The sequence below is a fragment of the Parasteatoda tepidariorum genome, chromosome 1 (genome assembly GCF_982258835.1).
Source record: "Parasteatoda tepidariorum strain Cologne lab strain chromosome 1, Ptep-v5.0, whole genome shotgun sequence".
Taxonomy (NCBI): Eukaryota; Metazoa; Arthropoda; class Arachnida; order Araneae; family Theridiidae; genus Parasteatoda; species Parasteatoda tepidariorum.
In genome coordinates this window covers 26,891,020-27,114,704 of record NC_141755.1, presented here as the reverse complement: position 1 = coordinate 27,114,704, position 223,685 = coordinate 26,891,020, and the positions used below count along the sequence as shown (strand labels likewise).

Sequence of the window (223,685 nt, the reverse complement as noted above, 5' to 3'; positions counted from 1 at the left end):
AGTTCCAATTTTTTAAATTAAATTTACTACAATTTTTTAATTTATACTTTTGATAATTAATAAATATTTAATTTCTTATCTAGAGGATGGTTAATATTAACCTTGTGTAAACAATTTCACACTCCCAGTTTTAATAGTTTCTGAGAAAAACATATAGTTTGTCTAAGCTAAGAACTCCTCCCGCCACAAAGTCTGAGGCTGTCTTGTGCAATGGAAACAAGAATGACGCATTTTAGGGAGGGTAACTTCACTCTAGGACTAACACAATAGACCGAAGAGATTCCCTCTATCTCGCTGACCCGAGCCAAAACCACTCCAAAACAGTGACCCCGCACCCCTACTTGAAATAATCATACCTCGTTACCATGGTCACCGCCACAGGTTCAGACGAATGTCTGAAAGAGTTCTTATTTTAGACAAACTATACCACTGCCATTAAAGCGTTAATCACCACCTAAAATGCAGGGCTAAAGAGAATAGAAGGGCTGGTTCACTCCTTTGAAGTATCTCTTGCCGCCTTGATCCTCTGACGTCACTCTAGTGACGTCACTTTGGCGCAAAGCTCGCACTTTTACTTCAAGAACGGAGCGTTTGGCCTTACTAGCTCTAACTAATATTGGATCATTTCTTTTTGCGAGATATTCTAAGACATTTGTTATTTTCTGTAATGACTTTCCTCAGTTTTTGCAGTGAATTTACAAGAATTTAAAACTATTATCGAAATGCCAGTTTGCGCGATTGCAACTTGCAAAAATTCAGATATAAAAACAATAGGAAAAAGTATAATTTTTCGCGTGTTCCCTAAAGTAAATGAACAACTATGTAAAGAATGGATTCCGAAATGACACAGTTAATATAAAACAGCAATACGTTTATTCTGTCGTAAAGAACTTTTATAAAAATTCATTATCTAAATAGAAACCGCCTCGTTACTTCATAAAGAAAGGCAGGTGAAAAGAATTAAAAAATAGATAAAGTCAAAGAAAATTAAAATGCAAGTAAAAAGTATAAATAAAATATATAGTATATAGTTGAAATTCTCCTAATTTCATAACATATTTTTTAATGTAGTTATTCTAAATATTTATGATTTTTTTAAAAAATTATATTCTTTTCAATTTAAATATCTATAAATTATATCATCGTAAATTTAAATGTCTATAAACAATTGTAAAATTTCTAATGTCATTATGAACCTAAATTATTATTTTGTTTCAGTAATTAGCGCAAATTGCTATTAACGACATATTTTAAAATCAGGGATTCTAAATTTAACTTAACTTATCTTTATAAAAGAATATGTAGATAAAGAAAGTGTCGATATATGCCTTCTTTTTTCTTAATAGTTAAAGTTAAAACTGAACTTTTTAAAATAAAGTATTCATCGTGTCATTTTCACCAACTAGCAAAACATTTTTATAAGTTTAAAATGGTATTTTTTTTATATAATAACCAAGAGATTTTTTTTTGAACTATGTTTATGAACGGAAATAATGTGTTAATTACGTAAAGTTTGAAGGCTAATAACCAGAAAAAGTCTAACTTATTTTTACAAAGAGAAAGATGCAAAGTTATATCTTTGCTTGCGATCTCGGAGATCTGTGGACACAGTGACGTCATGAGGAGGGAAATCGTAGCTTCAGCTCTAAGAGCGGAGTGAACTAGCCCTTGTATTCTCTTTAGCCCTGCCTAAAATGTATTTAAAAGTTGAGATTATATTTCATTCGTGAGCAGGTCGAAATAACATGAAAACTGATCGAAATGAACTGATTCAAATCTTCTGTTTTTAAACAAAGCGGAGATGGAGCTGGAATACTCTGTATTACCTTAGAAGTGGGTAAGTCAATAAATTTGGGGAAAACGGAGGTGAAGGAATCGGATTCAAATCTTGTTTGTAAACAGAGCTGAAATGGAAATGAGGACTAGGCTGCTCAGTAGTACCACGAGGAAAGTCTCTAAATTTAGCTTCAGTAAACAGTAGGTTGTTACCACCTTCAGCCATCAATCAAGCGCCGACCACGTAAATGGAAATACTGAGTTGTAAGCGAAAGCAAAGAGCTCGTTGCACTCATCTACAAATCTACAGTAGGTTGTTAGAATAGAAAAAAAAGAGTGTAATCGTTATATGAAGTGAGAAAGTTAATGGCAGAAAATGGGATTTATTGTGTCTTTTTCCTTTTTTTAAACCTATTGAAGTGTCTAAAATTGAATTAAACAAAGATTCAAAAGTATTGTCAAACCTCAATTACTACCTCACCTAAAGGTGTTGTAAATTCTTACCTTCTCTGTTGCTTCAAATTGATTATATCATTATGTTTTTATAATAGAATGTGTCTGTAAATAAAACAGAAAACAAGTGAATAAAGCAGGAAGAAGAATATTTAAACATTTAAGTAGTTGAGTTAATTTAAAACAACCGAAAAGTTATACTTTAAATGGGTTTTTCTAAAGAAAAAACCTACAAATTAATCAAAATATGCAGCGAAGATTTTACTGTTTCCCACATTCAGAATGGCAGTTTTAATATAATATTTATGAAAATTCTCTCCAAATATTATCCAAAATAATACTGTTCTTAAACATCAGAGTAAAAAAAAAAGTGTTTGAAATAAATATAAGCAAAACAATACGAACTAAAAATGATGTAATTTATTTTTGAAAGTTCACGGATTGTACATGGATTTAGGAATAAAGTAATTTTTAAGAGACAGATCTTTGTGGAATTCCAGTTCTCAACCTGATTGCGTCATAAGTTGGCAGATCCGTGAAAAATGAGAGCCCAGTCAAATTTTCAATATCCACAACTCGAGCTGAATTCCTCTCAATCATGTCATTGGGAATCTAAAAAAAAAGTATTATTAAGAACATAAATAATATTGAAAATAACGAGTATATGAGTATTTTATATTGTATAATTTTTTAAAAGATATTCTTTTATTTCATATTCTTGACAAATGCAAAGTTCCTTATGAACAATAGAATACTATCATCGAAGTTTATTTCTATGATCGCTTTTGATTATATATAATTGCCTTCATAAATGCCTTTTCAAAAAGCATTCTTATGTTTCATATTCTTAAAATACCGTGCATAAGTGGAATCAGTGCTCTTTGCTTCATTTATGATATTTTATCGTATCATAAATAATATTTACTTAATCAAGCTAAGAGCGTAGAAGCACTTAAAGATCGCCTGACAAAAAATACAAAAATGTTATGCAGAAAGGCAGGAACAATCTAGAAACAAAAGGTATGCACTTACTCAATTTCTTGTTCAACGCTTAACATAAAGGTTGCACTGAAAATTTTCTTTAAGTCTATTTTTTATTGATCATGGATGCTAGGGAGCGTATCTACATAGATTCTACGAAAAATACTTATAATGCATTTCATAGAACGTTTCCCAATCATCAGAATATCTTAGGCTATCAAGAGATTGGAAAAGATCATATTCGAACGAACAGGATCCTATAAAAATTCTGGAGACAAAATTAGTCGAATAATTCTTAAGAAACGTAAGGCTATTTTAAAACTCTATAACTCAAAAACTATTCGACCGATTTCCCTCTTATTTTTTCTTTGAAATTTAAAATAAGATTATTAAAATTTGTATATTTTTCAATACAAAATTTTTCAACTCTTATTAAATAAAATAATTATTACTAAAAGTAATTATTAAAATTATTTTTTACATGGAACCAACTTTAAATAAATAAATTTTATAATTGTACAAAAAGAGTGAAGTTAACGTTTAAAGAATTTTCAACTACTTTCTTACGTACACTATAAGAAACTTATTTTTCAGATTGCGGTTACCTCTCATATAATTTGAAGATCAGAAATTCGAATCCCTAAAAAAAAAAAAAAAAAAAAAAAAAAAAAAAAAAATTTTTGTTCATTAAAAATGCGTTTTTGTGCCTTTACATTTTCTTTTCAGATCACTGTACAAAGTGATTTGTGTATTACGGTGTAACCAATTCAGTATTTAATTATTTTAAAGTAAAATAGCCATAATATTAGTATGAAAACGAGTTAAGTTTTGTCTCCATTCCTTCAAATAATTATGTTCATTTCATTAAACGCGTGTTTGAAAAATGAAAAATTAACAATAGTATAATAGGTAAGAATTTTCTTAAATGTCCAATCCAAAAACGCAAAGATGATTAATTAAATATCTAATAATTCATTAATTAATATAACAAATTAATATTTATTATTACAAAATTTATAATAAATAATAACAAATTAATATAAACTAGCGGCCCAAACGTTAGACTGCTCTCCCGCCTAAACTATTTGGGCAGTATTTTCTAGAAATTTAAAAATTTTAATGCTAAGAATTTTCTAAAATGCTTAAATTATGTGTTATTTTAATTTTTTTCTCAAACGCTCACTTAAAGCAATTTACCGGTTTTTCAAATGCGTAATTTGAGCTATGCTTTATGTTAATGTTTGGTGCAAGGTTATAGGACTGAGAAAACATTTTTTTTTATTAGCGATAATAAATTTATGAGGTAGGGTTTGAAGTTATTGTTTTTAGTAAGGAAAAAAGTCAGAGAAATATTTTCTTGAACCTTCTACGCATTCTAAAACTAATTTTTATAATTTTCACCAGAAATGTCGGCTCTTCCAATAAGCAAACTCAATAATAGAGTGTCCCAAAGATGACTAATTATTAATAAATAAATAAATAAATAAATAAAATTAAAGAAAAACTGAGGGAGACACAAATGCACGGTTCGTTGTGTTTTTCTTTGGAACTTGCTACTTCTTCTCACTAAGTTTCTAAATTAGTAACTAACTTCTTCAACAGATGGCCCTGCAAGGTAGAAAAAGCTACACAACAATATGGAGCAGTTAGTGATCAAAATTAGCATTATTTTGTGTAAATATTTTTTACTTAAATATTCTGAAATGCAGCAGAAAACGTTATTCAATCAGCTGCGTCATTTGTTGACTAACTTTGTAACTAATTTGGAAACTTATAAGGAATAACATAGTACTTATAATTTCCTAAGAAAAATAAGCAAATTGTATATTCCTAAGTTAATAAATACTAAGGTCAAACAGATTGTCCATATTTAAGAGTAATCAGAAATAGTTTTTTCAGTTTTGTTTGTGGAACACTACCATTTGTAATATGCAAACTCATAATTCTAAATTTACAAAATACCGATTCGCAACTTACTTCACAATTCTCAACAAAAGGGTCATTTGGTAATAAGAATCCTTTCGTCTCCAATCTGGATGGTTCACAATGTTTCAGAGAATCGATGCGTTCAGAACACCAAGTTGCTATTACGAATATATGCGTTGGCACTACTAACGGACCATACTTTTCGTGCAGCTTCCTGTTAGAAGGAATTAAATACACTCTCATTAATTTGCATTAAAAAAGGAATATACTTGATACATCTGCAATAGTTTTATATACTTATTATAAAAATTTACTCAGTACAATTTCATACAGTTCACTTAAGGACAGTTCTTTTAAAAACTACTAAGATACCCCACATCCAGCGTTCTACACTTGACAACTCTAGGAACTACTTTTGCTTTTCTTTTGGATAGTTCCGCAATTTGAGTTCAACTCATTCATTTATACCATATTTACCTACTTTTGTCTAACTTTTTATTAACCCAAATTATTTTAACCTCGCTTTAAAATAAAGCTCTAAAAATTAGAGAGTTTGAACAATATATATTATACAGATTAAAAAAATTCCCTTGTTGAAAGAGCGTCGTCTTAAATGCATTTTATTTAAGAGAAGTTTTAAAAATATTTTACAAAATTAGTAGTAACCTTCAGCAGTGATGTAATAAAATATTTATATTTACGTGATACCTCTTATTGACGATTTCAAACCCTTTGCAGTCAATAAGTCAGCTATTTTTAGAATTAGCTAGCTGCAACTAATTAGGCAACAGTGTGCAACCAAAATGTTAACTTTAAGTAAACGTGATATGGTGAAAAATGCAGGGATGCCAACTGCTCCGCTTTCTGGAATATTTTTAATAAAGTGGTATCAAATTATATAGTAAAATTCGTTAAAGAAGGATAGTTACGCCTACTTTTTAATAGAGTAACCAGTAGATGAATGCTTTAATGTTGCATTTTATATGATACTTATAATTTTTGATATGTAGTGGTGACAAAATTACTTAAAATGAAAAATACTAAACTGAAAATAACTTAAATTTCGTTACCACTAGAAAAACTATTTCACAAAGCGGAGCAAGTTGGCATCCCTGAAAATGATATCTCATAGCATCCGTTTGCAAAAACCAATCCTAACCATGAAACCGTTTGCAATTAATTAGTTAGTAATTCTTTATAACGATTTAGATGTAGACAGAACTTCAGTAACTTCAAGAAGAAGATCTCGGATACCTACACATGTGACCTATGACGTCAGCATCAGCTCATAGTTGTAAGCAAAATGGCGTGGTAAAGTTGAGCTTAGTTTCTCCCCATAAGTTAGAATGTTAATTAACGTGAAATTAATTATATACAGCACCGAATAGCACATCAAAGTAGTTGAAATATAATTCTTTTTTGTCTACTTCTTTTACCTAACTTGGATTTATTATTTGTTATTTATTATTTATGATTACGCTACCGCTCTGCTGTCAATATGTTAACTTTGACCGAAACTGGTATGGTAAATTATACTCACATGATATCTCCTATGGAGGGTTTCAAACCATTCGCAGACACATCAAAAGCAGGACCCATCACGACATTCAGAGAGCCACTTTGTGCAGCCCATCCGTTGAGTATTCGGTTCATTTCTGTTTCCAAATAATAACTGTGTTTCTGTGATTTAGGAATAGAATTTGAAATATGTAAACCTTGTTCTATTGCGGATGCAGACTCTGAGAAACCTACGTAATGTGAAAATTCAAATTAGGAAATGAATGTATCATTCGACTTATTAAAACGGTTTTTGAAGCATTCATTTCCTCAAACAACGTTTCAAGGAATAAGAATAAATTTATGGAATACATGTTTATCTACAATATAATAAAAAGACTAAGCTCTAGCATATGCAAGTAACTACAGCATCACCTAGCTTTGTAATATGGGCTTTACTTTATGATCTCGTTATTAGTATGGAAATGAATGCTCTAACTTACATTACAAGTAACTACACTGTCACCTAGTGCTGTAATATGGATTTAACTTTATAATCTCGTAATTGGTATGGGAAAAAAGTTCTGACATATATTACTAGTAACTGCAGCGTCATCTATCGCTGTAATATGTATGATCTCGTAATCGGTATAGAAAAGAATGCTCTAACATATAGCGCAATTAAGTGCGAGAGAAGAATGCTATAAGAATGCTCAAATATATACAGCGTCATCTATCGCTGTAATATGGATTTCACTCTATGACCTCGTAATCGTTATAGAAAAGAATGCTCTAACATATAGCGCAATTAAGTGCGTGAGAAGAATGCTGTAAGAATGCTCTAATATATAGTATAAATAACTACAACGTCATCTAGAGCTGTAATATGGATTTCACGTTATGATCTCTTAATTGGTATGAAGTGTAAAAACAATCCGTTCAGAATAGTAAAGAAAAGATAGAATTTCCCAAATATAATAATAAATTTTTTTCTCCTAAAATCTACATTTTAATAAAAAGAATATTTTTGGAAGAAAATGTTTGAAAAAATCTTTAAATTTTCTCAATAATTTTTCTATTATGTGAAAAGTTTTAAAAATAAATAAGGGAAAAAAATCAACTACATCTATGACTTGTTGTATAGAATAAAAATTGATACTAAATGCGATATTTTGTCTAATGATTATTATTATTGTAATCATAGTAAAAGCAAGGTGTTTCTTTGGAGAAATTAATACCCAAGATATTTTTTCACAGAAAGCTTTATTATGTCATTATAAATAATGGCTGTGGACTATCTGAACAATTAAGGTATTGTTTCTGATGAAAGTTTTTACGCTGAGTTGAATGAGAGATCAAATTAAAAGATTGGAAGTTATAAACCTTTTAAGTACAGAGTACAATTTTGTACTTGAATATATTTACACATCTTACATTGATATATAGGCAAATGAGGCATTGCCTTTATTAGGAAGAAAAGCCATATAACTTGAAGACTACCTATTTATACAATCAACTGTATTTTATCTAACTCAATTCAGTATGAAAATTTTCATTGGAATCACCTCACATTTCAGATAGTCCCTATATAGCAAAGTAAATAGTGTACATTAATCGTATCAAAAATAGCACTTTTTATACATGAAAGCGCTTCGAATTATTCGTTCAATTGACTCGCTTATAGTTCCATAAAAATACATAGGAAACAATACCGAACTTTTTTGATAGATATATCAGACGAGTAAAAAGTTTAAAATACAAATATGTATGTTTGCATGCAAAACCCTTATAACTTGGAAAATATTTTTCTGACCGTCTCGCAGTTGCTCTCATTCAATTCTATGGAAACATACATTAGAAGCAATGTCTCATTAGCAAGCTCCTCTGAATATATGAATTAGCTAGACCCTCATAACAAATCATTTTCCTGAAAATAGGAGGGAAGCATACAGAGAAGAACAGAAGATTTTTCAGATACTAGGACATAGCAAAGCTTTCTATGGAGAAAAATCTTTGGTATTGATTTCTCCAAAGAAAAGAGTCTAATTTTTACTGGATTAAATACGCAAATTTAATGGATTCATTTAATAGAGGATTGCGCAAAGACAAATTACCATTTACTATATTATTCAGAAATATCTTATCAAATTTAATAAAATTGATTTAAACTTTAAAAAAAATGGTTATTGTAAAATTATTTCTTCGAATTAAATTGTAAGAAAAATATTTAGACACATACTATACTTTCAAGATTAACTGTTCATTTTTTTTGAAAACTTACTTATAGGGTAAAGAGGTCGTTGGACGATCGTCATATTCCTAACAACGGGGTTATCATAATCACCACATTTTGCTGTGTCCTCATATGGTAATCTGGCATCCCCGGTGAAGCAAACAGTACCCACTTTGGAAACATGTCTCTAAAATGCAGCAAATAAAGAAAGTAATCATTGTAGCATTCCGACACTGAAGCAAAAAGTAACTAAAAGTTGAAAAGAAATGTTGTTTTTTTTTTCAATTTTAATTATTTTAACATATTATTGAAAACAAACTTTTAGAATTATTAACTATTTTATAAAATCCTATTTCGTTCTTGAGTCTCAGGTCCAAGACATTTAAAAAATCTCCAAACTATAAACTTGGAGACATTTTAAAAATCTCCAAATCTATTATCACTGAAAATAGTAGATGGATTTGAACGAAATTCGTTATGAACATTGATCGATATAATACAAAACTTCAATAGTCGTAAAACACGCGCATGATAGTACGTTACTCTTAAGGGTCAGAATGTAAAAACCATTTGTAACAGAATCGATCAAAAAAAAAAAAAAAGAGGATCATTAGGTGGTATGACTCTCTCTTAAAGGAATGTAAGACAAAAAACGTGATTTCATAGTGGGAATAACGCAGTTGAAGTTTCTGTGGAAATCGTTTCCCCTTCTTCAGCAATTCTGGTTTCTAGTCCGTGAAGTTATTCGGCAAGGGCTTTTACACACACTCTCAGTCAAGATCATTTGAGTTGAAGCCTGGAGACTTGACTAGCCAATCTAACTGGCGAATAATTTCTTTACGTGTGACAGTGTATTTCTGATTAGAACAAAAGTGAAATTCGAATTTCAAAATATTTGTATAGACACAGCGTAATTTTGGATCTATTTGGATATCATAGTCAAAGTATCTGAAATAATATTCCTTTTGTTAACTTATCCATAGCCCCAGCAAAAGACTTCGACATCATACAGTCATACAAAAATATTGCGAAATGAAAGCCTAAGCTTTAAACTGGAATTCAAGATCGAAGTCTAAATTTCGAAACAAAAAAGTAAGTAACCCTTTGCAAAAAATTTAAAAAAATTAACATTTTAGTCAAAGCGCACCATAGTATGGTAATCGTATGCACGTTCAAAATTAAAAAAAAAATGTACTTTATCCCAGCATTTCTTTAAACTTTAAAACTTGCGTAATTTAAGAAAAAAAGCAATTACAATTATAGTCGTTTGCATTAATACCCAAATTAAGCGGGACAGTTCTTAAATTACAGCCCCAGAAAGCGTTAATGCATCGCGTTACATCGTAATGCATTTTTTTACCTTTTTCTGGAGATTGAAGGATGTCCACAGAGGAATTCTATATTTTTTATCATATCCGATTACATTGTCTTCGTTGTACAGCAAGGAAAGTGTATTGTTGTCTTGTGCGCTGTATGGAACGCCAAAGGGAAGATGAAGATCTCGCCTATAAGCTTTATCGGACACCTCCACTTGTTTATGAGCCTGAAAAAAATATGAAATGTAAGTAACACTAGAATGTTTAAATTATAATTAATTTTATTTTATAACCGTCGTTGAACAGCCGACACAATTTTGGGTTTACGACTACTAACGTTCAACTCTGCAGCCTCGTAATTTTGAACCCAATCCAGAAGACAAGGGAAATCCTGGATCAAGTATTGGGAGAAATTTGCCTTCTTAGAGGATTTTTTAAGGGAACTAACCCTCATTTGAGTTACACGGAGAGGAAAAACAGGAAAACCTCCAATGGTTAGCTTCTCGGCAAGGGGACTCTACCTCGTGATTCGTCTACCACTGAGGATATTTTTTGTCAGCACTGTGGTCGATGGTAGCCGGGTGCGAAATTCGTATCTATCCATCACTGGGATTCGAACTCATTGGAAAGGCAAACGCTCAAAATGGTAGCTTCTGTCTTTTAATGTGAGCAGTTTTCGTTTTTTTTATTTTTTTACTATATATTATGAACGCTCATTACGAAATATATCATGTTTAATTTTGCAATTTAGTTGTTTGAGATACCTCACAATACGAAAGAGTGAAATCCCCTGAATAACCAATTGCAAATTTATATTATGAAGATAACATTGCGTGTGTGTATATATATATATATTCACACGCACAATGTTATATATACAACACGAAAATTTGAAAATATAGTTTTCAATAGTTGCCTCAGAACTATAGGGTATCAATTTTTTAACGCATTAAGATAACAATACCTGCGCGCAAGAACAATCTGCAGCGTAGACTCTGAAGTGATATTCTTGGTTGTCTGTTGGAACAACTCCGGTAGCCGGTGGGTCATGCTGCTGTTGATTTGGCAACTTCTTTGGCGTTTTTAGAATATGGTGTAAACTTCCTCGAGTTCCATTGTTAGGCTCAGGCCTTATGTTAATCAATTCTAATAAAAAAATAATTAATATATGTGTGATCTAAATAGCATTAAGAAGCATTTTTTTCTTTTAAAATGATATTTACCAGCCATCAATTCATATAACTCAGTATTGATGAAAGGCTTGATTTTGAGGTTTGGTTTAATGGAAGGACCCATTGCCATGAACATAGCCTGAAAAATTTAAATTGTGAATAGATTATATTGCAATTTGAATACCTTAATAGTTCTTAGGAAATACAAAAACAATATAGTTCAGACAATATAGTTCATATTAATATAATTAGTTAAATTTATCTTAATTTCTTTCATTATTTATCTCACATTATCGAATTGATTGCGGAATCGGCAAATAATAAATCAACTTACTCTACTTTCAGGATAGTAATTATCGTATCCGTGTGTACCGCCAGTACAAATTTCATCTCCAGGTTTTACTTCAGAGCTATAAACAGATACAATACAATTTATAACATATTAAAAATATTACAGAATTTCAGCGTACATTGCGCAAAAAAAAATTAATGGACCATCCTGAATTACTTTTGATCTAATGATTGGATCGTCATGCTCTAGGACTCAATCTTAATGATTCGAAGGAGTGACTTCAAATATGTTATTTAATCAGTGCAGACGATATTTTACATACCTTCTTTCGACGAATAAACATACCTTCTTTTCGAAGGATTTGGATTTCCGACCCACAAATTATAGGAATTGGAACATTTTGAAAATATGGTCCCCATAGTTTGGTCAGGAAAACAGTCTAAAATTTGGTCCCATTAATGTTAATTTTGTTTTCTGCGTATTTCGCCATATTTCGAGATTTTTTAAAGTGTTTTGAAAAGATTTTTGCACACAAATATAAAATTCGTTTACCTAAAGAAAATTCCATGCAAGAAATTTATTATATTTCATTACTTTATTTAATAATAGTCGACAAATTTAGATTGCAAAATCTACAACTTTTTTACTTTATTTTAAATATCAATTTTCTCAATTTCAATAAATTTTTACATTATTTTAACAACATTATATTTTTCAAGTGACATGGTGAAATACGCTCAAAAATAAATTAATAAATAAAATTGACTTTAATGGCTGCAAGCATTGGAGTCTTTTATTACCGTATTATTGTGACCATATTTCCTAGATTGCGGCTACCCCTATATTCTTGGGATCAGTAATCCGAATCGTAATCCGAAGTACGTATTTGTGTCTAATTTCGTTTACTTAAAATATTGCCTGCACTAATTAATTTGAGGTCACCCCCTCGAACCATTAAAATTGAGTCCTAGAATGTAAAAACTCGATCATTAGATCAAAAGTTATTCAAGGTGACGCCTTTCTTTTTTTTACTCACTGTACCAAATAGAATAATGTAATAGAATGTACTAAAAGTTATAGAACTCATCGATAAAGTGATGTTAATAAACATATATATAATAATGGCAAAGTAATGTAGGCCATCAATGTAAACATCATAAAGGATTCACCCGACAACATTCCAGTTGGTATCCATCTGCAAGAAGATGGGTTCGATTCTGTCATTGTTTGCATAGTGCCATCTGACTGGATTCTGCTGTTTAGGAAATACTCTCATATGTTCGCTCTGGCACTGCAGATTCTCTATCATACTATTGATAGCATCTATAGAGGACGACAAATGCAAAAATTTAGTGTAAAAATAACAATGAAGAAATTGCGTAAAAAACATCCACTTCCAATAATTAGAACTGTAATTTTTAGAGTAGTTATTAAATAATATAATCAAAAAACTCACTGCTATAAGTTTAATATCATGAGATTTAAAGTTGAACCAAAATATAAGTTATAAATCAAGTTACTTAATTCAGTTATTCAAATTATAAATGTTATAACCTGATACAACTTGATTAAGATGCTTCATGGAACTAGGTTACCGTTCTGATTACATTATAGCATCTTGAAATTCATAAGTATAAAAAGGCGGAATTTGCAAGTGAACATGATTTTCTGCTTGACCCTTTACTGAGGTTAAAATAAATCAGCAGTGATTAAAACCAGAGTCGAATTATGTTATAACCGATTTTTTTTTCAAATTACCGAACATAATCACCTGATTGAATTGGAAAGATCATATATTATCGATTCAAAGCAGTTTTTAAATCAGTCATAGAACGCAAGTGATTCTAATAAACAGGCTAAAATTACTGATTCAATTCAGTGTTGTAAAATTTTTCATTTGTGTTATTGAAAGAAATCAGATAACAGATATTACATAAATAATTTCAAAAGATTAATTGAAATCAATGTTTCGAAACGTGTTTTAACGATTCTTCTTCAAATTTCATAACAAATTCGAAGGATTTAAATAAATAGACCAACATTACTGATTCAAATCAATGCTGTAGCAAATTTTCAGTAAATATAATTAAAAACACTGATTTAACTGAACATATTAGGACAGCTTATTTGAATTATCGAATCAAATATACGAGTCATTGATATGATTCTCAGATTCAATATTCAACTCTTAATTTAATGGTTAAAATTTGTAACTATGTTTAAATCCAACTTGAAAACTTACTAGTATCACTTCTGTCTTTGGGGCTTACTCTGCCAAGAGGGCCCATAAATGAATCTGTATTCGAGACATTAATGTACTTTCCAATGTTAACAACGAGATTACAATCAATGTCTGACATACCTGAAACAAATATAGAAGTTTCAGTTAGAAAATCATTAAAAAAGCACAATTAATTTCAAATATGTGTTTCTGAAATTAAAAATTAAGATTCCTTTTCTCCTCATTTACCGTGGTCGGACATAATGATGACATTGACACAATTCAACAAATTTCTGGATTGTAAACCGGAGAAGAGTCTTTCAATCATTTGATCCACTTTTATCACAGCTTGATTCACCTGTTGAATAAACATTCCGATTAAAAAAGGGACGTCTTCACTTTTAATTTGTAAGGGAACATTTCATGATATGTTTAAAGGAAATTTTTGGTATCAAAGTATAAAAATTTATATACTTCTCAGTTGGTTAGCAACAGTGAGGAATTTAATTAAATTTTCCAAAGTGCAATAGATTATTTGAGGAAAAATCTCACTTAAACACAACAGACTATTTCCTTGTAAGTACATAAAATAATAAACAAACTAAAATTACTAAACAGTTGTAAACTCATTTCGATGCATTTCAAAGAGGAAAAAAAATGAATACAGCAATTCGTTTTGCATATGGAAAAATAACGGTATATCAGCTATAGTAGTAAATACTATATTACTATGTAATCGAAACCTATTTCTAAAATCATTTCGCAGAAATTTATTCAACTAGAAATCGAAACAGTTTATTAATGTTATCCAATGTTCTCTTTTTAAGGCGTAAGACTTGAGCCGATTAAAGCTTTAGAAATGCAGTAACTATAGCAGCACCACCCCTTAGTGTTAAAAATTATGGTAAAAGGAATGAACCGTAGATTGTGTATAATTTACTAACTCATTCGCATGAAGGCATTTAAAGCTAATTTAAAGTGGTACTGAAATGGATGTGTCCGGAACAGAACAACGCGCAGTTGTACGGTTTTTAGTGGCAGAAGATTATTTATTCGGTTATCTGTCATCAAATGTTTACTGTTTATGGAAAGCATTGTGTAACGGTTGTGCTGAAATTATACTTTTCGTTAAAAGGCATGCAACATTACAATATTTGCACACCCCAAACGTTGTAGATAGGACCGAAAAAGAGATTTTTCGTGAGATCATCGTTGCTGTTGATGAAATGGTGACAGGCTATCGACGAGCAACGACTCGTGACATCTGTGCAACTTTTTGTCTGAATCCCGCCGTAACCCTGGATGTATTCTTTGTGATGTCTTTCTCTGAATTGTTCTATCTGTATTTTCTACTTGACAATGACTTATAAGCCTATATTGAGCACACAAGTCAGCAAATGTATGTAATTTCAATAAAATCAATAAACTTTTTGTCTGACATGAACAAAGAAATGGCGCAATCACCTTCTTTCGGTTCATCTATATATATATTTCTCTTACACGGCACCAAAAAAAAAAGCCTCATTACAACTCCCTGAATGGCAACGTTAGAAAATCGACCAATGATTGCTGCTAAATATGTCACATGGCAAATGTCACATGAGGTGGCTCAACATATAGCGCTTTTAAAAACGGAAACAATAACCAGAGTGAGCATTATCAGGTTGTTCAATTCAGATTCATGCCCTAAAAACATGATAATATTTAATTTAAATTGAATTAAGAATTAATTAGGCTGGCCTTCTCCATGACTATTAATAAGTCACAAGGTAAGACTTTTGAGAAAATCAGTTTAGTATTGACTAAACAAGTTTTTAGTCATGGACAACTTTATGTTGGCCTGTCAAGAGTTAAGTCATTTGACAGCCTTTCAGTAATTGCTCCAAGATGCCAAATCTATAATTGTGTTTTCAAAGAAATTCTAAATGCTTAGTGTTAATTTCTTAGAGCTTTGCAGAAAAATATGTTTTTTGGAAAACATTTAATTGAAACTTCTATTGGCAGTAGGCAAGGAGAACTGCCAAAATCAAAACTCCCCGATTAGAAATGCAGCATGGCGACCTCCACGTGGTATTTCTCGGGTAATGCTAACAGCCATGCATTTTAATTTATTGTATGTAAAACATCCTTATTTTGTTTTAAAATGTTATGTACTTTATCACAAATGTTAATTAATATAGAAATTGATTTCAATAATGCTGATCACCAAAAAATATTTAATTTGGCGATAAAACAAATTTTTGTGTTCTTGAAAATGAAAGACTTTTTGAGGGTTATTATCTCACGAGGAAAAGTTAGGGTTTAAAGTTAATATTTTTAAGTAATAAAATTTTTTTCTGAAACTTTCAGAATTTCTAGCATTAACTAATTTATTATACACATATAGTTGAATTTAGGTGAGTAACTGCAATATTTGATAATTTATTTTGCTAATATGTTTCTCATTTAGCTAATGTTTTGATTTTTTCACTATGTACAATCTAAATAGCTAATATACTTTTTTAAAAGCCAATAAGAACATTGATAGAATTCTACATAAGTACAATACTATGTCTTGGATGATAAAATACTATGTCTTTGATGATAGTATACTATGTCTTTGTGCTAGAACATTGTGTTCATTGGCGAGCGAGCGCAGCGAGCCATGGTTCACGGCGTGAACCACATAGGATTGCGTAGCGATTCTCGGGCGTTGGCAAGCGTTAGCGAGCAGGGGGCGGAGCCTCCTAGTAATCTAATATTTCGCGTTTTTAGCTTGGACTAAGAAAGTGCAAGAAGTTTGTAACTGATGAAGTTAATTTAGTGAAATAAATTTCGAATTTACCAAATCAACATAAATAATGCAATAAAAAAAGCAAGGAGCATGCTAAATTAAAAATCATTTATTTGCGAATAAAATTAAAATAGGATTATTAATGATTGTTAGATCAACATCGTGAGGAATGTCAGCAACTAACAAACAACAACTGTTCTGTGTTGTCAGTTCTGTCAGAGGAAAAGCTTGAAGTTTGTTTGTTTTTTTACCATCTGGCGAGAAAATGCAATGTCAAGTTTTTTGCGATTTCAAAAAAGAGAATACGTATCTTCTTATTAATTTTTTTAATAATTTCCTTGCATTTGACAAATATTTCAGTAAACACAATTCTAAGAATCTCATAAAATTTTAGATTTTAATAGTTTTTTGATATCCTACTTTTCGAGTCTTAATTTAGCATATTTCTTCAACTTTTTCACTTAAAATAAATTTTTTTCAAAATTCAAAAAATGGTCTTTTTTTGCTGTTGCATATGAATAGAACTAAAACAAACGATCCATACTATCGTTTCTATTCTGAAATACCTTCTCCAATGGCGAAACACAGAATAGTAAGCGCCGAAACGCACGTCATTCTATGTTTGAAAAACAATGCAAAAAGTGAAGTGTAGTTATAACTAATTGCTAAATATAATATTTACCAAATCATAAAATAAGTTTGATAAAAAATTCAGCGTATATTCTAAACAAAACACATTTATGAAAAATACTTATGTCTGACGAAAGTCACGTTGGGGTCCTAAAACTGTTACTACTGTATGTTAATATATTAGATATCTATTACTACAGAGCCTATTACCTATTACCACAAGACCATACTATTAAATATATCATTTACCTCAATTAATTAATCTCTTCCTTTTCACTTCCATCAAAATGACGGGGTGAAGTTTCGCCCTCTATCTTTCGTGCCCGTGTTATTTCCCAGCTGGAGTGTTTCAAACAAACGCGTTCAAAAAGATTATATTTCTGAATCTATACACCAGGTGGCAAAACCCAGACTGTTTGTAGTATGTTTAGAGATAGCTTATTTTACACTAGATGTTAGCACTCATAAAATTTAAAAATTACCCCAAAAGTTAAAAATGAATATATATATTGTACATACAGTTAACTTTTTTTTTATATTTTTTTATATCCGTCGTTGAATAGCCGACCCAATTTTTGGGTTTACGACTACTAATGTTCAACTCCGTAGCCTTGTAATTTTGAACCAATCCAGAAGACAAGGAAATTCCTGGATCAGTACCCCCAGAGGTATTGATTTGCTATCGGAACATGGAGGACTTTGCGACTCGACAGATTTAACGTGCATAAGTCACCATTTACTACACGGGGAGTCTTCGGCCGTCGAGAATCGAACCCACGAACTCTTGGACATGGGCCCAGCGCCCTACCGACCAGGCTATCCCGGCCTCATACAGTTAGTTTTATATAATTTTCTAGAATAAAATTTCTTTAGGCTTATGCGACAATTACATCACTGGCGTTAATAATAGTTTGGCGATATCTTTACCACCCATTAAAACATATCATCATATAAAACAATACAAAGATAAATTTTGATACAGCTTCCTCACTTCTTTTGAGTTAGGTCCATGCCAGTGTCCAGCATTATCCGGTTGATTTGCATAAAGCATCATAAAACTAGGACGATCAGCAGCAGGAAGATCCAACCAATGCAGTATTTGATCAGCTCTGGCATTAAAACTCGTTTTTCTAAAAATAAACAATACACTGTAATCATTGAATTTTCATCCTTTTAATTCAAATACAGTAGAAAGTGTACTAATTGAATCATGGGTGAAAATTCTGGATTTTCTACCTTTACGAAAATAAAGCATTTTTTAGGTATTTTTTGACCATTTTCTTTTTATGTTTAATAGAGATGCTATTTTAAATTGAATAAAGTACTCACGAAACGTATTTCTTGTAGTAAGTAGGTAACACATTCTTAATTTTAACTTCTGATCCTAAGTAAAAGAACGAAGCCGTTTTCTTACCCTGTTTTTCAGCAGTTACCCATATCTACAAAAAAAAAAAGAAAATAGAAGTCAAATTTTAAAACTTTTGCTGAGTTTTACACTCCATTTACTTTGTTTGTAACTTACCGGTTCTTTCTGGTACCACATGGGATTTAAGAAATCTGGATTTCCGGCTTCAAACCTTTTCTGAGTTATCGGATCGTACATGGTGTTATCCACTATACCATGAGATTCTGGATTAAGACCCTGCGAAAATATAATTAATTCTTTAGAAAACGCTTTTAAATACTATAAGAAGAATGTAACGAATAATCTAAAAAACTTCTGATCAAATTATCAGATTTTCATGTTATATAAATAAGAAATCTTCATTGTTTGAAAGGTTCCGAAATCCGAAGAAAATGGCTTCAAACAAAACTTTCTTACAGGTTTTGAAACGCTATATTTGAATATGTTAGTTGATTACTTTGAAGCCACTTGAATGGTTCCTTAGTTACTGATCCCCCCATACACTCAAAAAAAGAAGAAAAAAAAGCATTTCTGCAAGAACAGAAAAAAAATTCCACCCATTGTGATATCTTGGTGTGAAACTTGACTGAAATGGCTTATGACATATTATAAAGGTTCAAACTCAGTGTGGAATTTTTTTTCTTCTTTTCGTTGAAATTAAATTTATTTTCTGATTTGGTTCAGGAAATTGGAAATGCACAGAGCGCCTTATTAATCAGAACTTCTTCAATAATTTTGTCGATGAAATATTGAAAATTAATATTACCTTGGAAAGAACTAAAATGCAGGTCAAATTCAACTTCTGAATGTGTCTTTCTTTATGAAAAGCAAATTTAAAATACTTCGAATTTACGAATAAATCAAATTATTTATCATTCAGTCACAGTAGACACGAAAAGAAAATTTATTTTTAAAAATTTTCATTTCAGGTTTAATCAGTTTTTCACCCAGAAATGCTCAAAGAAATGATCAGACATGTCCTTAAAAAATCAGAATTAAACGGGAATCAGGCTGATAATTTTCAGAAAGCTCCCTGAAATTTTCTTTTCATTTGGAACAAGTAATTGTAGAAAATGTGAAGAAGAATTTGTTAAATTAGGAACCAGTCAATGAGAACCATTGAGTTTTCATCCTTTTCAACTTACCGTAGCAATACTGATATGATTAGGAAAAGTTTTGGAAGGAAATACGGGGTATATATAGTCAGCACTTGCACCACACTGAGCAATTCGGTTGATAGTGGGGGAAAAACCTCTTTTCAAATAATCAGGGCGGAATCCATCTAATGATACTAAGATTAAGGGAGGAGTACCTTGAAAGCTGTAAAAAAGAAAACATCAGTAAGCATATTTTTACTGAGAAATTAAAATGTCTTTTTGCACATTTAAAACTGAGAAGAAAATAAAACTAGGAGCAAACGATTCTATTAAAAGTACAATTTTAAACATTATTTTCTAGTTTTCATCATTAAATTTTGCTTTTGTATAAAATATTATCGAGCGAGATACCTTTAGGTTATATATACATGATAATATTTTATATTATTTAACCCCTTCCTTCTCGCTCCCGAGAAAATGACGGGTTGAGGTTTCGCCCTCTATTTCTCGCTCCCGTGATATTGACGGGCTGGAGTGTTCAGTAGTAACGAGTCAGTAAAAATAAAACTAATTCATTTCTTTTTCCCGGAAAAAATTTTATTTCTCATTTTACACACCAGATGGCACTAATCAAATGCGTAATACAAATACAAAATCCAAAAAAATAGGCACTTTTATGACAGTTTTCTTGAAAATTAACCGATCGTTAAGGGGTTAAAATTCGGAAGCTAATTTTTACAAAAAATTTTTTTTAAACAAATATGAAGCTAAACGAATTTCAACATGTTTCCAAACTTTTTGAATGGCAGGCCAAAAATATTTATCGTTTAGTTAAATATTTTGGAAAAATACCATGAAAAAATATTTTAAGAGTTTCTACTTACTGTTTGATATTTTTTAATGCTACATCACACGAAGAGGAATCTTTTATTTTTAAGTGCGGTATTATGATAAAAAAATACTGGCGCAAAGCAGGGCTAAAGGTAGAATAGAATGGCTGGTTCACTCCTTGGAAGAAACCTCAGATTTTCTCCTGTGACGTCACGGCGGCACTTTTACTTCAAGAACGGAGCGTTCTGTCTAACTAGCTCTAACTAATATCGTGGCATTCCTTTTTGTGACATATTCCAAAACATTCGTTGTTTTCTATAATGACTTTCCTCAGTTTTTTGAAGTGAATTACAAAAATTTAAAATTCTTAACGAAAGACCAGTTTGCACGATTGCAACTTGCAAAAATTCTGATAAAAACACCAAAGGAAAATATATAATTTTCCACGTGTTCCCTAAAGTAAATGAACAGCTATGTAAGGAATATATTCAACGTTGCAAACGAAATGACCCAGTTAATATAAAACAGCAATACGTTTATTCTGTCGTTTCAGAACTTTTATAAGAACTTTTCAGAACTTTTTTAATTCGCGATCTAAATAGAAACCGCCTCGCTACTTCAGAAAGAAAGGCAGGCAAAAAAAAAAATTTAAAAAATGGATAAAGTCAAAGAAAATTAAAAATTAAATGAAAAGTATAAATAATTAATAGTATAAATATAACAACTGTCTAGAGATATAACAATTGAACAGCTGTATGATATCACTATATGTGGTTATAAAGTACAATTACTTAACATTTATTACCTCCTATAGTGTCGCACATTCTGTATTCCTAGGTGAAAAATTTTTTCCAACCACAGTTGATCCAGATATCCTTACATGACATTGCACTTAACATATTAACAAGATGTGCTTACATAAAGCAATCATAATTTAAATATTTCATAAACAAAATAATTTTATGGAATTTTACGGGAAACAAACAATGATGAATGAGAACTAACTACGAGAATGGGTTTGCAGAACGAATAGGAGACGGATAAACATTAATTTATGCTTAATAATAGGGGGCGGATACACAATTATCTATGTTTAATTATAGGAGGTGGATATACTATAATCTATGCGTAATAATAATGCGCAGATATATAATAATCTGAGTTAAATAATAGGAGGTGGATATACAGTAATCCATGTTTAATAATAGGGGCGGATGTATAATAATCTATGTTTAGTAATAGGGAGCGGATATACAATAATCTATGTTTAACAAAAGGAGGCATAAATAATGTGCAGAGAGAATAGGGGAAATAATAATATAAATATATGTTTAAGCAAAGAACAAGTTATCCTTTTCTATTTAAAAGAAATAAAATTTTATTAAAGTAAAGCAAACAGTATAAAATTTTATTATTAGAATAATTTTTAAAGCTGTTTTGAATGCGTCTATAATATAAAACTATATTTATAAAGCTGTTTTGAATTTGAACATACAATGATAAACCGGTCACTAACTGGAGATTAATAAAATATTGTGTACATTTTGTTATGAAATAGTTAAAAAAAAAAAAAAAAAATTCAAGTAGAATTCTACCTTGGCGGACATTTTCCTTCCTGTTTTGGACACCCTCCAAGGGAAAACTGCAATGGAGAATTTCCTGAAAGAACAAAACAAAACACTTTTAGAAAATAATGCAGGGTAATTTAACTTTCCAACATTAACATACATTAACAGCGAAATATTAATGAGTTAACAGAAAATTTTGTAGAGTATGTTTAACTAAATTTTATCTCACATTTTTATTATTTTTATTATTGAATTAATTTTTTTTAGCAGCAGATAATTTCTAATATGAATTATTTTTTAAAAATATAATTTATTCCAAGCAAAAAAAAATTGCAAAGAATAGCTATTTGTGAATTGTTCTTTTAAATTTCAAAAAACGTGAAAAGAAATCCAATTTTTTTTATTCCTAACATATTTTGTTATTTGTGCGCATTCTTCCAACACCTTTTCGATTAACGATTATAATTATCATCGCTTCAAATCAGTGCATTTATTTACTTATTTCTCGATTAGAACATTTTCTATGAATAATTATGAAAAAATTCAAAGATAAAATTACAAAAATATCGATATTGCAAGCATAACATGCTCTTAAAATTTAAATAGTTTTCCAATAACCATTTTCTTTAGAAAGTAAAACTAATAATGCACATTTTAAAAAGTGCTCTATATAAAAATATCCTTAAGTATTTGAATGATTTGGAAACACAAGTAAAAAAAAATATCCTTTCAATAAGTACTTAAAAATTTTGTTTTTGCTGATAGTCTTTTTGCTTTATATTTCTTATAACAATTTAACTAATGCAGTTAGATAGAGATAACGTTTTTCTTCGTGTTTTTAGTTTAAACAAATTTTTTTTCTTTTCATAAGTTTTGGATGTTGTAAATTTTGGATACTTACGTAATTAATCGACGGGATAATTTCTGAATAAAATTCCAAAAATGCCGTATATTTAAATTTTATTTTTCAAAAAAATTATTCGACTGTTTGTGCAAAAAATTTTGATTTTATCTTAGAAAATTAAATTGATTAAAATTATGTAAAAGTTTGCATAATGTATAAAAACAATAAAATTATTTACAAATAATAAATAATTTTAAATTGTTATATTTGTATGAAATATCTTTTGACGAATAAATTTTATAATTTTATGCATGAATTTTTTTCTCTTAAATTGTTTAATAGATATTATGGCAAAAAGTGACGCTCTCATTAAGGAGACTACTATAGGTACTATAGAAACTATATTTAACTGTAGGTAACTATATTTAACTAAATAGGAAAAAGATATTATGCGATGTATAAATTTATTTTTTGGAATTCACATTTTTCGTACCAATATGAACAGTTTTATTTATTTCCATTTTACTATCAGAAAAAAGGAAATAAATTAAAAAATATTTAATTTTCTTTGTTATTTACATATTTTTTACGAGTGTTGCAGATATAATTGGCAAATCGAAAAATTAAATTAATATATGAAAATTTCTTCTGAAATATTTATAGTTTTCCACAAAATACAAAAAGTTATTTAACTAAGAGAATGGAGTTTAAAAAGAAGTAAAAAAAAAACGAAAAACAAACTATACTTACTTACGCTGCGAATATTTAATTTTGTACTCCCGTTAACGCAACAAATAAACAAAATAAACACCATGACATACATAACTCTTGCGAAAACTAGAAGTTGAATTGGCGATCAATTCTTCGAAAACTGACAGTAAACAACGTAAACGTATCAGCTGTTAAAACATTACTAAAAGAATAATCCGTGTAAAATAACGAAATAAAAAAAAGAAGAGAGACTGTCTTGCTTCAGATAATACCACTTGTGAATGTATCTAGCCGTTCAGGTTTTTGTTTCACCGGAAATGTAAATAACAAGATGCACGATAAAAAAAAAAAAACGAGTGCATATGCATTTTTTCGCATGATAAACAACGAAATGAGTAAATTATGTAAATGTAAGTACTATTAATATCTATAATTAATATTCCAATTTTTTGTTGCTTAATCGAACTTGTTTATAAGGAGAACCTAGAGACTGAAACAGCTCGTGAAATCAGAGAGCACGTTAAACTGAGTTGGTCGAACTTATTAAATTATAAATTATAAACAAAAGTCAGAGAATTAAAAATTAATTAAAAACTGTTAAAAAGGATTATTTTTATTCTTTTAAATAACCATTGGCATTAAGTTTATAAGTTTTTTTTCCTTACATTTCATAGAATTTCAGCAATTATTTGACGAACAACAATCAAGGATTGAAATACATTATTACTTAACGCTTATTGAACCAAGAGAAGTTTCTAATTTCTTAGCTAACTCCTTGCATTTAGATGTGGAAGGCGGAAATTTAATTGTATTTTTTCCAACAGTGTCAGATTCTGCGTTTAACAAATATTTGGTCTAGAACAGTAGACATTAGCAACAGTAGACGTAGTATTTAATCAATGGTTTACTAAGCAACAACTTCTGTTTGTATTGTTCATGTGTGTAATCCAGAGGTGTTCAACCTTTTACACTTTAATGGGCTTTTTGAGCTTATTGTATTCTTGAAGGAACCATTTGATCCAAAAAAAAATTATATCAAAGCTTTAATTTACTCAAAACTTTATTTACTCTAAAATATTTTACTAGCAAAATTATCGTTGCATCCTTATTTTATCACAATACATACACCTTAATAATATGCGGTAAGATGGTAGCTGAACTGCTAGCCAAATTGGAGGGAATGTGAAAACAAGTTGCAATACAAATGAATTTCTATGTTGAATAGCAATAAGCTGTAATTTAACAATATACAATATAAAGCCATCTTAAAAAAATAATCGTAAGCAATTTTGCATTGGAAGAGTCGAAGTTAATAAAGAATTTTTAACGAATGAACATAAAGAATAAATATGAAGAATGTTAAATTTAATTAAAAAACCTTTGACGCGAATTCAGGCAGATTTTTTTACATGAAACTGGGGATAATTTCTTGTTAGAAATTTCTGTTGCCTCTACATTCAGAGTGTTCTGTAATGACTACATTTAATACATATATCTTTATACATGGGAATAATTAAGTCAAAAATACTTACTGGTTAAAGGTCGCAAGTAAATTTTCGCAAAAAATAATAAGCAGAGAAAAACATCCGCTATCGAAATTTAAAGAACATCTGACAACATAAAAATCTGTTTGATTATAGGAGTAAACACGGAGAATTTGAAACTTTTCTACGTTTTATCAGGCAACTAAATTGGATTCGATGTTTCCAGTCCCACTTTCTTTCGTGGTGATTTGTTGGTTTTGATACATTTTTCGTTTTACTTCGCTTTATTAACTCATAATCCCTAATGTGCACAATTGTTTATTATTATTTCTGACAAGGACTTTAGAAATGCATTTTAAGAGCAGTGTTCAAAGAATACCGTGTTTGTAGATTGATATATGTATTGAACCAGTCAACGTCGAGTTTGTGAGAGAGTCACACGCAACAAAAGTAATGGCATCACTATCAACTGAATCATTTCGGATACAACAAAAGTTTTCTGCTCATTTTTAATTCTGTTTTTTAAGTTTTGAGTTTTTTCGTAGTTGAATTTTAGTTTTGTGTATTTAAGTATTAATTTTATTCGGCAATCAAACTTGTTTTGATTGTTTTAATTTCGCCTTCACCCATGAATAACGTGTGCATATGTTATCAGAAAACATCTTCGTTCAACACTCGCAACATTTAATTAATGTACAGTTGGACTTCTATTTAACGAAGTTCCATTTTGTAAATTTCTCTATTTTGCGAGTTTTTTCGAGGAACCTAGAGCATTTTGGAAGTTTCTTAGTAAAATAACTTCCAAAGAGAAGTGAATTTCTATTTAACGAACTTTTCTTTGAGATTCACTTTCCCTATTTCCCAAAATATTTCAGTCAATTTCATACTTGTTAACACATTTCACGGGGGAAATGACCTTGAATTGATTTTCGAAGCCACTTAACTTTTAAAAAAAGAAGTAAAATCCCTTTTTGTTTGCATTTCAAACGAAAAACTCAGACAAAATTAACGGATTTTATCAATAGCAATTAAACTTAAGAAAGCATGTGACAATGTATGCTTAAAAGTTTTTTAATAATTAAATGCAGCAATAATTTTACGCATAAATTTAGCTTTTTTTAGTTGAAAATGCGTTTTGTACGATAGTGTAACACTGGATAATGTTTTGCCCTATTCTTGCTTTCCATGCAGATTGTTAAGATTTATAAAATAAATAGTAGATACTACTTTACGAGATAAAGGTATATCAATTGCTATTTTAATTATGTCTAGTGTTTATAAATTTACATTGCGTCGTTTAAGTATTTTAAAAGGAGATTTTCTATTTAACGAATTTTCCATATAAAGAACTTATCGGGATTTAGCGACTTCGTTAAATAAGGATCCGACTGTATTTGCTATATTTTTGACATAGTTTGTAAAAATATAGATTAAGGATGCTAACTATGTAACAATCTATATAGAATTTAAAACACATCTAAAAATAAAATATTTCATCATAAATAAAATAGATCAATACCTAGATTTGAATCTGTAGAAAGTATGATTTCTTCTTCTGGTTCTTTTGGCTCAATGTAGCCATGAGATATTTGTAGAAAATATACTCCGAGCAGGGCGATCGGAAGGATGGTCTGGAATTAATTACATGGATAAATTAAAATTTTAAACAAAGTTTGATTTATTTTTGTTCGATTCCAAAATGACTTGTTTCTCAAACACGATCACAGTAAGAGTAGTGGGATAAGAGGGTGTAATCCCCGGAAAAAGTTAAACAACTCTTTTTCTAATAAAATGGAGTACATCTATTAGAATTATTTGATTTTTGAAATAAATTTTAGCAATACTTACTTTTAATGAGTTATTCTGCCAAAATTTAATTAAAAATAACATTTCAAGCTTTAAAATCGCTTTATATCAAAAAATCATTGCCACCTACTTTTTGAGTATTCAACTTTATACGGCATTTTGTTTTTCTGCACAAAAAACTATTAAAACTTAAAATTATGAAGGTGTGTACAAAATACACAGAGAGTTAGATGATAGATGGTGCAATAATTCGTTCGCAAATTATTAGCTGTTTACTTGTAGTAAAAAATACCATGCGGGCCATTCTACAGACTTGTAACTAGACGCGTTAAAAGGGCCAATTTTTTTAAAAGCGCAAAAAGTTTTTTTTTTTTTTTTTAATTCTAATTTGTTTGATAGAGCTGTGATGGCTCAGAGAGCTTTCATCTTCCAATGAGGTGAACCGGGTTCGAATCCCAGTCATAGCTGGTCGATACCAATTCCGCACCCGACCACAATGCTGACGGAAAATATTCTCAGTGGTAAACGGATCATGGGTTAGAGTCCCCTTGCAGTGAGGCTAACCATGGGTGGGTTACGTGGTTTCCCTCTCCATGTAACACAAATGCGTATTAGTTCCATCAGAGAGAAAGATTTTATAAAAATTTAAAGGCAAGACTATAATCCACTCAATTTCCGAGAAAGGAATTTTTATTTTTATTTGTAATATCAAATATTAGATTTTGTGAGCAAAAATATGTAACAGAATCATAATGGAAACATGAAAAAGTTTTACTAAAAAGTGGAATTTAATAAAATTATTGTAACCAGATGTTAGAATTATTTAACTCGTTTTCATTATTTAACAGGTTCTTGTAAAAAGTTGCAACTTTCTGTGACGATTCCCAGCTTATTATGGTTAAAATTCCTTAACAATTCCAGGTTTTTCTTATTCTCCCTGACTCGAAGGAGTCCTGTACAGACTATTATTTTTCAAGTACTGACTAATATTTTTCAAGACCAGTTAATCATTCGTTTTGTTACAATTAAAGTACTGACAAAATGTTCTTGCATAAAATTACAATAATTGCATATTTTGCAAACAAAATATTCTTTTATTTTTGTGGAAAATATTAAAAAATTTTAAGCAATACAAAATTGCTAAGTTGTTCTTTCGTTAATCAAAAAAACTTAATTTATTGATAAGAAATCAACAAATGCGATGTCACTACATGCTCCAATTGAAACAAACATAACATCAATAATTCTTTAACTGTCATAATATTAATAATTCTCTTATGTAATACTCATGCTTTAAAAGTATTAGTAAAATCTTAAGAAAACTTATTAAAATAGTTGAATTTTTTATTTTTATTTTGCTAAACTTTTACTGAATTTAATGCTTATAACAAATTTTAAGAAATAAAAAGAAAACTTCTAGGAATTTAATCGATAAATCTTTACTAGCGAAACAATTTATTACATTTTTTCAACTGAAAACTTAATACTAGTAAATATTTTACCTCTCTGTTAAACACCATGACCAGGTCTGTTGGTTAATTATATAAAAAGGAGGTTCAAAATGCTTCATCGAAACTACCAGCTTTCTTTATCAGTCAGATATTGATAAGATTGCTCATAAAGAAGACCGACAAATCTTTAAGTAATTAACTGATGATAAGCCCTAAAGTATCATTCCAGGTGTTCCAAATTATCTTACAAAAATCTTTTCCCTAGGGAAATAAGCAACACAAAACTAGCATTTTTCCTCACAATAACAAACTATTTGGACTTACGAATGATAATTTCATTAAAAAAAAATTTTTTTTTTTAAATGTTTGATAATGTCAAAAAATAGCATCTCAAAATACACGTGAGAGTTTTAAAATATGTAAGTTAGAAAAAGTTTAACTTTCAAAATAATAAGAGAACTGTAAAAAATAAATTTCTTAAGACACTCTGTATTTTGAATTCGAGATATTGTCATACTATAAGGGTCATTCTCACAAAAAGGTGATTTTTTAAGTCCCTGAGTAATAAATATTAGGAAATACAGCAGATTTCTTAATATTATTCGTGAAGCTCTTAACTAACAAATCATATGCATTTCTGCTAAATGTACTTAATATTTCATTCTTATTTTTCAATAAACATGACTTCGAAATCCCCTCCGTGGACGTCCCTACGTCTGTGGCACAAAATAATTTTTAATGCCTGTTAAACAATCTAAATGTTATTTTAATGATTTTTGTAGTTTTACCTAGTTAAATGTTTATAGTAACTGTTTATTTAATATTTTTTAAAAAAATAATTTATTTTTATAAAATAAATGACTAGTAAACTTTGTCCATCAAAAATGATGTCTCCCTCCGTGGACAATTAATATAGTTCTGTAAATATGCAATAAAGGGCAGTATATGCGAAATCCCTATAAGAAAGCTGCTGGGAGGGGTAACCATTCCATTTTCTAATGTTAAATATTAGTTGTTTTTGTTCTCTTTGGTGCCAGTTTTGGATTGTTGTGTTCAACTGGGGTTTGGCAAAGTTCTCACCGTATACTCCGTGGACATCATAAAGAAGGTAAGAGAAAATTATTTTATTTCTGATAGATGAATTTTAGATTGCAAAAATAGTATATTTAACAAAAAGAACTGCCCCCTTTTTGTAACTTTAAAATTGAAAATCAGAAAAATTCAAGAACTAGTTTTTGTCTCCTCCGTGGACATAACAAGTCCACGGAGGAGAAGACACAGTCAATGTAAGAGACAATGTGTTAGATAACCATAATACAATTTTAATAATTAAAAAACTATTTTCTTTTAATTGATATTTTTTTAAATGGAACAAATGTGTTAATTTGTTTTGTTTTTTTAAAGAAAATCAATTAAGTTTAACTTTTTCTTATCGGAGAAGTAAATATTGGCAATTTTTCTAAATAATTTCTGTGATGTTTAACATTCTTTTTCTCTTCAAATTTTAGGGAAAAAATTGCAAAACCAAAATTTAAGAAAAGAAAACAATCAAATGTTCAAATGCAAAACAGAAGGGAACAGAAAAAACTTAGTATGAGATAAGCTAGACAGAAATTAAAAGAAAACCCTATATTGTTTGAAGAAAGTGAAAAAAAAAAGAGCAAGAAACTTTAAAATTTGTATCAGAAAAAGATTTAACAGAAAAATCGTTATTAAATGTACTTAAATGTCTAAAAATTGATAGAACTAGCCGTTTGTGCCCAGGGAAAAAAGAAACAATAACAAGAAGAAAAGAGAAAAAACAAAAACGTTATTTGGATGACAGTATGTTTAACTTGCATAAAATGGTCACAAAAGAGTACCTTCAACACTCAACTTTCATGTGGAGTCTGAATTTTTATTTCAATAGTCTTTACATTTTAATTTATTAATATTCAGTAAGAGTTACTTAAGAAATTGTACACCTAGGTTAAAAATGGATGTTTCCTTTCATAGCAGCATGATTAATCGGAAATATTTTATTATTTACTTATTAATGTTAAACTCATATCAGTTGTGCCCAATAATTAATGAATTAGTCTACATTGACATTTTATATTTTATTACATAAAATGTCTCCTCCGTTGACAAGGCAGAATTTAAAATATTTTAAATCTCGTAAAAAATAAAATAGAAAACTTGACCATTATTATAAGGACATATAACAAAAACAAATAAAGGCATTTATGTAATTTTTATCACTTTTTTAATTACTTTAATTTAAGAATTTTTTTTAGTCTATTTATACCTTACCAGTGAGAATGACCCATAAATGTTATAAAACTTAAAACTAACATTTTAGGAAAGTTTAGGGTTAAGTTGCTTTAAATTAATCATTTTATAAAATTAATACATTAATAATTTTAATAAATTATTAATGTATATATATATATATATATATATATATATATATATATATATATATATATATATATATATATATATATATATATATATATATATATATATATATATATATATATATATATATATATATATATATATATATATATATATATATATATATATCTGTTACGCTTTGAAAGCCTAAACATTGTAAGTTCGTAGTGTGGCCGGTGCTTCTTGAAAAAGATACAGGAAAATACGGGAATCATAATATAATTTTATTAAAGTAAGGGCCAGAGCCCCAGAATGACAACCTTACATGCTGGTGGATAGGTATAGAATAGCACATTTGACCTTGGAAAGAGGGTTTTTATATCTTTCTGGACAATATATTTAAATGTTAATAGGTCTCAGTAGCGTGGGACTGATCAATTTCCCAAGCTACTAAAGCCACATCATCACATTTTTTGAGATAATTAGATCAATATTATTACTTTTTTGTGGGAAAGGTTTTTAAACGTTTGCGCGTTGGATAAATGCCCTATTTAAGGATTATATTTAATATATAATTGTTTTAACATTACATAATATTCCCCCCCTCTGAAGAAAGGTCTGATCAATATGCTAGCCTATTGGTCAGAACTTCCCCCTTCACGCGATTTCAAATTAAAATTTATTATTTTTGGTATAGTGTCCAATATTATACATTTATAAGTAAAGTATTACAACAATAACATTTATATAAAAGTAACTAAATATTTCTGCATAACTTTGAATAACAATAATTAATAACTTTATAATAATTAATAATGATTATGTATATTTTTCCTGTTGAAAAGAATAAAAAATATCAAAACAACTCTAGAATATCTAAAACAAAATATACCATGACATATCTAAAATAAAAATAAATCAAACCATAATTTCACAACTTGTGAAAAGTTCTTTTCTTTAAATAAACTGGATCCATTGTTCGGGCCTAAATTTATTAAGTTATTCATCCATTTCAGAAGAAAAAAAAAGTTTATGTTCTTAATCATCATTGTTTCATTTTCGAAACAATTATTATTCATAAAGTCATTTAAATTCACTTATCATTTACATAGTTTTTCTTACTTTCTCATTAGTAATTATGTATTTTCACAAATATTGTGTAGAATTATTCACAACATATGACATACACTTGAAGAAATCAATACAAATAAAATAATACAAGTAATACAAATAATATAAGCGATCTAGTTTAAAATGTTTACTTTTCCACATAATAATTAAATTCTTCGATAGCATAAAAATTTACATACAAAGTGCATAATAAATCTTTGTTGAAAATGATATGCTTTATTCCAAAATAATAAAAATATAAGCGTTATCCATTGATAACAATTGATAGTCTAAGTTGGGTAAAATATTCCAAACTAGACGGGAAAAAAATAGGGTTTTAAGTTTGTTTACTCATGCTTGATCCTTAATTGAGGAGAAAACATCAGTAAAGAAACATTCTATGTGAGGAGTCCCACGGTTCAAAAAACCATTTCTATATATTACATTTGCAAAAATAAAATTTAGGAAATTTACCTAAATTTTCCGAAGTAACTCTCAAACATCATGTAATAAAAAATTCAGACATAGATGCATTAAAAAAAAAATAACGGGACTCCAAAAATAGGGGCAGAAAATAAAAATGAAAAACATATGAAAATACCAGCATTGAAAAGCTATTGTGAATTTTTTACATACAATTGAAACTGTTGACTTGGATAAAATTTCCTTAATTTGTTTACATGTACTATTTCTGATTCTTTCTTAGTGAGAAAATTAGGTTTATCAATTTCAAATGACACCTCATATAATTTCTTTAAAATTTTGTATGGACCAGAATATGGTGAACTTAATTTCCTTGTGTTAGGATAATGGAATTCTTCGTAAATTACTAAATCATTAACTTTAAAATTAGGTTCCAAAAAATTAGTGTCATAACGAATTTTGGTTTTCTTAAAAAACTCTTGGGTATTTTGAGCAGCTATTTTTCTTGCTTCATCAACTGGGGGATAAATATTTTGGTTTACAAGAGAATCACAAGGTAATTTTCCATACATTAAATAAGCAGGAGGAAATTGAGTTACAGAATGAGGGGTGTAATTATATTCATGTGTTACTTCTTCTAATAACTTTGTCCACGGAATTTTTTTAGAGTTTTCGTTGATTTTACATCTTAACCTAGAGATTATTGTCGCATTAGATTTTTCAACTTTTCCATTTGTTTGCGGATGATGAGATGAAGTCAATAATTGTTTAACATTATAGTTTCTAAGAAATCTTCTAAATCTAGATGCTGTAAATGCAGCATTACGATCACTTAAAATTTTATCTGGAACTTGAATTTGAAAAATTTGTTTTAAGCAATTTGTATATGTTTCAGTTGTTACACTTTTTGAAGGAAAAGTCCAAAGATATCGAGTAGCATGATCAATAACTAAATGCAAGTATTTTTTAGTTGAGTTGTAATAGTTGAGCCCTCCGACAGTATCAATTGATAAAATTTCAAATGGTTGCTCTGTAGGGGGCATACTTTGTAACAACCCAAATCTTTTTTGGTGAGATTTTTTGTTAATTTGGCAAGTTTCACAACATTTAACATAGTTAGAGATATCAATTATTATATTAGGCCAATAGTAGAAGGGTGAGATTAAAGCAATCATTTTTTTAATACCAACATGACCAAATTGAATATGAGTTTTTTCTAATATTTTTGTTCTTAAAGAAAATGGTATTACTATTTTATGCAAACCTTTTTTCATAATCGTTAACAAATCATTAATTGTTATGAATTTAGGATTACTTAGATTTTCATTTAGTTGTGCTTCTTTAATTTCATCATGAGTCACAACTGGATTGTTATCAAATAAACTAAAAAATACAGAATGTCTAGAAAGCATATCAGCTTCATGATTATTTTGACCCTTAATATATTTTACTTCACAATCATACATAGATAGTTTTAAAGACCATCTAAAAAGTCTACCTGTAGGATTTTTTATTTTCTTTAACCAAGTCAACGCGGAATGATCACTATAAATGATAAATTTATTTCCATGCAAATAACAATGATATTTATCTAAAGCATTAATAATAGCTAAACATTCCAATTCAGTAATAGAATAATTTCTTTCATGTTGAGATAAACATCTGGAGTGAAAAGCTATTGGATGCATTGAGCCATCTGGATGTTTTTGTTTTAAAACAGCAGCAATTGCTTCCTTTGAGGCATCAACAAACAAATGACATGGATAATTAGGATTATACAAAGTTAAAACAGGTTTAGAAATTAAAGACGATTTTAATTGATTAAATGAGGTATTGCATTCTACTGTCCAATTCCATTTAACATTTTTCTTAAGAAGATTATTAAGTGGCACTCTAAGTTCTGCATAATTCTTAATAAATTTATGGTATACATTAATACTACCAAGAAATCGTTGTAGCTCTTTAACATTTTTTGGAGGTTTTAACTGTCTAATAGTTTCAATATTAGCATTTGCCGGTGAATATTGACCTTTTTCTATTTCATATCCTAAAAATTTTATTTTAGTTTTAGCAAATTGACATTTTGAAAATTTAAGTTTTAAATTTTCAGTTTCACATATTTTAAAAATTTTCTCTAAATGATCTAAATGTTCTAAATAATTATCAGAATATATGATAATATCATCAAAATAGTTTAAAGCAAAATCAACTTTATGTTTCTGTAAAATTTGACGAATAGCTCTTTGAAAAATAGCGGGTGAATTTTTCCAACCAAACGGTAAACGTAAAAATTCATAAAGGCCAAAATTTGTTGTAAATGCTAATTTTTCTGTATCATTTGGATCTATTGTTAAATTCCAGTAACCACATTTTAAATCTATAGTTGAAAAATATTTAGCATTAGACAATTTATCAATTAAATCATCAATTCTAGGTACAGGTTCAGAGTCAGTTTTGGTTATCTGATTAAGCTTTCTAAAATCTACACACAATCTGGTTTTATTACCTTCATCTTTTTTGTAAACAAGAGTAACTGGGGAGGAGTATGGACTATAGGAGGGCTTAATTATGTTAGCTTGTAATAAATTATCTATTTGATTTTTAATTTCTGCATTATCTTTAACAGATGCTCGATATGGACGCAATGATATGGGCAGTTCAGAAGTTAACTTTACTTTAACAGGTTGAAGTTTTAAGTTGCCAATATCAAAATTATTTTTGGAAAATACATGATCATAACTAGATAAAAGATAATTTAACTTTACCCTATCCTCTTCAGAAGTTACAGGTATTTTATCCTGAAATTCTGAGGGTGGGTTGAGCCTATGCTCATGAATATTTGAACTATTGAAATTTCTCTCATCATAAAAATTATTAGTTTCTATATATCTATGATTAACACAATCATTTACATTACAATTCACATTTTTAAGATCAATTTTTTGTTTATTGTTGTAAAATATATTAGTATGATATTTATTTTTAGCACTATAATAATTATTAAACTGAGAAAATTTATCATATGAAACATCTTTAAATTTTTGAAAAACTCTAAAATTTTTAAAATCAATATGCAACTTAAATACTGATATTTCATTAAGACCAAGTATAGCAAAATTCAGAGGGGTGTCTATAAAGGCGCATGTTATTACTTTTGTAATGTTTCCTATTTTAACACTTACCTTTTGGAGGTTTCCCTTGATATTTCCTTGAAATTGCGAAATTAAAATCCTAGTAGAGTTCACATGTTTTTTTGATTGTCCTATAAAATGTTTCGGAATTATAGTGATGTTGGATCCTGTGTCCAATATAGTTAGTAAATTCTTATTGTTCACTCGCGATGTCACACATAAATAGTCATTTGATGGTCAGCTGTTGTTATTGCTGGGCTGCGGAGGCTGGGAATCATGCTGAGGTACTCCATAACGGTTAAGAGAATTCACAAACCTTGGCTGCTGCATTCTGTACTGATTTTGGGGAATCCACTGCCTTGGCTGCTCCATTCTGTACCGATGCTGGGGAATCCACTGCCTTGGTTGCTCATAGTATCTTGGATTATCATTCCAATTGTGTCGTTGGGTAGTAGGTCTATTGATGGCACTCTTTTCATTTTTTTCTAACTTTGAACACAACTTAATAAGTTCTTCAACAGTAGAAGGAGATGCTATACTCAGAAAATTACGAAATTTTTCTGGTACGTCAGCTTTGATGGATTCTAGCAACAGCTCCTCATCTATGCTTAGATCCTTCGACGCTCTCCACTTCTCTGTAGCATATTCAGAAAATGTCTTTTTTGGAGATGGCCTCATAGATAGAAAAAGTTCATACTTATCTTCTCTAGAAAGAGAAAATTTTTCTTGTAGTTTTTCCTCGAGTTCGGTCCATTTTTCAATTTCTATGCATTCATTAATGTAGAAGGTAAATAAGTCTCTTTTCAGGTATTCAGATATGTTATTTATTTTCCAGTTTTCTTCCAAATGTAGGATTTCACATTTTTTATTGAAATACTTGATCCAGTGCCGTAGCGAGCTTAACTCGCGCCCGGGGCACAATACCTTTTTAGCGCCCCCCCCCCATTCGAAATCCATCTAATATTATAAGTAAAATATACTCGCAAAGTAATAAATAAATAAAGTAGAATTAATAAAGTCATAGGCTCAAGTTAGGCATTAAATTTGAGACAAAAAATGTAGTTGAGAAATCAAGACTAGACTTTGAAATGTATATGATCATCTAGAATTAGTTCATAAGATACCTATTATTTATTTTACATATTTATAAAGAAATATTTTAAAAAGAAATATTTTATGAATATATTATTACAGTTTGATTAGTGTTCCTTTTTATTTACGAATTAACATTTATCATATTTCACTGGCACTAAATTTAAAATATTTTTTGCAGAAATAAATTATAATAAAAATAAAAATTATCCAACAATTTTTTTTGTTTTGCTGACCATTTGGCGCCCCTTTGTGAGTAGCGCCCGGGGCATGATGCCCCCCCTTGCTCCCCCCTCGCTACGCCACTGACTTGATCCAGTTGGGGAAATTATTTTTATCGTCACACGGAGAAATATTAACGCGTGCTGGAGCGTCCACCTGTTTTTCTTCAGAATCAGACATTATTTGTTTAATTTTTCTGTTTCTTAATTCCAAAGTCATCAAAATAAAGTTCTAATCGGTGATTAAAGCGAGAGGAAGACAAAACAAAGAGAGAAATAACTGTCCTCGTTCTTCTTTACCACACCCACGCATTCGAATTTCTAATCCAAGGTTACGAATCATTTAAGAAGCGAAAGTCGATTATCAAAAGATGTATTCCATTATTAAATTAAATATCATTTTCAGTTTTCAATAATAATTTTTCGCGACAGGAAACTATCACTGCCGACTTATCTGTTACGCTTTGAAAGCCTAAACATTGTAAGTTCGTAGTGTGGCCGGTGCTTCTTGAAAAAGATACAGGAAAATACTGGAATCATAATATAATTTTATTAAAGTAAGGGCCAGAGCCCCAGAATGACAACCTTACATGCTGGTGGATAGGTATAGAATAGCACATTTGACCTTGGAAAGAGGGTTTTTATATCTTTCTGGACAATATATTTAAATGTTAATAGGTCTCAGTAGCGTGGGACTGATCAATTTCCCAAGCTACTAAAGCCACATCATCACATTTTTTGAGATAATTAGATCAATATTATTACTTTCTTGTGGGAAAGGTTTTTAAACGTTTGCGCGTTGGATAAATGCCCTATTTAAGGATTATATTTAATATATAATTGTTTTAACATTACATATATATATATATATATATATATATATATATATATATATATATATATATATATATATAAACAGTTTTGATATTTTTGATTCCAAACCTTCAACCTTTGCTCAAATATTTTTATTTCGTCGATAAATGAAAAAATTCGGAAAAACAAATGGAAAAAAATAAACAAATAATCTACTTTTTCTTGAAGTTTTGAGTTTGGGTCAAGCTCTAAAACTTAGAATCTATTTTCAATGGTTTTATTCCATTGAAAAAAGTTCAAAAATTTCGATATTTATTTTTAAAAAAATACACTATCGAAACTTTTAAATACGCTTATAGAAAATTAGCTATCCGTTACATCATTATTATTTCTAGGTTTGACACTAAAACTAAGAATCTATTTTCTATGGTTTAATTCAAATGGAAAAATTCAAAAAAGTAAATAGAAGAAAAAGGAAGAAAAAAAAACGGATTTTTCTTTTTATGAAGTCTTGTGATTGGCTAAGAAATTTAAGAATGCATTTCCTATGCCTATATTCAATTGAAAAAATGATCGAAATGAAAAATAAGATTAGTAAAAATTTTATGAAAAAGACTCATAAAAAATTCATTTCATTACCCAATAACATATCAAACGTGGGGTCACTTAAGGTTTTTCTTACAAAATGATATCCAGCTCTAAAAACTTAAGAAAAATCATATCACCAGACACTTCTTAGTAGGTGTGAACTTTAAGGACTGAAAATTAACTGTGGGAACAAAAATTTAATCGACAAAACTTATAATATAGTTTTGTTTTGTAATTTTTTTGAAGTTTTATTCTAGCTTTAAAGTATGTCCAAGAATCAGAGTATATAATACTGTGAGGCAAATTTACTATGGTATTTGTCAAATACACTATCTACCAATTAGAATTTGGACACCCATGCAAATGACTATATCTACGGTCCTGAGATACGTTATGCCCTGGAGCCGGTATATATCGTGTAGGTAACAACATCGGCATTAGTCCCATTCAAGACGCGTCCCGCAGTGGACTGATCGTTAAGACACGGTTCCCAGCAGATCACCGAAGTCAAGTATCACTGGCTCCAGTCAGTGTGCGGGTGAGTGACCACTTGGATCAGTCCGCGTAGGGAGCGAGGGTGTGCAGTATTAGTCCTCGTTAAACTGTTCAACCGTAAAGTGCTCGACTTCACGTGCAGGTCGTCGGGCTACAGAAGCAGGGGAGCCATCCCCTCTGCAGAGGATCAAAATTGTGATAACATGTCTTCGGATCATCCTCAGGGATGTTTCCCAGACCGTCGCCTACAGCCCATGGTGCAGCTCTAGTGCGACGTAAATGAACTACAACAACTCATGCAAGATGCCTACTTCACTATTTTGGATGACAATGTGATTCCTACATTGTGGCAGTTTTACGGGGTGGACCCCTGTTACTTCCAGGACGACAATGTCTGCTGTCATGTTGCGGGGGGTCACCAAGGCTTGGTATGGTGAAAATGGGGTTAATCCAATGAACTGGCCTGCCCAGAGCCCAGACCTGAACCCTATCGAGAACCTCTGGGACGAGTTGGATCGCCGAATTAAGGGATGTACTACCCGTCCAAAATCGGTGAAGGAACTTATATGTCTTCTCCAAGGCGAGTGGAAGAAAATACCACTAGCCGTTACACAAGGACTTGTGGAAAGTATGCCCGAGGGTTTACGCTGTAATTGTAATTAGAGGCTCTACCAACTATTGATTATGAATAAAGTTAGTTTTTCTTTTCAATCACACGTGTACATATTGGTAGATAGTGTAGATTGAAAGCCAACTAATGCATTTCCGAACGGCTCGGAAAGAAATTCTCATCGAAACGATAAAACGAAATAAAGTATGATGGTATGGGTAAAACAAATACAAATAAAACAATAATAAAATTTAATAGAATTTTCATCATTTTTACATGGATTCAAAATAATATGATGGTTAAGAGACAGATCTTTGTGGCATTCCAGTTCTCAATCTGACGGCATCATAAACTGGCAAACCTGTGAAAAATGAGAGTCCAGTCAAATTTTCAATATCCACAACTCGAGCTGAATTCTTCTCGATCATGGCACTTGGAGACTAAAAGAAAAAAAATATCAATAACATTTTTATAGGTTTTGCGGTAGATAAATAATTATGTACACATTTAAGTGGTAAATAATCTAAATGATCAAACATAGTAGTGTCTTTAATTAAAAAAATAATATTTTTTATCTTTCATAGTCAAATAAAAAAGATATGAACGAAACTCGCATTTAATTCCCTTTCAAAAGTAATTTTTCTTAATTTATTTTCTTAAAAAAAAAAAGCTTCAGTGTACAGGGGTCTGTTTAGAAAATATTTGGCTCCGTTAACGAACCCTTCACAAAATATCTGTTTCATAAAAACAGACCCTTCACAAAATAATTTATCTATTAAGTGGAACCTTCACAAATTTGTTTATCTTCATTATTGTTTTGTTAATCGAATTAACTCCTTCCCCGGGGGGGGGAAGAAAGACGGTTCAAGACAAACTAAGTTTCCCTAAGTTTAAATTCCAAATGTAGTATTCTAAGAAAATATTTCTACTTTTACAAACATCGTGTGTGCATTCTTATTAATATTTTCTGTACATAAATAATTGATCAATTTATTTTTATTCATAAAAATAATTAATAGAATATTATGCAAATAAAAATTAATTTTTGGCAATTTCTTAAATAAAATATTATAAATTTAAGAATTATTTAAGTTTACTTAATGCGTAGCACATTAAAATTGCATTACTAAGTTGTGTCATTTAAACTATGCCAATTGAAATTATTAAAAATGTGAAATATTTTGTTCCCTTATTCGTCCGAAATGAATATTCTGTGTGTGTTTAGGCTAAATACCAAATACTTGTATGTTGCAGTTGCATCTCTAATTTAGTAGCAGCAATTGTTGAGCTGAATCTTGTATCTATTTACAATTTAAAAACTTCCTGAAAAGGCTTTTGGCAATTTTTGTAATAACAGGACCCTATTTGCACAAATTCACAAAAGCAGGACCCTGGTTGAAAGAATGCGACGCTTATTTTATATTCACAAATTATGAATAGTTTTTTCACAATTTCACAAAAACAGGACCATTCACAAAATGTCTGGAGAGATCCCTGGAGTAATTCTGCCAAAACCAATGCTTGCATCAGAGTTGCTTGAAGGTAAAAGCTAATTAATTATTGTTAATCATTTTGAAATAGTAATTGGGTAAAAATATTAAGATTTTTATATTTAATAAAACAATGGATTTTTAAAAAGTACTTAATTACTTAGTACTTAGATTTTTTATACTTAAAATGGAACAGAGCTGTAAGTGTTTCTTTGAAGAAAAAAAAGTTTCTTTTTATTATTCTTTTTACTCAATTCGACAATATGCACATTTGAGAAAATTTTCTTAAAAGTAAATGCTACTTTTTTCGAATTGACAAAATTATGAATGAAATAAGGTATCAAAAACTTTTCGACGTTTTCTCAAAACAAAAAGCCTAGACACGATTACTTATTTAATTTTCAATTTACTTAATTCAGATGGAATAAATGTTGCCTCATAAAGTAACCGTAGTTAATGCTTACTCTTGGAAGAGGTGTAAATTTAAAGAATAAGAAAGGAATAAAGGCGAGAATGTGGAAAGAGATAATTAAGCTGAGTAGGTACGGCAGCAGTTAGAAATGGTCAGTGTTTTCCAATGAAATCTTATTTAAATAAAGTGCGCTAATTAATACAATAATCATTGGTAGTGCGTTAATTATATTTCATCAATTCGCCCGTGTCATAAGAACGCGTTGCCCCGTCCTTTCTTCACGTACTCAGGACAATTTGCCGCGTTTTTGAAACTATTCTTTATGCACGAATAAAAAATTAATATCACTCAGAAATTTATGTCCAGTACTAAGACAGAGATTTCATGTCTTTAAAGAATTTTTGCTATAAACTAAATATGATACGTGGGTCTTATTATACTTTTAGGATAAAAAGACTTAGAGAATTTTTTGTTAAATATATAATCTTCAAACTTTAGTACGAGAAAAAGAGAAGACGAGGTAAAACTAAAGAAGGTACGCTGTTCCCTTCGGTCAACGTACTAAAGAACAAAAAATAGCTATATATCCCTTTTTTTTTAAAATTAAAATCAAGTAACTACATTGTTAGTTAAATAAATGTTAAAAAATTAAATTATTTTATATAAAAAACTGAAACATTACTTCACAATTCTGAGTAAATGGGTCATTTGGTAGCAAAAATCCTTTACTGTCCAATTTCGATGGAGGGCAATTTTTCAGAGAGTCAGAAGAGGTAGTACACCAAGTTGCTATTACAAAAATGTGAGTTGGTACAACTAATGATCCATACTTTTCTTTTAACCTTCTGTAAAGTGAAAAGGAAAAGAAATAATGAAGTCATTACTTAGTCGTATAAAGTATTCATATATGAATTTACAATTTAGACGAAGTTAGAGACATTCACTTCATTCTAGTCCAACTCATTTGACAAGAAACAATAATTACGATTAAGATAGGCAATAATTTGCAAGATATACAATAATTACGATTAAGATAGGCAATAATTTACAAGATATACAATAATTACGACACGCAATAAATTCGAATAATTACGATAGGTAATAGATATGACAGTACATATACAATAAATATGAAATATAAAATATGAATAAATATAAAATATGAAAAAAATTTGCAAATGCAAAATTTTAAAAATAAATTTAATTAAAACCATTGTTAACCGTCATTGTTTCAGAAATTAGAAATTTTAAGTGACATCAATATAAAATATATATTTTTTTACATTATTAATTCATAATTTTTAAATTTGATCCAATACAAATGTTTTATAACCTTCGTTGAACAGCCGACCCAATGTTTGGGTTAAGACTACTTATGTTCAACGTGGTAGCCTTGTAATTTTGAACTCAATCCAGATTACAAGGGAACTCCTGGATTGGGAGAAATTTGAATTCATGGAGGACTTTTTGATGGAACAAACCCGCATTTGCGTTACATAGAAAGACCACGAGAACATTTCACGGTTAGCCTGACGGCAAGGGGACTCTAACCCATGATCCGTCTACCACTGAGGATATTTTACGTCAGCACTGTGGTCGGTGTAAGCCGGATCTGGAATTCGTATCAACCAGCTATAGATGGGATTCGAACCCAGTTCACCTGGTTCGAAGGCGAGCGCTCTATCCTCTTTTACGATATAAAACGAAAAAGATTCTGAAATGCTGTTGCATCATAGTTTTAGTAATATGCCATTTCGCCTTTCAGTCGAATAACTTCAAAAAGATGATTTAGAAATATTTTTGCAAGTAGAAAATGGACATTTTTTGCCGTGATTACCAATTTTAGTTCAGAAATGGATTTATATACATCTTTAACTCCTCCAACAATTATGTTTTTCTCATGGTCCAAATCCGGCCTCTTGGCAAGAAACTCCAGTATCTTAATTCTCAAATTCTGTTAATGAATGCGGTGAAATACTTTTAATTTATCCATTGGGTTTTTAAAAAAACTCAGTAGTATTAAAGTAAACCGCATAATTCCGAAAATTCTACACAGTTATACGAATTACATATTTTAAAGATTTCAGTTTTTAAACCAGTCAAAGAAGTAAAATAACGTAATAACATGCTTTAGGTGCGCCTTTTAAACCTTTTATTTACCGCAAATAATCAGTCACCAAAAAAAAACTTTTTGTTGTTGTTCGGTACTGCAGACGATAATTTCGAAATCATTTAGAAAGTCATGTTTATCAATTTTCGGAGTGGCCTATAAGTAAAGCTTGAGTGATAAAGCAAAGCTTACATTATCTTTCCAAGAGATTGCTTCAGACCATTTGCAGATAAATCAAAAGCAGCACCCATCACTACATTCAAAGAGCCGCTTTGGGCAGCCCACCGATTAAGTATTCGGTTGATTTCTGTTTCCAGAGAATTTGTGTGATTCATTGACTTTGGAATAGAATTCGAAACATATAAAGCTTGTTCCTTTGTTGCAGATTTTGAAAAACCTGTAAAATGTAAATATTAAAATTAGTTAGTATTGCTTCCATTTTTTTGGGAAACTAAAATAATAATCAATAAAAGTTTATGGGATGAATTACAATCTTTAGTCATATATGTATTGTATATTATAGGTATAAAAGATTCTTTTTTTTTTTAGAATTTATTGATAATTTTACGTAATGATTGTTATAAAAATCGTTAAAATTATGTGAATGTGCCAGTTGTGGACATCCTTTGGTCAAAAAAAAAAGAAAAAAAATACTTAGCAATTATAAGGAGACACTCATCGGTACTTAGGAACACTTTCTTTTCAGAGAAATTTGTTACTTGGCAAAAATGAGAAAAATTTGGTATCCATGAGGAAAATCAAAGAAATTTTATTTAACTCTAGCAACACAAAAAAAAAAATTGTCAAAGCTACAGGTAAACGGCGTGTTTTCTTGTCAGCAGTCATCCAAAACCAATTTTTATGTTACATTTTAAAAGATAATAAAATTCTCTAGGCAGTTGCAGACACCCTGGGGAAAAATCACTTCAGGACATGTAAAATAATATTTATAAATAAAAACTTTTACACAATACTGATATAAACTACAGAAATAAATGTATCACTTTTTGTTTAAAAATTAAAAAAGCTACTCGGTCAGGCAGTTCTGGAGAAAATTGTTAACTGAAAGTTTCCTTGTTGAAGTTCCTTGGAGCAAAGTCTGCTCATAATCTACTTCTCAACTCCTGAACACATAAAGAATGAGTTTTACTTCGAAAACTAGAGAACGATTCTTCAAATATCATAGTATGAAGTATGCTATGCTATAAAGAGAAGAAAGATAAAACTCGGTATTTCATTATAGTACTTGAATAACTTATTTACGTAAATGGTAAACTTAAATATTGTCACTATGCTCTTTTATCGAAAAATTTCTTTTATCGCTCTACAACAAAATTGCTTTTGATCTTTTTCTTTCTAGCTGTCTTAAGCAATAATCTTAAGTATAAACTATCAGTGACTAAAAGTTATTCAGTCTTAGCTTCTTTCATACTGTTTCTTTTTCGGCATCAGCAACAACTTTTAAAATATAGTTTACCATTTAGGAAACTTCAACTATTATCCAATTTTTTATACATGGTTTCTTATTTTCTGAGTATAATGCTGCGTACAGTGCTTTTAAAAACAGCAGTTAACAATAGTAACCGTAGAAACTTTCAAATAATATCTAATTTCTAAATATCGAACTTTTTTCATTTTTTACTGTCACAGGGTGCGTAGCCAAATCTTTTAACAAAAATTAAGCACCTTTTAAGTATTTTTTTAAGCACTCAAAAAATATTTTTAAGCACAATGTAAATTGACAAAATGCAAAATAATTTTCAAAGACTTTACATGATCATGATAAATAACTAGAATTTGACAAAGAACTCTTTTCTTGATTATATTAGTCATTAAAAAATGATCAAGAGATTTTTCGGTTCGATTTCAGAGGGTGGAAAATGAAGCTTGAAATGGAGAATATCTTGCAAAATGCAGCAGAGTTGCACATGAGAGTGCAAGAATCTTACCGAACCCAGCTCACTAGACGCACAAGCGGACTCGCAAGTATTTCACCAAACCTGTAAAATGATTGGCGCTTTCGTGCGCTAAGGACTGACGGTATGCTGAAATTGGTCGAGGTTGAATGAATTCTGAAAACGTTGAATAGAAAAATATGAAAAGCACGTTTTTACATAATACGTGGCGAAAATAGATATTAACTTTCATAAATCTCATTTTCGAAAAAGGAAAATTAAGCACTTCTTAAAAACGTCCATTAAAAAAGCATTTTTAAGGGCTTTTAAAAACGGAAATCGAAAATACGCACTTTTCAGCACTTTTTAAAAACGCTACGCACCATGTTCCAATGTCCACCTGTGTTAACATTTCGTCAACTCAGGCATTTTGCAGGGCAGATTTGTTGGCCACTCTCTCGGGGGCACCATATTTTGTGGGCAAACGGTACTCCCACAGCAGGGAGAGATAGTACAGAGAATGAAAGAACATCCATGCCTTACCCGGGATTCGAACCCAGAACCTTGCATATTCAAGGCCAGTTTCCTGATCTCTACATAGTCGGGTCGGGGTAAATATCGAACTGGATAGGAACATTTCATTTGCAGTTATGCAATGCTAGAAAAAAATTAATCCTTTTAGCAGGACTGAAAATCCTACCATTTAAGTTGATAATTTTTTCTTATCTCATTCATTTTCTAACTGACAAAACTTTTTGATTAATATTTTTGGCTTATAAATATTTTAATCCTTTGTGGTATAGCTGATAAGTTTTTAGAATACTAACTGATGGGATAAAGAGGACGTTGTACAATTGACTTCCTTTTCACAACTGTGTTGTCATAATCACTACATTTTGCAGTATCAGCATTTGGTATTCTGGCATCAGCCGTGAAGCAAACATCACCCACCTTAGAAACTTCCTCCTAAAATAAATTAAATTAATGGATAAATTTTTTTTTAATTAAGGTATCCTTCTCAAACAGGATACAAATTCAGGTACGATACCTGATGTTTGCATGGTTAGGAAATAAAGTAAGCAAATCGCAAAAGAATTGTTTGGACTGCTGCAAAATTTATAGAATACTCTGAAATTCTTTTTATAATTTAATTCCTATATAATTCATAATTTAATTAATTTAATTAATTTAATTTAATTAATTTAATTTAATTAATTTAATTAATTTAATTTAATTAATTTAATTAATTTAATTAATTTAATTAATTTATTAATTAATTCTTTATAATTTAATTTATAGTATAATTAATGCGCAATCAAGAAATTTGCAGATGCGCTTACAAAAACAGTCAACTGTAGCTCACGGGAAGGTGTTTATTGTTCGATTAATATTGAATATTGATTCTATTAATATTGATTCTTATTAATATTGAAAGCATATTCGCTTTCTCTAATACGAACTACAAACGTCTATTTCAATCCGGTGATAATTGCCTGTCGACGTGTATAGCACGTCAATGTTTTTTTTCATTTACACAAAAGTATTTTTTGTACGTACGTAGGATTTCTTTCAAGCGCAAGTGGTTGAAACTTTTGTTAATTGAATAGAATATGCACTATTTAACATTATCATTTTTTTAAATTAAATAATATGAGTATAATTTGAAGTTTTTTAGAATGCTCCACATATTTCTTTATTTTAGTGTTCCGTGCCTTACAGAAAACAAAGTTATCTTTGCCATTTCTGTGATATGACGAACAACGAACGGGACAATTTCTGGGGAAAAACAAACGAAGAACGTTTTTCTTATTTCTGGGGTAAAACGAACGAGGAACGTTTCTTTTATTTCTGGGGTAAAACGATCAAGGAACGCTTCTTTTATTTCTGGGGTAAAACGAACAACGAATGTTTCTCTTACTTATAGGGTAAAACGAATAAGGAACGTTTCTTTCATTTCTGGGGTAAAACGAACAAGGAAATTTTTTTTTATTTCTGTGCTGTATTGCTTGCGGACGTGTACAGCAGGACTTTGGTGTTTTTATTTATTTATTTCTCTTCAACGAAAGCATGATTAAAAGCTTTTTTAAGGGAATAGAATAGGTATTATTTAATATTTAAAAAAAATTTTAAATATTAGGAAAGTAATATATTAAAGCATTTGCATTCATCCAAAATTTACACACTATTTTTATTTTAGAAATTAATTTTTAAAAAATTCATTTTTGCTTTTATCGTAACTTTAAATGATTATAATTTATCTCCGAATTCTAAAAATTAAATTATGAAAAGCTGTACAATAATATAAATTTATCATCTCTCAGAACATTGTTGTTACCTTCTTCTCGAGATTGAATGATGTCCACGAAGGTAATCTATATTTCAGATCAAATGCAATTATGTTTTCTTCATTATACATCATGAGTAGCGTTCTGTTGTCTTGTGCGCTGTATGGAACACCAAATGGTAGATGAAGATCTCGTTTGGAATCTTTATCAGTAATCTCCACTTGTTTACGAGCCTAATTAAACATTATAAACTCACTAATTATGTTATACACAAGGAAAAACTGTTTACAAATGATCAAATTTTAATAGTTGTGAAACACAAACATATCTATATTCATGTATAATTTTCAGTAAACGCTTAAAATGCAGAAATAGAATAGAGCTTCTGGTTCCTTCCTAAGGTTATGACCATTTTTTGTTGTCGTTGTTTTTGATACCAGGCTCTAACTTAGCACTATTTGCTATAGTTTTCGAACTTTAAGAAACCGAAATCTTGACAAAGAGTTTCTGCTTATCATTTACGTTTAAAAAAAGTTCCAGTACATTTTGTACTTTTTTATCGCATTTTTCAATGTAAACAAATCATAGATAACAATATTACGTTAAGTGTCTTAATTGCTAAGGAGAATAATTAAAGTATAGTCTAAAATATGCGCTTTTTGCTACACCGTTTACTTTATTATTACCGAATTATCGTAATTATTACGTACCAACTGCTAGTTGCTTTGAATGAGCTAGTCTGAGTTTATAGGAATGGACAGATGACTCGACCATAGAAACCATTTAATTGCCTTTAATAAACGAAATTCAAAGTTATTTTGTAGATTCGTGGATTATTTTACGGTTTAAATAAAATTCCTCTTTCAGATTTCAGGGTAGCATTTAGAGAATAATTCAGAGAATAATGCAAACTATCATTAATACGTTTGTTGTTGCTGTTGTTGACGTATGCCTGTTTAGGCAGATGGGGTGCGAATGTTCTTGTTTTCCAGTGGCGCCATCTATGACCAAGAATTCGACTTCTACCACACCATACGTCGCACCCGTTTATAGGGCGGACCCATTCATACCCATAGGGCGGACCCATCCATTCATTCCATCCATTAATATGTTTCAATGCATTTTTTACCATTTGTGTTGCTTTCTATACTCCTTTTACTTTGATGAATTACACTCATAATTTTTTAAACATATTACTGGATAGTGTTAAAGTGACACTCTAGTAAAAAATTAAATGAACTTCCAACAAATTTATAGAAATTCCCTACCTTAATTCCTTCTCGCTCCCGTGAAAATGACGGGGTGAGGTTTCGCCCTCTATTTCTAACTCCCGTGATATTTCCGGGCTGGAGTGTTCAGTAGTAATGCGCCAATAAGAATAAAACTAATTCATTTCTTTTGCCCGGAAAACATTTCATTTCTCAATTTACACACCAGATGGCAGTACCAGGATAAATGTAGATAGTTAGTTTATTTTAAACTAGATGTCAGCACCAATCAATTTTCAGAGATTAAAAAAAATAGGCACTTTTATGACCGTTTTCTTGAAATTAACCGATCGTTAAGGGGTTAATAAAGGTGAAAAGCTTCTACCATTGCAAAAGGACAATGAATTTCCTTTAATAAATATTTATTTAACATTTCATAGCTACATCCCCTATTTAAAGACATGAATATAAATATTAAAGCAATATTTATATTATGAATTTTATGATTAAAAAACGTTTTGTTGATCCACTGGTAGCAACCTTCCTTTAAGTTTCGGTTAACGCCTTACAAAAAAAAATAAAAAAAATACCTGTTTACAAGAACACTCTGCCGCATCGACTCGGAATTTATAATCTTGATTATCTCTTGGAACAAGCCCAGTAGCAGGTGGGTCCTGTTCCAGCTGAATTGGCAACTTTTTTGGAGATTTCAGAATTTGGTGTAAACTTCCCCTTGTACCATTGTTAGGTTCTGGTTGGATGTTGATCAGTTCTAATAAATAGAATGTCCAATAATCAATATCGAAAGAATTTCAGATAATATCATGAATATTTTGTTTGCAATCATATTTACCAGTCATTAATTCATACAACTCGGTATTGATGAAAGGCTTGATCTTGGTGCTAGATTTTATCGATGGACCATGAGCCATGAAAATAGACTGAAAAAATGTTTTAGAAAGTTTTGATTTTTTTAAAAATGTTACAGAAGTAAAAAGATTGCTTATTATAGAAGCAAAAAAAAGTAAAGAATGTCTTATAAGATATAGCATGCTTATCCCATACGAATATAAGAAATGTCGATTATCTTTACCTGCTGAGTCCATAAAAAATTGTAAGTTTATATTATATTTTATTTTTTAAAAATTATACCGTTTTGTTATAATATAAAAAAAGAGAAAGTTTGTTACTAAAATAAAATAAAAACTGTATAGTGTAATGTAATACAAAGTATATAAATATTATACAAATAAATGAGATCATAATCTGCAAATTCCATAGTTAGGAATTTATTTTAAATTTTATATAAAAATAAGTTGTACAATTTAATTTTTTTCCTTAGATACCGTTTTGTTTAAAACTATAAATATATTTACAACCTTAAAAGTGATTGATATTTTTTCTTTACCCGCAAAGGGAAAATATTTTTTTGACTTGGCCAGAGAATAAGCCTATATTTTCTTTTTGAATAACAATGATTCCACACAAATAAATCAAAGCAAAAAATGTTATCATTGCGAATTTTTTAAGTAAAGATATTAATTAAGAGTTAATTAAAGAATTTATTTTTCAATAAGACAAGTAATTTTTGTAGTTAAAATTATTCAAGCAGAAAACTTAAAAATTTTTTGTTTTTTATAAAAGTCTGAAATTCTAACAAAAAGTTGTAATTTTCTAATTTTTTATAAGTTAAGAATCAAGCAATCTGCCTTCAATTATAAAAAAAAATATTTGAAATGTTTTAATTAGAGAACTTCATGTTAATATTTGTATAAACTAATATAAAGAGATTTCTAAAATTCTAAATTGCAACCGCATTTTTTTTACCCTCTCGTCGAATTAACGAATGTGTAACTTCGGGCTCTATTGTATCTTACGATTTTGTAGGTGTTTATATTTATTTGCAAGAAATTATTTTTAAATTTGAATTCTTAAACATACATGCGTCATTTATTACTGGTTGAAATTGATAATTTAAACGCACTTACGGTAGGGATAAAATTAAAACATCAAATTTAACAGATTTCGAATGGAATTTTCATTTTTAATTCATAACTTATATATTTTTCAATTTTATTTTCTTTCAAATTGTTCTTAATAATTTAAACCGATTTAATGCGGGGAATAAAAAGAATAAATTATTTTAAAAGAAATCGAAATAATTCTCTTTCGATCTTAATCTCCATTTTCGGTTTCTAAATATTTATATATGAAGTTTCAATTTTATTTTGAATACTTAAATATATATTTTGAGAGCAGATGAAACGGGTTTAATGTATTGCTGCAAGTAGTTTCGAGGGCTGGTCAGCGACATTGGTATATGTATATGCATATACAATGTATATGCATACGACATACATTGTATATGCATATATAATGTATATATAATAACCAGATTATAATAACTCGTTTAGGATGCGTGCTGACCATTGCTAGCTATATTCTAAGCTGATTTTTTTTCCTAATCTATCGACATTGCTTGTTGGGTAAAGAATACTTAAATCAACTCTGAACAATGCGCATGCGCAGAACTGGATACAAAGTTCGAATGCAAACCTTAGAATTGTGTTGTGTAGATTTACTATAATTATTTAAATCTCAGTTGGTGTGTTATCACAATTTAAATTAAGCATGTGCACCACATGCTATCAGACACAAAAAACAGCTGCCAAATAATAATCTTACTCTCATATCAGTATAATAATTATCGTATCCATGAGCACCACCGCTACAAATGTCATCTCCAGATTTTGCGCTCCGACTATAAATAAAAATAATACACACTGTTATGATAACATAATAAATGTTGACAAAATATTGCAAACCAATGTAAGAAAGCTATCAAACACAGGGAGTTTAGGCAAATTAAAATACTGTTTTGAATTTTTAATCCATATAAAAACAAAGAAAATAACAGAATAAATAATAAACTATTAACAAATATTATTGCAATATAAAAAGCAATTTTGCAAACACAGAGACAGCACACTTTATAAATCATTAACAATTCAGTCCAATATTCACAAATATGTTTCAATCATTTAAATTAACTCATGAATTTTTCAAAACATAAATTTTAATTGTGTTTGAATATTAAAATTGCGGACATAAAAATGTGGCCAAATATACACATCGAATGTAAGGCATAGTCCAAAGATATTATATTTTTAAAAAAATTTAAATTTAAGATTTTTTAAGACCTAGAAGTTTTAATGTGCTACACATTTAAAGTAAGACGTTGGCAAAAATATTTAGATAACTTTATAGAGGATTTAATTTTATTATCAAATACTTTTTAGATGTGTACATATTGTTCAGGAATATTTAATAACAATTTTTATTTCTTTTAATATTTTTTTACATTTATAAAAATTTTTTATATTTTTTATATTTATAAAAAGAATAAAAAAATTGTAAATAAAGAGTAAAATTTTCTTAAAAATTTAAATCAGAGTACAGAAATGCAAACAGTGCACAGTGGCCTACTATGCCTCTTAGCCCTATCAGATATAGTCTAATATTGTACACTATCGACTGTAAGTAAAAAAAAATCCTCAAATTTTATTTATCCTTATCACAATATTTTTATGCGTTTTCTTTTCATGTAAATTAATCTGATGATTTCCAGGTAGGTAGGTACTTTCATTGCGTTGCACTAGAGCTGCACAATGGGCTATTGGTGACGGTCTGGGAAACATCCCAGAGGATGATCCGAAGACATGCTATCGCAATTTGATCCACTGAAGAGGGGATGGCTCTTCTGCTTTGGTAGCCCGACGACCTGCGTGCGAAGTCGAGCACTTTACGGTAGAACAGTTTAACGAGGACCGATACCACGCACCCTCAGTCCCTACGCAGGCAAAGTGGTCACCTACTCTCTTACTGACGGCAGCCAGTGATGCTTGATTTCGGTGTTCCACTGGGAACCGTGTCTTTACGGTCAGTCCACTGTTGTGTTGTTGTTGACGTATGCCTGTTTAGGCAGAGGGGATGCGATTGTTCTTGTTTTTCCAGTGGCGCCCTCTATGGTCAAGAATTCGACTTCTGCCGCATCATACGTCACACCCGTTTATAGGGCGGACCCATTCATTCATCCATAGATCGTAATTTTGACCTGAATCACAGAACGATCGATCTCCAATCTAGTACCCCCAGAGGTATTGATTTGTTATGGGAACATGGAGGACTTTTGCGACTCGACAGATTTAACGTGCATAAGTCACTTTACTACACGGGGAGTCTTCGGCCGGCGGAGTTCGAACCCACGAACTCTCGGACATGGGTCCAGCGTCCTATCGACCAGGCTATCCCAGCCCGATCAGTTCACTGCGGGACAAATATCTGTTGCATCTTTATGAGTAAAAAGAGAGGCAAAGCAAAATAAATATATTTTTAGAGGGATACTACGATTAGTACCTTTCTTTCAAAACATGCAGCTGCTAATAAAAAATGGTCAGAGCTATAATTAAAGACATTCACCTGACAACAGTCCAGCGGGAGTCCATATCCAAGAAGATGGGTTCGATTCTGTCACTGTCTGCATAGTGCCATCTGACTGGGAGTTGCTCTTTGGGATAAACTCTCATATGCTGACTCTGGCACTGCATTTTCTTTATCAAACTATTTAACACATCTGAAATAGTTAAAAGTTCAACATGCCTTGTGAAACTTTAAAACATATGATTAGGGTATGAACATGATTAAACATCATAAGTTTCAATCTTCTGTGGGGGGCGGTGTTACAGACCATGTCAACCGTCATCTACGAAAAGGTACCCAAACATAGAGTCGAGTTAACATGTCTTATATACTAGTGAATTGTAGTTGTAATTTTGTAGTGGTAGATACGCTACAGTACTCCCCCACCAGAATTATATCTGTGATAGAATTCGATGAATGGATACCACTAGTTGAATCATTGCTGTTTTTGTGCGAAACCGGGAGAGCTGTATTAAGATCACCGTACTTTATGAGTGCTGAATGTGAGAGGTGTATTAACTTCACGGTCGTAGTCGCTCCTGTGTTGCCTTTAGCAGTCGAGTGTATGCAAGCCGGCGTTGTGGGTGTTTGAGAAGAGACTGAATAGCAACAGTGCGAGGAGATGGATAAAGTCGCAGACACAAGTAGCAAGTCAACTGTTTTTTAATGTGGATCATCCATCGAAGTAGGCGTTACTGTCTAGGTAGGCGTGTTCACATCACGTCCGAAGGTCACCAATGTGGGAATAGTAGATATCGACCATGTCAACCTTCATCTATGAAAAGGTACCCCATCATTGAATCGAGTTAACATGTCTTATATACTAGTGAATTGTAGTTGTAATTTTGTAGTGGTAGATACGCTACATCTTCAATCATTAGAAATTCAAACTTTTTAAAATAAAATAAATAAAATATTATGTTAAACTCCATGGTCACCAATTACTTTATAGTCTAAGAAAAAGCTTGTTCGAATCAAGGATGTTTTTAATTTCCTTATTTGGGGTGCTTAATATCATTTGCGATATTTTTAAACTAGAAAGGGCTTAGAAGCGAATTTTTAATCAAACGCACACAATCATGACGATCTATCTAAAAGCGATAAATATAAAATCTATCTCTAGAGTTTAAAAACTAGAAATTCTCTAGGAAATTGGGATTCAATATACTTTTCTAATAATTATAAGTATGTTTACAAAGTTTAATGCAGTAGAGTTATTAAAACCTGACAAATCATTAAAAACTGGAACTGCATTGTTTTTCGGGGCATCTGAACAACACCTCCTAGAATAATGAAGGCCTCAGCACGGATCAAATTAGTAGTCCGATGTGACGAAGTTAACTGCGCAGTTGATGAAAAATAAGAAAGATGTCATTACGTTCGGGGTACTAAGCTGCGCAGTGGTTGAAAATACGAAATATGTCATTACGTTTGGACTACTAAAGGATATTTATGGTAACCCGTGCAGAGGCCTACTCTTTTCTAGGAGGTGTTGATCTGAACCGGGGTGCTTATCTCCTGTAGAAAAAGGTAAAACTCCGGAAGTAGGGGGTTTACATGATGATTCATTAACAAGGAAAGAAAAGAACAAAACATCGAAGCCTGTTCGGTTGCCGAAGAAAATTAACAGGAGGTGTAAAGCGACTATTAGGATCGCTTAAAGGCTTTAGCTGGTAATCATACTGTTTTCAATAAAAAAAAAACATTTCCAACAAGGACCAGTGCATTGACTTATGTATTTTTTTAATTCTTAAACGTTTATTTGTATTTGAAAAACCACATGACGAAACGCTCGTTGCCGCATTTTAAGTCTAGGTATCACATATTACTAATTAAATAAAAATATGAGTATATTTTCATTTTATACATTCATATGTTACTGCTTAAAGTCAACCTAATTTGTATTATGTATCATCAATATAATAAAAAAAAATAAGTAATGCAATGAAAATCTGAAAAAGTATTTACTTGCATCTCTTCTGCCTTTGGGACGCACTCTGCCAAAAGGACCCATAGTTGAAAAGATATTCGAAACATTAACATAATTTTCAACGTTAACAACGAGCTTACAGTCAGTGCTAGACATACCTAGATAAAAAAAAAAATTAAGATTAAGTAAAAAAAAATCAAACAAAAAAGCAGCGAAAAATATCTGTTCTTTCTCATATACCGTGATCAGACAAAATGATGACATTGACACAATTCAACAGGTTTTTGGACTGCAAACCAGCAAAGAGCCTTTCAATCATTTGATCAACACCTCTCACTGCTTGATTTACCTGTATATAAAAGGGGTAAAAAAATAAGTATTCAATTAGTAAATACACGATGTTTCATAAACTGCTGTTTGTAGAAAATGCAACACCATGAAAGAATCATCAGAATCAAATGAAATTTAATGCAGAAACGACTTGTACTGATACAAATAAATGATGAAATTTTCAAAACAAAAGAAACAAATTAAGCGTCCGAAATCAGTATTTGGTGCAGCCACCACGCGCTGCAATAAGTGCTGCTATACGACGTGGCATGGAGTCAAACAGATGTTGAATATCTGCTTGAGGAAGAGAATTCCATATCGCTTGTATGCGCAACCAAAGTTCGTCTTTGGAAACTGCAGGACGCGGATCACGAGTGAGACGCCGACCAACCATATCCCACACGTGCTCAATAGGCGACATATCCGGCGAATAAGCAGGCCAAGGAAGAAGTTGCATGCGTTGTGCTGAACAGAAGTCTCTAACAGTCCGCGCAACATGTGGGCGTGCATTATCCTGCTGAAAGATAGCTCCAGGGATGCCTTGAAGGAAAAGAACGACTTCGGGCTGTAGCACTTCACGGACGTATCTGTTGCTATTGAGATTACCCTCAATTCGTATCAAATTGGATCGTCCATGATACGAAATCGCACCCCAGACCATAACTCCGGGTGTTCGACCACTATGTCGTTCAATAATACACTCAGGAAGGCAGCGTTGACCGGCATAACGTCTAACACGAACACGGCCATCATGGGTCCACAAATTGAAGCGTGATTCATCTGAAAAGACAACTTGGTGCCAATCAGCTCGCCAGTCTCTGTGCTCAAGAGCCCACTGCCGACGCAGCCGTCGATGATCCGCCGTGAGGGGAATCCTGTATAATGGCACCCTTGCACGCAATCCACGGCGCAGCAGACGACGACGAATTGACGAAGCCGACAATTGTACACCTGTAGCAGTAGACCAATGTGCTGCCAGCTGCCTGGAGGAAGCTGTGCGATCATTCACCGCCATGCGGAGCAGGTGTCGATCATCGCGCTCTGACGTCACCTTCTGTCGTCCAGTGCCTGTTTTTCGAGTTGTTCGGTGCTCGTCGGTCCACTGCTTCCAAACTCGCATCACTGTGGAACTGTTCCGCTGCATACGAGCTGCTATTGCGCGATAGGAAAATCCTCCTTCTCGAAGGCCGATTATCCTCCCTCGTTCAAACTCCGTAAGTTGCTTGAATTTCTTATTCTTCCGTCGTGGAGGCATACTCAGGTCTCACTAAACGTTTGCCACTAACAAATAATCATAGACTATTTTCAACGTCCCGCTACAGCACTTTATTTATACGCTTTCAGCATCAATTCAGAGGGCGCTGCGCACGCCACGCACGCGCGATGGCTCTGAAACTTTATTAATTTGCATAATATCCTATAATTGACATTTGCTGCGAATTTCATTTGATTCTGATGATTCCTTCATGGTGTTGCATTTTCTACAAACAGCAGTTTAATTACAGCCCTTAATGTACATTCTTTACAATTATTATTTAGGCAAGCGGGAATTAAAAACGTTATCGAAATTTGAGGAATCATTAACGTAGAAGGCAGAATAAAATAAAAAAAAGTGAAAACCAATTTGATTGCCGAATGAACCTTAAAGGTGTTTCCAATAATTACTTTCACCACCGCTCAGTTTCCTTCTGTTCCAAGTCTTGGTTTCCTTAATCCCACCTAATTCGTTAATGATTCATCAGGTGTTGATGACGATTTTCTGGTCTACACTTAACTATATATTCGGTACATTTAATTTGTGTACATTCTTCTGATAAGGAAAGTAAAAATATATATTATTATATTATAGTAAACTTGATGTTATGCTTAGGGTGATAGACGTAGTTAAAAGCACTAAAACCTGTCTTCAAACTGGTTTCGGTGTTTTTAATCAAGGCTTCCAAGTGAATAATTCACGTTTCAATTAACTTTTTTATTTCCTTCGCTTAAATATTAATTAACGACTTCTAATGTGTAAATGCTTTTGTTTAAATTTTAAACAAGGATACTTAAAACGTACATTAAGGGTGGTGATTACGAAACACCATATTTATTCTATAGTGTTCAGATATTACACATTCAATACAGTTTCTTCTATTGGGTAGGATAAAGTGTAAGTTGTTGTATTTTTTTTCCAATAATAAAAGTGTCCTTTCCAGGAAAAAGTGAAAATTTTATCTGAACGAAATAGATTACACAGATCATTGAAACAACCATGTAGATCTAGGATCATTTATAGTTTAATGCAATTTCACTAGATTAAACACCAATAAAAGACCCTTAACAATGTCATGCACAAATATACTGCTGTGAAATTTATTTATTTACTTTTTTTTTTTTGAAGTTGTGATTTATATTCATGTTTTAGCGATGATGAATCTATCAATATTACTAATATATCACTTAAAAGCATTTTTTGATCGTTTTGCCTACTGAGCTTTTTGAAACGGGTACTATAAACAAGATTATACGTTAATATAATCCACTTACTTCAAAACTAGAATTGATTGTAGATTTTTATAATCATATTCAAGTCCACAGTGTGGACAAATTTAAATTTACAACTGGTTTCGTAATAAATAATATCACTCCTAGTCGCGTACGACGACATTTTTAAACATGTTTTGTTCATTTTACTAACTGAACGTTTTGAAACCGGTAACATGAACTAGATTATATTACAAAATTATAACGAATTTTACTAAAATTTTATTTTTCAATAAGAGTGTTACGCTTCATAAGTCATTAATATAATCCAATTACTTCAAAACTAGATGTGGTCTTAGGTTTTCAAGTACGCAGAGTGGACAAATTTAAATTTACAACCAATTTCGAACTTGCTACAGATAAAAAAATTACACCCCTATTCGCATACGACGACATTTCTGGACATGGGTTCCTATCATGCAGTTTTAACCCTGATGATGTACCCTGGAAGTTTGTCACTTCATTTATGCCCCCCCCCCTTATTAATAGACTAAAAATGTATAGGTAGCTTTAGGAGAAAAACTAATTTTAGATTTGAAATCCCCGCACCCAAATTAGGCAAGATCAAGTATTTATTTTTAATAACGGCGTTAAACAGTTAACCTCATTCTAAATTTACAAGACTATTAATTTTCAACTCCGTAATCTTGTAATTTTGAATCCAAAGCATAAGATAAGAAAACTCCGGGCTCAAGCATTGGGACAAACTAGCTTTTGTGGAGGCCTTTTTGATGGAACTAACCCACATTTGAGTTATGTTTACTAGTGTAAATTTAACTTTACCATGATTGAAATAAACAGCATTTTGCATACAAAATTCTAACTCGAAGTAATTGTAACTACCTATTGCGTTGAATGTATGTATTATTTGCAAAACTGTAGAAAAAATTTTATTAAATAAGTTCAATATATAATGTTAATAAAGAAAATTGTATTGGAAACATTGATGAAGAATTCTAATTTGTTTTAATTACAAAACTGAATTAAAAAGTAAATATTAACTGTGGCTTCTCACTTCTTTTGAATCCGGCCCATTGCGGTGTCCAGCATTATCAGGCTGATTTACATAAAGCGTCAAGAAACTAGGTCGATTAGCAGGAGGGAGTTCCAACCATTGAAGAATCTGATCAACCCTAGCATTATAACTCGTTTTTCTGAAACAGATACTACTATGTAATGAGTGAGTATTTTTTTAAAAAAAGTCAAATAATAATCTGCTGGTAAAATGTATAAAATAAAAGAATATTTGTATCAAAATCGAACTTCTTCTGTAGTTCCACAGCCAGCTTCAGGCCAACGCTGTCTTAAAAATTTTCTAACCATCTGGAATTATCCGCTGCTACAGTTCTCCAGCCGTTGACCCTAATTTCAGGTTACGTTTTCTCAACTGTATCGAACTTTTTGGCAACTTTTTTCTTTCACATTTTTTAAATATCATTTTTTATTTGTTAAGTTTAAATTTATTGTATCTGTAGTTGTGCCCAATCCAACTAAATTGATATACCTTTACAGTTTTCACTATATCTGGTTCTCTGAATTTGAAGTAAAGTTCGTTGTCATAACGGATTCTCCAGACGTTATTTTCCTTCATAGCGCCAAATATTTTTCTTAGTATTTTTCGTTCAAATAAACTGCTGTTTGTAGAAAATGCAACACCATGAAAGAATCATCAGAATCAAATGAAATTTAATGCAGAAACGACTTGTACTGATACAAATAAATGATGAAATTTTCAAAACAAAAGAAACAAATTAAGCGTCCGAAATCAGTATTTGGTGCAGCCACCACGCGCTGCAATAAGTGCTGCTATACGACGTGGCATGGAGTCAAACAGATGTTGAATATCTGCTTGAGGAAGAGAATTCCATATCGCTTGTATGCGCAACCAAAGTTCGTCTTTGGAAACTGCAGGACGCGGATCACGAGTGAGACGCCGACCAACCATATCCCACACGTGCTCAATAGGCGACATATCCGGCGAATAAGCAGGCCAAGGAAGAAGTTGCATGCGTTGTGCTGAACAGAAGTCTCTAACAGTCCGCGCAACATGTGGGCGTGCATTATCCTGCTGAAAGATAGCTCCAGGGATGCCTTGAAGGAAAGGAACGACTTCGGGCTGTAGCACTTCACGGACGTATCTGTTGCTATTGAGATTACCCTCAATTCGTATCAAATTGGATCGTCCATGATACGAAATCGCACCCCAGACCATAACTCCGGGTGTTCGACCACTATGTCGTTCAATAATACACTCAGGAAGGCAGCGTTGACCGGCATAACGTCTAACACGAACACGGCCATCATGGGTCCACAAATTGAAGCGTGATTCATCTGAAAAGACAACTTGGTGCCAATCAGCTCGCCAGTCTCTGTGCTCAAGAGCCCACTGCCGACGCAGCCGTCGATGATCCGCCGTGAGGGGAATCCTGTATAATGGCACCCTTGCACGCAATCCACGGCGCAGCAGACGACGACGAATTGACGAAGCCGACAATTGTACACCTGTAGCAGTAGACCAATGTGCTGCCAGCTGCCTGGAGGAAGCTGTGCGATCATTCACCGCCATGCGGAGCAGGTGTCGATCATCGCGCTCTGACGTCACCTTCTGTCGTCCAGTGCCTGTTTTTCGAGTTGTTCGGTGCTCGTCGGTCCACTGCTTCCAAACTCGCATCACTGTGGAACTGTTCCGCTGCATACGAGCTGCTATTGCGCGATAGGAAAATCCTCCTTCTCGAAGGCCGATTATCCTCCCTCGTTCAAACTCCGTAAGTTGCTTGAATTTCTTATTCTTCCGTCGTGGAGGCATACTCAGGTCTCACTAAACGTTTGCCACTAACAAATAATCATAGACTATTTTCAACGTCCCGCTACAGCACTTTATTTATACGCTTTCAGCATCAATTCAGAGGGCGCTGCGCGCGCCACGCACGCGCGATGGCTCTGAAACTTTATTAATTTGCATAATATCCTATAATTGACATTTGCTGCGAATTTCATTTGATTCTGATGATTCCTTCATGGTGTTGCATTTTCTACAAACAGCAGTTTATTAAGAACTTATTTTCCTCAGTAACTCATCTTATAACTTATTATCTATCTAACATTTTCATTACATTGCAAGTCTGCGCACATAAACTGCTGTTTGTAGAAAATGCAACACCATGAAAGAATCATCAGAATCAAATGAAATTTAATGCAGAAACGACTTGTACTGATACAAATAAATGATGAAATTTTCAAAACAAAAGAAACAAATTAAGCGTCCGAAATCAGTATTTGGTGCAGCCACCACGCGCTGCAATAAGTGCTGCTATACGACGTGGCATGGAGTCAAACAGATGTTGAATATCTGCTTGAGGAAGAGAATTCCATATCGCTTGTATGCGCAACCAAAGTTCGTCTTTGGAAACTGCAGGACGCGGATCACGAGTGAGACGCCGACCAACCATATCCCACACGTGCTCAATAGGCGACATATCCGGCGAATAAGCAGGCCAAGGAAGAAGTTGCATGCGTTGTGCTGAACAGAAGTCTCTAACAGTCCGCGCAACATGTGGGCGTGCATTATCCTGCTGAAAGATAGCTCCAGGGATGCCTTGAACGAAAGGAACGACTTCGGGCTGTAGCACTTCACGGACGTATCTGTTGCTATTGAGATTACCCTCAATTCGTATCAAATTGGATCGTCCATGATACGAAATCGCACCCCAGACCATAACTCCGGGTGTTCGACCACTATGTCGTTCAATAATACACTCAGGAAGGCAGCGTTGACCGGCATAACGTCTAACACGAACACGGCCATCATGGGTCCACAAATTGAAGCGTGATTCATCTGAAAAGACAACTTGGTGCCAATCAGCTCGCCAGTCTCTGTGCTCAAGAGCCCACTGCCGACGCAGCCGTCGATGATCCGCCGTGAGGGGAATCCTGTATAATGGCACCCTTGCACGCAATCCACGGCGCAGCAGACGACGACGAATTGACGAAGCCGACAATTGTACACCTGTAGCAGTAGACCAATGTGCTGCCAGCTGCCTGGAGGAAGCTGTGCGATCATTCACCGCCATGCGGAGCAGGTGTCGATCATCGCGCTCTGACGTCACCTTCTGTCGTCCAGTGCCTGTTTTTCGAGTTGTTCGGTGCTCGTCGGTCCACTGCTTCCAAACTCGCATCACTGTGGAACTGTTCCGCTGCATACGAGCTGCTATTGCGCGATAGGAAAATCCTCCTTCTCGAAGGCCGATTATCCTCCCTCGTTCAAACTCCGTAAGTTGCTTGAATTTCTTATTCTTCCGTCGTGGAGGCATACTCAGGTCTCACTAAACGTTTGCCACTAACAAATAATCATAGACTATTTTCAACGTCCCGCTACAGCACTTTATTTATACGCTTTCAGCATCAATTCAGAGGGCGCTGCGCGCGCCACGCACGCGCGATGGCTCTGAAACTTTATTAATTTGCATAATATCCTATAATTGACATTTGCTGCGAATTTCATTTGATTCTGATGATTCCTTCATGGTGTTGCATTTTCTACAAACAGCAGTTTATGATCAACTAAATCATAAGATAGTTCGTAACTTTTATTTATTTTCTTTTATTATTATAAATTATCTCAACAATTTTTAAAGAAATTATATTGCTATTGTGAGGGGAGGAGTTATCGACAATGCCAGCCTTCATTTTCCAAAAGGTACCTCGTGAATGAATACAGTTAGCATACTAGTGAATTGATGCTTAATTTTCGTAGTGGTAGTTACACCACAATACTCCCCCACCAGAATTTTATCAGGGATAGAATTCGATGAACGAATACCACTAGTTGATGTACTTGTGAAAGACCGGGAGAGCTGGATTAAGGTCACCGTGTTTCTGAGTGCTGAATGTGAGAGGTGTATTAACTTCACGGTCGTAGTCGCGCCTGTGTTGCATTTAGCAGTCGAGTGTATGCAGGCTGACGTTGTGTATGATCGAGACGAAACTGAGCAGCAACAGCGTGAGGAGGAGGATAATGTCGCTGTCACAAATAGCAAGTCAACTGCTCAATGTGGACCATCCATTGAAGTAGGCGTTACCAGATCGAAGTGGGCGCTACTGTTAAGATAGGCGTGATCATATCACGTCCGGGTCACCAATGTGGGGAAAAGTTGTTATCGACAATGCCAACCTTCATGTACCAAAAGGTGCCTCAAGATTGATTCAAGTTAGAACGTCTTATATACTAGTGAATTGATGTTTATTATTCGTAGTGGTAGTTACGCCGCACTATATTGCAAAGGGTTCGTGATGCAGGAAGGTGTCCTGACCCCAGACGCAGATCCCAATACGAATGGGTCCCTTCAACCTTTGGAGAAAAATCCCGTTTAAAATTTAAGTGAATAAGATACTACAAAATGTTTTAATGGTTACTAAAAAAATACTAATAAAAACTATTGAGTTCTTGAATTTCACAGAAAGTAACAAGCATTGCACTAAAACATTTTTTTTTACAAAGCGTTTATTATGTTGAGACAAGTCCAACTATTAATTCATGTATATTGAAATTGCAAATAAATAATTCACAATCAGCTCTTAAATTTTAATGAAAGTAACGAGCAATGCGCTCAATTAATTATTTTTTACGAAACGTTTGTCATGTTGTGACAAATCATATAAATCATGTTATGAATTTAATTTTCAGAGCAGTAAAAATATGTGTTAACAATATTTCGTTATATTGAATCTCATATACATTAATAAAACTGTGTTTGATACTTCAGAAGTCGGCCTTCAATCTTTAAATATAAATTAACTTCTCTTCATACCACAAAAAATTATGCATAAATAATATACAAATCAAAGGAATGCAAAAACCATATGAAACAGCTGTTTCAAAAAAGATGGTTCCACTGAACTAATCATCAAATTAATGTTCAATTAATGCATTATTTTCCCACCTTATTACAGACTTAGATGAGTTCTATTTGGCAATGTTTGCTCAAGTTTTTGTAAACATTTTGTTTTGATCTTAGCAAATTTGTCGGAAATAGTTTTTGTCAATTGTGTAGAACAGTTGCACTGTGCCGGGATAGCCTGGTCTGTAGAGCGCTGGGCCCATGTCCGAGAGTTCGTGGGTTCAAACCCCGCCTGTTAAAGATTCCCTGTATAGTTGGTGACTGATGCAAGATAAAATTCTGTCGAGTCGCAAAGTCCTCCATGTTCCCATAACAAATCAAAACCTCTGGGGGTACTGAATTGAAGATCGATCGTTCTCTGATTCAGGTCAAAATGTGAATCAGGTCTGTGGATGAATGAATGGGTCCGCCTTATAAACAGGTGAGACGTATGGTGAGGCGAAGTCGAATTCTTGGCCATAGATGGCGCCACTGAAAAACAAGAATCGCACACTCTGCCTTAAATTTGCTCGGTTTCACCAAGCAGGCTTGCCCGTGTGGCAAGGGGCATTAGAATCAACCAACCATGTTCAATTAATGCCTTTTTTGCCTACCTAATTACAGACTTAGATGAGTTCTACTTGGCAAAGTTTCTTCAAGTTTTTGTAAACATTTTGTTTTGATCTTAGCAAATTTGTCGGAAATAGTTTTTGTCAATTGTGTAGAACAGTTGCACTGTGCCGGGATAGCCTGGTCTGTAGAGCGCTGGGCCCATGTCCGAGAGTTCGTGGGTTCAAACCCCGCCGGTTAAAGATTCCCTGTGTAGTTGGTGACTGATGCAAGATAAAATTCTGTCGAGTCGCAAAGTCCTCCATGTTCCCATAACAAATCAAAACCTCTGGGGGTACTGAATTGAAGATCGATCGTTCTCTGATTCAGGTCAAAATGTGAATCAGGTCTGTGGATGAATGAATGGGTCCGCCTTATAAACAGGTGTGACGTATGGTGAGGCGAAGTCGAATTCTTGGCCATAGATGGCGCCACTGAAAAACAAGAATCGCACACTCTGCCTTAAATTTGCTCGGTTTCACCAAGCAGGCTTGCCCGTGTGGCAAGGGGCATTAGAACCAACAAACCATGTTCAATTAATGCCTTTTTTGCCTACCTTATTACAGACTTAGATGAGTTTTTGTAAACATTTTGTTTTGATATTAGCAAAAGTTTGTTGGAAATAGTTTTTGTCAATTGTGTAGAACAGTTGCACTGCTCTCCTCTAACATACACTGTTCACGCGAGCAAGCCACATATAATGTGGGTGGTATATGAAGAACGGAGCTATCACTATGCTCTGGTTGTGGAAATAAATAAAACAAATCCTATATCGGTTCTTCATGCACGTCTCATCAACTCCTCCTAGAAAAATGAAAGCCTCAGCATGGATCAATTTAGTAGTCGGACGTAATGAACATAAACTGCGCAGTGGATGAAAAATAAGAAAGATGTCACTATGTTCAGGCTACTAAGCTGCGCAGTGGTGGTAAATACGAATACGTTTGGACTACTTAGGGATCACATTTCTTGTTTATGGTAAACCGTGCTGAGGCCTTCTATTTTCTAGGAGGTATTGCTAGGGCGCGAAGTCGATCAAGAACAGATTAATGAGAACGAATACTAAGATACTAAAAAAGGAGTTAAATCGTGACTGCTCGGTGTGCATCAAAAAGAGCTTCTTAAGCTTAACAGGAACAGTTGGAGCAAGATCATTGGTCTTCTTACTAGTCACTGCACCCTCAGGAGAAACCTCTACATTATGGATATTGCATTCGATTTTCTTCGTCGTGGTCTTATGGAGGAGATTTTCACGACATATTCCTTGTGAGTGTGAAGTCTTTTCTGTTCAAAGATTTAAGCATCTGGGTAAGGTAAGTACTAGACGTCTTAGAATTTATTAAACTTTAGACTAGACTTGATTAACGTCGTACTGGAGCTACTCACACTGGGCAATTGGCTACGGTCTAGGAAACATTCCTGTGAATGATCGGAAATTCCATCACAATTTTGATAGTCTGCAGAGGGAGTAGCTTTCCCGCTGTGGTAGAGCAACGAGTAGAGTCAACACCTTCTAGAGGAAAGAAGGCCTCAGCATGAATCAATTTAGTAGTACGACGTAACGAACATAAACTGCGCAGTGGATGAAAAATAAGAAAGATGTCACTAAGTTCGGGCTACTAAGCTGCGCAGTGGTGGTATATACGAAAGATGTCATTACGTTTGGACTACTAAAGGATCAAATTTCTTGTTTATGGTAACCTGTACTGAGGCCTTCTCTTTTCTAGGAGGTATTGATCTGATTTCGTTCCATACCATTACAGCACCACTGACTTTGTCTTTTCAACAATGCCTCTCCATCATGCCAGTAAAATCATCAGCGATCTGGGTCATGAAGGATGATTTTTTGAATTTTAATTTTTTGATTTTCTGAATACCATACAACACCAGTCTTCTTCTCAAGATATCGCATCATGTGAGAATTTATATCACTTTTTTATTCAATTCAGGAGCCGTTCTCTTTTTCCAGTAAATTAAATGCCTAACTTTGTTACTACTCTATAGGATTTAGATTTTAAATTGTTGAGTTTTGTTGTTATTTGATAAGGTTGAGATTTTAAACTCCTTACGATACTTCTTCCCTTTAGGGATGCCCTGTCCATCCCGAAGCATTTACAAATGACAGCGAACAGCCAAGGGACCTCAATGAATTACTAGTTATTTAATGAGAAAAAAAAGTGATTTAGTTCAGCTGTAAAACATTAAGAACCAATTTTTAAAAAATACTCACTTATTATGCCACTTTAAACACTCATGCAACGAATATTTCAATCTTCAAAATGTTAATTAACGTGAAGTTAATTAAATACTGCGCCGCATAGCACATCCAATTTGTTGAAATATAATTCTTTCTCGTCTGCGTCTTTTACTTAACTTATATTTATTATTTGTTTATGCATTTATTGTAACCGTAATATATTTTTGCTTAGTGTACTTAACAACTTCGATGCACAGTTGGTTTATTTATGTTCCACATGGCTTTCGTGCCTGTCTTTGTGTTAAGTAAGAAATATATAGTAAAATAATTGAAATCTTTGAGAAAGAATAAAGAATGTGTCACTTAGAGAATTGATGCTTGACGAGCTTGTCTTGCTCGAAATAGAGTGAAAAGAACAGTTGCGAACTTAAACAAATGCCACGTTTCAACAACCAATCGGGATCGAGATATCCCTACTACGTCATTTGCAGGTATTCCATTGTATACCCGCAATCTACGTCACGCGTGTAAGTCGAATCTGATTGATTTCTGAATCAACAACAACTTACCTACAATGACGTCACTTACAAGTATTCGATTATAGTGAGCAAAATGTTTTTTGAATCCCTAAAATAGTTCCAGAGAGAAACGAAAATAAACTAAAAGTAAAATTAAATCTCGGATGTTCGATTTTCGATGCTCATTTAACTCAATTATTGGGACCCTTTTCCCTCATATTTTAGAGAAAAAGTTTAATAACAAAAACCTCAAAATGCAAATCATCAGTAGTTTTATGACACCTTTACAAACATCAAAATTATTAAATTCTTTAATTTGTAACCAATAGTAACAACAATCGATTAGAGTCCGATTTCTATATTTTTTTTAAACTTTTTTGTTTTAAACAAGTTTTTTTTTCTGTTTTTTTAATAGAAACTTAAAACAATATCTACTGGATACGTTTTAAATAGGAATGGCTCGTACACCAATTTTGCAGGAATGCCATATGTGAAATGAAATATACTTACGCAACATATTTTCTACTGTAAGTGGGTAACACGTTATTAATTTTTACATCTGATCCTGGCCAGTAGAATGAGGCAGTTTTCTTACCTTGCTTTAGAGCAGTTACCCATATCTGCAAGATAGAGAAATTTAAAAAATCTATGAATTTTCTGAAAATTGTAAGCATTAATTTTGATGCTAGCTACCTTTGGCAACCAGCCAACACACACTAGAAGGTAGTATCATGAGAGAAATATATACACCCAAGAGCCATTACATTATGACAGTCATGTCAAAGATACGGCCCGAGGGCCACATCCGGCCCCCGGTTCGTATCAATACGGCCCGTGATCGCGATGTGTCACAGAAAAAAGAATCGTGTTTTTTAGAGCTTTTAGACTTCACTCGATTCCTCTACGGAAGTTTTAAAATGTGCACACTACATTTATAAGTAATTTCAAGGGCAGCGCGTGCCTAGACAAGCGAGAGAGATAGACAGCAACGCCATTTCTTAGCAACAGGCGGAATCTTCGACTGGAATATACTTAGCAGCACAACTACGGATGGCGCTCCTGACATGGCTGGCAAACATTCGGGAGTAGTAACTAATTTAAAACAGAAAGCATCAGGGAATTTTGTGGGATTTCCCTGTATAATTCATCAGGAATCATTGGCATCCAAACATTTAAAAATGGACCATGTCATGCAACCTATAATTAAAATAGTAAATTCTATAAGGAGCAGAGGACTAAATCACCGACAGTTCAGGCAGTTTTTACAAGATTTGGACGAAACTGTTTTTGATGTCCCTAATTTCACCGAAGTTCGTTGGCTCAGTCGAGGAGTAGTTTTAGAAAGATTTTTTCAATTACGTGACCCTATACAAGCTTTCATGTTAGAAAAGGTAACCCAATTGATTATGACAATGATTGGTGGATTGATTGTGCCTCTTTGGTAGACATGAATTAACACTTGGCTGATCTGAATGTAAAATCTGATTGTCACTCAAATGTATTCATGTATTCAAGCCTTTGAAACAAAGTTAAGGCTGTGGGAAAATCAGGTAAAAATCAAACTTTGGATCATTTCCCTCATTTAAAATCATTTGGCACAGTGAACCACAAAGAAATTGGATCAATATTCTCAACTTCTGCGAAATCTTATCACGGAATTCAACAATCGTTTTGAAGACTTACACAAAATGAATGAAACGGAATTCCCAATTTTCAACAATCCATTCGATTTTGAAGCTTCACAGACACCAGTTCATTTGCAAATGGAGTTGATAGATCTTCAATCGGACAGTATTTTGAAAGAAAAATTTGAAGGGATTAACGCTCTTACATTTTATGCACAATATTTCAAAAGTTTGGATAACTACCCAGAATTAAAAAAGCATGCAGAACGCATTCTGTGCATGTTTGGTAGCACCTATTTATGGGAGCAGATTTTTTCCGTCATGAAAATAAAAAGGAACAAACATCGCGCAAGACTTGCGAATGAACATCTCCAATCAATTCTTAAAATAATTATAACAAATACGAAACCGGACATCAATGAGCTTGTCAAAAACAAGAGAAGTCAGGTATCTGGATCCTCGAGCTCAAAATAATAACCATCTTTTATAACTTTGATATGATTTTTAACAATTCGCGATCGCAACGCTCGAGTACGCCGTCTAGCGGGAGCCTGTAAATATCAGACATTAATTTATCACGTTTTCATTTAGTTCCATCAAAGTCATTGACAGAATCAGACGCCATTTTTTAGCAGCAAATAGGAAACAAAATTTCCCTAAGGAAAAGGCCGAAGAACTTGAAAAAAATCTCCAGAATATTAGTAAATCTTTCAGGAACAGAACACGCCAAACATTTGAAGAAAAATTCCTCAATAATTTTTAATTTCTATTAACAACAAACTTGCAACTGATGACTTCCGATTTCGGATACTGTTACAGATGTGTGTATTAAGGTAAAATGAATTTCTTCTGTCTTCAATTCATTACGAATTAAAGTGAAGTCAACATTGCTTTCGTCATTCCTGTGAATAAATATGAATTCAGAACATACAGAATTGTAATAGTTATAGCATATTCTTCTTCGTTATAGAATAGTATATATTTCTGTATCCATATAATTCGGAAAACAACAATAAAAAATTATCCAAGTTACTTGAAATAGTGCCATTTGTGCTGATTCTTAATTAATTTTAATCGTTTTCTTGGTAAGTTTTTTTTAGTTTTGAAAGAATAAGTTCAACTAGAATTCAGATATTCTGTTTTTAGCTACATATTCAAATGCATATCAATTATAAAATTTTGCTGTGTAGTATGTTATCTAAAAGTAATGAAGGGATAAACTATGTATCTATTATTTGAGAATAAAGTTTTCAAACAAGGAACTTATCATTTTGGAATTCTCCGGGAATTATAAATCAGGTAAGTGCAATGATTTTTACAATAAAAAATTTGCTTGTAAATATTTTTTTTTCATTTGATGATGGTTCTCTACAGAATGGTTTTTTACGTCTGATTAAGAACTATAAGAATAATAAAAAAAGAAACAATATGAAAGTTTTTATTTCAATGTAAAGAATTCTTAAAATCGTTTTTTTATCCTAAGAATTCTTTATTTTCCGTTTTTTAGTTTATAATTTTTTGATAAAAATTGTTCTCAAAATACTTTTTTTGAAAAATTAAATGGTATAACATTATGTGTTTATGTATACTTCTTGTATATTCCAATGTTTGAAGTAATATGATTCAGAAAAGTATGGAATAAAAATTCGGTACTTACGTATTAACGCCACCGCCGCTACAGATTTGGCGGTTTTTAAGTGCCGCCAATCTACACTTAAAATTTTTGCGACAGTTCATAAAATAAAACACTTTATTTAAAATCAAAATAGTCAATCGGATTTCGGTGGAAGATGAGCCGATATAGAGTTTAGCATAGATTCAAAACAATCATATCGCCATATGAACTCTGATAAATAAGATTCCAAATGAAATAACATTTCCAAAACATACATTTACCAAGATAAAGTTTCATGTTGTGGGAATTGGTACATTTTCGTTTTTTCGGTAAAATATTTCCCTCCTGAAAAAATAAAATTGCATCTTGTTTTGTTTTTGGCAAATCCCAAAGACGAATTTTCGTAGCACTAAAAATGGCGACAAAAAAGAATTGTTTATTTGTTTTTGTTTCGTCAGCATTCTTTGTTTTACGTTTCTTAGTTTCTAAATAATGATTTTTATTGAAACTTGAAACTTTTTGATAAAAATTGTTGTCAAAAAACTTTGTTTACAAAATTAAATTTCATAAAATTATGAGGCTTATGTATACTTTTTGTTCATTTTAATTTTTGAAGTAATATGATTCTTAAAACTATAGAATGTAAAGTTTAAATGGGCCTTTCATGTTATATCATTAAATTTAGTAATACTATTTCTCGGGCATTAGGTTTTAACTCTTATAAGAATATACATATTTTTTTCAGTTAATGTACAAATATTTTTCCGATGTGTTTTGGATATTCCTTCTCTAATAAAAAGAGATACCATTTTGTTTTCGGTTGTACAAGAAAGAATATCAAGCATTTTTCTTTTTTAAATTTAATAAGCCACATTAAAGAAGGAACGTTGCAATGCTACACGCTACATTAACGACGTCTCCAGAGTAACTGAATGACGATTGATATAGAAATCGCAGGTATGCGTCTCATACAACAACGCCCCCTATAGTTCGTTGCGATCGCGAATCGTATATTATAAACTATGTAATTAGATAAAGAAAATTTTATAATAATTCAGTATATTTTTTTTATTTGCATCTGGCCCGCCTACATATTCTAAATTTAATATATGGCCCTCTGCAAAATTGAGTTTGACACCTCTGCATTATGACCACCCTGCTAATAACATGTAGAACCACCTTTAGCCCTCAAAACTGCTAGCACCCGCCGAAGGCATTGATTCCACAAGGTGCTGATAGGTAGTCTGAGGTATCTGGTACCAAGCGCTCACCAACTGGTCCTGCAATTCCCTCACATTGCGAGGGGGTAGCGTGGCAGCACGAATTTGGTTTTCCAAGTAGGAGCACAAATGCTCTATTGGATTAAGGTCAGGTGAATTTGGGGGCCAAGACATGACTTGAAAGTCACTGGAATGTTCCTTGAACCAATCCATGACGATTCGAGCCTTATGACATGGTGCATTATCCTGTTGCTACACACCATCCCCCGCAGGAAAAACTGTTGCCATGAATGGGAGAACCTGGTCTGCAACTATGTTCAAGTAGCTTACAGATGTCAGAGATTGTTCCATGAGGATTATGGGTCCTAATGTGCCCCATGAAAACATTGTTCCTGGGCGAGAAACCATGAAAACCTGGGCGAGCCCATTGTTATAGATGGAGGGTGGTCATAATGTAACGGCTCTTCAGTGTATATATATATATATATGAACTTACCGGATCTTTCAGGTACCAGAAGGGATTCAAAGCCTCTGGGATATTCATTTTAAATATTTTTCGGGTCTTTGGATCGTACATATTGTTATCCACAATGCCGTGAGATTCAGGATTTAACCCCTATTAGGAAATAATTAAAAAATATTTTACTTAAAACATTCAAAATGATGGTTTAAATAATAGCACGTACTGCGGGTTTCTAAATAACTGACTTGTGTAAATTTTTTAGATTGCTTGATAAAATGATTTTGGAAAACTATGCCTATTAGTAGTTATTATATTTAAGAGAGCAAATAGCAAAAATATTTACAAACTCTAACAAGTTGAGGGCAAATGGGGAGATCAGCAAAAGCAAATAAGGGATTAAACTTATCAAAAACCAGTTTATTTGTCTAGAGGAACTAGGATGAAATTGTTTACTTTAATAATTTGTGACTGATAAAATACATAGTTTTTAAAATTTATTATTTTAGTATGTTTCTAAAGAAAAATTTTCTAAAATCTGTAATTCCGAAACATCCTGCATGCATATTTCTAACTTAACTATCACATTAGTTACAATAATTATATGTAATTCCATCTTAACATTTATTCATCGCAACATTGATAATAGAAAACAAGTTTTTTAAATTGAATTTTTTTTAAAAAATATTTTACAAGTTTCTCGATAAATTAAATAAAAAAAATATATATATTTATTGAAAAAAATTTTGAAGCTATGTTTTAAATTAAATTTAAAAAAATACTCAAATCAATTTAAAATTCAATAAAATGATTCTTGCTTAAAGTTAATTAATTTAATTTATTAAAAAAAATTCCACAGTGAAGTCAATATTTATCAATCAGATACAATATATATATATATATGCCTTGATGTATATATATATATATATATATATATATATATATATATATATATATATATATATATTGATGAGTGCTGTTTACTTGCAGCTTAAGCGCAATAAATGATACTTATTGTTTTTCTTAACTTTCTTAGTGTTTTCTTGTATTTATTTATTATATATATATATAAGACTCAAGGCGAACCAGTCACAGGCTGCATGTTGTAAGAACCTCGGGTTTCAAAAACTGTGGTGGAAACAGTTCAGAGAAGATAGGAACAGTGGTCCCACGAATTAGTCAAAGCCGCAAAATAGGGCAACACCAGCGACTCAAGACCATTATTTGAGATTTTAGCAAAAAGATATAAGTCCATGACAACAAAACAACTGTTTCACAAAGTGTATAATGCAAAAGGAACATCCATTTTGCTGACAACAGTCACCATGAGACTTGATGCAGGTGGCCTGTAAGCCAGGCGCCATTCCTTTGATTGTGAACCACAAAAACGACGGCCTAGCATGGTGCAGAGAACACCTGTCTTGGAAAGAGGATGATTGTGACGAATTCTCTTCAGAGAAAAGGCACGATTCAGTCTGAATAAGCGATTCGAAACGTGTTCTTATCTAGAGAGAACCGGGGAATAGATCACATTGCGTGAAAAGACCATTATGATGGTCTGGGCAAGCATCGAGGCATAGAGATGGTCTGGGCAAGGCATACTGACCGTCATGTGTTCAATGGAAGTACTTTAATAAGTCAGCGGAACAGGAACGAGATCCTTGCTTGCACCCTAGGTGAGACCTTCCCGCTGACCAAATTTCATCTTTATGGACGATAACGCCCGTCCACACAGGTTTCAGTTGGTAGATGAATATTGCCAATCTCCGTTATGTTCTCCGATTAGAGTGGCCTGCGATGTCCCATAACCTTAATCCCATCTGACACGCAGAGGACGCATTTAGACGCTTAATTGCAACTCAAAGTCCAGCTCCAACGACTATAGATGAGTTCAGGGATGCCTTGATGCAACATTGGGTGAGGTTGTCACACAGATTGATAACGACCCTGCTTAGCAGTACGAAACGCCAATTCGAGAGTTATGGACATACATTATACGAATAAAATAAATGGCGAACCTTGTATTTAAAAATTGACTGTTAGTTTAGGTATGAAAACTTCAGTTAATTTTAAATTTAAATAACATTTAATTTATTGATGGCCGAATATTAATATCTAAAGTAGTAAAGGCATCATAATTAAATCATTAACATAAATATTTTCATCTGGATTCCTATCAGTATTTAAAAACCATACTTTTGCCTTTTTGTGTCAAACTTAGTCAGTGATATTTGTTATCTGAATTGTTCTTTGTAATTTGCACAACGCAATGCTAAAATATAAAGGTCATATATCTCAGGAAGATGAAAAATTAAATTTTTTGAAAACAGTGAAATCTCCTTCAGGCCACGAGTATCGCTGTGCGAAGCGTATTCTGCTAATTATTCCGACTGATATTTTAATAATACGAGTCGCTGATGGTCACAAGAATAATATCTCGCTCCGTTTGCTTCCATGGTGTCATGTCTGTTTATTTGTGTCCGTTGCATCGCATCTGCGTCTCATCTCGCCACTTTACACGATCAGTTTAAATGTTTGCTGAGGAGTATAGCTGAAAATAATTACCCTAATTCGTTGAAATTTCGAAAAGAAAAATGGAAAACTTATGAGTCAAACAGCAATGAACAAGAAAGCTTTTACGAGGCTCACAATAATTTTCTCATAAATCATTTTTGTATTACTTTTATAACAATTCAATAGTTTTGTTTCTCCCTGTGAAATATCTTTTCAAATACATATGGATATCCTTCGCAAGTAGCCAATAAGCGTCACCCGAATACGGGTCCAATTAGAAACTTTGCTGTCACCCTAATATGGGTGACGATGCCTGATCAGAAACTTTGATGTCACCCGAATATGGGTGACGATGCCTGATCAGAAACTTTGCTGTCACCCGAATATCCGAATATAGGTGACGATGTCTGATCAGAAACTTGGCTGTCACCCGAATATGTGTGACGATGCCTGATCAGAAACTTTGCTGTCACCTGAATATGGGTGACGATGCCCGATCAGAAACTTTGATGTCACCCGAATATGGGTGACGCGGCAGTCAACGTGGTAAAGAGAATTAAAAAAGTAAGAGACTATTGTAACTTACGGTAACGATACTGTAGTGGTTGGGAAATGTTTTCGAAGGAAAAACTGGATACATAAAATCTGCACTTGAGCCGCACTGAGCTATTTTGTTGAGAGTGGGAGATATACCCCTCTTTAAATAATCAGGGCGGAATCCATCCAAAGATATCAAGAGTAGAGGTGGAGTGCCTTGAAAACTAAAAGAATGAAAATTATTATGAATATGCTGTTAATGAGTTAGCAGCGCAGACAAAGAACAACATTAGTCCAATAATTTACAAAACCAAACTAATTCTGGTTCTCTAAGGGTAGCATTTCTCAACAAGAGTAGGATCTGTAAAGCTTTTAGCATTTTTACAAACTTTGTCCTTTTTGTATTTTTTTAAGCTTAAATGCGTATTTCAGAGATTCACAAGATGTAAAAAAGTGATGGAGAGCTGAAGAGCAATTGAGTCTAGTCCAGTCTCGTAGGTTGGACCTCCATTGTTGCTTTATAAAAATTCTTTAATTCGAACCACCAATCTTCAAGATTTGATTGAATCTAATTCTAATATAACAAGTTGACGTTAGTTTGTTTAAAATGGAATTAAAAAAAATTAAAAAGATATTCCATGTCATTATTTTTCATAGCAGTGGGTTTGCAAATAAGAATGCACAAAATTCGTTTCTAATGAAATCTATTAATCTTTTACGGACACATTTGTACTGCAGAGAGCGCTAAAAAAACAAAGAAAAAACGAACCATCCAAAATAACTTTTGATCTAATAATCGGATCATCATGTTCTAGGACTCATTCGTAATTTTTCGAGAGGGTGACCTCATATATTCTAACTATTTAGTACAGACGATATTTCAAGTTACGAAATCAGACACAAAAACGTACTCTAAATAAACATACATTTTTTTAGCGGATTCAGATATCCCCCGTTAATATACGGGGTCGCAGCAATCTGAAAAATATGGTCCCCATAGTTGGGTCAGGAGAGCTATCCAAAGTTGAATTACTTATTGTTAATTTTTCTTCTTGAGCATTTCGCCATGTATCAAGAACTTTTAAAGCGAATTGAAAAATTTTGCACGCAATTATAAAATTCGTTTATCCAAAGATATTTGCATGCAAAAAATAAATTTTAGTAAATATTAAGTTTTTTTTTTATTATTTTATTTAGTAATATTTGAAAAAATGTTAAATTGTAAGGTATATAATTTCTTACCCCATTTTAAAGTACGTAATTTTACATGAAAAAATACAACATTCTATCGAAAACGGTTAAATAGTTCCTGAGTTTTAAATATACGACCCTTTAAAAAATTCGATTTCTCATGAACTATTCAACCGATTTCGCTCAAATGTTGTATTTGGCCATGCAAAATTACTTGCTGTAAAATGATGTAAGAAACTGTATACCTTACAATTCAAAATGTTTTCTACTGCTATTTGATAAAATAATAAATATTTTCTGGAATTCATATTTTGCAGGGAATTATCTTAGGATAAACGAATTTTAAAATTGTGAGCAAAAACTTTTCAATTCACATATAAAGTTCCCGAGATAAAGCTAAATACGCAAAAAGTAAAATTAACATTAAGGGCTCCAAACTTTGGATCACTCTCCTGATCAAACTGTGCGGACCATGTTTCCCAGATTACGGCTACCCCGTATATTTGAGGAGTCAGAAATCCGAATACATAGGGAAAAAAGTATGTTTATTCAGAGAAAGTACGTTTTGGGCCTGATTTTGTTATCAAAAAATCGCCTGCACTAATTAATTAGCAAATTTGAGGTCACCCTCCCAAACCATTAAGATTGAGTGATTAAGATTCGAACATCATACCCAAAAATATTCAAACTTTACATATAAGTCACTGTACATATAAGGTCCCAATCACTTGTCTTGCAACAGATAACAACACACATTCATTTTTTTCACTCGAAAATAAATTTAAAATTGAAATAAGTCATTCAATTTAAATAGTTTGTATAATTTTACCTCGACGGGCATTTTCCTTGCTGCCTTGGACATCCTCCAGCAGGTGCTAATTGCGATGGAGAATTTTCTAGAAGGAAAAAAAAGTCACGTTTTTATTTTGAAAATAACAGTTAAAAACCCATTGTTTTGCATGTCAGGAGTTCAAAAATGGTCTACGATTTGAAAAATCAATAAAAACAAATTGAAAAATATAGAATTGTACGATTTGCTGCGTTTTGCTAAAGGAAATGGATATTTTTTTTCCTCACTCATTTTACAGGTTACTCATATCCACCTCCAAGTTTTTTTTTCTCAAGGCATTCAGCAACTCCAAATTTACATAACAGCACTTTCCATCTCCTTTAGATTTTTGTTGCATATTCAATTAGAATTATTTTATAAAATAAACATAGAGGTTACCTCATTGATCAAAATTTACCATAGTCATAATTTCTCAGCTATACCAGTTTTTGCTTTATCGAATGAATAATAGAATTCCCAAAACTGCCGTTAATGAACAGCTAAATAATGGGGAAATTTATCTCAGTAATTAAAGTGTCCTTCCTTTACAGCGCAGAAATAAGCATGTTTTAAATAGAGCAATGACCAACAACTATTACATTAAAAATAATTAATAAACCAGCGTGGCTTCATGTAGCATTCGTAATATTTACTCGTGATTTCACCTTGATTGGCTAACGTCAGGAAAATTATCAACATTGGTATATTTACCGTACATACAAGGCGACTCTAGATAATTATTAAAAACGAGTAAGGAGATGAATTTGGTTTTATTAGAGCTGTAAGTTACCAAATTTCACAAAAGCTGCGAATCATTATCCTGCTATTATCGTTTCTAAAAAAATTAAAAACAAAATCATCCACATCGCGGATTTATATAATTTTATCCTAGATTATTGACTCCTAGATCTACATCTAGAATCCGAACATTCTTACCTTCAAACTTTCTTGAAACCAATTTTTACAGAAACGATCATTTTCGACAATGCTGGAATTATTTCCACCCCAGACACGTCTGCTCATCTTGATACCCTGGAATCTTATTTTATTCATTTGAATGCTGATTCCCTTGTTAACGAAATTAGTTCCCCCACACCAGGGCTAAAGAGAATAGAAGGGCTGGTTCACTCCTTTGAAGTATCTCTTGCCGCGCCGATCCTCCGACGTCACTCTAGTGACGTGACTTTGGCGCAAAGCTCGCACTTTTACTTCAAGAACGGAGCGTTTGGCCTTACTAGCTCTAACTAATATTGGATCATTTCTTTTTGCATTCCTTTTGCATTTGTTATTTTCTATAATGACTTTCCTCAGTTTTTTCAGTGAATTTACAAGAATTTAAAACTATTGCGCGATTGCAACTTGCAAAAATTCTGATATAAAAACAAAAGGAAAAAGTATAATTTTTCGCGTGTTCCCTAAAGTAAATGAACAACTATGTAAAGAATGGATTCCGAAATGACACAGTTAATATAAAACCGCAATACGTTTATTCTGTCGTAAAGAACTTTTATAAAAATTCATTATCTAAATAGAAACCGCCTCGCTACTTCATAAAGAAAGGCAGGTGAAAAGAATTAAAAAATAGATAAAGTCAAAGAAAATTAAAATGTAAGTAAAAAGTATAAATAAAATATATAGTATATAGTTGAAATTCTCCTAATTTCATAACATATTTTTTAATGTAGTTATTCTAAATATTTATGATTTTTTTTAAAAATTATATTCTCTTCAATTTAAATACTATAAATTATATCATCGTAAATTTAAATGTCTATTAACAATTGTAAAATTTCTGATGTCATTATGAACCTAAATTATTATTTTGTTTCAGTAATTAGCGTTTAAGGTTGATGTTTCCTAATGATTAAGTATGAACAAATTGCTATTAACGACTAATTTTAAAATCAGGGATTCTAAAATTAACTTAACTTATCTTTATAAAAGAATATGTAGATAAAAAAAAGTGTCGATATATGCCCTCATTTTTCTTAATAGTTAAAGTTAAAACTGAACTTTTTAAAATAAAGTATTTATCGTGTCATTTTCACCCACTAGCAAAACATTTTTATAAGTTTAAAACGGTATTTTTTTAATATAATAACCAAGAAAGTTTTTTTTGAACTATGTTTATGAACGGAAATAATGTGTTAATTACGTAAAGTTTGAAGGCTAATAACCAGAAAAAGTCTAACTTATTTTTACAAGAGAAAGATGCAAAGTTATCATATCTTTGCTTGCGGTCTCCGAGATCTGTAGATACAGTGACGTCATGAGGAGGGAAATCGTAGCTTCAGCTCTAAGAGCGGAGTGAACTAGCCCTTGTATTCTCTTTAGCCCTGCCCCACACTACCTCTCCATAACGTGTAGAAATACATTTTACACTGATTTACCTCTCGGCCATTGTGTTTTTTCTTGTTCCGTTTTTCATCTATATTTTCTCTCTCGGCTTCTGTGGTTTTTCTTTCTTACCTTTATTTGTCCATTTTTCGTTAACATTGTTGTTGTTCTTGTTCATTTACGTCACACTAGAGCTGCACAATGGGCTATTGGCGACGGTCTGGGAAACATCTCTGAGGATGATCCGAAGACATGCCATCACAATTTTGATCCTCTGCAGAGGGGATGGCACCCCCGCTTCGGTAGCCCGACGACCTGCACGCGAAGTCGAGCACTTTGCGGTAGAACAGTTTAACAAGGACCAATACCGCACAGCCTCGGTCCCTACGCAGGCTGATACAAGTGGTCACCCACCCGCACACTGACCGTAGCCAGTGATGCTTGACTTCGGTGATCTGCTGGGAACCGTGTCTTAACGATCAGTCCACTGCGGGACTTTTCGTTAACAACTTCATGGTTTTTTTTTCCAAATCATTTTTGTCTAACTGTATTTGCGACTGTCAAGTCTTGAAAATGGGCGCCAATTTTTGGTGCGCTTTAAACATGTCAACTGTCTTTCAATTTTGTATATTTTTGAAACGTACGAAAATTTCTATCAGGTAATATCTTCCCGTTTCAGTTTCTTGGGATTATTTGTTTAAATGAACAAGTAGTTTGAGGAACTTTGGAAAAAGCTAATGCTGACCTCGATGCGTACACCAAATTTCGTGATGATCTGTTAAAACATCATGGATTAGTATAAATTCAAGATTACATCTCCCACTTAAAAATAAATCCTATTCTTTAAAATCCTATTTTTTTTAAAAAAATGAAGATCGTATTTAAAATTATTAGTAAACTTTATTGACCTACACTTTATTACAATTTTTTTAAAGAGTATATTACGTGTAGATACTTCACTGTTTAAATAATACTAGTACATATTTGTATAAACGCATCAAAATGTTGATATAATATTCGATTTTTAACTATATCAAATTTAATGTACTTAATGAAAAATTACTAATCTCCTGTTGCTGCTGTTTTCAGCCGCCATCATTATAAATAAATGAAAAATCAGTAATTAAAAACTGTTATAATGATGGCGAAAAAGAAAAAAGTTAGAACTTACTTCTTCTAGGTGCACTGAATCTTGAACCACCATTAACACAACAAACAAACAAAGCAAACAACAAAAAATACATATTTTTTCAACCTTCTACTAAAACAAACCCGTTGCTTCAGCAATCAATCCTTTTGTTAACTGCGGATGAACGTGTTAGTTTTTAAAAAGTAAAAGAAACAATTCACGTGTCAGAGTTAATCTGTTGAAGAATGAAATAAAGAAAAAAAAAAGTTGCTGCCTTGTTTTAGATAAAGTCATTAGTGAAAAATTCCAGTCCAAGTTTTTGTCTGACCGGAAGTTGTGAGTCACGTTATGTGCGAACAATGAAGGATACACACAATACTTGTTCTTGAAAAAATTAAAATAAATAGCTTTTAGTTATTAATAGTTTTTCGATTTTTATAAGCCAACGTTTGAATGAAATTTGTTTGAATTCAAGGAACCAGAAATATTGTAATTAATCTTTAAGAAATGAATTAAATTAGGTACAATATTACGAAGGCCAAGAAAAAAAATAATGGAAGAGAGCATTTGCAAGGAGATTTTAGGGAATTTTGGAAAATCGGTTTTAATATTTAAGTATAAGAACGTCTTTTACACATGAAAAATCCTCCTTATTTATTGACTTAGCAGAACAATGTTTTTCAATTACAGTAATTCATTATTTGTTCTTAAACTAGAACAGTTTAGTTACATTTCTATAGAACAGTTGGAATTAATTTTTACTAATTCCTTATTAAATACAATATTTCAAATACAAGAAAAACTTAGTGGAAGAGCATGCTATAGGAGATTTTAGTGAATTTGGGAAAATCAATTTCATTGATGGACTTGGAAGTAAAATAATGCTCAACTCTGTACAATCGTCTATAATTAGTTCTCAAAATAGGATACTTAGGTGATGTTTCTTAACATGTTCTTCCACTTATCTTTGCAATTACGATTACATAAATCATATCAATACCTATAAGGTCAGAATTTGAAGAAACGATGATTTCTTCAGGTTCTTTTGGATCAATGAAACCATGAGATTTGCCTAGAAAATAGACGCCAACAAGCAGAGCGATTGATTGGAAGAGCTGGAAAAGAATGTAAGAATAAATTTTGAGAAGCTATATACGGTTAATTACGCCCTCTCTCAGTAACAGGGGCCTTCAGCAAGGCAGTCTTCTAATGTCGTCTTAGTAATGTTATCAAAAAGAGTTTAGGAGTAAAAATCTTCGTATTTTTTTAAAAAAATCTAATATTTAATATCTTAGTATCGATCCTCATTAAACTGTTATTCTACCGTTAAGTGCTCGACTAAAATTACTTTTTTTACAAAAGAAAAAAAAACGAATTTCGCAGAACATTTTTTTTTTTAAAAAAAGGTCATTTTTAATAAAAGGTGTAATAAAGAATGCAGATATAATGTACTGAGTACTAACAATTACTGAGTTTGAATGCAATTTTAAGGGCTGCTGCATACATTTATTAAAATCACGCGAACAATTAAAATAAAACTTTTGAATTTCGTATATAAACTTTGATAATCATTGTAAATGTTGTAGAGTCCCGCAGTGGACTGATCGTTAAGACACGGTTCCCAGCAGATCACCGAAGTCAAGCATCACTGGCTGCGGTCAGTGTGCGGGTGGGTGACCCACTTGGATCAGTCTGCGTAGGGACCGAGGGTGTGCGGTATTGGTCCTCGTTAAACTGTGCTACCGTAAAGTGCTCGACTTCACGTGCAGGTCGTTGGGCTACCGAAGCAAGGTGCCATCCCCTCTGCAGAGGATCAAAATTGTGATGGTATGTCTTCGGATCATCCTCAGGGATGCTTCCCAGACCGTCGCCAGTAGCCCATTGTGCAGCTCTAGTGCGACGTAAAATGAAACTACAACTACATAAATGTTGTAGAAAATTTCTAGGGATGGGCAAACTACGGCCCGCCGGAAGGTTTTATCCGGCCACGGAAAGAATTTTAACTTGCCAATCCGTGGCGAATATAGACAATATACATTATACATCAATTTTCTACTATTATCCACTGTCTACTTTGTTTGAATCTATTTTTTTTTTCTTTTTTAACAGTACTGATGACCTTTTTACTTTCTCTATTTTTGTTCTAAAAAACATAAATTGATGGAAATAGCTTCAGAAAGCTTCAATTGGTGAAATGTTGAAAGCAGAAGTTTTTTATAGAATAGCCGTAGATTAGAGCCAACGCGCGTTTGTTTTTCTCGATGAGCTAGCTGACATACGGAATCTAATACAGGTAAATTGTATTTCACATGTGGCAGACTGCCATTTTAAGCTCCAACGACCGGTGCGAATTATTGCGTATGGAAAGATTACGCACATATAACGTTATTGTAGATAATGGTGAAATTATTAAATGTATGGAATAGCTAGTGCTTGTTTGAGATATTTGTAAAAAATTTTAAACCCCAAAATGGCTACTAAAAAACTCAAAGTTGATTCAGAGTACAGTGCGTTCAATGATGAATGGACTTGGAAATATTTTTTTACAGTTGTTAAAGATAAGCCAGTATGTATTATCTGCAATGAGGCTGTAGCAGTTTTTAAAGAATACAACATTAACCGACATTTTACAACCAAGCACAAGAATGCCAACTACGAAACAATGTCTGAATGTGAAAGAAGACAAAATGCAGAAAGTTTTTTTAAAGAATGATCAGGCCGACAAAAAATTTTTTAAGAAGATAAACAGTGTTCAAGGAGCAGCTACGCATGCAAGTTACATTGCAGCATACAATATTGCTAAAAATAATAAATCTCTTGGTGATGTGGAGTTTGTTAAACAATGTATGCTCCAAGTTTCTGATGTTTTATATACAGACATGAAAAATAATTTTGAGGCTGTAACCTTATCACGAAAAATGGTGACTTCTAGAATCAAAGCCATCGATAAAAATTTAACATCACAAAATTTGACATCAATTTGACATGAAAAAGTAATCGATAACAATTTAAGAGTTATGAAGATGGCTTGAAAAACATCTGTTATTTCTCTTAACATGAGACACAAAACACATATTAACGCAGCGGACTGTTATTTTATTTGCACATTGAATTCACACACTTGCCTCTTTCGAGGTTGGTAATACACACACTAGTTCTCGTTTTTTACACAGAGGGCGTTGCTCGCATACAAAACTGAACATATCGCCCCACATTGCACTGGTTCAACCAGGCAATCATTGTTATATTCAATAATATAAATCACTAAATACAATTAACATTGTAATATAAAAGACATTGAGATATAAAACTAAAGCTAATTTTTCATTTACACAATTACTCTATGGGAAGAATACAAATGTCACGAATATTTCTTTGAAGTAGTTTGCCATTAGGTAAACTTAACTTCACTACTCTTATTTTTCTGTCATGGCCAGGCATCACCTCAACAATCCGTCCTACTAACCATTGTGTAGATGGTAAATTCTCCTCCTTAATCAAGCACAGGGTTCCTATTTCTACATTATTCTTTTCAAATTTCCATTTATTACGTTCCTGTAAATTATTAAGGTAGTCTCTTTTCCACAACTTCCATATTCTCTGACTATACTTATTAATCTTTTGCTAGTTAGAAAGCCTATTCTCAGTTATATCTATTAGTTGGGGTTCAGCGAGTGAGGTGATGGGTCTACCTATCAAGAAATGACCAGGTGATAGAGTTTCAAATTCATCAAACTCCGGTGAAAGTGGAGTGAGAGGTCTGGAGTTCAAAACACCTTCGATTTCAGTCAAAATTGTTAAGAATTCTTCCAAAGTTAAATTTTGATTACCGATTACTCTTTTTAGGTGGAACTTAAACGACTTCACACCAGCCTCCCAAATTCCCCCAAAGTTTGGTGACCTTGGTGGGATAAATTTCCAATCAATCCCTTCATTAGTAAAATAACTGGCTAACGTCTCATCTGGGCAATTTATCATTTTCCTTAACTTTTTAATTTCAATGTTAGCACCGATAAATGTTTTTGCATTATCGGTCATGATTTTTGAACACTTGCCCCGTCTCCCAAAAAAACGTTTTAGACTGGCAATGAACGATTGAGACGTTAAATCAGTTACAAAATCTAAGTGTATTGCCTTGGTACACAAGCAAATATAAACAGCAACATAAACCTTATTTGTGACCCCTTTTCTCTGGTTTTTGAACTTAATAGAAAATGGGCCACAAAAGTCAATTCCCGTGATGTTAAATGGATAATTAGGTCTTGTACGCTCCTTTGGTAGATCAGCCATTATTTGATTACTCATAACAGGTTTGTTTTTAAAACATGTGATACAACTATGTACAATTTTCCTACAATTATTTCTACCGTTAAGAGGCCAGAACTTTTGTCGAACTTGATATAATAATGTTTGTGGTCCCAAGTGCAAATATTTTAAATGACAATATCTCAAAATCATGGTGGTTAAAGAATTCTTACCCGGTAAAATGATGGGGAACTTAGAATTAACAGGCAAGTCAGACAGAGATAATCTACCACCAACTCTCATCAGCTTATTTTCATCTAGAAAAACACACAAGGAAGACAACTTACTGTTCCTCGGAATAGGCTTACCCTTTTCCAAGCTTTTGATTTCCTCTGGGAACTCACTTCGTTGTAAACATTTTATCAACCAAATTTCAGCTGCATTTACTTCACTTACTAACAAGGGACCAATTTTTCTTGCATCTGGATTTTTACAATTGTAAATGAATCTGAAAAGAAAACTAACAACACGTAAAATAGTTATATAGTTATTGCTTAAATCAAGTAAATCATTTATAAAATTATTAGTATGGATATTAAGCACAGACGGAAAGTCCTCAAAGTCTCCAGTGGTGGAGTTTCTCAGTTCTGAATAGTACTCATTGTGTTTCTCACTACAATTTATAGTTCGATTTGGATAGTCATTTTCGGCAAGAAACATCGGACCATGAAACCATAAGTTGTTATGCGGAAGTTTATCAGGATCAACACCTCGTGAAACTAAGTCTGCAGGATTTTCATCAGTTGGTACATGTCTCCATCGCTGATTAGGAAATAGTTCTTGTATTGTGGCCACTCTGTTTTGAACAAAGGTTTTTAAATCTATGGGTTCTTTTTGAAGCCACGCTAGAACTATCATAGAGTCTGTCCAAAGGTATATTTCAACAGTTTCTAACTTTAACGCAGCAACAACTCGTTTCACAAGTTTTGACAGAAGAACAGCAGCACATAACTCAAGTCTTGGAATAGTCAGACTTTTTATAGGCGCAACTCTTGATTTGCTCGTTATCAAACTAACCAAAGTCTCATTCATTGAATTTTTCGATTTACAGTAGACTGCTGCACCATAACATTGCTGAGATGCATCAGCGAAGCCATGGATTTCTACACTTTTTGGAATAGTGATGAAGATGCGTCTTGGAATCTCTATATTGTTGATGCTCTCTAAAGACACTAGAAATTGATGCCACTCTCGATATTCTTCATCTGGTAAAGAGTCATTCCAGTCCATTTTGATTCTCCACAAACGCTGAAGGAAAATCTTTGCCTTTGCTATTACCGGTGCCATTAGACCAATCGGGTCGAAGAGCTTGGCAATAGTGGACAAAACGTCACGTTTTGTGTAAGAATTCTCCAAGCATACCTTTACTCTGAATAGAAAACAATCTAAAATTGGTTTCCAGGATACACCTAAAGTTTTTGTCTCTATTAACGTTGCAAAATTATAATCACATTCAGAATCTGGTGCTAGTTTCACGTGATTGGCGCAGAGCTTGTGTAGTGTCATGTCAGCACTTTGCAAAATCCCTTTTAATTGTTGCTTGAGCTCAATTGCCTCCTCTAATGTGTCTGCACCACACAAACAGTCATCCATGTAAAAATTATTATGCAGGACGGGAGCAGCCATGGGGAAATTGGTTTGTTCGTCAACTGAAAGCTGTTTAAGTGTTCTTTGCGCTAAGTAAGGTGCGCTTACCGTGCCGTAAGTAACGGTAGATAGTTTGTATATTTTTGGCGGTTCATCTTCATTTTCACACCAAACGATTCTCTGAAGATTACACTGATTTGGATTGATTAAAATTGTTCGATACATCATTTTGATATCAGCAGTAAAGGCATATGCATATGTGCGGAACCTTAGCATTTGAGTATATAAGTCCTCCTGAATCACTCCTCCGTTATACTGAATATCATTAAGGGATATTCCCTTATCAGTTACTGAAGAACAATTAAATACAACACGAAGTTTTGTCGTGAACTTTTCTGGACGATAGATTCCATGATGTGTAGCATAATATGTTACCTCTGGTTCAATTTCTCTAGTAACCTCTCTCGTGTGTCCCAGTTTTTCATATTCTTTTAAGAAATCACGATATAAATTTAAATAAATTTCATCTTTAGCTAAGCGATTCCACAGCGATCTGAGACGTTTGAGGGCTATATCTTTTGAGTTTCCTAAACATGAGGGATCTTCCTTTAGGGGCATTGAAACAACGTATTTCCCTTCCCTAGTTCTAAAATGAGTATCCGCAAAGTGTTTCTCGCAAATTAAGTTTTCTTTACTCTTTGTTATTGTTTCCTCGACATTTTCTATTTGCCAGAATTTTTCTACTGTTTTATTTAAGTCCTCATCACGAATCAAACTGCAGTGAACCTTTGGTTCATTTATTGAATCTAAATTTCCGGTCACTATATACCCAAATACGCTATTGACCAAAAGCAATTGCGAATTTTTAATTTTAATTCTTTCCGACTTTATCAACTCGTAAAATATATTTGCACCCAATAATAAATCTATTTTTCCTGGAATATTAAAAGTGTCATCTGCTAATTCCACGAAATTTGAAAAATCAACATTTATATTTAAAGTTTTATTCGGAATAAATTCTGTGATTTTTTTAACTATGAGCATATCTAATTCTCTTTCAAAAGATTTGTTTTTATTTGAAATCGCCACTTTAACACACCCATTTACCATCATAGAAGTATCGTTTAAACAAGAAATCAATGTATTTATTTTTTCACTCTTAAGTTGCAATTTATTAGCACATTCATTTGAAATTAGACAGGTTTCACTACCAGAATCCAGTAACGCTCTACACATCTGCCATTCCGAATATTTATCCTTTACGAGGATTAATGCCGTACTTAATAAGCATTTGTTTTTAAAACATGCAGTCGCCACTATTTGAGTAGTGTCTTCTCTCGGAACGAATGATTCAGCACTTACATTAAACGCGGTTGTTTGTGATTTATTTTGATCATTAATTGGCGCCATATTGGGAGTGGAGGAATTGTTTTTAATTTCTCTCGGATAATGTAAAAGTTTGTGATGAGCCTTTTTACATAGAAAGCAGTTTCTCATTCTGCATATATTAACTTCACATCTGGGGGAAAAACACTTAAAACACAGTCTATTATTTTTTACAAACTCTACTCTATCGTGCACAGACATTCTTTTGAATTGGGGGCAAAATTGCAAAGCATGAGACTCATTGTTTTTACATAATACACAGTTATCATTTTTTATTTCAGATAAAAATACATTTGTTGCTCCTCTCTGTATACTCGAATTATTAACTCTATTTTGTTTATTAAATTCGTAACGCTTAGTATTTCCACTGAAAAATTTCGAAAATGTTTCATTTTTGCTTTTGCCTTTCGAAGATAAATAAATATCACACTCACGCCCCAATTCATGTGGTTTAAAATACTTTTCTCCCTGTTTTACACTAATATGAGTCATCAATTCTCTATCGAGAGTACTCATTATTTTATCCGATACTATTAACTCACAGACGGATTTAAAATCATTTTCATTACGTAATTGACAATAATATTCAAACGTCGCACTAAGCCTTGACGCAAATTGTACATAATTCTCTGAACTTATTTTTTGTGCTCTTTGGAATTTATTAAAGCATTCTTGTGGTGTAGGGGAAAATTCTTTCAGCACTAAATCTTTGAGTTTATCGTAATTAGTTAACTCTTCTTCGGAAATGTGAACCATTAAATTGTTAGCTCTCTCACCTAAAATATTTAAAAGAATTTCACATTTAAATTGCTCGGGAACCTCTTTTGTTTTGAATGCTTTTTCCAACGACTGAAAAAATAAATTATAAGATTCAACTCGTGAGGGTACAGGTATAGTTAAGGTTTTTACCGATTTTAATAAAGTTTCGATATTAATATTACTCGGATTCTCAGAAACACTTTCTTTTGCGATTACGGAATTATGCGGTAACTCTTTTTGAACATTAGCTAGCGCTAATTGTTTTTCTAATTGCGCTAATTTAATTCGCTCAAGTTCTAATTTAGATTCACTATCGGCTAATTTAATTCGCTCAAATTCTAATTTAGATTCACTATCGGACTTTTTATTTTTTACTTCCTCTATAGCATAATCCAGTGCGCATTTAAATAGCTCTTGATCTGTTTTATACACTTCGCTGTTTTCAATTAAAGTTTTTAAATCGGCAATTTTTGCACCCTCCGGTACATTTAAGTTTAATTCTTCTGCGACGAGTCTTAATTCGTCTTTTTTTAATTTAGCCAAAGACATGTTTATAGTTTAATTCACTTAAATATAAATTTAACTTTCACCTACCTTCTCAGATCGCTGTTAGACGCACTTAAGTTTTGGTTTAGATTCTAGATCGTACACGTACACTTTTCACTGAATCTTTTGCACTAATTTTAGCTTAATTTTCACAAAATTCTCTTGTCCATAGATCGCTTACCCACTCAGGCTCGGGTAAGGACCATGTTATTTCTCTTAACACAAAACACATATTAACGCAGCGGACTGTTATTTTATTTGCACATTGAATTCACACACTTGCCTCTTTCGAGGTTGGTAATACACACACTAGTTCTCGTTTTTTACACAGAGGGCGTTGCTCGCATACAAAACTGAACAACATCATTTTGAGTTTGAACGCAGATTTCAAGATTTCAGTGCCATTCAAACAGAATTAGATATTTTTACCGTGCCTTTCAAAGAAAATTGTAAAACAGTGAGGTCGGAATTGTAACTTGAATTAATTGAGTTGCAATCTAACAATCATCTGAAGTGGTTGTTTTGAAATACATGCCAAAGTTTGAGTTTTACAAATCATTACCAAAAGCTAATTCCCCAAATTTAATATCTCATGCCAGAAAATCAGTGCTATGTTTGCTTTATTTTATACTAGCCGCCAAAGGCGGCCAGCTGTCCGCCACGCTAAAGGTTTTCACAAATAAAGTTTTTTAAAACATAGCAGGAAATCTGAAGATTAGTGTACAATTAAAATGTTCCTGTCCTGCAATTTTGTCTTCATATCCAGTTCTGCTGCAGATATGTTATAGCTCTTGAGGATGTTAGAAGATGTAACTTTGCTATGGTAACCTATCCTATAATATAACTATCAGGTGAAGACTTGTTTTTTTTCTTTTTTTAAAGGCCTCAGAAATTGTAAAAGCATACAAAAGTTGCTTTCGAAATCATCATTGGACAATAGCTGAAAACCTCTTCTAATCTTCTTTGACGTTTCTCTGATACTTCTTGGGCTCTAGAATTGCTTGTCGAAATTCGGTCATGTTCCATCCTTCTTTGACGTTCCACAGACGTTTCTTGGGCCCTTCTTCTTCTTTGAGAATCTCTTAATATCTTTTTCCTTGACAAAATACAAAGTTCTTTGGAAGGCGGTTCTGCCATGTCAGTAATCAGGTTTTTAAGAAGTCAACGAATACTTTAGAACAACAATTACTATGAAAGCAAATTATGAAACTTCAATATTAAAATCTAAGTGCTGACCTGCAAACTGAAACTTTCTGAGAATAACTAATTACATTTAATAAAAACTGTTAAAATAAAGAATAGAAAAACCAAAGAGATCCAAGGTAAGCGTGATCGTTCCTTCAAAAACAATTAAATTCCTATTTTATATATTATATAGCTACAATGCTTAAGAAAAAAAAAACTAAAATGCTAAATACATGAAAAGAACACGAAAACGAATTAATTTTTTATGGTATCAATTTCTATTTCTATATAATTTTTTATGATATCAATTTCTATTTCTATATCGCTACCAAAATTATCGTCTTCGCTTAAGAAAAAAAATAGAGCGTGGAAAAAAGAAGAAAAACTTATTATAATAATTATGAACAGCGACAAATATATCAAAGCGAAGCGTTCTATTTACGTATCGAATATGTTGCCACATTTTTAATACAAAACTTAAACTTTTCTCCACTTTGATAAATGTAAACTAATGCGAACCTTACAATTAAATTATTAATTCCTTCGTATGTTATTGGTTTAAGTTGTCGAAAATTAATATTTCAATTGTAAGGTTCGCATTAGCATACATTTATAAGAGTGGAGAAAAGTACATGCATTTTTTAATAGTTTTTTGAATATGGCTCTTTGAAGACGAAAAAGCATAGATTTTCTTACAAAATGACTGATAACTAAAAAACTAATCCAAATTTTTGAAAAAGAAAAAAAAATACTTCTTCATTATGTCAAAACACAATTATGTGCCGAGTTTCGTGTCTCGGCGAGGCTTCTGGGGCGATATATTGTGATTACAGACACACACACACAGCCGCGTTTATTATTATGTATAGATGTATAGATAATGAATAAGTGATTTCAACTATGAACCTTAGAAAAAATCATTTCAGGAGTTGACTAATAGACAAGCATTTAGCCTCGTTCCTTAAAATAATTAAATCTCACTTCGAACCTCAATATAAAGAACTTTTAAAAATGAAATCGCACATCAGATTAAATATTTCAATTAAAACTTGTAATCGTTTTTTTTTTTTTTTTTTTTTTTTTTTTTTTTTAAAGAAGTTTTTTCTTGGCCCACCAAACTTTTTTCTCTCGATTTTTTGCCCTCGACCAAAAACGTTTGCCCATCCCTGTCTTTGATCATCAAAATGGACTGTTTAAAAAAAATCTTATTTCATTCTAAAGTTGTTCTTTTTGTGAATCAATGAAAAGATATGAAATTTCTTATCACATCTAAATCGGCACCTTTTATGGAGGGAAACGTTCTTCTCACACTCAAAATTTGTTCGCTAATTTTATAAATCTTCGAAAATACATCAAATTTTTTAGCATATTGAAAATTTACCGCTTTTCCAAGAACAAATTTCGTTTTCTCGTATTTTATGTAAACAATAACAAGAAGAAAAAGCAAAAAAAAAAAATAATAATAATGAAAATGTTTAAGTGTTTTGTATAAGGTGTAAATCGTTGGTTTAAAATCTACAGTTTAGTTCTTAAATTTTTTAAATGAGATTCATTTCTCAATTAATAACAAAACTGATAAAAATCTAGTTTTTCCTATTTTATTTTATTTTATAACCGTCGTTGAACAGCTGACCCAAATTTGGAGTTTACGATTACTTATGTTCCATTCCGTAGCCTTGCAATTTTGAACCCAATCCAGAAGACAAGGGAACTTCTGGATCAAGTATTGGGAGAAATTTGCCTTCAGGGAGGACTTTTTGACGGAACTAACTCGCATTTGCGTTTCATGGAGAGGAAAAACTCGAAAAACTCACGCGGTTAGCCTGGCGGCAAGGGGACTCTATGATCCGTGTACCACTGAGGATACAATTTTGTTCTATTAATCAAAAACAACATTAACTTTTTCTTTCTTTCCCTTTTGATTTGTAATGCAGCGAAATACATTTTGTCTAAGGTTTTAAAATGGGCAAAACACTTAATTTCTTTAAAACAGCTTAATCCTATTCCTATTACGATCACTGATAAAAATATACTATGATAATTCATTAAAAAAAATAACTGATATGCTATAAAATTTTAAAAAAATCACTTTTTTATTAATTAATATTTTTAAAAACACAAATAAGAAGATATTTTTTTATCGGAGCCGACTATTCATTTATTATTGAAGCCATTTATTTCAACTATACCGCAAACAATATAAAAATTGAGGAAATTAATTAAAAATTTACCTGTTTGCTGAGCATCGTGTTCTAGTAGTTTAATGAAATTAAAGACACTCTACTAGATAATAAAAGCATTTTTAATTTAATAGAATCTATTTATTTATTATTGAAGCCATTTATTATCAACTATACCGCAAACAATATAAAAATTGAGGAAATAAATTAAAAATTTTACCTGTCTGCTAAACATCGTGTTCTAGTAGTTTAATGAAATTAAGGACACTAGACTAAATAATAAACGCATTTCTAATTTAATAGAATCTACGGCATTTATTATCAGTCGGGACCTGATAAGCTATTCGCGAGCTTATTTTTGAAAACAACTGATCACACTTCAACTTTTACTAACGATAAGTTTTAAGAAAAAGAAATTCCAGATGTAATAAATATAAAAATAAAAAAATCCATGAGAAATTAAGCTGCGTGTAACAAACTGTTCTTTAGTTGAAATAACAAAATATTTAAAAGCAACATTATATTAGTGTAAACGTTAATTCGACAGGTAAAATTTAAAAAGATTGAAATTGTGAATGAAAAGTAATATGAATATAGTAAAAGATAGGAAGGGGATTGTCATAACTCATTTATTGAAAACGTTTATGGTAAAAGTTCAAAATACGGGGTGTCCCGTTATCATTCATCTTAATACATGCTATTAAGTTCTTTGACAAAAATGTAGTAAATTGCATACACCTTAAGTGCCGCAAATCGATATTAAACCCAGAAACACAATCGAAAGCTAACGAATCATTATGGAGGAAGGCGAGTTAGAAAACCTCAAAACTTGCTAACAATCTTTAACGATAACCTTATATTAAGTAACACTTCAAATCGGAAACGATTTTACAATTATCTCTTTTGAGTTTTTTATATTTTTAAAAATTTCGATATAAATATTAAAATTAACTCTCTCTCTCTCTCTTGAAAATTTGAATATTTTAAAAACAATTTTTTTCAGCATTTAACTACACTTTAAATTTTAAAATACCAATGAAGAATAAAGATGAAATGGTGTAACATCCTCATAAGTGAATAGTATTGTTCGATACTATAAGATTGAAGTCGTGGTGGCTCAGGGGATAGAGCGTTCTCCTTCCAATGAGGTGAACACAGTTCGAATCCCAGCCAAGGATGGTACGAATTCCGCACTCGGCTCGCACCGATCACAGTGTTGAAGTAAAATATTCTCAGTAGTAGACGGATCATGGGTTAGAGTCCCCTTGCTATCAGGCTTCTGTGGGAAGTCTTCGTGGTTTTCCACTCCATGTAAAACAAATACGGGTTAGTTCCATCAAAAGGTCTTCCACGAAGGCAAATTTCTCTCAATACTTGATCCAAGAGTTCCCTTGTCTTCTGAATTGGGTTCAAAATTACAGAGCTACTGAGTTGAACATTGATAGTCATAAACATAAAATCGGGTCGGCTGTTTAACGACGGTTATAAAATAAAAATGCTATAAGATTAGTATGTTTTTTTACTATTATGACTGTGAGTAGACATACGACCGCCAAAGGGTTAATTGTTTTAACCAGTAGAATTTGATGGGATCACCTCACTTTTTCAAACGAAAAATAATTTGGTTTCACCGTTAATGATCTTGACCCGGAAATTTTTATTTTATTTTATTGAAATATCTCTGACTATAATGAATGTTTTTACATCTTCTTTATTAAACACTTGATAAACACCACACTTTATTCTATTTAAAGTGCTAGAAATTTCACAAACACTCTTTCTTTCAAATTTTGAAAAATTTTAAAAATTTAGTTTTTTTATGAATTTTGCAACTTTCAACAGAGTGGGTGTGTGTAGGGACCTCTTAATTAAAAATAATCTGTCTGTCTGTTAGCATCTGTCTGTCTGTTAAAAATAATCTGTCTGTCTGTTAGCATGGAACACGTCACTTCATCCAGCCAATAGCCGCAGTAGCTAAGAAATTTCTTAAGCGCTTAAACTTTTGAGGCAGTGTCATTTTAAACAAAATTTTAAAAATCACAATATTAAATAATAAAATCAGTTTCAATGAGCAACATCTCTGGATAACATTTAATTTCTGTTATAATTTAAGAATTTTCCCCTTATTACATCACATATATTTCAATTACTGCGCTGCACATAACAATGAAAGGATATTGAGTTTGTGGGTTGATCTTGCACCTGGAGAATTGTTTGAATGATTGATACACTATCGGCAGACGCTGTATGGGCTATATGAGATAAAAATGACATTTGTTTGGTAGAAAAAAAAAGCGTTTTATTGAGCATTTGGGTACAAAAGGAAAAAAACACAATTTGCGCATATGAGAAAACAAAAAAAAATGTATTTCCTTAAATGAAAATTGTTCGCCGGACGGCCAGCAACGTTGAACACCTTTGAGGCATCGAGTCAATGAGGTTGTCAATGAGGAGCTGTAGTATTCTGCCCCACTCCTCCCGAAGAGCTCTTTCCAGTTCTTGGAGAGCTTGTGTGGGAGGTAGGCGTACAGCAATTCCTGATGGCAGTAACAGGATATTTTTAATAGATAGTTTATTTTAAACTAGTTGCAGCACTAATCAAATACGTAATACAAATACAAAAGCCAAAAAAATAGGCACTTTTATGACCGTTTTCTTGAAAATTAAACGATCGTTAAGGGGTTAAACATGCTCGATTGGGTTCATGTCCGGCGAACACGTTGCCCAATCCATTCGTATGACTCCTTCCTCCAAAAGGAAATCATTCACCTAGTTAGCACGATGTGGCCAGCAATTGTCGTCCATTGACAGGATGTCATCTCCAATTGCTGCAGCGTAAGGGACTTCAATAAATCTCAGGATCTCATTATTATTAAATTATTAAAATTTAATATGAAACAACCACAAAAGGAAAAAAAAAGCAGTGAGTCTCAATCATTTTTTCAAAATTTTCTTTAATAGTTTCTGCGTAAATTGAATATGATACTTGACAAGTATTAATTATAATTATTTAAAATTAAAAACGAAACATAGTTTTTCATTTATTGGAATTCCTGGAGGTGAAAATGTTCGATCCTCAAGGACGCAGGGAATCGTAAAGGGCGAAATTTTAATTTCGGAACTAGCAAGAAGCTACAGGGAGTAAATCCAATAAATAAAATATAATAGTTCGCTGTTACTGTTATCTAGTAATTATTTTTAACTTTAATTATAAATAATGTTGACCACATGCCATACTGAATCCATTGCTACTCTTAAAATAGGAAGAAAAAAAATTATTTTTTTAAAATTTAATGCTATAATAAATTAATATTCTTTTGTTAATTCGAAGATAAAATAGAAAAACTTAATGCTAAAAAAATCATAGAACTCATTGATTCTTATTTTATACGCATAAGATATTTTATTCATTTAATAATATATTTAAATAGAGCATGTTTTTATTTTTTGTAATAAAATTTAAATGTTGTAAAAAATGTAAAATTTTGTCAAAATTTATTGGTTTTGAAAATTTTTAATTAATTTAATTTAGTAATTAGTATAATAACGTATTTAAAAGGAGTGTGTTTCTATATTTTGTGATAAAAATTTTAGCGTTGTAAAAACAGAAATTTTTTGTCAAAATTTATAGTCTTATACATTTTAATTAAATTATTGAAAGTGTTAGTGGGAATTTTTCATACCCAAAAAGTGCTTTAATGAAAAATTATTTTTTCAAAAGAATAAAAAAAATTATATAATTAATTGCGTATATATACGCAATTTTTTAAACATTTTAATGAATATTTTTCCTTTTTTGATCCACCTGAGAAAATTTTTCTGTTTTGATCTCCCTGACTTGTACTATGAAGAATTAAATGATCTGCATAAAAGTATTATTAAAATATGCGTCCTATTTTTATGGTGGTGTTGATGGAAGAATAAAAAAAAAACTATTTTGTGACTAAGTAAAAGAAAATAAAGGTTTAAATATTTTTAAAAAGTAGTATTAGATTTCTGAATAAACTAAATAAACCTACTCGTCTATTTATATTGATAAGTTTTTTTTTTTAATGAATATTTCAAGTATGCTATTTCTATTTAGATTCAGTTTTTATTTTTCAGTGTTTTAATAAACATTTATCTTTTTAAATATTTCAATTAAATTACATTTTTTATTCAATAAAAATAAACGTTTTTGCATAGAGTTTATTATGATAATAGAGCACGTAATTTCTCCAGTAATTATATAAAGAGCAGTAAAGAAAAACATACTAATTAGAACATAAAATATACGAACATATTAATAAAGAACATATTTAAAACAAAAAAAATTATTAAAAATCGTTTTCTTTTTTATTTACAGAAAATTTATTTTTTAAAATTATAATGCCTTTAATACTTTTTGAAACTTCATCTCATAATCTGTAAATTATGTAAGACTTAATACTTACTCCAAAAGATACATATAGTTTGTTCTTATACCACGGGGTGGCAGCATTAGCTGTGCAACACGCAGATCTCAAACGCTGAATAGCCTCCATATTTGGTCATGGCATAATTAAAAGAATGAACGAAAAAATAATAACTTGATCGTATGAAAAAAATTTGAGAATTGTCAGTTAAATTATCGTTTTATGGCACAGAAAAAAAATTAATCGTTATCCTCTATAAAGAAATACCTATCATTTTGTATTGTTAAAAATCAGAAAAGTTCTACTCAAAAACTGAGTAGAAATAAAACTAAAAGCTTTGGTATTCTTCAAAACAAATCTTGGATGAACATCGATTTAAACATATAAGATCCAAATTTATAAAATTTGTATTGGATTTCATGTTTGACAGATTTGCGTTTAACAATTTTTTTGCCATTTCACACACATCATCACTATGGTTGCTTTCAAAACAAACAAGAAATAAGGGGAAAGATGAGGGAGTGAGAACCAGTCAATTACAGGATCCAGCTCGCCACCTTGGCGCATGCGTAGAGGTAATTGTTTCTTAAATGGAATGAATCAATCTATTCCCTCCTTATCTTCTGCATCAACAGCCTGCAAATATGTAATCGTTAATCTAACCAAATCGCTAATACAAGTTCGGAATAACAATTTAATCGTGCGAAATGTAGAAATACTGAACAATTTAAAGAACAGAATATTGTTCGAAAAAAAAAATCCCAGTTTGAGAAATTTTTAAAATTATGAATTTAATGTACTTTTAACTTAATATTTCTAATTCCTAAATAAAGAATAATTAAAGGAAAAGAATAATCTAATATCCATCGAATTTGGTGTTTCAGCTGTATCCTCAATAAAAATATTTATGCGCAAAAACAAAAAAATTGCTTGAGAAATTTTTCAAATTCTGAATTTAATGTTAAACCAAATTTAATACCTTAATATTTCTGTAAAGTAATATTAATTTATAATGAATTATTAAAGGATGGTGGCAGGAAATGTGTTTTTTTTAGAAATATGAATAAAAAAGTATGCTAATAAATCATTGATTAAATTTAATTAACTTTTTTAATTATTAAATAAAAAACTGATAAATTTTAACTTTCGCTCGTTTTGCTAAAGATTAAAACTAGATTAAAATAATAAGATATCATTTTACCATAAAACTTTCTAAAATAGTATTTAAATAGAATTTTTTTCCTTTCTACTGATTTTTTATAGTAATTAAAATCTTTGATAGACGAAGGTAAATTCAATTACATTTTTATTTTACAAGAACAATCACTAGGTAAGCGTATTTAAAAGATAAAAAAAATTTTAAAATATTATTTTTTTAATGATAAAATCATATTAAATGCTGCCCAATGTATTGGACAATAGGATTTTAAGAAAACATTATGGATCAATGACAAATCTAATTTTTAAAGAAAAATGCCTTCATTCGTTATCAATTTTTGGAAAATGTCACGATGTATAAAATGATATGATCACTTTCCTCAAAGTGCCTAATACCTATAAAAAAAAAGGTTATTATACGCAAATAAATTTTTTTCGTGTTAACTTATTCGTTTTTAACTTATATTTTTATAGTTTAGTTAAAGAGAAACGCTATCAAAAACTAAAAGAATAAAATTTTTACTAAGTTTAATAATTTTTTATTATTGCTATTTTATTATTCTATATATATGGCATAATAATTTTCTACACGATTTTTAATCCTTTTATCTTGGCATTTTAAAATTGAAGTGAATTTCAAAAACAATCATAGACTAACCATAACGGATGAATGATACTTCTCTCTTGTGATTTGAATCTGTTTTGTCTCTAGGGTGTAACAATTTAATAAAATATTTTAGAACACATCGTATTCAAATACATATATGAAGAAAAAAATTGTTGGCTACATTTACTATGAATTAGTAATAAAAAAGGATATTTCTATTCAAATGGATATTTCTATTACAGAAGTTCCATCAAGTAAATAAATAAAAAAAATTAGATTTTTTTTCAATTGGTAATTTTTTGTTGGTGTGCTATTTGAAAAAAAAGTGCTCCTAAAAATTATTAAATTGTGTTAAAAAAAACATTAAAATTTTGAAATGTTACCTCGTTTACGAACTGCACTGAATAACAACTTAATGTAAGTTTAAGTTAGAAGAGTTATTACATTATTTCCGTTTCATTAAAATGTTTGTATTCAATTTTAAAAAAAAATCTCTCAATTGTATTCAAATTATCACAGAAAAAATGAAATTTTCCTACTATATTTCTTCCCTTAAAAGTTATAGAAATTACCATTATTTTACTTGAAAATCATGAAATTATTTTACTAAATTATGTATGATCTAAATAAAGAATAGATCTTTTAGGATTTAAAAAAAAATGAATTACGGTATTTTACGGTATTTATGCTTAAATATTTAATTGACCTGCCGAGCACGTCAATTAAATACAAAGCAACGCAAGATAGAAAATACTTCCCTACAGGATGGAATTTTCACTTGCCCCGTTAGCGATTTTTCCAATTCAGCAGCCCTTGACAATCCGCTCTCCTGTTTGGTATTTTCTCAAGAAAAAAAAAATAATTCTTGACTTTTTTAGTTCAGGTTACAAATCTTAAGATAAATAAAAGCTTGCATTATAATTGACATCCAAGAGGAAAGTCTCTAACAAGGAGAGCGAGTGGTAAAAGGCCACTGGATTGTAAATTGGCGCTGCTTCCTTGTCCGACAATGTAATTTTCGAGCCCGAATGTTTCAAAAACAATCAAATAAGAATTTTTGCAAAATTTTGAAACATTTACTAGGCCTCGATCCATGGAATAAAGTGAGCAATGCTACATAATATATAAATTGAGTATATTTAAAATTAACTGTTAAGAGGTTCTTCCTCTCCCAACAGAACTCAACTGTCGAACCCGGGTGAGACGGGATGAGAAATTTCCTAATATGCTTTTAATCATCTTTATTTAATTTTCACAAATGATGGATTCTTACTTTATTTGGCAGTGTCTTTCGATACATGTAAAATGCAAGGGGGAAAAAAAGGAAAAATGTATTTTTGAAAGGTATAATGCTGTCTAATAGTGCTATATCATCAAAAGTTATCACCAACTACAAAAAAATATCAAGAAAACACGAATTGAAAATTTAACCAAAAATACAAGATGGTGAGGGTTAATTCAAGCAAATGTTTGAGGTTTAAGAGAATAGCAGTTAAAAACTAAAAAAAGAAAAATATATTCACTATGCTTAATTATATTTTATAGCTTCTATTTTTTTATTTTATATATCTGGAGCAATAATTGCAACATAATTTTTAATTTGGTCACCGCAACTCAGGTAGTTTTACTTTTTAAGAACATTCGGGACAGAATAATTTTTTATAGGTTTTTGAGCAAACACATTTGAAATTAACTAGGAAAAAGCATATAATACAAACTCTCAATCTGTTTTGCTGTTTAACATGAATAAGTAGTAGCACTTATATAGAAAAAAAAAATAATTCGAAAAAAGTAGTTTTCAAGATAAATTCAATATTTTTTTCCTAATTGATTAAGCTAAATATTTTTTTAAAAACAAGACCAAAAAGCACAATGTTATTTTACAAAATGAACTAAAAGACTAAGCAAACTACAAAAGACTACAAAAAGTCCAACTGCAAATGGTTGAAATATATGTTCGATAAATTTACGACTTATGCGGGAAAAGGCGAATGGATTGATTTAAACTCCACTTTAAAATCCTGGACATAAGAAACCAGCAATTTTCAAAATTTTCGTACCGGACAACCTGGTTTATCCCCCCTCCAACAAAAGCCCTTCTTTTTTTTCATCCCGATACATCTCAATTCCATCATTCATTTAAATTTTAAAATTTACTTAAAAGGAGGCCACGGGAGAAGCCTTTCATCGCAAATTTATTTTATCTCCATAATTATTTAAAAAATTAAAGTATAGAAAAAGTGAATTCAGAAAAGCCTAGAGTGAGCCATAAAGTTTCAAATGCTGAAAAAAAAATTTTGTTTTGTTTTTAAAATATCAAAATGCAAACAAATTATTGAAAGAGAACTCCCCCATTGCATAATCCTGAGTTATCTTCTCATAATTTATTTTCATTTGGATATTTAGAAATTTTTTTTTTCAGTATTCGAAACCTCACGATTTACTCTAGGTTTGTTTGAACTCCCTTTTTCTAGACTGTAAATTTTGAATAACATATGGAAGTGAATGAGAATTAGCCATGAAAAGTTTCTCCCAAGGTATGGTGCCCTCTTAAGTTCTATCAATGTTCTAAACAGGCAATTTTTACAAATATTGTGTATTAAAACATTTACCGAATTTGTTTTCTAAGAACTTATTAACTGGCCATTATCAGCTAATAAACTTATTGATGCTATATTAAAAAAATTAAAATAATAAAGTACTTTTTTAGAAAAAAAAATCAGGGAAATTTTTTTCAAACGAAATATAAAAGCGGTGATTTTTCAAATTACAATGTATTAATACTCTACAAGCACACACACACACACAGAAAAGAAAAAACATAAAAGACTAAACGAAATTTATATCCCTGCTACCTGTATATAAGTTGTATTAGTAGTAGTAACTTTTTTTACGTCTCAACGGAGAAAATTCAAATGGCTATTGGCGAAGTTCTGGGAAACATGCCTGATGATCCGAAGACATTCCATCACAATTTTGATTCTGTGCAAAGCAGATGACTTCCCCACTTTGGTAGCTCGATGACCTGAGCGTGAAGTCTAATACTTTGCAGTAAAACTGTTTAACGAAGGCCGGTACCGCGCATCCTTTGGTCTCTTTGTAATCTGATCAAAATGGACCACTCACTGACTACTGCCAGGAATGCTCAACTTCGGTGATCTACTGGGAATCGAGTCTTAAGATCTGTATTTTAAGAGCCGTGATCTTAATGTGGGATTGCATAAACTTTGCTGTTCCGCAGTGGATTGATCGTTAAGACACGGTTCCCAGCAGATCACCAAAGTCAAGCATCACTGGCTACGATCAGTGTGCGGGTGGGTGCCCACTTAGATTAGTCTGCGTAAGGACCGAGGGTGTGGGGTATTGGTCCTCGTTAAACTGTTCTACTGTTAAGTGCTCGACTTCGCGTGCAGGTCGATTCAAACCCGCTACCGTCAGGCGTCAGAGCGTTTGACGGAAAGTTCGGAAAGAATTAAAATCGATAAAGGAAAAATTTTATTTGACTACAAAATTTCATGCCACTTGATGCCATTTCTCAGAGTGCCGTTGTAACACACTTGTTACAAGTAGTACGGTTTTCTTGCCGGGAGTGATTGGGATGAAGTAACCTTTCTTTGTGTAAATAATGTTTTCCATTTAAAGGAAGACCATAACTACAAGATTTATAAAATTAGATATTTACATTTGCAACCACAAAGCTCGAATGCGCCATCTGAGAAGAGCACCGGTCCCGTGTCTTGACCCTTCCTCCTCTTCTTAGTTGTATAAGAATGTACTACGATATTTTTTTCTTTTTTTAATATTTTTCGTATTTAAATGTTAAAACTATTTTTTTTTTAACTTTCACGACGTCTTTTTTAGAACTATGTTCAATATAGCTTTCAGTTCTAAATAGTTTCCCTACTTAAAAGTTATTAATCTTCTACTTAAAAATCAAGAGAGAAGCTAACGTACTTTCTTTTCCTATGACTCTCCACACGCTTTCGAACACCAATTAACACACTGCAGCCTTATCGATGCAGAGCGCAAGAGTGAAACTGTTAAAAAAGCAGGCCAGAAATCTCTAAGCTAATTTTGTCTAACTAATTTTACTTGCATCCAAAAGCCCAAATTTGCATTACCAAATCACCTTATTGGCGATCGAAATGGGCTGTAGGTGGCGTAGAGCAAAACTCTTTACCTACGGCAACACTTCATATGCTGTCACCATTAGCATGTGGAGAGCCATAGGAGGAGGAACAGCGGACGTTTCTGTCTTGATTTTTGCCTAGATTAAAATCCTAAGTTGGGAAACTATATGGAACTGAAAACTACATTAAACATAGTTCTAAAGGAAAACATCATGGGAATTAAAAAAATTGTTTTTAACAATTAAATATGAAAAATATTAAGAAGAGGAGACACGTCGTAGTGCATTCTTCTGCAACTGAAAAGAGAAGGAGAGGGAAAGAGAGAGGTTCAAGACATGGAACCGGTCTTCTCCCCAGATGGCGTATTCGAGAGTTGCGATCGACATTTCAACTGCTGTTCAAGAGTGTCGCAGTAACGAAATTCTTCTTTGGTTGGTTAAATGAATAGATATGAGTTATTACTTGATTTTGTGATTTGTATGAATTTTGAAGTTTAAATCTGAATTGCTGTAAGTTTAAATTTATTTATGGAATAGTTCTTTCTGTTAAAGAAATAAGGTAGAGAAACGAAGATAGTTTTCATGTTTATGTGGAAAATTATGGCATCAAGTTTTCTATAACTCGATTACTTTATTAAACTTTTTTTTGGCAACTGTTTACATTGTTATGGCTGCCGTCGGAAGTTAATTTTATTATTTTAACGGTTGTTTTAACAGTGGACATCAAAATCAGATAGTATGTGCTGACATTTTTTTCTGATTTCATCAAGAAAACAAATCAAACTTTATCATATAGATAAAAACTTTATCGTGCTAAGTGTAAACTATTTTTTAACTTAATTTTTATGAATTGTGAGGTGAGAAAATGATTTATAACCTGATAATTTTAAATTTTTAATGGTAAGTTATGGAAATATTGTTGATGCACATTGTTCTTTTTGCAATTAAATATACTTTACACTATTTTTTATGTGTTTAACTTAAGATTCTTTGTTTATTTTTAATGTAAAGATTAATGAAGTTCATCCTTTAATGATGTCTTCAATAAGTATTTTAAGAAATCTAAAATTTATATGCATTTCCTTTTCTTTATTATTTCTATTAATTAAAATTTTTTTGAAAGTTTCTTAAATGAAGAGTTTTTTGATTAATCTTAAAATTACAGATTTTAATCATCAGATCATTCAGTCATTAATCATTTAATCTAATCATTCTTAATTAAAACTCATTATGTAAGATTTTTTTGTTGTTTATAAAAAATCTAGTATTGGATCCGCCATTTGGTAATTAGATTATATCACTTATTAACTTGTTTTGTTGATGCCAGTGTCAGGGCTTATAAGCAAATTCAGTGCATTAATTTTACCTCAATAACAGGCTAGTTTATTTATCTGTAATGTTTTGAAGCTGTTAAATAGGAATAATGTTATATAGGCCTAAAATTCGCAAAAATATTTTTTTTTTACTGTTATGTAACTTTTCTTTTTAATTGTAAGGATTTAAGCAAATTTTTTATCTTTTTTTAAATTAACATTAAAAAAAAATGGAATTCTCTGAAAGGGTGGATTCTTGACCCAAAGATTTATTTAACCTTCAGAAAGTTTCATAAATATATATAAGGTATATAAAAATATTCATTCTGCGGAGTGTCGCTCTAATTCCTGATAAAAAAAAAACAACTCTCAATTTTTACAATCAATCTCAGAGTTACCAGTTTCGGCATGGAGTAGGGAATTTTTAATATCCTGATGAAATATTTATTTACCAATGAAATATCAATTTAACCAATTATTGTTAATAATTCAATGTTTTTGAGACAATTGCTGGTCGTTGACATATTTGGTACAAATAGCTAATATTTTTATATAATTAATTTCTTTTTGTATTATTATAGGATTTTTGGTAATATTTCAGAGTTAAATTTATTCATTGTGAAAAATATATAGTAGGTTCAACAAACCTTAAAAAATATATAGTAAATTCAACAACGAAGTATTTTTTTGTACAATTTATATGTATTATCCATGGATTCCATATCTACTGTGATTGGATCTATATCTTTTCAATGAGTTGGCCCATAAAAAATAATTGTCACTGTTTTATCTCGTTTTATTCAATGAAAATTTCTTGCTCCTTTTTACATTCACTTTACTCTTTTGTCATTTTGGTGAATTTTCTTATAAAATGTTTTATTATCACATAATGTTTGCGTTTCAGAGCATCTACCCAAATTACAGTAGTATCTTGATTGATTGTTTCTCATGGGACTATTCATTGTAAATGACAGATGTAGGAAAACAAATGTAGATTAACTAAAGTATCAAATGAATTGAACATTGAACATAAAAATGAATACAGTGTATGAATGAGTACAGTAGTACTAAAAATTTTAATTGAAGGAATTATGTGCGTAATACAAAAATAATTACATTGCAGTAGGAAGGTAAACATAATTAATTTTGAAAAATGTTGGGGAAATTTTGTTCGCCCCCACTATTCTTTTATAATTGCAAATAATAAATTTTTGACATTTCTAACCGATTGCTGTACATTATCTGTAAGTTTGTGTGAATACTGAAAATTTCTCATTGTTTCAAAGGCATCGGGATATTCTGCAATAGTCATTACTGGCTATGGTTCTGTTTCGCTATATCACTTAGTACTTCTTCAGCTTCTGCAAACATTTCAAACGGATTTCATCAGACAATGCATGAACATCAAACCTAAAGTTTCATGTGTTTTCTCCTAACTGTAACAAATTCCCATTTACTTTAACAGTGTTTCAGCCGTTGATTTCTTCTGAAAACAAAATAGATTTAATTTTTTTTAAAAATGTTGGTAGAGTTTTTGATTGATAAGGCAAAAATAGCATTTGTAATGGGACTGTTAAAACAATAAGATATAAATAGGAAACAAAAGATGCAGGAATGAGGATGAAAGTCTGACTGTACTAGGTGGTAACTCTATTCCTGACGGTTTGCTTTCATATAATTTTTTTTTTGTTGCTTTATGTCTATAATTATCTTGTTTATTTAACTTTTTATTGGCCTTGAATGAATAATGAGAACATCATTGACCATTAATTATTCCAGTAACCAAAATTTATCCTAAATACAAAAGGCATTATTTTATGGTTTTCTGAAAATTATTTAAAATAATGTAAGAAAATTTAGTAACTAAATTAGTTAATAATTCTACCAAAAAATAAATAATAATAAAAAGTTAATAAAAAATGAACTAATTAAAATTTAATTTGTGTGTCAAAGATTTTTGTAAAAATGTGATATAATTAAAGTCAATGTTATTTTACAGGAATTTAGCTATCAGTTGAATTTTTTCCCCTCAAAACTAAATAAATAAATGCTGTCTTTAAAATAAGATAATTCAAAGTATCTTCATTTTTATTTGGTTGCTGAGTTTCACAAAGACTGTTGCCAGAAATTACTTTGGAAATTTGTTGAGCAATAATCCATCAGAGTAACTGTACACTGTATCCCTATTTGATAACCTGGGAAAAAATAGTTTTGCTATGAGAAGTTAGCTGCAGATCTAAATGCAACTTTCTAGGTATGGCTGCTCGAAAGCCAATTAGTTAGAATAGTCTGAGGAGTCATTTTTTTAAAGTTCGGATTTTTATGGAGGACCTCTATTTAGTAGCAGGAGTTTCTTGAAGGGTTAATGAAAAAGCTTAGTTTTTTTCGATAGTGACCCTTCTATTATAGCATTGAAATTCAGATTATTATTTTATTCTAAATTATAATTAACGTCATAAAATTGTAATTAAATGATCAATACAATTTTTAATTTTACTGTAAATCATTTTATCCATGCAATTTCCTATTAAAGTTTCTTCTGTCCTATTTATTATTGTGAGTACAACCAAGTAGAATTTAATATTATTTCATTAAACTGAGCTTATTGTATATTTCCAAAAATAAACTCATCCATGTGAGCCATCATAAGCCAAAATGTATGCTTTTTATTTGAAAATTTACTAAAAATTTGAAACTTGTATATAAGCTGGCATTAAAAAAAAAAGATTTAAGGCCTGCTATGCTTGGAAGTAAAAAATTTCTCTCTCTCTTGCATAATTTACTCTCTCTAATGGTTGCATAGTGGGTCCGTAAAAAAAAGCCTGGACCTTCCAAATTTTAGAAGATTTAAGAATGATAGTATATTTTTTTCAAATTGTCCTTTTTATGTGTTTATATTTAAGCATTCTATTTTCAACTATTATTTTGTTTTATGTGTGTGTTTTGTAATATTTGCTGATTATCGCTAATGGTCTACAAAAGGAGAAGTATTTATATTCGTGGTGTCCTAATGAGATTTTTCAAAGTTAATGAATCTGATTATCAGCCGATCACTCAACTTTTGTTTTCGAAAATCTTCCGAAAATTCTTGGTTTGTGTTTGGAAATATACAGTGCAGTCGAGTCTTAATAATTCTAGGTAGGTGTGATGAAATTATCAAAAAATTTTAATTTATCATCATTTTATTTAAGGACACATATTTCAAAACACACATTTCAAATTGCATGAGCTTTTTTTGCAACTAGATGCTTTTTTTAATTTGGTTTGTATGGATATCTGGATAGATGGCAAACCTTTGCTAAATGGAGTCTGTAATTTATTAATGTTGTGAGGTAATGAGGTTACTCTTACGTTTTAATAAAATATTGAGTTTGGGATATCAGTAAAAATTTACATTATAATTAAAAGTCTCAGTATCAGAAACGCTACACCATGATAGCGGGCTCTATAGATTATTTCAGTCTGAAGATTATTTATTACTTAAGTTTTATTTTTAAAAAGCGAGTAAATAAGAGAAAATTGCTGAGACATATTTTTGAGACAACTCTAAATTTATTTTTTATAAAAGTTATAAAGCTAAATTGAGAAAACATCACAAAGATTGTATGATTTTGTATTTTTCTTCATAATGTATGATTTTATGAACCTTGTAACTAAAATTTTTGCACCATGTTTGTTAGATAAGGCTGAATTTTTGAAATTATATTCTCTGTCTGAGTGCGTTGAGGTCGCAAACCAATTTGCTGCATTCACGTCACAAATTCTGCTGTTGGTTTTAGAACCATATTTAACTTTTTAAGATGCTTAATTTAATTGTTATGGAGTTCGAGGTATTTTAATGTAATTGCAGAGAAGATAACTCAATGGAGATCTGCTGGAAAAAAAGTCAGTTTTATATAGGGGGAGAACCTGCAATTTTGTCATGGCTGTGTCTCCAAATTTTTGTTTTCACCCTTGAATACTACTTTCATTTTTGCCTAACTTTGTAACTATGCTTTTACTCATTAATTTTTCTGTGTCTTATGTTATATGTTTTGCCAGTTAAAGATAAAATAAAGGACTTAAATAGTTGTCTCTATTTCCAAACATAAGAATTAAAAATTGATAATGATATGTAGCATATTTATCGAAATTTATTTTAAAAAAAGTAACATCTAAGTTGAAGGAAATAGAATTGTATAAGCAAAAGAGCACTTTCAGAGTTATAAGGTAAAATTTTATTCTCAGATTTCTGTTAAAATGAGAAGATTCTGATTTTTAGAGTTGCTGTCAAAAGTAACATTTAGGGTAATAGAAAGTGGAATTTTATTCATTTGTGTCAAAAGTTGCACTTAGGCCAGGGTTGGCCACTTCTAATTCGTTGAATCATCTACATTTTCACGACTATTTGTTCTGTGTACGCGTCACAATAGGTACAGTGATTAAGATATTGAGTTGTCATTATAAAATACTGGGTCTATTTCTGGTGATAGTTTATAACCTATTCATACCACTTCTGCTCGACGCTGATTTTATTGTCAATATTAGGACACAAAATATTTAAACTCTATGATTTCTTCAACTAAAAACTAGTTTAGAAGGGTTTTGCTTTATGTAGGTTTACAAAACTGTGTGTATAAAAGTAAAAAATATATTTAGTTATTTTGATATGTTACATGTTGATTGCTATTTTCTATGCCATAGAATGTTTAAAAAAAAAATGTATTTTTGTTTATGCTTCTTTTATTTACTCGTTCTCTACTATGTGGCAAAACTTTAGTTGAAAAATGTGAGCAATTTCATGATATTTTCATATCAGCAGTTACTGTGTACGGTATTTCTGAATTTGAAAAGATTTTTGCTGTATTAAAAAGCTAACTACACTACAAATAAGTAGGTATGGTAATATGCCTATAATAGATTAATAAATAACATGCAAGTTAGTCAAGACGTAAAGTTTTGAATTATATCTGCAATTTAGATTTTTTTTTTTATTAAAATTTGTTTATGTTAAATATATCATGTAATTTTGCTAACGCTTTCAATGTTGTAAACCACGAGATTTTTATTGAATCTATTACTGATTTTGCTCTTATTTCATCGAACTTTGACATTGAAATATTAACATTGTTTCTACCATTGTTTCTAATATTTTCTGGATAGAAGGTAGGCAGGGTAAATAAAATAAATAATAGGTAATAATTGAAAGCGATCAACTTTTATTACACTAGCGTTTTGGTAGGACAACGCCAACTATGACCCAGTGAGCCCCATATCTGACATACCTATTCTATAAAGATAATACAAATGCCCTTTTTTTTCTTCTTCCATTATTGCCTTCCTTTTGCTTGATTCATCTCTTTGACGTCAATTTTGTTTTTTTGTTGTTGCGGATATTAGATTCTTGAAATCGGAAATTTGATATCTGATATTATATATTTTTCATTGTTTGTTGAAGAGCAAACAAATGGGGTTTCTATATCTTTTCAACATAGCCAAACTGCTTGCTCTGCCTCAATTCTATTCTAACGCTGTGCTTATGACCAGCTGTTTACGTTTGTGACAGTTTTTAGTAGATTCTAGGCTAGGGCTTCCAAAGTTTAGCTAGGCTTAAAATTTGCGTAGTTTTTTGAAGTTTGAATCACTTAAAAACTAACTTAAGTAAAAGAAACGAAAGAAAGGATTAAAAAAAATAAATAAAAAAAAAAATAGGGAATAGTCAGCACGTGCAGAGCACTTTGGAATACCAGTTCAACGTTTCGAAATTGTTAAGAGCAAAGATTTTATTCTACTTTGAACTAAAATAAGAAATTAACTTTTTTAAATGCAGCGTAAATTATTGGTAGTTCAAAATTAAGCATAATTACAATTTCCCCCTCCTTAACAAATAGAAAAATCTGGCAAGTCTAGTTAAATTTTGCCGAAAATATCTGGTTTAGAAAAGAATTTTTTCGAAGTGTTTATTTTGGAGCACTCTTACGCACGGCTAAGAAGAATTGGAATTCTTCTTCTGTAGCTCTACTGCTTGTTGCAGGCCAAGGCTGTCTCCAAACGTTTCTTCTATCGGCAATCATCCGCTGCCCCAGTTCTTCAACGGTTAAACCCATTTTCGTCTAACATTTCCTCAACTGTATCAAGTCACCTGGTGGATAGTTTCGAATAATTTTGCGCAAAAAAAAAGTTTAAAAATAACACGAATGGAGTTAATGACTTTTTAGTTGTAAAGATAATAAAGACTCTCGTGAATTATTGTAAAAATGTTCATTAGCATTTTTTAATTCACGAGCTTCGCCTTCGAAAAAGATTCAAAATCTAAGAATGCAAATAAGAGTATAGAAATATTTTCAGGAAGGTTCATCTGTTTAATAAAATTTTAAATTTGTCTTAAGATTTGATTTGAATGTAATAAATTGCAAAAAGAAAAAAAAAGATATCTTTACTATAAATTTCAATACAAATTATTGCATAATGCGTTTTCGAAATTACCAACTTTTTAAAATTATATTGCATCTAACTGAGAAAATTCCGATTCAACTTTTTTATTATATTTAAAATCATTGCTTTAAATAGTTTTGAACTACCTTTTTTTTTTTTGGTTCATGGTATGCATTTTAAATAATTATTCAAAAGAATTTTTTTTATACCGAATTCCATTTTAAGAAATTATAGTGGACCTTGATTATTCGAAATCTCTCTCATCCGAATACTCGAATACCCTTGTTAACCTAAGTTAATTTCAAAGTTTTCATTTTCCGATTTTAATAATATGGTTAAATTATAATTCGCGAAACCTTCATAAAGAAGATTTCACTTTATATTTCGAGATTACGTAGAATTGGTCACTTTATGTGAGTAACAGGTAAACGCTTTGTTATAATGAAGTTGATAGCTATGGTTTTGCTGCAAAAGAAATTTAAAACCAGTACATTTTGTTCTTTGATTCGTTCTTGAGTTTAGTAGTTATGCATATATACTTATATAGTTATGTATGGCTTCCACAACATTATTATAGTGAAAATTTAAGATGAAAGTCTTATAAAGGAAAAAAAAATATTGCGTGGAGTCCCTCCGCCCGGAAGAAGTTAAACTTCGTAACCTGCGACGTTAATTGTAGAAGAATCAGCAGTTGTAAAAGGATCACTAATTCTATTCAACGACTCTTTTTCCTGCTCCGCTCGCTTCCGTGCTCTGTAATAACCGTAATATTGTGCATTTTTCCCTCGTGGACCTTTGGAACCAGTGGAAGTGCTTGTGGTTGCCTCATCGTCTCGCCATGGAGAATGTATTTGTATTAATAATGTATGTGAATGCGTCATAATGTAATTTCAAAAGAGAAAACCTAACAATCAATTGATATTCACAAGAGACGTACCTTGACATAACCTTAAATCCGTCGCATTGTCCGTGGGATTGTTTTCACTCATTTTTTACAATTGTTATCCACTAAATTTGAAAATAAAAAATACTATCCTATTAAATTGTATGTGTATCAAATCAAACTAAACAAACATTTATAAGAAAAACAATACTTTTATGACTTTTATTATTTTTATGCTAATGAGAACCAAAACAATATGGAAATGAATGAGGGAAAACTGGATCCTACCACGTGATTTCCCGGCCAATAAAAATGTAGCGTTAAACGTTTAACGCAACCTTGTTGGAAGTCGCATAAGAAGTATAACTTCAAAAGTGGCTGGGTGGCGCAGTTGGTTTGTCGTCGGCCTTCTGAGCCCAAGTCTGCGGGTTCGATCCCCGGCCCAGACACTGGATTTTCGGGATGCAGAAAATCCTCAGCGGCCATGTCGTATGCGGCATGTAAAAGATCCCTGGAGTGCCATATTGGCTCTTGGCATTTCCGGCAAAATTAAATTCCTAGTGCACTTTAGCATCCAAATAGAGTCTCGGTGCTGCCATCTAGTGTGGCAGAAACTAGACGTCCAAATTAACATGACCAACGGTATCTCACCCATTGTGGTGGTCCTGAAAGAGTGGATACCACCTCTGGAGAACGCACTAGGTCTGCTCATCTTCAAGACCGATTGTGCAGCTCATTGGAAATAAAAAAAAAGTATAACTTCAAAAAAAAAAAAAAAAAAAAAATCATTGAACTCGGCTAACAATTCAATTGCTGCTTGATTTATATGGTTTATTAAAAAGAAAAAAAAAGAAAGGAGTCGCTATTTGATATATCTTTATATAATATAAGAAGAGAGTGAAATGATAACACGTAACCAATCAGAGAAAACTTTGGGTTAGTAACGCACAAAACAGCCAAGCAAAATTGAGGACGCATGAGGATCATTTCCATATTATTTTGGTTGCCATCGGCATAAAACAAATAACAGTCGTTAAGGTATTGTTTTTCCATAAATATTTTTGTATCCGCAATTTTAAGTTATTTTCCTGTACTGCTATTATTGCGCTTTTAATTCAATTTTCGATTTAATATATCCCCCAATTTGGTAAGCGAAAATATTAAATTACGGTTGTAAACTCATCAAATTTGTTTGAACAGTATATTGTTATAACTATATATTGTTATAACAATATAATTGTTATTTTAAAAAAATATTACTTAGAAAAATTACTTCTGCTTACCAGTAGATCTAAATATTTATAATACTAACAGAAAATAATATTTGGACGTGAGAAGTAGAGGCACAAGCGTAAACAAACAGAATTTCTTTTAGTCATATATGTTTAGTGCATATATGTGCATGTATTATGTTCTTCCAAGAAACGACAATAATTGCGAAGCAATATTTGGGGTTGGTGAGCGGTAGCGAACAGGGAGCTTAGCTCCCTAGTAATATAATATTTTATACCTACTGTTTGGCAGAAAGGCATTCATTAAATGATCACTTTAAAAGTGATACGCTGTAAAGTACTAAAATTACTCAATTTTCAGAGTTTATTGATGAAAATTCATAAAAAAAAGCCATGTTACCATTATCTATAATAAAAAAATGTGCCTGGTACATTTACTTCTCATAGTCGAGGTCCTACTATTTATGCCAAAATTCCAAAAAAGACCTTTCGGAATCTTTAATCACCCGTTGATGGCTCAGGGAATAGTGCGTTCGCCTTCCAATCAGGTAAACCGGGTTCAAATCAGCAATGGCTGGTCGTTACGAATTCCGCATTCGGCTTGCTCTGACCACAGTGCTGACGTAAAAAATTCTCAGTGGTAGACGGATCATGGGTTAGAGTCCCCTTGTCGTCGGACTAACCGTGGGAAGTTTTCGTGGTTTTCCTCACCATGCAACGCAAATACGGGTTAGTTCCATCAAAAAGTCCTCCACGAAGGCAATATTCTCCCAATTCTTGATCCAGCAGTTTCCTTATCTTCTGTATTGGGTTCAAAATTACAAGGCTTCGGAGTTGAGCACGAGCATTAGTAGTCGTAAACCCAAAAAATTGGGTCGTCTGTTCATCAACGATTATAAAATAAAAATAAGAACGCATTATAACATAGCCTTTATCTCTCTAAACTAAAAGAAGAATATAGTTAATAATGCAAAATAATGTAATTGTAAATCTCGAAGGTTAAAAACAACCAAGCTGTTTCGGTATATTAAAACCGAACCAAGAACGATTATTAGTGTTAAAATGTAAGAAACATCAGTGTCTCTACACTGATGATGGTATTTGTTTATTGTACAGAAGTGTTTAGCTGGTTTCTAGTTTTTTTTTTTTTTTTGGTCTGTGTTTTTTAAGCCCCAAAACATTTTTTTAAAATCTTTATTACAGCATTTTTTTTTTTTTTTTTTAGAAAAATGGAAACGCCTTATATGATTAATAGCAATGCTGCTACCATTCTCATCACATAGCGATTGCATCTTTGAAGACTGGACTTCATGAAGAAATCTGAATGTAAGTTTACAACTGAGACACTTTAATACGCTATGCTTTATTTTTCAATTATTTATAGTTACGGTTGTCGTCAGTCAACGGGTAGGAATAGATGCAGAGAAAAATAGTTTTAATTACATTTCAGAATTAAAATACTGTAAATAAAGTTAATCACCTTTTTGTTCGGGCTATAAGTTGACTTTATAGGGGTAAACATTTCTCGTAAACAGTTAAATTCAATAGTAATGAATTATTCAATAAATTTAATCCTATTAATAGCTTTGCTAAAATTCGACTCAATTAAGTCGGAGTACCACAGCTGCAAAAATAAATATTTTTCAAAACAATAAAATAAATTAATAATGAGCCAATATAAATGATTTAAATACATGAATTGAATTAATCGATATTTAAATAAATTATCATGAAAATGTTTATTACTAGTTGAATTTCCAGTTTATTACTAGTTCCAAATTATATTTACAGTGATTCTTGATGTGGTAATCATTAGGCTAATTCAATGTAAGAAAATTCAAATACCCATTGCAAAAATTAAATTTATCTATTTTTGAACAAACTGTCATGAAAGCATTTCTGTTATTTTACAAATTGATTATGTGTATACATATTTTTTTCTAATTATATTTACTGTTATTTTTAATGTGGTCTGTAATTAAAAGGCGAAGATATGATTATTAAAACAAATTCACACTATAAAAATTAAATTGATCTATTCTGGAATAAAAAATTTTATCTACGCAATCGCATATTCCATTTACAATTTGCACTCATAGAAGCCTTTTCGAGCTTACACTACTTTTACAGAATTAAATAAATAGTAAAGGTATCGATTTTTTATTGCCTTTTTTTTTAATGTCTGAGCGGCGGCAATGTTCGGAATCTTATTATGAGTGCAACGTATCTGGAGTTGAGCCAGTGTTTTTGAAGTTTTAAAACATTCTGTTTTCGCTTTAAAACTGTGAATGCATGATAAAGAAGTTAGTATGTTTAATGAATGTATGTCTGGAAACATATCTTCTCTTAAGATGTGTTGTTGAGAATGAATGGGATGTCAGGTTTAGATATAAATATACTTGATTAAGCGATTTAAGCGAAATAAACAAAAATACTCGTTTGTTTCTTCAGTAACTGAATCAGTTTTTTTTTAAAATGTGTGTTTATCACGATAATGCTTATGTCTTATTGGGGTACATTTATATTTCAAAAATATTCTTTAAAATACATAAGTTGGAACTCATTAAACAATTAAGATCTAGGAGATTTATTTTCACATAGATGAATATATAAATAGTGTAGAAGGAGATACAACTTTTTAAAACAGTATTTTTCATACTTTCACGCTCGATAACTTCGCCGATTTTCATCCGATTTATTTAAAAATTTTTTTAGCATGTATGGAACTAACATTATTTATGTTGCATGTTCTTGAATATATTTTCTTTTCCTTTCTTTTTTTTCCTTCTTTCGTTCTTTTTTCTTTTCTTTTGTTGCGTTTTTGGTTTAGTAAATGTCAAACTTGGAGTTTTGGATCATATTTTGTTATCTTTTCTGCTATTAAAACTGTGTTTAATAGCAATAATTTACAAAAAAAAAAAAAAAAAAAAAAAAGCTGGGAGATTTATTTTCACGCGTTATGGAAGGAGGTAATTTCTCAAAAAACTATTTTTCATACTTGCGCGTTCGATAATTCGCCGATTTTCATCAGATTTATTCAAAAAATTTTCAGCATGTATGGAACTAACATAATTTCTCCTGCATGTACTTGAATATCATTTCTTTTCCTTCTTTCTTTTTTTTCCCGCTGTGTTTTTGGTTCAGTAAAAGTCGGAGTTTTGAATCATATTTTGTTGAGTTTGACGGGATTTTTTTTATTTTATTAAAACTGTATTAATAGTAATGTACTTTATTATGTAAATCGGATAGAAATTGCTGGCGCTATAGATTTGTCGTTTTCAGATGTCTCTCAAAATAAGTCTTAAATTATTCACTCTTAATTCATAGTTTATTTTAAAATTAGTTTATGGAAAAATAAATATAATTCATTTCTATCGTATTACCTATCTATTACGCGATCTCTAAATTCTCGATCTCTAAGTGTTTTTCTTTTGACAGTGGTACTCACTCGAGTTCATTTTATGCTGCCACACTCAAGTTGAGTACAAAATAAACATATATGTTTACTTTTAATCTATGTCTTTGTATAGTTTGTAAAATAATTGATATAGCAATAGCTATAAATATTATTAAATATGTAACTTACTCGTTTTTAATTTCGGTTCAGACAAGGCATTGAAAAGGAATTTGTTTTTTATATTTTATCTATTAAACTCATCTATTAATACCCATAATCTTATCTATTAATACCCATAATAATTCAGTAAAAATTGCTTATCAATAATGAAACATATTCTACATTGTAAGTTGCTTTAGTACACGTGTTGGTGTTAAATTAAGTGTTATTAAAACTGATCAGCGATGTGTTAAAATTAATAACGATGGATGATGCACACTTGCATCTACATCGTTTTTATTCCTTCTGTAGTGTTGCTTACTACATTTGTGCTTTTAACCTTTATACTGCTTAGATGACAATGTGTTAATATTTAGTTTATGTGTATTTAGTAATAAATTATAATATAGAACAAGAGTTCCTATTCTACGACCCATTATTGGGTCGCAGGAGTTCCATCTGAGTAAAATATTAAAAATAATAAAAATCTATTTAAAAAAAAACAAACTTATATTTATTTTTGTGTTAAACATTTAATAAATCAGAAAGATATGAATAAATTTTATTACATTATTTATCAACCCTGTTTATTATTCTAATTATTATTTAGTTTATCAACCAAACCCATTATTATTTAGTTTACTAACCCTATTAGTTTTATTTAGTTAATTAATCTTAATATTATTTGACTAGTATCTAATATTATTGGATACAAATCATTCTTATTACGACCCACGCTGTTTTATTTTATAGATAACCCTCATACTCAACCCCTTATTTTTTCTCATTAAAAAGAAAACTTATTTTTGTTTAATTTCAGTAATAATGAGTATTTAATGAATAATATAATTATTTCAGAATGTATCTTTAGGTCGCAAAGCCGTTAGTCTTTTGGGTTGTTGTTTAAAAAGGTTGGGAACTCCTGATATAATATTATAATCAATTACTTTAAATATATTATGAAGAATTACTGATTCATATTAGTGTATACTAGTACTGAATTACTATATTATATATTACACATGACTGCAAAACGAAAAAAATAATTGTAGGTGCGGCCCATAAGACCACTTCTCTACCAGATTTTGGCTCTTACAGAAATTTTAGTGAGTACCACTAGTCTATGATCTTGAGCATGTTTTTCTTCTTTTTTTTTCTTCTCTCTTTCCAATTTATTATTTTGTTCTTCCTTTTCCCCTCCCCCACTAAACCTTAAAAATGTGTGAAGTAAATAGTGTCAACCAGGGGCTATTATAAAACTCTCAAATTGATCGGGCTTATGTGAAATGCACCGACATATTGCCATTTTTAAGTAATTAAATGTGATGTTCCAAAATTATAACAAATGAAATAATTTATTCTAAACAATTTAGTTTTACTTCAAAAAATTTGTCCTAAAGCTTTATTTTAGCTGTTCCCAACCTATTTATTTGCGCGAACCTTCAATTTTGTAGAAATAATAATAACAAAAAACTTCGAGCAGAATTGTTGAGCCTCACCCTTAGTTTAAGAACCGCAGTTAGGACGGTTTCTGGCGTTTAGGACGCAGTAATACAGTGTATCACATTAATATGAGACACAGTTTTGTCATTTATTTCTGAGACATATTTCTGGTTGCTTAAAATCATTTTAATATAATAATACTATTACTTGATTTAAATCATTCAAAAGTCATAATGAGCTGTAATTTTTTGTTTCATAATAGCCCTGATTGACCTTATTTATTATTGTCGTAAAATTAATTATAAAATGGTTGATTTTCTTTTTTCTTCCCTTAAATGTTTTGGTTATAAATAATTATTTAACAGGATGATGTCACAGAATTGAGAAATCTGGAAATTCATCCTTTTTGGGAGGGGCGAAACTCTCAAGTGGGCGATTTCCTTTACAAATGTTTGCGAAATCAAGAAAAATGCTATTTTTTGTTTTTGTTTAACATGCTTACAAATAATTTGAGTTATTGCATTAACTGTTTAAACCGTTAAACATAATTGTCACACATCGTTGGGAATTTACTATGCTTAAAACTCAAAGATTAGAATATCTAAGATTGAAATTCAATATTAAATTCTAAGATTGGAATTAAGTATTGCATGTTTTTGTTTATACGGTTTTTTGCTTTGGCTTTAAATCAGTGCACTTTTTTTCTTTCCAAATTACTTGCCGTAGAAAAATTATTAGTTGCAATACACTAAAATTTTCGCTAGTTTTACTTATCAATACATCTGCTATAATTTTGTCGTTTTTTTCTTCGAATGTATAGAGAATATTCGGAATATTTATCAGTATATTTCCGAACATACTTGCAAAATATTTAAAATAGAACATAAAGATCAGTTAATAAACATTTTAAGAAATGCTTACTCTATATTTTGTGATATGCCTGTTAAATGCCTCTTGGCTGATTCATTTGTTGACGCTTGTTTAAAGGTGTCGCAGTTGTTGCACAATGTGTCTAAATTTATGACACTTATAAAATATTTCCCAGCTTTCTCATCTCATCCTGACTCTCTTTATTTTAGTTATTGTGCTGAGCTATCTAATTTGGTGTTTGTTCTACTTTTTTGTTTACTTATTTTCGCACTTGATGCCGACAAAGAACAACCATTCAAAATTATTATTGTAACTTTGCATTGTTGTTATTGTAGCTTGTTACATATTTTACTGCAATATTGTCTTATTTTTCTTCTCTATGTATTACTTTCGTGTTAATTTTTGCTGCTTTTTTGTTGTTGTTGCTTTGAACGAAAATCAGTAGGACAGTGGTATAGGTGTGGATATGAGAATCATTTAGATTCGGTGAGTAAAGTCCTTAGATTCGGTGAGTAACGTCCATTACCAGCAGCAGTTCGGGAAGCCATAGATTTCGCTTTTTTCAATTTCAGTCCATTAGATTCAGGGGTCTGTTTAGAAGAAATTTGGATCCGTTAACGGACCCTTCATAAATATCTTTTCATAAAAGCGGACCCTTCACAAAATATCTTTTCTTAAAAACGGACCCTTCACAAAATATTTTAACTTAAAAACGGACCCTTAACAAACTAATTTATCTATTATTCGGACCCTTCACAAATTTGTTTATCTTCATTATTGTTTTGTTAATCGAATAAACCCTTCCCAGGAAGGGGGGGAGAAGGACAGATGTCAACGAACTAAATTTTGTCTCCGACAGAAGCTTCTTCCTTTATTAATCCGAAATGAATATTCTGCGTTCAGCAGTATAGGCTAAATACCAAATATTTGTATGTTACATCTCTAATTTAGTAGCTGTATTTGATGTTTATTTTTTAAAATGTAATTTTTTTAATTATAATTTTACAGTGTTGAGCATAATCTTGTATGTCTTTACAATTTAAAAACTCCTTGAAAAATATTTTTTTTCAATAACGGACCCTATTTGCACAAATTTACAAAAGCGGACCCTGGTTGAAAGAATGTGACTTAACGTTTATTTTATATTCACAAATTACGAGTAATTTTTTTCACAATTTTACAAAAACGGACCTTTCACAAAATGTCTGGACAGACCCCTGAGATTGTTAGAACAGCGGTACCCATTTTTTTCTGGCTATAGAACCCTAAGTGATCAAACTTCATTTGGCTGAACCCCCGGCATTGTAAGAAAAAGTTCATTAGAAGCTGTGATCATACTAACCACAAAAAAAAGGCATGTTATTTTAAAGCTGTTGAATGTGTTCAGTGAAATATTTAATATTATGAATTTTTTCTTGGTGCATGCATATTCTGAAAATGAATAAAATAAGTTGAAATATGGTTTTTAAAAAATAACTTACGATGAGAATAGTTATTAGAAAAATGCAATTTTTTATTCTTGAACTTAGTTATTTTGTTTTAAATTGAAAAGCTCTATGAGAAATGTTACTAAAATTTTTATAAAGGCATATTCTTTTCAATACTTTGATCAATATATAGTTATTGAAAAAAATATATATTTTAAATTTTGAAACTTTTTTTCCATTTGTATTTTACATTAAAATCATATAAACTAGCCAAATATTAAATACATTATGGATTATTGATTGGATATAAATATTAATAGTTGAATATATCCTTACTCTCGGAACCCCTGCGATCCTTTCGCAGAACCTTAAGGTTCCGCGGAACACCTTTTGGGAACCGCTGTGTTAGAGGACCGAATTATCATTGGACCGGAGATGATTAAAGGAAAAAAAAAATAAATAAAAAACTTGGCATATGTCTTCGCGGAAGAAACCCTAATTTTTATAGTTGAAATTTTTCGTGCGAAGGAAAAATAAAATATATAATCAAAATTCATATTATAGAAATAAAAGTTCGAAGGAATATCATTATGTGAGAATAAGGTTATTAATCCTGCTTGCAGTGGCTAGAAAACTAAAACTTGTTTTTCGTATTTTTATAATGCCCAGATTTCTAGTAGAAATTTAAAAAAATCTTAAATAGTAGAACAGTGGTCTCAATTTTGGACCTTTAACTTCTTATAACGCTCATATGACTATTAATTATGTTTGTAGTGGTAAGGAAATGATTGATATGTTGTCATAACCACTTATATTGTCATAACCAATGAGTTTCAGAACAGAATAACCTCTCTAATAACCTCTCTAATTTTTAATGGTTTGGTTTAAATTTCTGCTTGATTGGGAACTTGTATCTACTATCTGGCACAGAGCTCCAGTTGAAACTCTAGTAGTGTTCTTAAGTTGAAAAGTGGTCGAAATTTTAATTTCGCAATTCCAGCGAGTTAAAATAAAAACACAAAAGTTAAATAGTTTTGTGACCCTTTGGTTACATTGGTTGAGCAGAAAATAATTCTGATTTAGGATGATTATTTGAGTGGGGATAAATAATAATACGCAGGACATAAATTGTGCAAAGATGGATAAATCATATAATTTATGTTAGTCCGCAAAATTACTGAATTTCTAGTTGAAAAAAAGTTATTTTTTTCCTGGCAAATTGTCTTTATTTACCACATTAACTTGTCTTTACTGATTTTTTTCCTTTGTTCAATTTCTCTGTGTTGCCTAATTCAGTAGTCTGTGGAAGAGCTGTGTACTGTTACAGCACAATTTAACTAAGACAAGGCTTGAAGGAATATTCAACTACTGGACTGTCTTCAATTCACTTTAATATATTTCATTTTAATAATTGCTGTGGTGTAAATAAGGTAATGCAGTTAGAATCTTTAATAATAGAAAAACAGGAAAGAATTTTTTTAAAAATAATTTTTTAAGTTTTTTTTTCTGTTTTATTTAATTCGCAATCTTTCCGCATAATTTAGAAACAAGAGTGTTTATCATTTTTGCATAATTTTAAAAATTTCGCATAATTTATTGAGACTTAATAGTATATGATTAATTTAAAATATGATTTAGGGTTAAACTATGCATTGCGTTGCCAATTTGAATAAGAAAGTAATGTGGGGAAAACTTTGAAATGATATTATAATTATTATTACTATTATTATTCCTTATAATTTATTTTGTTGTACTAAGTATTCATCACATGTAATAACGATCGATTTATTGAATAATAAAGAAACTGACATTAAAAATTCATCGGATTCCATATCAGCAAGATGACATTTGTTCGATTTCAACTGTCTTGTTGGCACAAGTTTTGGCGTTGAAACGTGAAGAAACTTTTTAGTAGGCGGTAACCCTAACCGTTAGTTTCGAAGTCGAGGGGTATCCGCCGGCGGTATTATCGTGAGAAAAATGAAGGAATTATGGCTAAGTGCCGATCGGCGTGGCTCGTAGGGATGTTTATTCATTCATTCAGAAGCTTATCGAAAAATCAAGTGATTTGCTGCTTTCTCATGCATGCCATTATTGCAGTGAGGTGTTTATAGAAAGATTCGTAATTCCTTTGAGAGAGATGAGAGAAAAGGCATGGATACTTGTTAGGAAGAAAAGTGGGAAAAATGAGCCGAAAGGTAAAGAAATAATTCAACATTTCCTACTTTCATAAATCAGATTCACTAGTTGGGTTATTTACTCTGTGTTTTTTTTATTTAATTTCTTCTTTTCTTTTAATGAATAAAAAAAAATATGCAAGCGATATTTGCATACTGGATTAAACTTAGAGTTCTAATATCGCTTTCACAGATTTACAGATGAAATAGATTTATTTGTTGGGCCATTTAGTGTGTTTTTCGTCTTCCATTTATTCTTTTCTTTTAATGAATAAAAAATGTATGCGGTATTTGTATCCTGGATGACACTTTTAAATCTAATATTGTTTTCAGAGATTTACAAATTAAATAGATTTATTTGTTGGGTCACTTTTTGTGTGTGTTTTCTACTTCATTTCTTTTTTTTTATTATTGAATAAAAACTGCAAGCGATATTTGCATCCTGGTCTCTTTCACAAATTTACAGATTAAATAGATTCATTTGTTGTGTCATTTGGTGTGTGTATTTCGAGTATTTCTTTTTTCTTCTTCTTTTAACGAATAAAGAAAAATCCTAAATCTTTACATCCCGAATAAAATGTTGAATTCTAATATCGCTTTCACACTATAAAAAATTCAACAAAATAATCTTGCTTCACTTAAAGTGCAAGCGATATTTCTTTCTCAAAAAAATTTATTAATTCAAATTTTGAACCCTTCTTAAATTTTTTTTGTATTAAATTTTAAATTATGTACTGCAGGGGTGTCAAACTCAAAAGCTAACTTGGGCCGAATAAACAATGCTTTACTTCAGGTGGGCCAAAAAAAAAAAAAAAAAAATAGTGTTCATAGAAACAAATATTTTTATTTTGAATAGTACATTGTAATAAACATATATAAAGTAAAATTATTGTTTGATATTTGACATCTCTTCTCTGCTATTATCTTTCCTATTTCGGGAGAAATTTTATTTGCCGAGACTACTTTCAAAGTTGACCCAACGTGAGCGTTATTAATACGGTTTCGGACAGGAGATTTATTTCTATTCATAACAGAAAATAATTGCTCGCACTGATAAGTACTTCCAAACATGGAAATAATTTCATATGTGAATTTTCGAGTATTTTCAAACCTAGCAGGTAAATGTTTACAAAATTCAGGCACACTCACTTCAATGAATTTTGCCTTCAAATTTGAGTCGCACTGAATCTCAATCACTTCCATTTGCATATTACTGGGTACTGAGCCTATATTTATTGAGAAAATCGAAGAAAACAAACAAAATTTGTCTTCCACAGAATTAAAATCTTTAAACCTCGTTTCAAATTCTGTTCTAAGATTTGAAATTTTTTTCTGCGTATTTTTGATACGATGCAGTATCTCTGGAATGGCAGGTGCCGCAAGCCAATTAGAATTTTACATTTTCGCGATTACAATTTAAAATGATCCATATAGTTTATAAATAAAGTATATTATAATTTTATATGCTAGTTTCCTTTCTAATTAACATTTCTATTTTATTTTTACATTGCGTCGAATATATTGATTGGGCCGCAAAACTGTTCATCTCGGGCCGCTAGTTTGACACCCCTGATGTACAGAGCCAGCAATTTTTACTTCATTTATTGCTACAAAACCTCAGAGCTATATACTTTAAATTTTAAATTATTTTTTTTGTTGCAAAAATAGTTTTAACATTTTAAAATACATGATGTCCACCCTTATTGACATATCTAAGATTTCTCTTATTTTAGTTTATTTTTTTTAATAATGAATTAAAATGCATTAGAATTTATTTTAAGTTTTTAATAAGTCAAGTTTCAATATTTTTTGTTCATTAATTTTTGTTTTTAATATTATTTCGCTGTAATGTTTAGTGCTTGATTTGTCCGATGCTCTTTTTGTTTGCATGGATATATAGTGTTTGGACAATGGATTGAATTGAATGCATGCGCCTCTACCATGTTTACTTATCCTTGGTGCATTCATCTCTGGGTAAAGAACATTCTGTATCTCTTTTATCTGTTTTCGTGTGGGTGTCCTTATCATTATTGTTTTCATTATTCATTATCTATATTAACCTTATTTCCAAGGAATATTTTTTTTTACCGAAAGCTTTAAAATGTTGGTGTAGGTGTTGAACTTTTCATTCACTATACTTAGATGATGGGGATATGAAAAATAATTTTTTTCAGATTATATCTATTCATTGACGTAAAAAATCATATAAACTGATGTGACTTCTGTATTTTCATGATCCTGCTAGAATCATTTAAGAGAATTCTGGATCCATTAACATATCATTAATTTTATTTATTTTAATTTTTACTAGCTCATGACAATTTGAAAAGACTCATTTTTTTTTTTATGTATCTTCATAAACTGTTTATGTTTGCTAGCATCATTTTAGACTCTTCGCAAAATATTTATCTTAAAAATGAATCCATTTATTGAAAGACATGGTCTCTGTGTTTTTTCCCTCAATAAAATAAGATCCTGACAAAAAAAGACTTTATTCTACGGTAATTCTATATTTTTAAACTTAGGAATAGATTTTTCAAGTCTCAAAAACAAGACCTTTTATGAAAAAGTTTAACAGACCGCTGGTCTTTGAGATTTTTCACGATCCAATCAGTAATTCACCTTTTTTTATTTTACAACTAAGCAGAGCTGGCAAGGTTTTATTGGATAATATGTTAACAGGGTGCGTAGCGTTTTTCAAAAGTGCTTAAAGGTGCTTATTTTCGATTTTCGTTTTTTAAAAGCCCTTAAAGGTTCTTTTTTCATTGGGTGTTTTTAAAAAGTACTTAATTTTCCTTTTTCTAAAATGAGATTTTTCCTTTACCTTGTTGATTTTCGCTACGAATTATGCAGAAAGACACTGTTCACATTGTTTAATTCAACGTTTTCACAATTAATTCAACCCCAATCTATTTCGGCGCATCGTCAGTCCGTAGCGTATGAAAACGGCATTCGATTTTACATGATTCAAAAATTTTGACAACTGTCAATAACAATGTCAAAAGTTTTTTTTTTTTTTTGACATGATGATTAAAACCAGATAAAACCGTCAATTGTCAAAAACTTTCCAATTCTACCTAATTATGATATTTTTTGAAGTGGTTAAAAGTATTATTTGAGTGCTTAAAAGGTGCTTATTTTTTTGTTGAATAATTTGGCTACGCACCCTGGTTAATAATTAGTAATAAGTTTTATTTATAAATTAGGGTTCCACTAAAAGAAGGGTGATTGATCATTTAAGGCTTCAGCGGCGAAAATTGTGGATTGAGTTGGGGAAACACTAAAGAAATGCCTTTGGAAACCTTTACCTGGAAAACGCAAGTTGGGGGAATTTAAACGAAACAATCGGGGTATTGTGACATATATAGTTTGTCTACGGTAAGAACTCCCTTCGCCTCAAAGTCTTAGGCCTTTTGCTGCTATGGAAACACGAATAGCGCATTGCAGGGGGGCACTTCACTTTTGGGCAAACACAATAGACCGAAGTAAAAGAAGAATACCTTTTCTTGCTAATACCTGCCCTAAACAATGACCCCGTACTGCTACTTAAAATAGTCCAGACCGCTACGGGTCCAGACGGATGGCTAGGGGAGTTCTTACTTTAGACAAATGGCTACAAGTTACATAACCTGATTGTTTCGTTATAATTCACCACAGGGTTTCTATTTCGGTAAAATCTTTTAGCACAATATTTTAGATATCAAAATCAAGTTGTTGTTTGTGTGCCCTTTGAACTTGTTATACATTATAACTATTACTATTAATATTACAAAATTTGCATTATTAAATTTTATGTTGAGATTTTATTGGAAGAAATTGGAAGAATTATGAAATGTAATGAATGTATTATTAAAGAAAGTTCATAAAATCATTGCTGTTAACTTGAATGCAACATCATCTTTCTCGATTAAACAAATTGTTGCCCTTTTGAAATCTATTTCAGATACAAGTGAGATTGAGAACTTGTTTAAATATCACTTGATAATTGTCAGACAGTTAAGCTGTTCTCAGAGTTGCTGAACACAATTATGAAATAGTTAATTAGATTTTTACGCAGTGATGAAATAGTTAACTTGATTTTTACACAGCTATGAAATAGTTTTTCTAGATTTTTCCATGCACAATTTATATACATTAGTTTTTATTTATTTATTTTTTTTTATTGAAGGAAATGATGTACCGTATTTGTTAGTCGAAATTCATAGTAAGATATTGCTACTCATATTTAGTGCTAAAAAAGAAAGAATATCCATATTTTTTGGGGGTGGGGGCGTTTATTCCATTCTTTAAATTCCTAAATTTAATTAACAAATTAGTTCATTTTTCTGTCCGACATGTGAAACTGTGAAACTAATTTGGTTAAACGTTGCTTAAAATTACGACCTGATTTCAATGTTTCTTTTTGATGAATTTTGTTCATTCGCATGTTAAAAATGAAAGAAAGGAAACAAAAGAAACTAATACATTAATTCAAACAATAAATATTCTGTAATGTGATACAAAAAAAAGTTCAAGATCGCTGCTTTGTATTAATGATACGAATAATGGTATCAAATATTGTAAATGCTTTTAACCTACATCCAATTTTATTTAACATCCGGCAAGCGCGCAGTCATTAGAATGGCTAATTTTTATGGTGTCCCCTTTTTTTTCCAAAAATTCTTGGCACTTTAAACATACGTTAATTAAGCTAATTGTTAATAGTTATTTATTCGATACAGTGCCATATTTTTGAGTAATTTAAAACTGCGGGATGTAAATGATTTTGTTAAGTGGTTGGTATCTCACAAACTGCATCCTGATGTGTTAACTTTAAAGAAAAGAAATTTTCTCCCATTTGCCTAATGGTTTCGTGTATTACAAGATGAGTTAGTTTAATGGGAATTTCTGCTTCAATTGACTATAAACAAGAAAGAAAAATTTGTGAGCTTTGAAGAAAAAAATGAAACGTTAAATTGAGTTCTTCCTCTCAAGGAAGTGCTTTTATGTTGTTAACCCTTCTTTTTTTCTTTTTTGTCTTTCCTTCACTTTGTTTCCTTCAAAAAATGTTTGAGAGGTCTCTAAAATTTGAAATCTATTTATCTTTATTGTTATTTAAAATCGGAGAGCGATAGGAATGTTATTATTATTATTATTTTTTGTAGAAAGGTATTGTTTTGTCTGTGTTTTCAAGTGATTTAATAGTTTGTTGTGTGATTGATTATGCAGGGTGTTATATTTTGTACGATTCCAAGTCTACGTGTACGTTGCATTGTTGTATTTTACATAAAGAGGAAAATATACTCGTAAAGAAGAATCTGGAGTTAAATTTTTTTTAGACTAGAGGTTATTCTAGATTGTAAAGGTTACCTGTTAGGTAAGGCTTACTTCCGTAAGAAGGAAAAGGGTGGCACAAAAGACTTCGCTTTGAATTTCAAAAATTTGAAACTTTTTTTGTAAAAAATATTTTGACTTCTTGTTTTTTGTTATGTAATTCGAGAAATAACTTACTGAAAGTGTTGAGTATATTTCTAACTTTTCATACTTTGATAAAATTTAAGTGCTCATTTAATGATTCACATGTTAGCCTTTTAGAAACATTTGTACTAAACCTTATGTATAGTAGTATAGTTAAACGATAGAAAGGGGCAAATTTTTCTTCCCTTTCTAGTTGTTTTCCCGGAGAATATGATTCTTTCCCCTATATAAAATCCCTCTCTATATATCTCCCCCTTCCCTCTCAAATTGACCCACCCTTGCCCTCAGGTGCACATCATTAATCATCTTTTGGGTCAAAAATCGCCCCAAGTAGTTTTGGGTATAAGGTACACTTTGGTATATATAAGGCAAAGAATATAGGGTACCCTTTTGATACAAGGTCTTATCTCTCTATTCTAAAAAAAAGTTTTTGCAGTTAATTTTGTCCCCTGAAAAACTTTTTAACTACGTGATGAAAATCTAAGATTAAGGAATCAATTCATTCAGAATCTTTCAGGGAAGACATTTAGGGCATTCAAATCTTTTACATAATTTTAAATTTTTATTTATTTTAGTTTTAAAGCATGATTTTGCAGTTAATAATGAAGAATAACCGCCGTTCACAACAGCCAATCACATGTCTGAAAACGGCAAGCTTAAAAAAGCGATTTACAAGTCTGAATTTTCTTTTTCAGAGATGCAACCAATCACAAAATAGTTAGAATTTCATTCTTCAGTTTTACAACATCTCAACTTATTTCGTATTGATATATTGATTAATCTGATTATTTGTTTTCTAAAACGTTAATTCGTAAGTTTAATCTGGTTTTAAATCTTAATTCGATTTGTTTATTTACAAGTAATGCCTAAAAAGAAAAGACCTAACATTACTAAAAAGTCGCAAACAATATTGTATATAGAGAAATATTATAACATATATATATAATGTCAAATTTATAAATGTATTTAGCGTAAAGAAAATGCTATTGGTGCATTGTTTATTTTAATTCCGCAAAATTAATGTTTTCATTTATAGTTATTTTGCTGAATATTATTAAAATATTTTTTTAAAAATTACCCTGTTCTTAACAATATTGCTTATTGAAAAATATTATAGTGTTTGCATATATATATATATATATATATATATATATATATATATATATATATATATATATATATATATATATATATATATATATATGTATATATATGTATATATATGTATATATATATATATATATATATATATATATATATATATATATATATGTATATATATGTATATATATATATATATATATATATATATATATATATATATTGAATTAAATGTGTTAAAAATATATTCATTTCTTTGGGACAAAGTCTGTATTATTGTGATTATCATTTTTTTTAAACAAGTTTCATATTAAGATTATATCTGCACATTGATGTTAATTTCTGTCAATTTTGGCTCATTTAGAGAACAAATAGGACATAGAAGGAACTGTAGTCAACGAAAAAAAGTGACATTGATATTGACACACTGCTTATTCTGCATTTAAGAAAATTAATTCTTTTCGATGATAACAGTTAATATTCAGTTTAATATTGAAATATATGAAATCAAAGCATTCTTGGTTTTGCGAAGCAAACCAAGCAAGAATTGCGAAGCAATTCTCCGGGGGTTGGCGAGCGTCAGCGAGCAGGGGGCGGAGCCCTCTAGTTTTTTTAAAAAAAAAAAAAAATATGATAACAATAACCATGAGTATTTTAACGTATCTATTATTATTATTATTTATAGAGAAAAGGAAACTCGATTATCAAAGAAACTACTGTATACGATACGTATAATTAAAAAGCCAGTGTTCCATTTAATCATATATTTTCGTGATGATTGAGTCTATAATGTGTTTTTATTTCATTAATTATGATTATATTTTAAGAATTAGCATATCTAATTGATCTATATGCAAGTAATCTGGGAAAGAAGGGTCAAACTGGCGTCTTCCAGGATAAGTTTCTAGGTATACAGCAATGTTCAGTCTTTTTAGTGTTAAAATATAAGAGGAGAGAAATATCTAAAATATGTGGACGGCTCTGAATTACTGCAATTTTTAATTGAGGTCGTGATCTATCATTTATTGTCGACGTCATACAAACTTAGACAAATTGTCTAAATAGGAAATAAAGTATCCTTCCTGTTGATTCTTGAAAATGCTAATTGTTATCACTTTAATCTGCATGTCTAACTGTAACCATGTTGGTTTTTAAACTGATTAAATTGTCCCATTATCCCAGATTAAAATTATTATATGCATTAGTAACTCGCATTCCGATTACTCGTTAATAAAAGTTCTGAATGACAGTTCATTGCGAAAATTAATTTTGCCGCTATTGTTTCTAAACAACTGCTTGCAATTGTTTTTACCATGATTTGCAGAGTGCCCATTCTTTTAGAAATGACTCTCAACTTTTTGTTTACTTAAAATTTGCTGAATTTCGAAATTTTACGGGGCAGTATTTACAACTTATTGAGGATAGAAATACGCGTATTAGGTAAAATGGTTTATGAGTTAAAGGAGTGAATTATGAGTTAAAGTGAATTATGTATTATATTGCTAGCGTGTGTGTCACCTTCAGAGTAAATTCTTTGCTTGCCAAATTTAGTTTTAAAATGCATTTTGTAAAATATGATGTATATTGAACTTAGCAATTAAATTTTAAACAATGATTGCGATAGTAGCTTATAGTAGTAGCTATTCTGATATTGAAAATATCACATATATTGTGATATTGAAAATTGTATCACAATATTCAATATCACATTGTAATATTGAAAATAATGATTTTTCAGCACATTAAATTTAGAAAAGAACTCGTAATGGAGCATTGTACAAGCACATTTGAGCATAGTTGCTTACAATTTAAATCAGAATAATTATATTTTGTTTGTTTCACATGAAATGAATTGCTTTGATTCTTATTTTATTTTAATTTTCAACAGAATACCAAAAATTTAGACTTAGTGTAACTTCGTAACTTAGGCTAAAATTAGTCGGGCAGTGGACTGATCGTTAAGACGGGTTCCCAGCAGATCACCAAAGTCAAGAATCGCTTGTTGCGGTCAGTGTGGGGGTGGGTGACCACTTGGAGTAGTCTGCGTAGGGACCGAGGGTGTGCGGTATTGGTCCTCGTTAAACTACATAACCACTTCAAAATTACAATTACAACTCACTAGTATATAAGACGTGTTAACTCGATTCTATGATGGGGTACCTTTTCATAGATAACGGTTGACACGGTCGTCAGCTGCTAGCCCCACATTGGTGACCCGGACGTGATGTGAACGCGCCTACCTTGGCAGTAACGCCCACTTCGATATGAACACGCCTATCCTGACAGTAACGCCCACTTCGATGGATGGTCCACATTGAACAGTTGACTTCCTACTTGTGACTGCGATATTATCCACCTCCTCGCACTGTTGCTACTCAGTCTCGTCTCAATCACGCACAACGTCGGCTTCTATACACTCGACTGCTAACAGCAACACACGAGCGACTACGACAGTGAAGTAAATACACCTCTCACATTCAGCACTAAAAAAAAAGTACGGTGATCTTAATACAGCTCTCCCGGCTTCTCACAAACAGTAATGAATCAACTAGTGGTGCCCGTTCATCGAATTCTATTACGGATATAATTCTGGGGGGGGGGGAGTACTGTAGGGTATCTACCACTACAAAATTACAATTACAACTCACTAGTATATAAGACGTGTTAACTCGATTCTATGATGGGGTACCTTTTCATAGATGAAGGTTGACATGGTCGTCAGCTACTAGCCCCATACTTAATAACTCAGATTTTTTTTGACTATTATTGAAAAAAATAATAAATATTGACGAAGTGCTATTTTTTTTTTGCTTGATATAATCTTTAGATAAACGCATTTTATAATTGTGTGCGAAAATTTTTCGATTCATTTCAAAAGTTCTCGGGATAGGGCGATATATGCAAAAAATAAAATTAACGAAGTCCAAACTTTGGCCCTCTCTCCCGATTAAACTATTGGGACCAAATTTCTCAAATTGCGGCTACCTCCTATATTTTGAGCGACCGAAATTCGAATTCGTCGTGAAATAGGTATGTTTGTTCAGAGAAAGTACGTTTTTTTTGTTTGATTTCGTAACTTAAAATACCGTTTGTACTAATTAATTAACGTATTTGAGGTCAACTCTTCAACCATTAAGTTAGTCTTAGAAAGTGAAGACCTGATCATTAGATCAAAAGTTATTCAGGATAGTCCGTTTTTTACATGGCTCACTGTACAACGCACTCGGCGTTTTTATTGAGTGAATTTAAAATTAAGGTAATATTATTAAGAATACCTGTTTCGCGCGTGCGTAAAAGCTATCAAAACCCATATTTTTCTCAATAAAATTATAGATCGCTACTAAACTACGCACATCTTTTTTTATATTAAAATTTAAAATATGAATTTAGCATCGAATTTCATTAAAAATTGAGAGAATTCTAAAAGGATGAACTTTACTTAACTGATTGTTACTTTTCTCAACAAAACAAGCCAAATTTTGACATTTCCCCCCTATTTTTCTCATATCTAATCTTTAAGATTTGGAATTCCACGCATCCATTATTTTCGGATGCACATCTATTTCGATGGCTATCATGAAATCAAAAGATTCTTTTGAAAATGCAACCATGCCGACCGACGATCATCAATTGTGGTTATTTATTTTTGAAGCCATTTTTTATTTCTTCAATGGTAGTTCGCTTCTATGAAATTGAATGGATAATCAAATGTGTGCATTTTCATTGTTTTTTTCCTTCCCTTCTCCACTATAGAGAATCGCTGACAGTGGGTGAGGAGGATAAGTATATTTAGAATAGACCTTCTTCCCGAGAACCGTTGCTAATAATTGAGGTCAGGTTTTTGAGAATGGGGTATAAGGGTCAGGGGCGCCTCATTATCATAGCCACTGAATAAATTTTTAGAATTTATTTTATCCATTTTTTCTTAAGTGATCTACAGTTAAAGTTAAGCTGTTGAGTCGTCATTTAATGTATATCTCACTTAATGTGTTAACATAGCTGCCAAGTCTTCTGCATTTAAGCAGTATTTTATCACTCTTTCTGCACTGAGCCTGAAATCTTCTGCAGTTTGAGTTAACCAGGGTGCGTAGCGTTTTTTAAAAGTGCTTAAAGGTGCTTATTTTCGTTTTTCAAAAGCCCTTAAAGGTGCTTTTTTCATTGGGTGTTTTTAAAAAGTGCTTAATTTTCCCTTTTCCAAAATGAGATTTTTCCTTTACCATGTTGATTTTCTCTACGAATTATGCAGAAAGTCATTGTTCTATTCAACGTTTTCAAAATTAATTCAACCCCAATCTATTTCGGCGTATTGTCTGTCCGTAGCGTATTAAAACGCCATTCGATTTACATGATTCAAAAATTTTGACAATTGTTAAAAAACAATGCCGAAAGTTTTTTTTTTTTTTTTTTTTTGACCTGACGGTTAAAACCAGATAAAACCGTCAATTGTCAAATGTCTAATTGTGTCAATTGTCTAATTGTGATTTTTTAAGTGCTTAAAAATATTATTTGAGTGCTTGAAAAGTGCTTATTTTTTGTTGAATAATTTGGCTACGCACCCTGTTAACTCATTGGAATTTTGTATCTTCTTAGAATTATGTATACACGTACGTGTGTGAGGATGGCTTCTCCTGTCTTGCTCAAACAATGACATTTTGAATTTTCGTTGTGTTTTAGCTTGATCATTGTTGTAGGTCATAAATTAGTATAGGTCATTAATTGATGTAGTGTAGTGTAGGTCATTAATTAATATTATATACGATGATTAGTGAAAACATGCGATGCATCTGATAGTACAAAAAAAAAAGAATGATATTTTCTTCTCTTTCTGATTTATTTGTATTTTCTATTTTTGTTGATCTATTTGTATTGAGTTGATTGCATTTAAATCCTATATCCCAGTTCAGAAACTTATTCAAATAACTATGTTGTTGTTGACACTTTGAAGAAGAAATGGAAATGAAATGGAATTGAAAAATGGAAAATTGAAAAATCTTCTGTATTTTAAGTAATTTATTATGCAATTTTTATTGCGAATCTTTTGCTGTTTGCAAAATGGAGGTAGGCAAGTATGTATTAATTTCGATCGAGGGTGAGGGGCATTATGTGTGATGCTTTATGAGCTTGTGATATAAATTGATTAGTTAGTTTCTTTGAGTAAAATGATAAATAATCTGTAAATGTAAAAGATTGTAAAATGATCCTTTTCTTTATTAAACTTAATTAATTCAGCTTATCTTTTTCATTATTATCAAAATTTAAAATTTGATAATTTTTTATGATTTTAAATTTTTATATTTTATTTTATTTTACAACCGTCGTTGAACAGCTGGCCCAATTTTGGGTTTACGACTACTAATGTTCAACTCCCTAGCCTTGTAATTTTGAACCAATTCAGAAGACAAAAAACTCTTGGATCAGTAGAAGTATGAATTGTTATGGGAACATGGAGCACTTTGTGACTCGGCAGATTTAACATGCATCAGTCACCATTTACAACACAGGGAGTCTTCAGGAGGCTGGGATCGAACCCACGACCTCTTGAACATGGGCCTAGTGCCCTACCAACCAGGCTGTCCCGGCCTTTTTTCTTTTTTATCTCTGTTGACATCCTTATATTTTCCAATTCGTTGTTCCGTTTTTATGACTATTGTCAATCTAAAATAAAAACTGTATGTTAAGTAACAAGCAAATTCTAAATTAAAGCATAATTTCACAATTAATTTAAGTTTATGTTAAAATTTGTTTTGCATAAAATTAAATTTAAGTTTATGCGTTTTTAAACGAATTAAAATATTCGAGAATGCTGTCATTCCCCCCCCCCGTTTGGCTTACAATTAAGCCAATTATTGATTAACAAAACAAATAAGTAGATTAAAGTACTATATTCGAAATAATTGTGTGAGCCTCTTACTAAGAGAGCTCTTATTGACGATCTCTGAAAGATATATGTTGCTGTCAAAGTTAAATTAGAAAAAAAAAGTTAATTTTGAAAAACTAAGCACTTTAAACAAACAAATCTCTTCTCATCTTTTAAAGCTAAGTAATTTTTATGACATGAAATTAAATGCAAATTTAAACAAAAAACATAATTGTTTATTTATTTAAAATAGTTCTATCATTCATTTTATCAGTTAGTCAATCAGTTAGTAATAGTTCGATCATCGTAAATTTGTTTATTGACAAAATTATATCAGTAGGTAGTAGGTATCATTTTTATTGATGCTAAATATTATTCATTGATATGGTTTTCATGACACCAACACAAGTCGCATTTCCGCACCAAGAAATTTCTTTAGAAAATATAGATATAATATACATTTATTTTAACGCACTGTCATTTAAATGGCAGTGAGTTAAATGAAAATCGTTTGCGCAAGATCAAGTACATTTCGAATTCAACGGAGGTAAGCACGACCAACTTCCATTAACAATCATTTTACTGTGAAGCAGAGACTGGTCTCTCATGAGAGGTTTCACTGTAATAGTAACCGAATTGCGCAACGATCAACGATTTTCAACCTATTAGAAAATTAACTTTTTCATTTGTTTTGATAATAAATACAACATTTAAATAAAATGTTTTTGCTGCTGAATGATAAAATTTCGTGTAGCTTTTTTTTTAGAGTAACTTTTTTTTACGATTGAAATTTCTACTAGCTACCAGGATTTACCTTTTTTTATTAAAGTGCTGGAAGAATATTTTTACCCCCTTGTCTTCTGGATTGGATCAAAATTACAAGGATACAGAGTTGAACATTGATAGTTGTATTGTAAACCCAGAATTGGGCCGGCTGTTTGACGATGGTTATTAAAAAAAATGGTTGATTAGTTGAAAAAGTTATACATTATTACAGTTTTAATGAATTATATTATCAAAAATCAACGGACTATTCATCACACCGCTACTGTATATATTCCTTGCATTTTAGTTAAATGCGTAACACAGTTTTAAAAACGTTGGTTTTTTTTTTTTCCTTCGTGTTAAATTTAAAAAAATATATCTTTGAGCAAATAAAAAAAAATGGAAATTGATTGCAAATATTTAATGAGTGTCGTTCCTTATCAAAAATTGACGAATGAGTTAATGATGAGAGATTTTTTTTCTTCTTTCATCGGGAGAACACGATTTCCACTGCCCTTGATGTTTTTTTGAAACTCGTCAGTTCACTCGGCCATGCAATTCAACCACACGCAAAGTTTTGCGTCCCTATTGGCGAGATATCTTTTATTTAGTTAAATTCAAAATTTTTAAAAGTTTTTTCTTGATTTTTTTTTATTTTTATCTATGGTGGAAGAAAAAAAAAAAGAGTCCAAATTTTATTTGTGTTTGCTCTAAAATATATCACATTAATAAATTTCTTACTATTTTGATAAATTTCATAGTGAATATGTTGTTTATCCAGCTTAAATGAAACGAAAATTTTGCTTACATTAACCAAGCCAAATTTCAATTATTGAAAATTGCTTTTCAATGAAATCAATGGTGTTTTAAACTAAAATGTATGATTTTAAAATAATTAATTTTTGATGAGCGATTTTCTTTACTTCTTTATTTTTCTTTATTTTAATTTTTCTTAAATCTCATTTAAATTCATGCGTAATTATAACTTTTGTAAACAACCCTTAGCTACGAAGTCAGTGCTTGTTTAAAGTTTGCCTGCCTGACTTTTTTAAGATTTTCTTGATAACTGTTTTGAAATCAGTTGAATATTGGTAAAAATTGATAGAAAAAAAATCCCCAGCTATTTTATTCTTTGTGCTGAATTTTGTTGCTTTCTTACATATAGGAGAAGAAAAAAAATTCTATCACAATTTGGAATTGAAAGAGTTTTAGCAGGATTCGTTGATTTAAATCATCTCGTTATAAATCGCAATTAAAATCACAATTTAAATTAATTGATATTTTTAAAAATCATTTATTTAAATTAAATTTTTTTAAAAATTAAATCTTTGTTTAAAAAATTTAGTAAGGATTATAATTGAGATATTTTAAATGTTTTATTGATGTTCATACTTTAAGAATTTGTTGAAAATCTATTGCTGTGTTAAAGAGTTACTGATTTCGAAAATGCATTGATTCTTAGTATGTAAATAGTTTTTAGCACTTTTGAAATGACATTTTATAAATCTTATAAGTCCGTTGGAAGTTTAAGAATGTTCAGAAGTTAGTAATGAAAATCCTACCAACCCATAGTTTTAAAACACAATCTTCGGGACCATAATTTATTTTCACATTGCAAATTTATATCTACATCTTAAAGATTGTTTTCTTTTAAAATGTTTTTCCCCCCTCCTTTTAGAAATGGGTTAGTTAAGTTATTCTATGTTAAAATATTTTTCCATTTAGATAAGGACTGAAGCAACCCTATTTATTTTGTCACTTCAAAGATATAATGAATAAATAAATGGGAAATTAATTTTTTCATCTGTTTATTAGCCTGTTTTTCAGTTGTTAATTATAATAAATTTATATTTCATTTTTAATTAATTTTAATCATTCGTTTACACGTATTATGTATAATTATAATATAATTTTTAATGCAGTAATGTTTGAAATTTTTTGTTAATATGATTTATTTTTCCTAATATATCCTTTTAATTACATTTATAAAATTTAACTACCTTGCAATTCCGATGTATAAGTCTATCCCCTATTTTATGTTACGAGATAGCATATTTCTGGTATGTTGTCGACCGTTGTGGATAAGTTTTGTTCCTATAGCCATGTTGCATCAAATGATATTAGAAGCGTGGCAAAATGTGGATTCAAATGTTAATGTAGAATCTTTTAAATAGGGTGGAATTTCTAATTATTTTGGGAAGTTAAGAAATTTTTTTTTTTTTTTTTGAATTAGCGGATGAGGATTACGTAGAATTTATTTCCGAGTAGCATTATTTATGATGACACTATTAATCTTACTGAATCTGACAAAAATGACTTTCTGGAGTTTTTAAATTTGTTACTTTATGATATGTTTTAAAAAATTTAATTATGTTGTGTATTTTGAAATACTAACTACTAAATTAACTTTTTTTGTTCTTAATTTGAATGTAATTTAAATTGTTTTTTTGTGTTAAATATTTTTATTTAAAAAAATGATTTTAGAAAACGTATCTTAAATATATAACATATTAAAAATAGTTTTTTTTATAGAAGTAAGTTAATTCAGAGTTCTTCACATCTCTCCCATTGTTTATAATGTATCAATAAATGGTCCTAACGAAGGTCCTACTTTTATTACCGATATATAAGTCGACCCCTGATTTTTGTAAAATTTTGGAGGTTTGAAGTGTCGACTCAGCTACACGGTAATAAACTTAAATGATAATTACGAACACTGGTTAAAAGCTTATTTCGCATACTCAATGTATGATCTAATCGACTCTTTTACTATAAATGAGTGGAAGGTGATAAAACAAGTAACTAACTGACGTAAGACAGATTCTATAGTAGACATAAGTATTTTGATAAGTCTTATTAACTAATCTTAAATGAAGATAATACTTATCTTCCCTGCTAAAGGTTAGGCAAGGGTGAAATAGTTCAATACCCACGATAATTTTGTGATTCGGCATTGCTGATAAATAAAATCATGAAATTTTTCAAATGATGTGGAGTCCATTAAAGTTGTTTTCTTTTTCTATGTATTTTCTTTTTAGATATATATACACGGAAAACTCACATCCATATAAAATAGTAATATGTTTTGAAAAATATTTATGATTAAAAGTTGTTAATTTAAAAATTTATGTCCATGTTTCGAGATGTTAACTTTTGTTTTTTAAGTTGCGCGAAGTTATTTATTTTTTAAAAATAATAAACAGCTAACATTTATTTACCAATCCTCTACTTTATATAAAGAAAAAAAAAACTTTTTTAGTATTATGATATATATTTGAACTTTCATGAGTAAATATCTATTTGTTTTAATTGATAATTAGCATCAATCGCAGACAATTTACTTCTCTTGAAACAAAGGTGGGCTGTTACTTTACTACCAGTAATTTTATTATATTACTAAAATTCACAGATCCGGCATAACACTTGTAAATAGACTTGCCTTATACTTCCTGAAACGGTGATGAGTGATGTTTTCAAAAGGGAATCGTTTGTTGAAAGCAATTGATGAAACTAATAATATTTGAGTTTTTTTAAAATTATTAATAATTAACAGATGATAACATTAGTTCTTTTTACAATTGTAAACTTCTAAATTTATCACTTCAATCTAAAATGTTCAATATCAGAATATTTTAGAACTTTCATTTTGTTTCACAGCTTTCAAATTTTACTAAGGAAGATTATTTTTTACATTTCTGAGTGTTAAAAGCTTCGAAGGAGAATTTATTTTCTATTGCTTATATATATTTAAAAATTTATTTTCCAATTCAAATTTATATATTTTTTTCTATTCTCCAGAGATTATGTAATTTTGTACAATCGTGAAACAGGATTAACTTCGATCATTTGGCGCGATTGGCGGAACATCCTGAATGAAGTGCGTAACTTTTTTTTTACCTGTTACCTACAACCCTCTTTGGGAGCGTTGCTTTGAATTGGACATCCGACTTTTTGATTAGTTTACAGTTTGACTCCGGGGAAGAGAGGCGTTTGTTGTGTTTGAATTGGAAAAAAGATAGAACAGTGTACTGTTTTTTGATGAACAAAATTACCATTGTTTAACATTCCATTTCAATCGAGCCAGTGACAAGTAATTCTTTTATGACACCTGCGAGAGAAGGATTTATGTCGTAGAAAAAAAACTGTTGAAAACATGACGTCACGGCGGGATTTCAAATGTGATGTGCGTTTATTAGACTCTCTTAGTTTTGATGCAGATTATTTATTTAAAAATAATCGTCTGCCTCTTAATGGATAAAATCGTTTTCAATGCATCTTTCAGATTTTGTGCGATGGAATTATTCCTTTTTAACAGGTTTTAAACTTTAAAAACAGATTTGTGGACGTAGTGGAATGTAATGATTGATATGTGCCATTGTTTGAATTTAGTTTTTGTGCTGTAAAAAGAAAGCCAATGCTACTTGAAGAAAATAATGGCTCGTTGGCTGCGGCCACTGTGTCTGATGAAAAACTGGCTGTTGTGCCATCGGTACCTGTTCGGAATTATTTTGTCCCTAACTTCTTCGCATCTCGTAAGTCATTATTCTTTTTATATAATGAAAATGATTATTTTAAGAAAAAATTTAAATTTTGCTATGTACCTATCAGCTGTTTCCTTTATGTTTATCTTTTTAATTATTACCATATTAGACAGCCATAATTATCTTTAAATTGTCTGTTACTTTAACTAAGAATTGAAATTAAGAAAACTAATTGTCGTAGTATCTTTTAAAGTTATTAAGCAATCGTATTTTTTTCTAAATTATTATCACGATTCTTTTAATAACTTTCATTTAAAAATTTCTATTAATTCCTTTTATTTTTATTTCTGGAATAGTGAAAATATAATGATAATTATGCCGATATTGACATTATTCATGTTTATTATAGTTGGATAATGAGATACATCTTTTTAGCGATTCGATGATTTTTTTAAAATCAAATATATGCTTTTAATTTCATTATAAATGTCAATTATCTTTATACTTGTATGAATGTTATTGTGTATGAATGATATTCTGTATGAATGATATTTTATATGAATGTTTCTTATAGGTTAGATTTGAACTTAAAAGTCCCGTAGGTTGACTGACTTATTAAATATTATCGTTAAAAAATAAAAAGCTGAACTGACTGAATTTTAAATTTTCTTAAATAGGAAAAGTTTTTACCACCTGTTCGGGAAATTTACAAAATTAATTTACAAATTTATAAAATTATTTAATTTATTTAAATTTGCTAGAAGCGAATATTTGTCGAGTTGAACAACTCAAGTTAGACACTCATAAAAGGCGATTTAAAATTTCCATTGACATGTTAGTTTTAACTATACTATTTAGCAGATTATGTGATCGAATCATTTACAAAAAGTTATTTAAGCTTGTAGGAAAAAATTAATTTAGTTAAGGAAAAGTTATTAATTTAGAAAATTTTTGTTTAACTACCTAAGTTACGTGTGCCTTGCACACACATAAAAGGCAATTTAATATGTCAACTGACATGTTTTTTTTTCTTTCTTAACTATGGTATTGAATAGAATATTTATTCCCATAAATGTGTTTCTGACTTACAATGGAGGTATAATTCTTAAGATCACGGAACTGTACAAAAAAGTTCAGGAAGAGTGCTTTTAAGGGTTCTTATAAAGCTCATTTATAGTTTTGTTCTGTCACAATCGCTTTTATAATATAGGTCTTTATTTCTGGCATATGGGGAAGACATGTATAGTTCTTGAATGACGATTTTTATTGCGTTTTATCTGAATTGCTCCGTGATCAAGTCTTGGGAAAAAGAACCGGGAAGTCCCTGTTTTTCTTCTTTCTTTTTTTCCCCTTTTTGTTCCATATATTTAATCGTTAACTTATTACCTGATGCAACCCTTGTAACCTTCATTGACATTTATTTCTATAAACGTATTGTAGTTTTGCTTTTTTCTTAGTTACCTACAAAAAGTTATTTTAAATAGATTGAAAAAGGAAAAAAAAGTTTAATTACTTTATACTAAATATGCTTACAATATTGTTACTGTGCTGTATTATGTTGCATATTACATAGGCATAATATGTATATGATGTGCCCTGAATTAATTTTTTTGTAATTATTGGGTGTCTCAAACATACATTTTATTTTGCTCTGTATTAATCGAGACAAATATGCTTTTCGATTATTCAAAATATTCTAAGTTACATTGTAAAATGACCTTATAAATGTTCATCTGGCTATTGTATATTGTTATTGGTCGACACGGTGTTGCTTCGCACATTTAACATTTTTAAAAGTGACATTTAATTACAAAATCATAGTTTCAGCGAGCTTACAGCAGGGTTGCAAAAAACCCGGTTAAGGCCGGGATAAGTACCTTATTTTAAAAAAGCTTATTTTAATATTAATAATTAAGTTTAATTCTATGAATTGACTTAACATTTAGGTAGTTAAAGTGTAATTAATAATTAATGCAAATAAATTGGTGCAAAAGTCTGAAAAAAGTTTCTTCTGACATCACAATACAAAATACATCACACATTTAAAACTTATTTTAACACAGGATTACTTTTTATATCTTAAAAAAATGTTTGAAGAATGATTTTTTTGCATCGAAAGCAAATCAAAGGTACTGTCTAATCAATGGCCATACAGTCAAATCTAGCCAGCAAGGTGACTCTTCTGTCTCCAAACAGTTTTTTCACCATAGGTTCATTTTTTTAGGTTGGACTACATATATATTTCAATAGAATAGATCTTTAACATAACAGAGGATAAAAAAGAAATCAATTTTAGAAGAACCCAGTAAAATCCACTTTAGGGTGGGTTTTACTGGGTTTTTCAGAGTGGGTTTTTTGCAACCATGGCTTACAGCCAGAGGTGGGGATCGAAACCAGGTAGCTCTGCTCCTTAGTTAATAAATATTTGAGTTATTCGAATTTTACTGCAAGTATCAATAAGGGAATTATGCAGTACTAAGTAAATTTAGTGCCATTTTTAATTAGATGGCGGGATAATTTATGCAACATTAACTAAGAATGTTACAAATAATTTTAATATTATCCTCTGCACAAACCATTTTAAAGGACATTTCCAGTCTGTTTGTTCTACGTATTTATAAAAAATTTATATCTGTGAAAAAAATCTAGTGAGAAAGAAATATCTAAAAGAGCAATGAGATATTTTAACTCATCTCTCTTGCATTATCGATTCAAGTGTTATCTTATGTTTATTTCAATATAACACAGGATTCCTTTTTGGTTTTCACATAACTCTTTCTCGATGAAAGAAACGAGAAAAAAAAAGTGAGCCTAAGTGGACGGGGTCTAAGAAAAGACATTTGAAGCGTTCCCAATTACTTTTGAGGCCCTGAAGGAAAGTGAATGGTGATTCGTTTCCTGTGTACAGGTGTGTTCCTACCTTAACCATGCATCGCATCATGCTTACTCTTGTCTGGATTTTATTTTTCTCCCCCAATGGAGTTTAACTGTCCTGCTATTTTGATTTTTATCTTAACTTTTTTTTCTCCCATTGTGTGAAAAAAAAAGAATGTTAAAAGTTATTTTTTTATGACATAGGATCCAAAGCAACTATTCCATTTGTTTGGATAATTAAAATTTCTCTTCAAAATTTCAAACTACATTGCTTTAATTAGAATAGGACTAGTGGAACCTACAGTATTTAAGTATTTTGTAGTTAATTAATTTTTTCCCTCAAAAAGTTTAGTTATGCAGTTTGCTTTCCCGGATAAAGGATTTAATATGCGATGTTTTATTTTTTATTTATTATTTTTTCAAATATGAAAGATTTGAGTGTTAAACTCTAATGCTTTATTTTATTGTTTGAATTATCTTGGGAAAAAAATTTAACATATTCTAAAATGCCGTGTTTAAATTACATTGTTGAAACAGATTGAATATTTCGTTACGTTCTTTCCTAAACAAATATATCTTCCAAATATACCCCTCTTAAAATAATAACAATTATAATAAAAAAAGAACACGCGATTAGTATTTAAGTCAGGTTCGAGATAAACAAATGGTTATATCAAAAGAATATCTATTAAATAAGAATAACGGGAATAATAATCGCGGAATATTTATATAAATAGGTTTAACGAATAACTTATATAGAAAATAGCCACATTAAATTATAAATTAAATTCACATTTTCCTTTTTTTCTTTCTTTGGTTTTAACTAAGTAATGTCCATTTTTTTTTTAATTCTTAAATTTAATTTAAATGGGATTTTATTACTGTATGATGGCTTTGAAAGTACTCACCTCCAAAATTGAAGCCGTTATCCATGGTTTTGAACTTCCGGCGGAAAATTTGTCTAGAAATCAAGGGAAGATGAGCCTTTAAGTTTTGATTAGTTTCAATTGTTTAACATGTCGACTACCAGGAGACGTAATTTGTGAAAAAATTATAAATTTTCAAAGTGCAATTAAGATTCTCGACGACATTGTCAATCATTGACTTGTCAGCAGTTGGACATTAAATACTTTTAATGAATTTACTTTTTCTCTATTTTTTGTGAAATGCTCTTATAATTTGGAGTAATAAATTTTTTATGTTTTAATAAAAATAAGAAGAGGATGGTACAGAACATAGCAGCCTAGTATAAAATAAATTGATTCAACTCTGCATTTAAGTATATACATATTAATGATTCTCGAAATGCGAATATGGAAGGAATGCAAAATGCGAAAAACTTTTAATTTGGACTTATTTTTACATTGCAAAGTGGGTTTTTATTTAAGTGTGGTTTTTAGAGAATTTTTAAGTTTGACATGCATGTAGTAACCATAAGCGCTCCGGTGACACAGTTGGTTAAAGCGTTGATGACGCCTCTGATTGAAGAGCTGAAGACCGTGAGTTCGGTCCTGTTGGCCGACAAAACAACCGGAGTGTATGCACAGCAAGATGCTAGTTAAATCTATCGTGGTTCCAATTCCTCTTGTTAGTTGTGGGGTTTTGTGTCTAGAGAGTGAGGTGCCAGCTCAGGCTCTGTCCACGTCGTCTGACGGCCGAAAATTACATGACATTCATACTAAGTTTATGAAAAAAAGGGCTAGGCATTGCAAAGGTTTGGTGATGATTATGTAGTAATCATAAAAAGTATCTAAATCAAGTTATATCAAGTGTAGGTTTTCAAAATGAGTTGATACCTTACCAATTAGTGTATTTTGAAAGAATATATAAGCTAAGCTAGATAAGATAATATCTAGTATATTTGCTTTTAATAACTTACCAGGGGTCTGTTTAGAAGAAATTTGGGTCCGTTAACGGACCCTTCACAAAATATCTTTCCATAAAAACCAGAGTTGGAGTTTTTGCCGGCAAAAAGAGGTTTTTGCCAGGACAGTGGAAAAAACCTGGTAAAAACCGGCAAAAACTGGTAAAAACCGGCAAAAACCAAATTATCTAAATTGCTGATTAAATATTATTATAAAATACTAGAAACAAATTTAAATCAATCATAAGGAATAATAATTTTGATACATTACATGAAAAAATTATTTTTAACATATTAATAATTAATATAAGGGTAATAATTTTTAAAAGATTGAAAGTTTTTGATCTCTTTTCATTTTAGAATCCTTAAATAAATGTTTTTTTACAAATAAAAAAATATTATTATTTGTATAATATTATTATTTATTATAAAAAATTATTATTTGTACAATAATTAACTACACATGTTGATACATATTTTATGCTTTAAATTATAGTTATGTTATTTTAAAATAAGTTCATTTCACTGGAAAAAAAGAGAATAATCACAAATTTTCCAATCAATAATGTTTTAAACTACTAAAGTGATATATTATTACATTATGATTTAATTATGGAATTATAATTTTGTTAATTTTTTTGTAATTATTTATATTCATAGTATATATTTCAATTTTAGGAATAATTTTGTGTCAAAAATGTGTTTTTGTCCTCTCATCTTGGAAAATATAGGTTTTTGCCAATTTGCTTGGCAAAAACCTGTTTTTGCCAGGACGGTTTTTACCGGTATTTACCATGGTTTTTTCCACCTGCGGCAAAATCTTGCCAACCCTGATAAAAACGGACCCTTCACAAAATATTTTAACTTAAAAACGGACCCTTCACAAAATGATTTTTCTTTTAATCGGACCCTTCACAAATTTGTTTATGTTCATTATTATTTTGTCAATCGAATGAACCCTTCCCAGGGCAGAAAACAAGAAAGATGGATGTAAACGAATTAAGTTTTGTCTTCGGCAGACGATTCTTCCATTATTCGTCCGAAATGAATATTCTGCGTTCAGCAGTATAGGCTAAATACCAAATATTTGTATGTTGCATCTCTAATTTAGAAGCAGCAATTGTTGTTTATTTTTTAAAATTTAATTTTTTTAATTATAATTTTACAGTGTTGAGCATTATCATGTATGTCTTTACAATTTAAAAACTCCTTGAAAAAGTTTTTTTTTGTTGCAATAATGGACCCTATTTGCACAAATTCATAAAAGCGGACTCTGATTGAAAAAATGTGAGTAATTTTTTCACAATTTCACGAAAAACGGACCTTTCACAAAATGTCTGGACAGACCCCTGCTTACTTGTAATATACTCATAATATACTAGATTATAAAAAGCAAATATACTTAGATACATTTTATAGTATCCTTCTCAGATATAAAGATCATCATCTCTAATAATAATTAGAAAAATATAAATCCCGAGTGCTCGAGTTTCATTTTCCTTTTTTATTTATTTCCCTTTATTTTTACTTCTTTCATAGTTTGTTGAACCGTTCGATTTTATTCGATAATTATATATCATTCCAGGTTTTGTTTTAATTTGGCGTAGCAAAACTGTATCTAATTTTTGTGCTATTAAATTGTGTAATCAGTCCTATCATTTACTTCAGATAAGAGATGTTTTTGAGGTTTTTTTCTTTTTAACTATGGCGTTTTGACAAAATAAGAAAATTTGAGGATCATAATACCTTAATCTTTAAATAACTTACGTAAATTATATTTAATTCATCAATTTTGTCATAAACCTGCAGTTTTTCGATTAATCACAGACCTCTTGTGCTAAATCATTATAAGCAAATTTATCATACCTTGGTATCATTTCATTGCTATTTTTGAAAAACGAAAATCTAAGTTTTTATTTATTTAATTTCTCTGCTTAATTTTTATTATTGACACAGCTAGGATTTCTTATTTTATACAACTTAAAAATTATATCTAACTATCAAAAGTTAGATTGTTAAATTAGTCAGGAGTGAAAATTCTTCATTAAAATTTATCCGAAATTCAGATAACGATTAAATGTTGCGTTTGACCTTTTAGAAGATTGACTGATCTAAAGTTTGATAGTTTAGTCACTTTTAAGTAGAAACTCTTTATCGAGCAAAGAAACATTTAAAATTAAGATAACAATTGAATTTTACGTCTGAATGATATCAGAAAACAATTAAACTTGAGTGTTAGTTCACATCTCACATTGCAAAGAAGGATATCATGGTAACTCAGACTTGGTTCATTATGTAGAATCGCAATACAATTCAGAATAATTTTTAATTCACGTGTAAAAACTGATTATAAAAATAAATCGTGAATGATAATTTTTTTAGTTATCACTTTTTTCAAGTAATTACCCACACCAAAAATAGTTAAGAAAAATATAAGATTTAGATAATTATTGTATTTTTGTTGCTATAATTATGAATGTTGGAATACAAATGCTTTTTCTCTTTCTCTCCCCCTTAAAAACAATATAAAAATGCCATTTTTTACTTTTTTGAGCTATTAATGTCCAAGTTGCAATTTTGAATCCCAATATCATATGTCGTTAAATCTAATGAATTTTTTTTTTTTTTTTTTTTAAGCACAGTTTGAATACTTTTTGTTTTAGTTTGAAAAAGTTTAAATGTCTCTAATGTTAAATGTCAAGTAAAGGACGCAGTTCAAAATATGGAAAACTGTCAAAAATCTAAAATTCTGTTTATTTCCTAATTCTGTTTATTCTAAGTATTCTTGTAATTGCGAGCGCTTAACGAAAATTTCGCTGAACTTGTGCATTTTTAAAGATTTTCTAAAAATGGTATATTACAAGGATAGAACGTACGCCAAAAAAAGAGAGAATAAAATAGTAGTAGAAATTTATTTGATTAATATTCAAATTTTTAACACGACCAATTCCTTCGCAACTACCATATATTTCATTAATAAGAATGTTTAGATAGATGTCAAATCTTCAAAGCGTTTTCAATCATTAACTGCTAGAAATAAGTTAGAAAATTTTGCTAGTTTTAATTTCCTTTGATTGCTTTTATTATCCGGGGTGTGTCCAGACATTTTGTGAAAGGTCCTGTTTTTGTAAAATTATGAAAAAACTATTCATAATTAGGGAATATAAAATAAGCGTTCAGTCACATTCTTTCAAGTTGAAAGAATGTGACTTAACACAACCAGGGTCCAAAGCAGGACCCTTGTTGAAAGTTTCAACCAGGGTCCTGCTTTGGTGAATTTGTGAAAATAGGGTCCTGTTATTTGGTATTTAGCCTATACTGCTCAACACAGAATATTAATTTCGGACGAATAATGGAAACAAAATCACTCACATTTTTAATAATTTCCATTGAAATATTTTAAATAACACAACTTAACAATCACTTTTAATGTGTTAATCAATTAAGTAAACTTAAACAATTCTTAAATTTACAATATTTTATTTTAAAAATTGCCAGAAGTTAATTTTTATTTACATAATCAGGGGTCTGTTTAGAAGAAATTTGGGTCCGTTAACGGACCCTTCACAAAATATCTTTTCATAAAAACGGACCCTTCACAAAATATTTTAACTTAAAAACGGACCCTTCACAAAATGATTTTTCTTTTAATCGGACCCTTCACAAATTTGTTTATCTTCATTATTATTTTGTTAATCGAATAAACCCTTTCCAGGGCAGAAAACAAGAAAGATGGATGTAAACGAATTAAGTTTTGTCTTCGGCAGACGATTCTTCCATTATTCGTCCGAAATTAATATTCTGCGTTCAGCAGTATAGGCTAAATACCAAATATTTGTATGTTGCATCTCTAATTTAGAAGCAGCAATTGTTGCTTATTTTTTAAAATTTAATTTTTTTAATTATAATTTTACAGTGTTGAGCATAATCTTGTATATCTTTACAATTTAAAAACTCCTTGAAAATTTTTTTTTTGCAATAATGGACCCTATTTGCACAAATTCATAAAAGCGGACCCTGGTTGAAAGAATGTGAGTAATTTTTTCACAATTTCACGAAAAACGGACCCTTCACAAAATGTCTGGACAGACCCCTGATAATATTCTATTAATTAATTTTATGAATGAATATAAATGGATCAATTATTTTTTTGCAGAAAAAAATTCTGATTTAATATTAATAAAAATGTGCACACGATGTTTGTAAAAAAGTAGAAGTATTTTCTTACAATACTACATTTGGAATTTAAATTTAGGTAAATTGGAAAACATAGTTAGTCTCGAACCGTCTTTCTTCTTCCCCCCCCCCCGGGAAGGGTTTATTTGATTGACAAAACAATAATGATGATAAACAAATTTGTGAAGGGTCCGATTAAATGATAAATTATTTTGTGAAGGGTCCGTTAACGGACCCAAATTTCTTCTAAACAGACCCCTGATTATACCTCTTTAAATTTTTAGTCGCACTTTCCATCGTTGATTTTAGGTATGATTCACCTAGGTAACATGTGGGTAGCTTATTTGTAAATGTGCTGATTAGTTTATTGTAGTTCTTTCATCATACTGTATCATTTTTTCTCACTCTCCCTTCTGTTTGTCATGTAAGTAACATGGCGACAAATAGAATTTCCGTGCTTATTTGCATAAAGGTAGCGGTGTAGCATTATTTTCCTCTTAAGTCACCTGCGGTGGGGTTCACCCGATGAAGTTGAGTGACTTCTCCACTCCAGGAATTACCTCCACCTGCATACCTTTTACCATCCCAGCTCCCACGGTTACAGTTATGCGCGTGATGTCATTCTCTTCTCATGTGCTCTGAACGAACAAAGCCATGAGGGATGAGATAGAGAGAAAGTCTGTTTTTTCTTCTTTTTTTTATGCTGAGTTTAAAAAAAAGGCGTTTCTTTTATTGCTTGCAAGTACTAAATAACGTTTGTATGTATCATCTCTCGTTGTGTCTGTTATTTTATTTGTATAGTCATTTTGCAATGGTTGCAATAATTTCCCGGAGCCGAGACCTTTTTTTTTATTGCATGAGTTGGTTTGAATTGCAAAATCGAAGCAAATGATTCATTCCAGGAATACTAATTAACCTAATATGTATATTTTTTAATGTCGAATTGTTAGGTTATAAAAACAATGCAACCAGTTTTAAGCCGTTGTTTTAACACTCCCTTCCACTTCAAAATTGATATTTTGTGTCAATATACAGTCAAACCTCGATATCTCAAACTTGAAGGGAGAGGAGAAAAAATTCGAAATATGGAAAATTCGAATTATCGAAAATCGCATGTTATCGATGGTAGAATAAAGAAAAATGCTCTTTACATACCTTATTTACTATTCCATATTTATTCTAAAAACACTTTTTACACCTTCATTTAAAAAAAAGATTCAATTGTTGTTTGCTTTAGAGATGTGTTAGAAAGTTCGTCTATAACACTTTCTAAGTGGACTATAGCTTTAAATGTCTCCTCTGACATATTCGGCTGCCTCTCAATAAATCTCCTTACAGTGTCCACTGCAGAAAGTGATTGTTTGTTAGTAACATTGGGCGGTAAATCTTCGATTTCCTCATTCTCTTCTTCTGATAGTTCACAAGAAGCTTTCGTTTGAGCAATGATATCATTGTCATCCCACTGACCACACACTGTTACTGCATCATCTACGTTTACAAAGTCATGAAATTCCATGTCATCAAGCTTCATGAGTCCGGTCAATCTGTTCCAATCATTTTCGGCGTAGTTTTCAGCAGAATTAACGATATTGATTGTTTGGCTACTTTTGTGATCTTTAATGAATCCAGACTTCTTGAAACCATTCATTATCGTAGAGGAAGATGCCTTGTCAGCCATTCTTAAATTTTTTAATTTTTTTGGAATATTTTTTTAATTTTAGAAAAAATATCTACACTATTTATGGAAAAAAAAATTCAAGTTATCGAGGGATTAGAAAAAAAAAAAATTCGTGAAATCAAGTTTTTTTTAACATTGAGTGTATAGGAAATTTGAAGGGAATTTTTTTTTCCTTCGAGATATCGAAAAATTCGTGAAATCGAGGTTCGAGTTATCGAGGTTCGACTGTATTAGAAATAATTTGCTGTAATCCTGTCAATCAATGTTAGTCTTCTCCTGTTATTCCACTACCTGAATGTCCGTTCATACTTGGAGAGTGTACTGGAAGAACGTGTTAAGCGTTATTTTAAAAGCGTTTAGCGTTTCGTATTTATGTGCTTGTAGTCTTTAACTCGTCTAAAGTCTTGAACGAACATACTTGCAGATGAGCAGTCAACGACGAAGAACTTCGTTAAACTTTCCATGCTCAATAGTGGCCAGAACGAAGATACTCGTTGCCTCTATATTTTAGTGTACTTCATATCGTCGACAACGAAACCAATTATTAGTAACCTCAAAAGACTGCGAAATGGTTCTTAAAACTTTTCCGTGAATGAAAATCTGTTGAATCAAGTCCGAATAGAAAGTATATGTCCAAATTTAAAAGAAAACGTAAAACGAGTGGCTGAGTAAAATACGCAAAAACATATATTGCAGGGCAAGTTTTTAGGTGACTTGGAAAACTATGTTTGAAGTCGGTTAAATAAATCTGTTTTCGTATGGATTAAGATGTTTTGTATACAGATTTCTTGTATTTCTGAACGTATTGTATTTAAGAACACACATGCAGTGATTTTGTTACTGGTAACTATGGATCCTTAGGCCGGGTCGGGTTTTCAGGACCCGAGATTTTTTTTATTTCTGGGTCCTTTTTTACTAAAATCAAGTCCATGTTTACAATGCGTTTTGCATGCGTAATCCATGTTCGGAATTATTCTAATTTTCTCCTTTAGCTATTGATAACGACGAAAAAAAAATGTATAAAGGGGTGTCCCAAAATTAACGCAAGATTTGAATTAAATAAAAAACACAGTTCTTAGTCTTTAGATAGTTATTTTTTCATTGAAACATAAAGTACATAGGATAGGCAGGGATCTGTTTTGAAGAAATTTGGGTCCGTTAACGGACCCTTCACAAAATATCTTTTCATAAAAACGGACCCTTCACAAAATATTTTAACTTAAAAACGGACCTTTCGCAAAATATTTTAACTTAAAAACGGACCCTTCACAAAATGAAGTTTTCTTTTAATCGGACCCTTCATAATTTTTTTAATCTTCATTATTATTTTGTTAATCGAATAAACCCTTCCCAGGGCAGAAAACAAGAATGATGGATGTAAACGAATTAAGTTTAGTCTTCGGCAGACAATTCTTCCATTGTTTCCGAAATTAATATTCTACGTTCAGCAGTATAGGCTAAATACCAAATATTTGTATGTTGCATCTCTAGTTTAGAAGGAGCAATTGTTGTTTATATTTTAAAATTTAATTTTTTTAATTACAATTTTACAGTTTTGAGCATAATCTTGTATGTCTATACAATTTAAAAACTCCTTGAAAATTTTTTTTTTTTTTTTGCAATAACGGACCCTATTTGCTTAAATTCATAAAAGCGGACCCTGGTTGAAAGAATGTGAGTAATTTTTTCACAATTTCACCAAAAACGGACCTTTCACAAAATGTCTGGACAGACCCCTGATAGGGTTATTTGTGGAATAACACATCGGACAAATGGCCTCTACGGCTTTGCTGGCATATGCGCACTCTTTTGCTCTTGTTATGCACGAGTGGTTGTGGGCTTGTTGACGTATACCTTTGACTTCAAATAACCACATACGAAGAAATCTAATAGGGATAAATCACACGATCTAAGGGACTAATTCTGATCACCGAAACGAGGGAGTACACGACCAGGAAATGTCTCATGCAGTAATTGAATTGTTTCACTTTCTGTATGGCTTGTGACATCGTCTTGAATGTACTCCATTTTTACTAACCCTAAAATCTCAGCTGTCTAATTGTTCTTTTTTCAGGGTTTCCACCAATTTACTGCAAAGATGGCAGCAAATTCAAATCTTGCGTTAATTTTGGGACACCCTTTATTTAAAGTTGGTTATAACTTTGGCTACTTAAGTCTGCTGGAGTGCTAATTTTTTTTTAACTCTGCTCATAGTTAAAACTTATTTTTCGCGTCTCCTCTACGATTTTTGGCGAATTAGGCGTATTTAGTGCTTAAGGAATTACTGATACATGTTATAGCTTTGTGCATGCGTAGACCACGTCTTGAAAGATGAAGAATAATTTAAATCCCTACAACCACACACGAGTAGTAGCAGTTTGATTAACTAAGATGATCGATTAGTTTTTTTAAAATATGGATTCATTTGCCCACACCAGTCTTAATGTCATTTTTTTTTTATTGCATCGCATATTACGTTTCCACCTCATATTTTTTGTTCTCAGAATATACGTTACAAATTAATCTTCCTTCCACCATTATACTGCGAGTTTTCTTAAGGTGTGGCAGGTATTGTTTTTTTTATTGCGAAACATACACCCGATGTGCATCTAGTATTGCTCTCATTTAATCCAGGATCAATGTCAACCATCGTGTTATTATGCATGCCTGATGCTGTGGTGGGATGGTAAACACTTCCTGTTCTTTTTTGATGACGTCCATCCTTGTGTTCAAAAACTTTCACGCCTATGTTAAAATTTGTTTTGCTTGGGCTTGACCCGGATTTCATCTCGTTTATTCTGTCTAGATTTTGATCACGATAATTTTGGTGCACATATTCTGCCATATTTTAAATTTAACTTTTTATTGCCTTATTTTACTCTTATTGTGTTTGATCAAGATATAAGGATTGCCTCAAGAAGTAGATTTCATAAATTATGTATGTTGGGTAAAACTGGTAAGTTTTTGTTTCGCCAAAGTAATAAATGGTAGTCTGTGCTGGATTTTCCAATTTTTTCTTTCTTTTTTGTGAAAACATATCTTTCTTTAAGAGGACGCATCACCGCGGGAGAAAATTTTCGTCGCAAATTCTCTTTCACCTCTATAACTAATTTAAAATTTAAAGTAAAGAAAAAGTGAATTTAGACAAAAGTAGAGAATGCCACGAAGTTTCAATTGCTGAAATTTTTTTTCGCCAAAATGTCGAAAGGTAAACAACATATTGGAAAAGAACTTCTCCATTGGTGTAATCCTTAGTAATCTTTTAATATTTTATTTTCATTTTGATTTTTTAAAAATTTCTTTTCAGTATTTAAAACTTCGTGGCATAGTCTAGGTTTGTATGAAATCATTTTTTCTTTACTTTAAAATTTAAAATAGTTATGAAGGTGGAAGAGAATTTGCGACAAAAAGTTTCTCTCATGGTATCTCTTCCTATTAAGATGTTTTTAGTTTGTTTAATATTTAGGCAAAAATTTTTAATATCTTCCAAGCCTGCGCCAGGTAAAAACTATTTAGTTTAAACTTTCACGTGTAACAGATTTGTTAATCGAATTTTTTTTGTAAATATTATTAAATGTTCTACAAAAATAAGAATTTTATTGAAATCTTCACATTACAAGTTAAAGAACTTGCGGGAAAAGGCATAAGTTAGAGAAATAAGCGCATATATTTCCACTAATAAAAAATCAAACTGAGATTAGAATTTGAAATAAATTCGTTTTATCACTACGCTTTGACTTAAAATCTTGCACGGTAATTTATTGACAGGAGCTTGAAGCTAAAAGTTCCTATAGTAATAAAAACTTTTAAATAAGGTACTGGCTTCTAGACCTGCGTGACACATTCAGTTTTTCTACGAAAACTAAAACAGTGTAAGAGTAAGAAAGGCGAGGCTTGCGCTCTATACTACATTTGGTTCACACCCTTATTTTTTATATTTTTTCAAACGTGATACGTGTGTTAGAAAAACTGACTAATTCGTTCTGCTAATACTTTACTCGTCTTTTTAGAGCTAACTTGCTGTAACCTATGCCAGTGCGTGACATAGAGGCTGTTTTGGTCACTGTGCATTTCATTATAAATGCCACGTTTCTCCTCGAATATTTGAATGAACTGTCACTTTCTGCTTATGCACTGGTGGAATTAGTGTAAAATGGAAAAACAGACTGTTATTAGAATTCTTCCGTCGATTGTTTAACGGAATATCTGATTCGAAATAGTGATTTGCAATGTAATAAAGGTCTGTTGTTTTCTGAATTGTTTGCGATGCATCATTGCGACATATGCTTGAAAATTGCGAAGGTATTCATTTTTTCTCTGTATATAATTATAAAATGTTAATGTATTATTGAATTTTTTTTCTCAGAATATCCTCATTGTAAGATACGCACTTATTTTTCTTTCCAATGAAACTGTGAAAAAGTTGGCAAGATACCGGGTCAAATTTAGTGATTTTTTTTATTTTTAAAGTCATTCTGTCCAAAACCCGTTTGTTAGAAACCCTATTAAATTATTTCTTATTTTGTAAAAATTGGGTTTTGTAAAATTCGTCAGAAACAAGAATTCACCTTTATTTTGATGCAATTTACGTTTGATTCTTGGTTGTTCACCCAAACCAATAAAGCAATCATTGCATTGGGAGAGTTTTATAAGATATTGAAGTTGCGAGCTCATTTTTAAGCAATTGCATTCCTTATGCTGCTGTTGTCGTCGGCCATAAAGACAGAGGGAGTGCGATTGTTCATGTTTTCCAGGGACGCTATCTATGGCCAAGAATTCGACTTCTGCCACACCCGTTTTATAGGTCAGACCCATTCATACATCATTTCATTCATCCACAGGTTTTGACCTGAACAAGAGAATGATCAATCTCGAATTCTGTACCCCCAGAGGCATAATTTGTTATAGGAACATGGAGAACTTAGTGACCCGGCAAATTTAACGTGCACCAGCAGGGGTCTGTGAGGACATTTTGTGAAAGGTCCGTTTTTCGTGAAATTGTGAAAAAATTACTCACATTCTTTCAACCAGGGGCCGCTTTTATGAATTTGTGCAAATAGGGTCCGTTATTGCAAAAAAAATTTTTTTTTTCAAGGAGTTTTTAAATTGTATAGGCATACAAGATTATGCTCAACACTGTAAAATTGTAATTAAACAAATTAAATTTTAAAAAATAAACAACAATTGCTGCTTCTAAATTAGAGATGCAACATACAAATATTTGGTATTTAGCCTATACTGCTGAACGCAGAATATAAATTTCGGACGAATAATGGAAGAATCGTCTGCCGGAGACAAAACTTAATTCGTTTACATCAATCTTTCTTGTTTTCTGCCCTGGAAAGGGTTTATTCGATTAAAAAAATAATAATGAAGATAAACAAATTTGTGAAGGGTCCGATTAAAAGAAAAATCATTTTGTGAAGGGTCCGTTTTTAAATTAAAATATTTTGTGAAGGGTCCGTTTTTATGAAAAGATATTTTGTGAAGGGTCCGTTAACGGACCCAAATTTCTTCTAAACAGACCCCTGACCAGTCACCATTTACTATACGGAGAGTCTTCGGCCGGATGGATTCGAACTCACGAACGTGAGTCTAGCGTCCTACCAACCAGGCTATATCGGTCCATTCCTTATGCGGGTAGATAAATGTGAAGCAAACAATAAGCAGCGTAAGCTTTGCCGGATGTGCTTAAAATTTAAAAAGTAATCACAAATTGTTTAACGAGTACCGACGAATTTTTTTAAAATTCATATATTTGCAGGGCTACTAACTTCCCCTACCTCTTTATATTAAAATTTGTTTTTTATGGTAGCTAATTTTTAAATTTAATGTATAAATTTTCGTTTTCTTCATTTGATTTAAAGTTATTTTCCATATCACACTGCATGTAAATAATTCAAAAGTTCATTTGAAACTCCACTTTGTTCCTGCTCTCTCGTGGTCATGGAAATAACCAAAAATTCTGAAAACTTTAGATTTTAATTATCTGCCTCTTCATATATTATTTTCAAAAAGCGTTTAATTTGGCAGTCCTATATAATTTTAGCTACGCTGATTCATTTTACAATGCGAAAGAGAATATTAAAATATGCTCGTTTTTAATTCGTTATCTATGAGTCGAATATTACTGAATTAAGTATTTTGGACGATTTATTGTCAAATTCTTTGTCGCATCTTTTCTTATGATATTAATAATGTTACTACTACTCATTCTGTTTTCAATCAATCATCTATAAATCTTTTTTTGTGGATATTATCGCTTATGAATTAATTCATAAAATGCTATCAATCGTAAACAAACCGTTGCACGCTGTATATAGTCTTATCTATGTTGTATGTAGAAGGGTAACAAGGCATGTGTATTTCTTTCTTTTTTGTGTTTCTTCCTTTATTCCTTCGTTTATTCTTGTGTGTATTTCTTCCTTTACTGATTAAAAAAATATATTACAAGAGGAAAAATATTGACGTAATGCAAAGCTTTTTTATTATTTTTTTTTTATTTTTAAATTTTTTTTATTCTTAAAAATTCAGTGAAAATTTTCTTTGAACGAGAATTAACTGACATTTAAGTATAATAACACCAAATATTAAAGCTGTGTTGCTTTTTGATGTGGCAATAAATGAAGTTTTTTATGTTTAGTTTAATGGTTTTCACGATTTTATATTAAATTCGATATTGGACAGCTGACTCAAATATAAGCTATGTGGCTCTTAATTTTCAACTTCGTCATCTTGTGTTTTTTTCCAACCTAACCCAGAAGACATTTAATTAGCATCAAAAGAATTGCCTTCGCGGTGTTCTTTTCTTTTGTGTGAAACTGACGAGAATTAGCTTTACATTTGTATTATATTGGTGTTGAACAGCCGACACAATTCTGAGTTTGACTATCACTGTTCAACTCCGTTACCTTGTAATTTTGAACCCAACCCAGAAGACAAGAGAACTGGATCAAGCATTGGGACAAACTAGCCTTCGTGGAGGACTATATGATTAAACTAATCCGCGTTTGCATTACATTGAGTGGAAAATTACGAAGAGAGGAAACCCCTTCTAACCTACCACGGTTAGGAGGAGATTCTAACCAATGATCCGTTTACCACAGTGTTTCCCAAACTTATGACTTTAGCGTACCCTTTCTAAATTTTTCGTAACACTGTGTACCACTATAAAAAATGTATTTTTTACTATAAAATTTTTTACAAAAGTTAAAAATCACAACTGGCTGTTGACACCACTAATTATTAACTGTTAACTCTGCAATAAAATAGCCAATAGTAAAATAAGTAATCGTAAATTTTCATGGTTAGTTTTTTTTTTAAATAAAATTTCTTGAATTATTCTTTTGTTGCAAGATATTTCGCATAAGAACGCGTACCCCCGCTAAACTGTTCCCGTACCCCTGGGGGTACGCTTACCACATTTTGGGAAACACTGGTCTATACGTCAGCACTGTAGACAAGGCGAGTCAGAAGCGGAATTTCTATCAGTCAACCACAGCTGGGATTCTAACCTGGGTCACTCCGCTAAACTGTTCCCGTACCCCTGGGGGTACGCGTACCACACTTTGGGAAACACTGGTCTATACGTCAGCACTGTAGACAGAGCGAGTCGGAAGCGGAATTTCTATCAGTCAGCCACAGCTGGGATTCTAACCTGGGTCACCTCATTGGGAAGCGAACGCTGTATCACCTGTAGTTTAATGTTGGTCAGAAGCAATAAACAAATAAACTTGACATCGCAGAGATTCGAACCTAGATCGCTTGTGTTTGAAAGTGAGCGCTGTAGTCAAAGAAAGATCTCTTGCAGTATTATATGCACAGTTTTTATTTCTTTTTTTTTTTTCGTGTTTTAATTTTTCCTATGTTAAACTCTTTTGTAAAGAAAACTTTTAACGTTGTTGTGACGTATGTAAACAACATATAATATGTAAACAGCATATTTCTCTAGAACGAAATTAGTTAAATTCATTCTTTGTTTTTACACCGAAACCCGCCAAGCTGTGTATTGCCCTTTATTTTTTACAGTTAAAAACGTTACTCGCTCCATTAAAGGAAGCACAGCAGAACATTAGTTTCCAGGTCAATCGTCAAATGTAATAATTAAAAAGATATTTTGCCACAGCTTGTAGTTGATGAGGGGCAAAGATATTTTCTATTGTCTTTGCAAATGAAACATTTAAAAACAAAATGCCGCTCTTCAATGACGTGGTATGTTATAATCTTGCTGAACTCTTGTTGTGGCGTTTCTTGTTTCAGTTAGCCTGGTATTTCTTCATAGGTATAAAAAGTTATCTTCGCTTCAGAACTTTGCTAATTAGTTAACGTGAAATACTTCTCCGTAGCCATTGTCTTACGTAGATCAAGCGTGCAGTGTTATTTTTTTACGATTTTTTCCACAGTTTGTTGCCTTATTTTTTTTCAGTGTCAAGTTATCTTAATTGCTGTTCCAGTTTAAATGGCTTACAATTTTCAGTTGTTTTTAGTGCAGTTTGTATAATTCGAAATATATAAGCGTATAATTTTCTTTAATTTTATCAGATAGTCAATATTTTTCAAGAAGTGTTTCGTAAGTTTTTGCTACTTAGTCCAGTAGTTTGACAGGGGAATGTAATGCATTTGATTCTTGTTTTGATTGCAACTATCCTACCCATCTCTTTTTTTCTAATTCTTTTGGTTGTAGGTTATAAATTAGAAACAACATGTTTTAGGTAAAGTTCTATTTATTTTTAAGTTGCTGACTTTTAACTCGATTAAAGATTGTCTTGATATTTTCCGTTATAAATGGGCACTTCGGACAAATTCAGTCCAACGTGTTGAAAAGTTAATTTCAATTACCCATTTGTGTGACTGTTTAATATATACTTTATTTATTGTGATAACTGTTTGATTATTTAATATACTTTATATATTTGGATTACAAAATAAATTAATTTAAACACAACCGAATTTTATGGATTTCATTTTAAATTTACTGGATTTAGTTAGTTCGTAGAAAGAACAGAAAATACTGTGATTTTAAAATTCATCTACAATAACAGAAAAATAGTAAAAAAAAAATAATAACTCGTTTATATACTTGTTGAGATTTTCTTACTTTCTCTCACAATATTCAGGTTGCGTATCGTTTTTAAAAAGTGCTTTAATGTGCTTATTTTCGATTTTCGTTTTCTAAAAGCCCTTGAAGGTGCTTTTTTCATTGGGTGTTTTTCAAAAGTACTTAATTTTTCCTTTTTCAAAATTAGATTTTTCTTTAACTATGTTGATTTTCGCTTCGAATTATGCAAAAAGACACAGTTCACAATGTTCTATTCAACGTTTTCACAATTTATTCGACCCAAATTTACTTCGGCGTATTGTCAGTCCGTAGCGTATGAAAACGCCATTAGTTTTACATGATTCAAAATTTCATGATTTTTGACAATTGTCAAAAACAATGCCAAAAAGTTTTTTTTTTGACATGACTGTAAAAACAAGATAAAACCGTAAATTGTCAAAAACTTTCACACCCTGCTTAGTTATGATATTTTTTTAAGTGCTTAAAAATGTTTTTTAGTGCTTGAAAAGGGCTTAAAAGGTGCTGATTTTTTGTTGAATAGTTTGGCTACGCACCCTGTACCAATTGATTGTCAATTGCATACTATCCTCTTTAGTGTTTAGATACTAAGTTAAAAACTAATATCACCTTTTACATTTTTAGAAAAAGGAAAATTTATTTAAAAAACTCGTAACATAAAAAAGTAAAAAGTAAAATACATATTTTCAAGATGCCAGCACTTTTATTAGTATTTCGAGATCGTATAAGATAGTCCTACTGAAAGATAGGTGTCATATTTTTGAAATAAATTGGCGGCTCCAGTTCGTAATTGGCGCTTGACTATCACTGTTTCTCTATCTAACCTTCTGACAAGTTGAATTCTCTTTCAGATGATTATCATTTTCAATGTTTACCTTATCCATCCCATTTCCGCTTACTTCACTCAGTTATGTATGTCGAGAAACCGAGGCTCTTCTATTTATGGAGATGAACACGTGAATCTTGTCCAATGCGTTCATTTCTTATTTTGTTTTCATAAAAGTTGACGGAACTTCTCGCCATTATGTAACTTCAACGGCGAATGACTGTCAGGTGTCATATATTTATATTGCACTATAAAATGAAACGATAACAAGTTCACGTTGTTGTTATTTTATTGTAATCGAAAACCTTTTAAGGTGCAGCTTAGTTGTGAAATTTCGTAATTTTCTTCTTTTATTATAAAACCCGATATGGAGGAGTTTTTATTACGTTAATATTAAAGCGGCATAAAAGATATGATGTGTACTTTTAACCAGGAGTCTGTTTAGAAGAAATTTGGGTCCTTTAACGGACCCTTCACAAACTATCTTTTCATAAAAACGGACCCTTCACAAAATATCTTTTCATAAAAACGAACCCTTCACAAAATATTTTAACTTTACAACGGACCCTTCGCAAAATAACTTATTTTTTAATCGGACCCTTCACAAATTTGTTTATCTTCATTATTGTTTTGTTAATCGAATAAACACTTCCCAGGGAGGGGGGGGGGCAGGAAGACAGATGTAAACGAACTACTAAGTTTTGTCTTCGGCAGATGCTTCTTCCTTTATTGGTCCGAAATGAATATTCTGCATTCAGCAGTATAGGTTAAATACCAAATATTTGTATGTTGCATCTCTAATTTAGTAGCAACAATTGCTGTTTATCTTTTAAAATGTAATTTTTTTAAATTATAATTTGACAGTGTTGAGCATAATTTTGTATGTCTTTACAATTTAGAAACTCCTTGAAAAAGTTTTTTGCAATAACAGGACCCTATTTGCACAAATTCACAACAGCAGGATCCTGGCTGAAAGAATGTGACTAAACGTTTAGTTTATATTCACAAATTACGAGTAATTTTTTCACAATTTTACGAAAACGGACCTTTCACAAAATGTCTGGACAGACTCCTGTTTTAACAGAGGACTGGAATGAAATATATAAATTCATTTATCAGTTGTTTTTAACCGTGGATGATTGAGAATGTCTTAAGAACTTTGAAAACAAATAAACAAACATTGATTTGGTTCATTGGTACGAAGTGTCTGGGGGACTATTTTATAATCCAGCGGCCTTAACCCTTTCGCGCCGACTGTCACAAATACGTGACAGCAAAAAACCGTATCAATCAGGACAAGAAGATAAAACTGGTAATCAAAGTATTTCTTTAGGAATTTAATTTGTGGGCGGAGTTATAATTTTTTGATTTATTTAATTCACCATTACTTTGTTCAAAATAAAACTATTTAGTTATACTTTGAATTAACATTGATTATATATATGATTAAACTAACAATAATTAAAATAAAAGCAAAGTAAGTCTGTCAAATTAGTAACGACTACATTTAAGTTACCGTTTTTTATTTAATTGCAACTTGATTCTGATTTTGTACGAATGCTTTTCTGAATCACCCGTCCCCAAGGGGTTAAACGACCCGCTCACCTGTTTGGCATTTTCTTAAATAATAATAATAATAAAAAAACTTGATCCTTGATTTTTTATTTTTTTAGTACAGGTAACAAAAGCTTACATTATTTAAATGCGACCAACTAAAACCCAAAAGGAACTCCAAAAAAGAGAGTTAAAGGCCATCGTATTGTAAATTAGCGTCAGGGGCCGTTCAAGCTTTGTGCGGATTAGTACAGCAGAACTTAATAAAGCAGAAAAAATAAACAGCCGAAAAAAATATCATTAAATACTATAAAATAAACAAACAAACATCGTGGTTTTGAAATAGAAAAAGTATTCTAAGTTTTCCTTTGACTTTGATATCGCCGGTATTCGAGCAATTAATGAAATTTAAAGTAATTTAATGTAGTACTGTTATATTTTACGAATTTGTTTCTTTCAAATAAATTGACGTAGCTTAACGAGATTGTTAATTTACATTAAAGTGTTTTAGCCGTACCGGCGATACTTTTAATAAAATTCCTTAAGGTATCCAACAACGTTTTTTGAAAATATTAATGTAAAATTTTAAAAACTAGTTAATTAGTTTTGTAATGTATATAAAACCAGCAATACAAATGATTATAGTTTTATTTTTTTATTTTTTTCAAATGACTATTTTTAGTGTAAAAATAAGGCATTTTTTGCATATACCTAAAACACTGTTAAGAAATTTGTATCGCCTAAAACGAAAAAAAGAAAAAAAAAAATCCTTTGAGGATTATATTTAAAAGGTTATCGACCATGTTTTGAACTATTATCTTAAAAGCAAGTGCATTATACTACTGAGTTAGGGATCAATATAGTTAAAAACGCAAATTTTTAAAACTTTCTCCGCTCTTTTCTTTGCGAAAAAACATGTTTAAAAAATGAAACTACTTTTTTCTCTTACCCTGTAGTTCAAAACATGTGCTATAATCATAAACTCTCCTGAAAAATTGTAATCAATTATTTTAAAAACAACTTGAGATATCGTTTTAGAAGGCGGTGTAAAGTGTGGAGAAAAAAAACTGATATAACTTTGTAAATAAATGGAATAAAAACAAAAGTAAAGTATTTTGAGGAAGCTTAAATTACAGGAATTTTAAATTTAAAATAAACTCAATTTCAGAAATGTTGTCCAAAATCATGTTATTGCACCAGTCAAATACCAGGGGTCTGTCCAGACATTATGGGAAGGGTCCGGTTTTCGTGAAATTGTGCAAATAGGGTCCGGTTATTGCAAAAAACTTTTTCAAGGAGTTTTTAAATTGTAAATAGATACAAGATTATGCTCGGCACTGTAAAATTATAATTAAAAAAATTAAAATTTCAAAAATAAACAGCAATTGTTGCTTCTAAATTAGAGATGCAACATACAAATATTTGGTATTTAGTCTATACTGCTGAACGAAGAATATTCATTTCGGACGAATAATGGAAGAATCGTCTGCCGAAGACAAAACTTAATTCGTTTACATCCATCTTTCTTGTTTTCTACCCTGGGAAGGGTTTATTCGATTTACAAAACGATAATGAAGATAAACAAATTTGTGAAGGGTCTTAAAAGAAAAATCATTTTGTGAAGGGTCTTTTTTTAAGTTAAAATTTTTTGTGAAGGATCCGTTTTTATGAAAAGATATTTTGTGAAGGGTCCGTTAACGGATCCAAATTTCTTCTAAACAGACCTCTGGATACTTTAAAAATTTTTTTCTTTAAAAGTACAATTAATGTATTTTTATTATGAAAAGAAAAAAATCGCCATTCTTACGCCTTGTTTTTCGTTGGTGTAAAAAGAGGGGATGAACATTTGGTTTCTTATTAGATTGGAAACTCTAGCTTCTTAAGCAAGGAGTGGTTTCATGTAAATTCCTGAGCTTATCTTGGAATTATGAAACTTATTCTACATTCGTGTTATAAATTAAAAGGTACTGAAAGGTGAATGGAACTATCTAGATTTCCTTATCATTTTTTCCATTCTCAATTCATCCAGAAATTTATAGCGAAGAGATAATGGTGAGATAAACTTCATCATGTGTCTCATGTTTTCATAAAAATATTTTCTTAGATGAGTTGTTTCTCTTATTTTCTCCTTCAAGTAAAGGATGTGGCTTTGTATATTATTTCTTTCTTTGTGTAATGTTTACGTAATGTAGGAGAGTTTGATAAGATCCTAGTGCGAAACTGAATGAATTGCTGATTTGTCACAACATTTCTTGGTTAGATATGATCCATTCTTGACATTGGTGTGAATGCCACGGAAAGGGTTATCTATTGCCCCGTTATTCATTTTTTGCTCCCTTTTTAATGACATTTCAGCTAAATTTTGAAGACAATCTGCGTGGTGTGTAGCGTTTTTAAAAAGTGCTTATTTTCAAATTTTCGTTATTGAAAAGCCTTTAAAGGTGCTTTTTTCATTAAGTGTTTTTAAAAAGTGCTTAATTTTCCCTTTTCAAAAATGAGATTTTTTTTGTTACCATGTTAATTTTCGTTACGTATTATGCAAAAGCGTGCTTTTCACATTGTTCTATTCAACGTTTTCACAATTCATAGCGTCATACCGTCGGTTCATAGCGTATGAAAACGCCAATCATTTTACATGTTTGATGAAATACTTGCGAGTCCGCATGTGCGTCTACTGAGCTGGGTCCGGTGAGATTATTGCCTTCTCATGTGCAACTTTGTTGCATTTTGCAAGATATTCTAAATTTCAGACTTAATTTTCCACCCTCTGATTTCGAACCGAAAAATCTCGATCATTTTATAACGGCTAATATAATCAAGAAAAGAGTTCTTTGTCAGAAACCTGTTATTTTCTCATGATCATCTAAAGTCTTCGAAAATTATTTTGTTAATGTATATAGTGCTTAAAAATATTTTTTGAGTGCTTAAAAAGTACATAAAAGGTGTTAATTTTTTGTTGAGAAATTTGGCTACGCACCCTGATCTATCGTTTTGGAGCTATTTAGAGATTTACTTATCATACTTTTTATATGTGTGAGGCTAAGTGTGCTTTTCAAAGGTGGCATACCAAGAGAGAAATTTTTCCTGGCAAATCTCAATGACTAATTAAAAAAACTCTTTCACCTCAATGACTAATTAAAAAAAATAAAAAGAAAAATTGAGCTCATGCAAGCTTAGAGTAAGCAATGAAGTTTCAATTCCTGAAAAATGTCTTGAAAGCATGAACGTACTGAATCATGAAAGCAATATTAGTATCATCATAGAGTAATTTTGAAAATCTTTGGTAACAGAACTGACATTAACAAATCAGACACCTCTTGGATAGTTAAAAACAATTGTGCTATGAAATTAAAAAAAAAAAAAAAGAAAGTAATTCAACGATCACTAGATTTATTATAAATTGACTAAAAAAAATTGTTATGAAGTTATTTTATATATTGGAAATTCTTATAATATTCGTAAAAACGTATGTATTTTTGCTTATCACAATCGTCTAAGTCAACAGGTTATTTAACACAATATGATAAAAGATATTCTGTTGGCGGACATCAAAAATGCCTCTAACTTGAAATTCAGCCAATAAAAAAATCTGGTCAGTTCACAACGGGTAATTTAATATTTTCGCTTACCAAACGGGCTGATATATTCAATACAATTTGTGCTAGCATCACATTGTTCATTGCTAAGTTTTAAATCATTTAACGAATCGCTTTAACTGTAATTTATAACAGTATTTTAATGTAATTTGCACAAAATAGAATAATTGTAAAGCGATTAATAAGATTAGACACTGTTTTAAATAACTTAATCTTGAAATGTAGCTTAAAATTACATTATAATAACAATGATGTAAAGCAAAAAAAGCAAAACTATTTTCTTAGTTTTAAACTCTTAATTTAGAAGGCAATCAAAATTTATAAAAGAGTAATAGCCTTACAGGTAAATACCTTTAAATTAGGGATACAAAAGTAATTATAGGAAAACAATACTTTTATGACTTATTAATATTTTCTGATGGCAACCAAACAAATATGGAAATTAACGCGTAAAAACTGGATCCTACCATGTGTTTTTCTGGCCAGTAAAAATTCACCAACAACCATGAATAACTTTAATTATTAGACCATTATGTTTTTATGATACATAGCTATACCTATTAAGGAATTTTGATTTGCATGTTGTGTTCCTTTTGCTATTAATGAAAATATCAACTTAACTAGGTAACCATAATGCAGCTTATTTTATCATTTTCAGCATATGAATACACAAAGGAAAAAAGGATTTAAAATTTTCATTCTACGTATTAAATAGTTTCAAAATAATTTGTAATATTTTTTTTGTTAGCATATTTGCAGCTGGTAATGGACTTTTTTTTTTAAATGCTGGGACTCCATAACCGAAACAAATTGAAATAGAGCACTCTAAATCTGAGTGAAATATAGGAGTAAGAGTAGGTTCGAAACTTCTTATAAACAATTTTAACTGATATAGTGACCTAGTTTTCAAAGCTGTGAAAAGGGACTACTGATATAGTTAAAAAAGGACCCTAAGTAATGTTGTCTCGGTGATTAATGGTTAGTTTGTAGTGAGAGAAATGGGGCTACTTCTCACATAAATCAAAAGGAGAGGACATTAAAAACCTATTTAATGTCCTTAAACACAAAGATAACTCTTACCTCTGAGTTTTTTTTCCTTTAGAAATGTTATGCGTTTTCTTTAAAAAGGTTTGATTTATCTACTACAAATGATAAGTATTACTCGAATTTGAATTTTAAGATAGTTTCAAGCGTAAACATTCATTTATTTTTCCTTTTCTAATATCGGTGTACTTAAAAGTCAAATTTTTATTTAATGCCGCAGTTTATTTATTTTTTGGACATTTTTTAAAATTTTTTTTAAAGGTACGAAAGTGAATATTTTTTCTCTTTAGATGAGAAACTACTTTCAAATTGTAGAATTATGACTTAAAAAACTGTCTTCGTATACTGAACCCTGCTCTAGGGATCTTTGAAGTCGAATATTCACTATAAATTTGTTTTTGTGAATCATTATTTGAATAAAGCTAGATTGTTTGAGTTTTTATAAAGTGAGAAAACCACGAGCATTTTTCAAGCCTGGTCCAACAGTTACAGGTTGTTTTTCGTTTGGGGTAATTTGTGGTGGTTTATATACTAAATCTCGAGCAATCGTGTGTGTGTGTGGGGGGGGGGCTAGTGAAAGATTTCAAAGTGCTATTCCACACCTTTTCTTTAAGGGATATTTTGTATTAAACTGCTCCTTCGTACTGTATCAGTGCAAGTATTTCAAAAGTTTCTGTTATTTTCTCTAAACAGCGTTATTTATAGAAACGTCTAATTGTTTACAACTACACGAAAACCGCAGTGTTTATTTTCGATCAAAAATGCTCTTCTCAACAGTTAGATAAATGTGGCTTATCAATATGTTAACCCTAAGACCTTTAAAGAGAAGAAAAAATTCTTTCAACTAGTGATTATTCTCGAATTGCTTTTCATCAGCTTTTTGTATAGCTTTTTATTAGCCATCTCAAACTTTTGGAATAATATTTTGATTTTGACATTTAGGGACCGTTCTAATATTGCGTAAGTATCTAACATTACGTAAGCGATTTTGGACTCCCCTCTCATTGTCAACAAAATAAGCAATCCGCAAGCCTTCACCCATACTTACGTAAGAATGTTCGAAGGAAAACCTCTGGTTTTTGCTATAATTTCGACTGTTACTATCCAGTTTTAGGATTAAATTCAAGTAAAAAGATACAACTAAGTATTAAACAAAGTTAACTTTTTAATTCAATTTTCGAAAATTCTGAGTCGAATATTCTTTAGGAATCTTCTGTATTCCAAATTCTTAGCCTATGACTCTTCTTCTAAAATAATTTTTTCTTACTTCCCGAATTCATCTTTTATTCCCCAATTGAAATTTTTTCATGCGTAATTTTTGTAAGGTTTCAGGGTGCGTAGCGTTTTTAAAAAGTGCTTAAAGGTGGTTATTTTCGATTTTTGTTTTCTTAAGCCCTTTAAGGTGCTTTTTTCATTGGGTGTTTTTAAAAAGTGCTTAATTTTCCCGTTTCCAAAATGAGATTTTTCCTTTAGCACGTTGATTTTCGCTACGAATTATGCAGAAAGACACTGCTCACATTGTTCGATTCAACGTTTTCACAATTAATTCAACCCCATCTATTTCGGCGCATCGTCAGTCCGTAGCGTATGAAAACGCGATTCGATTTACGATTCAAAAATTTTGACAATTGTCAAAAACAGCGCCAAAAGTTTTTTTTTTTTAACATGATGGTTAAAACAAGATAAAACCGTCAATTGTCGAAAACTTTCCAACCCTGCCTTTTTAAAGTGCTTAAAAATATTATAAGAGTGCTTGAAAAGTGCTTAAAATGTGCTTATTTATCGTTGAATAATTTGGACACACCTTGGGTTTTTATTTTGATTTTTAAGGAAATTTTGAAAATAAGGGCATTTTAATGTGTTCTTGAGCATTGCTCATACCCCCAATTCTTCCTCTCAGCAAAAATAAGCAAATCACAAAAAACCCTCCCCCCATTACCTGCGTGCTTAATATTTGAACGGCCCCTACGAATATATAAATACGTAAATCATAGGTTTATCTGATAAAATAGTATTGCAAAACATATTGGGGCTGTACCAATTTAGCAAACATTTTACAATCGATTCTTTCGCCACTATAATATACATATCTGATGAATTGGATGTTGAAAAAATTCTACTCTTTTTCTTTTATTTTTATTCCTCCGATCTTTTGGATTCATTTGTTTATTATATTGTCTCTATATGAAGCCTTTATAAAAAAAAAGTCAAGATAATGTCTTATTAAAGATGAATGACTTCGTTAAAGTCATGATTCAATTACTTCCGTACACGCTTAATGATTGTGTAGAGAATCTTAATTTTTGTTCAAGTGTTATTTTTTTTTAATATTTTTGTTTTGTCAGTTAATTATATTCATTATTATTCTTCTTTTTTTTATCAAGCGAAGTACATGGCACATAAGAATGTACGATGACCTCTTGCGTGTGCAAGAGTCATTTATTAAACAATTTCATTTGCAGTGTTATTAATCTTGATTTTGTTCACATATTCATTAAATTGTATTTCGAGAAAGAAGAAAAGGAAAGCGAAAACTTGACCATTTATTAATTGTGCAGTGGATTAATCTGAAATTTTCATTATCACACATTATTCACGTTTCCTTGCTTTTGAGAATACATTATTTTAATTAAAAATGCTAAATTGTTTAAATTATCTTTAATATTGTAACGAGTGCCAGGATACTTAACCAGGGCAAAGAATATAGTGATGTATATTCTTTGAGTAATGATTTACTAACACGTATAAAACACTTTTAACCATAACACTTTTCTGTATAAAATTTATTTGTAATATTCAAATTGAAAATAGTGATTCAATCTGAAAATAGGGAAATTGGCTCATCTAGTATTACCTCATTAATTGTCAAAAGCATCTTATCTGCAAACAGCAAACTGTTCATAACTTTAGAGTCCATTATAAGATGACACAAGCTTGGCAACTAAAAAAATTTTTCTTTTTAAATTTATTTTAAAAAAGGAAAATGGAGGAAAAAGAGAGTTGATAACAATATAGGTGTATGTTAATTTCTTTTTTTCAAATCTTATAGATGCAGTAAGGTTTTGAAAATATTTTAACTCAGCAAGATATTTGCTGTTTTTTGCCAAAAAACACACATAATTTTTCAATAATTAAGTAAGAATAAATCTTGCAGTTCACCCTTTATTTAGCAAACTTAAATTTCTTGAACCTAACTTATGCTATGAAGAAATTTAAAAACATTTAATGAATGCATATAAGGAATTTATTTAGATAGAAACGTGCATATCCATGAATTAAGATAAAATTTTTTTTTCCTCTTTCACGAGTATTTTCTGTCTCTCTTTTTTTTTGCCGCAAGAATTGATATGTGTTTATCAATCTTTCTTAAAATATTTAATTAGGAAGGATTGCAACGAACACTTTATATATTTGTATATATTGCTCAAACAAAGTTCTGCGACATCGTTGTGAAAATATGTATTAATTTGCGTTTTTTTTCTTCTCTTTACGAAGTAATTGCCATAACAATAGTAATTGATTAAAAATTTTATGCAGGCTATTACATATTTAGTTCCGTCCGACCACGTATTTGCTATATTTTGATAGTAAAAATATTTCTTCTCTATGAAACAAAAATGAATTACGATGAATGAACGCAAAAATGAATGAACTCTCTAATTACAATCAAAAATATATTTTGGTGTTTTTTAATTGTAAAAAACTGTCTAATAGTTGCTAAAAAAATCTGTTAATATGAAATCTTAAGGAAACGTTTGAAATTTTTTATTTTCATTCAAAATCAAGAATTTATCAACTTGATTTTTGATTCTCATTGAAAATTAGAGAAATTTCAATGATGAATAACGGTTTTCTGAGATATAAATAATTGCAAATTTGAAAAAAAATTATGGTGTGGAAGTGAATCGTATTTGGAATATTTTACCTTAAACGCAAAATAAAAAAATAAAAAAAAAAAAAAAAAAAAAAGAAAAGAAAAGAAAAGAAAAAAATGCAGGTGTATCATTCTCATAAATTATATTTATATTTACGTTTTTATGAATTAAATTATATTTCATAATCATAAATTATTAAAATACTAAATATTTTTTCTTTTTATTTTATTTTGACCTAAATTAATAAAAAAACATATTCAGAAGTATAAAAAATATGTTTTTAAAAAAATTCTGAGCCTGAAGGTGAAAACCTGATGTTGATAATCAAGTTGAATAAATTTTGTTCTAAAAGCATAACTAAGTCGAAACTTTTCTCTTTTTTTTAAAAATGTGTTTATGAAATATGATTCTGCACTAAGTCATTAGAGTTTACTGTCTGTAGTTTACATGCTAATTGCTCTTATTAAGTATTCTTCATTTATAAACAGAGTATCATTACACCTTCTTCATTTATAAACGGAGTATCATTACACCATTTATTCTTAAAAATAAATGATGACAATAGGATAAGAAGTTGTCGTCGAAACTTTATTATAAGGTATATCTGTAAATGACATATCTTTTTATTTATCTCGTTGGCATTTACTTTGTTGTTCTTTTGTCCATTAAATATCACTTTGGATTTCGAAATCGTGAGAAATACAGCTCTCATTCTTTAAAGATGTATCCTTTCACTGCGGGTTGCTTTTCAACTTTTTAGACGCTTTTAGCCTTGAAAATGAAGTTGCAACAAAGAAAAGTATAGTGTTTTGGTAAATAAATATCACTCTACTCCATACAACAACCCAATAGTTATGTTTTCTGATATCTTCAGGAATCCAATAAACCAGAAATCCTCTTTTGTTTTATTCCCATTTAATGAAAGCGAGGATGATTTGGCGAAAACTAGAGAAGAAAAAAGTGCTCGAGGCTGTGATTCATTGGGACGTTTTGGAGGCCAAGAAGTTATCTGAAGGTTAAATGGCCAGACACCATTGTCTCAAGTTGTGTGAGAAGACATTGGAGATAACATCTTCTTCTGAAGTTGCCTTTTTCGCGTGCCTTTGAAAGCGTTGGAAAAGAAATGCTCATTAATTACTTTAACCTCCTAGATATATCCGATTGGGAAATTATTTTCTTTCAGGTAGCTTTCTTCTTGGGTTTTAATGTAGAGTAGGAGACTGGGGGAGGGTGTTTGACATAAGAATGTTAGCACTATCTTAACGATATGTAAATACATTCTTGTCCCATACTGTTTTAACCTGAGGTAGTATACTACGTTGCCCATTGTTAAAATTTCCGCTGATTGACTTGCTGCTAACAAGATAAGAGTTGATGACTACTGTTGTAACTCTTTGCAATTTTAAATTCGTTTGGGATCTATTGAAACAAGTAGTGTGATTATCTTTTTTGGAGAACTTCATTGACAAAATATTTTTTTTATGCACGAGTGAAGTTAAGTGGTTAGAGTACTGTGGTGGATCGGGGTTCTATCCTCAATGTCGGCTTGAATTCCATCATTATGCAACTGATGCAAAATTCGATTGAACAACTAGTGGTTTCCACTCGATTTTTTCGGAAAAAAATTCCTGTTTCTTGATTCAACTAAATATTTCGAACGCTTTTCGTTACGTGACAGCACGATAGTTTGACTTTTAAGGCTAAGTTCGATGGAAATATTTCTAACCAATCACAATGCAGATACTCTTCGTTTAATGACGGTAATGTAAGAGAATTCAGGGAGATAAAAAGATAAAAACTTGGTTATATGTTACAAACACTCCCTGATAATTTTATGTAAATAATACTCTGATTCAACAATGGTATATTAATTTCAATTAAGAGATGCAATTATTTCGAATTACTTATTAGCATTTATAAAGTAACTAGTGGGCTGCGCCCCCTGCTCGCTAACACTCGCCAACCCCTGAAAATTGCTACGCAATCTTATATGGTTTGCTTCGCAAACCAAGAGTACATTGCAAATGCACAAAATTCTAAGAATTCAAAATAATCATTCAAATCCATATAACAACTTAAAATATATATATATATATATATATATATATATATATATATATATATATATATATATATATATATATATATATATATATATATATATATATATATATATATCTTTTTAGTAAATACTAAACCATTCAAATAAATTTCAAGTCAAATCAATGACATGTAATTCGTTAAACCTATTAGAAATGTGCTATAGTATAAAATCTTAAAGCGTAACAGCACGACTGGGACTCATCTTTCAATGAATAACTAATAACAATAATAAAACAAATAAATTCGTGATATAAATTAAAAATCGTCAAATAAATTCGTAATATTTAAATTCGAGAAAAAAAAGCGCTTTCGACAAAATACTAAAATAGAAATCTATCGACAAAGACCACTCACTTCTGCCTAGCTTAATATTATGAGATTGCCGCAGCTGATAGGGTGAATTTTGGAAGAGATCACATTTGGTGAGAATGCTCTCTCTGGTTATTTCAGTTTCCGTTTTCGAAAGCGCTATATGTTGAGCCATCTCAGTTAGATTTGGCATGTAACATTTTTAGCGGCAATCATTGGTCGATTTTCTAGCGTTGCCATTCGGGGAGTTGTAATGAGGCTTTTTTTTGTCGCCGTGTAAGAGAAATATATATATATAGATTTCAGGATTGAAATCCAAAACAAAGATTCGATCTTCATCAGTAGTCGCTTTTAATGCATGTTTGTTATTTATTACCTCTAAAAACAAATTGATAATATTTAATTAATTATCAATTTTTACAAGGTTATTGCAATTATATTATCTCATTACAGTTGTTGACATTCAGTTACAGTTATATTATTCGCTTTCAGTTACAGTTATAGCTTACGTTTTCTGACCTGGTTAGATGTATGTGTTTTTGAATACATAAGTAATTTAAAATTGTGAAAAAGATAGGAAATTACAAATTATTATCTGAGACAAATGTGAAAAGTGCTTTTATCATATTTTGAAAATTTGAAGTTATGTAATCAGTTAAAACGTTTAATAAGGAGAAACTTAAAAATGAAAATTGCTCTGAATAATTTTTCTAAATCAAACTAACTATTGAATTATATTTTGAAAAACATTTTTTAAAAAAAAAATATTGTTAATGCTTGGAAATATTTAAATAGTTTAAGTAAAATATTTCAGATGATTACAGGCGCAAAAACCTGTGATAGATTCGAAAATGGCGAGCAGACGCTAATTCGAAAGTCGCAGATAAATTCTCCCCATGACCAGTGTTTCCCAAAGTGTGGTATGCGTACCCCCCAGGGGTACGAGAACAGTTTAGCGGGGGTACACGTTCTTATGCGAAATATCTTACAACAAACGAAAATTTCAAAAATTTTTTTTTAAAAATAAAGCTAGCCATGAAAATTTACGATTACGTATTTTTCTATTGGCTATTTTGTGCAGAGTTAACAGTTAATAATTAGTGGTGTCCCCAGTTGTGATTTTTAACTTTTGTGCAATTTTTTTTTTAGTAAAAAATACATTCTACATTACTACTACCACTGACATACATAAATTTTTATTAGTGGTACACAGCATTACGAAAAATTTAGAAAGGGTACACTTAAGTCATAAGTTTGGGAAATACTGCCCTAGACCATAATTGAAAAAACGCATATGAATTTTTTCATTGGCAGAGGAAAAATACAACACACTTGACCTGCTGCAGTAAGACATAAGTTTCTTTGACGGACAACCTTTTAACTTCGATTGTGATCTGAAATTACAGCTGAAAAAGGAAACCGATCACTCTCGAATAGCGATCGAACGGACTCAGAAATCGAATGATAGATAGATAGAAGAATTGATAAGTGCCATCTTGTTAGAAGAATAAACGCAGTCGGTGCTCAATAGTGACTTCTCTGTCCACGAATGCCATTGCCTAATTGCCACCATCATGCAGTTGGTCTTGTAATTGCTTACTTTATTTATTTAATATAAAGACAATGAAAATTTTAAAACAAAACGTCTAAACGTAGCTAGATGTCACTGAAATTTTTATCTATGAACATGACTGTATTAAGTTTGATATTCTATCTTTAACAACGTGTAACATATGCCAGAAATAAGTTTAAAACTTGGTATTTTCTCCAAATATATTTGCAAATATGTTCATGATTTTATTGAGAATAAAATTAAAATATATCCATTACAGTTAAATGAATAATCATAAAAGGCACATTTGAGTAATATTAACATAACATAACCTATTCGGGTAAAATAATTATAAGGTAAGCTTTTTATTTTTAAAAGTAGCATTAGGTCAGGCTTCAAGTAAACAAACACATTTGATGTGCTTTCTGCTCCAAACTTCTTCAATTAACCTTAATTACATTAGAATTGTTTCACTCTTAATTCTTACAGTTCTCTAAATAACTTCAAAATTTTGCAAAAGTTGTTCCCGCCTTGTTCAAAGCAAATATCATAAAATCCCACTGTATTAGTTGCAAGAATTAATAAATTATAATACAGTTTTAGTAAATTTTGTTTTATAATAAAATATTTGTGTTGCATTAAAAAATTAATTTTTAAATATAATTCCGTATAGTACAAAATGATTGTTCAGAACAGCACCAAAAAGTATTAAATTTGCGCTTTTAAGTGCTCCAGAATTCTTAATTGCTGCTCCAAATTTCTCCAAAACTTAAGATGGTTACTACTGCAAAATAAAAATAAATAAATAAAATAATAAACAAATTATCATGTCTTTGAAATATTTTACTTCTTCGATGATCTCTATTTCCAATATTCAACATTTCTTACGCAAAATGCGAAGTGCGGCACTGCTTATTTCATATTTATTTTTATTCTCTCTCGGTTTCTAATGTTTTTTTTTTAGTTTTATTTCTCACTTTTATTTTTTCGCTTTTTTGTGTGCACATTTACGTTTTATATTTCAAATCACTTTTTCTTGTCTTTCGCGTCTGGCAAGTCTTGAAAATGGGCGCCTATTTTTGAGCGCTTGAAATAGGTCGACTTTATTTCCAATCCATGTATTTTTGAAGTTACTGAATGAGTTTTTTTAGTCAAGTAATATCTTACCGCTTCAGTTTCTTGGGCTTATTTATTTAATACCACGAATTTGTTTCTGCATGACCAACGTGAACCCTTATGCTTAAAAAATAAAATATCTACATCGAATCCTATATTCTTTTTAACTTTCATAAATCGTGAAAAGTTACTGGCTATTTCGTTACGATTCTTAGCAAATTCTCTGTACTTAGCTTGTTGTTAGTCATCAACTATATATTAATCAGAACTGTAATTGCTTATGAATATGGTTTATTTTCTTTATTTAGGAATTTAAAAAATGTTTGGTGTTATCTGTTATTGTTCATTCATTTCGTCCATTATATCATTATTACTCTGTTATTTATTTTAATCCGATATCCGACTTAATGTAAACATATTATATATCCACACTTTGCTGTTTACTTTTTGTTGAATTAAAGTATTGGTTATCTTCTTACTAAACAGACCCTTTTTCTCTTTTTATGATTGTGATGGTTTATTTCTGGATTTAGAGATTTTCCTAGTTTTTCCTAAGCATTTTCTTCCTAAGTAATGTGATTACTCATTATCTTTACTATTGCATGTCCTTCAGAGCGATTCCTATAAATCTTTAAACGTGACTTGTCGCGTCGTTTGTTGGTCAGTATTGATTTCTTTTCCATTTGCATTCTCTCGTTGTTGCCATTTTAACCTAACGTAAAAGCGGTGATAAAAAAAAGGTCATTTATCTTTTGCGCTGAAAGAATTATTAGTCATTTAATTCCACTGACTCATTTGAAGGGAGTTTCCAGAAGACGTAAGGAGACGTTGAGTACGGTTCAGTAGTTAGAAATCGAGAGTTTCTTCTGTAGAGCTTTTCTTTTTGACTGTCTTGATTTGGATGTATTGTTTTTATGACGTCACTGCTTTATTGACATGTGAGTGCTTTTTTTTATTTTTATTTCTGTATTGTTTACTGAAATTTACATTAGTGATTTATACTTGCGATTATATTTTGTTTGTGTATTTCTTCTGTTTCGTAGTTAGAATAATTGAACTCTGTTTTGTAATTGTAATGGTTGATGGATTTTGTTAATTTTTATTTCGTAGTTAAACGTTTTTAAAACCTAATGTTAATTAGTTGTAAGTTTCAGTTTCATAAAATTTATTTGCAGATAATGTCTTGTTTGATTTTATAAAAATGCTCTCTACGATCGAAGTATTTTTGACCAGGAAGAATGATAACAGTAATGCCCTTTAAATCATTCGATTATTCATTTATTTTTGTCAATGAACGTTTGTGCTGCAAAGCTCCCCCCTCCTTCCACATTTTTAAAGTCATGTACTTATACTGGGCTTACTCAAACAAATAAGCAGATGAGGCTGATACCCACACATTAGTGTAAATGATAGACGAAATTGAAGAAAGTTTAGTCTTTTTATATCGAGTTATAAATGTAACCTATTTTAAAGAATTTAAAGTTTAAATTCAAAATTGCGTTATTAAAGTTTTTGCAGTTCAACATTGATGTTTCATAAACAGTATTTTTTTAAGAAATCACATAGCGTAGTGTTACACCACGGCCAAAACTTAACGTATTCGTCCAACCTTAGTAACCAATGACAGTGCGGAAATACCAAATGTGTATGAAACGAAATTTATTGCTGAATATATGTTAGTGTAACAAGATTCGCATAGTGGACATTTGTTGCTGAAATTTTTTTCTTTCAAACTCATGTATCACCTATTATATATAGCACGTGTTTAAGTTTCGAAAACATTTATAATTAAAATCCAGCCATTTTTTTGTAGAGCAAAAAACAGAGATTTAATACTATCATTAGGTTATGTAATAGTTAAGGAAAAGTGGTAATTTCATGCGTACTTTTTATATTTAAATTCAATTTGGACAATTCGGTGCAAGATCATTGATACCCAGGCGCGTGACCTATGACCTGTTGCATCAACGCAAGCTGATCGTAAACAAGATGGCGTGTGGCTATGGTAAAGTCGAGATAAGTCTCTGCACATACGTTAGAGTGTTAATTAACGTGAAGTTAATTAAATACAACGTCATATCGCACATCAAATTTGTTTAAAAATATAATTATTTCTCTTCTACGTCTTTTACTTAAATTGGATTTATTATTTGTGTATGTATTTTATTGTAGCTGTGATATATATTTGTTTTATGTACCTGACAACTTTTCTGCATAATTAGTTTTTGTTCTACATGGCTTCTGGCCTGCCTTTGTGTTGAATAAGAAATATTCAGTAAAATAATTTAAATCTTTCTGAAAGAAATTGTAACTTAGGAGGATTGATACTTGTCGTTCTTCGCTTTCTCGAAATAAGAATGGAAAAAAAACAGTTGATAACGTAAAAAAATGTCTTGTTTTACCATTGTATATGAAATATCCAGTAATTGTAACTGTGCACTGTACTATTTCTATACAGTGAAAGGATATGTAAGGAAAGTCAATCTTAATTATACCCAATGAAAAAGTACCAAGATGCGATATTTCAAACATTGTTTTTCCATCGCTGTATATGTTCTATTTGTTACTTCTAAACTCTCCTCATTAATTATTCAAAATCATATCGTTTGCATTTGTCACGCCCATCCCTGTGTCCGAATTCCTGCCAGCTCTGAAATCTTTTGTTTCTGGTTATCTCTGTTGAGGAAATAATTAATTTGTTGGCGACTTCCTGTTATGTTGGTGGGAAATGGCGAATAATTTTATTTAGCTGGTTTCCCGGATTGGAATCAATTCTAATTTCCCCCCTCTAGATAAATGCGTTTTGTAAAACTCAGTTTTATAGGGTGCAGTTTGTTCGTTTTGTTTAGTCATCTGTATCAACGAAAGCTTTATGCATCGTTGAAAAGATTTATGCGTAGTTGTATTTTTTTATGTTGTTTTTTCCTCCTCGTTATTTGAAAAAGAGATGGAATAGTTTCTGTTAATCTTCTAAATAATACATGTATTTTCGTCATTAATCTTTTTAATGCTAATGAGTGAAAGTCGTTTGGTTCAATGGCAAACATTCAATGATATTATTTGAATATTATTATTTATCTCATTATTTCTTAACATTTAAGATTGAAATTGTATTTTATCTTTTATAAATATCTATGAGATACGATTATCAGGTTAATTGATGATCCATAAAGTAAATTATTTCCAGATTAGAAATTTTTTTATTTCTGTGGTTGTTAACCTTTAACTAAATACTTAAATTTATTTTTTAATAAGGATTTTTTTAAATGAAAGCTCCATTACTATTATTTTAATGTATTTTTTCTTATTTTAATTCTTATATAAAAAATCATATATATTTATAGAAAACATATACAGATTTGTTAAAAAATTTCACTAATTCTCTTCGAATTGCTGAATGAATTACCAGTTTTTTCGATGTACTGTTTATTAAGTTAAAAACACTGTTTTAGTCTTTTGCATGGCATAATTTTATATTCATTTATTAAGCTTTTTGTGGTAGTTGTTTATTTTATATGATTATTAATGTAAGCAATTAAAAATCTGAAAATGAATAACTGAAAAGTTCAATTCCTGAATTAAATTAGTTTTTAAAAATTTTTGCTTTCTTGTGTTCCGTATTATTGGTGTATATGACGACCCGCCTATTTTTGATTGACCGGTAAAAAAGAAAAAAAGAAATCAAAATTGAAAATTTCTAAATATAAAATAAAAAAATTTATTGTGTACAAAATTACTTAAAAATATTTAACTTTGTTCTTCTCGGATATGATGATTCATTTACCCTCAAATAAAAATGCTATGATGCGACCAGTTGATCAGGTTTATCTTACCGCACGTGACGTCACTTGAAGGTTGGTAAAATGTGGATTCAAATATTATTATAAAATCTTCTAAAAAATGTGAAATGTATTTGATTGGGGCTGAAAATGATTTTTTTTTTGTGAGACTTAGCAGATGAGGATGAAGTACAATTCATTGCAAAGTGGGGTCCCTTTGACGAAACTGCTAACGTTATTGAATCTAAAACAGATGATGTTCTAGTATCTTTAAATTTGTTGATTTATGCTAACGTTGTTGAATCCGACGCAGATGATGTTCTAGAATCTTTAATTTTATAACTTTATGACATGTTTAAAAAAATTCTCTGTTTTGAAATACCCTTGAATAAGTTATTTTGACTTTTTCTGAAAATTTTTTTAAGTATTGTTTCATTAAAAAAAAAGAAGAAAAAAAAAAGAAAACTTTATATATAAAGAACGTATGATGAGATATATTGCATAATAGCTTGTATATAATACATTAAAAATAGTTTTTAAAAGGGGTAAATTGATACAGAGTAATTCATATCTCATTATTTATAATGCATCGATATTTCGCGATCAACGACTGCCCGACTTAATTACTTCTGTTTAAAGACGACCCCCTGATCTTCATAATATTTTGGAGGTTTGAGATGTCGAATTATAACACGGTATATACGGCTATTTCAAGAATTAGAAAACTTCTCCTACACTTGGGCCGTGGGTTGCTCGTAAATATGGCTGTTAACGATTCATTGAATAACTACGAATCGTTTAACGTTGCTCCAGGTAATTCATGAGGTATACGAGAATAATAGGTCGTATAAAAAGATTCCATTACGTATCTCCCCTTACGTATATGCTGATAGTTAAGTGAATTTAGCCGCTTAATATCCGTTGGTACCTCTGTCTAATGAGTATGAATGAATGGGATTTGCCATATGAATTGTGTAATTTCTTTCATCATGCTTAATGCGAAAAGAGAATTATTTCTCCCCGTGGGTCAAGGACACATGAGGAAAACATGTTCTGTTCGAGTAGATGCATTTTTTTTTTCTCTCCCTCCTGCATATTTGATATCATGCCAACACTTGATAATGAACTATTTGAAGTTTAACCTCCTCCGCTCAAAAGGGAAAAAAAATTATCCAGGGCAGGTGTTCTCGAGAAACTCCAGCCGTTTCGAGACGTTTAATTAATATATCTCATTTCTCTTTTTTGTTTTTGAAAAGTTTGAGAAATGGTAAAAATTTTTTTTTTCTTCCGAAGTCCAGTTCATGTGCGTGTTGAAGATTATGTTGTTTAATGTTGTCATATTATGGAAATGACTAAATCAACCGTGTTTAAATCGGAGTTTTCTTTATCGAGTTATGAAATTATGAATTAGTTAAAGTATTTGTAGTTCTTGTTGACAAAGTAGCTTTTTCTCGTTATGGAATTTTTCAACGTTCTCACTACTTCAAAAAGATCCTTTCAGTTTTTGTTTATTGATATGAAAAGTTTTACAGATATTCTAGTGTTGTTTAAATTTAGATGCATTTGATTAACTCAATACCTTAATTTAATTTTTTAGTAATTGAAGCTTGTTTTTTTGAAGAAATTTTCGGTGACAAAATAATTTAGCGTCTAGGCACGTTATATTTTTTTCCCGCTTACCATGATCACTCTTAAACTTATTTAAATGTAAGACAGTTTCAGACAAAGGGGTTTTAGGCAGGACGGTTTAAACCCTGGTTTCAACCATGGATTAATCCATTCTGTCCTAAACCTTGCCAACTCTGCTTCAAATTGAAGCGAAGCGATATGGTATTTTAATAATTGGTGGCGACTTACGCAGGAAGCACCGAATATGACTAATTTTGATGTCGAATTTAATATTACTGAAATTTTTAGCCAATTATTATTTTAAACTCGACTATATTACTAAAAAAATGATAGTTGAGAATGATTCGCTTACTTGCTATAGCGCATAATTTTCTATGCATCAAGAAAAATAAAATAAAAAAATAATAATAAATAAAAAAAAAGCAATATTTCTAAGAAAATGTGTCCTTTTTTTTCTTTTTACTAATACAGCCATCAAAATCAGTCCCATGTAAAAACTTTAATTTTGAATATAACTCTTTTTCTTGTTTTAAAATTCTTCTTGTCTATCAATATATTAAGAAATGACGCAATATATTAAAAGCACAATATATTAAGAAATGGATAAACAGGTAGAGAATTTATTGTTTGCTTAATATCACGAATCATTTTTTCTTCCTTTTTTCATCTCTTGCAGATTTCATTGGATTCAAGTGGTGAATTTGTATTATTATGGGTTCTAGGATCCGTAGTTTTCTATGTCTAGCAGAAAAACTGAAAGTAATGAGAGGTTTCTTACTGCAATGTTAACATTGTTTTTTAGACGATAATTTTTCTTTTCTCCCTCTGTCTTTTTCTCACTCCCCCCCCCCCTTTACTTATTTCTTGTTCATATTCAGTGTTTGAAACATATTCAGTGTTTGAAACATATTCAATGTTTGAAACATGGATATTTTACCAATTTGTCTTAACGTGTTTTGCGACACATTGCCTTATATTTCTCCTGTTTCGTATAGAACAAACATATAATAATGTTTTAAAAAGTGAAATATGTTAATTTATATCTCCTGTTTTTCCTATATATTTCTCTGTTTCAGCGAGGGAGGTGGTCGCGAACTCAGTATTGATTTCCCATTATTTGGCCTTTGACAATTAAGATAAAATGACTACGTTATGATTCCTACATGTATTTATGAAATATAAATTTCGCTTACAAAATAATTCAAGTAAAAAGGGTTAACAACGCTCGCCTTCGGTTGAATTTGCACAGTTACTACGCTTGACACAAAACTAATGAGATAGTTTAAATGGAAAAGTACTCGATCATCTATCTTACAACACCGAAACTGGTACACTCCTCATGCCATTTTGTCACGATTTTCCTTTTTTTTTTTGTTTTAACTTAATTACTATACTCTCGTGTAGTTGTGACGAAAGTGGGTCACGTGGATCACCGGCTTGTTCCTCCCATCGTTCTTTTCCGGCTAAAATCCTGCTTTTAAATTACTATTGAATTAACTTTTTCAAAAATGTGAAGAAAAAAAACTAAACGAGTTTAAATTGTTTTATTTTTGCTTGTCCGTGTTCCGTGAAAGTTTGAATGTGTGTACGGAAGTGTTGTGTTTGTCCTCCCCCCCTTTTTTTTTCTTCCCACATTCTAATAAAATAAACACGAGTTCATTTGTGTATATATGATTCCTGAAAAACACGTTTAGTAGAACGGGTTTGTTTGTTACTTTTTGGAATTCGAGCTTTTTGAACTTCAACCCTAAATTTGATGTTTACTTTTTCCCCATTGCTTGAAATGTAAGTGTATTCATGACAATAATTTTGATTGGAAACGGCGTTAGGTTTTTAAAACAATATAATTGGAATTAAAAAAAATTCTTCTATTCAATTTTTAAACATGATTATTAAGATTTAAATTTTTAAAAGGAGTCCCCGCACGAAATTCTTATTTGTTGCCCCTTTACAAATTTAAATTTGTAAAAACTGCCCTTTAACAAAGATTATAAAAGTATTGACTGTTAATAAAGTAAGACTGTTAATTTATAAAATTATTGCACATACGTTAAATACTTATGAGAATAAATATAATGACAGCTAAAATTAGGTTTTTACTTAAGACTTTTTCACAAATATATTTCAATTTTTCACAAAAATAGGCTTATGTGATAATGTTAAAAAATTTTTAATTTTAAAGGGTAATAATTCTAATTCAGCATATTAATATTAAAAAAAAATTTATTAGCTACCAGGTTTCGCTATCAATCGTTGTTTAAGAATTTGGGCAAAGCTGTATACTCTCGTAAAATTGGGGAAAAAAAAACGTGAGTGCTAGTATTACTGTTTGAGAACTATTTTCTTTTCATTTCTTATCCTATTTTCTATTTTATAACCGACATTAAACAGCTGACCCAATTCTGAGTTTACGCTCTATCTATCATTGTTCAACTTCTTGGCCTTGTAATATTGAACCCAAGACAGATGACAAGGGAACTCCTGGGTGAATCATTGGGACAAACTAGTCTTCGTGGAGGACTTTTTGATGGAACTAATACTCATTTGCATTACATGGAGAGGAATACCACGAAAACCTCTCGTGGTTAGCCCTACGGCAATGGGATTCAAACCTATAATCCGTCTACCACTGAGGATATTCTACGTCGGCTCTGTGGTCGGAGAGAGCCTGGAACAGAATTCCTATATACCAGCCGCCCCTGAGATTTGAACCTGGGTCACTTTATCGAGAAACGAACGCTCTATCCCCTGAGCCACCCCGATTCTCCTTGCTAATACGATCTCCTCTAAAAAAGAATTTCATGTCAACTCATAAAAGAATTGATTTTGGATTTTTTTTTTAAAAATAATTTTTTGAAGTATGTACCTTAATCAATTCAAAAATGCTAAATGCACAAAAATCTTAATTTTATATATATTTATTTAATTATTTTTTGTCGTTTATGTTGATTTTTCCGCTGAACGGCAGTATAAGTAAACGGCATGCTAAAAGTAATAATCCAAACTAAATATTTGGCTCCAAATTTAATTTATTATTTGTTCATAATGGGTTCAAAAATCAAATTTACGTCGTTAACATATTTACCAAAGTGATGTAAGAAACGAAAAATTATTGATTTATAATTGCATTCATATTTAATTGGTTTCTAGATTTCTGTTACAAGAGCACAATTACATTAAATATAAAGTTTAATTCCAAGGAAAGTTGTATTGTATAGTTATTAAATACTTTTTTTTTTGAATCGCTTATTTTATTTGAATTATCTGAACATCGAGATTCAGATTGTAATTCATAGTGAATTAGTCACTTTCACAAAATAAAGTTAAACCAAATTTATTTTTTCCTTCACTCTTAAGTTTCTGATTTCGGACTTAAATTCGAGGAAATTCAGCAGTTAAGTTTTCTAATTTTGATTTAAAATATCTAAATCAGAATTCAACCATCTCTTCAATAATTTCCGAGACTAATCTTAGTTGAGAGGTAAAAAAGCTACTTGTATTTCCGGACTCCCGTCATGAGTACCTAAGTTTCGTGATAGGGATGAACTTACGTGACGTAAAATGACATCACGCAAATAAGTACGAGCTTATGTCATGTGCACATTTGACTTACTTTAAATTGTTATGTGCATCGCCGTTTTGTTGTTAGACGACTGAGTGTGTGTCCTTTCCAAATAATCATGTTCCGGATCACCTTTCGCAAAATCCTCCATCTAAGTGAGTTATGACTAAATTGCTTATTTTATAAATATTTGTCAATTTTATCTATACGATGTATATAGCTTTTTAAAAACATTAAGATAGTGAAATTTGCAATATACACGTGCTTGAATTTTATACGCTTGAACTTTGCATGTGTTTTTTCAAGGTATTGCATTTATTTTAATTAATTTTCAATTTTATTCGCCTAAGTAATCGTCTGAATTTTTTATTTGTCTAAGTAATCGTCTGAATTTATTTCATATCCTGATATTCTTTCAAAAATTTTTTAATTGCAGCATTTAATCGGACGTTTGAATGACGAATTTGTCGAAAAGTGATTTTTCAAGAGACAACGAAATAAATAGACGTTTTCAGTTTTACTTCATAAGTTTCGAATTTTTGATTTTAATTGACTTAGTCCGATGCGTAGATTTTTGGTTTAGAATTATCGGCTCTAGATCCAGATGTTACTATATCGCACCTATAACTATGTTTATATTATATATCTAGGTTTTTAGTGTTAGTGTTTTTGATATAAGTAAAAATCAAAATTCATCTAACTTTATTATTTGAATTATTTTCGAGTTGTGGTCAAGATATAAAATAAATTTAAATCTTCAGGTGTGTTGTATAGCGTATGACTCATTTAACTTATTTAGAATTCATTGTAGTTGTTGTATTTAAAATAACTTCCAAATAGCGAAGAGAATTTTCTATTTAACGAACTTCTCATTGAGATCCACTTTTCCTATTTTCCAAAATATTTCAGAACATTTCAAACTTGCAAACGCATTTTATGGGGGAAGTGACCTTGAATTAATTTTCGAAGCCACTGTTTAATGTAACGTTTTACTGCCTGCTCTAAAAGTTATTTTAGAGGAAGCAGTAAAATCCCTTTCCCTTTTTGTTTGCATTTCAAACGAAAAACTCGGTCCAAATTAACGGATTTTTTCAGTAGCAATTAAACTTAAGAATGCATGTGATAATGTATGTTTAAAATTACTTTTGTAATAAATGCAGCTATAATTTTATACATAAATTTAGCTTTTTTTAGTAGAAAATGTATGTAGCATAATAGTGCAACTCTGGATAATGTTTTGCTCTATTCTTGCTTTCCATGAAAATTTCTTTCATGATTAAGATTTATTAAATAAATAGTAGATACTAGCTTACAAGATAAAGGTGCATCAATTGCTACTTTAATTATGCCTAATGTTTATGAATTTAAAGCCTGTTTTGTGTTGTTCAAGTATTTGAAAAGGTGATTTTTCTATTGAACGAGTTTTCCATATAACGAACCTATTATCGGGATTTAGTGACTTCGTTAAATAGAGGTCCGACTGTGTGTGTATGTATATATACTCATTTGGATTTTCTTACTTTGTGTAAACTGGAAAAAAAGTAAACAGGAGTGTATACTTTTTATGACTATTACCGACAAATGCTTAATATTTGTGAAGGAAATATACATTTATGTTTTTCTTTCTCACTGCTTTCAAATTTATTTTTACCTTTGTTGATTTCTGTAGTACTTAGCTTTTATTGTTTAGGTGTGATTAAAAAAAAAGTAAATTTGTAGGCAGTGTGTAATCTTGTGTATTTACAGCATTTTTTTTTTTTTTGCTTCTATATCGAATAATTTACTCCTTCTCAGCAAAGGATTTATCTTTTTGAGTTATGCTGGTGCAATAAATTATAAAATACTCCTGAAATCTTAAAAAAAAATTTTTTTTTCGATATTAACTTTCAAACATGCATCCCTGAAAAGCCAATTTTTTTCTTAAGTTAAAATTAATGTTTGCTTTCAACTTAATTTTAGTTTCAAAATAGTAGCCCGAAAGTTTTTAAATAAGTCTCGAAATTTGTCTAATTAATTTTGAGTAATTAGTACTTACATTCTAAGCCTGGCTGAACAATTTTTGAAAAAAGAGTATTTTTTTTTAAATTTTAAATAGTGGTCTGTAAGTTAGAGGATTTATAAATATATCTTAATGGAAAATTTAATTAAAACTGTTTGTAGACTATTTTTGTTGATTAATTTCAATATAGAACGTTGAGAATGATTTATTTTGAGTAATCGTCTTCCCCCTATTCATTTAAAACAGTGGTTACCAACTGGCGGCCCGCATCCGGCCCGCGAACTAAAATATATTAGTTTTCATTTTTTTGCGGACAATTTTCGAAAAAAAAAATATATTAGTTTAAAATACTTTTCATGCGTTAAAATAGAAACTAATTTCTTCGTTTCTGTGAAATTTAACATACTAACGGTGCAAAAAAATTTATTTCTCTGGTTCTGCATCCAAGAAAATATTTATTCAATAAAATATTTATTATTATTTCTAATTCAATACTTTTGTTTTGAACAACTTGATAAAAATCTGACAGTAATATTTAATGTTCCTTCAAGCATGAAGAGTCCTATATCAGGGATCTGTTTAGAAGAAATTTAACGGACCCTTCACAAAATATCTTTTCATAAAAACGGACCCTTCACAAAATGATTTTTCTTTTAATCGGACCCTTCACAAATTTGTTTATCTTCATTATTGTTTTGTTAATCGAATAAACCCTTCCCAGGAATGGGGGTGGGGGGAGAAAGACATGTAAACGAACTAAATTTTGTCTTCGGCAGACGCTTCTTCCTTTATTCGTCCGAAATGAATATTCTGTGTTCAGCAGTATAGGCTAAATACCAAATATTTATATGTTGCATCACTAATTTAGTAGCTGCAATTGCTGTTGATTTTTTAAAATTAAATTTTTTTACAGTGTTGAGCATAATCTTGTATGTCTTTACAATTTAAAAACTCATTGAAAAAGTTTTTTTTTGCAATAACGGACTCTATTTGCACAAATTCACGAAAGCGGACCCTGGTTGAAAGAATGTGACCTAACGTTTATTTTATATTCACAAATTACGAGTAATTTTTTCACAATTTTACAAAAACGGACCCTATTTGCACAAATTGACGAAAGCGGACCCTGGTTGAAAGAATGTGACCTAACGTTTATTTTTTATATTCACAAATTACGAGTAATTTTTTCACAATTTTACAAAAACGGACCCTTCACAAAATGTCTGAACAGACCCCTGTATATAAAATTTTGATAAAGTTGCTGCCCGCCATTTGACTGGTGTTTTTAATTGTGGCCCCCGGCCTCATATAAGTTGGAAACCCCTGATTTAAAATATATAATCTTTTTTTTTTTTTTTTTTTTTTTAAAATATGAACTGTGTTTTGGAAATTAAAAAATATTTTATGCTGCAATATTTCAATGTTTCTTCTTATTTTTGCAGGTAAAAAAACTAATGGTGCCATGAAAACAAGTTCCGCGGGGTCGACCCGATCCCCAACCCCATCCCCAGTGGACGGCAAACACAGTAGGTTTGCAATGCTGGGAAGGCTCTTCAAACCTTGGAAATGGAAACGGAAGAAAAAAAGTGATCGATTCGAACAGACTTCCAGAAGTAATAATTACTATTATTATTACTAGTATAATTGCGGAAGTGTCTCATGATTATTATTTTTATTGATTTATTTTAGTTCTTATACTGGTAGACAATAAAAACTCAATGTTATAAATGCTTTCGTGTGATATTAGTTTAAATTAGTTTTCTGGTGCTCGCAGTAAACTTACTTCTGAAGTAGTCTGAAAAAATTTTTTAATAAAAAAACGTTAAAGTTTTAAAAAACAGGTATCGTAAATGTTCGCTTTCAGGTTTTATAGGGTTTAGCTTCTATCGAGCGCGTATTCTTTGATTGTGCCGCAGAGATAAAAGCCTCCTTTTTTAATGATAGAGTAAAATATTTCATTTGGCTTTGAAGAGGAATAATAAATTTTCTTTAGTTCTTGGAGACGCTTCTCATGCGTCTGAACTTAGTCTCACTTTTTTTTAAAAATAAAATCAAATTAATGCAATGCAAACTTTAGAAAAATATTTTTGTGAATAAAAATATTTTAAAATATAAGTACACCTGATGGATCGCGCGCCATTGGAGGATACTTAATATATGTAAGGCCAGGTTGCTAAGATTCGAAGGAATTTGTAGCCGAACAGTTCGTTTCAGAAACTGTTAGATTAAATCAAGGTGTTCATTGTTTAGTTGTGTGCAATAATGTCATTCCTGAAAAGTCATAATTGCCGTGCTTTTTTTTTTAAGAACTTATTTCTGGGGAAAAAAAAAAGTGAACTCACTTGATCTTTTCTTACTAGTGGGGTTAGACCGGGTGCTATTTGTAAACTTTATAGGAAATTTTTAAATACTAAAATTTCAGTGAAAGAATAACTGACTTTTTTATTTTATTTTGCGAGACAATTTAAGAATATTATGTACAAAATTTACATCTAAAATGTTTCTCTACTCCACTTCATCTTTCGTGAGCTTAGCAGAAACTTTCTACATTGGATTCACCTTTCCTTTACTTTTTTTTTTATTTCTTCTTTTTAGTTAGTTCGAAAATACATAACAATGTAAACATCTGATGCTTTTATAGTTTTCAAGAAATATTAAGCAAGGTTTTCGATTTTTTTGTTGTTGATAAAACTTATGTTATATTCATTCTTCATCCTTTTTTTTTTTTTTTAAAGTCAAGTTTGCTTTGAGCTTTTCCTCTTTTTAGTCCCTGTAAAATATCCTTTTCTTGATATATATTTTTGTTTTATGTATATATATATATTGTTTTTTATAATTGATATCCATTTTTTTATTTGATGTATATATTTTTGATAAATATTTTTATCTTCAAAATCTGTTTTATGATATATGGTGAGGGTAGTAACCGGTCTCGAGAGCAGATATATTATCGAAACGAAACAGAAGCTTGCCTCTACGGACTAAATCTCCATTGTTTGTTAAGGTATGAATCCTTGGTAAACGTATAATAACAGGGTGGCCACCCACCTTGAAAACCTGGAATTATCAGAGGATTTTTTTTATACTGGAAAAAACCTGGAGAAATCAGGGATTTTTTAAGAAAAGCTGGAATTTTTTCATAATTTTACTAATTTTCTTAATTAAAATTATATTACCATCTGTTATACCTACTTTTAGACCGAAATTTATTGCCAAACAGTTGAAATACCATCAACTTGGCAATACTTCGCTTGCATCAAGATTTAGTCCATTATAACCCTGTTTAACTAAAATGTCACATGAAACTCCCATGGTTTCTTAAGGAATAGAGAACCTTTCCAGGTCACCATCACCTGAGTCAAATGATAAAATAACATTAAAAAAAACAATATTTTAAGTAAAATACTTATTGACGCTTTTCTTGTACCCATCCTACACTAAAGTGTAGCACTACAGTGTACACTAAAGTGTTTTATGAAGAAAAAAAAAGCATTTTGACCTGGAAAAATCAGGGAAATTTGAAACCTGATTTGAGTGGCCACCCTGAATAAGGTGGGTTAAATTATTTTTTTTATAAAAGAACATTAGAGGAGTTGACACAGGCAAACTTATCTACATAAACGCAATGAATTCAAGAAGAACAATACGCCAATATGGCAGCTCGTTTTCACTTAGTAAAATATACTCTGCTTATATGTGCTGAAAACAGAACTGATTTCATCAGAATCAACATCCGGGCTTCACTCTACTGTTCCCTATTATGTTTGTTTTCTCTAATTGTGTTATTGTGATTGAATCTGCATTTCTTCGTAGAATTAAGTGCGTGTTCGATTTTATAGCTCTGGAAAGGAAGATATCTATGCGTTCCACCAAAGAAGAGCTTATTAAAAAAGGCGTTCTGTTACCTGACGGTACGGATAAAGACCAAGATAGTAAACCAAATGGTAAGTATTGTGCTGACTTTCCTGAAATCTTATCACATTTCTGGTTTATTTTTGTATCCAGTCTTATTTTGGGGAGAAGCCATTATATTTTAGTAGGTTTAACTACCTATTTTCTAATAATTTTATTTTTTCAAACAACCTTGAAGTTTTTCTACTTTTTTTTATGATTGACTTTTATATCGAAACTGAAATGAAAAATTCGAGGGAGAAAAAGAGAGTGGAGGGAACAGGTTTTAACTAAATTGTGTGATGTCACAGCTCATACCCCATCCTCACAACTGTCACTACTTTTCTCCTTCCCCTCCAAGTGTGACATCACTTTATGAACGATTCTACGGCCCTTTTTGGATGATGCTATAAGTTTTTATTTAACGTTAATTACGCAAAAACAAAAATATTTGTCAAAAAATTAAAAGCCGGCCAATGTTTACTATTAAATTACCTTTAATACTATGCTTATTGCAGAATTGCGTAGGTATAATTTTAACAGAGAAAATTTAATAGAGAATCTAAAATACCCTACACTTTTGATCTCAAATTGTGATTGGATGTCGGCCTTGTATTTTACATGTTTCGAATAAACTGCCCAAATAGAGTAAGTATTCACAATCAGTTTACTTGTGAACATTCTTTTTAAAGGATAGTTAGAATTTTAATTTCCGGCTACCACCCACCCCATCAATAGTTAAGTTCGGTTGATAGGAAAAAGCCCCTTTCTCTCACCATTTTCATCCTCTTAGAAAATATTAATTTCTATTTTCCAGAAAGTCGTTGAATGTTTTAAAATCGGAATTTTTTTTTTGTTAAACCGACTACAGTTACATTACATCTACAGTTACATCACTGTTTGAATTTAAATATTTATTCTTTCCTTGATTTAATTGTTTGCAGAAATGAATTTAACTCTAACTTATAAATATCGAATTTTTGAGGAAAAGTGAAATCGCATTTTTTATTTTTGCACTTGAATGACGCGTTTTCATGGTTTTATAAAATGGATGAACCTGTTGAATTATGTTCTGATACTCATCCTCGTGAGAGATTCGAAGAAAATGCGGCGTGAGTGACGCCAAGACTAAATTTGAGGCCAAATTCATTTTCCACTGTTCTTCAGGGTTATTTTAAGATATTCGCATCTTCCCTTCACTCTTTCTTTGGACTCTTTTCCGATTGAATTCCGGAAGTGCAGGCTTTGCTCGGATTTCCAAGTTTTTTCCCAATTTTCGCAATTATGGACGAAATATGTCTTTGTTACGTTTGATGCCTGTTAATGGGTTGATGAACCCTGTTCTCTCCCATTTGAGATCATCGTGATTTTTTTTCTTCTTTTGACGTATTTTAGCTGAAACCGAAAGAAATAAACTCCGATTGCGCAATTATGTGTTAAGCGAAAGTCGTCTGACGTTTAACGATACTTTTAGTTCGTTAAATTCATCCTTGGATGTATGTTATTTTCATGTTTTTTTTTAAATTTGAAAGCATCAATTTAATTTTTTGTGTTATGTTCGAACGTGCTATACAGCGTTTTCTCTGAGAAGATAAATTAAATCGGCTTTTACATCTAATACTGCCGCGTCATTTTAAATGCTTTATGCAGAACTTTAACTGACATTACGTGTTTAATGTAATTAATATTTTTTTTCCAACTTACAACCTGAAGAGATTAATGCATTACGCATCGAATGTTATCGCGATGCGGCGTTTTATTTGAGAAAATGGATGAAATCGACATCGCGTATCTTGGTAATATGAATGAATGAATGACTCATCAGTTACGTTCTTGATGTGCGCGTATTTCGATAATTCATCGACGATTTCTACAATTAAAGCTGTTAATTTAATTTTCCTTTTCAAACGAAATTTCAATGATTATATAATATAAACAAACCTCTTATTCAAAGTTTGTGACGTAGTTAGTTGATTATATTTAGTTTTAATTTATATCGAGAGTAATTTTTTTCTTTCGCGTACGCAGCCGACATGTTAAAACATTCGCTATTAAAAAAATGCCGGGCGTAAAAAATTATGCATTAAGATTAATAAAAGTAATTTAAGATTTAAGTTATAAATCTCTTAAACTCCCAAGCTAGAATGTTATTTGTTGTGTCTTTATACAATTGTTTTTTTTTTTTAGAAAATGTTGTCAATTAAAAATTTCAAGTTTGACTTATGTTTTAAAAAGAATTTTTGTTTTTAATTTTTAGATTCCGTTCACCCCAATCACATTCCACAGGTTAATGGATTCGTCTCGGAGAGTGGTATGTCGGATGGCAATAAGGGGCGATGTTCGCCGATGGTAACGACGTCAACATTGTCTTTTGATACCTACACAAACACTGTTGTTGTGTCTAGTTCTTGTGTACCTGGGTCTCTCACTTCTCAGAATAATGGTTTGTATTTTTACATCACTACTTTCACACATTGTACAAGTTTATCCTTCACCCCATATTTTAAAAGATTATCATTGATTGACTAAATTGCTTAGGTTCACCCAAGGCATTTTGCCCTTAACTGCATTGTAATAATCGTGGAAACTGAATGAGAAACAGAATATCCATGGCTTTTTATATAAAATATATCAAAATTCAATTCTTGACAACCCTAGAAGTGCATTGGAAATCAGGTATTACATAGCTGCCAACCTTACTGGATTTTGCCAGATTCTCCTGGTCTACTGGTTTAATAAAAATTCTCCTGGTTTTTGTGAATTTTAGAAAATTCTGTAAAATTAAAAAAGTTTTCTTAAAAAATTCCTATTGAAATAGAATTTTTGTGCAGATTATTGCTTGAATATTTAAATAAGTGTTTGCATAATAATGCATAAAGAAGCGAGCCTCATTTATAAAAGTCAGTTAACAATCTTTAATGAATTAAATCCTTATTACTGTTCAAAATTAAGACTAAACATAATACATAACATTTCAAGTTCATTTAGTGTTATTTATAACTGGAAAATATTGCAGTTTTTTCACTTTATTTTGATGACTAAAAATCTCTGAAATTCCCTATGTGTAAAATATTTAAAACATTTTGTAACAAGTGTCAAGAAATTTATACTTTTTCGTAAAATCTACTGGATTTTTCCGTATCCATGTTGGCAGCTATGGTACATTATTTGTTATCAACAAATCTGTATAATCTTCATCCATATTACATTGATTTATTGATAAGGTTTTGTTTCATTAGTTATGATTAAGCAAATTCTTGAACTTGTCAAGCCTAAGAATTTTTAAATTTTCCATCAGTAGATTAAAAATTTTGTACACACTTTCTTTTTTTTCTGGTTAGGCTGTTTAAAAATCATCTAAGTAATTTTTCTGAAATGAAACCTTCAATGAGCTATTGTATATACTTTACTAATGCTCTTAATTCAGTTAACTTTTTGTTGAAATATCTATAAAAATTTTTAAATTTCTTTAAAATAGAACTTGATAATAAGAATATTGTCAGTAGTGAAATTGATAATAAGAATATTGTCATTGCAGGTTAAAATATTGTCTGTAACAACTTAGTTGCTATTCTTGATGAGTTCTCATATTTTTAATCAATAAGGGTCACTTTTCTATTTGCAGTAAGGATAAGCCTGTTTTAATTCTCATATTTGTGCCCCCAAGAAAGTGATTTTTTTTTTCATTAAAGATTTTTCCAGTAAGTTTCCAGTGCTTAAAAGTTATTAACATTAGTTTTTTTTATTGAATTGTCAGTTTGGCGCAGTGTAGTTGTTTCTGTGCCTTGTTAAACCCTATTAGTACTTTTTATTATATAAAAAGTTGTCATGTATAATACTTTCAATAAAATCCATATTCCAGTGAATTTGTAGTGGGAGTTAAAATTTTATAACCAGTGTGCAAAAAAAAGTGAATAAATTCAAGTAAACATAAAGGTATCAAAAGACCAAGTAAGCGTTAAATGTAATCATTTCAGACTTTTCTTGAAGTTGTAATTTGACTCTTATAGGATAAGTTTGAGATTCTCCATTAGTGAAAAAGAGGAATGACTGTGTTTTGATGGATTTTTTCCAATATTGTGCTATGTATTTATAGTTTTTATTTTTAACTGTAAGTGTTAAATTTCTAATAGAGTTTTGGTTTGAAAATAAGGCCCCCGATCCTGAACATCTTAGTCTTGAACATCTCTCAAAATTAGTATTTTTACAATGCTACTTTAAGTAGCTTTTTATGATTTATTTATTATTTTGAGTTATTAAAAATATTTTGTTTGGATAATTACTTTATTATTTTTTGTCTGGAATTTATTATAATTTTATGATTTTTGTTTTAAACCTTGAGATGTAAAAGCGATGTGAAAAGACTTCTGATGTGGTATTCCTTTTTGTAGCCATACCTGTGATACATAATGTTTCCCTGTTGAACCTTCCAGATGTAGAAGAGGTGCCTTCCCATGATGGGGAAATAATTCTATCTTCTCTTCCAGAACCACCAATATCTGTCAATGATATTGGCCCTATCCCACCACCTCCAATGTTCTCAAATCCATCACCTCTTTTACTCTCTAAGTTTCACTCACACTCAGGTTAGTATCATTGAATCAATCAATTTTATTTTTTAATTTTGTCACTCTGTGAAACAATTAGACACAAAATAGTGTTTAATTTAGGTATTCATGAACAATTAAAGCAGGAAAAAGTAATAAAAAGCAATAAAATAAAATATATGTGTGTTGGCAAGACAGCACTTCTTCTTGGGACACATTACCTACCAACACACTGGAAGCCTTTCTGTTGTCAGTGGAAAAACCAAAACTGACAGTGCCCCGAGGTCCCATAAAAGTAAAATAAAGCAAATTTGATTTTAGGTGCTTTTCCATTTTGATTTAATGTTTTAATTATTAATTTACCTTTTTGTCTTTTTCTGTATTTGTAAATTAGATTCATTTTCTGATTACACAAAATAGTGTTTAAGATTAACTTTCATTGATAGTTTCTTGTTTCTTTTGTCATTTCAGTTTTTGAATAGAGTAATGTTACGAGAATTAAATTTGAATAGTAGAACACTCAATATTCGAACTTCTCTTCTTGAAATGCAGAGTTCATAGTTGTCTTGCTTTTCCGGATAAAAAATATTTTGTCACAATTTTTAGCTTTTTGTCCTGACATTTCTGATTTTTGAGCCTCTTCAGAACTGAATATTATATTTTCTAACAATACAGTTATGGATTTTTTAAAAAAAAAATCAAAAGATATGAATTTTTGATCCAACTTTTTATTTAAAGTAGAAATATTGGAAACTGCCAAATTCAATAGTTTAAATTTAGGGATTATCCACTAATTATATGCGTTTAGACTTTGTGTTACCAACAGTTTTCATTAAATCCTTTTTGCGAATTCAGCCATTCTAATGAAAAAGAAAATCAATTAACAATTTTTCATTATCAAATTTTTATGATGAATTCAGGAGTCTTAAGGTAAATATTTTTTAAGCAAATGCAGTGACAAATTTTGTAGGTTTAAAATCCTGTGTAGTTAGTCAATTCCTGATTTGACTCTTTCATTCGAATTAAAAAATGATAGATTACAATCCATCTAATACTGTATTCATTTCGTAGAATTTTTAAATGATGAATTGAAGTATCCATAAAAATTACTTTTGAGCAGGAATGCTAAGTGTGATATTTACTGCTTTTAGATTTTATGGAAACCCTATTTTGAAATTTGATTAAGAAAATCTTGAACTATTTGATTATCATAATCTTGAACTAAATTACAAATTTTAATTGTGTATCGATGTGAGGGAATAGTAACTGATATTGGTTATTTTTTTTAATGCTACAGTGCTATAAAAATTTTCCATTCATAGATTTTAAACTATTATGAGTTGTTCAGTGTTAATAAAATTCTACTGAAAACTTAAAATTTTCTGTTCTAAACAAAGTAATTCTGAGATTAAAGAAAAGTGTATTTTATGTTCTTTTTTTGGTGATAAAATTTGATTTTATTACACATAGAGCAAATGATACTTTTTTTAAAATACATAATTTTTCTTTTTAATAACTAGTCTTTAATGTTTCAAAATGAAAAAAATGTCTTTTTTTTTAATGTGCTATTATTCCCACTATGAATTCTATAAAATATATAAATTATAAAGTTTTTTTTTTTTTTTTTTTTTTTGTGTGAAGTGCACAGTTTTTATATTTTCTCAATTTCAATTCACTAGCTATACCTGATATGAGACCTTCAAAATTAAACTTTCTTTGTTATGCGCGGAATTGTTCACACATAAAATTTTAATTTCGGAAAGTATAATTATTTTTTGAAAAAGCTAGTTTTTCAGAGCATATTGATAAAATTAGATAAGTGATCCAAAATCCAAATAATTTTATGCAACATAGTATCAATCCTAATTATATCAGATTATTGCAATTATAACACTTTTATTTTTCATTATAAATATTTTATGGTATTATCTTTATTATAGCTTACTTTTGGCCGAAACTAACTTTTTTTCTTTAACTTTTTAACCTTTTTCCTCCCAAAAAACAGCTTTTTATTTCCATTCTTATTTCTTCAAACGTTTTGCAAATATTGGTGTCAGCAATATCTTTGGAGTCGACATCTTTCTATTTATCTTTCTATCTAGACATCTTTAAATTTATTTTTTATATCTCTATAATTTTTCCTATTTGATTTTTTTTGTCAGATTTATTTTAACTGATTTTGTGAACCGCATATACAATATTGTTTATGCTCATTAGGTAGAACTGCATCCAATTCTTGAGTCATTAAACTCTACCTTCAGTGCGATTTAATTTTTTTACAGCATAGCTGTCAATCAAGTTTTTAAAACTTCATTGTATTAAAAAAATTATGGTATATAAATAAAATATTTTAATCAAGAAACAAGTAGTGTCCTGCAAATTGAGCGGAAATGTTTTTAAAATAATGTCTAATGAAGTACAAAAACAACAAAAGGAAACTAAGTTTGAAAAAATACATATGCTGTATATTTTCTTCCATGTTTTAATTAATACAATGTTTCAATTAAGATTTACAGATTATACAATAAAGACTTTATTCTATAATAAACATTTTTCATTACAGTAAGTTACTTATTCATAATCAAAATGACAGTGATTATGTGTTAGAAATTTAGTTCATTCTATTTGTTAAGTTTTTCATTAAATATATAATCTATGGTGTAAAAAGTTTCACTGGTAAAAATTTACTTTGCATCTATCAGCTGTTGTCTTAAAGTAGTATCTAAAAGTAATCTAAAGTATATATAAATCTGATCAGTAAAATTTTGTATAAAATAAGTGATTCATTTCATTTTTGTGTTTGATAATTGCATAAACTAGTATACTCATTATTCATACTAGAATTTTAAAGTATTAATCTTTTATTTTCCACTGACACCACCTATACAGTGACATAGAAATTCTCCACTCTAAAACTTTAATAGTTTTATATCTTAATAATTAATAACCACATTATTTTATTAGTTTTAGATATTAATTTAAAATATTGTGCTTTGTAGTTTAAATGATTTTAATGTTCTTATTAGTTCAAACTACATATTAAGTGCTCGTAGTGTGAAAGGTTGAACTAGGGGTGCACAACCTGTGGCCTGCGGACCACATGAGTGACCTGCAGGAACTTCTGAATGCAATAAAAAAAAATTCTTTTAATTTGGTTTTTGTTGAAACATTATAAATTTTCTTTAATTAAAATATTTTATTCAAATTAATGTTACTCTATAAAATGCATATATTTTTTTGCAATTTCATTTTATTAGCTTCTTTTCAATTAGAATTTATATCCTCCTCTCTGTATTTCTGTATATATGTATATATTTGATAAATTAATTATTGTGAAAAATGGGAAAAGTTTTTTTAAAAAAAGTATCCGTTTTTTTTAGATTTAAATAAATTTAAATAATTGAAAGTATTTAATTTTCTGCAAATATGTTATTCAGTTTATTGATTAAAATATTTAGTGCTTAGAACACTAATGTTTTTATAAAAATAATATTTGCCGCTAACATGACTAAATATGCGTGCAGCCCTTCGTTAATCTACCTGCCGTGCAAGTGGCCCTTCCCTGAAAAAGGTTCACCCCTAGGTTAAACCTTGTGTACTCACTAACAAACCTTCAACATTGGACAGACTATATAATATGCGGTCTTGTAAAAGAAAGAGGAAAAATATTACAGTAATGTTTAGATTTTGGTATTTTTTATTATGGAATAAAAATTGCAGTGTGTGAATTCTTTGTTCCAGTTGAATCTTCTGATGATGCAGAGGAAAGGAATGCACCTGAGGTGAAAATGCCTGTCCCATGTGTAGTGTATGTTACTCAAAGAGAACCTACTGTTGACTTCTCTTCTGTTGAAGAGATCCCTGCCAAAGAACCTCACCCTATGTCAGCTATGCCCAAGAAAAGTGCACTCAAGAAAAAAGGCCCCTTTACCTGCGCAGATTTCCAAAGGCTACAAATTGTTCAAGCTAGGTAAATCTATTTTAGTCATATTTCATTTGGGAGCAAGCAGGTTAAGGCTCCACAATTAAAAATTTAAATTTAAGAATTAGGAAAATTAAAGAATTTAAAGTGTTTTAGTGGCAATTGTGCACCATCCTCCTTCCCAGACAAGCTGGTGTTAATTTATATACTTTGTAGCCTCTATTTCTGATCCAAAACCAGAAGACAAGGGAACTCTTAGATTAAATCAAACATTGAAACAAATTAGCCTTCACATAGAACTTTTGATGGAGCTACATTGCTTTACGAGGAGAGGAAAACCATATATTAAGTTAAGCTAGGTTGAAATTTTGCTTAAATTAACTTAGTGGCACGCTTTTTGTTTCTGGGCTGGAGACGTGCCCTAGGAGGTGCGGCATAACTAATTTTTCATATTTTCTCTACAATTTTTGGCGTATTTGATGCTTTTGTGCACCTGATTTGAATTACTTAGTGTCTTAAAGCTATCTAGTTAGAGTATTGTATCCACACTATAGTCTGTGTTTGTAATCTAAAACAAAAATATTGCCTTTGAACAACTAAATTGTTTGTGGTGCATAGCTGCATAGCTGAAGTTAACAAGTTTTATATAGGGCAATCTAAATGCAAATTAAATTAATCCTTATTAATTGAAATGTTGATTTAGTTCCCTTTCAGTAGGGTAGTTTAAATCTGTGGGAAAGTAATCAAGCTTGAAAAGACCGGTAACTTTTGAATGTGAGATACATTAAAGGTTTCATTTAGAGTTTTCGTAATATTACTATTCCAATTACTTTTTTTATAATATTACTATTAATTTTTCAAAATTTGTATTAAATCTGCCATTTACGAAATTAATTTTAAAAAATTTGCTTTTTAAACCTGAACACACTCAAGACAGACATAAACCACCAGCACTTTCTTTTATTTTGTATATATAAAAAAAAAAAAAAAAAATTAAAATTTTCTTACATTGTTTCTTAGACTTTGAGTGTGATCTTTAGAAAATCTTAATTTCAATACTTTTGAGAGTCTAAAATTTATATAAAGCAATTAATTTTTTTTTGTTGAATTTATGACTTTTAAATATGATAATAAGCTGTTAATTAAATGTGTATTATCCACACGAACACTGTTCACGGATAATTTTTCACTGTCGTGCTAAAGCTTTTAGTCTTTTTTTTTTTTTTTTTTTTTAAAAAAAAGTTTGTCTTTTTCGAATTTCCGAGAAAAAAAATTCATATTCATGAAATTATTTTATGCAAATAAAGTTTAAAAATACATTCATATGATTTAAAATCACACAGCGTAATTCATATCTACGCGATTTAAGATCGTACATCCTGCTTCATATTTTCACATTTTTATACCAAGCATCGCATTTTGTATTCAGAACGTTTTAAAATCAAACAGATTCATATTCATGCGATTTTAAAATTAAATGGAGATATCCATATTCGTGTGATTTAACGATTACACATTGAGATTCGTATTCACCTGATATAAATAAAATCGCTTAGTGATATATTTCATTATGACATTCTGTGGATAAATGTTTTTTACATGCACTTTTTTCTTCCTCAAATTTAAAGTATTTTTTTTCATTTATTTAAAATGTTTTTATAGCATTGGATTTCTATTTTAAACTTTTTTTTTGTGTTTTACCAAATTTATCCTTGTTATATGAATATGTTGTAGTTTATAAAAATTAAAACATTTTAAAAAAGTGATTTTCATACAAATTTCACCAAAATGGGGTGGTGATGAAAAGGGTGAAACTAGTTTCAAGAGTTAATCACTTGTTTACAAAAAGTTTTTTACTTAAGATTTTGTGTTAGCGGAAAGACTTCCTTTTATCAAAGCTTGTTAACTTTGCCCTTAGTACAGTACTTTTAAGTTTAGTTTAATGGAATCATATGTATAAAAAGTTATATAACAAATAAAAAATCAATGAGACTTAAATTGTTATTAATTTTATTATTAATAAGCCTTTTATGCCTCAATGGTCTAGTTGATTGTTTTATTTGATCACATTAATCCTTTTAATGCATATTGAAGCTAATTTACTGTGCATCCTGTGAGGTGTTAAATTTATTTCAGTTTGATTTTTTTTTTATCTTTGCACTACTTTTAACTTTTTAATTTTAGAGTGTTCATTAATGAAAATCACTTTAAGGGTTCTCATTTAAGTTTATTCTGTTTTTGGTGGACCACTTTAAAGCCATGTAAAATTATAATTTGTGATTGTCCTTTTGCAGTGAATTCCATTGATTGGATTTTTTAAGTTTTATTTCCCTGTGTTCATTTAAAATTTATTTTTAACTGTAAACTTTTGTAGGTCAAGTTTAAGAAGAGTATCATCTGTTGATCATGATGGCCGTCCACTACCTTCCATTTCAATTAGTGCTACAGATGATTCTGATTCCGATTCAGAGTCGGACAATCCAATATTATGGAAAGATTATTATGGGGATGATGAAGAATGTAAGATTTTTATAGTTTAGAATCTGATTAGATGTCTATTTGTTTCATACATATTGCAGTACAATTGATAATTTAGATTTTGGGATTTAAATTAGAAACCTATTTCATACTGTACAATGTTTGAAAAAAATTTACTATTGGTTTGCTGCTTTTGTTAAAATTAAATCTTATTGAAATGTTTTTTTTTTTTTAAATGATATAATGTCATCAACTTTAAAGGAAGTTTCACTTTCTGTGTGCAAAAAAGGAAAATCCTTAAGTTTTCCATAACCAAGCAACTAGTGCCTAAAAAAATATATTTTTTTTATTTAAAAGTACATTGTGTAAGTAAAGAATATAAATAAGAAATACCTGACTTTAAGGGAAATATCGCCTCATAAGGTAGTATTTGTCGATTCAGAAAAAAAAAAAATTTTTTTTCCAAAATTTTTTAATTTCTATCTTAATTATCCCTTTTTACTTGTTGCCCATTCTGATTGATATACTATAATTTATTATTTTCCTGATATTGGAAGAAATTCTCACTAAGCATGCTCACATCAAAACTTAGCATTTAATTTATGATCACTAATAACAGGTTTATTAAAATATTCTGTTTAAGGGGAATATAGAGTGAAAACTTGAATTTTCTATTTTAATTATAATAAAAGTGATTTTTTTTTAAATATTTTTTTTATAACTCCATGAGGACTAGAAGTGTTTTTTTTATCAGTGTTCTGATATTTTTGTAGTGCTTATGGAAATAGCCTGTACATTTTGTACAATTCATTTCTATTTGTATCAAATTCATTTTTTACAAGTTAGCAAAAGCTTGTTAAAAAAATCAATTTTTAAAATTATAAATTTAACCTCCAGATTTAAACTTGTTTGATATCAATTCCACGCAAGTATCAGTCAAAAAGAACTGATTATGAGGCAATGATTCCTTTGCACCTGCTGAATTCTGTACTATTTACTGAATTGTTTGTCTAAGCCTGGTTCCATTTTCTTTTTTTTTAATATTAGGGATATATCTATAGATTGGTACAGATTTGGTTCATAATGAGATTTTAACTCTACATGATTATATTTTTTCGACATACTAAATTTATTGTGATTCAATTTATTAAATTATAAAGCTTTATCACAACTATTTTTTTAAAAATATTTATTTTATTTTATTTATACTTTAATTCTCATACACTTTTTTGGTACATATTTTGACAATTTTTTTAAAAAATTGTTTTATACAGTTGATTAAAAAGAACCCCCTTTTTTAATTTAACCTCATTCACTTAACATATTTTTAATTTCAATTTGGAAGAATGGTTTGATTCTCGAAATAGTTTCTTATAATTTAAAGTAAATTTATTTAGCAGCTAATTAAAATGTTTTGTTTAACTTACATTTCAATAGTATGAATATATGGATTCATATTAATATATGTATTGGTCATAGTTATATCTCAAATTAATCCTTGGATTTATTTTATTTCTATTACTTATTGAAAGCTAAATATTTTTTTTAAAACAAAATATTTGTAGTTTTTCATTTGATTTATATTAACTGCAGTTTTATTTTAAGAGCAAAGTTTTGAAATTTAACTTTAATGCTTTTTTAATTGCTGTTCATACCATAATCTGAACTCATTATTTTTAAATTTTTTTTTACCTGAGTTTAGATTGATATTAAAATAAAACTATTATATTTGTTTATAAAGATTTATTTAGCTTTAATTTCACTTTCACACCGTTGCTGTGAGTGGTTATGTTTTATGTGATAAATGTGTGGTTTTTACTGAATCTAAAAACCCAGTTAAGAGGTGTCTTCTTTGACTAAACGCATGTTCTTGCAACATAAAGATGTTGTAGTGATCTTTCTAGAATTTTATTGCTATTTTGCATTAATATATATATATATATATATATATATATATATATATATATATATATATATATATATATATATATATATATATAATATACAGTGGAACCTGTAAAAGTGACCCTGGGTAATGTGAGCACCTGAGTAAGATGGCCATTTTCTACAAGTTTTATTTAAAGAGTCCTTTTTAAAGAGTTTATAAAGTGACCACCTCTACATAGTGACCATTTGACTTGGTATATATATATATATACATACACAGTGAATCTGCGATAACTCGAATCTGATAGGACTGACGAAAAACTTCGACATATCGGAAGTTCGACTTACCGTTAGTTTCGGTTTTGGACTTTCAAAATATTGTCGGATTATTTAATTAATGCTTATTAATTACAAATCTTCTAAATGCTTACAATATTTAAGATCATTTTTCTGCCAAGCCATTTATGATAAGACTGTTTGAAGCACTTTATGATACCCTGGTCCATCGGCTGCAACTTTGCTGTTGTGTTTGGCGGGAGAAACTGCAAGTTTACTGCTTTCAAATTAGGTAGATCACTATGCGCTGTGCATTTATCCATAAAAAGTATCAGTTTTCTTTTTTTAGCTAAGAATTTCCGATCCAATTTTCTTACATAGTCTTCAAATAATACTGATGTCATCCAAAACTTTTTGTTAGACTTGTAATCCAATGGATAAGTTTTTACATTCTTGAAACATCGAGGATTTTGGTATTTTCCGATAGCAAGTAAGGGCAATTTCTCTGTCCCAGACGCATTTTCTCCAGATGCATTTCCTCCATCCTTAAACATCATAGTCTTATTTGGAAGACATTTAAAAAATAAACCCATTTCATCAATATTGAAAACATCATTTTAACTGTATCCTTGAAGTAAATTTGGTAACGTTTCATTTAACCACTGTTCACATATTTCAAGAGGGACAGCTTTAGCTTCTCCATGAAGAGTGCGAAAGACATAGTGTGTGTGTTGCAAAGGAAGAGAAAAGATATCAGCTCCTAGGTTTTTTTTCTTGCTTCAAAAGATCAAAAAAAAAAAAAATCGTTAAAGGGAGTAAAATTCGAGTAATCAAGAATAATTAACATGAAATTGAAGATAAAAGGGTCGGAACCTCATAAAAAAATAGAGTTATAGTAATATTCGAGTTATCGTACTTCGAGTTATAGCGAATTGACTGTGTATATATAATTTAAATAATCTTGAACTATTTGTGTGGCTTTTGTTATTAGGGTATAAATTCCTACTACCGTCAAATTTCAAAATTATTACAATTAATTTTTGTTTGTAGTCTCGCCTAAGTACTTATAAACTCATAACTAATAACTCATAAGTAAAGACTTTAAAATAAAAAAAACGCATACACTACGTTTTAAAAATATCGAAATTATGCTCTAAAAGAATAAGTTTGGGCTCATGAAAGTTTTATTCCGGCCGCTATCTTAATTCTATTATTAAAAATTTTGCATTTTTTGAGTCCTGTAGGTCATTTTGAATAGTTAACTTTGCAAGGAAACTTTTAGCGCTAATACCCATTGGTATTTAAAAATGTGTTATATCCTATTGTCTCTGTAAGCATTTGGAAATAGTTTTGTAAAGTGTATATGTGCTTGACTATTGTATTATAAATGTTATTAGAATAGGAACAGTTTTGTGTACTGTTCTATTTTTGTAGGAATTGTGTTAATATTTTTCTTTTAATTTTTTAATGCTTTCTTAATGTTTACAGATAGAAGAGTAGCCAAAGTAGCCCGTAAAGACTCTTTAGCGTTGAAGTTAGCCCAGCGCCCAGATATTCAGGAATTGATTGATAAAAATATATACATTGCGTATTCAGAACAAGAAAATCACGAAAATAAAGAAGATGTTAAGAAGAAATTAACTAGGTAAGTTCAATGCCGCTTTCTCATCATTGCTTTTGAGACATCTTTATTGTTGAGACAAATCGTTATTAATTTGCCTACAGACACTCTGTTCTTTTTTTAAATTTTAGTTTAAAGTGATTTTTAAAACTTTTTTCTTTTTTGAATTTTTGCTACTTGTTTTGTAAATTGCTTGCATTATTTTTATTATATTGAATAAAATTTTTCTTCAAAATATCAGACTTCAGTTGGAGTTATTATTGGGCAAACAAAATCATTTGTATAAAAAAAACCACTATCAATTAAGATGTTAAAATCAAGCATAATCTGCAAATACATATTTTCCTTAGTTTTTGATATTATCTCTTTTTGTAATTTTCTGTTCCGTTCTGTTGCTGTTCAGCGATTCTGTAGAATTCATACTGTGATTCTGTTGTCATGTAAACAAGAATTTTATTAACTTCTGTTTTACAGTTATTGAAGTTACTATTTAGTGCTAATGATTCTTAAGTTCCTTCACAAAATTACTTTCACATATTTAAAATTTTATGTATTACTGTATTTAGTCAATAAATCTAAGGAAAACTATTCATGCAAAATGAATATTTTAAGGTTGTCGGAACTATTTTATTAATCTTTGCTTTCTTTGGCAACAGAAGCATTGAACATATTTTGATACTAACCATTTGTAAGTAAAAGAATTGACTGCATTCATAAAATTACATATGTTATTGAAACTTTATTCCTTAATTTTTTTTTCTGGGTTTAGTATGTATGAGTAGACTAATAGAATTAGTTTTGAATTACTTTTAGTTTTACCTCTACTAATATGGGCAGGTAGTCATGCATGTTTAACATGTAAAAGAAGTTTTGATGTAAAGAAAGTTTTTCCACTTGCTGCTTTTAAGTTTTTTTTTTTTTTTTGATTAGATACGTTTCAGTTTGTCATAGTGTTTGAGTTGAATTAATCATCAATTATGATCAAATTTCTGAGTTTTTTACAGTTATTTTTGAATTATAATTATGTTTTTAATTTTATTGTGATTTTAGTAATCATTTATATTGTTTTTACTCTTTTTAAAAACCAACAATCCTAGTTTCTAAAAGTAAAATTAAAATTGAATTTGTTGAATTTTAAACAACTTTTATTTCTTTTTAGTTTTAAAAGGAAATGTGAATTGTGAAAATATCAAGGATTTTCTTTTTTACTCTAATATTGTTTCTTAAAATAATATAAATTACAGGACAGTGCATCTACTACTACAAAAAGTCTGGATAAGTTATGTCTGTTCAGAAGGATTTCATAAAACAGAATTTTAAATTGATACAATAATATTTGTCTTTTTTTAAAAAAAATCTATCAAATTTCTATTTTTGCAAAAAAACAATTTGTGTCGTTAAAGATCAATTTTTATTTTATTTCACTAACAGAGATGACATCACATTAACTTGAAATTTTGTCTTAACACATACATTTAACCCCAACTGCAAAAAATATTTTCTCTTGTGTGACATGTTTTGAATCTTTCAGGCGCCTGAGCTTACGGCCAACTCCAGAAGAGCTTGAACATAGAAATATTTTGAAGTGTTAGTAGTTTCTGTTGAAATTTTATAACATAAATTCTTATTTATAAATGTAAATTTTAACAAATTATTATTATTTTCAGTTCAGTCAGCGGAAGAGTTGCGGAAGGAAAAAGAAGAAAAAAAGAAAACCCTCATTCGAAAAGTGAGTTCAACGCAGTTTAAAATTTTAATATTAATAATTTCACATTATAAGTCTCCTTTCCTTACATGTTAATTTTATGTTTTCCAAATTTGAATATATTCATTCACAAAGAAGAGTTTATTCACACTTATCCATTCACAAAGTAAACTGCCTCTTTGCTTTGAATAAATTCAGCATTTAAATTTCCTTAAAATAAAATATTAATATATTTTTGATTCTCTTATTATACTATTTATGTCTTAGTTAATAATCAAACTGTGTATGTTACAGTTGAGCAGATTAAATTTAATTATCTATATGTTCACACTTTTATGTATCACATGATCTAAGGATAGAATGATACAAAAATAATAGTGTTTTAAGAGCCTTAATGCTCAAAAAAAGAAACAAAAGCATATTAATTACATACAATGCAATTTGTTATCCAAGCATATGAGATTAAATAAAAAGTAATTGTTATAGCAAAGTTTTTCACAATATGCAGTATAAAAACAGGTTTATTACTGTAATTTTTTTTGATAAAGCAATTTGGTTAAAAAATAATCTATATAATATTAATGTTTTTTTATTAAATTCGTTTTAAATTTTTGTATGGATTAACATAAATGTCTGTTAGTTTATTTACTCAAATTTAAGTACCTCTCAATAATTTTGGATTATATGTTTGGTGTTGTGTTAAGCAAATTCTTCATACTTATATTCAGTTGTTATGAAAGACACCCTTGATTATATCATGATTTTATTCTTTTTAGCTTATTTATATGTGGCGATTTTTTTCCTATTGCTATTGAGCAATGGGAGAAAAAAGCTGACTATAAAAGTTTGAGTCCAACATTTTTTTTATATCTCATTTTCTTTTGCTTTTAGATTAATAATTTTAAAATTTTTTGATGGATTTATAAGAATTTTATTTAAAAAACTATAGTTTCAAAAGTTAAGATTTGAGATTAGTTTTTTGATTAGTTATAAAATGTATTTAAAAGTTTTTCTAACATTTAAGTATAAATTTAATATAATTATCATAAACATAGCCAAGGTAGTATTTAATAATTGAATTTGTGTTAGTAGTGAATACTTTTTATTATTCATTTAGAAACACCATTGTATATCTGAAGTGTTAATGTTTGTATTTAATTTTACAGTTGAGTTTTCGACCTACCATTGAAGAATTAAAAGAAAGGAAAATCATCCGTTTCAATGATTATGTGGAGGTGACCCAAGCTCAAGATTATGACAGAAGAGCTGATAAGCCATGGACGAGGCTGACACCTAGAGATAAAGTAGAATATCTCATCTTTCTAATTGTTTCAATTTCTTCCTTTTACATTTTCTGATTTTCCATGTGGCAAAATGACCATGTCGTCAAACAATTTTCTATCAAGCACTTAACAAAATGCATGAAAACTAATCTTGTATAACTTTAAATCTATGGATTGATAAAGATTGGGATCACGTGTTTGCAATTTGAATTCTTCGCTGTTTAGGAGATCGATCATTTACTAATTTTAAACGTTTAAGTTTTCTTAAGCAAGATTTCTATGTTCAGCTTTCACATTTATATGAAGTGTTATTTAGTATAAACCAATTGAGGCTTTGTTATTAACATTTCTGTCTTCTGAAATGATGTGAGCATTTTCAACTGCTGTAATTTCCGATATTTTAATGATTGTTCTTTTATTATACATTATTATATAGTATTAAATTTGATACTTTTTATCTCATGAAAAAGCATTTATATAAAAATAAGTCACTCCCTAAAGTAGTTTTAATTGTTCTTTCAATGTTTTTTCAAAACATTTTTTCACGCTTTTCATGTTTATATCTTTCCCCAACTAGTACCTAAAATTACACTAGTATCCATTATGTTTTAAATTTTTTTTAATATTTTTCATTAAGTGTTTGTTGTAAATTCTTTCATTACGAATCTCTCCATTATGAATGTGAACCTCAAAACTGGAAATTACTAATTTTGCTTAACAGATGCACTAGTTTCTCTTCATTCAAAAGCTCTTCTTCAGGTGACCCTTAAAAAAAAAAAAAAAAAAAAAAAACGCTTACTCGTTGAGGCTGCTTTAGGGACAGAATAATTGCTCCATTTTTTAATAAATATATTATTTTTTGGACATTGTTTCTCACCAGTTCTGTATTTTTGAATTCTTAAAATACAGTAAAATCTCCTAGACAATTTACAATCTTCTGATTCAGAAGAGATGAAAATAATCTGATGGTTATGTGACATTTTGTGAAAGGTCCTGTTTTTGCAAAATTGTGAAAAAACTACTCATATTTTGGGAATATAAAATAAGCGTTAAGTCGCTTTCTTTCAACTAGGGTCCTGCTTTGGTGAATTTGTGCAAATAGGGTCCTGTTATTGCAAAAATTGCTAAAAACCTTTTCAAGAAGTTTTTAAATTGTAAATAGATACAAGATTCTGCTCAACAATTGCTGCTACTAAATTAGAGATACAACATAAAAATATTTGGTATTTAGCTTATACTGCTCAACACAGAATATTCATTTCAGACGAATAATGGAAACGAAATCACTCACATTTTTAAAAATTTCATTTGACATATTTTAAATATTACAACTTAGTTATGTATCACTCTTAGTGTGTTACGCATTAAGTAAATGTAAACAATTCTTCAATTTATAATATTTTATTTAAAAAATTGCTAGAAATTTTTATTTACATAATATTCTATTAATTAATTTTATGAATAAATATAAATTGAGCAATTATTTATTTACAAAAAAAAATTTACTCGAACCGTCTTTCTGTTCCCCCTCACCCCATGAAAGGTTTATTCGATTAACTAAACAATAATGAAGAAGATAAACAAATTTGTGAAGGGTCCGATTAAAAGAAAAATTATTTTGTGAAGGGTCCGTTTATATGAAAAGATAATTTGTGAAGGGTCCATTTATATAATAAGATATTTTGTGAAAGGTCCGTTAACGGACCCAAATTTCTTTTACACAGACCCCTGAAATAGGAAAAAATAAACGGTTACTTAATGATTTTCTGGACAAAAATCAAATTTGAATTATGGAAATTTTGATGCAAAGTAAATATTTAAGCTATTTTCTTATTGCTCTTATTTCATAAGAGGACGTTTTTGTTCATGCCTTTCAGATGCAGCAGGATAAGTGTTGTCCCTCTTATATTTGATTATATAAACCACTAAAATTGTAATATTTTTAATTTCTTATACACTATTTTTAATCAACCACTTTAAATTTGAAAGTAATGTAAAGGTAAAGCCATATGATGACCACATTTCTTATATCTTTTTTTTTGACTAAATTTTTTGATTACAATTTTCTGTCCTAAATATTGTTAAATATAGTTATTTTTGCCACTTGTTATTTGTTCAATTTTCAGTATCTAAATACATACATTATAAATATTAAAAAGTGATGTTTTAAAACTTTTATCAGTGGATTATTATTATAAATATTGAAAATAAAACTGTTTGGATGCATTTTGAAGTGGACAATATAGTAGTAAGTGGATTTTGTACTGTACTATGTGTTAAAATGCAAATATCCATATTAAGTGAAGTGTTCAGTTCCCTTCAATAACTACTGCTGGCGGCACACCTCTTACGTGAAGTGCTTCAAGTGATACCAGTGGTCTGATCAGGGTTGGCTTTTTGCCGGCAGAAACTGGTTTTTGCCATGCCAGTGGCAGAAACTAGTTATAACCGGTAAAAACTGGCAGAAACTAAAAAAACTTCTATATTAGTTCTAGTAATTGCTTAATGACATTTTGTTTACATACAGATTTAAACAGGCAGTTACTGATTATCATTTGCTAGCTTCTATGCTGCATCCAAAGTATTTGGGATTGTAATTATCATGTGCTCAGAAGAAAGTACTAGAATTTTTCTCCCCAATATTAACCCTGATTTTGTACCTTATGTCATAGCTTTGCAAAACAAATCGCCTCATTTCCTGAAGCTTATTTTTCCAGTCAAGTTTTGACCACTACCCCAGCTGCTACATGGTGGTCCAGTTTTAAAAAATATGCAATAGATGAAAGTTTTACAAATATTGCTTGTTTCTTGATGGCAATGCCTGTTAGTTCTGCTGGACTTGAGAGAATTTTCTCAAATTTCTCGTTCGTTCCATAGCAAATTGAGCAATTGTTTAGGTTTAGAAACTGCATCAAAACTTATCCTTCGTTATAGATTATTGCAGAGTGCAAACAATGTAATTGATTTTGAATGCTGATAATTTTCTAAATAAATTGTACTTAGTTTAACATTTAATTGTTTTTCCTATGAATTATCCATTGTATGTCAATCTCAGTATTTACTTTTTTGTCATTTTCTGAATTTTTGCCATTTCTACCACAAATGTGGTAGAAAAGAATTTCTGCCATGCCGGTTTTAACCGGTTTCTACCAATGGTTTTAACCACCTCGGCAGAAACTTGCCAACCTTGGGTCTGATTAACCTTGGACTTCACAAAAATTACTTATAATGCTTTTAATATTTAAACAAGTGTCTGAGATTTTTACTGTGTAAAATTAAAACTTATTCTATTTAAAAAAATAAAAAGAGTGAAAGGATTTTTTTTCTTCAAATAAAAATAAGCCATTTGAAATAACTTATTTTTATACTTTTCCAGATATTGAATAATTATTTCCCTCATGCAATTTATTTTTGTTCCGCAACTCATTAAAAAAATATTAAAACCATAATTTTTATAATTTTTCAACTACATTGTGAGAATGATATTCCTATCCTGTAGTTATCTGGTTTTTTTAAAAACTGCGATTGATCAGCAAATATTATTTATATGAAAGTTTATACTCTAAAAGTTTCTATTTTTAAAATTGTAGTTTCTTTATTAAAATTTCTTTTTTTCCCCAATTAGGCTGCAATTCGTAAAGAATTGAATGAATTTAAAAGTATGGAAATGGAGGTTCACGAAGACAGCCGGCATCTTACAAGGTATAATATCATTTAATGTTTTAATGGATTTTTATGCATGTTTGCATAATGCTTTCAAGCTTTTAGTCTCCGTGGTTAAATGTTAACAACTTTTTCAGTGAATAAAACTAAGTCCTGCCTGTTATGAGGCATATTCCCTCGTGATCGTACATAAAGGAATAAAATGTAAAATTAAAAATGCTTTTTATCATCATTGTTGATTTTTATTTTATTATATGTGTCATTCAGAAATTGATAGAGATGGGTATTACTCAAGAGTTTTCAGATTTTTTTTTTTGTATAAAATCAGTGCAATTCCTCCTTTTAGAAAAGTGAAAAAGGAAAGTTTTTTCCCTTTCGAATTGTACAAATGCTACTTTTGTGTATAAATATGATTTTTTAAAAATTTATCTTATGTAAGAAAAAAAAACGCTACTTGTCGAGAAAAAAAAATTCGGGTCATTTCTTCCAGTAATCACGTATAGAATCACATTCATCTGGGTAATATAGAATGTTTTCAAATTTTATATTGTCCACACACTGAAATTGAAATTAAGAGTCTGAAATTCTGTTTTAACTATAATTACTACACTCTAACTATAATAACATTTTTGAAGAAGAAAATACCTTTAGTATCTGTTTATGATGAATACATAAAAATTTTATAACATAATGAATGAAGATTAATGACATCATATTAAAAGGAAAATCGGCGTGTCTGTTTTGCTCTTCCGATCATGTGTTAAGTATGTGTTGCCACTGTAAAAAACTTCACTTTTATTTAATATATTTCACCATCCAATTTCTTTAAAAGGATGCAAGTATATTTTAAACGGTAAAAAGTATAAAAGTATATACGGTTGTGCTTTGGACTAACTTTTATCTTAATATATATATTTTTAGTTGAAGTCTTGTTGCATTATCCTTTTATATATTTTTTTGTTTAGTTTTTTATTTTAAGAACTTCTATCTTTATTTTTTCTCTTGTTGCAGGTATCACCGACCTTGAAGTGAATGTTTATAGCCTGTAAATTATTTGTTAGAAGTCGCTTAAAACTTAGGAGGCAAAGGTTATTTTTCAACTTACATATGTTGCTGGCTGGGCCTGCATTTCAAATGAATTTCTCAGCTTCCATCGAAATAAGTGTGCTGTTTACAGAGTTTAAAATCCAAATTTTGCTAAACAAAGTGCTATGCCCAAAGATTAAAACTGTCTTTGTGTCAAGTTCATGGCGTGTGCCATCAGCTATTTCCTCGTAGGATTTGTTTGAAGTTTTATATATATTAGACGACTTTTTTTTTTAATTAAAAAAAAGGCAGACTTTTCAGCATTTTTAATATTTGATGCATCTTTCTTAAAATGTTTTTAACGTCTGTTATTTTCTCCAAGTATATAAAAAAAAAACTATTTGTAGGGAAATCACTTTTTTAAATGAAATAAATTGCTCTTGATATTAGTTTATTTTAATAATGTACAGTATTTGGTGCAAAACAGAAGGTCTGTGATCTGACGTTTTGTTGTTATAAGTTTGTAAATATTAGCATTCCTGAGTCAATAATAAAATAAAAAACAACATATTTTGATGTAATTTCAAAAGCACTTTATACTATCTAGGTCATTGTATATATTTCATACAAACTAAGTGTTCTCACGTTTCATATAGTACTAGTGTAAAGTTCAAGTATGGTATATAACATGTTTTAAAACTTGATGTCTTTTTGCTGTTTTAGTTCCATTTAAATGAAACTATGCTTGCTCACACCAAATATGCAATATTTTCACATGGATTAAATTTTAAATGATTCTTCTTATAGTATGACTGTGTAATGCAAATTCAGTATTAAATTAAACTGTGGGTTTTTTATAAGACTGTGATATAATTTTCAGTAAAAGTATGTATCATTGATCTGTACATATCACACTATATATTTTATGTATTTAGTTCCTGTTGACTATGTGCAGAACACCATTAAGAAAAAAATTTTAAATTCGCTATTGCTTTTTAAATGTGAATAAAATGATTTACACTTTTATATGAAGTGGTTTATGTAAAAATAGTCTTTTTTATATGCGAAAAAAACTTAAAACATTTCATTAGATCAGCTGCTATGTCATGTGTATAGTGTTCATAGAGCAATAAATATATATTTTGCTTTGATTTTACTTCAGTAAACAACTTATTTAGATTACATGATAGGGACAGATTAGTCATAACTTTTCAACATTTTGAATTAAATGTTATTAAGGTATTGCAAACTATTTTATTAAATTAAAATTCTGAGCTGAAGGAAATATCTAGATTCTTTACATTAGTAATTCAAGTCTTATAAAAGTTTTGTTTCTCTATATATCGAAAATCACGACCCCTCCCCACCATGCGTGTTTCGTATTTTTAACTCTGGTTACATTTTGTTTTGCTGCCCAAAAACTTAGACTTAAGAATATAAAATAACAAGTACATGCAGGTGCGTAGAGTATAAAAATAAAAAAAAGTTAACATTCCATAATTCAAGAATCATTAACTGTTAAACTTGTAGGACAAAACATGTACGAATGAAACATGTATGTTACACTAGCATCATGTATGCTAATGAGTTGAAATTTGAAGTGCAAATAGGGTAATTTTTAATAGTAAACCTAATGAGAACCTTTTTCATAATAACATGTCAAAAGTTCTTGCTATCTTTGGTGCTATTTTTGTGAACTTTTCCTCTATTTTTTGGGGGTGCTTTAAATACTGATTACCTATTTGTCATCAAAAATTTTTTCATCTCTTGAGATCATTTTCTTTCTTGGTTGACTTATCAAAAGTAAAAGAAACAAGATAAACGGATCAGTTGTTGCCAGTTATAAATCATAACATTTGAGTCTAGCGTTTTTAAAAATATAAATATCTGGAGAGATAAAAAATTTTTAATTCGAACTGTTTTCCCTAAGTGAGGTTATTATTATATATTGCTAACAAGTAAAACTACTCCATTTATTACTTGTGTCACACATTTTATATTTTTTAGCGTAAATAGTTTTTTTTTACTACAGTTGAATATTTTTTTTTTAAATCTGAGTGATCACTCAACTTTTTACAGTTAACTTATTACAGAATATTCTTGCGGGAGAATATAAATTTTATTAACTTTGTGATATTGTTTTAAATCTTTTCCTTATTTCATTATTATTTTTTCCTATTTCTGCATTGAGCAAGTACTCGCGTGATACCCTGTGTGGACGAGCGTCCTATTTTAGAGGCGTCAGCATGGGTACTGTTTGATAACTGGCGTAATCTGCTTCAAATTGCCGGCAATTTCTACTTCATTGAGTAGCATAGTGGATTATTAACAACTAAAAGTGTATTTTGAATGCACTTACCATGTCACGAGTTTCTTCTGTCTGTAGTATTTAGGAGTGAAGTATTTGATGTCACACACACAAAAAAAAATCGATAAGTGCCCTTCAAACAATTCAATAATCGCTACTTATACTTCAGATTGTTTGAAAAACATAAGTTTTTTTACTGGTTGTGTGGAATGGCTACTAAGTTAATTAAGAAGCTATTACAATGCAGCTATGGTTAAATTTTCATGTAAAAATCTAATTATTCAATTTACTAAACATTTAAAAATAATAAAAGGAGACAAAGTAATTCCATTGCTTTGTTATAAATGTTCAATAAAGTATACAATTCTGTTACAATACTTGTGCACAATTTGTGGTACATTGCTATATCCAGTGACATCACTTTTTTCGACTAATGTAACGAAAGGGTTCCAAATGTTGGAATTTTAAGGAAACAAGATAAATGAGGCCACCTAGGAGGTTGATGAGCAAAGGGAAGAGTCCCATATAATTTGCCTGCGGTAAGAACACCCCTCGCCACAAAGTCTGAGACAGTTTGCTGCCATGGACACTAGAATAGCACATTTCATGGAGGGTAGCTTCTCATCACTCTAGGCCAATAATAGATCAACGAAAAAGATTTTTCTCTCACCAACCTGAGCCAAAACCTGCTCTAAACAATGACCACACACCCCTACTTGAAATATTTATACCTTGTTACCATAGTTACCGCCACATGTCTAGATGAATAGCTAGGGGAGTTCTTACTTCAGACGAACTATTGTTTATTTTACAAAAACATTGTCAAATTGCACATAAACTTCATTTCTCATAAAAAAAAAAAGTCAGATTGGTTTCATTTTTTAATTTGTATTATACAGGGATTTTAAAACTAATAAAATATAAATGTAATTTTTTTCGATAGTTTTGATTGTTATTTTGAGTTTTATAAGCAAGCTAAAAAATAAGATACTTAAAAAAACATATAGGTAAAGCTAATTGTTTACCATTGTACCCAAAATGCAAATTTTTTTTTAATCTTAAAATTTTGATGCACGAGTCTTCATTTCTTAAAAGCATTCAAAAATTAAAACAATTTAAAATGTTTTTAAATATTTTATTTTTGAGGGAGCTGTCTGTAAAAAAATGAAGGTGGTTTTCCTTGTATAGGATTTTGTGGGCACTTTATATGCTTGTTTAGTAAAGATTTGCTTCTGTTTTCTTCTTTTGCTATCCTCATAATTAGGAAAAATTAATATTTAAAAAAAAAAAAACTTTTTAATGTTAAACATTTTTTAATGTTTTGCTTTATATAATGTGTTCACGATTTTGCAACTAATGCTATAGATTAAGCCATCTACTAAGCTTTAACTTTTTTATGTACTTAGCAACTATGTTAATCAATATTATCCACATATCAACTAAGGTAATCAAAATCAATATTATCCACATAGCTGTCAACTCTACTAGATCTACCAGTAGGCTACTGGTTTTTGTAAATTTTTAAAAATTTCCTAAAATTTAGTAAGTTTTCTAAAAAAATCCCTATTCAAATAAAATTTTTACTCAATTTATTGCTTGCTTTTACTCAATTTATTGCTTTATTTAAATTAACATTGCTAATACATATTGAAAAGAGCCTCATTTATACTATTTAGTTTAAAACTTTTCTTTTAGTTTTGTTCTAAAAGTTTATTTTTATTCGGAACTTGTTTTATAAATTAATTAAAAAACCTTTTACCTTTCAATAATAAATTACTTGACTATTTCTATTCAGCATTATGAGTTATAAAAAAAAGCTTCTAATTCAAGTTCATTTAATGTCAATCATGAATGGAAAATATTAATTACTATTTCTAGTTATTAGTATAATAAAGGTTTTGTATTTTGATGGCAATAAAATTCCCTATATGTAAAATATTTTTGTTACAATGAAATTAATATTCGTAAGATCTGCTGGATTTTTTTTCTATCCTTGTTGGAAGCTATGTGTCCATAAAAGAGCTAAAAGCTGTTAGGAAGTAAATTAATAAACCAAATAAAATTCTTATTAAATTTAATAGCTATGCTAGAGCTGAAAGTAAGTGCAAAATTTCAGAAACTGCCTGATATGCTTTCACAATATTCATAATTGAGAAGTTGATGGTTTTGTAATTAAATACAAATTTTAAAAGAACCAGTGGCTAAGTAAGTTAATATTTCTTTGGTAAATCAATTAGAGAAACAATAAAAAAATCGTAATAATTGATAAATGCCTGTCTTTTGACTTTTTCGTTTTCAAGACGCCACCGTAGGTTTTACTAGGTTTACATAGTTTTATTAACAACTTCTTATTTGTAGTAGTTTAATGAACAGTTAATTATGCTAATTCTCAGAAATGATGTGCTGTCTTTTGACTCACTCTGAAGCTGAAGAGGTGCAGTGAAAGAAATAGAAATTTATCATTAAATTTTCTCATCCTCCAATTTGTTTCTAAAAACTATGACAATTAAATGCTTTGATAACTAAAAATATTTATTTTACTAAAATTTTAAAAAAAAAGCGGGAAAACAAGAATTAACAACCTTATTAATGGTTCTGAGTGAATCATTTTTAATGCACTAGAACAGGGGTGGCCAAGCTCCTTGATAGTCCAGCCATTTTTCAAAGTTGGAAATTTTTCGCGAACCGCAATTAAATACTTATTTAAAAGGTATTAAAAAAGATTTTTCTTTAGATGAATTATATTTATTGAGTAAAAGTACAATATATGTGTATTGAATTTAAATATTAAAACTTAAACACATTTATTTTACTTCTCTTGATAATTCTTTAAAATTTGGTGAATAATGGGTGACAGCACTTCTCAGTAATTTTTTGAAATGGTAGTTAGTTAATACTGATCGGTGATTGGATTTCATGAATTTTAAAGTGGAATAAAATGATTCGCATAAGTACGTCTTTCCAAATATTGAAATAATTCGACAAGCAACCTCTTTTAATTCAAGATACTTCGATTCTGGTACAAATTTCCAATATTCAGTAATCGACGTCGACTTATATTTTAATTGTAGAGCTTAAATCTCTATTAATTCTAATTCTACAGATGCTTTTTGCGTCATTATTACATTGGAAATGGAAAACTCACCTTGAATTGAACGAAGTTGCACTTAGTCTTTCATATTTGTTCTCAGTAATTTAGAAGACATTTTAAAACACATACGGAGCGATAATAATTTTTTGAAATATAATAGCACAAAAATGAAAAGGGAACTCTGGAACATTTATGGAGAGCCACAAATAATCTTTCAAAGAGCCGTAGGTTGGCCACCCCTGCACTAGAGTTTGTGGGCCTCTAGGGTGGGTCTGGAAAAATCGGGGGGGGGGATTTCAAATTTGTTTAAAAAATTCGGAAACCGGAGTTTTAGCTAAAAATCTGGTACAGATGTTAACATGAAAAATTAGATTTTGTTTTGGGTTTGGGACTATTACTGTTGAACTCTGTAGTGTAGTTATTTTGAGCTCAATCCAAAAGACGAGGGAACTCTTAGATATTTGGAACAATTTGTCTTTGTGGAAGATTTTGATGGAACTAACCCGCATTCGGGTTACATGGAGAGGAAAACCTCCCACGGTTAGTAACCTGACGGCAAGGAAACTATAACCCGTGATCCGTCTACACTGGTATGTGCAATACGGGTACGAAATTCCTATCCATCAGCCATCGCTGGGATTCGAACCTGGCTCAACTTATTGGAAGGTGAATGCTCTATCCCCTGAGCCATCACGGCTCAACATAAAAGATTTAAATTAGATAAATTTTTTTTTTTTAACATTAACAAATTTTATTAAAAAAAGAAAATGTTTTTTTTTTACCCACAAAATGTTTAATTTTCTAGCGCAGTATTGAAACTTAATTTAAATTTACCGTTATGTTAGAATTTTCTTTTTGAACATGGATTTTAAATGATTTTTTGATTTAAAGATAAAAGTTTATATTGATCTTGCTAGTGTAATTTAATTGTCGCCTTTTGAGAGTTACCTGTGGTAACTATTTTTCCTTGTAGTCAAAAATTTAAAGAACGTTATGCTGATTCACCATAACTGATGCAGCATATCAAACGGCCCTGTTTCATCCACATAATCTAGTGCAAAAGGGTGATGACCTAAAATTTCCCCACTTTTAAGCCAAACCAAAAACGTTGGGAATTGAATTGTTGTAGTCCAGTCAGAGTCTGCTAATTAGTGTAGGTAGTGCATTGAAATGCTTGTTAGTTCTTTGGAAGAGAGTACACTTTCAGTTCATTTTCTAAAGAAGGGTGCTGTAAATAAATGTAATATAATGAAGAATGGAGGTAAACAGTAATAAATGTAAATGTAACGAGCATTCATAGGTATATCAAATGAATGTTCATGACATTCATTTACACTAAAGTATTAATCCTTATTTCTTTGTAAGACAAATTTGTATGCAAGTTTTGTGCTATCAACTCAGACTAGTAGACATAGGCAATTTCAATTTATTAAATTTTTTATTTAATAAAAGTGGGATGTGTTTTTAGATTGTCTCTCTCCTTTTCCTATTTGGAAACTAAATCAGCCAGGAAGTGCGTGCTATGTCAAAAAATAATGTAGATTTTATCTAATAATTTTTAAAAAATAATACAATAATAATTAAGTTAATAAATAATATAGATAAAAAAAAATTCTAGTAAGAAAAGCATGTTTTTTTCTCTCTTTGAAATTCTACGAAAGTTAGCATGTTGCTACACTTTGTTCCAAGACTGCTTGGTTTCTTTTAGAGTCTTAGTTTTTAAAAAGGAGAAATTGACCCCTTAACGATCGGTTAATTTTCAAGAAAACGGTTATAAAGGTGCCTATTTTTTTTATTAGTGCTACTTGATTAGTGCTGACATCTAGTTTAAAATAAACTATCTACAATTACCTTAAAAATATCGTGGTACTACCATCTGGTGTGTAAAATGAGAAATAAAATGTTTTTAGAGCAGAAGAAATGAATTAGTTTTATTCTTATTGGCGCGTTACTATTGAACACTCCAGCCCGGAAATATCATGGGAGCGAGAAATGAGGGCGAAACCTCACCCCGTCATTTTCACGGAAGCGAGAAGGATTTAAGCAGGTGTAAAACAATGAGCAAGACGCTCATTGTTTTACAAGGCAGGAGTTTACAAATTGTGGTTCGTGAGCCACATGCGACTCAGTTGAATCATATTTGTGGCTCTTTAGTAGTTTAATAGCATTGAAAAATTACTTGCAGTGTTGTTTTAAAGTTTATATTTCTTTAAGTCAGTGTTTCCCAAACTTATAACTTCTGTGTACCCTTTCTAAATTTTTTGTAACGCTGTGTACCACTATTAAAAAAAATGAGCGTATTTTTTTAAAAATATGTTTATTTTTCCTTTTTAGTACAATGTTTTGTTAATAAGTTTATTTGCATCAGTGAGAAGGATGGTATTGTTTTTGCTGTGATAAAAAAATTGCACGAAAGTTAAAAATCACAACTAGCTGTTGACATCACTAATTATTAACTGTTAACTATGCAAATAATAGCCAATAGAAAAATACGTAATCGTAAATTTTCATGGCTAGCTTTGTTAATAAATAAAATTTTTTGAAATTTTCGTTTGTTGCAAAATATTTCGCATAAGAACGCGTACCCCCGCTGAACTGTTCCCGTACCACTGGGGGTACGGGAACCTCACTTTGGGAAACACTGCTTTAAGTGATGACATCTTTTTATTTATTTTAATTAATAATGTAAGTAGAAACCGCCAATCTATTTATATACATAGTTCAGATGATTCATTTTAAACCTTTTTGGGAATTTAACCATTCTGTGAAAAAAACATACTATTTTATGCTATTAAATTTGATAGTGCTGAATTCTGAAGTTATGATTATTTACTATTTTAAGCAAATACAGTTACAAATTTTATATGACTGACATATTTGCAGTTTCACAAATTATTGATATACCTCTTTCATGTGATTTTAGAAATGATCGATTCAAATCAACAATACAGTAATCATGTCGTACAATTTATCGAGGGTTCATCCACTAAAATAAATTACTTTTGTACAAAAATGTTTAGTGGCATATTCAATGTGCTTTTATTTTCAGTTTATTGAAACCTTTTTTTGAATTTGAATCCATCTAGATAATCTTGAACTCAGTTACAAGTTTTAATTATGTATCGGTATGAGGTATTATCAACTAATTGATACCGATTATTTTTTTTTAATGCATTTGTTTTTTAATTTTCTATGTATTGATCTGAAACTATTACATATTCAGTATGGATAAAATTATACTGAAAATTGTTGAAACTTTTGTTCTAAACAAAATAATACTGAAATAAATAGCATATTTTATTATTTTTTTTGGGACAAAATTTGCCTTATTACATTTAAGTAGTGTAGTAGATTATGTTTGCCTTTTTATAAAAGAAGTCTAGTATATGTACAATATACTGTTACAAAAAATCGGATTTTTTCCTTATGGCACATTCTCACTACGAAACCTGTATAAGTAGACAGATCTTTCAAAATGCAGGGAGGAGAAAAAAATAATATTTGAAACATGGAAGTTTTACAGAGTTAGCCGTTTTCCAAATAACATATATTTGCCCTAATTTTTAGCTTTTTGTCCTGATATTCCTGATTTTTGTTAGTTTATAGAACATCCAATTTTCTACAAATACAAATGCAAATCTTAAAATAATTGATTTGAACAATCGGAAGATATAGATTTTTGATCCAACATCTTAGTATTTTAATAATAATAGTAAACTATTGAAACCATATTTAGATTATGGTAATGCCTCATATTTCAAAGGCCAAAAATCCCCCGCCCCCCCAAAAAAGAGTCTATATAGAAAAAGTAATTTTTTTCTTTTATTATTTATCTGATTTTGTAATTTTATGAATAGGCTGCACGAATTTATTAGCATATTTCAGATTAACCTTTTAAACTGTTATGCTCGGCACTTCGTGATAATCCGATTATTAGAACAAAAGTTATTCAGCTTGATATCCTTTTTATTTTGCGCACTGTTTAGTTTTAAGAAAAGTAATAAGTATGAAGAGATTTGATTTCTAAAATTTAACACTATTATAAAATGTTTAACACTATAATATAACTAGTTTTGTTTTAGAAATTTATTTTATAAAAGATGAAATGGAAAAAAAAAAAACAGATTGAAATTTTATTATAAATTGCTTGTCTTTTTAAAGTATTCATAAGGAACAAAGAATTTTTTCAGTTAGAAAATTCTGCTTAGAGATAAATTTGGCTATTGAATTTAATCACGTGCCCGGGCTTTTATCTTAATGTAATGCTGCAAAAAGATATTAAAAATATTCGTATCCATGTTAAACTTCTAATTTGTTAGCCTTTTCACATGCGAGTGTAAAACTATTCTTTCGTTTCCTTTTTTCTTTCTTCTTTGTTATTTATAGAAATTGTGTTTACGACCATCAAACAAATTTTAAACATTCATTCTAGTTGTTGAATCGATAGGTAATTTGTATTTGACAGTTATAATATTGCGCAAAATTGGGTATACTATAACCTACGTCACAGGTCGTGTTATTCCTACTAAATTTAACTTGTAAACAGCATTTTCTGCGAACCTGATTTCTAGCAACAAATAAACATTAAGCGAAGCATGTTGTTACAAGTCGCTACTCGCCAGGTTGCAATTGTATTAGTCTAATTCTTTTTGAAATAAATTATTTTGTTGTTTTATCTAAGTTTATGAATTTAGTAAACATATTTAAAACTCAGTTTATTAATTAAACTAAAAGGTTAATGTTATTCCTAGTAAAATTTTCGAAGTGGAAGTAGTTGTGTTTTTTTCATATTATACCCAATTGATGATATCTGTCAATTGTCTGCGAATACTAAAAAATTTCTCCATATTTTATTTCTCGCTTTTTTTTTCCAAAGAAAATTTTGTATCAAATTAAATTCAAAATTTCATTGTACAATGTACATTTTAGTTTAAAATTATAAGAAAATTAATATAAAACGAGAAGCGAAATCAATCAATTTAAATGTATTATTTTTTATTAATATTATTTAAATGGTGAATGCTATTATTTAACGTGGAATTATTATTTATTAAATAATAATAATAATCCTTTTCAAATCCCATCGGAATATTTGTAAGGAGTTATAATTGAAAAAATTATAGGCGATAAAAGAAACGTTTTATAAAACTAGTAAATTGATATCTAATAATCTGATAAAAAAATGTAAAAAGGAATGCGTTTTAAATTAAGTTTCTAAACATTTTCTGTAATTTTTTTAATTTTTGTTTTAACTATTTCTTTCATGATGGGATTTAAATTTCTACTTATGCCCTGTTTCAAAAAGAGTTAGATATGCTTGGTACTTTTCTAGTTATTTAGTAAAGCTCAAATAGATGTAAGTTGTATATTATAAGTGAAGTCGAAATATAATTCTAAATTTAATTCTCTTTTTTTTTTATTTTTATAAATGATCTATGTTTTTTTTATGGGATTGAATCTAAAGATTATAAGAAAACATTTATTTTTAAATCTAATTTTTTAATTATTCTTT

The 223,685-nt window shown here is 30.5% G+C and overlaps 3 protein-coding genes across 29 annotated transcripts; 1 reads left to right on the top strand and 2 right to left on the bottom strand.

Moving 5' to 3' along the window:
• Positions 1 to 2,634: 2,634 nt before the first annotated feature.
• Positions 2,635 to 28,652, bottom strand: LOC107450284 (ectonucleotide pyrophosphatase/phosphodiesterase family member 1). Of its 2 annotated transcripts, XM_043041581.3 has the most exons (18): positions 28,519 to 28,652; positions 26,730 to 26,841; positions 22,199 to 22,262; positions 19,821 to 19,995; positions 18,793 to 18,912; positions 18,600 to 18,709; positions 18,262 to 18,400; positions 14,117 to 14,225; positions 13,889 to 14,008; positions 12,816 to 12,969; positions 11,689 to 11,764; positions 11,406 to 11,493; positions 11,147 to 11,328; positions 10,227 to 10,409; positions 8,915 to 9,053; positions 6,677 to 6,884; positions 5,188 to 5,350; positions 2,635 to 2,841 (listed from the first exon to the last, which is right to left on the bottom strand). In XM_043041581.3, the coding sequence occupies exons 1-18, from the start codon at positions 28,534 to 28,536 to the stop codon at positions 2,701 to 2,703; spliced, it is 2,301 nt and encodes a 766-aa protein (XP_042897515.2). In that variant the 5' UTR covers positions 28,537 to 28,652; the 3' UTR covers positions 2,635 to 2,700. The 2 variants fall into 2 exon arrangements, with proteins under 2 accessions (XP_042897515.2, XP_087016650.1); XM_087160524.1 differs by lacking the exons at positions 26,730 to 26,841; positions 28,519 to 28,652 and adding an exon at positions 23,766 to 24,014.
• Positions 23,972 to 213,930, top strand: LOC107450274 (phosphatase and actin regulator 2). Of its 23 annotated transcripts, none has more exons than XM_071180085.2 (16): positions 103,543 to 103,787; positions 113,955 to 114,055; positions 117,338 to 117,391; positions 139,772 to 139,914; positions 187,918 to 188,088; positions 190,315 to 190,419; positions 192,624 to 192,809; positions 194,854 to 194,952; positions 198,655 to 198,883; positions 201,210 to 201,355; positions 204,965 to 205,121; positions 206,629 to 206,684; positions 206,765 to 206,826; positions 207,969 to 208,106; positions 211,711 to 211,787; positions 212,760 to 213,930. In XM_071180085.2, exons 4-16 carry the CDS (start codon positions 139,797 to 139,799, stop codon positions 212,773 to 212,775), a joined length of 1,560 nt encoding a protein of 519 aa, XP_071036186.2. In that variant the 5' UTR covers positions 103,543 to 103,787; positions 113,955 to 114,055; positions 117,338 to 117,391; positions 139,772 to 139,796; the 3' UTR covers positions 212,776 to 213,930. The 23 variants fall into 23 exon arrangements, with proteins under 23 accessions (XP_071036188.2, XP_071036186.2, XP_071036184.2 ...); XM_071180083.2 differs by having other exon boundaries at positions 194,758 to 194,952; XM_087160532.1 differs by lacking the exon at positions 117,338 to 117,391 and having other exon boundaries at positions 103,543 to 103,623; positions 194,758 to 194,952.
• On the bottom strand, positions 39,564 to 97,562 carry LOC107450275 (ectonucleotide pyrophosphatase/phosphodiesterase family member 3). 4 transcript variants are annotated; one of them, XM_043041575.3, is made up of 18 exons: positions 97,033 to 97,562; positions 81,652 to 81,766; positions 77,186 to 77,252; positions 75,215 to 75,389; positions 72,151 to 72,270; positions 67,705 to 67,814; positions 59,010 to 59,148; positions 55,379 to 55,487; positions 55,177 to 55,296; positions 53,209 to 53,362; positions 51,415 to 51,490; positions 49,583 to 49,670; positions 49,320 to 49,501; positions 47,572 to 47,754; positions 46,064 to 46,202; positions 43,534 to 43,738; positions 41,914 to 42,076; positions 39,564 to 39,769 (listed from the first exon to the last, which is right to left on the bottom strand). In XM_043041575.3, the coding sequence occupies exons 1-18, from the start codon at positions 97,120 to 97,122 to the stop codon at positions 39,629 to 39,631; spliced, it is 2,376 nt and encodes a 791-aa protein (XP_042897509.1). In that variant the 5' UTR covers positions 97,123 to 97,562; the 3' UTR covers positions 39,564 to 39,628. The 4 variants fall into 4 exon arrangements, with proteins under 4 accessions (XP_042897509.1, XP_042897510.2, XP_087016642.1 ...); XM_043041576.3 differs by lacking the exon at positions 97,033 to 97,562 and adding an exon at positions 92,820 to 92,996; XM_087160516.1 differs by lacking the exon at positions 97,033 to 97,562 and adding an exon at positions 92,651 to 92,867.
• Positions 213,931 to 223,685: the final 9,755 nt, after the last annotated feature.

What these genes read in the sequence shown, in the direction of transcription:
- LOC107450284 (XM_043041581.3), bottom strand. An exon ending in TTCTACAGATTCAAATCTAG is followed by an intron (nt 22,263 to 26,729) that starts GTATTGATCTAT and finishes TTGTTCTTTCAG; the next exon opens with GAAATTCTCCATTGCAGTTT. An exon ending in CCCTCCATAGGAGATATCAT is followed by an intron (nt 5,351 to 6,676) that starts GTGAGTATAATT and finishes TCCTTCTAACAG; the next exon opens with GAAGCTGCACGAAAAGTATG.
- LOC107450274 (XM_087160532.1), top strand. Translation starts at nt 139,797, where the DNA reads ATGCTACTTGAAGAAAATAATGGCTCGTTGGCTGCGGCCACTGTGTCT. An exon ending in ATTCGAACAGACTTCCAGAA is followed by an intron (nt 188,089 to 190,314) that starts GTAATAATTACT and finishes TCGATTTTATAG; the next exon opens with CTCTGGAAAGGAAGATATCT. An exon ending in CCAAGATAGTAAACCAAATG is followed by an intron (nt 190,420 to 192,623) that starts GTAAGTATTGTG and finishes TTTAATTTTTAG; the next exon opens with ATTCCGTTCACCCCAATCAC.
- LOC107450275 (XM_043041575.3), bottom strand. Translation starts at nt 97,122, where the DNA reads ATGGAGGCTATTCAGCGTTTGAGATCTGCGTGTTGCACAGCTAATGCT. An exon ending in TACAGTAGAAAATATGTTGC is followed by an intron (nt 59,149 to 67,704) that starts GTAAGTATATTT and finishes TATCTGTTTCAG; the next exon opens with AAAAACGAGTTATAATGCTA. An exon ending in CAGAGTGTTCTTGTAAACAG is followed by an intron (nt 47,755 to 49,319) that starts GTATTTTTTTTA and finishes ATGTTTAATTAG; the next exon opens with GCTCGTAAACAAGTGGAGAT.